At 45.8% G+C, this 282,832-nt stretch overlaps 11 protein-coding genes and 1 pseudogene across 23 annotated transcripts in view; 9 read left to right on the forward strand and 3 right to left on the reverse strand.

The window, feature by feature from the left end:
- The window catches only part of SLC11A1 (solute carrier family 11 member 1), a 9,267-nt gene extending 5,200 nt beyond the window's left edge, over positions 1-4,067 (forward strand). For 3 of the 4 annotated variants that reach the window (XM_021702881.2, XM_021702884.2, XM_021702883.2), the window contains 7 exons: positions 1-124; positions 1,207-1,296; positions 1,427-1,546; positions 2,194-2,343; positions 2,779-2,852; positions 3,255-3,408; positions 3,552-4,067. The exon at positions 1-124 is cut by the window's left edge and continues 35 nt beyond it. In XM_021702881.2, the coding sequence (XP_021558556.1) occupies positions 1-124; positions 1,207-1,296; positions 1,427-1,546; positions 2,194-2,343; positions 2,779-2,852; positions 3,255-3,408; positions 3,552-3,662 (823 nt within the window). In that variant the 3' untranslated portion in view covers positions 3,663-4,067. The remainder of the gene's footprint in view (positions 125-1,206; positions 1,297-1,426; positions 1,547-2,193; positions 2,344-2,778; positions 2,853-3,254; positions 3,409-3,551) is intronic. The other variant, XM_021702882.2, reaches the window with a different exon arrangement.
- Positions 4,068-8,538: 4,471 nt separating this feature from the next.
- On the forward strand, positions 8,539-14,381 carry CTDSP1 (CTD small phosphatase 1). Of its 4 annotated transcripts, none has more exons than XM_021702796.2 (7): positions 8,558-8,766; positions 10,203-10,351; positions 10,761-10,865; positions 10,976-11,032; positions 11,661-11,753; positions 11,877-12,062; positions 12,665-14,381. In XM_021702796.2, the coding sequence occupies exons 1-7, from the start codon at positions 8,700-8,702 to the stop codon at positions 12,791-12,793; spliced, it is 786 nt and encodes a 261-aa protein (XP_021558471.1). In that variant the 5' UTR covers positions 8,558-8,699; the 3' UTR covers positions 12,794-14,381. The 4 variants fall into 4 exon arrangements, with proteins under 4 accessions (XP_044769338.1, XP_044769337.1, XP_021558471.1 ...); XM_021702797.2 differs by having other exon boundaries at positions 10,764-10,865; XM_044913403.1 differs by lacking the exon at positions 12,665-14,381 and having other exon boundaries at positions 8,539-8,766; positions 10,764-10,865; positions 11,877-12,432.
- Positions 14,382-21,829: 7,448 nt separating this feature from the next.
- VIL1 (villin 1) lies at positions 21,830-45,517 on the forward strand. The gene is made up of 20 exons (XM_021703304.1): positions 21,830-21,856; positions 26,773-26,858; positions 27,173-27,247; positions 28,084-28,280; positions 29,630-29,738; positions 29,902-30,012; positions 31,437-31,639; positions 31,745-31,823; positions 31,993-32,091; positions 32,754-32,907; positions 33,474-33,574; positions 33,663-33,800; positions 34,403-34,561; positions 35,610-35,789; positions 36,290-36,435; positions 37,331-37,475; positions 37,954-38,142; positions 39,326-39,394; positions 40,892-41,032; positions 45,088-45,517. Exons 2-20 carry the CDS (start codon positions 26,784-26,786, stop codon positions 45,199-45,201), a joined length of 2,484 nt encoding a protein of 827 aa, XP_021558979.1. The 5' UTR covers positions 21,830-21,856; positions 26,773-26,783; the 3' UTR covers positions 45,202-45,517.
- Positions 45,518-49,572: 4,055 nt separating this feature from the next.
- USP37 (ubiquitin specific peptidase 37) lies at positions 49,573-123,069 on the reverse strand. The gene is made up of 23 exons (XM_044913404.1): positions 122,868-123,069; positions 119,307-119,478; positions 117,257-117,357; positions 114,511-114,689; positions 113,869-113,943; positions 104,859-104,956; positions 103,009-103,093; positions 95,363-95,524; positions 89,411-89,542; positions 89,137-89,260; positions 87,847-88,037; positions 82,369-82,486; positions 81,002-81,081; positions 77,981-78,145; positions 75,829-75,894; positions 72,993-73,131; positions 69,568-69,823; positions 60,354-60,520; positions 57,567-57,627; positions 54,784-54,899; positions 51,830-51,899; positions 51,261-51,399; positions 49,573-50,749 (listed from the first exon to the last, which is right to left on the reverse strand). The coding sequence occupies exons 1-23, from the start codon at positions 123,021-123,023 to the stop codon at positions 50,662-50,664; spliced, it is 2,940 nt and encodes a 979-aa protein (XP_044769339.1). The 5' UTR covers positions 123,024-123,069; the 3' UTR covers positions 49,573-50,661.
- A 10,976-nt stretch (positions 123,070-134,045) lies between these two features.
- Positions 134,046-164,860, forward strand: CNOT9 (CCR4-NOT transcription complex subunit 9). 2 transcript variants are annotated; one of them, XM_021702837.1, is made up of 8 exons: positions 134,046-134,204; positions 144,594-144,773; positions 146,263-146,378; positions 148,594-148,703; positions 154,780-154,889; positions 160,576-160,674; positions 160,864-160,955; positions 162,575-164,860. In XM_021702837.1, the coding sequence occupies exons 1-8, from the start codon at positions 134,181-134,183 to the stop codon at positions 162,741-162,743; spliced, it is 900 nt and encodes a 299-aa protein (XP_021558512.1). In that variant the 5' UTR covers positions 134,046-134,180; the 3' UTR covers positions 162,744-164,860. The 2 variants fall into 2 exon arrangements, with proteins under 2 accessions (XP_021558512.1, XP_044769340.1); XM_044913405.1 differs by lacking the exon at positions 134,046-134,204 and having other exon boundaries at positions 144,507-144,773.
- LOC123324520 lies at positions 150,158-150,281 on the forward strand (annotated as a pseudogene).
- Positions 164,861-175,254: 10,394 nt separating the features above from the next.
- On the forward strand, positions 175,255-191,125 carry PLCD4 (phospholipase C delta 4). Its single transcript, XM_021703126.1, has 15 exons — positions 175,255-175,276; positions 175,405-175,584; positions 176,665-176,893; positions 177,986-178,115; positions 178,704-178,935; positions 182,882-183,083; positions 184,172-184,316; positions 184,932-185,084; positions 187,149-187,343; positions 188,703-188,859; positions 189,214-189,330; positions 189,573-189,745; positions 190,298-190,433; positions 190,788-190,937; positions 191,019-191,125. The coding sequence occupies exons 1-15, from the start codon at positions 175,255-175,257 to the stop codon at positions 191,123-191,125; spliced, it is 2,328 nt and encodes a 775-aa protein (XP_021558801.1).
- Positions 191,126-192,614: 1,489 nt separating this feature from the next.
- On the reverse strand, positions 192,615-207,380 carry ZNF142 (zinc finger protein 142). 2 transcript variants are annotated; one of them, XM_044913406.1, is made up of 8 exons: positions 207,094-207,380; positions 203,722-204,321; positions 202,456-202,623; positions 200,739-201,563; positions 198,436-198,613; positions 194,785-197,647; positions 194,206-194,311; positions 192,615-193,277 (listed from the first exon to the last, which is right to left on the reverse strand). In XM_044913406.1, the coding sequence occupies exons 1-8, from the start codon at positions 207,371-207,373 to the stop codon at positions 192,808-192,810; spliced, it is 5,490 nt and encodes a 1,829-aa protein (XP_044769341.1). In that variant the 5' UTR covers positions 207,374-207,380; the 3' UTR covers positions 192,615-192,807. The 2 variants fall into 2 exon arrangements, with proteins under 2 accessions (XP_044769341.1, XP_021558742.1); XM_021703067.2 differs by lacking the exon at positions 203,722-204,321.
- A 2,264-nt stretch (positions 207,381-209,644) lies between these two features.
- Positions 209,645-213,498, forward strand: LOC110591931 (mitochondrial chaperone BCS1). Of its 4 annotated transcripts, none has more exons than XM_021702914.2 (8): positions 209,692-209,718; positions 210,961-211,329; positions 211,430-211,569; positions 211,758-211,952; positions 212,227-212,290; positions 212,525-212,694; positions 212,929-213,046; positions 213,184-213,498. In XM_021702914.2, exons 2-8 carry the CDS (start codon positions 211,010-211,012, stop codon positions 213,434-213,436), a joined length of 1,260 nt encoding a protein of 419 aa, XP_021558589.1. In that variant the 5' UTR covers positions 209,692-209,718; positions 210,961-211,009; the 3' UTR covers positions 213,437-213,498. The 4 variants fall into 4 exon arrangements, with proteins under 4 accessions (XP_044769345.1, XP_021558589.1, XP_044769342.1 ...); XM_044913407.1 differs by lacking the exon at positions 209,692-209,718 and adding an exon at positions 209,738-209,775; XM_044913410.1 differs by lacking the exon at positions 210,961-211,329 and having other exon boundaries at positions 209,645-209,718.
- A 283-nt stretch (positions 213,499-213,781) lies between these two features.
- Positions 213,782-220,206, reverse strand: RNF25 (ring finger protein 25). Of its 2 annotated transcripts, XM_021703021.1 has the most exons (10): positions 220,150-220,206; positions 217,750-217,824; positions 217,404-217,506; positions 217,246-217,313; positions 217,083-217,152; positions 215,856-215,927; positions 215,621-215,758; positions 215,173-215,265; positions 214,768-214,902; positions 213,782-214,565 (listed from the first exon to the last, which is right to left on the reverse strand). In XM_021703021.1, exons 1-10 carry the CDS (start codon positions 220,188-220,190, stop codon positions 213,987-213,989), a joined length of 1,374 nt encoding a protein of 457 aa, XP_021558696.1. In that variant the 5' UTR covers positions 220,191-220,206; the 3' UTR covers positions 213,782-213,986. The 2 variants fall into 2 exon arrangements, with proteins under 2 accessions (XP_021558696.1, XP_021558697.1); XM_021703022.1 differs by lacking the exon at positions 215,856-215,927.
- A 918-nt stretch (positions 220,207-221,124) lies between these two features.
- STK36 (serine/threonine kinase 36) lies at positions 221,125-243,687 on the forward strand. Its single transcript, XM_021702939.2, has 26 exons — positions 221,125-221,208; positions 221,910-222,050; positions 222,161-222,238; positions 223,518-223,648; positions 223,890-224,139; positions 225,463-225,556; positions 225,848-226,017; positions 226,169-226,356; positions 226,873-226,972; positions 228,365-228,508; positions 231,432-231,611; positions 232,621-232,718; positions 233,145-233,250; positions 235,158-235,308; positions 235,521-235,648; positions 236,178-236,282; positions 236,791-236,889; positions 236,976-237,064; positions 237,344-237,407; positions 237,599-237,709; positions 239,302-239,376; positions 239,776-239,950; positions 240,171-240,318; positions 240,521-240,668; positions 241,243-241,989; positions 243,028-243,687. Exons 1-26 carry the CDS (start codon positions 221,125-221,127, stop codon positions 243,169-243,171), a joined length of 3,948 nt encoding a protein of 1,315 aa, XP_021558614.1. The 3' UTR covers positions 243,172-243,687.
- A 27,455-nt stretch (positions 243,688-271,142) lies between these two features.
- Positions 271,143-282,832, forward strand: part of TTLL4 (tubulin tyrosine ligase like 4) — a 16,615-nt gene continuing 4,925 nt past the window's right edge. The window contains 13 exon segments of the mRNA XM_021702892.2: positions 271,143-271,913; positions 271,915-272,636; positions 273,520-273,629; positions 273,984-274,047; positions 277,864-277,985; positions 278,392-278,502; positions 278,861-278,937; positions 279,637-279,828; positions 279,935-280,017; positions 280,249-280,377; positions 281,805-281,927; positions 282,234-282,332; positions 282,636-282,770. Of these exon segments, the coding sequence (XP_021558567.1) occupies positions 271,143-271,913; positions 271,915-272,636; positions 273,520-273,629; positions 273,984-274,047; positions 277,864-277,985; positions 278,392-278,502; positions 278,861-278,937; positions 279,637-279,828; positions 279,935-280,017; positions 280,249-280,377; positions 281,805-281,927; positions 282,234-282,332; positions 282,636-282,770 (2,738 nt within the window).

Here is a 282,832-nt window from a genome sequence, read left to right on the forward strand (position 1 = left end):
CCGAGAAGCCAACATGTACTTCCTGATTGAGGCCACCATCGCCCTGTCTGTCTCCTTCTTCATCAATCTCTTTGTTGTAGCCGTGTTTGGGCAGGCCTTCTACCAGCAAACCAACGAGGCTGCGGTGCGTTGTACCTCCCCACACAGCCACAGCCGGCCTCCCCAACCCCCAAGCCCTGCAGGCTCTGCTGGGGACACCAGGCAATGCATCTGAGCCCTTTGAGTGTCCGTCCTGCACTTCCGGCACTGGTAGAGGAGGGTGTCTGTGACCGGGCCTCTGGCTGAGACCCCTTCCCCACTCTGCTGGGGAGTCACGGCTCCCCCCAGGCAACCCACCCCAGGGGCGGCAAGGCACCGACATCCAAAGGAGGTGACTGGGAGGGAGGAGCTGAGTCTCGGTCCTAGGACCCAGCATTCCAGCTGTACCTTGAAGGATGGCCAGGATTTGTCCAGCGAACTGCAGGGAGGGCATTCTGGGAGTAGGTGCCTGCCTGAGCATGAGCACAGAGTTGGGACTGTTCAAGCAGTCCTTTTCTTCTCTGAGTCCTCTCTCCTGATCATCTTCATTGTTAGCAGATAAACCATCATTCATCCAGCAAAGATTTACTGAGTATGTGTTAGGGATCAGGCAGTGCCTTGACCCTGGGGATATAGCAGCCAATGATACAAAGCTCCTCGCTGGCTCTCTGGGATTTGGGACCTGGGCCTCTCTCCTTCCTGAGTGGGTCTCTGTCACGCGGCTCTAACAACTGCTAGCCAGGTGTGGGTGCTTTCTGAATGCCAAGCACTGCAGGGGGAGGACTGGCCATGCCTCCGGGGACTTAGGCACTGCCACTGCCTTGCTCTGTGGCCTTAAATACCAGGCAGTCTCAGGGCTGTGGTAAGTGGGTCCAGTGTAAAGGAGAGGAGACTATTAGGTCACTGCCAACCAATCGCCCCTTTGTGGTAATGCTAGCCCTTACAAACCCAACAGAGCCCTGGAAACCGGGTTCCTGGGTGAATTCTCCTCAATTTTAGATGTTGGCAACAAATTCACATTACAGAGGAAAAACATTCGTTAGTCAAGCAAAATATATCTAGCCGGATTCAGCCCGCGGGTCACCAGTTTTCCACCCCTAGTCAAGGCCTGGCTGTCTGATTTTCTGAAACTGTGCATCCCCTTGTGTGCATCTTCACATCCCCTTCCTACTGTCCCGGTGTCCACAGTTCAACGTCTGTGCCAACAGCAGCCTCCACGACTACGCCAAGATCTTCCCCAAGAACAACCTTACGGTGGAGGTGGACATTTACCAAGGAGTAAGCACCAGGCAGGGGAGGGCGTGGAAGCTAATAGTCCAGCCCCAGCCGGGCTCTTGGCCACGCCCACCTCAGGGCGGAGCCTGCGCGAGGGGCGGTGCCACAGGTCTAACCGCACCTCGCCCTGCAGGGCGTGATTCTGGGCTGCGTCTTCGGCCCGGCTGCGCTCTACATCTGGGCCGTGGGGCTCCTAGCGGCCGGGCAGAGCTCCACCATGACCGGCACCTACGCGGGACAGTTTGTGATGGAGGTGGGGTCTGGGGCGGGCCGGGAAGGGCCAGGGGTCCCAGGTCAATGGGTACACCACTGGGGGCTCAGATACCAGCCTCATTGCTCCTTAAAGCAGCCCAAAGAGCGCTATTGTAAGCGCCCCCCCGCACCCCACCCCGGTTTAACGATGAGAAAACACGCAGAGAAGTGAGGTTACTGGCTCAAGCCTGCAGATCCACGACTAATAGGAGCCTTTTCCCCAAAAGCTTAGTCTTAAGCAATCAGCTGTGGGGGGAACCCCCCATTTTTCCTCATCCATCCTTTCTCTGCCAACTAGAGTCAGAGCTGCCCGCATTTTATTATTTTTTTTAAAGATTTATTTATTTGAGAGAGCGAGAATGAGAGAGAGAGAGAGTACATGACGGGGGGAGGGTTAGAGGGAGAAGCAGGCTCCTTGCTGAGCAGGGAGCCGGATGCGGGACTCGATCCAGGGACTCCAGGATCATGACCTGAGCCGAAGGCAGTCGCTTAACCAACTGAGCCACCCAGGCGCCCCTGCCCGCATTTTAGAGATGGAAAAATAGGGGGTTCCCCCTGGTGCGAGATGGGCTGAGGGACGATAGAGGATCCCTCCTCTGGAATCCCTAGTCCTGACCCCACCACCAAGGTGCCCACCCCACAACCCAGGGCTTCCTGAAGCTGCGGTGGTCACGCTTTGCCCGCGTGCTCCTCACTCGCTCCTGCGCCATCCTGCCCACCGTGCTCGTGGCCGTCTTCAGGGACCTGAAAGACCTGTCAGGTCTCAACGACCTGCTCAACGTGCTGCAGAGCCTGCTGGTGAGCCCGTGGTGCCTAGCATCTTTGCCCCGGCCGAGCTATACAGGAACCACAGCAATCCTCCATATGGAGCCTGCCCCCCACCCTTAACACTCCTCTAAACACACCTTGCCTTTAGGGCTCACGCACTCCCCAGAGGAACCACTATTGTCCCTATTTCGCAGATTGGAAAACTGATATACACAGTTAAGTGACCAGTGGAGAGCTGGCATTCAAACTCAGGCAGCCTGGGCCCAGAGCCCCCAAATGCTTTCTCCTGCTTAGAAGCCTCACAACTTTGGAAGGCACAGGGTGGAGAACCCAAGGCTCCGAGTGGTTAGGGGACTTGCCCAAGGGCACACAGGCAGAGCAAGACTGGAACCCTGCTCCACTCCTCCCTTCTTGCTGCATTGTGAGGGCAGGGTCCCTCAGCCCCATCCTCCTGCTTCTCCCCAGCTTCCCTTTGCTGTGCTGCCTATCCTTACTTTCACCAGCATGCCAGCCCTCATGCAGGAGTTTGCCAATGGCCGGTGAGTACTCCCCATCCCGAACGCTGGACCTGCAATTCTGCATTTGATCCTCACAACCACCCAGAGGTAGGAATTACCAGTATCCAGAGAAGCTCATAAAGGTTAAGGAACTTGTGCAGGGTCACCCAGCTATCAAGTGTAGGGAACTAGGACTGGAATCTGGGGACGGGAGGCTGTTTCTAGAGCCTTAGCTCCTCACCGTCTCACCTCAAACTCTGCTCTTGCCAAATCCTGCCAGTGTGGAGCCTGGAGGGCCCAGGAAACAGAAGTGGGCAAGGGGTCTGCTCCAGGTCCCACAGCCCGGAGAAGGTGGCTTTGTGTATCCCCTCACTCTCCTCCAGGCTGGCTTGGGGCAGTGGAGAGGAGATGCAGCCCGTCCTGAGCCTCCCTCCTGTCCCCTAGGCTGAGCAAGGCCATCACAACCTCCATTATGGCGCTAGTCTGTGCCATCAACCTCTACTTCGTGGTCATCTACCTGCCCAGTCTCTCCCACCCGGCCTACTTCGTCCTTGTAGCTGTCCTGGCCGTGGTCTACCTGGGTCTCACCACCTATCTGGTACTGTAGGGCCAGAGGGTGCCTTGGGGATGGGGGAGGCAAGGAAAGGAGGCAAAGGATGGAGGGCACTGGGGGAAGGGGGTGCACCGGGGCTTCCTGGGAGGTCTTGTTCTCTCCTGGACTCACGGTCGACCATCTCTCAGGTCTGGACCTGTCTCATTGCCCATGGAGCCACCCCTCTGGCCCACAGCTCCCATCAACACTTCTTGTACGGGCTTCCTGAAGAGGAGGAGAGGAGGAAGATCTCTGGATGAACTCCCACCCAGGGCCTGGCTGGGAGATGGAATGACTGGGGCAGACTGGCCTGCTGGAGTGTGTGGGGGCAGCAAGATGGAGTGGGAGTTTTGGAGGCAGGCCAACCTGGGTTCCATAGGAACCTGCTGTTTCCTAGCTTGGACAAGTGATTAACCTCCAGTCTCAGTGGTCTCATCTGTAGAATGGGGACAACACCAACCTTGAGATGGATATAAAGCACTTTAACACAGTGCCTGACACCTGGGACTTAAAAATAATAGTAACTCCAAAAATATTGAGCACCTATAGGAGTGACCAATGGAGGGACCCAGTTGGGGGCGGGACACAGGTTCCAAACTGGCGCTTAGGATAGTCTGATGAATGCTCAATAAATGCTAGTTCACTTCTCGTCCAAAAGAGCGGGAGAGCAGAAACCGGGAAAGCACGAATCCTCGAACAATTAGAAGCAGGCCTCTACTCGAACGTCGGTTCGCTCCTACTCCGTTAGAGTAGCCTCAGACTTTCTGTTCCACCCGCAACCCACTTTGCAGGCAGTAAAACGGAGGCGCAGTTGTCCCCTCTTCGGGCACCAGGTCGTGGAACCCAAGAGTCCGTGCCTCGGAGGCCCAATTAATTTGCTAGCTCCCCAGGGGACCCGGCGTCCGGGACTCCCACACCGCGCTCTTAACGCTCCCTCCGCTGTGACTCCCAGCTCCCCCTAGGGGCAGGGACGGTCCCGAGTGCCCTCGCTCCCAGCCGCGGCCTCACTCCTCCCGGCCAGGGAGGAGGAGGCGGGCGCTCGAGCCTCGCGCCCTGGGGCTTCAGAATCCGCCCTGGCGAAGGGGCGGGGGGGTGAAGGGGGAGTTGTGTGGGCGGGGGAACCCCTTCGGCCGCTGGGAGCCGCCCGGCACCCCTTCGCCCGGTGCAGGAGTTGCACTTTACAGACGCTCCCTGGGCTGTTTCTAGGCTCCCCCAAGTCCCTCCTCTTGCCTCTTCGGGTCTCCCGGACCCCAGCCTTTGGGCTGCGGAGAGCGGTAGCTAGAAAGGGCCGCCAGGCCTTTCCCGGGGTTGAGCCTGGAGCCGGCCTTGTGCCTGGAAGCACCCCCGTTTGCCCAGGATCTGGAGGGGCAAGCTCCGCGCTCTGGTTGGGGTGCTTGTTTATGAGAAGAATTTCCTCTTTCTTAAAAGGGCAACTATGCGAGTGGGGCCCTTAAGGAGGGACGGGATGGGACAGGTCTGGCCCAACCAGAGAAACGGTTGGGAGAGGGTACAGCACCTGAGCTGAAAGGCCGCTGTAGCCTCTTCTGGGCTTGGCCCTGGAGAGGGTGGGACCCACGCTAGCTGAAGAGGGGAATGGATGGGGGCCGGATACTGGAGAAAGAGGCATCTTCCATACTCCTCTCCAGCTTCCTGGAGGTGTCCCCAGCTGTACCCCGGCACACCCCTCTCCATCAATTCACTATTAATTGGGTGCCATCCCTGTGCTAGAAGTGGGGGAGGGAGGCAAAGTCCCGAATTAAAGACGTCAGCTCTCAAGTTGCTCACACTCCAGTAGGGGGAGCCAGCTACGTTAAGTGACAGCAAATCACTCAACAGTGGGGCGAGGGAACAACCCAAGTGTGTGTCAGGCACACCTGGAAAAGAGTGAAGCCAGGGCCAGAGCAGGTAACTCCTGAACAGGATTTTGAAAGCTGAATGGAGAAGTGGGGAGGGCAGCCAAGAGAGAATGAACCTGCGAGGGGGGGAGTGCCGGGTGAGAGGGGGGGGGGCGGCGGCAGGTGTGTGCAAAACAGAGACATGCGACGTTGTGGGGAGTTCTTGGATCTTGTAGAGCAGGACCGGGGAGCCCAGAGGAAGGAGCAGGCCGGGCATCTGAATAGTTAAGGCGGCCACTGAGAATGTGGGTGCAAGGAAGGCAGGGAGGAGAAGGAACCAAAGGATCCACTACGGGGCTACCCTGGGCCTGGGCAAGGGGTTAGCAATGAGGTCAGGCCAAGGTCAGTCATTTCTGGGCAGGAAGCCCTTACAAGGGGCTGCCCTCCACTCCCCTAGTAGCTCTGGTTCTTCCTAGAGGGAGGGAGCGGGGAGGGGGCCTGGCACCTGGATTCTCCCCAAGGGTCTGAGGAAGACACCCTCCCTTTCTGCCCTGAGCCCCCCCCCCCTTTCACTTGCCTGGGTTGGGCTCCTAGCAAGCCCCTTTGGCAGATGAGGAAGCTGAGGTGCTGAATGGAGGAGACTTGTCCACAGTTGCTAGTCAGAACCCAGCGGAGTCCTGGGGTTTCTGGACTCACAGCCCGCCTGATCTGATCCTCCTGGGGTGCAGGAAAAAAACCTGTGGGTAAGGTGACCTCCAGCTGCTGGGGCAGTGCAGTTATGGGGTAGCAGCTGGGTGTGGACACTGCCCACCCCCCCCCAGGGAGGAAGCCCAAAGAACCCCCGAGACCCTACAGAAACTTCCGCCGGCTTCTGCGGAGGGGGGGGGGGGGGGCGGCTGCTGACTCCCTGGTAACCACCCCTCCCTGGGGGAAGGTCCCCCTCTAAGGCCTTGGAGCCTGGGAAGGTCTCCCAGGGGAAGAGGCCTTGGAGGGGGCTGACGTTAGGGATGCGAGGCGAGGGGGATGGGGCCGGGGGTGGGCAGCGACCCTCCCCGATGCCCTATCCATTCGGTCAGCTACTCTGACTCCCAAGGGGACAGCCGGGCCAGGTTTCAGCCTTCAGAGAGGGAGAAAGGAAAGGAGAGGAAGGTGAGCCGCCCTGCTCAGGCTAGGGGTGAGTCCAGGGTTCATTCAGTCCTCCCCCACACATTTCCTTCTGGGGTCAGTGCAAGCTGGGCATCCGGAGATAAAGCTGACACCCCGCCCCGGGCCTCAACTGAAGGGGGGGGGTCTCGATTTGGTGGCCAGAACCCCACCTCTAACCTCGCCAGAAGGCTGGGTCAAGTCGCTTCACTTCTCGGAGTTCAGTTTCCTTATCTGTAAAATGGGAAAAGAAGGGGGTCGTTCTGAGGAGTGAACGAGATTAGGGGGCGCAGCCAGAGCAGGACGCAGACGAATCGCTAGCTACACATCGGCGATTATTAGGATTAAATGCAACGCTGGCGGCGATGTGAGCGCCGAAGGGCAGGAGGACGGCCGCGGGGTCCGGCCTGGGGCTGGAGTGGGGGGTTGGAGGGTGGGGGTGGAGGGAGTCCCATCCAGCCCCGGGCCGCCTCCTCTCTTCTCCGTCGCACGGCAAGCAGCTGGCGCGCCTTCGGGCCGGCGCCACTCTCCCGCCCTGCAGCCCCGGCGCTGGGCCTCTCCCCTCCCCGGGGCCTCTCTCCTCCCCGGGTCCCCCTCCAACCCACCCCGCCCCGGGCCTGGAGGACGTGCGCCGCGCTCGCACCAGGCGGCTGGACGGGACAGGACGCGCCCGCTCCGCCCCGCCACCGAGGCCCCGCGGGGGAAGGAAGTGCTGAGGCGTGTTTGTCAGGGCTTGGCGTTATTATTATTTTTTAAACTGTGAACACAAAATAGTAAGGAGAATGGAAAGAACTTCCGAAACAGGAGAAACAAAACAGAACAAAACACCCGCAGACCTCGCGGCGCATAACACGGGAGCTTCCCTCGAGAAGAATCCGCGTGGAAACGCGGGCCCCGCGCCAGCTCGTGTCTCCGTACATCCCAAGTGCAACGGGTGTTTAAAATCGTACAAACAGGGATGCCTGGGTGGCTCGGGCGGTTAAGCGTCTGCCTTCGGCTCAGGTCATGGTCCCAAGGTCCTGGGTTCCCTCCTCAGCGGGGAGCCTGCTTCTCCCTCTCCCACTCCCCCTGCTTGTGTTCCCTCTCTCTCTGTTTCTGACAGATAAATGAAGAAAATCTTTAAAAATAAAAATAAAAAAATAAAATCGTACAAACAGCTGATGTCTGTGGCCGCCCCCACCGTCAGAAATCTGGCCCGCAGGGATTAAGCGCCCACTGCGTGCGGACACCGCATGAACCCCCCGCCCCAAAAATTACAGCGTGCCCGGCGTGGGGAGTAGAGAAAGGGTCTAGGAAGGCCTCTTGGAGCAGGTGGCATGTCGTAGAGGTCCGTGGTATTTGGCTCCGTGAAGGGGCTGGAAGCGCCTTCCGGGCAGAGGGAACAGCGCACACGAAGGCCCTGAGGCACATAGGGGCTTGGTGCCCTGCCGTGGGCGCGGACGTGCGGAGCACCCGATGGGGCAATTGGGCGAGGTCCGCAGGAGGCATTTCGGGGCAGGGGGTTGTAATTTTCACGCCCTACAGATCCGGGTCACCTGGCCCCGAAACAGCGGTGGGTGTTGACGGTCCTGGTCTGGTCAAAAGCACAATTCTGCGGATCTGCACAGACTTTTGGAGCCGGCAGAGCCTTCACTCGCTCAGGACTTCCCTGCGAGGCGGGCCCTGCAACCACTGAAGACCCATTTCGCAGACCAGAGAGCGTTATTCCCGTCTCCCAGATGAGGAAACCAAGAAGCGGCTAGTCTCTGGCGCTCGCGAAGTGCAGAGGTGGAGCCGCGCCGCCTCGGGCACTCCCCGGCGTGGACGCTCGGGGTGGGTGGGGCGGGCCCTGGCCCCGGGCGCTCGGCTGTCTGGAACTGTGGGCCGGGTGCTGGTCCTGCCACGCAGCCGCAGAGGCTCGGCCCCGCGGGCGGGCGGCAGGAAGAGAGGCGACGCCCCCTGGAGCGCGGCAGGAACCCGGCGGGGCCCGCCTCCCGGCCCCAGAGCCGAACCGCGCCGGCCCCAGCGGTGATGAAAGCCGCGGCCGAGTCCAGGTCACGCCGAAGCCGTTGCCCTTTTAAGGGGGAGCCTTGAAACAGCGCCCGGGTTCCATGTTTGCATCCGCCTCGCGGGGAGGAAACTCCATGTTGTAACAAAGTTTCCTCCGCGCCCCCTCCCTCCCCCTCCCCCTTAGAACCTGGCTCCCCTCCCCTCCGAAGCTCGCGGGGATCCCTCCCTCCCACCCCTCCCCTCCCCCCCGCGCCCCGATTCCGGCCCGAGCCGGGGGGGAGGCCGGGCGCCCGGGCCAGAGTCCGGCCGGAGCGGAGCGCGCCCGGCCCCATGGACAGCTCGGCCGTCATTACTCAGATCACCAAGGAGGAGGCGCGGGGCCCGCTACGGGGCAAAGGTACTGGGGCCGCGCGGAGGGGGCTGCAGCCGGGGCGCCGCGGGTTGGGAGGAGGAGGGGGCCGAGACCCTTCCCGGGTCAGTCGCCGCCGCCGCCCCGGGCGCCCGCCACTGCTGAGCTCAAAGCTCCCAGCCGGAGAGGGATCGGGGAGAGAGTTTGAACTCGCCGAGGCTCCGAGACGCGGGGCGGGGCCTGGAGCCACTTAGGCGCTCCCGAGTGCTCGGGGGGGGGAAACTGAGGCAGGGATAGAGAGTGGGTTCCTTCCGGGTCTCCCGGGCTGGCATTGCGCGTTGCCCGACAGTCACCCCCTCCCCCCCATTGGCGCCAATGAGGCTGGGAGATGGGGGGGGTTGAAGAGGGCGCCTTCAGGCCACCCGCTGAGGCTCCGCCCCGGGTCGCGGTCTGGTTGGGTCGCCGGAGGGGGCGCCGAGGTGACAGCGGGCTGGGGAGGGTTGGAACGATCTCCCGCCAACGCACAGCTACTATCCCAACAAACTTCCGCGTCACGCGTAGAAGCATTGAGCCCCTGAGAGGCACAAGAGTGGGGCAGCCACTTCTAAGGGTCGCTAGCGCACCCGCGGGAAGTCCCGTGCATCGGGCTTAGCACCAGGCGCCCCAGCTGCAGGCCCTTGGGCGCCGGGCCCGTGCACACACGCACCGACCCGGTGAGCGGTGCCGCCCGCCTGCCTCGGCCGGGCCCCCGGGGGCTGGAGGGTCTAGGCTGGGCGTCTGCCCCTCCCTGTCCCGGTGTTGACCTCAGAGGCTAGGAAGCCCCTCCGGGTCGGCCCAGCTCTGGCCTGGGCCTAGCTCCGCCCGAAGGCGCGGGGCCCGGTAGAGGGGCGGTGGAGGGTGGGCCCGTCAATCAGGCGGCGGATGCCGGGCTCTAGGTCGGAGGTCTGGGCGGGGCGAGGGCGGAGGAGGCGGGGCCGGCAGATGGCTGCGGGACACCGACTCCAGGCCCCCACTCCCAGCCTCTGCGCCCAGCCTTAGTAAGGACTTTGGACCCACGTGGGCGGAAAGGATGGGAGGAGGGCGGGAGTGGAGAGCAGGGCCCCAGGCCCCAGCCCTCCTCCGTAGGGGCCCCAGCGAGCAGGGGCTACTCAGGTAAGGTGGGTGTCAGGAGGCGTCCGCAGTGGGGCTGATCCCTCAGGAGTGATGAAGGCTGGGAGCAAAGAGAAAGCACTTTCCGTGGGCCCCTTCCAGCCAGCCCACTGCTGGATGAGGGTGGCTTTGTGCCCACACTAGGAGGATTTGTGGGTACCAGAGGGGTGGCCTGGGGTCAAGGCTGTCAGGAGGGTCTGGAGCCACGTTGGTGTATCTCCCTGAACGAAGGGGGCATGGCCAGACCCTCTCAGCACAGGAGCTCGCACCTGGGTACATAGGCACGACTCTGCAGCCTAGTGTGCACACCCCCACTTCGGGCCTCCCTGCTTCAGGTGACCAGAAGTCAGCAGCTTCTCAGAAGCCCCGGAGCCGGGGCATCCTCCACTCGCTTTTCTGCTGCGTCTGCCGGGACGATGGGGAGGCCCTGCCTGCGCACAGTGGGGCACCCCTGTTGGTGGAGGAGAACGGAGCTGTCCCCAAGGTGCGTGCTGGCCAGGTGGGAGCTGCGGGGGCGGGCATCTGGGCATGACCAGTCTGCAGGTCCTGTAAGATAGGGAAGGCCCCCTCCCAAACCCTGCACCCTCCCTCCCAGGCCTTCCCAGCCTGGCCCTGAATGCCCCAAGACTGCCACCCATGTGAGGGCCCTTCAGCCAAGGGAAGTCTGGATTTCTCCTATAAGATGGAAGCTTTTCTCTCCCTTGGCTTCCCAGGTGGGGAAGTGCAGCCTGCCCCAGGCCCCAGTTGGCAGGGGGCAAAGCTGGGAAGGCGGTGGTCTTTCCCTGCCACCCCTGTGTCTCCCCAGGTAGAGGGCTGGGGGAGGGAAGACCCATGTAGGAGAAATGACGGGGCCTTAGGAGAGGTGCCCCCAACTACCTCACCCATCCCTGCAGCAGACCCCAGTCCAGTGCCTGCTCCCAGAAGCCAAGGCCCAGGACGTGGACAAGATCTGTGTGGTCATCGACCTGGACGAGACCCTGGTGCACAGCTCCTTCAAGGTGGGCCCTGCCCAGCAGCCCTCAGCCCCGGGTCTCTGAGGGGGCCTGCCCTGGACTGGGGGGGGTGGTCTCTGCGGGCCCCGCGCCAGCAGCTCCTTTTCCCCCCACAGCCAGTGAACAACGCCGACTTCATCATCCCTGTGGAGATTGATGGGGTGGTCCACCAGGTGAGGGGCTGGGTGTGGGGGGGAGGCGGCGGGCTTGGCATCTGCCTTCCAGACCCCAGGCTCCTCTCACCAATCCTGAGCACCCCAGGTGGGACTTTGATAGAGATGGAATGTAAGGCCCCTGAGGGTGTGAGACTTGCATCCAAGGTCACACAGACCCTCAGGGACTTGGCCCAACTCCAAGGCCTGCAGGGAGTGGGGTTCCTCCTCGGCACCCCCTTGCCCCACCTTGCCCGGGACCCAGTTCAAGTAATTCAGGATAGGTTGTGTGCTGTCCAGCCTGTTCTCCATTACTTGGCTCGGGGGCCGGTGCCCTGCAGCCTTGGGGTGAGGGGGCTGCCCCCAGGCCCCTCCATTTGCCTAAGGCCAGGGTGGGGGAGGGACAGGGGATTAGTGATTCCCCATGAGGTAGGACCTGAAGCTAGAAGTTGGAGGCTCATTTTGATCCCCTTCTGGAAGGACAGTTGGAACGGCCGGCTGGCCCAGTGGAGCCCGCAGGCCCTGGGACCAGCCTCCCTCCTGTGCCCTCTCCTCTGCTCCCCCCTCCTCCCCCTCCTCAGCCGCCCCGCCCCTCCCCTCCCTGCCCAGGCCTGTGGGCCAGCAGTCCCCTCACTGGCCCACCCCCTAGGTCTATGTGCTGAAGAGGCCCCACGTGGATGAGTTCCTGCAGCGAATGGGCGAGCTCTTTGAGTGCGTGCTGTTCACCGCCAGCCTTGCCAAGGTGAGCCCCCCCAACCCTCTGAAGGGCTCCTGGGGCCACTTGCCTCCCCTCCGTCTCCATCCTGCAGCTGGATGGACCTCTGGGTCACCTTCGGCCCCAGATGACCCGTGGTCCACTCTGTAGTATGCAGACCCAGTAGCTGATCTGCTGGACAAGTGGGGGGCCTTCCGGGCGCGCCTGTTTCGGGAGTCCTGTGTCTTCCACCGGGGGAATTACGTGAAGGACCTGAGCCGGCTGGGCCGAGACCTGCGGCGGGTGCTCATCCTAGACAACTCGCCTGCCTCCTACGTCTTCCATCCAGACAACGCCGTGAGTGCCGGGCAGGACCGGGTTGAGGGCCGAGAGCCAAGAAAAGGGTCTAGCCACTGGAGCCTCCTTGGCCTCCCCACTGCCATGCTGGGTGGTGTCCGGGGCCTGGTGCCCTCCCGGTCCTCCTCCTGGCCCTCAGTGGCCTTTGCCTGCCACTCCCTAGCCTCATCCACCCGCTGCTGCGTTTCATACCTTACTGATCAATCGAGCGGATCCCCGTGCTTGTAGGGGGAGGGCGCCCACCAGGGGCGGAGGGCCCTGTTGCATACTGGAGCAGTTTCAATTTCTCAGACTGCCAGTTGTGCCCTATTTGTGGGTCACAAAAATAATGTAGGGGGTCCTAGTTGGAGTTTTGAACAACAAAATAGAATAGAAGATATTGGAGTGCTTTGCACACAATAAGGCTAAGTATTTTATAAAACTGGCACTTTATTGTATGTGTAAATATGATTTACGGTGGGTTGCTGTCAAAAATGTCTGAAAACCGTGGGTCAGGGGCTTCCGGGGGGTGGCCCACCAAGCAGTGGGTGCTCAGGGCTGGTCTGGACATCCCACGCTCAGAGCCACCTGCCCTCCTCACTGCCCCGCATCCATCCGCCCAGGTACCAGTGGCCTCCTGGTTTGACAACATGAGCGACACGGAGCTTCACGACCTGCTGCCCTTCTTCGAGCAGCTCAGCCGCGTGGATGACGTGTACTCAGTGCTCAGGCAGCCTCGGCCTGGCAGCTAGTGAGGCGCCCTGGGGCCAGGAGCTGCCCCTGACCAAGGCCCACATCCCTCACACGTGGACTTTGCCTTAAGAAAACCCAGCGGCCACTGCTACCACCTCAGCGTCATGGGGAAGTGGGCCCTCCCCACCTGCCTGGCCAGGCTGTGAACGGGGCAGTAGGCTGCGCCAAGGGCGATGAGCCTCCGGGTCCGTGTGTCAGTGCCTTAGAATCTCCTCCTCCTTCTTGGGGGATCTGTGGGGCCCTGTGTGCCGCTCCCCCTTTCTCTCTCTCTCTGCTGCCATGTTTCTTTGCTGCCAAATTGGGCCCCTTGGCCCTTTCTGGTTCTACTTCGGGGAGGGGCAGGGTTCCTGCCGTCCCGTGCCTTGGGCCCCCAGCCTGGGAACGGTGGACACCCAAGTGCCTTGCGTAGAGCCCTTTTCCCTGCCCTGTTTTCCCAGGGCCGTGATCGGGTCAGCTCTGGCCTGGAACGGTCTCCAGATGGCTGCAGTCTAGGCTGGAGCGGGAGGAAACAATCTCCCACCTCCTCCCTTGGGACTGATAGAGCCCCCACCAGTCTCTGCCTGGGAGGGCAGGGAGAGCAGAAGATCTGTTACCACTTGTGAAGGGAGCGGCGTGTGTCCTCTGGGACCCCAGAGTCCAGCTTCTCTAGGCTCATGAGCAGCCAAAGGCTGCTCCCCACACCAAGCCCTGACCCCTCACATCTGCCTTGACCACCCCAAGGCCCTGGGGCTTGGCTCCCCCAGCTCCTAGTGTGGGGGTGGAGGCAGGACCCCTTTGTGGTGCCATATAAATATGTATATGTGTATATAGATTTTTAGGGAAAGGGGAGAGGGAAGGTTCGGGGTAGAGAGAGACCCCCTCCTTCACCCCTTTCCTGGACCCATATGTTGTGGGGAGGGAGGGAAAGGATTTTTACATTTTTTAAACTGCTATTTTCTGAATGAAACAGGCTGGGCCAAGGGGCCCCAAGCCCTGTCTTCTGTCCCTCACACCCTCTTTGCTCCAGTTACTCATTCATTCATTCAAAACACATTAGCACCTTCTCTGTGCCCAGCGCTGTGCTAGGCCCACCAGCTGAGTGTCTAGGGGTCTCTGCACCCGATCCGGGGCCTCCCCCACCCACTCCGTACTTCACCGGTGCCTTTAGGGGAGCTGTAGGAGGTGGGACCCTTCTTGCGGGGCTTGGGGGTCTCCAGGAAGCCTGACCAAGCTGTCCCCCCCCCCCCCCCCCCCCGTGCCAACCCACCCCCTGTCGCCCTCTGCCTCACCCCCTGCTGGCTAGGGGCAGCTCTCAAGACATCCTGCCTTCCAGCTCTGACTTCTTTATCTGGAACCCCTTCCCCAAAATGCTGAGAGTCTGGAGGTCAAGGCCTTGGGCTCTCCCCAGGGCTTAACGGTTAAGGGGACCCACATACCAGTGCCAAGGGGGGATGTCAAATGGAGATACCATTGCCCCTCCGCCCCCGAGAACTGGGGGTGGGAGGGAGGATAAGGTTGGCCTGAATAGGGTGACCTTCCCATTTAAGTGCCTTCTCTGACTGAGAGCCCCACAGTATGCCAAGAACTAAAGAGAACGCCAGACCCCCATGCTGCCTCTGTGGTCATTGGGGGGACGCTGAAGCGGGGAGCGGTTGTGTGTCCCATGAGGCCACACCCCCCAGTAAATCCTTTGCGGGGGAGCGTGAAAGGAGCGGCTGTCCTAGGGCCCCGGGGCTTCAAGCGTGCAAGTGCGAGGTCGACGCCCCCCGGTGAGCGACCCCGCGTGCACCGCTGTACTATTTAATTATTCTGCTTCTCATAGCCTCAGTTACCTGACCTGCAAAATGGAGAAACGCCCTCTGCAGAGTTGATTAAATGCCTGCACGCCGAGGGCTCGCTAGTAGTAGCTGTAAAGTAAAGCTGGGCTGCGTCCCTAGGGGAGGCCCCTGGAAGGTATTTGCAGGCGGGAGGGGTGTGGCCTCTGTCCCCGGGTAGAGGGGCGGGGCTCCGGCGGCCCCCGAGCTGGGCCTGGGGGGCGGGGCGGGTTCCTGGAAAGCCAAGTTCGGCTCCAAACGGAAGAACTTCGGCCGAGGCGTCGGGAAGGGCGGGCAGGCGGAGGCGTCAAGGTCTCCGGGGAGACGGTGGGCAGGCTCTTGGTCCCCTTGCCCTCCACACCGCCCTCCCCCACCCGGCCCTCGGCGGCCTCTCAGCACCTACCGGCCGCGCCCTTGCACGAGCCTCCGGCCCACTTCCTGCCTCCGCCCCTCCGGCCCGGGCAGCACTTCCTTTGCAAAACTGGGCAGCCCCAGGCCCTGGCAGGAAGTGCCCTGCCGCCCCTCCCCGGCCCGCCCTCTCCTGCTTCCCACGGTAGCCACTAGAGGCCTCTCTGTCCTCGGTGACGCCAGCCTGCCCCTCCCCCGCCCACCCCGGGGGCTGGAAAGATGGGGTCCAGCATCATTCACCCATCTCCGGGGCGGGGGGAGGGGGCAGTCTTCCCCCCAATACACATAAACACACCGGACAGAAGGGAGATTTGCCCTTTCCAAAGTTGGTCTCTGTCCCCCCAGCTCTGCCTACCTTGCCCCTTCACCCCCCCTCATCCCCATACCTTGTGAATCCAGCCTCAAGTCGGCTTCCCCGCGCCCCAGATGCTGGTCTGTCCCCCAGGTGTTGGGGGGGTACCTGCAGCGTGTGTGATCCGGGAACAGAAGCCCACAGCTCCCATCAGCTCCACTCTGAGCTGGAGCCCACCGGGGCAGGGTAAATACTCAGCCCTCCGTGCCTCCCCCTTCCTCCTCCCTCGGGTACTGCTTGACTTTCTGCTCTCCCGGTAAACACTGGTTACCCCCAAGATTTGCATCCCAGGGGCCCTGACACACCAGGGAGTCACCAGGGTTCCCAGCTTTGAATGAGACCACAGTCAGTCTCTCCCCATCACCACCACCCACGCAGCCTTCACCCACATGGAGTTCAACTCAACCACATGTATCCGCGTTTTCTGTGTGCTGGGCACGATGCCAGGACCCAGGGACACCCCATGACTGGGCCATGCCTCTGCTTTCAAGGAATCCACACCTCAGTGCTGGGAAAGACACCTGAAATGCGGGGCGCCTGGGTGGCTGAGATGGCTAAGTGGCTGCCTCCTGCTCAGGTCATGATCTCCTGGTCCTGGGATCGAGCCCAGAGCCCCCGGTCTGGCTCCCTGCTCGGAGGACAGTCTGCTTCTGCTTCTCCCTCTGCTCTTGCACTGACGCTCTCTGTCTCAAATGGATAAATAAAATATTTTTTTAAATAAATAAATAAAACCTGAAATGCAATAAACGCAGTGTGAGAGATTGAGAGAGAGAGAACACGGAAGGTGGGGAGCACCGGGAGGGGGGCGCCTCAGCCCACCTGGGATGGCCTGGGAGGTTTGGAAAATGCTTCCTGCTGCCTTATGGCTCAGAGGAATTTGGGAAGGAGAAGCAATTCAGGTAAAGGTGGCCTAAGCGAGGAGGTGCATCAGGAAGGAAGCAGAACGTTTTGGGGGGGTGGGGGGGGGACTGCCACAGTAGGGAGTATGGGAAATGAGAATTTTGGAATGGCACACGAGGGAGGAAGGGTGGGAAATGGTGCTAGGGACAGCAGGAGGGGCCAGATAGTGCAGCTCTTTAGGCAGCCCAGTGGGTGCCATAGAGGAACACGGAGTGGGTGGGGGCGGTGCTCAAAGGCGGCAGCTGGATTTTGGAACCTCGACCAGGGGTACAGAGACATGAGACCACATGCGGAGACCACAGCCATGGTCCCAAATATGGGCGGCGGAAGCCTGAGCTGAGGCCAGGGCAGAGTGAAGCAGGAAGAGGATAGAAGAGATGGATGTTGAGAGGAGAGATAAACTTGGCAGGACGCTGTGGCTTGGCTTGGGGGTGGGGGCAGGGATGGCTGGGAGGGAGGAAGGCTTTGGAGATGTCAGCTGTGAGAATGTATCTCATGGGAGCCTGGTATGGGCAGATATTCACCCTTTGCTTGTTACACACACAGGAGTAGAGGGTGCAGGGGAGCAGTCACCCAATAAAACACTGCTGGCAGGGGTGTGAGCTGGTACAACCTCTTTGGAGAGCAATTTGACACTATCAGAATTATTTTTGAGGGGTGCCTGGGTGACTCCGTCCGTTAAGCATCTGACTCGATTTTGGCTCAGGTCATGATCTTGGGGTCGTGAGATCAAGCCCCCCTTCGGGGCTCCTTGCTCAGCAGGGAGTCTGCTTGAGCTTCTCTCTCCCTCTGTCCCTCCCCCCTGCTCGTGCTTTCTCTCTCTCTGTCTCAAATAAATAAATAAATCTTTAAAAAAGTATTTTTTTAAGTGCAGATACCCTTTGATCCAGCAATTCCACTTTTAGGAATTTGTGCTGTGTATAAAATGTATGTACATTTAGACTTGTATGTATAAGGGTGTTAATTGCATCCTTGTTTGTAATAGCAAAACACTTGAAATAACCTAAGTGTCCATCAGTAAGGGACTGGTTAAATAAATATTGCTATATCTATAGCAGAGAATACCATGCAGTCTTGAAAAACAATGAGATGGAACTATTCGAGCAGATATAGGATGATCTCACAGCGAGAGAGGGAACACGAACAGGGGGGAGCGGCAGAGGGAGAGGGAGAAGCAGACTCCCCGCCGAGCAAGGAGCCCGATGAGGGGCTCGATCCGAGGACCCTGGGACCATGACCTGAGCCAAAAGCAGACGCTTAAGGACTGAGCCACCCAGGCGCCCCTAATTTGAGTTCTTTTAGCAGGCATATTTATTAATTTTTTAAAAAATAAAAATCAGTTTAAAATGTAAAACACAGCTTTCTAAATAGAATATCAGAGATAGAAATCATAAATTCCATTTCTTTCCTTCAAACATTCATGGCACGCCTACCATGTACCCGGCACTAGGGTTCAGCAGTGAGCTAAACAGACACGGTGGGGAAATCAGGTGTTGAATAAGTAATTACAGAATGAATATTATCAAAGAAGTAAGAAGTGGTAAGTAAGGAATTTAAAACTTTCGTGCTTCTCGTGCCAAACCATCACCCTGGGATGACTTCTAATTGCAAAGGGCAGAATGTGCCTTTACAGAACCTAATCAAGATGTTAGATGTACTTTCAGTTTGTGGGCAATACTAGAGGAAGAGAAACAAGCTAAATAATACACAAGGAAAGACTCAGACAAACCCACAATGTGAACACACGACAAGATGTGTGTCCTTGACCCGGGTAAGTCAACATCAGGAAAAAAGTTGGCCGACTGTTCTAGATTTACAAAATACTGAAGAGACATCACACTCAAAGGAAATGCATGATCTGAATTTGATCATGAGTCAATAAAACCAGCTGTTAGAGTCCTTGTGGGAAAATTGGCAAAATTTTAACTATGGATGGGATAGCAGATGATGTTAGAAATTATTGTTAATATTCTCAGGTGTGAAAATCATATTATAGTTATGGAGAATGCCCTCATTCTTAGGATACGTGTGATAAATATTTTGGGCTCAAGTATCATGATATCTGCAAATTACTTCCAAGTATATTTACTTCCATTAATTCTTGAATCCTTGAGGGTTCAGTATTGTACTATTGCGCTATTATTTACACTTTTCTATATATTTGACATTTACCATAATAAAGAAATTGGAAATGATTTTTTTAAAGATTTTATTTATTCATTTGAGACACAGAGATATATATATATAGAGAGAGCATGAGCAGTGGGAGAAGCAGAGGAAGAGGGAGAAGCAGACCCCCCGCTGAGCCAGGAGCCCGATGTGGGGCTCGATCCCAGGACCCTGGGATCATGACCTGAGCCGAAGGCAGACGCTTAACCATCTGAGCCACCCAGGCACCCCTGGAAATGATTTTTTAAAACATATGTTTCCCCAGTAGGAATGCTCCCACACTGTTGGTCGGAATGTAAAGTGGTACAGCCACTGTGGAAGACAGTATGGAAGTTCCTCAAAAAATTGATCCAGTAATCACACTACCGCGTATTTACCCAAAGAATATGAAAACACAAAATTAAAGGGATCCCTGTGTTTATTGCAGCATTATATACAATAGCCAAATTATGGAAGCAAGCTAAGTGCCTATTGATAGATGAATAGGTAAAGAAGATGTGGTTTATATATATATATACAATGGAATATTAATCAGCCATAAAAAGAATGAAATCTTGCCATTTGCAACAACATGGAGGAGCTAGAGAATATAAATATGAAATAAACCAGTCAGAGAAAGACAAATACCATATGATTTCAATCATATGTGAAATTTAAGAAGCAAAACAAATGAACAAAGGGGAAAAAAAAAAAAGGAGACAAGCCAAGAAACAGACTCTTAACTATAGAGAAAAAACTGCTGGTTACCAGAGGGGAGGTGGGCGGGGGGGATGGGGGAAACAGGTGATGAGGATTAAGGAGCATGAGTGTTGTGATGAGCACTGGGTCATGTATGGAAGTGTTGAATTGCTATATTGTACACCTGGAACTGATATAACACTGTATGTGAACTAGACTGGAATTAAAATTAAAAACAAACAAACAAAACATATGTTCTCCCAAAAACTCTTGAGGCTAAATTAAAAGGCAAGAAGCAAACTAGAGAAAAGTACAGCTTAAATTATAGGCAGATTACCAACCTTAATACATTAAACATAAACAACTCAACCAATTAATTAAAAATTCACAAAAGAAGATGTAGCTAATATATATATATATATATAATATGTCTTAAAATGGTCTCTTCCACTGATAATCAAAATAACATAACTCAACACACACAATGACTGTTTTCTTTTTGGCAGTCAGACCGACAGAGAGTTTCTTAAAATCTGGAGCCTGGTGCTGGGGAAGATGTAGAGAGACAGGCAGTCTTCTGGGCTGCAGGTGGTACTAGAAATTAATGTGACTTTTCCGGAGGCCGATTTGCCTGTTCACATCTTCGATCTAGCAATTCCAATTTTAGGAGTTTATCCCAAAGAAATAATAAGGGATGCAATCGAATGGCAAGGATTTAGCAATAACAGGGGCGCCTGGGTGCCTCGGTCAGTTAAACATCTGCCTTCGGCTCAGGTCATGGTCCCAGGGTCCGGGGATAGAGCCCAGCGTCGGGCTCCTTGCTCAGCGGGGAGCCTGCTTCTCCCTCTCCTGCTCTCCTCCCCTCTGCTCATGCTTGCTCTCTCTCTCAAGTAAATAAAACCTTAAAAAAAAAAATTTAGCAATAAGAAGAATCACCACGGCATTCTTTGTAGTATCAAATAAATGGATATAATTCGGAAGTCCAATAATGAATTATTGGTTATATAAACTATGATATCTATCTAATGGGTTATCATGAGACAATTAAAATGCAGTCACGAAATAACATACAACATGCACAATAAAAAGGATAGATAGAAAAATAGATATTATATACATGTAGTACACATACACAGCATATGTACTTGAAAGAAATACTCGGGTGCCTGGGTGGCTCAGTTGGTTGAGCGACTGCCTTTGGCTCAGGTCATGATCCTGGAGTCCCTGGATCGAGTCCCGCATCGGGCTCCCTGCTCAGCAGGGAGCCTGCTTCTGCCTCTGACCCTCCCCCCCTCTCATGTGCTCTCTCTCTCTCATTCTCTCTGTCTCAAATAAATAAATAAAATCTTTAAAAAAAAGAAAGAAAGAAATACTCAAAAATAAATCACTTGAAAGAGATACTCCACAGTAAATCACCGATTTATTTGTAGATTATCTCTGTAGTGAAATTATAAATGAGTTTTTCTTTTCCTTTTTGCCTGTCTGTATAACTGAATGAACATAGACTCCTTTTTTTTTTAAGATTTTATTTATTTATTTATTTATTTATTTGAGAGAGAGAGACAGAGACAGAGAGAGCATGAGCAGGGGAGGGGCAGAGGGAGAGGGCGAAGCCAACTCCCACTGAGCAGGGAGTCTGATATGGGGCTCTATCTCAGGATCCTGGGACTATGACCTGAGCCACCCAGGCGCCCCTAGACTCCTTTTTATGCAGGAAAAAAGATGTTCTTTTAAGAAACAAAGTAGCACCTGCTGTGTGTTTACTCCTCTTTGCAGACTGTTGGTGAGCATGCTCACACGTGCACACGCGTGCGCACACACACACACACACACAGCCTCCAGAACTCCGGGGAAGGTGTGGTCAGGAGGAGGGGCTGCCCTCAACCTGCCCACTTCATCCTGCCCTCCAGAGGACCAGGGCTCAGAGGGGACAGGAGAATTTCTGTAGGGGTCAAGGTTGGGGGGCAGCTGCCCAAGGTGCTGAGTTTGTCAGCAAAGCGGACTTCAGATCTGGCAAGACCCACCCCAAGAGGGCTGCCCTGGTTTCCCGTCATCAGTGAGAAGGGCTGTGCAGGATCGGGGTTGGAAATGGAAGCCTTGGCTTCTGGGAGAAAGTGGCAGAGTCCAAAGGCACTGGTTTATGGCAGCTAATAAACATGCCAGGTGGAGTCAGTACCCGGGAAGGGGGTGGGGGGGGCAAGAAGAGCACCCGTGCCCCCTCTGAGCAAGTGTCCTGCCGAGTGAGAGACCCGTTCGGGTGCCAGCCCCTTCGGTCCTGGAGGGGTCGCAAGTGTGAATCCCTGGCTCTGCATCCAGGAGTCCTGCCCTATGCCCTATGAGCCCTTCTCCCAGGGAATGAGGGAGGACGGCTGAGCCTCCTCATCTGGGTTGGGAGGAGGAAGGGTCCAGGCTCCCCTGCCTTCTGTGGCCGGGGCTGTCCACGCACAATGAGCGCCAGAGCCGTGGGCAGAAATGTACCCTATCCCCGGGAGCTCGCTCACGCCCAGCCAAGGGTGGGGCCCACTGGCTCTGGCTGTCAGGCTGTCGCTGGGCTCCACGGGCTCCCAGGGACCTGGCGGGCACCTGCCTCCCCACCCCCTCACCCATTCTCTCTCTCTCTTTCGCTGGGGCCCTATCTTCCCTTATATGGTGAAGGCAGTTCCTAGAGGAGGGGGGGGGGGGGGGACAAAGGTCGCTCTCCTGCAGCCAGCTTGCCATAACTCCCTGAGACCTCCCAGGTGGCAGCTGCCTCCCCCAGACAGGTAAGGCAACCCTGCGGGACACTGGGACAGTAGGTGGTGGGGGGCAACAGGACAGGGGGCAACAGGACAGGGGCCCCTGCTTCTTGCTGGCAGCGTAGGGCCACCTTGGAGCGGACGTGAAGGAGAGGCTTGGCACTCTGGAGCGTCTGGAAAGAGCAGGGAGCCCAGTGTGGCTTCCTGGGCTCCAAGGAAAGAATTGTACAGTCTGCACTCCAGACAACAGCTCTTTCAGAGCCGCACCTGACGCTAACTTCACTTCAGGTGTCAACCATCCCGATTGCCCTGAATGGGGAGAATCTGGAGACACGGGACTTTGAGATTTAAAACTTGGACACTCCTGGGCAAACCAGGACTAGTTGGTCACCCTGACCTCGCTCTGCCTCCCCTTCCCCTGCCCCACCCCGTCTCTCTGCCCATTTGTTCTTTATCTGAAACGGTTTCTTTCTTTGTGCTGCCATTCCCCCTGACACTGCTGGGGCCTCGGCGCTCCTGGATCCTAGGATGTGAGCAACAACCCTCAGGAATTAGATGGGCAAAGACAGAGAGAGGCAGGGGGCTGGTGACTGGCAGGGCCCTTTTGGCCCCCATCCATGCTTGGTCACCCAGGCATGCAGCTCTGTCCCATCTCCCCTCCACCAGGACCTGTCATCTGGCCTTACCAGCCATGGTGGCCCCATGTAGCTGAAATGGGTCGGGGGGAGGTAGAAGCCAAGTCCAGACCAGGGTCTTGGGACATCCGGTCCACCCCTTCCCAGGAAGCCTGCAAAGGCATCCCAGGTCTGCAAGGGGCAGAATCTGCAGCCTGGGATGCCGGGGTGTGTCCTCTCTCCTCGCTCTCACAGGCCTGGGGAAGCAGGAGGGTGTCCTGGGTTCTAGGGCCTGCCACATCCGTGTCTAGCTCAGAACGGCATGACTGGGGACTGAGAGCTGTGACAGCACTCCGCAGCTGGAACCCTGACGGCAGCAGGGTGGCAGTTAAGCAAGGAAAGATGGGACCTGGTGGTGCAGGAGCCCGAAGTCCCACCAGGGCTCCAGCATGATCCACCCCCATCCATTCCACAGTTCTGTCTTTAAGCTCTGTGAACATTTGTTGAGCACCTACTATGTGCTAAGAGTTGGGGTCTGCACAGATGAACAGTCTAGGTCCTTGACCTTGGAGACCTCAGACTTAGAAACAGATCCTTTCATCACCATGTGGTTAGGGGGTCAAGAGTGGCATGGGTCCAGGATGCCTTGGAGCCCTCGGGGAGGGGTCCTTAGTCTAGCCTGAGGATTCTGGGAAGGTCTCCTGGAAGAAATGAGAACTAAACTGAGTCTAAAGGAGCATGTAACGTTCAGCCATGTGAGGAAAGGTGGGGAGGGCATTCGGTAAAGGGAAGAGCAGGACTAAGGACATAGGGGGAGGGGGAAAAGCAGCCTGGGGGGCCAAGGCAAGCGAGCAGTCCAGCATCACTAGAAGGCAGCGAGCGAGCAGAGAGAGGTAGGGGTGTGGCAGGGGGCAGGCAGGAGAGACATTCAGGTGGACAGAGGGCAGGAGAGGGAGGGTTCCAGGGTGTTGCCCAGATAGCTGACTTTGGGGGGGTCTGGGAGGAATGGCGCCCTTCCTCAAGTAGGGGACAGAGAATACTGGGGACCAGGAGTGAGGGTGGTAGCCAGCAAACTCCAGCTGAGGGAGAAGGCAGTGCAGATGCAAACCTGGGGCCATGCTGTGGGCAGGGGAGAGTGAGGAGCCCATAATCCTCCCACCAGGTCAGGAGCAACAGCCTCTCTGGGGAGGGCCCACCTGGGGTGGGGAGCAGGGGCGTCTGCTTGGACCAACATGGATGAGAGCAGGAGCCGTCGGACAGTATCCGTGGGGGTACCCTTGGAGTAAGAGCTCACCTCTCAGGGCCGCCCTCCTCAGGATCCCCTTGCCCCCCACCCCAGCAGAGGCTCCCCCTTACCAGTTCAGGCTGCTAGGGGTCCCGGATCCTGATTTTCCCCTGCTCCCCCAAATCTCCACTCATCTGATGGGCAAGAAGCGCGTACTCCTGTCTACCCTCAATTCCTCTTTTTTTTTTTTGAAGATTTTATTTATTTGAGAGAGAGAGAGAACGAGATGAGGGAGGGTCAGCAGGAGAAGCAGACTCCCCGCCGAGCAGGGAGCCCGATGCGGGACTCGATCCCGGGACTCCAGGATCATGACCTGAGCCGAAGGCAGTTGCTTAACCAACTGTGAGCCACCCAGGCGCCCTACCCTCAGTTCCTCTTGCTGCTCGCTCCTAGGATCAGAGCATGTCTCTAGAGGTCATCTGGTTGACCCGACCCTCCCCCCGTCTCTAGATGAAGAACCGGGCTCATGTTCATAGAGCTAGTGAGTGTCAAAGAATCTGTCTCGGAGAAAGGAAGATGTAGACCAAAGTGGTAAATGAAATAACACAGAAAACATTTTTCTCCTTTGTACCCAAATTGGTCCTACTGACCCAGGGGTCCTGGGAACCTACGGTCTCTGTGGGTTGAGAAATACCTCATAGAGGGGCCATGGCCCACAGGGGCATCGGACAGGGCCCAGGCACCAGGGGTTCCTACACAGCGCTGGTGACCGGATGTGGTCCCCTGATCTGCCCGAGGGGGTGCTAATCAGAGGCTGGGCAGGGAGACCTTGACCCAGACTCCAGAATGCTGGGGAGAGAGGTCACCCCTCAGGACTCAGAAGAGGGAGTTTCCCAGCAGTAAAGGGCCAGGTCATTGTTCCAAGAGGTGACTCAGAGTCAAGGTGCCATGAGAGATTAGATAGGGAAGTTCCAGGCTGTCAGCGCATGAAGCCTGACCCTCGGGGCCACACGACCTTTCATTTCATTGTTCATCAATTCAAGGAGCATTCAAGGAGCCTTCTTGGAGGGCAGATCTGTGCCAGGCTGTGCCAGGCTGGGTGGTGGGCTTGGTGGGGAATGGGGGTGGTCTCCAGCTTGATAGGGAGATGCAGAAAACCAGGGATGAGAGTAACTGGGGACAAGCCGATCCCCACCCTGGCTCATAGCAGAGTCTCTGGGAAGTTTTTTGTTTTAAAGATTTTTATTTATTTATTTTAGAGAGAGAGCAACTGAGTGGGAAGGGGAGGGGGGAGGGGAGGAGAGAGAGAGAGAGAAAATCTCAAGCAGACTCTGCGCTGAGCATGGAGCCCGACATGGGGCTCCATCTCACAACCTTGAGAACATGACCTGAGCCCAAACCAAGGGTTGGACACTTAACCGACTGAGTCACCCAGGCGCCCCTCTCTGGGAAGTTTTAAAAGTCCACATGCTCCGCTTCCCAGAAGGCAGAAAATAAAGTACCCAGGCCTGGGCCCCACCCAGGCTAATTAAATCAGAGTCCCTGGGGATACACCTGAGCAGCATCAAAGCACTGGTATTGTTTAAAATCTCCCTAGGTGATTCTGATGAGCAACTGCAGCAGGGAATAGAGCTACAGGTGAAAACAGAATGAGCCATAAAAGATATCATAAAAGAAGCTTGGGGAGGGAGGTTTCTTTCAGCTCAATGGGTGGAGGCTGGTTCACACTGGGAGAGTTCACTCTGTCATCCACTCATCCACCCATCCACCCATTCACCATCCATCCATTCATCCATCCATCCATCTACCCATCCATTCCATCCATCCACTCACCCATCCAACCATCCATCCATCCATCCATCCATCCATCCATCCATCTATCCACCCATCCATTCTATCCATCCATTAACCCATCCAACCATCCATCCATCCATCCACCCATCTACCCATCCATTCCATCCATCCATCCATCCATCCATCCATCCATTCTATCCATCCATTAACCCATCCAACCATCCATCCATCCAACCACCCATCCATCCACCCACTCCGCAAAGCGCTCACATGGTGTTAGATGCTGGGGGTTCAGTACTTAGCAAATATGATCCCCGCCCTTGTGGGGACTAGATCTCGAGCGCCGCCAGAACAGTGACTGAGGGGTGTTTGGGGATAGCTAGGAAGGAACCCGAAACTGCCGCATACACTTTTTCTACTGTGGTAAAATACACATAAGATTTACCATTTTAACCACTTTAACGGACACAGTCCAGGGGCGTTCAGGACAGTCACGATGTTGTACACTACAACCATGGCCACTGTCTAGTTCCAGAATTTTTTCATCATCCCAGATGGAGACTCTATGCCCACTAGTAGGCCCTCCCCTCCCCCCACCCCAGCGCCTGACAGCTGCTGATCTGCTTGCTGTGTGTATGGATTTGCCTATTCTGGATGGTTCATATAAATGGACTCACACAACACATGGCCTTTTGTGTCCAGTTTCTTTCACGAAGCATAACGTATTCGAGGGTCATTCATGTTGCAACATGTATTAGCACTTGGTTCCTTTTTGCGGCTGAATGATCTTCCATTGTGGAGATATATACCACGTTTTGTTGCTGGACATTTGAGTTGTTTCTACCTTTTGGTTATTGTGAATAGAGCTGCTATGAATTTCAAGTACAAGTTTTCTTTGAACACCTGTTTTTCCTTTGGGGTAAATACCCTTTTTGGCTCTTATTTATTCTTCGCTTTCCTTTTTTTTTAAGCAGTCAACATGGCTCTGATAAAAATTTTCAAAAAGAAAAAGTGTTTGGGGCTAAAGGGCCTTGAATGGCAAGCTAAAGAATGGGGGCTTTAATCAGGTAATAGGGAATCAGGGTAGGGGTTTGAGCAAGAGAGTAACAAGATCAGAGCTGGGTGGGAAGACTGGAGGCTGGGCCCTCGGGCCAATCAGGGGCTGGGGAGGAGCGCTAAGCCCTCACCTCCCCAAGTCCCTGAGCCCTGGCCTCTGGAGCTGTTGGGAGCTCTCCAGGCCTGTGCTGGAAGGAGAGCACCTGAAACGCTCCCAGCTCCTCAGTCCTTGCTCCCACAACCCGCTCCCCTAGGCTCATCCGCCATGACCAAACTGAGCGCCCAAGTCAAAGCCTCCCTCAACATCACCACCCCCGGGGTGCAGATATGGAGGATCGAGGTGAGGCCTGCCTGGGTGTTGGGGGCTCTGCAGGCTGGGGTGGACTGAGGGAAGGAAGGAGCCTGAGATTGCTCTGCCTTCCTGGGGTTCAAGCCCTTGGTGCCTGTCCCCAAGGCCACCCTCCTCTCTTCTCAGACCTCCTCCTGCTCCTTTTCCTCCTCCCATTGTCACATCCAGTCTTCTGGTCAGCTTCCTCAGCCCTCCTCCTGCTGGTTCTCTGCCTCTCCCAGCTCTCCCTGGGGTCAAGGGAGGCAGGGCAGCTGGGGGTTCTCGGTGGTCCAAGGCAGCCCCTCTGAGCTCCTTCCTCTCCCTAGGCCATGAAGATGGTGCCTGTTCCTTCCAGCACCTTCGGAAGCTTCTATGAAGGCGACTGCTACATAGTCCTGGCTGTGAGTGGGGGGGCGAGCACGGGAGGGTCTGAGCCGACAGCAAAGGCCTCTGCAGTGTCAGAGAGGAAGTTTGAGGCTGCGGGCGGGAAGGAGGGCTGGCCAGGTTTTACCCCTAGCCAGCATGGGCTGGGCGTGCCCAGGGGCCCCGCCTTTGGTAGCTCTGCAGGGTGAGAGGTAGAAGAGGCTCTCCCTGCCCTTGGCTCACTGAGCTCCCACCCGAGGTGAACTTCTTTGAATTTATAGTCGTGGGGACCCTCTGAGCGAGTAGGATGTCACCCTACCTCAGGTCCACATTTCCGAAATCCATAGTCCCCTTCGTTTCACCTTCTTGGTTTTTGCCATATCCTGTACTATTTAATGCATTTGTATTTGTCCTTATATTGATGCGCTTTTCAAATTTAAATCCATTTATTTAAAAACACAGCTCCACATCATTATCATAATAAGTGGAAGGCGGTGTCCCAGGTCACAAACAGAAAGTAGCTATAAAATATTTACTTTAATCCTTTCCTCTGCACATTGGCTTGCACGCCACCGAATCGCCTCACAGACCTGACGGAGCACGCACCTCACCTTGGGAAATGCTGCTCTAGGCAACCAACTTATTTCCAAGACGAGAGGAGCAGGACCCTGAGGGTCTCTGAGAGTCTGTGGCGGGGTGGGGGCTGTACTCTCGGCTCCTGACCACCCGCGCCGTGCGCTTCCCGCCTCCCCTTGCCAAGCTCACCCACGGCCCAGGCCCCCTGTGTGTGTGAAACCATGCAGAGCAGGGAGACGGCGGGAGGGCGTGGGAGCCCAGGGCCTGGGGCACACTGCGCATCCCCTGTCCTCCCTAGATCCACAAGACCGGCAGCAGTTTGTCCTATGACATCCACTACTGGATCGGCCAGGCCTCGTCCCAGGACGAGCAGGGGGCGGCTGCCATCTACACCACGCAGATGGACGACTTCCTGAATGGCCGGGCCATCCAGCACCGTGAGGTCCAGGGCAACGAGAGCGAGGCCTTCCGAGGCTACTTCAAACAGGGCCTTGTGTACGGAGGGGTGCACTGCCGGCGGGGAGGGACGGAGCTCGGGCCAGCGCGGGGAGCCTCTCGGGGAGACCCACAGTGGGCTTTTGGAGACCTCTGTTCTTTCAGCTTCCCTGCCCCCTTTCCTGCTGCTGCCCCATCTTTGGTCTTTATCCCTCTGTCTTCAGCTGCCCCAGAGGCTGTTGTGAAAGTCTGCGCACCATGAATTTTTGTAAATCAACCCCTCTTTGAATGTTCTGGAGAGCTCGGTACCGAAAGAGGCCTTCCAGGGCATCACATCAAGTCTTCCCTCTGGCCTGTGGGCGGATGGCTACTCTCCATTCTCTAAAGGAACACTTTCACACTCAACAAGCCGATTTCTACCTTTTCTTGAAAAGTCTGAAGTTCTGGCCCAAGTCAAAGCCTCCCTCAACATCACCACCCCCGGGGTGCAGATATGGAGGATGAACACAGTCAAGAGCCAAGTTGCTCCTGAGCAGTAGGATAGGCCGGGAGCTCTCCAGTGAGCCACGGTCCCCACCCCTCCCTTTCGTCTTGCTCCTCTTCTTCCCATACTCAGAGCAAGGGCCCATCCCTTTGGGCATTTGAGCTGGCATCTCTCCTGTCTACTTGGGCTGCCCTAGCAAAATATTCTAGAATAAGTAGCTTAAGTCACAGAAATTAATGTTCTCACAGTTCTGGAGGTTGGGAAGTCCAAGATCAAGGTGCTAGCTGATTCGGTTGCTGGTGAGAGCCCCCTTCCTGGCTTGCAGACAGCCACCTTCTCGCTGTGTCCTCCCATGGTGAAGCGAGTGAGCAAGCGCTCTGGTGTCTCTTTCTATAAGGGCGCTAACCTCATCACGGAGGGCCCACCCTCAGGACCTCATCTAAACTTTATCAAAATCTACCCCTCCCAAAAGCCCCATCTCCAAATACCACCACAGTGGGGTTAAGGCTTCAACATAGGAGTTTGGGAGGGGACACAATTCAGTCCATAGCATCTCCCCTCTCCCCCTTCCCTGCAGCCTCCTGTCCTCCGAGTTCTGTCCTGTCCTTCCACCAATCCACATCACCATGCGCCCTTCTTTGCGGGCCCTCTCAGCGGGGCAGTGTCTGCGGGGTGGGGAGTGAGGCACCTGGGGTGCAAACTTTAAGGAGGCTGAGGAAGGTCACACACATGCAGGCAGAAGACTGACCTTGCACTTGCATGATCCTGAGAGTGAGTACCTCAGAGTGGGCAGCTGAGGCACCTCATGCACCTCAGCCTAGTCCCGGGCCCAGCCCTCAGATGGCCCCAGTGGCAGCCGGGCACCCCGGCTCTGTCACGCCTCCCAGCCCGCTCACTCCCTTGGGTCAGCTCTGTCTCTTCTCAGGATCCAGAAGGGGGGTGTGGCTTCTGGCATGAAGCAGGTGGAGACCAACTCCTACAACGTCCAGCGGCTGCTGCATGTCAAGGGCAAGAGGAACGTGGTGGCCGGAGAGGTGGGCATTGGCCCGGGCCCTGGGGCATGGCCTCCTGTGTCCCCTCCCAGCCTGGGTGGAGGGCAGAGGCCAAGGAGGGGTGAAGGCAGGGAGGAGGCAGGGAAGAGCCGTGGACTGTGGCAAGTATCTGAGTGGAGGTTGCAGCTCCCCTCTGGCGTTCCAGGTGGAGGTGTCTTGGAAGAGTTTCAACCGTGGGGATATTTTTCTCCTGGACCTGGGGAAGGTTATCATCCAGTGGAACGGGCCGGAGAGCAACCGCATGGAGAGACTCAGGGTAAGCGCTGCCCATGCACCGCCCCTCTCCCCAGTCCCACCCGCCCCTCCCCCGCCAGTCACACTCGCCAGACGTCTGCCACCCCCAACCTGCCCCCACGTCCCCAGGCCCCTCTCGGCTGACTGCCCTGGACGGTGTGTTCCAAGGTAGATCTGAGTCTCCGTGTGTATGTGGAGAGGTACGCATGCTGGGGTTTGCATGAGTTCCGGGACTCAGCCACTGAGGTGTGACAAGTCCCTGTTATGTGGTGGACCCTGTGCCAAGCATTGCAGGTGCCGTGGTGAACGGCCTCCAGCTGGCCATCGAGCGGGGGACACAGACATGAAGGGAGTAGCTGAGGAGTGAGGGGTGGGCGTGTGACATTGGGGGTTCTGGGAAGGCTTCCTGGAGGAGGTGGGGTGGGGGAGGGAAGGCCCTAAGGCAGGGGAGAAGTGGCCGGTGCCGGGCAATGGATGGCGATTACAGGGAGCTGGGAGAAGGGAGAGGGCTCGCTCTCAGGGCGGGTTCGGGGGCCAGGAGGCGGCATGAGAAGGGTGGGGTCTGTTCTCGGTGCCCAGGAGGTCTGAAGGTCGTCCTGACTTTTGAGTGGAGAAGGGGTGTGGAGGGGCTGCGGGGATGCAGGGAGCAGGCGACCCTCTGCGTGAGGATGGGAGCAGGTGCCCCAGGCCCCAGGGACAGGAAGGGGGGATCCACTGGCCTTATGCGTGTGGCGGATGGGGCCGAGGAGAGGGGGGCGTTGTGCCTGAGCCACCGTGGAGTGGATGGAGTGCCATTTCCCGAAATGGGAAAGACCAGGAGCAACAGATTGGGGAAGGTGGGGGGACCGAGTTCAGTTTGGGGCATCTTAAAACAGGTTATCATGGAAGTTGGGTAAATGAGAGGAGAGCAGAGAGCTGCTCTGGGGACAGAAATAGGAAGAAGTCCCGGGACTGGGGCTGGCAATTGAAATGTCAGTCCCCAGAGCAGTGGCCACTAGGCTGAGGAGGGGGAGCCAGGGTGTGAGTGTGTGTGCGTGTGTGTGCACATGAGGAAGTGTGCCGTGCACGCGAGTGTGTACGTACTTGCGGCCATGTACATGCACGTGTGTGTGCGCGCGCGTGCACATGCGAGCTCACTTTGGGGCAAAGAGACTGAGTGCTTTGATATCCAGGGCTCGGCTTTTGTCCAAAACTGCAAAGTAAAATCACAAATTTCAATGTCAAAACAGAAGGCCCAGCAAGTGCACCCCAAATACCCTCATGCCAACGAGAAACCTGCTTTCCCATGGGATTCACATGGTGCACTCTCGGGGGTACAGGCAGGACAGGTGCCTCGTCCCCTGGGGCTGCCGGAGGGGGGCCCAGGCTCTCCTGGCATGGCTGGGGGTGGCGGACACGTACCCATCCCCCCGCCGGCCTTCACGGGTCACCGGGGCCTCCCTGCAGGGCATGACCCTGGCCAAGGAGATCCGAGACCAGGAGCGGGGTGGGCGAACTTACGTGGCGGTGGTGGATGGGGAGAACGAGAAGGAGACCCCGAAGCTGATGGAGATCATGAACCACGTGCTGGGCCCGCGGGGGTCACTGAAGGCCGCAGTGCCCGACGACGTGGTAGAGCCGGTGGTCAAGGCCACCCTCAAGTTGTACCAGTGAGTGTCCAGCTGGGCTCCTTGTGGCCGCGGGGCGCTCCCCCGGGGGGTGGGAGGGTTGGGCTGTGGGACCCCCCCCATCCCTGCTGTGCCTTTGTCCTGCAGCGTGTCTGACTCAGAGGGAAAGCTGGTGGTTAGAGAAGTCGCCACGAGGCCCCTCACCCAGGACCTGCTCAATCACGGGGTGAGAGGGCGTGGAGACCCCCAGCCCCAGCTCCCATCCAGCTGCACCCTGCCCAGTCTCCCCCAAGCGGGAGCAGTGCCGGGGGCTGGAGCGGGTCCGTGCCTGCCGCTCTGCGGCCCAGCACCACCGGCTCAGGCCCCCATGCTGCATCCTTGTCTCCCACCTCTAGGACTGTTACATCCTGGACCAGGGGGGCCTGAAGATCTACGTGTGGAAGGGGAAGGATGCCAACGCCCAGGAGAGGACAGGAGCCATGAACCAGGCACTGGTGCGCAGGGGGGGTCCGGGAAGGGAGAGGGGAGAGAAACAGACGCAGCAGGGGGAGAGGAGTGGGGTCAGACCCGGTGTAGCGCTAGGCAGAGGCCTTGGAAAGCTCTGGGCCTGACCCAGCTAGGGGTGCTGAGGGTCAGTTCCGTAGCTGTCTTGGGGGTTTCTCTGCACGCCGGGGGCCAGTCTCCAGGCCACCTGGGGGCCTCCTCAGGGTGTGAGCTCCCACCTCAAGCTTGGTTCAGAGAAAGGGAGAAATGGAGGCTGGCCTTCCCGCAAGAGGGGATTGGGTCAGCCGGCGGGTGACCAAGTCAGAGTTTGGGGTCATTATTAGGGCTAGAGTCAGTAACCCTAGCTGGCTTGGGGTCAGCATTAGAATGGGGGTTGGGTTCAAGGTTAGAGATGGCAGCTGATGATTGGGGTTAAAATTGAGGTAGGGTCAAGTTTGGGGTCTCTTTGGGTTTTGGGGTTGGGGCCAGAGCAGGGTTTAGCTTTGGGGTCAGCACTGGGACTGGGGTTGGGTTCAAGTTTGGGATTGGGACCAGGGGTAGGTTTGTGGTTCGGTCTGGTTGGGGTTCGAGCCAGGCTCTGGCTTGCATTGGGGGCGGGGCTGTGGGGGGCTAGGAGAGGGACACAGACTCAGCCACCCCGTTCTCTTCCTAGAACTTTATCAAAGCGAAGCAGTACCCGCCGAACACACAGGTGGAGGTGCAGAATGATGGGGCTGAGTCAGCTGTCTTTCAGCAGCTCTTCCAGAAGTGGACCCTGCCCAATCGGACTTCAGGCCTGGGCAAAACGCATACCTTGGGCTCTGTGGGTGAGGGCCGGCCCGAGGCAGGGTGGGGTCAGGAGCCGGAGTGGGGCTGGGAGGGCCCCTGCACCTGTCCTCCCTCCCAGACACGCCTCTTCCATGCGCTCTTTCCCCCTGGCGCTGGGCTCCCCCGGTGGTGGGGAGGGGGGGGACACGAGGGAACATGAGTAAACTGAGCTGTCACAAAAAGGAAGCTGAGAAGCACCTGTCTTTCCTTTGGAATGGGGTTGTCTCCCTGGAAACCAGATAGCGTCAGTGTCTCACCAGACAATATTTGCTGAACGCAAGCTCAGTACCAGGCCCCTGGAGGAGGATGAAAGGGTTGTCCCTCTCCTGGCCCCTCTGGGAGGCCCTGGTGAAGCCCGAGTCTTAGGGATGGGAGATGGGGTTTCACATTATAACTGCCACTCTCCAGCTCTGTGACCTTGGGTAAGCCATCCGATCTCTCTAGCCTCAGCTTCCCCATCTGTAAAATGGATCTAAGAATTGTAGTCATCACTCAGGGCTGTTGTGAGGACCTGGGGGACCTCAGCTTATGACAGCTGGTGTCCTGATTCCCCCACCCCCCCCAGCCAAAGTAGAACAGGTGAAGTTTGATGCCACATCCATGCACGTGCAGCCTCAGGTGGCCGCCCAGCAGAAGATGGTGGATGACGGGAGCGGCGAGGTGGAGGTATGGTGAGGGTGGGAGGCGGGTGCTGGGTGGGGCGGGGTCGGCGGAACCTGTCCTGGCCCTCATACCAGCTTGGTACTGGCCCCAGGTGTGGTGCATCGAGGACCTGGAGCTGGTGCCAGTGGACTCCAAGTGGCTAGGCCACTTCTACGGGGGTGACTGTTACCTGCTGTTGTACACCTACCTCATCGGCGAGAAGAAGCACTACCTGCTCTACATTTGGCAGGTCAGGCCCCACCCTTCCCTGTCCCGAGCACAGCTACCTCGGCTCCCACTCCAAGTGGCCATCACCCTTGAGTTGAATACCTCTGGTGATGGGGAGCTCACCCCCTTTTCCATCCTGGGACTGTTTAGGCTATGAGATCCCAGTGGTACAGGGTACCCCCATTCACAATCCTTGCCCCTTCTCTGAGTTCTTGGAGTCTCCCTTCCAATTTCCATGGCTTCCAGAACATCCCCTTCATCTGCTCAAAGCACCATGGATTTGTGGGTCCAGATGCGAGTGCACAGGGAGATGCTTGGGTGCTGGGGATAGTGGTATGATAGCCATGGTGTGCCCCCGAGTAAGAAGGAGAGGAGGTCTGGGGTTAAGGGCGGAGTAGCAGGTGAGCTAGGGCTGGCGGAGGGCCAGGAAAGGATTAGGTGTGGGGCTGGGCTCAAACGGGTCTGGGTCACGTGGGGTTTGGGCTGTGGCCAGGGCGGTATTTGGTGGGGCAGACCGTTTTGGAGCCAGGTGAGAATCGGGGATGGAGTCGTTACTGCAGCCGGGGACGGGCTCAGAACTAGGGCCGGCCTCGTCCCCCCAACTTCCATCATGCTTGTCCCCAGGGTAGCCAGGCCAGCCAGGACGAAATAGCAGCCTCTGCCTATCAAGCCGTCATCCTGGACCAGAAATACAACAACGAACTGGTGCAGATCCGGGTCCCAATGGGCAAGGAGCCACCACACCTCATGGCCATCTTCAAGGGACGAATGGTGATCTACCAGGTGTGGCTGCTGGCCTGAGGCGCCTGGCAGGACCAACGATTGCGGCGGGGTGGGCATCAGGAGATGGGGAAGGGGACCCGGGGCGGGGGCGGGGGCGGGCCTGGGGGTGAAGCAAGCACTTTGTTGGAGAAGACTGTGTGAGGCCCCATCACCCATGTGGAACCAGCAATAGAAACCGCCACTCCATAGGAATGAGTACGGAGCGTGGGCAAGTCCCGTTTCTCTCTACACTCCACCGCCCCCTCCCCCCCACGCCCCGTCCTCTGCATGAGAAAGGTAGTTCTTTTGGCTAGATTTGCCCACCTGATGAGCCTATCCAAACAACATTGGTGCCTTCCAACATAATGGAATAGATATCTCTAGCACTCGTTTAAGAAATGAGCTGTTTATGGAGCACCCGCGAAGCCTGCAGCCCTCTGCAAGGTGCAGGGGCTGGAGAAGGCGGGTCTTTTTGGGAGAGCAGGGAACTAACAGCCCGAGGCACCGTGTGGTTAAATGCCAGACACGCGGGTTGGGTTCGCTGCCCAGTGTGAATACAGTAATCTGGGGCAGGCAGGGAGTTCGTGCTGGTGGGGGGTTTGGAGGGGCTCTTGACATCAGGGTCAGAGTTGAGGCGCTCAGCAGAGGTAAAATGAGGGCATGCAGGGCAGGGGGCACAGCAAGGACAACAACCCAGAGGAGGGGATCCACGTAGAGCAGGGAGAAGCCCGGCTGAGCTAAAGGGGAGGGTCTGGAGAGAGCAGAGTGAGTCTGGAAGGGCAGTTTGCGCCTGCATCATGTGGGGCCTGCAAAGGCTGGGCTGAGGAGCTGGTTCCAGCCTATGAGCAGTAGGGAGCCATTGAAGATTTCTGAGCAGGGGAGTGTCATGACAAAAGCAATGTTTTGGAAAGGTTAGTCTGGTGATGATGCGGCAGAGGACCTGGGGGCGGGCAGACCCCACCCCAGCCTCTCTTCCACTCTGTTCTCTGTGCCCTTCTTGAGAACCTTCCACTGTCTGTACTAAGTTGCTCCCACCTCACTCTCTCTGCCTTCTCCACACCTGCTGCAGGGAGGCACCTCCCGGGCCAACAAACTGGAACCAGTGCCCTCCACACGGCTGTTCCAGGTGCAGGGAACCAGCACCAACAACACCAAGGCCTTTGAGGTCCAACCCCGGGCCAGCTTCCTCAACTCCAATGACGTCTTCATCCTTAAGACCCAGTCCTGCTGCTATCTGTGGTGTGGGAAGGTGCGTGCAGTGGCCTCCCCCTCCCCAAGTGGATCTTAGGGGTCCCCGGGCCTCAGGGGAGCCCCTGGCTAGCAGGTCCTTCTGGCTCATTTCCCAGCTGCCCCTAGCCAGTCTCCCTCCACCCTCACATTCTCTGCCTCTAAGTCCGGTTCAGTATCTCTCGTTCTCTTTGTCTCCGGCCACCCCTGCCTGTCCCAGTGTTGGTCTGTCTTTGTGTCTGGGGCTCTCTCTCACTATCCTCATACCTGTCGCTGCCTCTCCGTTGATCTCAGCCTCTTGGATGCTTTCTCTTGCCCTGTAAGGAGAGTGCAGGCTCCTGTACCCTCTGCTGTTCTTTGGAGTGTCAAGGACAGAGGAAGGGTGTGCATGGGGTCCTGATCCAGGCAGGAGGGGCCCTCTTGGACCCAGGAGCTCTGGGCCAGTAAACATGGTGGAAGGGTGGGGGTAGGTGTGGCAGTAGAGATGGTCTCCCCCAACACAGCTGACCCCCCTCTCCCCAGGGCTGTAGCGGGGACGAGCGGGAGATGGCCAAGATGGTTGCGGACACCATCTCTCGGACAGAAAAACAAGTGGTGGTAGAAGGGCAGGAGCCGGCCAGCTTCTGGGTAGCCCTGGGTGGAAAGGCTCCCTATGCCAGCACCAAGAGGTAACTATGGGGTCCCTCTGCCTCCAGCTCACCTTCTACGCTGGGGAGCCTCCCAGGCCCTCCAGCCCATGGCCCAGAGTCTGCAGTGAGCATGGACTGAGGACTCTGTGTACCAGTCCCCAGGGCTACAAGATGAAGAAAGAAGGGGCGGCCCAATGGGCCCTGAGAGCCCCGTGAGCCCAGCGGCATGCCTGGGGCCCGGTGAGGGTTTTCTTGGCAAATGGAGTTCACGGGCTAGGAAGCAACTCAAAGAGAGGGGCAGGGCTTGCCCTTGGGGACGAAGCTGCCAGAACCCTGTCCTTTAGTCCCGACACAGGACCTGGATGTTGAGAAGCCCCAGCTGGAAACACTCTTTCCAGTGTTTTTTCTAAAGCATACCCAGGGTCCACTATTACCCTGTTTAAAGATTTTATTTATTTATTTGAGAGAGAGGATGAGAGGGGAGAGAGAGAGCACATGAGAGGGGGGAGGGTCAGAGGGAGAAGCAGACTCCCTGCTGAGCAGGGAGCCCGATGCGGGACTCGATCCCGGGACTCCAGGATCATGACCTGAGCTGAAGGCAGTTGCTCAACCAACTGAGCCACCCAGGCACCCTATTCCCCCGTTTAAAGGGAAAGGGCATTCCTGCAGTAGCCGGAGGAGGCCTAGAAGGAAGATATCAGAACTTCCCAACGGGCCTGCAGAAGAGCCTCTGGAATGCTCGTCCCGGAAAGGCAGCAGGGACTTCTGCCTTGGAGCGCTCTCAGACTCTTGGGAGGAGGGGTGCACTTTTCGTGTGGTCAGAAAAAAGAGCATTTTCCTAGAAGTTGGGCTTTCTGTGTCGGAGTTCTGCGTCCTCCATTTTTCCTTCCCCACACCTTCTTCTTGCCGCCACAATTTTCTCTGCATCCTGCAGACTGCAGAAGGAAACCCTGGCCATCACCCCCCGGCTCTTTGAATGTTCCAACCAGACCGGGCGCTTCCTGGCCACAGAAATCCCTGACTTCAATCAGGATGACTTGGAAGAGGACGATGTGTTCCTGCTCGATGTCTGGGACCAGGTAGGATTGAGGTCTGGGGCCCTCCCTTACCACCAGCTCAAGCCCCAGGGCCAAGAAATGGTGACTTTATGGACAGGTAAGTTGTGACATTTTCTGGGCTCCCTCATTCATTCTTCCTGGGAGTAGTATTGTGAACAACAAGAGCCTAAGGAAGAAGGAGGCGGGTAGAGAGGAACGTTCCGGAAGGGGCTGCAGTGCAGGACGTATTTTCCCAAAGCCCCGTTTCTTTCACATGGCAGAAGCATGTTTCTGAGGGTCTGTGGCTCTGGAGAGGCCGAGAGTCCCACACTGGCAGAGTCTCCAAGTAGAGGACACCTGTCTAACCTCTTCATCTCCCAGATGCAAAGTCGAGACCAGATGGGGCCTGCCCGAGGTCACTTGGCTCCACTGTCGGTCCTCAGAGCCTGGCGGACCCCAGGCGGAGCACGGTGGGCCAGGGAGGACAGGAAGGCCTACCCGAACTCTGGATTCTCCACAGGTCTTCTTCTGGATCGGGCAGCACGCCAAAGAGGAGGAGAAGAAAGCTGCAGCAATCACAGCACAGGAATACCTCAAGACACACCCCAGTGGCCGTGACCCCGAGACCCCCATCATTGTGGTGAAGCAGGGACACGAGCCCCCCACCTTCACAGGCTGGTTCCTGGCGTGGGATCCCTTTAAGTGGAGTGTGAGTGGCCAGCACCACCCTGATCCTTCCAGCCCAGCACGACCTTCTCCAGGAGGCCGCTCACGGCACGCCCCAAGGGCAGGGCGGACTTCCAGGCTTTTCTATTCATTGTGATAGACGACCAGTGACAGATTTTTAAAGGGGTTCTAGGGTTCTAGAGGACCTCGAATAAAAAGTCAGACTGCGTAAGCCCATGAAGCCCCCTGGTGAGGGAGAGGGAAGGAAGTCTATCAAAAACCCAGGCTCATGACCGTGCCTTTCTTGGGCACGAGATGTAGCTCAGAGCTGATGGACATTCTTGCTAAGAGCTGTACTGACCATTTGAACTTAAATCAACTAAAGTTAAACAAAACTGAAGATTCAATTTCTCACAAGCCCCAAGCTAACTGCTTCGTAGCCACTCATGGCTAGTGGCTCCCAGGTTGGACAGCGCAGAGAAAGAACATTTCCATCACTGTAGAAACTTCTCCGGGACAGTGTTGGTGCATCCTCAAACCAGATGAAAATGACACACGTCAGTTCTTTAAAGGACAGACGAATGTCTTCCTGGCACCCACTTCTAAGCAAAATGGCTCATTCGTGTGGTCCTTACCTGAGGGACGGTGAGCTGGACTGCCACAGGACTTTCCTGAACTGGCCCCAGGTAGAAGCAGAGGGCAGGTCCTCAAAATGGAAGCCCGTGCACGTTGTCTGCAGGAAGGAGGAAGGCTAAGGCCTGGTGACTTTAGGTGCACAATGGCCGTCATGATGCGCCATGCTGGGGGCCAGCCCCTGGGCTTATAGAGATGCGGCTCCTCATGGAGCCAGCGTCCCTTTGACTCCCTTCACCTTTCTGCGGCAGGGTCCCCCTCCAGGCTCTGGGAGGGGAGGAGGCCCCTGGCTTCCAAGCCCCCCGTGTTCCCCAGAGCCTCCACAGGGGAGGCAGCTTCTCCAGGCTGCACATGGCTGCCCACACTGCCTCTGAGGGTGGCCTCTATCCCCACGTGGGGCTGAGCAGGGCCCTTCCTGACCATCAGCCCCGTGGGTGTTCATCCTCCCGTCCAGCCTCCTTTTTCAGGGTCCCTCCTCCAGCCCCCCACCCCTGGGCCTTAGGCCAGCCTTCTTTCAACCCCCCAAAAGGAAAAAATTCTCCCATGTCCTCTGCTGAGAGCCAGGTCTAACTTGTTATTGGCTTTATGTGCAGAACACCAAATCCTATGAGGACCTGAAGGCGGAGCTTGGAAACTCTGGGGACTGGGACCAGATCATTGCGGTGAGTACGGGGCAGGTGGCTGGCTGGTGTCACAGCCCCGTGGGAGCTGAGAAAGCTCCAGAAAAGATAGCAGGGTCCTGGGCTTCCCTTTCCACCATGTCCTCCCACCGCTCATGGAAATGCTTCTCCCTGTTGAACTTCAAGGCCTCCTGCTGTTTCTTCTCCTCCATGGCCTAGTCTGAGCATGCATAAGAATCCCGGTGATGGGAGCCAGGAGCGAGGTGGGGACAGCTGGTTAAAATGCAGATCCCGGGGCGCCTGGGTGGCCCAGTCGTTAAGCGTCTGCCTTCGGCTCAGGTCATGGTCCCAGGGTCCTGGGATCGAGCCCCGCATGGGGCTCCCTGCTCGGCGGGAAGCCTGCGTCTCCCTCTCCCCCTCCCCCTGCTTGTGTTCCCTCTCTGGCTGTGTCTCTCTCTGTCAAATAAATAAAATCTTTAAAAACAAAAAAACAAGAAAACGCAGATCCCAAAGTCCCCTTCACTCCCCCAAATTCTGGTACGTGGAATCGGGATGAGCCCCGGGAATATGCCTGTTTTAAATGAAGAGCCAGGTGATTTGATGTAGTTAGTCCATGGACTATACTTAGAGACAGAATGATTTGTCTGCTGTGGTCACCGCTGGAGTCCTTTCTCCGGGTGCAAACTGCAGTCCCTCAGTTAGTGAACAGAACCCCGTGCATTGAACCTGTTGGCCCGGGGTTATGGGAATCTGAAAGCAAAACCTTTCCCTCAAGAAGTTCATAGCCTCGCAGGGGAGGCAGGGCCAAGTAGACTCTGTAGAAATGTGTCCAGAACACGAGAGCAATTCCACAAGCACGCTGGCTTAATCAGCAGATAAGGCTGGCTCCTCAGCCCCACCCGCAGCCCGAGTACCCTGTGCCCTCAATAAACCCTTCTTGGTGGACTGATGGTTCAGGCAGGAAAGCATGGATAGATAGGTCAAGGCTAAGGGAATTTACTGATGACAGTTTCATAACAGATAAGAGAAAGAGGATCATAAATGTCCAAGGTGGACCTCGAACATCTGTGGGAAGCCATGGAGAAGTTCATAAGTCATAGAACAAAATAATCATCTTGGATCCATTGGCTTTGGTTGGATACAAACCACCAAGTTTTAGCTCACAGATCCAATCAGGTGTTGTGTTCTTTTTTTTTTTTTTTAAAGATTTTATTTATTCATTTGAGACACAGAGATACAGAGAGAGAGAGAGCTTGAGCAGGGGGGGAGACAGAGGGAGAGGGAGAAGCAGGCTCCCTGCTGAGCCAGGAGCCCGACGTGGGGCTCGATCCCAGGACCCTGGAATCATGACCTGAGCCGAAGGCAGACACTTAACCATCTGAGCCACCCAGGCGCCCCAGGTGTTGTGTTCTTATGAGGGTCACGGAAGCCTTCTCGAAGGAGATAATCTAGAATCAATGTTGACTCCGGAGAGAAGGGCAGCCTGGGAGGTAGCCACAAACCAGCAGAATGAATCAGTGGTTTCCTTCTCTTCCCTAGGAGATCACCAACCCTAAACTGGACATGTTCAATGCGAATAGCAACCTTGTTTCTGGGCCTCTACCCATCTTTCCCCTGGAGCAGTTGGTGAACAAGCCCGTGGAGGAGCTCCCCGAAGGTGTGGACCCCAGCAGGAAGGAGGTAGGTCAGGCTCGAGGATGAAGAAAGCTGGCTGGCCATCTGCTGGACAACACTAACTGACCTCCAGATTGTGCCCTGCAGGTGATTAGGTGCTGGGGATGCCCTGGTGAACAAAACACACCTGGTCTCCACCTTCATGTGAGGTGACATCTCAGTGGGGACAGAGGGTTCAAAGGACCCTGATTACACTATGATTTAATTTCAGTGATGGTAAGCGCTACAAGGTGAACTACAGGTGCCATGAAGGGTCTTCCAAAAAGGAACCTGACTTAGAGAAGATTTCCTTCTGAAAGGTGAACAGGAATTATTCAGTCAAAATGGATTTTTCCTGGAGAAGCTAACAGCATGCGTGAAGCCCAGAGGCAGGGAATGAGCACAGCGGGGATTAATTTTAAAAAGTTTAAAAATCTTAAAAAAAAAAAAAAAGATTTTATTTTTAAGTAATCTCTGCGCCCAGTGTGGGACTTGAACTCACAACCCCGGGATCAAGAGTGGCACACTCCACTGACGGAGCCAGCCAGGTTTTATAAAACCTTTAAAAAAAAAAAAAAGATGACTATAGCTACCCAGTGAAGAAGGGACTGGAAGGTGGCAAAAGCAGTGGCCAGAGGCCGGCTGAGTGGTGGCTGGGGAAGTGGAGGGAAGGAGGGGGTTTAGAGACATTTTAGGAGGTAAAGTCAATGACACTAGGTAATTACTGGATGAAGGGTGTGATTGGGGGGGGCAATTGCATCATTTTCAGAGATAAAAAGACCCTGGGTCAGACTGAGCTTAGAGGGGGACAACCGTGAGTATGGGGGTAGCCATGCCGTTTGAGGCACCCGGGGACATCCCGGGTGATGCCTATTTGGTGGGCAGGCTATTCAGAGACCCACCAGTGCGCAGTGCTTCCAGTGGCTGCACCTGCAGGCCCACGCGGGTCACTCGTGGGGAGAGAGTATGGCAAGAAGAGAGCTTGTTAAAAATACATTTCCAATATTCATTCCCACTATAGGCAGATCCAAAATGGATGGCTGATCTAGTGTGATGGGGGTATCGAGAGACAACGTACTCTCGGAATGATAAACCATAAAGATGTCTTGCTAATGAATTAAGGAATCTACAGAAGAGAGATGCCTGGTTTCTCCAACAAGTCTGTTAGGGGTTTGGGCCCGATATATGTTTAAATGTATGGTTCCCAGAGCATTTGCATCCTGCCCTTCACCTTGGAGACCATGTTCATGCATTCTTTCCCAGATCTACCCATCTGTGTCCTCACTGGAATATTGGGACGATCCCAACATATTTTTTGTAACAGTAATATATGAGTATTATTTGCCCAGCCCCTGGTATGTAAATGTAAGCTGCTGTTACAACTGCCTGAGGAAACTGGAGGCAGGGCACGTGACTTGCCTGATGTGCCTGATGTAGCTACTTAGCAGCGTGTCAGAGCAAGGACCAGGTCTTCGGAGTCCTGCCGCTCCCATGGTACCATGTGGCTCCAAGTATTTCTTTTAAACTTTTTTTTTTTTTAAAGATTTTATTTATTTATTTGAGAGAGAGAATGAGATAGAGACAGAGAGAGCATGAGATGGGGGAGCGTCAGAGGGAGAAGCAGACTTCCTGCTGAGCAGGGAGTCCGATGCGGGACTCGATCCCGGGACTCCAGGATCATGACCTGAGCTGAAGGCAGTTGCTTAACCAACTGAGCCACTCAGGTGCCCCTCCAAGTATTTCTAAAAGGAGGGGCAGCTGGTGTTATTGAACCCGGTGACTGATAGGAGGCTGAATGGATGGTGAATTCGGAATGGGACAAACAGAATCAAGATCCTTTTTAAAAAGTCTACAGAATCTAAGATCCTTTTTAAAAAGTCGGTTGTCTGTTGCTGATTTTTTTTTACTGTTTTATTTATTTATTCATGAAAGTCAGAGAGAGAGAGAGAGAGGCAGAGGCAGAGGGAGAAGCAGGCTCCCCGCCTAGCAGGGAGCCCGATGCGGGACTCGATCCCAGAACCCTGGGATCATGACCTGAGCCGAAGGCAGACGCTTAACCATCTGAGCCACCCAGGTGCCCCTGTTGCTGATTTTTTAAAGGAGATTTGAGAGCGAGCGAGCGAGAGAGCACGCACGTGCAAGGGGTGGGGAGAGGCAGAGGGCGAGGGAGAGAGAGAATCCCGAGAGACTCCTCTCTGAGAGCGAAGCCCAGCAGGGCTTGATCTCCAGACCCCGAGATCATGACCTGAGCCGAAACCAAGATTCGGACGCTCAACCAACTGCACCACCCGGGAGCGCCAGTACTTTCTTGTGGGGAAGCTGTAGGTCAGTGTTAAGTGGGGAGAGTAGGAGAGGACTTCAGGCCTGACTGCTCCAGACTCGGAAGGGGAGCCAGTGACGATGAACAGTGGGGTGGTGGGTCTGGCTGCAGGCAGTAGCAAGAGGATAATCTGAGTGTTTGAGTACCAGTGAGTAAGCCAGAGAGAGGCGGATGTGGGTATGGGCGAGGCCAGTCATCAGCTGGCAGGATCACAGAGTCCAAGAGCAGGACTAGCGGAAAGCTACAAGTCCACGGGGATGGGCAGTTCCTGCTTTCTACCCTGGGGGTCAGAGTCCAGAAGCCTCAGCCAAGCCATGGAGCCAGCCTGGCTGGGGCCAGGGAGGGCACCTGCAGCCACAGCTGTAAGGGACCTGGGCCAGGGGTTTGCTACAAACCAGTTTGGGGTAGGCAGCTCTTCCCCATCCACTGATGCCCAAACCACTCACCTTTCCTCTCTTCTTCCCTGCCTGGGGGAGTGGGCAGGCTCTCGGGGGACTTGAGAATGCCCAGGGGTGGGAGGCAAACCTAAAGACAGGTTAGAGAACTGAGGCGTCAGACCCATCTGAGCTTGAAGTCCACCTACAGATGTTGTCCAAGCTGTTCAGTTAGGGCTCTCTGTAGGAGTGGGCTCAAATGCTCTCCTGGGGTTGGCAGAGGGGGTGGGGCTCACACTGAAAAGAAACCCATGGCTCTTACCACCCCATCCCCTTCTTGGTGCCTGGGGAGCAGAGATGAAGGCTGGGAGATGCTGTTTTCTAGTAGCTTCAGTTTGGGGTTCTCACATGAATGTGCCTTGAGGGTACCTGGCTTGCTTTAAGCAGTAGCCCTATTACATTGTGTTAGCTGGGAGCAAATGTCGTTTCAGGCAATCCCCTCATCTTATGGAGAAAGATACATACCCCTGGCTTAGTTAGGTGTCTCCCAGTCACGATCTCTAAGCCAAGAGTAAAAAGGTAGAATGGCACTATCCAACCTTCTAGATCATTCATAGGATGGAAGAAGCCGGTACGAGTCATCCAAATATTTTGTTTCCCAGGGGGTTTTGCAAGTGGCACAGCTGTACCTGGACGCTAGACTGCTGCTTGCTGGGCCCGTTGCGCTGGGGCAGCCAGCCTGCTCACTTGATCCCCGGCAAGGTAGCACCCAGGAGGGTGAGCGCCTCCCCAGGGTCATGGCTCTCTCGAGCAGAGCTGGGCCTCCTGTCGTAACAGCAACGGAGTCTCATATATTCAGACCTGGGCAGATTCCCTTTGGGGGCTCATCTGCTTACTCTGTGGGCCAGATTTACAGAAAGTAGGATCCTCTTGCTTAGGTTCAGTTTACTGAGTAAAGACAGAGGAACAAGATACCTTGTTTCCAGTGCCCTTTCATGTGTAATATTTTCATCTCCATAAAAGCATTATGAAGAAGCAAAAATTGGCCTTTAAGATTTTTTCCCCATTTTATAGAGAGGAAAACTAAGACACTCTCTTAGCAAATTCCCTAGCCAAGCGAAGTCAAATGTCCCGATTCTTATTTCAGAGCTAGGGTGCACTTGTCAGCAGGAGCTCAATCTACTTCATGCTGCTCATGTTCCAAATTCAGGGATCACACTTCTTAGACCTCAACATGCCGCCTGGCTCCTCCCCATCTCTTTCCGGGTTCTCCTGACGTTACCTATTTTTGTTCTTCACGTGACTGCTCTGCCACACCTACAGGACTCATCCAAGTCAACCCTGGGCGAGAATGTGACCGTTGCCCTCTGGTCTCTCTCTTCTTCTAGGAGCACCTGTCCATCGAGGATTTCACCAAGGCCTTGGGGATGACACCCACTGCCTTCTCTGCCCTCCCTCGATGGAAGCAACACCACCTCAAGAAAGAAAAAGGCCTGTTTTGAGAAGCAGGAGTGGTTGCGGTTGGAGAGCAGTTCCCTACCCTGCTTTCAGTTTCCTTGTTTTCATGACTGGTGTATTAGTCCTATACTAATTGAAGTGAAATTTTACCTGTAAGCAACCTATTCTTCCAGAATGGTACCTCCATAAGGACAGTGTGGTCCCAATTTCAGCTCCTAAGAAGGTGGTCACATGGTTTCGACCGTGGGGTGTTAATGTCACTTTTAACCATCCTGTTCTAGAGCTTTCCCTTCTTAGAAGAGCAAACACTCCACAGAACATTCTAATTCCGAGGAGTCATCCCTAGGTTTTCCTCTCCTGTAAGTCGTTTTTAACCATGGAAAGTGGGCTGAAGCCTTTTGCAGTTTCACATCTTTCCCAGAGTAATGGCTTTTCCTTCTCACATACTTTCCTCACTGACTTAGGTGAGAAGTTAAAGGGCACTCCTTCTTTGCAAGAGTTGAATGGCCTGGGAAAGGGCCCCGTTAGGAAGTTTCACAACACTAACCTGTCCCCAGAGAGAGCAGCATACCCACTGGGTCTAGAACAGAGGTCATTTCACCCCCGTCTCGTAATAATAAGGCAAAGGAAGAGCTCAGCTAAGGCCAATGCCGAGTTTACAAAGTGTTATCCAGAAACTCTGCCAAGCTTCCCGGGCTCCTGCAGTGAAAACGAGAACTCGGTGCTGCCTCCAGCCATTTGTTGGTTTGCCCTTCCATCTCCTTTAAGCTGTAATGGTGCTGCATTGAAGTCCAAGTCAGAAGGGAACCGAAAGTGATTTCACAACCTCAACAAATGGTTGTTAAGTGTCTGTAAGGATAAGTCCTTTCCAGAAATAACAGTCAAACCATCGCAAGGTTAATAAAGGCTTTAATTTCACACACACAAAAAACTCTATGCATAATTTAAAAAGGAAACAAAAACAAGGAAAAACCGTAAAGGATAGAGGAACAGTTCTGCTAAAACACAGATAAAGTGCCGCTCCATACGAAACAACATAAAGAATCAGAATCAAGTCACTCTGAACACAAAGAAAGAAAATCACCTCACAAATAATGTGGCCAAAGCTGCCAGCAAATCTGGTAGTGGCTCAATTAGGCAAAGTGTAGGACCCTTCCTTCTGTTTTCCTCTCCACAGCATAAGTAAACCACACTGACAACAGGCCAGAGGAATTGGGATGCAAAGACCAGCTCAGAGAGGGAGGGAAACCTGGGGACGAGAGGTGTGTGGTCTCACTCCCCGCATCCCCTCTGTTCTTGAAACAGGCCAGGTCAGCTGATTGCTCGTTTTGGCATTTGACCTACCAAACTTGGGTCTTGATCCAGAACCTCATCCCCTCTATGGTTTCACCAGCGAACATGCCTATACTTTGAACCTCTTAATGTACTTTAGAAAAGTCCAATGTTACTAAAATCAACTGCTTATACTTACACTGGCACACTTTTTATTAAAAACTTCAAAACCTCAGACATATAGCACACATGGAAAGAAAAATTTGCTGTGTATGATACGGAAAAGACTGCCTGAAGTCTAGTAATCAAAGCATGCCATAAAGGAGCCAGTGACTGTGGTGACGCACAGCTGAAGAACGTCACAAAACTCTCAAGGTCTACCGAACCGTAGTTTTCCAATAAAATATCTATGTTTTTCAGATGTTATTAAGACCTACCAATAGAGACAAAATTAGAATTTTGAAGTACTGCATTCAAAAGACATCAGATGGCAGAAACCCATTAGTTTTTGTACACACTTAAAGACATTACTCAGTGGTAAAGCAAGATGGGGAGAAGGAAAAGGACACGCCTGTTTTTTGGGGACACTCATGGGACTTGCATCTGGTACTGGGTTGTTGGTGTTTCTAAAAATCTCCATACATATATATACAAGATCCAAATGTACTTGGGAGATCTAGCTCTGTTTCCCTGATTTAAAACAAAAGACCGCCTATGGGGGCGCAGGGTAGGGGGTGCCAATTAAAGCAAAGAACTAAAAAAAAAAAAAAAAAAGTTTGGATGACTAAGTGCATCCACTGCACTCATTTCAGAGGACAAAGAAAGAAGAGTAATATTTTTATTTGTTTTAGTATAAACTCTTTTCAGATCACGAATGAGTTTACAAACTACTTTTTTTCTGTATGGTTCCAAACCTCACCCCCATGCTCTCTCTATACTCATAACACTCAACTATATAGACACTGTAAAAAATCTCTTCAATTTAGATGTTTCCAAATAATTTCCATTATACAACTATATTCGTAGCTGTACACATGTAGAGCTTTGTTTATATAGTAACATAATGGTAACTGCAGTATGGAAAAATAAGTAAATTCATGAATTCACTTGCTGAGGTTTTAATTCTTAAAGTTTCTTTTTTGGAAAAATTCTACACTTGAACAAGAAGAGAAGTAAAGAAATGTATAGTCTACTATTTGCCTCCCAGAGTTAATCAGCTGATTTGTAAGTATCTCTGTATACTTTTAAAAATGTAAACACATTTACATTTGTTACATCTGTTACTGAGCCATTAAGTTAGGCCCGAAATTAAGAGACCATGGCAAGTAAACAAATAGCTTTTGGAATCAAAATGTAAATAGAAGAACAATTCATGGACTTGCTGCTTTTATTCTATCCTGCTGACACAAAACGCATGAGTGTGCACACACTATAAATACATTCCCCGCAAAACAGAGTCTATCTCATAGGCCTAAATTAGAGTCATGGCTACTAAAGGGGCAGCAGCTATCTGGCTATATGCAACTTCCAATTCTCCATAATACTAGGTGGTAAGAATCAGTAAGTTTGAATTTTAGTTTTCCCTTCCAAAAAATTTCAATTAAGATCAGCTGTCTGCAGAACGAAGTGCTGTCAAGTACCAATTCAATGTCATTTAAAGTGATGTAACCACATTTGGTATTATCAGTAGAAAGGTGACTGTGTAGGCTGCCTGGGGCTGAAGCACTCTGTCCCCATCTGACTTGTCCCTTCCTGGCCCCAACACACCAAATGCCCCATCCCCCCCAATTCTGAGCAAACTGATCATACTGTGCAAAAAAAAAAAAAAAAAAAAAAAATATATATATATATATATATATTATCTACTTATAATTTTTAAATATATACACCCAGCTCAAAAAAACCCAATAAACCCCTTCAAAGCTAAAATTTCCATCTGTAGTCATGAACCCAAATGAGAAGTGTAGTGAAAGGGGGGATAAGGAGCACAGGGAGGGAGGAAGGCTGACAAGGCCACAAAAATGCACAGCTACCAAGGAAAATTCAAGTCCCAAAGTTGCAAGCATATCAGCAGTAAGATAATTCATCTACCTCAGTAACCTATTTTCAATTAGCAAGTCCAGCCCAAGAAAGGAAGATCCAATCAAAACAGGTTTCTAAGCCACGTGTACTTCTAAACCACACACCCACACACAAACACACAGGCTACAAAAAGCAAGTCAAATGAGGGCACTTCATGGGCAATCAGGCCTATGGCATCATTTCTATTTTTTTTAATGCCCTAATGTATCCCTCACTTCAATACATTTCCAGTCGTTTTAAACAGCACCTCTCGAAGCTCTCAAATGCAAACACGCGGAAGAGAAGTCCTAACTAGCTACAGAATTTGATCACCACTTCACTCATTTTGGAAAAAACCAGTTATTTTCCAGCAAAAGCTACAGTTTTAAAAGTTCTTTTCCTCTGCTCTATACTATTCACGCACAACTGACCGGCATACCATTTTGGAATGTTCACTGTGGTAGTGCATAGGTAAATGGTAGGAGGCAGAACTTTTCATCTGTAGTTAACCAACGCGCTGGGGCCATTTACAATTTAAAAACTGAGAATTTTAGAACAAGTTACTACGTCAGAACACGTCCAAGTGTGGGGCCTGGTGCTCTCTTAAGGCAATGTTCTAGAAAAGATGTTGCACCTTCTGTGATAATGGACTTTAACATGTTTCCTCCCCTTGAAAAACTGATGTGGTTTTGTCCCTACCTCAGAAGTGAAACAAGAATTCCCTCCTTCCTGATAATAAAAGGAAGTAAAACATGAAAGAAAATATTGAAAGTTTCATTTTACTACAGTTAACTGTGTGAACCTAATGATTCCTGGGCTTACAAAGTTATTCTGTGGATAGAATTCTCCTCTCAAACTCATTCTTTATATGGTTTCACAGGCTGCTTAATATCCAAGCTGGTTACGCCAGCTGAGTGACTAATGTGGCACTTAATGTTGCATTCCCATTTAGCCTCAACTCAAAGCACCTAAAAAGATAAAATATATTATGCACCTTTGTTACTTGTTAGTTCTTGGGATTACCTAAACCAATCTCATTCTAATTCTCACCCTGTTTTAAGGGCAAAGACAGACAACAAATGATTAAATGCTCAAGCTTCATCCTAAGCTCATGTACTTAATTTCCCACTTGCAATAGGGCTTCTAGTGGTCCAGAGTTTTTAGCTTTAACACGAGAATCCTCATCCTGACCTCTCCATGTATGACAGACAGATGCTAGCATTCTTCCTTATCCCCAGGTGTCCTTGCTGGGGAATCCCAATTGGGATATTATTTTCCTACCTCTTAAAATTTTGGTTGCAATCTATTAGGGTAATGCTTGCTCCATGGAAGAATGATACAGAAGAAAAAGAAAAGATTCTATCTTCACTACCATAATAATATAGATGAATATACTGTGTGAAGAATCTCTTTTAAAGAAAATACAAAGTGTACAATGAATACCAAACGGGGGACCATAACCCATTCCAAAGCACCAACAATCCATTTCTTGGGACTGCATGTAAACAGCAAAAGCATTACAAATCCATGAAGTAATTAAAAAAAAAAAAAAAAGCTCCTCACGTCAGGTGGCAGAAATGCCTCTCCCTTGCAAGGAGGACAAACTGTCATTAGTGTAACATGGAGAGCTGGCTTTCCAGTGAACTTTACTAATAAGAAACACATGTGAAAGATTATACACTTGAGTGAAACTACTCAAGGAACAGAAAAACTAAATGCCAACCAATATGTACATCTTTACACATCTCTCAGGTGAATGGACTCTTTGACACCTTCATTTCTTCTCCAAACTGCTGTGCTATTAATTTTGAACAGGAATACTATGGTGGCTCATCCTAACTCTTTAAGGCTCCATTCATTCCACATACGTGTGTGTGTGTATGTACATATATATATTATTTACAACATGTATTCCTAAGACAAAAGGAAGTGCCACTCTTGTAGGAGAAAAAGAGGATAATCAGCTACAGATGTGAGACCAAAGTTTCCATAAAACAATTAGCATGGAGCGTTCCACATAATTGCAATTTTCGTCTTTTGGTTTGGCCCTGAGCTGTTTGTTGCTCCCGCATCAAGTAGAATTCCAAATTCTCCTTGGGCAGAGGAAAGGTGAGGTGGGCAGCAGTAGGAGGGAATAAGCAGTGCACACTGCCAACCCAGGAGTTTGTTCCTCACAAGGCCTGACGAGTGGTCTTCCCCACTTCCATGCTAAGTGCCTGAGAATTCTTTTCCGTTTCCAGCAGCTCATCAAAGATCTCCCTTAAAATAAAACAAACAAGAAATAAAACAGGAAATTCAGTGAGCAAAGCCAAAGGACAGATAGAAGATACTGATAAAGCCTGCACAATCCCATTTAGTGCCTAAATTTTATTAAACAAGCAGCTCATTGATTTGACCACTATCTTAACCCCAAGTGCAGATTTCTGAGAACACTGGGGGGACAATGGCACTGGCTACCCCTGATAACAATGCCATGTGGTTCCCATCCATCCATGTAACTCAGATCTTCTAGCTGATACACCTGGAAGACCAAAAAGGTTTAAGATAGGACAGCTTTGTCATCTAACAGTCTTAAGTTCCACACCTCGATACTACCGTGAGATAAGTCATTAACATGGAGTTAAGATATCAAGATATAAGCCCTAAGCAAAGGTAACAAAAATAAAACATTGTCAACCAATAAGTGATGGGGACAATTTGTCCTTACAGGAAAAAAAAAAAGAGTTTGGGAGATGTTTAGCCCACAGCTCCAGACCTGGCAGTTTCTTACTTGTGCATATAAAAGAAGATATAACCACTCCGGTCCCGATCACTCTGCACAGAAGCCTCCTGGATTTTAGATACCTCGAGATCATTGTAAGTAAACCATGCCTGCTTCTTAATGTCGTACACATCACTAATGTAATGACCTAAAATAAATAAAATCTTAAAATTGTAGTTTTTAAAACACAGCACATTTTTCTCAGGTATAGGAAGTTTTGGAGAGAGAGAAACAGCCACCCCATCCACCCTATCCCCAACAATGTTTCTAAAAACCATTCAGAAAACATGTACAGGAATCTAAGGGAGAAATATATACACCAGGACAACTTTTTGGATAAATCTATATCTATATTTTTTTTACATACACATATATAGGGGAATTTGGGTCATCTATAAATAAATAAAAAAGTTGCACCTTTAACACAATTCACAGTTAGTGTGATCAAAGGAAAGATTTAAAACTTTTTCTTAATGCATTCAACCTATAGCTCATGAAGCTAGGCACAGAGCAAACTAATAGGCAGTAAATGTTGGCTACTTCATTTGTAAAATGCTGAAATCATAATGTCCATTTACCTGAAGAAGAGGTGCTACCAATGTGACTGACAACACTAATGAGCCGATAAGAATGAGGAAGATTTCCTGTCTGGAAAACAGAAGTGGGCATGACTTTTAACTCTTCATTTGAATAAAAGCAAAACACTAAATTTAAATTTATTATCAAAGCTAACATGGCTGAGTTTCAGTGTGTGTATAGTCAAACTCAATAAAAAAAAAATCCAGTGGTTGTATTGTTCATACCTTTTGACCCAAGAATTCTACTCCCAACTAAGAATTTATCCTAGGAAAATCATTCAAAAGGAGAAAAGAGTACATGTATAAAATTATTCACTGTAGCATTATCTATAATAATGGAAAGTTGGAACAATAGGCCTAATAATAGTTGAATGATTAGTAGTATACCAACTCAATGCAATATTATTCAGTGGGTCAGCAACATGTAAACTTGTTTTTCAAATCCACATGAATGCACACAATAATTACAGCTCTATAAAAACAGGTATGTTAATGATTAAGTACTGGAAAACAAAACGAACAAAATGAAAACAGCTGCGGTGGTACTGTAGGGATTATGGATAAACTTTTATGTTTTAAATACTTTTTAAAATGCTATTAAAATACTGTTAGTAGGGCGCCTGGGTGGCTCAGTTGGTTAAGCGAATGCCTTCGGCTCAGGTCATGATCCTGGAGTCCCGGGATCGAGTCCCAGGTCGGGCTCCCTGCTCAGTGAGGAGTCTGCTTCTCCCTCTGACCCTCCCCCCCCATGCTCTCTCTCTCTCTCATTCTCTCTCTAATAAATAAATAAAATCTTTAAAAAAAAAATACTGTTAGTAGAAAAATTGTAAAAACCTGGAAAGTGACATTCATGCACTGCAGGCAGCACTCTAAGATACACATTTTGGGAAGGAATATAGGTATATGTAAACCAGAAACCATTAAAATGTTTCTCAACTTTGAAGCAGTAATTTACTTCTGGGAATTTACTGAAAGAAAAAAAACCCTAAACACAGAAAATATTACAATCATCCACAGTTCCTCAATGTATTTTTTAAACATGTATATATATATATTTTTTTTTTAAAGATTTTATTTATTTATTTGAGAGAGAAAATGAGATAGAGAGAGAGAGCATGAGAGGGGGGAGGGTCAGAGAGAGAGGCAAACTCCCTGATGAGCAGGGAGCCCGACGTGGGACTCGATCCCGGGACTCCAGGATCATGACCTGAGCCGAAGGCAGTCGCTTAACCAACTGAGCCACCCAGGCGCCCTAAACATATATATTTTTTAAAGTAATCTCTACACCTAATGTGCGGCTCGAACCTACAACCCTGAGATCAAAAGTTGCACACTCTTGGGGCGCCTGGGTGGCTCAGTCGTTCAGTGTCTGCCTTCAGCTCAGGTCATGATCCCAGGGTCCTGAGATGGAGCCCCACACTGGGCTCCCTGCTCAGCGGGAAGCCTGCTTCTCCTCTCCCACTCCCCCTGCTTGTGTTCCCTCTCTCACTGTCTCTGTCAAATAAATAAATAAAATATTAAAAAAAAAAAAAAGTTGCACACTCTACCAACTGAGCCAGCCAAGCGCCTCCCAATGTATTCTTTATTACAGTGGAACAACAGAAACATAAATACTCATGGTTAAAAATTAAATAAACAGTATGCTGATTTGAGGCAATATAGTACATACAGCCATTAAAAATAAAATGCTTATAAATAATCTTTAACAAGTAAGCAGAATAAAAACTGTACTTATGACGTTTTAAAAGCACACTTGGAGGTAGGGCTGACAAAATAATATGTAAAAATGCTAACAGTAGGGCGCCTGGGTGGCTCAGTTGGTTGGGCGACTGCCTTCGGCTCAGGTCATGGTCCTGGAGTCCCGGGATCGAGTCCCGCATCGGGCTCCCTGCTCGGCGGGGAGTCTGCTTCTCCCTCTGACCCTCCTCCCTCTCATGCTCTCTGTATCTCATTCTCTCTGTCTCAAATAAATAAATAAAATCTTTAAAAAGAAAAAAAGAACAAAAAAAAAATAAATAAAAAAAATAAAAATGCTAACAGTAGTTGTGTTAGGACAGTGGAGTTCTAGGTAATTAAAATAACAAAAAAATTGGAAAATGGAAAAAAAAAAGCAATTAAGAAGGGCAAAAAAAGGTTACAATGTGTTCTAGTTTAATGTCATTAATCTAGTAGTTTTTACTGAGTAACAACCAACTAGTTTTGTCATTTCACTTTAAAGACAATATAGTTTTGGCAAAACTACAGGTGAATTAATATATGACATTGGGAGTCATGTTACTCAGTTACTACCTAATTACTACCTAACATGCGCAAGAGGGAGTCAGGATATCTTTCTAATTTTGTTTCATTTTATTTTGAATCTTGTAAATAAGAAATGAGGAGCAGGGTGCCTGGGTGGCTCAGTCGGTTGTGTCCAATTCTTGGTTTTGGCTCAGGTCATGATCTCAGGGTCCTGGGATCAAGCCCTGCGTCAGGCTCTGGATACAGCAAGGAATCTGCTTGGGATTCTCTCTCCCTCTCCCCCTCCCCTCACTCACAGGCTCTTTCTCTCTCTAAAATAAATAAATAAAATCCTTTCTTTTAAGGTTTTATTTATTTATTTGACACAGAGAAACACAGCTAGAGAGGGAACACAAGCAGGGGGAGTGGGAGAAGGAGAAGCAGGCTCCCTACGGAGCAGGGAGCCCGATGTGGGGCTCGAATCCAGGACCCTGGGATCATGACCTGAGCCGAAGGCAGACACTTAACGACTGAGCCACCCAGGCGCCCCATAAATAAATAAAATCTTAAGGGAAAAAAAAAAGAAGAAATGAGCAAAGGACAAGAGAAAGTGAAGAGCATTGATGGGGATGCTCTGCCACAGGGGATACTGACAGTGGGGCCTTGGAAGAGAAACAGCATGAAGACTGATGCCAGCAGCCTGAGCAGTCCTACTTAGGGAGTAAGCAGCCTACCTCTGCATTTCTTTTTAGTTCCTCCGCCTCCGCTTCTGTGTACTCCATGTCTAAAACATCCTCATTGCCAGAGTCCTCATCGGAACCCAACGAATCCAGAAAAGAGTTGTTAAACTCTGCAGAATATAAAGTGTTGTAAACGTTCTTAGAATAGACACAAAGTGATATGATTAGAAAGATAAAAAAAACAGCTTGGGGTACATATTTTATCATCCTAAGGAAACCTAAAACATTATTAGGGTTTTATTTTATCCAGCCCACTCTGGGGAATAACAATTCAGGTACCAGGTATCTATAAAAGAAATGTCCTTTTTCTCTTAAATATATTTATATGAAAGGGATATAATGCTAAGAAAGGAATAAAACTGAAAAAAAGATTATGATTTTACAGATAACCCAATTTCACATTATATAAACTGTATGTTAGATTTCAACTATTTGGTGTATATTGTAGGTGCTCCTGGCAAATACAAATGATCTCACAGAAAAGCGACCATAAAAAAATTAGCATCCTTTCATGTTCTTCAATATTACATCTCTTGAAATTTAACAAATATAATGGAAATTTAACCTTTTTAAAAAAGATTTTATTTATTTATTTGGGGGGGGGGTAGAGAGAAAGAGAGCACAAGCAGGGGGAGGGAGGAGCAGGCTCCCTGTGACGCGGGGCTCGGATCCTAAGACCCTGGGATCAAGGCCCCAGTGGAAGGCAGACACTCAACTGACTGAGCAACCCAGGCACCCCTGGAAATTTAATCTTTAACTTAAGTTTCACTAAAATACACTACACTAACAACTAAATCCAAGATTGCTTTTTTCTTTAATAAAGTGTTTCCACTGGCAGAATCCATCTTTACTAATGACTTGAAATAAAGAATCCTGGGGGCGGGATGGGGGGGATGCTGGGTGGCTCAGTCAGTTAAGAGGTTGACTTCAGCTCAGGTCATGATCTCACAGTCCTGGGAACAAGTCCCACTTTGGGCTTCTTGCTCGGTGGGGAGTCTGCTTAATCCCTCTGCCCCCCTTCCTGCTCATGTTCTAATAAATAAAATCTTAAAACAAAGAATCCCAGAATCATTTGTACTTAAGTGTCTCTTTGCTTTAAAATATAATTAATTCCACTCAAATCACAGTATAGAGTTATTTATAAGACATGAACACCGCAGAGTGGGAAGAACGGAAAAAGAGACTGTAACATCAGAACTCTGGAAGCTGGAAAGTAGATGGTGACTGACTTAGCAGACCAAGGAAAGCCAAAGCCAAAGCCTAAGCCAGTAATGGAAAAGTTGAGAACCAATTCAATTTACATCACAGAATCTTGTTCAAAAGACATACAACTTTGAAGTACCAGGTACCCTTGAAACTGGAGGCTAAGGAGGAGATAAAAATAAGGATTTGATGAAAAGTATTTGAGAAGGGGCGCCTGGGTGGCTCAGTCGTTAAGCGTCTGCCTTCGGCTCAGGTCATGATCCCAGGGTCCTGGGATCGAGACCCGTGTCTGGCTCCTTGCTCTGTGGGAGGCCTGCTTCCCCCTCTCCTACTCCCCCTGCTTGTGTTCCCGCTCTCGCTAACTCTCTCTGTCAAATAAATAAATAAAATCTTAAAAAAAAAAAAAAAGAACAGAAAAGTATTTGAGAAACAGACTCCCAGGATCCCCTTTCTCCCCACTTCATGCTGCTGAGCAATGACAGAAGTCTGGAGTTTTATCCTCTGGAGAGGGTTAAACAGTCTCCGGACTGGGGGATGCCAGGCACATACTGAAAACAGAGGAGTAGGCCACAGTTTGCATAGTGAAGCATGAATATAACTCCCAGCCCTATTCCTATACGTGGCTCCCAGAACTTTGGCAGCCACATCTTTTACCTTTAGGCAAAGGCAAGAGATTAGAAAACTCTTTTTTAGGAATCTGACCAGCCCAAGAGAAAGGCCTAAATAACATTAACATCATCCCCAAAACAGTCCCACCCTATAAAACTCACAGTTGACAAGCCCTAGCTATTCATGTGCTCAGGGCTTCCAATCAACCTTTAGTCTCCTTTTCTTAATCATGAACCACAGCCAAGGATTACTAGGTATCTGAGGAAAGTCTCTAATAACAAATATAAAGAGCATGGAGTGCCTGGGTGGCTCAGATGGCTAAGTGTCTGCCGTCGGCTCAAATAATGATACCCAGGGTCCTGGGATCAAGCCCCATGTTGAGCTCCCTGCTCAGCGGGGGGAGTCTACTTCTCCCTCTCCCTCTGCCTCTCCCCCTGCTCATGCTCTATCTCTCTGTCTCAAATGAATAAATAAAATCTTTTTTTTTAAGATTTATTTATTTATTTATTTGACAGAGAGAGAGAGAGACACAGCAAGAGAGGGAACACAAATAGGGGGAGTCGGAGAGGGAGAAGCAGGCTTCCCGCCGAGCAGGGAGCCGGATGCGGGGCTTGATCCCAGGGCCCTGGGATCATGACCTGAGCCAAAGGCAGACGCTTAACGACTGAGCCACCCAGGCGCCCCTGAATAAATAAAATCTTTAAAAATATATATAAAAAGCATAATAACAAGACAGGACAGAGCAGCTGGAGGAAACAATCTGTAGTCAGGGAGAAGAAAACTTCAAATAAGCAAACAAATGAACTATATTTAATAACCTCAGATATTTGAGATGATATTGCTTCTATGACCCCCCTCTCCAAAAAACTTTAAAAAATTAAATCATTAAAAATGATACTTCACATGCTTTTCTGTGTGTGATACATTTCTCCATTAAAACAATGTAATTAAAATAATCTCCACACCTTGAAGACTTAACTCTGTTGCTCTTTTGAGGTCATCATCTTCTTTCTGTTCCCAAGCTTCCTGAAGAGATAAGAACACAACTAAGGTATTTAAAAAGGTACTGAATAAACTTATTTAAGGAGTACAAAATCAGCTGCTCTGGAAGTATTTGCTAATAATGTTTTCCATAATCTTATGAATGTTTGGAATATGATCTTTTGAGGGATGTGGAGAAATTCTTTGCTTTTTTCAATGCTGCCCTCTAAAACACAACGTTGGGGGTTAAAAAGGCTTACAAGCTATCTCCTCTAGTCAGTGACACTTACCTTGCTAACCAAAAGCCATTCACTGTGACATTATGATTTAATTCCCTTTTCCTTCTATGTATGAAATACCTGGCACATAGCAGAATCTGCTTAGCAAACTTCTCTGTTTTCTTTCCTCTAATTTACAGCCTTTGCCAATTTTCATGGTATAAACACTCCTACCATGGCCAATTTTAAGCTACCAACGTGATGCTGAGTGCAGAGCTGGGAAGAGGTACATACACCTGAGCTGACGGTGAGCTGGCTCTAGCATATCGCCGACCCTAAGTCGGTGACAGCAAGATAAACAATTCTTTCCATAAGATCATTATTCAAACACTTCTATTTTGTTCTTGCTAAAAAACACAACAAAAAAACCCAAGACACACACTAGATACATGGTGAATACGAAATGAATTCGTTGACTGTTGACTGTTATTTCTCTAATACATCTGAGGTTCTCTTACAAAACAAGTACCTTTGAACATGTCTCAACTGGATGATTAATTGTAAAAATATAGAAATGTTGACTGTAAAAAAATTTTCCCTCTCGTCTGCAGAGAAAATACAATTTACAAACTTCATGCATAAATGAAGAAAAAATGTAATTTAAGCAGAACTGTTTATACTTTTCTCAAGTCTAGACTTGTTTTAAAGGTCACTAAAGTATATAAGAAGCTCAGAATGAGCTATTCTGCCTTTAAATCCTGGGAGCAATAATATTGTATTCAAGAAAGAAACATATTCTCTAAGAGGAAATATGATTACTTAAGCTTATCCCAGCTATAAAGTCTATGAGGAAACCCAGATGGTAAAAGAGTCTTTTAGCTATTAATAGAATGATGCAGGTATACCAAACTAATGAAACCTCATCTTATATTTCTCAGATGTGAAAATAGGTTTATAAGGTAGTTTTAACTGGGTCAACTGACAAGAAATAGCATATACACATCTTTTGTATATGAAAAAGAGGGGTACTGAATTTTTTCTTTTTCTTCACTATAAGGAACTATTGTTAAGAAATCAGACCTTGGTCTTTTAGATTAAGAATAAATTTTCTAAAACAAATGATTACTATCCATTATTTGTAAAATGGGTGACATGAATGCATCTTGATGGCCAGGAGGCTAGGGAGGTACTTCTTGTAAATAAAAGGATACAGAACAGCTGGTTCTGAAATCATTTTAAAGCAGTTCTCAACTTTGACTGAACACTAGAATAACTGTGGGAAGTTTTAAAAATAAAGGAAGCAAGCAAGGAGGGAGAGAAGAGAGGGAGAGAGGGAGGGAGGAAGGAAGAAGGAAGGGAGGGGAGGAGCGAGAAAGAGACAGAAAGAAAAAAGGAAAGAAATCTAGATGCCCAGACCATACCCTAGAATCAATTCTATCAGAATTCCTGAGGGGAAGAACAACCCAAGCATCATTATTTTTTAAAGCTCCTCAGATGATATTAATGTGTAGTTAAGGTTGAACCCCACTGTTCTAGACAAATTAGATTTTTTTTTTTTAAGATTTTATTTTTAAATAATCTTCACACCCAACATGGGGCTCGAACTCACAACTCTGAGATCAAGAGTTGCATGTTCCACCAACTGAGCCAGCCAGGATCCCCAAGACAAAAATAGATTTCTTAATTTGATTATTTGTAAACACAAAAACTGTGTGTTTATTCTAGGGAGTTTTAGTAAATTTTTATTATTAGCATGACTCGGATTGCATTGGATTAGACAACCGTGAAGACATCACCTTTTAGTCAGATACCTCAGGTAACGGCAATGGTGCAATCAACCAGCTCTGGCAAATATAAGCATGAAGAACTAAAAATTTAAGAACAGATTATTATATGGGGCGCATGGCTGGCTCAGTTGGTGGAGCATGAGACTCTTGATCTCGGGGTTGTGAGTTTGAGCCCCATGTTGGGTGTAGAGACTACTTAAAAATAAAATCTTAAAAAAATAGATTACTATATAAGAAAAGAGCAGAAGCAGATAAATGTTAGTCAATGGCTGAAATCTGAAATTTCAAATACTATTCAGGTAATATTCCTGAGGATTTTATGTTCAAATAATTCATAGGAAAGGATTCATATTGTGAGAAAGTGACCAGAACAAATACAATGCCTTAAAATATTAGTGATAAAATCATGGTGGTATGCTGACTGTTTCTATAACTTGCAAAACAAACTTGGACTGGGGATGATCTCTAATAACCCACCTTTCTTTAGCATGCAATGAATTATAGTAATGGGAGGTAATCAACAATACATTTTGTTGTATCTAGATTTGAAAAAAAAAAAACAATCCCAAACAAAAAAAAACTATCACTGTTTCAAACCCAAGGCAAAGCTCCAAACTAAGTTTGTTTTGATGTATCAATGGTTTACTGTATGTAAATTACCTGGAATGATGCTTGACACACAGTAAGTGCTTAACTGTACATGTTAGTTGTTGTTATTACAGGGAAAGATAGGTATGGAGAAAAGAGCAATATAATTATCTCTTACTTGCTCTTGAAGGCTCTGAGCCAATGCCTGCTGAAGCTCTTGCTCTTCCCTTTCACGCTCCATATCATACTGCTGGAGCCAATCAACCTCTCCTTGAGATCCTTCTGGAGTTTTGTTTTCTTTATTCTCATCACAGTCTTTCGTTATCTCAGTAAAACCGGCAGAATCTGAGGAAGCAGAACAGGACATAACTGGGAAAGCCTCTCTAATAAACCGAAATCTCTGGATTAGAGTGACATCTACTGTTCAAAGAGAGTAATTTACCTGAGCCTCATATATAATTTGCTTGGGACATACAATTTCATCTTACTACATTTAGATCATGGTTTCTCAATCTCAGCACTACTGACATTCTGGGTGGGATAATTTTTTGCTGTTTGAGGGGGCTGTCTTATACACTGCAGAATGTTCAGCAACATCCTTGGCCTCTATCTACTAGATGCCAGTAGCACCCCTCTCCCCCAGCAGCGACAACCAAAAATGACAGACATTGTCAAATGTCCCCTGGGGCACAAAACTGTCCTTGGCTGAGAATCAGTGATCTACCACAATGGTTCTGAAACTTAACCAATCATCAGAAGCATTATCGTTAAGGATGGAGAAGAATGAATAGCCATATTCACAGCCAGTCATAATGTCACATGACCAAGTACTAGGAATAGAGTAAATGAAATAAGAATTAGGCTAGAATGATTATGTTAATATTGAGATTTTTCCATTATTAAACTGTATGTCAAATGAGTGTATATTTTCACATTAATGATCAAATAAGCCTTGTACATATTCTAAAGCAAAAGAGCTACATGAAATATATAATAAACACCTCATGTACTGCACAAACATAAGACTATATATGTTTAAAACATTCATCCAAGGAGATAAGAAAAAAAATTAATCTTTCATTTCTTCCGGTTCCTTCTCAATCTCTAGATCACAGCTAGCTAGGATAAACAATATGGTCATGATTTTGTTCTGGTGAAACAGATTTTGTTCTGTTAGAACAACATTTCATTATAATTTTAATACAGATAAGAGTGGGTAGATAAGAGCTTTCTCTTTCTCTCTCACTTTACAAAAGCAAAAATTCTCATCTTAACAAGGAAATTCTCATAAAAAGAATTTAATTGGTCAACAAGAATTACCTTTACAGATTAATTTTATACGGACTGCTTTAAAATCAGTATATGCTCGGGGTGCCTGGGTGGCTCAGTCAGTTAAACATCGGACTCCTGATTTCGGCTCAGGTCATGATCTCAAAGTCTTGAGATTAAGCCCCATGTTGGGCTCAACACTGGGCGGGGAGCCTGCCTAGGATTCTCTCTCTCCCTCTCCCACTCTCCCCCCATTTGCATTCTAAAATAAATAAGTAAATAAAGGTAAGTAAGTAAAATCAGTATATGCGCTTTACTTGCCCTATTACTGCATTTTAACTACTTAAATGATACTTTTCTATACCACAGACTATAAACTCTGAAGTTTACAGCATATTTTTATTTTTGTTTAAAGATTTTATTTATTTGACAGAGAGAGACACAGCGAGAAAGGGAACACAAACGGGGAGTGGGAGAGGGAGAAGCAGGCTTCCGCGGAGCAGGCAGCCCAATGTGGGGCTCGATCCTAGGACCCTGGGATCATGACCCGAGCCGAAGGCAGATGCTCAATGACTGAGCCACCCAGGCACCTTTTTTTTTTTTTTTAAAGGTTTTATTTATTTATTTGTCAGAGAGAGAGAGAGAGAGATCACAAGCAGGGGGAGCTGCAGGCAGAGGCAGAGGGAGAAGTAGGCTCTCCGCTGAGCAAGGATCCCAACAGGGGACTCAATCCTGGGGTCCTGCGATCATGACCTGAGCCAAAGACAGACACCTAATCGACTGAGCCACCCAGGCGTCCCTGAAGTTTATAGCATCTTGATTTTAGACTCTAAGTCAGTAAGTAGTTCGTTTTTTAATTGTATTAAATTGCCAAGTGAATATTTACCGTTAAAACCAACTCTGAATATTCATTAAAAGAGAAAAACCCTCAGGTATATTAAAGGCAAGAGCAATATGATCCCAATTTTTAAAAATTATATAAAAGATGGGGCGCCTGGGTGGCTCAGTTGGTTAAGCGACTGCCTTCGGCTCAGGTCATGATCCTGGAGTCCCGGGATCGAGTCCCGCATCGGGCTCCCTGCTCGGCGGGGAGTCTGCTTCTCCCTCTCCCACTCCCCGTTTGTGTTCCCTCTCTCGCTATGTCTTTCTCTGTCAAATAAATAAATAAAATCTTAAAAAAAAAAAATTATATAAAAGATGTCAGTAATTTCTTCCTTTCCTCCATTCTTGGAGAAACAGTCATTTCCATAGTCTGTAAGGGGCAGCTCTGAAGTCTATCTGACCTTGCCTGTCCCTCTGGCCTTAGCTTATTACTGCACTAGGAATGGATATTTGAATCTACCAATCAGATTATTTCTGGAAATCTGGAACTGAGGCATTCAAAGTTAGCTGATGTGGAACATTTCAAGTGGAAGAAAGATTTGGGAGTTAAGGCTGCTATTTTAGGGCCTAAGTCAAATACTACTTTTATTACCAAAATATACTCAATTAAAAAAAAGTGACAGAGGTACAATTTTTTTTTTTAAGATTTTATTTGAGAGAGAGAGAATGAGTGAGAGAGAGCGCACACATGAGAGAGGGGAGGGTCAGAGGGAGAAGCAGACTCCCTGCTCAGCAGGGAGCCCAATGCGGGACTCAATCCCAGGACTCCAGGATCATGACCTGAGCCGAAGGCAGTCGCTTAACCAACTGAGCCACCCAGGCGTCCCTGGTACAATTTTTCTTAACCAATAATTTTCAGCGTTCCATGTATCAATGTGCTCCACACAATCCTAAAATTACACTATCAATTAATCCATGTGATAGAAAACCAATCAAGAAAGTTTACTTTTTTAAGAATTTATTTGAGAAAGAGAGAGAGAGCACACAAGTGAGAGAACACAAGCAGGGGGGAGGGGCAAAGGGAGAAGCAGACTCCCCACTGAGCAGGGAGCCCGATGTGGGGCTTGATCCGGGGACTCCAGGATCATGACCTGAGCTTGAAGGCAGACACTTAACCGACTGAGCCACTCAGCACCCCAAGGAAGTTTACTTTGAGATAATCAAGACAGATTTATCTTCAGGACAAGATTATCAGATGGATACAAACATTACTTAAGATTTATGGGAACAAATATAACCATGGAATAACAACACACTTTTAAGGAATCTGAACAATGGATAGAAGGAAAACCATGTGTTAAAACTCCACATTCTTACACTGAATACAGATTATCTGACCCTTCCCCTATCCCAAATGAAACCTCCTTTCCTACAGTCTTTATTTCAGTGAATGCACCATACACACAGTATTTTTTTAAAGACAGAAAGCTGGTGTCATTTTTTACTTGTCCCCTCATATCAGATAAGTCATTATTTCCTATCTCTAAAATCCATCAACTTTTCTTTCAAATGCCAAAACCTTGGCTTAAAGCACCATTAGCTTTTGGTCTAGACAACTGCAGTAATTTCCTAACAGGTCTCACAGGATTACTTTGGGCTCTGTAATTTATGTGCTACACTGCAGCCAGAATCATCTTTTACAAATATAAATCTTTATCAAATACTTGTTTGCTTAAAAATATGCAATAACTTCCTAATGCCTTTGAAAAAGAAGTCCAAACTTCTAAACATGGCTTCAAGCCATGTAAAAACTAGAGAATGCATGTCTCTCTTTTGCTTTTCTTCCTCAACACTATGCTCCAGCCATGCAGATCATTCTCAACTTTTTTTCGTTGCCCACTAACTTGCCAGCCTTTCTCAGCCTTTGCATACACTCTTCCCTCTGGCTAATGTCTGGAGATGTGAAACCTTACTTGGCCAGTCTTCCTGACCCTCCTGAGTTGATTCATAAGACAATCTGTTGGGACCCAAATATTTACTGAGAATCTACTATGCATTGGGCACTGTTGTAGAAGGTGAAGATATAGTGATAATTAAAGAAAGATGGCCCTTGTCCTCAAAGAACTTAAGTGCAAAGGCTCTGAGAATGAACTTGGCATATTTTGAGGGACAGAGAGAGACAAAGCCACTATGGCTAAGTAGAGTGAAAGAGGGGGAGAATGGAGATAGGTCATGGTAAGAAGCTTGGATGAAGTGTAATGGCAAGACAAATACGTTGTTTTTTTTTTTAAGATTTTATTTATTTGACAAAGCGAGAGAGCGAGCGAGAGCGGGAACACAAGCAGGGGGAGTGGGAGAGAGGGAGCCCTGCTTCTCCCTCTCCCACTCCCGCTGCTTGTGTTCCCTCTCTCGCTATGTCTCTGTCAAATAAATAAAATCTTTAAAAAAAATAAAAGAAAAAGAAAAAGAAAATGTCTTTAAAGGCACACACTGTGGATCAAATTCGGAATATGAATAGAGGGACTGGCCTTAAATAAGAGCAGGAATAGTTTCCTCCATAACAAAAGTGAAGGCAGAGTTTTCATCTGACTACATCTATCTTCTTTGAAAAGTACACAGCTTGGCTATAAACCTAGAGTGTGTGTGGAAAGAGAAATGGAGATTTGAGGAAGAGATCATGGAGAATGAGAAAAGAAATTTACTAAGGAAGTATAACAGAACTGACTAGTCATATTTAGTGCCCACTTAAGAGTGTAGTCATGAATGAGAGGGAAGTCTAGTCCGCACAAATTTGTGACTTTCTCCAGTAATCTTCAGCTGCTTGGGTGTAGGTATGGAATATGAATCTAGTTAAGCTGGGAGCCAGGGTTGTGTCAGGTGACTGCAACAAAAGAAAAGAGAGGAAGGAAAGGAGAGTACCAAGATCTGGCCTACAGGCTGGGAAAGTGATGACAAGAGGGAGGTGATGAACAGCAAATAAGAAGTCAAAGGACTGGAAATTTTTTTTTTTTTTAAGTAGGCTCCACACCCAGCATGGAGCCCAACATGGGGCTTGAACTCACAACACTAAGATCAAGACCTAGCCAAGATCAAGAGTTGTACACTCAACTGACTGAGCCACCCAGGCACCCCAGGACTGGAAATCTTAATGAGATCAAGTAATCACTGAAAACAGAACATATAACACTAAGTAAGTTGGAAGGAGTGAAGGATATATGAAATCAAGATTTCAAAGGTGGTACAGTTACTGATGAAGACAAAGTCAAGAGAAGTAGTTCTCAAACTTTAGCATGCATCAGAATCACTTGGAGTCAAAACAGAATGCTGACTCCTATATCCAGAGTTTCTTATTCAGTAAGTCTGGGGTGGGGCCACAAATGGCATTTCCAGCAAGTTCCCACATGATACTGATGATCTAGGGACCTACTTTGAGAACCACTGATCTAGGATAGGACTTCTGTCAGTGATCAAGATGGGGTAAGGGGGCGCCTGGGTGGCTCAGATGGTTAAGCATCTGCCTTCAGCTTGGGTCATGATCCCAGGGTCCTGGGATCGAGCCCCACGTCTGGCTCCTGGCTCAGCAGGGAGCCTGCTTCTCCATCTGCCTCTCCCCCTGCTCGTGCTCTCGCTCTCTATCTCTGTGTCTCGAATGAATAAATAAAATCTTTGGAAAAAAAAAAGATGAGGTAGGAAAAAAGATCTTTGGAATTAAGATCAGGAATTGAGAAACCAGGTTGTTGAAAGTATCATTTACGAAGATGCTGAAGGCCCTAAGAATGTCAATGAGAGAGAATGAAAGGTAAAAGACAGCTATAGGAAGAGATAATAGGAGGCAAAGTTTGATGTCTTATACTTCAAGAAGCTGGGATTTTTGCAGGATAAAAGGAGACAAAGGGTTGGAAATGGCACTGGGTAACAAGGAGAAAACCTATCCCGTCTCCAGGCTCTTAAGTATTAGGGTATGGGAGAAAACAACTTAAAGAACAGTAGGGCAATCCATAATGGGAGCTTTTCAAAGAAACACTGGCCTTCACTAAATACTAAAGGGACCTAACAACTCAATGCAGTGGGTAAATTTTGGGTCCTAGGTTTAAAAAAAAAAAAAAAAAAAGGACTTTACACTAGAATTATATATGGAAATACTGCTAAAATTGTTAGGGGTGATCACTGTTATGTAGGAAAATTTCCACATATTTGGAGATTCAGGCTGAAGTGTTTTAGGTGAAATATCATGATACCTGCAATTTCAAACAGTTGCTGTAAAAAAGAAAAGTGCATGCGTGCATGTGTGGAGTCTGCGAAGATGGCCTCCAATGAACTATGCAGTATTCTTACTTACTGTCGGTATTTGTACTCTTGTGTAGTCACCCCCAGAGTGAATCTAGGTAGATTCTCACCATGAGTGCTCTTTAAGCAACAAAATGTGGTGGAATTGATTCTATGCTAATTCTGAGGCTAAACATTACATTAAGGAGGCCTGGCAGCTTCTTCTGCTTTTGTGCTCTGGGAGCCCTGAGCTGTCATGTAAGAAGCTGACTACCTTGCTGGAAAGAGCACATGGAGAGGGAGAGGCCCTGAGATTGTGGAGACGGGGAGGGGAAGGAAAGAATGGAGAGGACATCCAGCCACCCCAGTGGACCTGTCTAGCCAACATCACCAAGGTGCCTAGAAGAGCCATCTTGGATGTTACAACCTAGTTACAACCAGTCAATCCACAGCGTTTTAAGATACTAAAATGTTTTAAGATACTAATTTTGGGTAACTGCTGTACAACTATATACACAGACACACACAGTGAGGGGAGAAAGCAAATGTGACAAACTGTTAAATAATGAATCTATTTAATTTCTCTCTGGATTTGAACATTTTCAAAATAGAAGATTTATGGTAGACTCTGATCATATTTGATCATTCCTTAGTTTTATTGTTAATTTTTAAAAGTATGATAGTGGGATTGAGGCTATGTTTTTTAAAAAAGAATTCTTTTTTTAAAGGTACTGAAATCTTTACTGATGAAATTATCTAATATCTGGGATTTACTTCTAAATAATCTAGGGGATGGGGTGGAGAAGGAAGATGGGATATATATGAAACAAGATAGTCTTTTTTTGATAATTATTGTTGATAATGGGTACAAGGGGGAAGATTCATTACACACATCTCTCTACTTTTGTCCTTGCTCCATATTTTCTGTAAAAAAGAAATGTTGCAGCACAAGCAATGTCTTTGGGTTTCAGTTACAGTAAGAAGGTGAATGGAACAGTGACATTAAAGAAACAAACACAAAAAAGGCTTGCATCCAATTGGGGAAGATAGTAGTTAGAGAATATTTTATTTAAAAAGGCTATAAAGTACTTACTAATAAGTTTGCTCTCCCCAAAGCTGCTATATGGTTGTAAACCATTGTGGTTATTAATGATTTTGATAACTCAGTGTTCTCCCCCACTGATGTAGAGAATCTAGAACTAATTGTACATAAGAATAACTTCCTTTGTTAATTTTAGGGAGATGTAGGATTGAGCAAAGATGTGAAAGGAAGAGCTGAAAGCAGGAATTATTGGCAAAAGGCAAAAGCACTAATATTAACCAATGATATCTAAGGGCAGTGACTGTAAGTTTAATAAGAGAAAGGGATTTCCTAAGGATACTTGCATCAAGAAGGGTGGGGGGGGAAGGAGCACCCTATCCAAAAATCATCAGCTTTTTGTATCCAATCAGACTGAGGATATACTAATTCTTACCTTCACTTGCACATAAAGTAATTCACAATTGATGAGGCTTAACCCCCAGAATACAGAAAATAATTGTGATTTACTATTATTCTCTTCATCTCCAAAATGCTAGGCTTGATGTACTGAAACACATCAGCTACACAGATAAATATACATACTAGGGATATCTGGAGAAAAAAATTAGAGTTGGTTACAGGAAGAGGTAGTAAAAGTTTTCTACCTAAAATTCTTAAAATACCCACAGTGCAAGGCAAGGAGGCTCTGTTGTTGTTCCCACTGATGGATTGAAAAATAACAAAATATGAATAATTACCACAAAGTAAATTTTTATCTGTATAGCACTTTACACTATATGACCTAACATTCTACTCACAACCTTCTGAAGTATGCCTGGTATATCCCTATACAGAGATAAGAAAATGGAGTACCAAAGAGGTTAAATCGCCTATTTAGAAAATTCATAGCTATGGAGTGCCTGAGTGGCTCAGCTGGTTAGGCGTACAACTCTTGATTTCGGCTCAGGTTGTGATCTCAGGGTCATGAGATCGAGCCCCATGTCAGGCTCTGTGCTCAACCCAGTCTGCCTGTCCCTCTTCTTCCCCCTCTGCTCTTCCCCTCACTCTTTCACTCTCTAAATGAATAAATCTTTAAAAAAAATTCATAGCTAGTCAGTGGTACAGCCAAGATGAGAGGCTTAAAACCTGACCACTTAGTTCAGGTGTCTTTCTACCAATATAAAGGGATGAATCCAAAGGAAAGAGAACTTGAATTATTCATACACTAAAACTTGGTACAAATTCAGATACAGAAAAATGAGGAAAGAATTATACAAATTTCTGAGAGAGCAGTGGTAAAAAAAAAAAAAAAAAAAAAAAGGGACCAAAAAAATGACACATTTACTTAAATGCACAAAAGAATTCTAACCTTTGGGGTGCCTGGGTGGCTCAGTTGTTAAGCATCTGCTTCGGCTCAGGTCATGATCCCACGGTCCTGGGATCAAGCCCCGCATTGGGCTCCCTGCTCAGCGGGAAGCCTGCTTCTCCCTCTCCCACTGCCCCTGCTCGTGTTCCTGCTCTATCTCTCTCTGTCAAATAAATAAATAAAACCTTAAAAAAAAAAAAAAAGAATTCTAACTTTTCTTTTGATGTACACTTAAAGGGATACGGCATACTTTACCACCAGTCTCTGGATACTACTCGCAATATGTAACTCATTTTTTTTTTTTTTTAAAGATTTTATTTATTTATTCATGAGAGACAGAGAGAGAGAGAGAGAGAGAGGCAGAGGGAGAAGCAGGCTCCCAAGGAGCAGGGAGCCTGATGTGGGACTCGATCCCAGGACCCTGGGATCATGACCTGAGCTGAAGGCAGACGCTTAACCATCTGAGCCACCCAGGCGCCCCAGTAACTCCTCATTTTTTTAATTTTTTTTTTTTTTAAAAAGCATGAAAATATGATTAGCCCTATTACACAGATCCATTTCACCTCCCATTATTTACAAGCCACTTGTCCCTATAAGGCTTTAGAACATAGTTGTGCCTTAACAGATGTTTATTTTCATTAAACCTACCAGTCTCTGTGACTGTTTTGGGTTTCTCAGTCTCCACAGTGTCTTGATTTTCAGGCATTTCTTGAATATCATCTTCTGCAAATCCGGTATCTGGGCTGCTGGTTGGTTTATCATCATCTTCATGACTCAGAGTTGGTGAAGCTTCTCTCTTACTCATCTCTAAAACAGCTGCTAGAAGCTCTTCTTCGCTCATTCCGTCAAATCCGGAGTTTTCCAATTCAGACTTATCAGGCTCTATTCTACATGATTTTGAATCCTGAAAAAGAGAGTCACTTTTAGAGGAAGCCAGATGCCTGAGAACACAGCAATCTTTTTTTTTTTTTTTTTTTTTTTAGATTATTTATTTATTTATTTGAGAGAGAGAATGAGATAGAGCATGAGACGGGGGAGGGTCAGAGGGAGAAGCAGACTCCCTGCCGAGCAGGGAGCCCGATGTGGGACTTGATCCCAGGACTCCAGGATCATGACCTGAGCCGAAGGCAGTCGCCCAACCAACTGAGACACCCAGGCGCCCGAGAATACGGCAATCTTAAGAGTTTAAAGTGAGTTTATTTCTAAAATGTTTCCTTTCTTTGATATTTTGAGTTAACAATCAATAGCCAATATATGAACTCACTGGCAAGCCTAATTTTCTTTTAATAAATATATAGGGATACATGTTTATTTTATTGATTATAGTAAGTGTTAAGTATAGGATTTGGAAAATACATAAAAATAACAAATTCACTCAAAATCCATCACTCAGAGATAATTACAGTAAGTATTTTTGGTGTATTTTCTTCCAGATATACGTTGATCATACTATAGACACTGTCACTACATCTAGTATTTCTTTCTTCTTTTGAAAATTATTTTATATTTTTAAATTTCTTACTTAAATTCAATTTAGTCAACATACAGTGTATTATTAGTTTCGGGGGTAGAATTTAGTGATTCATCAGTTGCATATAACACCCAGTGCTCATTACATCAAGTGCCCTCCTTAATGTCCAATTACCCCATCCCCTCACACTCACCTCTCCACCAGCAACCCGGTTTGTTCCCTGTAGTCAAGAGTCTCTTATAATTTGCCTCCCTCTCTGTTTTTACATTATTTTATTTTTCCTTGCCTTCCCCTATGGTTCATCTGTTTTGTTTCTTAAATTCCACCATACGAGTGAAATCATATGGTATTTGTCTTTCTCTGATTGACTTATTTCATTTATCAAGATACCCTCTAGTTCCAGCCACATCATTACAAATGGCAAGATTTCACTCTTTTTGATGGCTGAGTAATATTCCATTGTATGTATACCACATTTTCTTTATCCATTCATCTGTTGATGGGCATCTGGGCACTTTCCATAGTTTGGCTATTGTGGACACTGCTGCTGTAAATTTACATTGGGGTGCATGTGCCCCTTCGAATCACTATTTTTGAATCCTTTGGATAAATAGTAGTATAATTGCTGGGTCATAGGGTAGTTCTATTTTTACTTTTTGAGGAACCTCCACAATATTTTCCAGAGTGGCTGCACCAGTTTGCATTCCCACCAACAGTGTTCCCCTTTCTCCACATCCTCGCCAACATCTATTGTTTTCTGAGTTGTTAATTTTAGCCATTCTGACCGTACACCTAATATTTCTTTTTTTTCCTAGTATTTCTTTTTTTTTTTTTTTGAATTATCTATATATACCTTTATTAATCACTATTGTTCCAGCAGTTTTAAAGTTGAATGAATAATCTTATTAGGGAGAAAATTCAATTGTAAATTGAATCAGTATAAACCAAGTTACTGGGTAACTTCATAATGCTCTGAAAGAAATATGGAACTTACACTGTTCAGTTAGAATAGTGGTGCAAAAATATTTATAATACCTCTCAAGATACCAAGATACTTACTGCTACTGTAATTTTATATGAAAATAAGTGTATTTTTCAATAAAGCATTCATAAGTTAATCTTTAGTTATATTGAGAAAGGGTATTTAGTTTCCTGCGTAAATGACAACAATCATTTATTGGTTTATTTTGTCTCTACAAAGTCAGATATTTCCTAGTATTTCTATTTAAATGTTAAGTCACCATCTTTTTTTTCTTCTTTTCAAATAAATGAGAAAAATAAAACAACATCAAGATTATATAAGCATTCAGAACTTATTTTCTGAAGAACTTTCTCTCATTTCTGGGAGAGCTTTTGACTTTCTATCATTTCTCATTCAAGGTGAGCAGCCACAAACTATCTTTAGCTTTAAAATAAGATGGGAAACAAGTCAATAAAAATTAACTACTAAATTAATTGTTATCTTAACAAAAGGGAGATTTAAAATCAGTCAAATGAGATGATGCAAATTCCTAGGAAAGCTTGTATCTTCAAAGTATTAACTATTATGTGTCAAGATAGAAAATGATAAAGTTACACTTTCTCACATTCATTATTTAAATCTCTAGATTACCTGGTTGGCCTGTTGATATAAAACATTTACTACAGTCTCCCCCATAAATTAGCAATTAGTATTAAATAAAGCCAATAATTATTTCAGGACCCATATGTAAAAGTTGCTCTGAAGATTAACAGGAGAAAGCAATTTACCTGTAACAATTTTCACTTCTAAAGTCTCAATCATGGAAACAACCTAAGTGTCCATCAATGGATAAATAAAAATGTGGTACACATATACAATAGAATACTATTCTGCCACAAAAAAAGAAATGAAATCTTGCCATTTGCAACAACATGGATGGACCTTGAAGGTATTACGCTAAGTGAAGTAAGTCAGACAGAGAAAGACAAATACCATGTAATCTTGCTTACATGTGGAATCTAAAAAACAAAACAAAACAAAACCAAACCCCACCAAGCTCATAGATGTAGAGAACAGACTACTGGTAGGTAGGGGTGGAAGCCTGCGTGTGTGAGTGTGAGAGAGAGAAATGGGTAAATCAGGCCAACTTCCTGTTATAAAATAACTTAGTCATGAGGATGTAATGTACAGAATTAGACTACTGTTAATATTTTATTGCAGATTTGGAAGTTGTTAAGAGAACAGATCTTAGAAGTCCTTACCACAAGAAAAAAAATTTTTTTTGCTAAATATGTATGGTAATGGACGTTAACTAGACTTACTGTGGTAATCTTATTGCAAAACATACAAATACTGAATCAATATGCTGTACACCTGAAACTAATATGTCAATTATACCTCAATAAAAAAAAAAGTCCCAATCCATTTTTAAACAGACTGGTTTTGTAGTTACAGAAAGTATACTCTTTAAAACTAGTGTTTCAATGGATCCATTAAGTTTATGAATTTATGATCTACCCTGTGTATTAAGTTTGCTAAGAAAAAAAAAAAAAGTTTGCCGACGCTAGTTATAAAGGCATTTGTTTGGACAGTAAGAGCTATATAAAAATTTGTCAAGTATTCTGATGAGAAATTACTTACTTTTTCCAGGTCTTCCTGCTGCTGTTCGCAGCCTGACATTTCACAAAGTCTCTGGCTAAGGGCCACAGAGCGTTTTAGCTCATCCTCACTGTCTGAATCAAGGCATAAAGCCAAGCTCTTGGATTTGAAGGTGAAATTCCTGTAATTTAAGAAAAAAACCTATATGAGTCTGATAAATAAACTTTTGTCCTTGTTATTCCCTTGATGTGTAAATACCAAAATAAAAAACTTTTCCATTATGGAAAATGATTTACAGAGAAAAAAAGATATAGCAAAAGAGGTATATTTAAGCATTACCTTTGCCCCACTCCAAAACAGCCATGCTTTGAAAATTAGACAATTCTTATGCTATAATAAAATCCATCCGTAAACCAATCACTTTGTGCCTTTTTTCTTTTAATGATCAACCCCAAAGAAGTTTGTTTTTATAAAGCAAGTACTCTACTGCATGCATGCAGACATAGCAATGAATAAATGTTCTTGACAAAATTGTGCATGAGGGCTAATTTTTGATCTTTTAAATTATGATCCAAGTTATTTTAAACTTAACAGTAACATTCCACTTATCCAATTATATGTAGGTCAGACTTCTGGCAACCTCTGTTTTCCAGAACACAGGGATTCAAAAGTAAGAAAAAAGGCTTCTGAGGCAAGTAGTTTCAAAGCCAATGCACTTTACTCTTTAGACAGGGACCCTTTCTTTCCCAGGAAATGGTGTATAAAATAATGCAGCAAGTTCATCAAGAAATGAGAGCTAGGAAATGAGAGAGAATAACCACAAAAAGGGCAATAAAAAACTGTAAAGTCATTTAATATAAACTGTTTTGTAAGACTTAAAAGCCTCTGAGGGCATTATCATATTAAAACACAGTGCAATAAGTGATACTCATAATGCTGATTCTGAGTCATTAAAACATTTAAATTATTTTCAGTGTATTTTATTTACGAATATAGGGAATTCTGTAAGGTTATAGAGTATAAACCCATCTAAAATGGTAAAGCATTTTAAAGTTTAATGCTTAAAAAAGCAATCTTCAGCTATGTAAAAATTTATATATGGAGTATCAAATATCATTCTTCAATACCAGATAAGTAAGGTGTTACTGCATTGCCTTCTAAGTGAGCTGAAAATAAACTAAAAGAAAAAGTGGTAAAGGTCAAAGAGCACGAACTTTCTTTGATGGAGATTAACATAAATTCATATAGTATACTAAAAAAAAAAGTAAAGTGGAAATTGAAAAATGCAATTAATGTAAATGTAAAAACTGTAAATAAACATACAGAATGATGGCACCAAGAAATAAGAGGCCACAATGGAAACCAGGAGGATTGCATAGCAATGTAGATCAAAGAAAAGAGGCAAGTGGTCAGTGATAAGCCCAAACATAGTCTGTGGCTGAGAGCTCCCAGGATATCACTGCACTCCAGCCTATACACTTGAATAGCCTCCCATTACGTGTTCAAAAGGGTTTTTAGTATAACTTAGAAATAGCCAATTAGCCATCTTAATTCCTCATTTCTGATTTCATGCACACCAAGCAAAACCGAATGTATTAATTTGTTTATCCATGTAAATACTTTGCTGAAGGAAGGTGACACCTGGCTACTAATGGACCAGGGTCAAATGTGACAAAGGACACTGTAGAAGAACCAACAGTATTCTTGTTCAAAACTCAGCCTCTTTTAAGTTTGATCGGCATGACAGGTCTTCTAGGGCCTAATTATCCTTTATTGACCAACTCTCAAATTCTCATACCAGTAGACCCTGGAGAACAGATGACCATGCCAAATATAATGATGCCCAATGAAACCATCTCCTTCTTGAAACTATAGTGATTTGGTACATAAAGAGTGCATTCCATTAATAATTACTATATTCACAGAAGGCAGCTTGCCTGTAGTAAGGAAAAATATTCATCCTGTAAATGCATCACTTGCTCACTTTCTAAGCAGCCAAGTGGTATTGCTCATTTGTATCTTGAGAACGGGCAAGAGTATTCATATCGGTACCATTTCAGATTTCTAGTCATGTTAGTCATCTGGTTTTAATTGCACTGAAAAATAATTAACAGGAGGAAAAGAAAATAGCAGTTCCCAAATGTCATTTTATGGTTATATAAGCCCCCCAAAGCCCTTAAACAACAGAAGTGTCTCTTTTCTAAAAGTACTTTGGGACATCAAATTTTCAGAAAAACTGATTTTAAAGATAAATGACAACCAAGTCATTTAGAATTGTTTCATCAGGAACTGTGGTTCTAGTTAAATTATAGAGGAGATATATTAAAAAAAAGTATTTGCTTCCCTTTATGGACAAACTTTTCCAACTTAAGTAAAAAATATAAAACATTTGTAGAATAGCTACATTTCATTGTGTGTTTGTTTTCTTGTTCCCTTTCAGAATTGCTTCAGGTCAGTGTCTAAGACAGGAAGTCCCAGACTGCCTAGCAACAGGTGAAAAGATATTTTGAGATCCCCATGTGTATCTTTGAGGAACAGTGCTTTATACCAACAGTGGTTATTTTATCCCTTCAAGCCTTAAAATCCCTTGTCATCAATTTCTATAGTTGTAGGATGAAAATATTACGTATTAACAGTTGATTTAAGAAGTTTAAAAACAAAATTTTGAGAAGATCATCTGAACGTGCTTCACTCTTAAAGATTTGTTATACCCTACGTTATACTTCAAAGCAGATTCAGGAAAATTACAAAGTATAGTAATACAGAGCAGTTATCATGCAAAGAAAAACAAAGAAAAGGGGAGGGGATAATCTTGGAAATCAGGGTAAGCCAAATCTTTAAAAATACAAATTTTGGGTACACAAGAAATATAACTCACTTTGAAGGTGTAGAAGGGCTGGTGATGCAGGAATTCACCATTTGAGAGGCTTTCAATGGTCTAGAACTATCAGAAAATTAGAAAATATATAATGTATATAATTACATTATTAAAAATATATATTTAACTTATAAAATGAATTATTCTATACTATAGCTCCTTATATATCTTTTTGCAAATAATTACAATACTTCTACTAGCAATAGAGGCCAAAAGAGAAAACAAGGTACCATCTGTAGGCTCTTCCTGATCCAATGATCTACATAAACAGCATTGGAAATGAAGTCAAAGGTAATGCATATGAAAAGAACAACTTGGGAAAATTATCTTGCCTCAGTTCTTTACTTTTAAGCAATAAAATAGTAATAGCTCTCATTTATTGAGGACTTACTGGCTATCAGACACTGGAGTTAAGAGCTCATAGTGTATTACCTCATTTAATGTTCACACCATCCTATTATTTCCCCTATACACAGGTCAAAGAACTTGTCCAAAGTCTTCAAGCCATTCCACTGTGGAATCATATAGCCTGGTTTCAGGCCTGTGATCATAAATCACCTACAATGATGGCCACAAAGAGTAATAGGTCTACCAGCAGAGGGCAGTTTGCATTAAGCAAAACAACTATTCTAACGAAAGCCTGTAGGAGAAAACCCAGAATCACCTAAGACTCTGGGAAATTTTCTTTATTAATAAGTAGGCCCACTGAGTCCTTTAGTGTAAACTTACATGATGTAGTATATATTTCAATTATTAATCCAAGGGAAATACATTTTCTAAAACTGCATCAATTATTTATTTATTTTTTTAAAGATTTTTTATTTATTTGCGAGAGAGAGAATGAGAGACAAACAGCATGAGAGGGAGGAGGGTCAGAGGGAGAAGCAGACTCTCTGCTGAGCAGGGAGCCCGATGTGGGACTCGATCCTGGGACTCCAGGATCATGACCTGAGCCGAAGGCAGTCGCTTAACCAACTGAGCCACCCAGGCGCCCTAAAACTGCATCAATTATTGTTAGCAAATGTTCATTTCCTTTCTGAAAGGTCTATTTATTCTACTTAGCCAAGAGACCTGGCTCTTCCAGTTACTAACTGCATGATCTTAAGAAAATCACTTACTCTCCTTGAATCTCTGTAAAACTAAAAATTTAGACAAAATCTCTAAGATCCTTTTCACTTCTGAAGTTGGAGAACTTTATGATTCTACCAAATTAGAGTTCAAGTATAAAAAAAGAACTACAGTACATGGCTCCAAAGTAATGTAACAAGAGTAATGCAAGAAGGAGCAACATTCACAGAAGTCCTAAGGTTTTCTCAGCATACATGATGAAGCAAAATCAAAAGTAAAGGTTACTTCTTTTATCATGGGAAAATTTCTAGGAGCCACAGAAGTTCTTCACTCACATCGGTGATGATACATTTATGAAGATAAAATCAATTCTGGGGGGCACTAGATAAAATTGAGTATGCTGTTTCTCAAACTTGCATATCCCAAAGAGTCAGCAAAGGCATTTAAAAAAATACTTATTCTTGGGGCGCCTGCGTGGCTCAGTCGTTAAGCGTCTGCCTTCGGCTCATGTCATGATCCCAGGGTCCTGGAATCGAGTCCCACATCGGGCTCCCTGCTTGGCAGAGAGCCTGCTTCTCCCTCTCCCACTCCCCCTGCTTGTGTTCCTGCTCTCGCTATCTCTCTGTCAAATAAATAAATGGAATCTTTAAAAAATAAATAAATAAATAAATACTTATTCTTAAGCTCTATCTCAGATCTACTAAAACAGAACTGCTAGGGAAAGAACACAGGAATTGGTATTTTTTAGCATTCAGGTGACTCTTATGAATAAGCAAATTTGATTTATATTCCCAAAATGTATCAAACTTGTCTTCTAGTGATCTGAAAGAGTAAGACCACTCTCTAAAAAGGTAACTTATTATGAAAGGCAATTAATGTACTCAGAAAAATTTTAAGCATTTTATTTAATTATTTCCATCAGGCAGTAATTTGACACAAAATCCCAAAATAAAGCAAAATTAAAATCTTCTTGGTCTGATTTTACCTGGGAGTCATGTTATCTAGTTCAGTCATTGTTTTGGTCAGACACTAAAGCCCTTCTACTTCAAAAGGAAGGTAAAAAAATTCTCTCTCAAGGACTTACATTGCCATATGTGCACTCCAACCAAGGGTGAAGGGTGGTTTTGTATTTTCAGTGCAATGAGAAGATAGGGTCAGGTATCTTGGAATGATGACTTGCTGCCCAATCTTGTTGTTAAGTGAGAGAGTGACATTGAAGCTATACCGTTTTAAATGAAGAATGAGGATCCTGAAAAACAGGAGATGACATTACTAGTTCACACATAACAGAGCTAGCTTTCTTACTGGTGAAAAGAGATCACTGTAACTAACCACGTTAGACAGCTTTTGACTTAAAGAATACTTTTGGCTAAAGATCCTTCAAAGACCATTTACCGAATACCTGCCATGTGCTAGGCATTGTGCTAGGTACTAAGAATATAAATAAAAATAAAACATGGGCCTTGGGTGGATAAATGAGGTCTGGGTAAAATATATGTTTGCAGAAAAAAAAAACACACCAAATAAAACACACTTTATTTTAAAATGTTGGTTTTGGGGTGTGCCTGGGTGACACAGTCGGTTGAGTGTCCAACTCTTGGTTTTGGCTCAGGTCGTGATCTCAGAGTCATGAGATTGAGCTCTGAGTCAGGTTCCATACTCAGCATGGAGTCTGCTTAGAGTTTCTCTCTCCCTCTGAGCCCCTTCCCCCCATTTTCTAAAATAAATAAATAAATCTTTAAAAAAATTTAAAAATAAAATAAAATGTTGGCATTGGGTTAAATCCTTAAATTATTTACTTCGTTATCTAGTTTACAAAAAAATAGGTATTATATAACCATTAATGGTAATTTAATTAAAGTGTTAAATAGCCCTTATGTTTGATGGTGAACATTAATTTTTTCAAGACGATTTTTGACAAGAACTTTTTTTTTTTTTTAGATTTATTTACGTGACAGAGAGAGACACAGTGAGAGAGGGAACACAAGCAGGGGGAGTGGGAGAGGGAGAAGCAGGCTCTCTGCCAAGCAGGGAGCCTGATGCGGGGCTCGATCCCAGGACCCTGGGATCATGACCTGAGCTGAAGGCAGACGCTTAACGACTGAGCCCACCCAGGCGCCCCAAGAACTTTTTTTTTTTTTAAAGTAGGCTCCATGCCCAATGTGGAGCCCAACACGGGGCTTGAACTCATGACCCTGTAAATCAAGACCTGAGCTCATATCAAGAGTCAGACACTTAACTGACTGAGCCACCCAGACGCCCCTGACAAGAACTACTTTTATTTCAGTGTATAGCACTTTCTCTGGAGAAAGCTAAGAAAGAAATAGGAAAGTTTTCTCCACTTACAAAAAGTTCTACAAAATTTACATGCCAAATCTGGTTTGTGGGTCTGAAAAGGCTTTTAACTCTGTAGAAACACTTCTTTTTAGTTACTATTGTGCTAACCTTTTCACCTCTGATACACACCATAATCTCTGCCTGATGGACTAAATATATTTCACCGCCCACAAGAACACTTTAAATTTTGAATTTCAGAACTCTTATGGGAATAAACCTCAATTCTAGGCAAAATAATGTCTGCTTTATGGAAAACTGTTTCCTTCCTTACCGTACATATCTTTATTACAGAAGCCACAAACTAAAAAAATTGTAAATTAAAGTTATTGACTTTATTTTTCTTTAAAAAGTATGCTAGAACTCAATCTTCAAGTTCACAACTTGAGAGAACACAAGGATCCAAATGGTATGAAGAGATTAAAACTAATGTCAAATATTTTGACTAAATTTCTAAATAATCCTGCCAAAATAAAAGGTAATATGAAAGATAGATGATAGTCAAAATCACTTATCTACGAAGATGAGGTGAACTACAACTGAACTTATTTGATAAAGATACCAGGCCCTTCACGAATAAAAGTAAACTGGCTTTAATACTGAAATGTACAAAAACAGAGCAAGTCTGATAATCAGGATTTATGATACAAAGGCTTCTAAAGTTTGGAATAAATGAACCTATAACACAAGTGACCTACCAGAAAAAAAGAGAAAACCAATGAAAAAAATTCCCCTACTTTTTTTTTCCACTAAAAGAACAAATAGCTAGATACTGGAAAAGGGTAACAGACATTCAGCTTGCCAGGTCAAACAAGTATTTCAAACCATACATGCTTTCCTTAGTTAATGACAGCTGGTAACAATCAATCCTTTGCCCTAAGGTTTGTCTCCTCTACCTCCTGCCTCAAAATACCAATAGGAAAGAATAAGTATTATTATGTTGGCCATTTCTTGAGTAAGCAATGGCCAACATAATAATACTGCTATGATTTAGAAAATCATTTCTTTAAAAGAAACTCATTTTCTAGAAAGGAGATAATGGAACCTACAAGAACTAGTCTCTAGGGGCTAGGTTCCAGAAACTCTATACTTACAGAAAAGTGAAGCTAATAAAAGAAAGTAAAGCACTCTGCAGGCAAAGTGCCACATAAATACTTAATAATAACAACCTTGTTTGTGGTTGAGATCTATTCTTGGGAAGAACTAAAAGCTGCACCATAATCACATCATATTTTGTCCAGCTAGTTTGGTTTTATGTATGTTTACACAGAGCTAATTAAGTTAAATTCATTCCTAATTCTGAATTGTTTTGATTATAGGAAACTTACTAACTTACAAGATCCTTTGAATAAAGGAATGCAAAAAAAACCTGCAGAAAATTACTCTTTATTTTCATGCACACATGTGTATGTGTTTGTGGCAGATTTTTGCTGAAGGTATGGGAGAAGGAGACTAGCACATAATCAAACTGCAAATTATAACTGAATGTCATACATTACCAAATTAAAAATCTCCTACCTAGTCCCTACCATTGTTCCAAAGTCTCACCAGCCACATCCTCTTGTTGCCATCTTCCAGGGACTCTGAAGTGACTTCCCTTCTTCAGCCTTCCAAATCTTCTTCCTTTCTTATGCAAGAACATCCTAACCTCCCATCCTCTACTCTCTCCTATCTCAGCTTTGCTTTACCAATCCATTCTAGTGAGCCTCACTTACCCAGTAATATCTGTAAGTACTTTAAAGAAGAAAAACTGAAGAGCGATTCATTTTACCTGGGTAGCCTGTTAAATTTGTGCCTGACAAGAGCACACTTCCCACCACACTTCTCACAGGAATACTCAAGTTCTTCTGCCTGTAAAAAGACAAGAGGGAAAAATAAAGAAGCATGAAGTTGAATCAGCATTACCCCAGTAAATGCTAATACTGTTTTCTAGTCACACTAGTTCAGTGTAATGACAACTCCGAGAAGTTCAAATTTTGTGTCTAGAGTCACAAACCTTACTAAATTAAGACCTAATCCTCAAAATAGATATCTTATAATATCATGCCCTATTTCAGAATTCCTAATTTCCTTTTTTACCATGGAAACATCTCAATTTATGACAGCAACTAGACTCTACAGTAGCAGATTCTCAACCTCTTCCCCATGGATGCACAAGAACCACTGCCTAGAGTATATCCAGATTTTAACATTTGGCCATAGCAGAGATAAGATCACCTTCAGGTTAGGCGGAGTTCCTGGTCTGTTAGGTGTAACTCTACCCCTTTCTTATAATGGAACTCAATCTTCTGGTGACAGCCCACTAAGAACAACTGCTCTAAAAGGACCAAAGTTTGGGGTGGATATCATTACCTAGAGAAAACTGAAACAAGAAATCCTTAAAAAATGGGGGTAAAGATACACAGGAAAAGCTTCAAATTCTATGATAATAACAGGAATAGTAAGGAATGATAAAAAGAAAAGCAGAGTATTTATCTTTGGGTGGAGCTGAATGTTCATCATTTAAAGAACAGAATTTTGTTTTTAACCTTAAGAAGACAACCCTGCCCATTTGCTACAACAAAACAAGAACCACTGTTAAAGAGACGAAGGGTGATCCTGACAAATTTCCATCAGTTATAAGGACTGCTACACAACAGGTCCAATTATGTCCCCAAAACTTGCTGAATATCTTTAACAGTATATCACAGAAACATATTTATCTAAAGCTTTGGATAAACATGACTCTTCCCTTTTGTTTCTAACAGGTTACATACAACCTAAGGAAAAGCAGAGTATTTTTTCATTCTTCAGATCTTAGATACAAACTCATATATAGCATCTCCAATTTTTACCAACACTACCAAATTTTAGCACATGCTTCAAGTTAATATTTGTTCACAAATAACTAAGGTTGTCTAAAACACCTGCTATTGAATTAAATGTATAATCTATTTAACCAATCAATAGTCTTCTTCTATGAGTTAACAATTAGATTTATCAAGCTTTTAAAATTAAACATTATTTATAAATCTTTCTCATTTGTTTTCCCTTCATGTAATTTTGTTGAAACTCTGCCTTAAAGAAACCAATTTCAAATACAATTACCTATGATATATAAAACTTAATTATGTGAAAATACCAAAAGATATTACTTACCCTAAAGAAAAGATCAAGAGAATCTTGAATTGAACGAGGAGGGAGTGGCTTTTTCCTTCGAGGAAGGTCAATGGAGAGGTCATTAAACTGTTCTCTTTTGGGAATAATTTCTCCACATCTGTAAGAATAAAAGAAGACAAATGGAAGCATTTAGAAGTCTAACTGTGCAATACAAAATAAATACAAATATACTTCAGAAACACTGTTCCGGCACAGAACTTAGCAGGTACTGACAAAGACTAGCCTGAGTTGATAAGCAATGTACAACATGTAAGACTTTTCTCATGAGTATTTTAACCCTCATTAAATCAATACAGGTAAAACCTCAACTGCAAGTATTTAAGTATTTAACAGAATGCTAAATTTAGTTTTTTTAAAAAAGCCCCAAAAGTTTTAAAAACTAAAGTACAACATACACATAGAAAAGTGAACCAAAGTTGTACAGTTTCATGAATTATCAGTTAACACCACTCAAATCAAGAAATAAAACATTATAAACTCTGTAGGAGCCCTCTCACGTGCCCCTTTCCAATCACTACCCCTTTCTCCCAAAAGGTAACTATTATCCTGACTTCTAGCACAACAGGTCAGTATTGCTTATTTTTGAACCTTATATAAATGGAACCATACCGTATGTTTTTAGTCTCTTTTGTTCAACATGATTGTGAGATTCAAACATGCTTGCTGCATGTGGCTATAGCCCATCTTCATTGTTGGCTCACATTAACCTGTTTTGAGCATGCCACAATTTATCTATATTACTACTGATGGACATTTGGATTGTTTCATTTTTGACTACATAAACAATGCTGCTTTAAAAATTCTATGTGTTCAGCAACTCTTTCTGCCCATAGGTCCTGTCCCTGTGCTTTAATAATAAAAACACCTTTTTGCACCAAAAATAAAATAATAAAAATGCTATGTGTTCTTGGGGTGCCTGGGTGGCTCAGTTGGTTAAGCATCTGACTCTTGGTTTCAGCTCATGATCTCAGGGTCGTGAGATCCCCACATCAGGCTCCACGATCAGCATAGAGTCTGCTTGAGATTCTCTCTCTCCCTCTCCCTCTGCCCCTCCCCACGCATGCACTCTCTAAAATAAAATAATCTTTAAAAAAAAATTCTAGGTGTTTTGGTGAACTTCTGTTGGAACTGTTTTGATCACTGGATATATTTCTACAGAATTTTTAAAACTGGGCTCAGAGATCAAAACATTATTTATCTGGAATCAAATTCACTTCTTTTAAATAGTTTTAGTTGATGTTTTTCCTTCTCTCTGCACAACAGCATTTTTAGTAATATTCAATCTCCTGCCCCAGTTCTCTACTGCCACAGTTGAAGACTGGAGACCATAAAAATATATTCTTCATTCAACAAATATTTGAGTGCCTCTATCTAATAGGCAGAATTCTAAGATGACCCTTAGCCTTTGTATAATTCCATCCCCTTTAAGAGAGTTTGTGACCATGATGAGCTTTCACTCCCAGGATGATGTTACAAGACAAAGGGACTGTGCAGATATGATTAATGTTACTAATCTTAATGTTGAGTTGATAAAAAAGGAGATTATCTGAGTGGGTCACGACTTAATCACTTGAGCTCTTTAAATCTGGGTCTAGAGGTCTCAAACAGAGGAAGTCAGGGATTCTAAGTCAGACATGTACTGCTGACCTGAACAAATCGCACTGCTGTGGACTGCCTATGGAAGCCACATAGCATGAAACAACACGCAGCCCTTAGGAAATGAGTAGTTGCAGCTACCAGCCAGCAAGAAAATGGCGGGACTTCAGTACTACAATCAAAAGGAACTAATTTCTGCCCACAACTTTAACGAGTGTAGAGGGGTATCCTGATGAGAACAAGCAACACGCTGATTTCAGTCTTCTGATACCATGAGCAGAGAACTTGGCCACACCCTGTCTAGACTTCTGACCTATGGAACTGAGTTAATAACTATTGTTTTAAGCTGGCAAATATGCGCAATTTCTTAGGCATCACTAAACATGCCTCCTATATGCGAGAAACTGTTCTAGTAGCACTGGGGTTACAGTAATGAACCAACCCAAGATAAAATACCTCCCTGCACAAAGCTATATTGGAGGAAAAAGATAATAAAAAACATATAAGTAATATGTATGATATGTTAAAGTGATAGTGATAAGTGCCAACGGGGAAAAAAAAAATAGTGAAAGACCAGAGTAGATGGTTGGAATTTAAATAGGGTAAATGCCTAGAAAATGCCTTACTGAGCAAGTAGCTTTTACATAAAGATATGGAGGGGAATATGGGGAAAGAGAATTTGAGATAAAGGGTACAGTAGGTGAAAAAGGCCCTTAGGTACCAGGATCTGGCATTTAAAAAATAAATAAATAAAGCAAGGAAGCTAATTTGGTAGGAACAGAATGAGGAAGGGGAAAGAGTGGTAGGAGGTGAAGTCAGAGTTAGTTGGGGGAAGAGGGGCTGCTGAAGAACAGATCATACAGGATTTTGCATATTATAGTAAGAACTTCAGCTTTTATAGGTTTTGAGGAGGGCTAACATGAACTAACTTCCACTTTAAAGGGATCACTTCGGCTAATGTGTTTAAAAAAGCCTAGAGAGAGGATAGAAACACGACCAGTTTAGAAGGTATTCCAACAATCCAGGCAAGAGATGACAGTGGCTTTGATCAGATGGTGGCAAGTGGTCAGATTCTGGTTATACTCTGAAGGGATTTCCTGACATATGAGATGTAGGGATGCAAGATAAAGAGAAGAGTTAAGAAATACACTACGTTTTTGGGCTGATAAATCTAAGTATGGAACTGTTACTACTGAGACAGGGAAGACTGCAGAAGGGTTTTTTTTTTTTTTTGACTGCAGAAGGTTTTATGGAGAATACTAAGTACTTAGTTTTAGATAATTTAAGTTCTTTGGAGAATTCTTCATATTTGATAATATATTACTATACTGGGGCGCCTGGGTGGCTCAGTTGGTTAAGCGACTGCCTTCGGCTCAGGTCATGATCCTGGAGTCCCGGGATCGAGTCCCGCATCGGGCTCCCTGCTCAGCGGGGGTCTGCTTCTCCCTCTGACCCTCCTCCCTCTCATGCTCTCTGTCTCTCATTCTCTCTGTCTCAAATAAATAAATAAAATCTTTAAAATATATATATATATATTACTATACTGAAATACCTTATAATGTAATTGAAAACAAGTCCATTTAAACTACAACAGTTAAAAAAAATAAGTACATTTGGCAAATTGGCCAAACTAACCTACAGTGAGATGGGACAGAATCTAAACAACGAAAATACAATTTGAGGTGTACGTAATCTTCGTTGAGCCACAAACTATTTTGTGTTTAAGGAACTGTCTTAAAGAAACTGCTAATAAAGCAACTAAAGCAAAGCCTGTAAGGAGGTAGCTGGGCCGCTGCTGCTGTTGCCTCGCGGAGCCGTGCTGCCTCCCAGACTTGCCACACTGCCGGGCCGCTCTCAGACCAGCCCCTAGTGTATCTAATACCCCAGGAGACACGTCACTTCAGGCATGGTGCACAAACATCAACGTCCACCCAACATCTGGGTGCTGTGCCAGTGGGGCACCTGCCTGATGCTGCGGGCACAGGACAGCAACCACTACACTTTGACTCGGCCTTCTTGCTTCTTGTGCCACCTGTAGCCATTTCTATCAGGGGCCATTGAAATTCTCCTATCAAAATAAATTTGGTTGGCACCCCCACAATTAAATAACAACAATTAAAACTTTGCTTCTCTCTCTAACTTGAACAAATCTGTTGGGAAAGTACATTAGAAGGAAAGGAAAGGATAACTGGCTACTGTATTACTAACTGCTGGTGGGCTCTCCAGCTTTTACAAGGACATGGACTGTATTTATAAGACCTGGACGGGCGCCTGGGTGGCTCAGTTAGTTAAGCGACTGCCTTCGGCTCAGGTCATGATCCTGGAGTCCCGGGATCGAGTCCCGCACTGGGCTCCCTGCTCGGCGGGGAGTCTGCTTCTCCCTCTGACCCTCCCCCCTCTCATGCTCTATCTCATTCTCTCTCTCAAATAAAAAAAAAAAAGACCTGGACTTTTTCTTGTAAAAATAATTTATCTACTGGGGAAACAAAAGACTGAAGAAATGATGAAGACAAGAAATGTCACACACACTAGTGATACAAAACTATCTTTCTAGTGTCCATTTGAATGTTCAAAATTGTAGTCACAATTATTAGAATGTTACAGCTGGGAGAGACCTCATGAATAGTCTAAGAAAAGTAGAAATATGGAAGACAGAATGGATAGCTAATATATGGGTTTTGAGTATTTCTAAGGAAAATTTCAAACTATTCTGTAATATTTACAGAATTTGAGCGGAAGAAAATCCCAAATCTTTCAGACGAGAAAGCTCCATCATGTTAAAGGCAAAATTAAACAAAATACTTAGATGCAAACTTGTGAAAATATGAATTTCAAAAATAAAGAATACCACAGATTTTCAGGAAGAGAAAGATTACCCACAAAATCAGGTTTCTCTCAAATGGCACAGAATAAGAAGACACGATGGGACAGTATATGTAAGATACTAAGGGGGAAAGGCAATGTGTGATTCAATAACTCTGTATTAACTCCTGTGTGAAGGCAACACAATTCTTGCTTATACAGAAAATTCTACTCTCTCTGAAAAAACATATTCAGAGATGTACTATTGATAACTGAAAGATTAATCAAAATAGAACCTTTTTTTTTTTTAAGATTTTATTTATTTGTTTGACAGAGACACAGTAAGAGATGGAACACAAGCAGGGGGAGTGGGAGAGGGAGAAGCAGGCTTCCCCCGCAGCAGGGAGCCCGATGCGGGGCTTGATCCCAGGACCCTGGGATCATGACCTGAGCCGAAGGCAGACACTTAATGACTGAGCCACCCAGGCGCCCCTCAAAATAGAACCTTTTGATGTGAAATGCATGATATAGAAAGAAGTCTTGGTAACGAGCAAGGAAATTACCTAAATGTAGGAAGTCAGCCTGAATAATCAATATAAACATGGTTAAAAAGCACTGCAAAAGTTAAAAATAATTCAAATTTTGATCCTGTAAAAAAAAAAAACAACCCATTTTTAATAAAAACAATTTGGTTTAATAAAATAAGCAATAGGAGGGAGTCTTTTCAGGGAAAAAGAAAAGAACAAGTATTCCGAAAGTACTCGATATTACACAGAGATTAAAAGAAAACCCCACAAAAACAAACTTGTAGAGCGAAATTAAATGTTTAGTCAGCACTACAGCACATGACAAAATAGTCAAGTTCTCCTTAGTTCTCACCCTACAAAGCATTTTTACAGAAGATAAAGATGCTTTGAAAAGAGATGTTTGGTAGAATCTACGCATTTATGTGTCCTTATGACACAGAAAGGAAGATAAGAATTAAAACCTTCTAGAAGAATTTTAATCACCTCCCATAAAGAATTAAAAGGGCAAAGAGTTTTCTTAGAGGTTACTTACGCTTTACAGATGATGGAGTGCTGAACCTCAAACTCCAAGTTAGTAATAACAGGGCAAGTGTACACCCTTGTGGCTGAAATATCTGACGAATTTTCTTCTCCGGGAACAGGTTCGGTCTTCCAAGTTTTATTTAACTTTTCCATGTCCTCTTTCAGCTGGTCTAAGCATTGACTTAAAAATTCATGAGCATCCTAAGAAGGCACAATATCTTTAATCATAAGATCAAAACCTTTCCTACCACAATGATAGCTTGCTAACATTGTGAATTATACAACTAAAGCACTCGGAGGTCAGTACCATATGTGAAAAACATCAGATTTACTCTAACAATTTGGGGGTACATATTTTGTGAATAAGAACAAATGACACTGCAACTGATGAATCACTAAATTCTACCTCTGGAACTAATAATGCACTATATTATTGTATAGTGTTGTATGTTATATTACACATGTAACATACAGTGTGTTATTAGATACACAACACTATGTTAAAATGAATTTAAAGAAAAATTTTTAAAAAAGAACAATGACAGATTTTATATATATATTTTTTATGTTTTTTATTTTAAAGATTTTTATTTATTTATTGAGAGAGATAATGATAGAGAGAGAGCATGAGAGGAGAGAGAGTCAGAGGGAGAAGCAGACTCCCTGCTGAGCAGGGAGCCCGATGGGGACTCGATCCCGGGACTCCAGGATCATGACCTGAGCTGAAGGCAGTCGCTTAAACAACTGAGCCACCCAGGCGCCCCAGATTTTATATTTTTAACTACCAGTTGGATTAGCATGAATGAATAAATGAATCACTCCTTTAAGATAAAGTATTTTTTTCTAAAATAGCCTTTGTAGCTAAAATAGCCCAAGTTCCTATAATGGCAAATGTTATCTGTATTTTTCAAATATGATAAAATACACAGAAGAGTCATATTAAACCTTACCATAAGTCCTCAGGTTTTTCAACTTGTGATGAACATATGTACACAAATCTCATTTTATTTTATTTTTTTAAAGATTTTATTTATTTATTTGAGAGAGAGAGAATGAGAAACAGAGAGCACGAGAGGGAAGAGGGTCAGAGGGAGAAGCAGACCCCCCGCTGAGCAGGGAGCCCAATGTGGGACTCGATCCCGGGACTCCAGGATCATGACCTGAGCCGAAGGCAGTCGCTCAACCAACTGAGCCACCCAGGTGCCCCACAAATCTCATTTTAAAATAGAAATTAGATAATACACTGAAATCATTTCAATTTCCCTTATCTCTAAAATGTTTAAAAACAATTAGTACTCACATTCTGCATATAGCCAGAGAATCTCTCTGCCGTAGCTGAAATAGCATTTTTAACCTTCTTGAGTAAATCTTTTTTGGTCTCTGAATTACAGATATCTTTTTTAACAAGCAAGTGTGCAAAGCGTCTGTTAAAACAAGAGAAGTTTAGTGACATTTTACAAAAGTCTGGTTAGCATATTTTAAAGACTGTTAACAATGACACATAAAAGTTTGTCTAAAACTCTATTCTATAACCAATAAGGTAAAAGGTTACTTAGTAAGTATGTAACAATTACCTGATAAGTGCATTGAGTGGAATTTTCTTCCATGGGATACCTTGCTTAAGCAAGTCATTTGCAAATGATTGAAGTGAAAACAGAGACTGTAAAATAGCATTCATATAGCAGGTATTTCCCAAATTGGAGAAGCTGAAAATGAAAAAAATAGTACTTTTGAAGACAACAGTAGTTCCTGACATATGTTCATTTAAGTAGGGGGTTCTCCAGTATAGCATGCATCACAATCACATGGAGGGCTTGTTAAAATACATATTGCTGGGCCTCAACTAGAAACTGTAGATCTAGACAGAGAGGGGGCAAAACTGTGCATTTCTAACAGGATTCCAGTTGATGCTGATGCTGTTGGTCTGGGGACCATACTTTGAGAACCACTGCATTATAAGACTGTAACAAAGAAAATTATACAGGGCGCCTGGGTGGCTCAGATGGTTGGGCGTCTGCCTTCGGCTCAGGTCACGATCCCAGGGTCCTGGGATGGAGCCCCGCATCGGGCTCCCTGCTCAGTGGGAGGCCTGCTTCTCCCTCTCCCACTCCCCCTGCTTGTGTTCCCTCTCTCGCTGTGTCTCTCTCTGTTAAATAAATAAATAAAATCTTTAAAAAAAAAAAAAAAAAGAAAAGAAAATTATACATTTTCAAATGAATGCTAAAAATAACTGGGGACTTATCCAAAGAGCTATTTGTTCTTATTTATAATTTTAATTTTTTCATTGAGAGATATAACTTAACTCACTTCTCTTAAGTATATGCCCAGAAGTAGAACTGCTGGGTCATAGGATATATGTGTTTAGGTTTAGCGGGTACTGCCAAACGTTTTTCTAAAGCACATATTTTTAAAACACTTGTATTTGAAGATATTCCCAAACTCTCAAAAAAGCTGCACAAGAATATTCTTTATCCATATTTACCAATTGTTAATCTTTTGTACTATATGCTTTACCATTTAATGCACCTCTCCCTGTATTTCTCCTAAACCATGTGAGAATAAGTTACATAGATCATAACCCTTCAGCCCTAAATGCTTCAGGGTGTATTTCACAAAAACAAGAAGATTCCCTTATATAATCAAAGCAGTTACCAGCATTATCAAATTTAATGCTGATATGCTCTTATCTAGCATACATTGACATTTGTGAAGAATACAACCTCCCCACCCCCACCACTATTTTTTAATGTACTGTTCCTAATGTTGGGTTTGCTATTTCTTCATGATGAGATTCAGCTCAGGCTGGAAAAGCACATAGTGACACACAGTGATACTGTGTCCTTCCAAGGGTTTCACATTCAGAGGTATATGATATTCCTATGAACACCGGTGATGTCAATTCTGAATACCCTGGAGAACTTTCACTTCAGACTACGAGAAAGTATCAGGGTCTGGAATTATCCTACTACCATAGACAATGAAAAAAACAACAGACAAAATACTGAACAACAGGCAGCTCAAGATTGTGATCCTTAAGAGAAGGGAAACAAACAGTGTGAGTGCCATCCATTATGCAGGGTTTCTGGCTGCAGGCAATTTGTGAACTGCAATCCAGGGAGGGGTACCCAAACAGAGCCCAGAAATCATGCTGAATTGAGCTGAAAGAAACTGGAGTTTGATAGGCTGAGGCTGCTAAGATTTCTGGGACAGAGTACCTGAGAGGAGGGAGCTGTGCAAAGGAAGAACTCCAGAAATATGCACAGTCTCTTGGGTATTTGGCTGAATACCAACCTGTGCATGCTTAGGGTAAAACCCCAAGACACCAGGCAAGAACTTCAAGGAAATGAATGATTACTGGGGAGCTATTAACAGAATAATTCCCAGAGCTCATGCAGGACCCAAAATTGTTTGAGTTCCCACCATAGTGGAGAGACGTAGGTGAACTCATAGGATATTACTAGAAATCCCCGAAGAGCGGTGCTTTAGAAAAGGAATTAAATTAGTCTTAGAATAAAGTCCACTCTAGATTTGACACCAAAGAGCTTAATAAACACAAGTCTCAGAATAATCAAACCCAATTGCAGATATTAAAACAGCTATTATAAATATGCCTCATGTGATCACAGGTGCAAACAAAACCATAAACCTAAGAGGAAAGAAACAGAAGATATAAAAGACCCCCAAATTAATTTGAGATGGAAAACACAATAGATGAAAATACTATTGAATGAGATTACCAGATTAGACACTGAAGAAAATACCAGTGAACTTGAAGACACAGCAACTTAAAATATAAAAAGTGAAGTATCTATATATTTTATGTAATACATAAAATTTTAGATTTAAATATTGTGTATATTCTAATTTAAATAAAACATAAAATATTAAATATAACATTACATTTTACATATTCCATTTTATATATTTGAAATAGTTTATGTATACATAAAATCAAACATGTATATTTTACTTCTTTTTTCATAAAAAACAAAAGATAGGAATGCTATACAGTGTATACTCTTTAGTGACTTCTTTTAACTTAACACATACTTTGTTATTTTCAGGTTTCTTTTTTAAAATTACAGCCACCTTTGTGGGTGTAAAAAATGGTATCTCATTTTGGCTTTGAGTTCACATACCTTCTTCAACTTTTTACACTTTCTTTTCCAGAGCTGCACAACTCTTCTTTCTAGAAATCTGCCCATTTCATCTAGTTATCTAATTTGGTGGTGAAATCACAGTATTGTCTTAAAATCTTTATTTTGGTAAGGTTGGTAGTAATACACTCACTTGTGTTTCTCATTTTAGTTATGTGAGTCTTCTCTTTTTATCAGTTTAGATAAGAGGTTTGTTGATTTTGTTGATCTTTTCAAAGAATCAACTTTTGGTTTTGTTGATTTTGTATTTCTCTTGAATTTCTAGTCTCTATTTTATTTATCTCTCATCTTCCTTCTGCTAGCTTTTGGGTTTGCTCTTCTTGTTCTAGTTCCTTAAGGTGTAAAGTCAGGTTATTGATTTGAGGTCATTTTTTAAAAAATCATGATAAAATACACATTAAGTTTACCATTTAACCATTTTTATAAAGATTTTTTTTAAGCAAACTCTATGCCGAACGTAGGGCTCAAACTCACAACCCAGAGATCACGAGTCGCATGCATGCCCTACCGAATGAGCCAGCCAGGAGCTCCACTATTTAACCATTTTAAGGTGCAAGTTTCAGACGCATTAAGTACATTCAGTGTTGTACAACTATCACCACTATCAACCTCCAGAATTTTTTCATTTTCTGGAACTGAAACTCTGTACCCATTTAACAATAATTCCCTATTGCCCTCTCCTTGGCAATCACCATTTTTTCTGACTCTATGAAATCTGACTATTCTAGGTAATTCATATAAGTGAAATCATACAGTGTTTGTTTGTCCTCTGGTGACCAGCTTATTTCACTTAGCATGTCTTCAAGGTTCATCCACATTGTAGCATGTGTCAGAATTTCTTTCCTATTTAAAGCTAAACAGTATTCCATTACATGTCTAAAACACATTTGGTTTATCTATCATTGGACACATGGGTTGCTTTCACCTTTAGGTGAAACATGGGTGTATAAATATCTGTTCAAGTCACTGCTCTCAATTCTTTTGGATATATACCCAGAAACAGACTTGCTGGATCTTATGGTAATTCTACTTTTAATTCTTTGAGGAACTGCTATACTATTTTCCATAGCAGCTGCACCATTTTACATTCCCACCAGCAAAGTCCAAGGGTTCCAACTTCTTCACAGCCTCACCAACATTTCTTTTTTAATGTAGATGTTTCCTGCTATAGATTTCCCTCTGAGCACTGCTTTTGCTGCATCCCTCAATTCTGGTAGGCCGCTAAAGCTTTCATTCATCTCTAAGTATTTTTAAATTTCCCTTGTGATTTCTTCTTTGACATTACTGGTTGAGTGTGTTATTTAATTTCTACATATTTCCATTTTTCCATCTATAACTGATTTCCAGCTTCATTTTATTGTGATTCAAGAAGATACTTTAGATGATTTCAAACCTTTAAAATTAAGACTTATTTTGTGGCCTAACATATGGTCTCTCCTGGAGAATGTTTCATGTGCATTTGAGAAGAATGTGTATAATGTTGTTATTGGGTGGAGTGTTCTATATACATCCGTAAGATCTAGGCAGTTCATAGTGTTGGTCAAATCCTGTATTTTCTTACTGATTTTTCTGTCTATATATTCTATCCATTATTGAAAGTGGAGTACTGATGATCTTCAGCTATTATTTTACAACTGTTTTTCTCCCTGCAGTTTATTTAAACATTTTGTCTATTGGGGTGCCTGGATGGCTTAGTTGGTTAAGCATTTGACTCCTGATTTCTGCTCAGGTGATCTCAGGGTTGTGAGATCGAGCCTTTTATCAGGCTTCATGCTGGGCATGGAGCCTGCTTATGATTCTCTACCTCTCCCCACTGCTTGCACATGCACACACTTAGTCTCTCTTAACAAAGAAAAAAAAAAAGCTCAGCGAAAAGGAACAGGTAAACAGAGAAGAAAGTGAAATACCTTCACTGTATATTTTATATTATCTGCTAAGACATGAAACATATATATTACAATGGATAAGCCAAATTGGGAGATGCCACTCATTGAAGTAAAAAGATAACCTCAAGCTGGTACAAAAACAGTAATCTGAATGACACTGAAAACAAGCTGGTAGTTTGAGGACAGCAATTTGGTAATAGTAATAAAACATTTCAAAGTGCCTTCCTTTAATCTTAATGAAAACACACTTCCAATAATTTATCCTATAGAAAACTTCCAATAAATGTTAAAAAGATATGTATATGAGAATGTTCATTCTAGCCTGGACTGTAATGGGAAAAAAGGGAAATCTAAATGCACACTAACGTGGTTGAAGGTTATGTATTAATATATGAGGAAGCCCATGATCAATGTGGAGTGAAAAAAATCAGGGAACAGAGAACAGAGCACAATGGTTAAGAATGCAAGTGGAGGGGAGCCTGGGTGGCTCAGTCGGTTGAACATTTGGCTCTTGATTTCGGCTCAGGTCACGATCTCAGGGTCATGAGATTGAGCCCTGCATCAGGCTCTGTGCTCGGCGTGGAATCAGTTGGAGATTCACTCTCTCCCCCTCTCTCCCTTTCCCTCTGCTCCTCTCCCTGCTCATGCATGCCCACTCTCCCTCTCTAAAAATAAAATCGGACGCCTGGGTGGCTGAGTTGGTTAAGCGTCTGCCTTCGGCTCAGGTCATGATCCCAGGGTCCTGGGATCGAGTCCCACATCGGGCTCCTTGCTCAGCAAGGAGCCTGCTCCTCCCTCTGCCTGCCTCTGTCTCTCTCTCTCTCTGATAAATAAATAAAATCTTAAAAAAAATAAATAAAAATAAAATCTTTAAAAAAAAAAAGAATGCAAGTGAAGTCCAACTGACTAGATTTACTACTGCTGTACCACTGACTATATCACCTTGAGAAAGTTAATTAACTTCTTTAAGCCTTCGTTACTTCATTTGTAAAAGCAGATTTTTGATACATCTAGCTCATAGAGGGGCTCTGAGGATTTAAAGAAAAAAATCTATTTAAGCACGTAGCACACAGTATTTGGCATATAACAAAGACTTCAGGTATGACTGCTACTATTATTACAGTTATTATACTATGATCTCTTTTTTATGTGTTTAATAAAAATATAAGCAGGAAGGGGATGGGGAGGATATACATAAAACTGTTAAAGTATCTCAGCAGTAATGATGAAGTATGTGTGATTGGAGAATACGCATTTTCTACTTTATGATTATGTTATATACACATATTTTTTTCAAAGTTCAAAAACTGGAGACTGGATAATGGAGTTACCATTATTTATGGATGTGATAAATCTTTAATAAGTGAGTACATATTTGAGAACTATAATTAATATGACTTTCATCATTTTTTTGACATCAAGCAAAATATGTTTCAGTTAATGACTTTATAAAAAGAAAGTAAACTATAAAGAATTTACCTACCCCTGAAGTTGCTGCTGTTGGTGAGAGGAAAGGGGCACTCTTGGTTTGTTCCAGCCAGTGTAATCCTGGTTACACCTCAGTTTTTTAACAGAAAGAGGAGCTGGTTGAGGAAGAAATCCCAAACTTCTTTTGGCAGAGGGAGTTTGGCTTGAAACATTGGTCCTATAAAACAGAATAGATAGTGCATAAGCAAAACAATTTTGCATGCTATTTTTTCCCCTAGTAGATTCAGAGAAGTCAATGTCTGAAAAAAAAAAAATCCTAAACTTGAGGAGGAAATATCAATAATAATGATCACCTGGGGAAAAATTCCCCAAATGTAAATTAGCAAGTCTGTCAATAGACAGCTGAAGAGGCATATGATACTATACCTACTTAACCTATAATTACTAATGACTTGAGAAAAACTCTAATATAGTTTGACTTTGCTATTTACTTTTATTCACTTAATGGATATGATACATCAGTTAACATTTAGGCAGTTAACTTTTCCCACTATTACAAATAATGACACAAAAAATATTCTTTTACATAATCTCCCGGAGAACTTCCTTTAGTTTATATGCTTAGAAGTGAAAATGTTAGGAATAAGCATTTTTAATTTTTAATTTTCTGAGACCTTGTAATTTGTTTTTCAAGAAGGCTGTACCAATTCCTATTTCCACTAACAGTGAATTTCAATTTCTTCACATGGTCTCCATTACATTAATGAGGGAAATTGATCTCACTGTTGTTCTATTTTGCATCTTCCTGATTACTACTGAAGTTGAACATATTTTTACAATTGTTTGCTCTTCTCTGAACTGCTTTTGTGTACCCTTAGTTTTATACTGGGTTCTTAATGATTTGCAGTTTTTCCTGTATTTCACGTTCTAATCCTTTGTCTATTATATGCTCTAAGTTTTTTCTTTTTTAATTTAAAGATTTTATTTATTTGACAGAGAGAAAGAGAACACCAGCAGGGGGAGTGGGAGGCAGAGGGAGAGGGAGAAGCAGGCTCTCTTGCCGAGCAGGGAGCCCGACTCAGGGCTTGAGCCCAGGACCCCAGGATCATGACCTGAGCCAAAGGCAGACGCTTAATCAACTAAGCCACTCAGGAGCCCTGTATATGTTCTAAGTTTTAAGTTTTTACATAGTCTTTATCAACCTTTTTTGGTTTTAATTTTTTTCTTTCATAATTCAGTTTTTATTGGTTGTTCTGAGGATGAGTAGACATTTCAATTTGCACACAATTCTTAGTGTATGTACCAAAAATCTAAAAAATCATGTAGTTGTAATTCTTTTCTAAAACGTCTTCCAGTGGGGCACCTGGGTGGCTCAGTCGTTAAGCGTCTGCCTTCGGCTCAGGTCATGATCCTAGGGTCCTGGGATCGAGCCCCGCGTTGGGCTCCCTGCTCCGTGGGAGGCCTGCTTCTCCCTCTCCCACACCCCCTGCTTGTGTTCCCTCTCTCACTGTGTCTCTCTCTGTCAAATAAATAAAATCTTTAAAAAATTAAAAAAAAATAAAACATCTTCCAGTGACCTTCCAGCTTAAAATTTGAAGGCAAATTTTCCTTAATCAAGTACCAATTTATGATAATTGATAATGATAGTTTTTCTTATCAAGTACCAATTATCTTGAAATGTTGATATGCTGTTACACTGTTAAGTCCCATTAATTCACAATATCATATACACTACATACTTAAATTTTCAATCTTGCACAGCACATTATCAAAGTTACTAGGAAAACTGGACTGCCAAGATGTTACAGAGTGTACAAAATTCTGACGGGGGAGCCAAGATCAAGGAGTGGTTTTCTTTAGGAAACAGTTCTACCAAAAACAACATGGGGAAAGAAGTAATTTAAAATGTTCATGACCTATTAAATGCATGACTGACTCCAAACTGCCATTTAGTATGCTTGGTATTATAGGTTAGAAAAACTACCCCATCTATGGAATGTTAAGCTGACACCCAAGACAATCAAAGTCTCCCATATTCAATATCCTACTACTTTCTGGTTGTACCAAGAAAAAATCAGCAAATGATTTAACCTCTTAAAAAAAAAATTTTTACACTTAAAAAAATGGGATGAGGTGGGATTCCCTCCTTAAAAATGTTTCTAGAGCTAATAAAAAACTTGCATTTATAAAATAGTTGATAAAAATATTCCTCGGGGCGCCTGGGTGGCTCAGTCGTTAAGCGTCTGCCTTCGGCCCAGGTCATGATCCCAGGGTCCTGGGATCGAGCCCCGCATCGGGCTCCCTGCTCAGCGGGAAGCCTGCTTCTCCCTCTCCCGCTCCCCCCCCGCTTGTGTTCCCTCTCTCGCTGTGTCTCTCTCTGTCAAATAAATAAAAAATCTTTAAAAAAAAAAATAAAATATTCCTCCAGATTATACAAGAAGGGAGACAAGGACCACAGATAAGACATGGTTTATGATATTACTCAGATGTGGCTTCTTTCTCTCCTGCTTCATCTGAGGCTGGACTCTCCTCATTTTTAGTTTCTCCATTTTCTTTTTTTAAAAGCTTTTTATTTATTTGACAGAGAAAGAGATCCCAAGCAGGGGGAGCTGCAGAGGGAGAGGGAGAAGGAGGATCCCCACTGAGCAGGGAGCCCAACATGGAGCTCGATCCCAGAACACTGGGATCACAACCCGAGCCAAAGGCAGATGCTTAACCAACTGAGCCACCTAGGTGCCCCAGTTTCTCTGTTTTCTGCAAGTATGTCTTTCCTGGTTAGCCACTTTAGCCTGTTTTCCCTTTGTTCCCTCTTTCCCCCTTTGTTTGCACTTTTTTTGTCTGAAGATTTATCCTTTTCTGCTGCCTTTTTTGGCTTCGTTTCTACTTTTGCAGGAGCAGGTTTCTCCTCCTTCACTGCCTCCCCGCACCCCAGACCACAGAGTTGACCTCCCTCTTGAGCATCCTGGTGGCAGGCCACAGTGCAACAAGAGCCTTTGCGAAGCTGGGCTGCCTGGCCACTGCCCTGAATTTTTGTGTCTTAAGAATTAATTCTGGGCGCCTGGGGGGCTCAGTCGTTAAGCGTCTGCCTTCAGTTCAGGTCATGATCCCAGGGTCCTGGGATCGAGCCCCACATCGGGCTCCCTGCTTGGCGGGAAGCCTGCTCTCCCTCTCCCACTCCCCCTGCTTGTGTTCCTGCTCTCGCTCTCTCTCTGTGTCAAATAAATAAATAAAATCTTAAAAAAAAAAAAAAGAATTCTATAATTCTGTAATGTAAGGTCACAGAAATATTTTCCTATTTTCTTTAAGTTTTTTGTTTTTAAGATTTTATTTATTTATTTGATAGAGAGAGAGCACAAGCAGGGGGAGCAGCAGAGGGAGAGGGAGAGGGTGAAGCAGGCTCCCTGCTCTGCGGGACTCGATTCCAGGACCCTGAGATCATGACCTGAGCCAAACACAGAGGCTTAACCGACTGAGCCACCCAGGCGCCCCTCTCCTAAAAGTTTTAATTCTCATTTTCCTCCTATTTAGGTCTTTAATCTGCTTACACTTTCTTTTTTTAAGATTTTATTTGTAAGTAATCTCTACACTCAATGCAGGTCTGGAACTCAACTCCAAGATTAAGGGTCACATGCTCTACTGACTGAACCAGCCAGGTGCCCCTACCCTAAAATTTATCATTAGCTTTCTATTAGTTATATCTCTTACTGTGCACTACTAAACACTGTAGTTTGAACAGTGCAAGGTATATTTGCTTCCATCCTTCTGCTTTCAACCTTTCTTCATCTTTATGTTGTAGTTGTTTCTTTTAAATAGGATACAGATTATTATTTTTTTTCCTTTAAAATCCAGTCTTTCTCTCTTTAACTGGAACATACTGTATTTATATTTAACATCATGACTGATCTGGACTAGTACCTTTTTTTTTTTTGGACTAATAACTTTTAATATCCATGTACTAATTCTATCACCTGTGTCATTTCTGAGTCAGTATTTATTAATTTTTCTCCTCCATATGAGTTGTATTTTTCTGCTTGTTTGTCTGCCTAGTATATTTTCTTGGATGCCAGACACTGAGAATTTTACCTTATTGGGTGCCAGATATTTTTGATTTCTGTAAACACTCCGGAATTTTGCTCTGAGATGTGGTTAGGTTACCTGGAAACAGTATGATCTGAGTGAGTCTTGCTTTTAAGGTTTGTTACGTGGGGACAGAGCAGCAATTAGTCCAGGGATAGATTTCCTTGTTAATGAGGGAAGACCTTTCTTAGCATGCAAACTCCTGCTATCAGGAACAGGAACATGTCTGGCTTTACGTGAACTCCAAGTATTATTCCCTTAGATCCCGTGGGTGCTTCCTTCCCAGGCCTTGGCTAGTTTACTCAAATGCGTAAGTTGATCAGCAGTCAACTGAATACTCAAGGGGGACCCTCTGCAGTTTTTTTCTCTGTTTAGTTATCCCCTCCGGTCTCTGTTCTGTGAATTCCAGATGCCTTGGCTTCCCAGGACTCCCAGCTCCATTTCCTCAACTCAGGAAGAGCACAGGGCTCTGTTTGGTTCCCCCTCCTTGCGTGGCAGCCTGGGAACTTTCTCCAGGAAGCAAGGGGGGGCAGTCAACAGGCTAATTTCATTTGTTTCCCATCTCTCATGGATCACTGTCCTTCACTGCCTCATGTCCAATGTCATGAGACCCATAATATTTCATGTATTTTGTCCAGGTCCTCAGTTGTTTCATGAAGGAGGGCAAATCTGGTCCCTTTTACTCCATCTTGGTCAGAAGTGGAAGTCACCTTTAACTTTTTAATATGTGTAACTTAAGTTCTCAAAAGTAACTTAAAATGTTTTAATTTCCCTATACTCTTCCCCACTCCTGTATTTCTCCTTATTGTCTAATTTTTATTAATTGTTTTGCTTTCAAGCCTATTGTAGCCTCATTTTATAAAAACTATTAAACTATTTAGATGCATAAGATAATCCTTAATGGATATTAATAATAGTAGTTGCCTCTGGAAAAATAAACTAGGAATTAGAAAAGAAAGGGAGATTTACTTTCCACTGTATGCACCCTGTAACTTCTGAAGTTTCTATCATATGCACTTACTATACAAAAGAATTTTAAAAGCATTTACATTTTTAAATATACTTTTATAATTTTTTTTGCTCACTGATATTTTCATTCCTTCCTTTGTTCAGTTTGCTTCTTGCAGAATAAATTGTCTCTGTATCTAAAAACAGCATTATTTGTCTGCACTCTTGAATTATAATTTAGCTGGGTATAGAATTCTTTGATGCTGTTACTCCAGTGTCTTGTTTCTGCTGTTGCTAATGTCAACCTCTTTTCTTTTTATAAATATTTTCCTTCAAGTAGCTTTTAAAATTTCATCTACAATGTGGATTTTTTTTTTAAGTATCTGCTGTTTGGCATTTGTTGAAGCTTTTCAATGTGTGGACTTTATCATTTTCATCCATTATTTCTCTGACAAATTCCTTGTCTTTATTTTCCTTGGTCTTATTTTCTCCAAAATGCTATTAAGACATGGAGGATAGGGGTGCCTGGGTGGCTTAGTTGGTTAGCCTCTGACTCTTGGTTTTGGCTCAGGTCATCATCTCAGGGTTGTGAGATCAAGCCCTACATCCAGCTCTGTGCTTGGTGGTGAATCTGCTTGAGATTCTCTCTCTCCCTCTCCCTCTCCCTCTGCCCCTCCCCCCGCTCACATGCTTTCTCTAAAATAAACAAATCTTAAAAAAAAAAAAAAAACATGGAGGAGACCATGGAGCGCAACATAAGTCTCTTCATTTCATTTCACATTAACCACCTTCTCATTCCAACAATCAGGCATTCTTGACTTGTTCAGTAGTTGCCTCAGTGTGGACCTCTAATCTGCATGGGACTTCACATTAGAGGTTCAGAATTCCTGTCCCTATGCTGGTAACACAGATGCCAGTCACTGAAATTCCCATTTCTGTGTATCTGCACTCTGCTCGGGGAGCATCAGGCAAGCAGCACATTTATGGTTCCAAACCCAGGTAGTTCTACAGAAGTGTTTTGCCTTGGTTTATTAGCACAGAGAGCAGTTCTAGATATGCAGCTTCATTTAAGAAACCAAATTCTGGCCTGGGGTCATGTTCAGTTTCCAATCTCATGCTGGTTTTCTAGTTGACTCTAGTCTGTGTTTTCCATGTGCCCTATGACTTCAGCCTTTACTCAATATCAGTTTTTTACTCACTGATTTGGAAATTTTCACTTCATCTTTGAACAAAGCTTTGCATTAAAAAAATTTATTTTCCTTAGCCATTCCCATGTGCAGTGAATTCTATTATTTTGAGAAGAAATTTGTACCACGTTTAATTATTTACAAACTAAATTTAGGTTTTTGTAAGAACTTGGATTCCTTTAAAATTCTTCTAATAAACAGATATATGTTTCTTAAATTTAAATAACTTAGTTGCCACTGCAGTTATAAAGTGAAATACCACTCAAGGCTGAATATACCTAAAAATACAGTATCAAATTCTTTACTTCACCTCATTTTATGAAATAATCAAGATTTTTTCTTTACCACTTTGAATTAAATTCTACTAAAAAACAAAGTATCCATAGGTCATTATATAGCATATCTATTATACACCACCATTACTCTTACCTTTTTACATTTACCACTGCCCCTCCAGGCTACATTCCAAGATCATGCCTTCTTCACAAGTACTCAGCAGTTGTCTCATATATTATATTCAATAAATCTCAAAAAAAATTTAATATCTATAGGATCAGCAATTAAATTTCTGAGTAGCCTTTTTCAGTAAAATATACTAATTGTACAATTTGTGTACAACCTGTTTTTTTTTAAAGAAAATGTCTTAACTTTTGGTAGTAGCTTAACAAATACACAGGCAACAAAGGCAATTTAAAAATGCCTCAGGAGAGGGGCGCCTGGGTGGCTCAGTTGGTTAAGCGACTGCCTTCGGCTCAGGTCATGATCCTGGAGTCCCGGGATCGAGTCCCACATTGGGCTCCCTGCTCGGCGGGGAACCTGCTTCTCCCTCTGACCTTCCCCCATCTCGTGCTCTCTCTCTCTGTCTCATTCTCTCTCAAATAAATAAATAAAATCTTTAAAAAAAAAAAAAATGCCTCAGGAGAGGGGCGCCTGGGTGGCTCAGTTGGTTGAGTGACTGCCTTTGGCTTGGGTCGTGGTCCCAGGGTCCTGATCGAGCCCCACATCGGGCTCTCTGCTCAGCGGGAAGCCTGCTTCTCCCTCTCCCACTCCCCCTGCTTGTGTTCCCTCTCTCGCTGTCTCTCTGTCAAATAAATAAAATCTTTAAAAATAAAAATAAATAAAAATAAATAAAAATAAAAATGCCTGAGGAGAGATCTTAGTATGTTCATCGCTTGGCATGATGGAAAATAACACTGCTCTAGAATCTGATCACATTGCCAGTCACAACCTATGGCCTCAGTACAAATCTCCCTAGACCTCAGTTTATACATTTGCTGAAAAGTGTAAAAAAAAAAAAAAAAAAAGCATCTGAAAATTAAAACATTTCCAGATTACTATCTAACTAAAATGTCACGAGTCTATGATTCTGATCAATTTTGTTATTTTAAATTATTCACTTAGAGCATAACGGACAGCCTATCCCTTCAATTCAATATTCTCAAGAAGAGAGCACTTCAAGTCCTTCACAAGGTACATAACCAACACATACCTGTCTAAGTTAGTGCTACCAGAGGAGTAGTCCTTGGATCCAGTTCTGCTGCCATAAAAGGATGATGACTGTAAAGGTAAAAGCCCTAAAAAAAACAAACAGGAAAAATTTAATTCCTAAATCAACCAATTTCATTTAGTGGTAAAATTATGCATTAGGCCTGTTCATATTTAACTCTTTTTCCCCCTTTCTTTTCTTCAAAGTAATATATATGCATGTTAAAAGATCAAACACTGTGGAAAGGTTGTAAAAGCAAAGAATACTCTCCTGCCCCAAAACTCTACAAATTGTGCTTCTTATTTCTAACCATTTTTTAAAACTTAGTTTTCCTCATTTCCTTCATAATGCTAGATAATGTTTCTACTATTTCTTAATTTATTAATTATAAACAGTATCAGTTACCTCCATTATGAAAAATCAGAAATTGCTCATTTACATCACCCCATTCTTGCTCTCTTTTCTCCAACCAGTTATTGGTTGTGTTAATGTTAGTTTTACTAATTAACTTCCTAACTTTAACACACTTAAAACTTCTACATTTTGTTTTATGAACCTTATCACTTGACCACTTCCCACTCTCTCCTCTTCCGCATCAACTTTTTTTTTTTTAAGATTTTATTTATTTATTTGACACAGAGAGAGAGAGAGAGAGATCACAAGTAGGTAGACAGGCAGGCAGAGGGAGAGGGAGAAGAAGGCTCCTTGCTGAGCAGGGAGCCCGACGTGGGCTCGATCCCAGAAGACCGGGATCATGACCTGAGCCGAAGGCAGACGCTTAATCGACTGAGCCACCCAGGCACCCCCGCATCAACTTTCTAAGACATACTTTAACTTCAACATTGTTGGGCGCCTGGGTGGCTCAGTCGGTTAAGCAACTGCCTTCGGCTCAGGTCATGATCCTGGAGTCCCTGGATCGAGTCCCGCATTGGGCTCCCTGCTTGGCAGGGAGCCTGCTTCTGCCTCTGACCCTCCCCCCTCTCATGTGCTCTCTCTCTCTCATTCTCTCTGTCTCAAATAAATAAATAAAATCTTTAAAAAAATAAAAAAAAACTTCAACATTGTTACAGCTTATTACATCTTCAAGCATTCTGTTTTCTAACTATAGGTTGATTATAAAAGCTGAAAACCCTTAAGTGGAGTTTACATAATATATTATTATTTCAGAGGTAAGAATTATATTAATTCTTTCTGGAGGAGTCTAAAGTCACAATCCTGAACCACTAAAAGAAGAATGTTCCTAGAGTCCCAATCAAATGAATTCTCTCAAACTCTCAAAATCATGCCATATTTTAGCTTGCTTCAATTTAACTTCCAGCTGACATGATATCCAAATCAATACCAGATAGATGAGTCTCTAAGGAGTTCAGAGGATCAGAGAGATATGTTAAATGTGGGAAACACTGACATCAATTTGTGGACAGTCTAACTTTTAGTTTTTGTAAAAATAGGGTACAATGTGAGCTTAAACAACTGCTTTAGGCAATTAATTCCAAGATCCTCTGGAACTTCTAACATGTAACAACACTCATAAAATTCAGTTTCAACCACTTAAATTCCTTGGATTCATTCTATGATCCAGATACTTTGATAATGAAAAAGTTTAATTTTAGGCAGTTAAATAGGGAAGAAGGTAAAGGTTAGATTCTTTGTTAACAGAATAAAAATTCCCTTATATTTCTAATACTTTAGCCAAGTACTGGATACAAATTTGGTACCCAATAACGAATACTGAATCATGCAATATTCCTGAAAAATGTAGAGAGATATGTCCCAGTTTAGGTTTTTATTTCTAGTCTAATACAGTACATCATATAATAAATGAGTATCTTATATGAAGACCAAATACTTACCTGATGTCCTATTCTCTTCTGACTGTTTCAAACTCAGCTGCTTCTCTCTGCTGCTGGTTAAATACTTTCTGGAGGGATCTGTCATAGCCTTGTTGTTCCTACAGTTAATAATTTAATTCAATATATATATGTATATAGGTATATAAAGACATAGTTCTTAATTTTAAATAGTTATCATTTCAGAATATTTACATTTCACATATAGCTAAATTTTCTTTTTTTTTTTTTTAAAGATTTTATTTATTTATTTGATAGAGACACAGTGAGAGAGGGAACACAAGCAAGGGGAGTGGGAGAGGGAGAAGCAGGCTTCCCGCGGAGCAGGGAGCCCGATGCGGGGCTTAATCCCAGGACCCTGAGATCATCACATGAGCTGAAGGCAGACGCCTAATGACTGAGCCACCCAGGCGCCCCTACAGTTAAAATTTCTTAAGTCGCATTTCCCCCTCTATTATTCCCAAATACCTGAACCTATATAAGTGGAGTGGGACCAGTCAGAGATACGCTCATGCTTTGACTAAAAGTGCTAATTTTAGGAGGCCCATCATGCATAAAGCCTGTGGCACATAATGCAGATACTCTACCCAGATTTCTTCTGACCCCATTTTTGTGTCCTCTCTTCCACATGAACTTAGGTACTTTTTTTTTTTTTTTTTTAAAGATTTATTTATTTATTTGAGAGAGCGAGAAAGTACATGAGAGGGGCGAGGGTTAGAGGGAGAAGCAGGCTCCTCGCCGAGCAGGGAGCCCGATGCGGGACTCGATCCAGGGATTCCAGGATCATGACCTGAGCCGAAGGCAGTCGCTCAACCAACTGAGCCACCCAGGCGCCCTTAGGTACGTTTTTGACAGCAAGTATCTACGGTTCTTTTTCACAGATTGTCCTCAAGCTACTAGAGATCCTTTGCCTGCATTCTGAGAGAGTCACAGGTAAGGTCAAGAAGCCCAGCTCCCTTGCCTTGGATCAGAACAACTTTAAGGTGAAAAAATTTTTAAGGTGAAATTTATGTAACAGATTTTCTCTCTGGAATTAGGATGAAGCCTAACCTCTCTGCTTAATTTTTGTGTGATATCACACTTAGGTTTAATCTCCTGCACTCACTCGCTTTCCCTACTCCCTTCCTGGTATCCCCTGGGAGTACTTTCTTAATAAAATAGTTTGCACACACATCTCCATTTCAGGGACAGGATTCTGGAACTGGACCACTTATTTGGCAACAGCAACAGAAATCCCACTGCTGGTGATAACACCTTTGGGACCTTATAGTTTACAATTACTATGATTTTTCATCTGTAGTGAATTGGGATAGGATAAACTAAAAGATACTATGGCTCATGCAATATCGCTAGCATTCAAGAAATGTGGTAGATCACACAATGGATCTTACTGGGGTTATAGAAATGTTCTAACTCGATTACGGTGATGGTTGCACAACTCAATAAATTTACCCAAAATTACTGAATTGCACATTTAAAACAAGCGAATTTTATTTTTAAAGTTAATAATAAAATAAATATTAATATTAAATTTTAAAATTTAATAGTACGTCCCAAATTATTCCTTTCCTTGTTCCCAGGTCCCCTATCAAGAAATGCAGTCTAGGGGCGCCTGGGTGGCTCAGTTGGTTAAGCTACTGCCTTCAGCTCAGGTCATGATCCCAGGGTCCTGGGATCGAGTCCCGCATCGGGCTCCCTGCTCTGCGGGGAGCCTGCTTCTCCCTCTCCCACTCCCCCTACTTGTGTTCCCTCTCTCGCTGTGTCTCTCTCTGTCAAATAAATAAAATCTTGGAAAAAAAAAAAAAAAGAAATGCAGTCTAGTTCTATTTTCCTATCCCTTAACGGGGCTGGCCTTGTGATTTCCTTTCCCCCAAAGACTGCAACAGATATAACAGTGTGTAAGTCCTGATTGTAAGGCTAAAGGCACCTTGCAAATTTACATTCACTCTCTTGGAATTCTGACACTGCTATGTGAATAACTCCAGGCCAACCCAGTAGATGATAAAAGACACAGGGCCCAATCACCCCCATTACCCAACCAATAGGCAGCCAATGGCCAGTCATATGGGTAAGGCCATTCTGGACCAACCAACCACTAGCCAACCCACCAACTGACCACGGATGCATGAAAAATGAGAGTACCCAGCTACAATCAGCCAATTCTGGCCCAGATAAGCAGAACCACTCAAGTTGCCATCAACTCATAGGCGATAATAGTTACTATTTTAAGTCACTAAGTTTTGGAGTGGTCTGTTATACAGCAACAGATAACTGATACAAGTGATATGGAATAATAACCATAAAGACTATAGAACGGGTTGGCTGTTGCTATGAGTACTGATCCGTTCAATGGAGAAAATGATAGATTCAGTTGAGCCAATTACCAACCTAAAGACAAAACACCATGAAGAATCACTCATCCAAAGACAGTTGCAGCCCAGATCTTTAGGATTTGAGAACAAGACCATGCTGTTTCCAGCAAAAAAAAAAAATACATACATTCCTTAGGAAGTATCCCACACTACCTCTGGCATAGTACTAAGGCCTGGAAGACACTGAATATCTGACTGTGGGTCATCAATCAGAGCAGCTATCATGAACTGGGTGCTATCATACTCCTAAGAGTTGTAAGACCAGGAAGTTACAGCAGTAATGCATCATAAAATGGAAGTGGTATAGCTGGGATGAGTTCTAAGTAAGCAAGAATAAGTAACAAGAACAGGCTTTATGAGTACTCCCTATAACCAACTGAAAGAGGAAGAAAAACCTAGCCTGATTCATGGATACATCATCTTGGTATCTTGCTAGAGGATGAAAATGAACTGCTGTTGCACTATAGACCCATTATGGGACTGCACAAAAAGAGAGTGGTGAAAGGAAATCCTCTGCTGTGCAGTTTGAGAGGTGCACTTCATTATCCACTTTGTGCGAGGAAAAGAGTGGGCCATGGATTCCTGGATAGTGGCAAACTGTTTGCATGGATAGTCAGGGGCCTGCAAGCAGCAAGCCTGGAAGATCAGGGAGAAATGATTTATGGAAGAAGTATATGAATAGCCATATGGAAATGTGTACAAAGGGTGAGGATCTTTTTCACATATTACTGCTCACCAGAGAATTCCACTAAAGCGACATTAAACAATCAGGTCCTGGTTCTCAGAGGGGAACCTTTTTTTCACCCCTGGGGACAGTAAGAGTCCCATTTAATCTAAAGCTATGGCCGCTACTCATTTTGGGGTCCTCATGTTGGCAGAGCATCAGGCAAAGAAAGGAACTGCCATACTAGCAGGGGTAACTGACTTGATTATGATAAGGAGGTGCTGTTGATGGTAGATAATGAGGGTAGGAGGAATACGGAATAATGGGGACTTGCTAGGGAATCTCTTAGTGTTGTCATGTTCAGTTTTAACTACAAATGGGCAATTTTAGCAACCATGGCCTGCACAAGCACATAGTGACCAGGGGCTCATCCCCACAGCGATGAAGATCTTAGTCATATCACTAGGCAAATCACCAAGACCAGCAGAAGTATTAGTGGAGAATGCAGCAAATCTAAAATGGATGGTAGAAGAAGAAGATAATAATATCAGTTATAGCCTCAAGGCTATCTATACCAACAGGACAAAAAGGACTACAGCTCATCCCTCTAATCCTCCTTTTATAAGATCCTCATCCAGAAATTGGGCGGCATCAATGTGAAGAATCTGTGATAACATGGAATGAACTTAATAGTTATGCTCCACCAGAGCCCTTCAGATCCCTTTTTATACTTTTCACACCTCCAGACTGGGTGTTTTCAACAGCCAGCACCTGCGGTTCTTCTTCAGAGGACTGCCTTTGGGATACTTAAAATATTTTGCCCATTTGGGCAGAGCCACAGAACCAAAGACTGTACAGTATGAGAACATGAAAGCCCATCTTCCTTACTTCAAATTGGAACAGGCCCAGTGCCCCCTGCTGGATCAAGATGAAGCCTACTCTCCCACAGAGATCACACCCTTCTTTGGCTTCCTCTCCTTCCCTGTCCTACTTTCCTCACTTTGATCTCTCCTATGAGCACTGTCTTAACAAGTCACTTGTACACATATCTTAATCTAGAGTCTTTTAGGAAACTTGAACTTCAAAAAATCTGTGATATTGTAAAAAGTGTTATTAGCCCAGAACAAAGATCAGAAATTTAGGGCTCACCAGACAGAATTCTAAGTGGAAAAAGTGGGATGATCCCAAAGTGTGGTGAACATGGTAAACTGGCATGCAACAGTCTATTACAACCACCTTTTAGTGTATCTGTCCTACAAAACCCAGAAAGCTAAAAAACTCCATTTTCTAGTGTTCAAAATATGAATTAAGATAATTACAGACGAGATCGGGCGCGTTCAGGGTGGTATGGCCGTAAAAAATCATGTAGTTGTAATTCTTTTCTAAAACGTCTTCCAGTGGGGCACCTGGGTGGCTCAGTCGTTAAGCGTCTGCCTTCGGCTCAGGTCATGATCCCAGGGTCCTGGGATCGAGTCCCGCATCGGGCTCCCTGCTCGGCGGGGGGCCTGCTTCTACCTCTCCCACTCCCCCTGCTTGTGTTCCTGCTCTCGCTCTCTGTCAAATAAATAAATAAAATCTTAAAAAAAAAAAAAATTACACATAGTTGTGTAATATCTGCAAAATGGAATTAAGGCAGAGGTCATGTGTTCTGTTCCTTGTGATGGCAAAATCATTTTGGAGGTGTCCAGTTTTTCCGTAGAGATTTCTAATCTTGGTAGTGGCAGCATGGTTCCAGAGATGATAATTTCCAATTCAGCTATTAGCTTTGATGATAGCCAGGAGCATCTTTGGTGACCTGATCTGGGGCATAGCTCTCAAAATCATTCTGCAAGCATAACATATAGCTTATCTTTTCAGCTTTTCTCATGATTCTGTAAGTCATTTCATACTCTCTAAAGGCAAACACATTTGCGTTTTTTTTTTTTTTTAAAGATTTTATTTATTTATTTGAGAGAGAGAGAATGAGAGAGAACACATGAGAGGGGGGAGGGTCAGAGGGAGAAGCAGACTCCCTGCCGAGCAGGGAGCCCGATGCGGGACTCGATCCAGGGACTCCAGGATCATGACCTGAGCCGAAGGCAGTCGCTTAACCAACTGAGCCACCCAGGCGCCCCACATTTGTGTTTTAACTAGATAAATGACTTTTGTTTCCTACAACTAGACCCTGAATCCACAAATTTTGTTACTAGAAGTGGGATGCTACCATAACAAACCTAAAATATATAGCACTAGCTATAGTAGGAAGGCGGAGAGTAAGAACATAAATATTACAGATTGGAAAGTTGGTGAGGACTGTTATATCACAGCAAAATATTTATAAAACTGTTATCTGTAAGGGCACCTGGGTGGCTCAGTCGGTTGAGCGTCCGACTCTTGGTTTCGGCTTAGGTCATGATCTCAGGGTTGTGAGATCAAGGCCTGTGTCAGGCTCTGCACTCAGGGGAGAGTCTGCTTGAGATTCTCTCTCTCCCTCTGCCCCTCCCACAACTCACATGCATGGATGCGAGCGCGCGCTCTCTCTCAAATATTAAAAAGAAACCAAACCCTGCTATCTGTAGTCTTGGGAAGCGGACTGCATACTTATTGAACCTATAGCTCTAAAGGAAAAGATTGAGACAATAAGAACACTGGTCTGTGTTTCAGCAAGGTCCTATTCAAGACAGATAAATTTGGGCAAGGACTAGCCACCTTACAATCAAGGATGAAAAGGAATACAGCCCTCTGTGCCAATGGCCTAGAATTGAAATTGTCTGGTAATCTGAGTCTATATGGGACAAAAAAAATCCAGTTGCTTCTGATTCTCAAACTGAGGCAATGACGGGAGGTAACTGAGGAAGTAGTTTGTGAAAAAACAACTCAATGGTAATATTAAGGGAAACTGGGTGAAGGGTATACAGCAAAATTCTATACTGTCTTTGCAACTTTTCTGTAAATCTGAAATTATTTCAAAACTTAAGAGATTAAAACAAAAAATCCAAACAACAAAAATACTGGCCCCAATTCTTTCTCAAGCCTATAAAACCCTGTTTGTTATACCTTTAAAGAAACTTCTAGATTTCTAAAACTCCTGGACTTCTGGATACTTCTATACTCCCAGAACTTGATCAGCATGAAGCAGGCTACAAAAGCTGCATGGCCCCAAGGAAGAACACAGTCTTCAAAACCCACTTCAGCTATGGCCTTGAAAGATAATAGACAAAAGAAATCTACCAGAAGACAAAGTCAGGAGTCAAATGAAATACAATGAGGAAGGGAGTTTCTCCTGGAGGAAAGAACAGAGACTGCTACAAGGGCTAACCAAGAACTTCCTCTACTGCCTTCACAACCTCTGCCTACCAAGATTTCATTGCTGCTATAGAACAGCAACTCCTTAAGTTTCCTATTCTTGTCTTTTCTAAATGGAAATTTTTACTGTGGTTATCCTACGCCTAAGCCAGCAATGTATAATGACATATGTATAAAGATGGGAGTGAGGAATACAGATGAACTTGCCTTTTAGTATTTTTAGGTGTCAGACCATAAGGTACATGGTCTAAGGCACTTAGACCTTATGGAGAGAACTGCACATCACCCAGAGATCCTGGACTCTGAACTGGATACAATGACTAAACGTAAGGGAAGAATGATAAATATATTTCTATGGCCAGAGGGGTAAACTACAGCAGACTGTTAGTTGTTTCCAAATAACCTCTGTACCCTTCCACCATAATAGAATTTGGCTAGGGTAGGGATATTTCCCAGAGTTTCTCATATATTTCTGATATAACCATATGACCAAATTCTGGCCAATGTGCACTAAAGTGGTGTGTACAATTTCCAGCCTAAAGGAAAGCAGTATGCCCTGCCTTTGTTCCTTTCCCCATTCCCACCAGTAGGCATGCAGAAATGAGAGTGGAGGCTGAAGCAGCTATCTTGGTTCACAAAATGGAAGCTACTTATTAAGAATTATAGATCAATAAGATAGAAGGAATCTGAGTCCATGGTGATTGTAGTTTTACATGTCACACCAGTCCTATCACCTACTCAGTTTTACATCTGTTACAGCAACAGAAAAAAAAATCCCCATAAATACATAAAGTTTCTTTAGCTTTTTCCCAACTCCCTCCTGGTGACCCTTGACCTAGAATACCAGTTAATTGACTATCAACTGATTTCTGTTAAGGTATTAATTGACCATTTGCAATGATGTAGATAGAGCCAGAGAGTATTATGCTAAGCAAAGTCAGTCAGTCAGAGAAAGACAAATACCGTATAATTTTACTCATGTGTGGAATTTAAGAAACAAATGATCTAGAGGGAAAAGAGAGAGGAAAACCAAAAAACAGACTCTTAACTACAGAGAACAAACTGATAGTTACAAGAGGAGAGGTGGGTGGGAGAATGGGTTAAAAAGGTGATGGGGATTAAGGAGTACATTTGTTGTGATGAGTAGTGGGTGTTGTATGTAAGTGCTAAATCACTAAATTGTACACCTGAAACTAAGTATCACACTGTATGTTGACTGGAAATTAAATAAAAACTTAAAAAAAAAGTTATTAACTGAGGTATTTCATAACAGTGTAACAAGTATTCTCTCCCAAACAATTAAAAAAAAACAACAACAAAATAAAACCCTCCCATGATGAGGAAGAGATTGTGAGCTGATGACTGTCCTACTGTAGGTCTAGCCTCTTTTGCTCAACCAGAAAATACCTATAAAAGATTGATGTTCCTTGCCTAGAAACTCTGTCGGGTTCACAACCCCTCCCCCCTTTTTTTAAGAAAGAGCATGCTCACCTGTGGGGGGGGGGTTGGGGGTGGTAAGAGAAAGAATCTTATTGGGGCTCAATTTCACAACCCTGGGATCATGACCTGAGCTGAAATCAAGAGTTGGATCCTTAACCGACTGAGCCACCCAGGCACCCTGGGTTCAAATTCTTTCACTCCTAGGCTACTTTTCACATGAAGAGGGTAAAAAAAAAAAAAAAAAAATCACAGATAAGGAAAGAATTCACAACAAAAGACCCGCCAACAAGAAACATCTGCTTAGGGGTGCCTGGCTGGCTCAGTCAGTTAAGCATCCGACTCTTGGTTTAGGCTCAGGTCATGATCTCAGGGTTGTGAGATTGAGCCCCACATGGGGCTCTCTGCTCAGTGGAGAATCTGCTTCCCCTCTCTCTCTCTCTCTCTCTCCCTCTGCCCCTCCCCCCATTCATGCACATTCTCTAAAATAAATAAATCTTTAAAAAAATAAAAAAATTAAAAAAGGAAAGGAAACATCTGCTTAGAGTTATTCAATTCTATTTTTCCTCTAAGTATTGCAGATTAAAAAAAGCTAGGATGGGAGAAGGGCAATGAAATGATCAATGCAACAATAATGGCAAATACTCTCTATGGAGCCTATAATCCACCATCACCAGAATACTTCAAATTCTTTTTTTTTTTTTAATTTTATTTATTTATTTGAGAGAGAGAGAGAGAGCGTGAGCGAGCATGAGTGGGGTGGAGGGGCAGACGGAGAGGGAGAAGCAGCAGAGTCCCTGCCAGTCAGGGAGCCCAACGCAGGGCTCAATCCCAGGACCCCAAGATCATGACCCAAGCTGAAGGCAGACACTTAACCAACTGAGCCACCCAGGTGCCTCCAAAATACTTTAAATTCTATCTTTCGAATTCTCATAAATTGAATCCCTGCCCTCCACCAATTTTCCACAGTGAGTGTAATTACCAATATGAGAAACACTGACCTACTGCCATAAGAGTTCTTTTTTTTATTAAGGATTTTTTATTTTATTTGAGAAAGAGAAAGAGCATGGGCGAGGGGCGGCGGGGAAGGGAGGGCAGAGAAAGAGGGAGAAGCAAACTCCCTGCTGAGCAAGGAGCCTGACTTGGGGTTCGATCCCAGGACCCTGAGATCACAACCTTGAGCTAAAGGCAGACACTTAACCGACTGAGCCACCTAGGTGCCCCTAGTGCCATAAGGGTTCTTAAAGCAACTTACGATGATGAATCATTTTCCTTAGGGTAATCTTCACTCAACTCTGAGCCAGATAACATTCTTTTCCTCTTTTCAGTCCTGTAGAGGACAAAGAAAAAAAAAGTTATTTAAAAAAGTCATAATTCATACTATTAAGAAGCATAAACCAACATATTCAAGGACAGAACTGTGACTACTGCTGCCTAGTTCTCTACACCACGTTTTGATTAATATACTGTATATCTGGGACGCCTGGGTGGCTCAGATGGTTAAGTGTCTGCCTTCGGCTCAGGTCATGATCTCCAGGTCCTGGGATGGAGCCCCATGTCAGGCTCCCAGCTCAGCGGGGAGTCTGCTTCTCCCTCTCCCTCTGCCTCCCCACCTGCTTGTGCTCTCTCTCTCAAGTGAATAAATAAAATCCTTAAAAAAAAATTACTGTATATCTGCATGCTCCATATGTGTCACTGACATAAATCATAAAAAAACCAATACTAATTATCTACTAAAAATTTATACTTTTTATAAAATGTATACTTTCTTCTAACATATTTTACTAACTGGACAATCTCCTTTTTCTCAAAGTATTTGTCTTTCTAAAAGGCCAAAAAGACATTTATAAACAAGCACAGCTAATGACTAAGAAAAAAAAAAATAAGTCTTCCATACCTATTTTCTAATAACCCTGATCTAAGAGGGGTTGATGTAGATGTCAAAGAGGGAATTGTCCGGGTGACAGGTAGTCCACTTCCTGTTGCAGTCTTAATTGACCCTCTACCTGGATTACCAAGAACTTTTCGAAATGGAATATCATCTTTAGTTTCCAAACTTCCTCTTTTTGAAGATGCCTGTAAGAGTAAAGTTTAACATAGCTAAATATTCAAATTAATTGGCATGCTTTTAGATCATTGATTCTCATGTGGAATCAATTTTAAAAAATACAACTGGAAACCCATTTCCAGACATTCTAGCCTAACTGGCCTGGGGTGAAGCCCATTCATCAGTAGTTTTTTTTAAAGCACTCTAGCTGACTGTAATGTACAATCTGTATCAGAAATTGAACTTGACACTTATTTTCTTCTAGCACTCGTATAAATTTAAAATTTCCACAACATGACTAGAGGCAGAAAGGAATTTGCTTTGAATACCTGACTTTTTAAGAAAAGACTCAGGTACACAAGATGTGATTCTAGTGATAAGGATGAAAATAAATCTTCAGAGAAAAACAATCCAATTATGATTATGATAAAGTGACATAAATGTGAGAAAAAGGAGCAACAATGACATTTGGTTGCTACGACTTAAATGCCAAGTCACAAACAAATACCTCATATGACTTTTGATGGGGAGAATGAAAGTGAGAGAGAGTCCACTGGCAGAAGATGAATCAAAGAATCTACCTTAAAGACACAGCAAGAACATTCAGAGTGAATACAGCAAATTAAACATTACTGGGAAATAGTGCTTTTGACCAGCATTCTGCCAGTACATTTTACAACTAGATTAAAAGCTATGTGATTTGTCTATTGAAGAAATTTCCAATTTCTTTCTCTCTACAGAATTATGTACAATGTTAGCATAGGAAAGAAACAATCTGAGATCATCTGAATGAACAGTTTTAAAAAGTTAGAATTTACTTTCAAATGGGTGATACATTCTCAAGATTCAAAAATCAAAATACTATTATCAAGGTCATTTCCTGAGATGTCTCATTATCACCCACTGCCATATACCCGATTCTTTCATTCCCATTCTCTTGTCCCTTATAAGCATTCTTCTTTACGTAAATGTAAAGCAAATCCTTTTTGTTATACAAGTGGAAGAATACTATACGTACACTGTTTTGCATTTTTAACCTTTTTGACCATGACCTCTACTTAGAAGTATTTTAAATCACAACTATTACATATAAATAACCAAAAGTTTCAGAAATCAATACTTATCCTTACTATGTACAATACCTCATTTATTTTGTTCCTTTTTTATTTAATCCCAGTTATGACCCATAAAATTGATTTTACAATCCCCCTGAGAAGAATCGTTACTTGTGAGAGTATAAATATTTGCTTGTTATATATAACATCTATATATTTAAGTATTCTAATAGTTTAAATTTCTACCCATAGATGAATCTCAAAGTAATTACACTGAGTGAAAAAGCTAGACAAAAAAAATTACACACTGATTCTATTTACATAAAACTCTAGAAAATGCAAACTAATCTGTAGTAACAGAAAGCAAACCGGTTGTGGTTTAGGGATAGGGACCAGAGAGAAGGCAGGAAGGAAGGATTACAAAGAGGGATGAGGAAACTTTTAAGGGTTATGGTTATGTTCACTTGGTTGATTATGGTGATGATTTTACAGGTATACACATAAGTCAAAATGTATCAAATTGTATACTTCAAATATGTACAATTTAGAGCATGTCAATTATACCTCAATTAAAATGTAAAAAAAAAGCCTCAGAACCTATTAAAAAAACTAACAAAAATAAAGTTATTCACTGCACAGCAAATGGACTAAGTAATCACCTCTCTGCACAGCCAGTAGAACTCATCAATTTACTTAGAGAATAGTTTCCAAGTTCTTCTTACTTTATGCCTAGTTTCTCTTTACAGAATAAATCTTCAAAGACATAGGACTGCTAACTTGCAATAGTACAAAGCAAGTCTCACGGCTGTCTGAATATTTATGAGAGAGAAACTATTTAAAAAGCAAACAGAGGGCGCCTGGGTGGCTCAGTTGGTTAAGCGACTGCCTTCGGCTCAGGTCATGATCCTGGAGTCCCTGGATCAAGTCCCACATCGGGCTCCCTGCTCGGCGGGGAGTCTGCTTCTCCCTCTGACCCTCCCCCCTCTCACGTGCTCTCTCTCATTCTCTCTCTCTCAAATAAATAAATAAAATCTTTAAAAACAAAAAAAAAAAGCAAACAGAAGACCTCAACAAAACAGTCTGGTATCATATAGTATAGAAGTAAAGTTCATAATGCACAAGAGACCTAAAGGGCATCACAGAAATAATAGTAGCAAACATTTATAGCATTGTTAGTATAAGGTATTGTAGGCTAATAAGCACTTTTACATGCATTATCTCTCAGCAATCCTTAAAATATTACTGCTGCTTCAATTTTATAATCCTGAGTAAGGCTCAGGATACTTAAGGAACTTCTTCAATGACCCACAACTACTAAGTAGCAGCACCAAATCTCAAACCCACATCTAACTCCAAAACTATGCTTTTAAAAACTACACTTTACTGTGGTTCATAATGATGACCATGAGACATAGAGCAAAAGTTATGTGTTTAGTAAAACTACATGTAAGAAGGGTTAGTATGTGATAAATTTTGAAAAGATTTTCATAATAATAGTTGATAACTTTTCTTAAAAGCTAGAAAGATTCAAATGAACATACCTGATTGTCTGAGTAAGAAAGCTGCCTGTTGGTTTCCTTCTGTGAAGTCCTGCTGCCCAGAATAGCTCCAAAACTACCAGACCCCTGAGAAGGTTTCATGGCTGGTGGGGGGAAAATAAATAAACCCCAAGTCATTTACTTTAATTAAGAGACTTAATCATCGTTATAGAATACTGAAAAAAATAGAAGCATAAAAAAATGAAAGTGCTTATAAACGAATTCTTTCTGAAAAGTATACCTGATATAAATTCAGAGCTAGAGTCTCAAGCAAAAAATGAAATAACATGCACAAATTTGGGAAGATGTAACAGAAAAATAAAATTTTAAATGCAAAATGAAAATGCTAGAAATTCTCCTATATAAATATCTGGTAATTAATACTACAGAGAAGTCAGTGTGTCTATGGCATGAACACTGACAATGGATACCAAGGAAACATGTAACACATGAGTTGGTATTAAATAGCAAACAACCATAATTTTTTTTAATTTTACAAGGAAAATAGTGTATCAAATAAATAATAATACAAGCAAAGTAGCACTGCTACATCATTTTCTAATATTTTTATTATATTTAAGTTAAAAAGCTCAATTAAAAGTCTGTCAACTCTAAAATATTAGCAATAAAGTTCTGATGTTAATAGAACTGGAGACTAACAGTAATAGTGGAAAACTCATTTTAAGCACTAGATTATTTCTTTTTTTTTTTTTAAGATTTTATTTCTTTATTTGAGAGAGAGACACAGCGAGAGAGGGAACACAAGCAGGCGGAGTGGGAGAGGGAGAAGCAGGCTTCCCGCTGAGCAGGGAGCCCGATACGGGGCTCGATCCCAGGACCCTGGGATCATGACCTGAGCCGAAGGCAGATGCTTAACAACTGAGCCACCCAGGCGCCCCAGCACTAGATTATTTCTTAAGAAAGGGTCTATTAAAACATTTAAACAAATCAAAGCATTTTAAATGAAAGGGTATTAAGAAGGGGCAGGGGAATCTGATAATACTGTATATGATTTTCTATAGTACTTGCTGTCTTCACAGCAAGAGTAAAACCACGGAGTAAGTCTCATACAGAGAAAGACAAGTATCTAAGATTTACATAACAATGTAACTCTTTCCAATTATAATTTAAATCCTCCTCCTCTGCTAGCCATATTCTTTTGTGGAATCTTTAGGGTTTTCTACATATAGGATCATATCATCAGAGAACAGAGATAATTTTACTCTCCCCCTTCTACGCCCAATGTGGGGCTTGAATTCATGACCCAAAGATCAAGGGTCACATGCTTTCCAGACTGAGCCAACCAGGGGCCCCTACTTCTTCCTAATTTGGATGAACTTCATTTCTATTTCTTGCCCAAGTGCCCTGGCTAGGACTTCTAGTATTATGTTGGATAGTAGGAGAGGGCATCCTTGCCTTGTTCCTTATCTTAAAGGAAAATCTTTCCACTTTTCATTGTTGAGTATAGCTGTGGGCTTTTCATATACGGCCTTTCTTAGGTTAAGGTAGTTTCCTTCTATTCCTAGTTTGTTGAGTGTTTTTATCGTGAAAGGGTTTTGAATTTTATCAAATGCTTTTTCTGCATGAAGAGGATTACATGGCTTTTGTCCTTCATTCTCTCATTTGGTGCATCACACTGATTTTTCATATCTCGAACCATCCTTGCATTCCAGAAATAAATCCCACTTGGTCATAGTATATAATCCTTTTTTTAAGATTTTATTTATTTATTTATTTGAGAGGGAGTGCGTGCATGTGAGGGGGGAGGGCAGAGGGACAAACAGATTCATGCTGAATGCCAAGCCTGATGTGGGGGTGGGGCTCAATCCCATGACTCTGAGATCATGACTTGAGCCAAAACCAAGAGTGGAATGCTTAACTGACTGAGCCATGCAGGTGCTCCGGTATATAATCCTTTTAATGTACTGTTGAATTCACTGCCAGTATTTTGTTGGGGATTTTTCTATCAATATTCATCAGTGATACAGATCTACTATCTAGTAATATTCTTTTATAACTGTTAATGGCAAACCCTGGGAAGATTAGTGCTCACCTGCATGAAGTCTGTTTTGATGGACTGCATCTAGAAACAACCTCATTTCCTCTGCATCCTTACTTGGTACTTTGTCAATAGACAAGAAGCTGTTATCCTGTAGAGTTAACATTAGGCGGCTTTGTTTCGCTCCACTGGGTCGAAGCACCACATTTTTAATGTTATGACTTAGCTATTTAATACAAAAGGAAAATTATGTTACTGTTAAAAATGTACAATAACAAAGTATCATAAAGTAAGTTACACTTTATACTTTCTAAATCACATTTCTTAGTCTTTCCTGCATTAATTTAGGGTTTTTCCCCCCAACCAAAAAAGAGTTCCCATTTCTTGATACACTTAAATCAAAGATTTCACTTTTAGGAAAAGCAAACACCTACTATTAAAACTTATTTTACAAAGTAATCCTAGCACTACTGATTTTATGGTAGGGAATTGCATATTTTCAGGTACAGTTATAAAGCTATAAAAACTAGTGAGTTAACAATTTACAGAGCCTAGATGGTTACACTAGCACTAGTTTAGAAAGCCATATTGTGCTAGAGGCTTTCTTTTTCTCCCTCGCCCCCCTTTTTTAAGCCTGTAAAATATCTGGCAATTGGTTTAGGTAGCTGTAATTTCAAATGATTTATTAATCCAAACTATAATCTGCAAAAGAATTCCACCTCTCAATAACAAATAAAAATAAACCTTTATCAATGTAAGAAAGCATCTTTTTCTTTATACACACACACACACACACACACATATATATATACACACACACACATATATATATTTTTAAAGACTATTTTTAAGTAATCTCTACTCCCAATATGGGGTTCTTACAGCCTTGAGATCAAGAGTCTGATGCTCTACCCACTAAGCCAGTGGGCACCCCCATCTTTCTTTCTTTTTTTAACTGTCTAAAAGCAGGCTCATTTAACTATCATTCAGTCATGAAGATCATGAGCACTCTGGAAACTCTTTTAGCTTACTTCTTCCATTCCCTAGAACTGGTTCAATAATTTGTCTTATACTCTTCCAGATTCTGGGTATGTATCATGAAGTGATAACTTTTATTTTCTCTTGGCTGAAATTTTTCCAAGACCAAATTAAATCTTACAGTTTACTACCTAAATAATTCTTGCCAACTAGGCATCTTTATTCTCTAATGTGCTCCCTCAGCAGGCATATACGAAGATTTCAAAAGCTGCCTTTTGCTGAAGACATATCCTTTGAATAACATTAAGAAAGAATAGCATTTTATATTTTTTAAACTAGAATTGATCTTTGTCAATTTTTAAATAAGGATGAAAATATAATTTTATCAGACTTAACTTATATTCAAATTTTAAATGATATATGTGTATATATATATATTCAAAGTAGTTCTTAAATTCATGTCCTTAAGTAAAAATTCTGTAAAACACAGTAGTTTCAGAGGGTTTAACTCCAAAATATTTAAACAAGGAGCTTAACATGCAAAAGAAAAGAGATCACATAAAACCACTATTTCAGTCAGTACACCACTTTTTAAAAAATGAAAGTTAAATACATAAGGGGAAAGTTTGTTCATAACAAGATGAGCGAATAATCTTGAACTTGAGGTCTTCAACAACTGAAAATCCTATCAACCCCGTAATTTTATTAACTACCATATGGTGAGGCCTTCCATCTTTCCTCTAAGTCCAGACCTCTCTGTTGGGAGTTCCAGTCCTGTTTACCTACCACCTATTAGATACCAACATCTGAATGCCTGACACCTCAAACAACTAATTTCTCTTAATCCTCCCACCCCAATTCTTTCCCTCTGCTCCCTACCAAGACATGAAAGGCACTGCCATCCACTCAGAAACTTGGGTATCTCCCGAGTCTTTTCTTCCTCACCCCCCTAAATCTAATGAGTCAAGTCATCTTGAAATCTCTTCAAATCTATTCTTTCTTCCTCTTGTTTCTTCCTACTGTCTTATCCTTTGATTAGGACTTTTATTCTTCATCTAAATTCCCACAATAACCTCCTATATGCCCTTATTCTTCCACTATCTCTTGAAATAAAGTCATCTGCCTAGCCCCTAAATGAATCTGAACTTGAGATTCTTGACTCCTTAGAATCTAAGCTCCTTAGTATGACAAATAAGATACTTCAAGATCTGGTTCCTAGCTAGCTCTTCAGCCTCTACTTCTGCCACGCACTCCCTACTGTCCGTTTATTTTAAAATAATTTTCTGGTTCCCTGACGGTTGATTCACACTTGCATGTGTTTGTCCATGGATAGAAATCACCTCTGCCCTACCTCCACTGTTTGGCAAACTCCTATTTATCCTCTAAATGCTCAGGACACAAACCACTCTCTTCTTTGCATTACTTCAAGTGTCTCTGAAATATTTTTACATCTGAAAATGCTTCTGATTACGCTTAAGTTTGAGAAGAAAAGCATCTCATTCAGCTCTGTATTATTAACCCTTGGTACAGTATCCACCACAGTAATCTGTAGGTGGTTAGCAAAATAAATGCTGAATGGAAACTGCTCTAGAACTGCGATGAGGCTGGAATTAGAGGCAGAATCCTCATGCTCCTAAAGAACTATGTTTTCTTAAATATTTAAATATTAACCGACTGCTAATTTGGGCTGAGGACTGAGAAACCAAATCTCTATTTGAGAAGGAATCTTTCTTTCATTGAGATAAGCAATTAGTAGATACATGTATGTGGCAGAAACTACTATTGTTTCTATTACCCATGTCACCACCTCCAAACTATTTAAGAGTATCTTTGATACACAAAATTATAAGCATTTTCACAGTTCAAAAGCAAACAGAAATGGAAATTTTACCCCAGCTTTAGGGTTCTCAAGCATAAAATTTCATAAATTGTTATTCAAGAGAATACTTCAGTTCAGAATGAATATTATACTTTTGTATTATCTAATTAACAAATACAGAATTTTAAAGTGCAGAAAAATATATTGCTTTCTTAAATTCAAATCGTATCAAGATGAGTAGCTCTTAGCTGCACAGAATAAAGAGTATAGATGTAAAAACAAAATTAACTTTTTTGCAGTGATAAAATAATGAAATTCTTCAAAAGTTTACAATTAGAAGAAAACAGCAGTAAGAATGACCTTGAATAATCATCCTTGAATGGCCCATACCACAACCTTTGGCAGGATTATTTAGGAAGGAGGCATTAGGTTTTAGAAGACTCCACTAAGTGCTATTAAAAGCTAATACTACACAGTGATGAATCTATTATATATAATAAGGAAAAAAAAGGGAATAACTAAAGTTATCCTAATGTGGTTTTTAAAATAGTTTGATAGAGAAGTATCTAAACTCAGTTCTTCTCAGCTTCCTCCTAGTTTTCTTTTCAATAATGGTGACTACTTCCTGCTCTTTATTATACACCATCAACGATACTGTTGAATTCATAAAATATGCACACAGAACTATTAGTGTCCTGGAAATAAGAAGAAATGTTAATCTAGGAGGAGGGCTACCATTACACTTACTATGGTACAGGGAAGGTATTCACTAAAGGGTGTGATTTCAAGATCTATTCCACATCAAAATATGGTAATACCTGAAATATCCTTGGAATTCCTCCAGTGTTGTAGTGAACTACTAGGCTGACTTTATTCTCTTTTTCCACAATTTCAAAGGACCCCTCTTTCCATTTTGTAATTCCAGTCTGCATACTTCGAATTCTGATAGGACCGTGTATCTTCAGAGGAGACATACTTTCTTTAAAAATAAATTGCTTCTAGCCAAATTAAAAAGCAAAAATACACCTTCACCTGACAGATTCTACGGAAGAAAAATAAAATAGTAAGTCACAATTTCCTAAGATAAGAGTGATTAAGAGTTTGAAAGAGCATTTAATAAACCATGTTATGTCCTTTTCTCTATTTCAATATACTTTTTATTAACCATCCTCAAAGGCCTTGATTAGCTGATAGGCACAAGAAAGACAACTAAATGTCACCGAATGTCAGTGACTAAATCTACCCACCTTTATTTCTTCTCTACATGTTCCCTTCTTTGCCATACATATGTCCAGTATCTATGCCCTATTAGTGCTTAAATTTTCAATTTTGCACCATTAATAACAGACTGCTGCCACTAAAGGCCTGTCAATCAGGAATACTAAAGATTCCATTGTTAAGGTGATTGCCCACAGCAGTATAATCAACTTTTATCTTCCTTCATGAATGCTAAAGGGTCTTGAATTTCAAATGTAAGTTAAAAAATATTTTCAGTCAGCTGACTCCATTTCTTAGAATGGAGTTCTTCCCAAAATATCAAATCATATCACAAAACAACTCCTTCTACCAGTCAGTAGTGTAAGCATATCCACATGTACTGAAGACACTAAATGAATAAAAAAATTCTAAGAATAATCAAATTAATTTAACTTCCAGAATTATACTGAGAAAGTAATTTATTCTTTAGGCAAAACAAACAGAAAAAACCTCTCTTCCTAAGAACCAACCTAGCACTTATGCTTAATATTACCATAAAGAGGAAAGAATCTTTACCAATTTTATCTTTGACAAATATTCAAATTTCTGAATGAACTTCTAAATACTTAAAAATTACTTATATCAATATCTAAGACCTTCAAACTAGCTTACCAAATATCAACAAGTAAATACAATTATAACAGCAAAGAACGTTAAAGTAGTGTTATGTGTTATATACATATATACAAACATACGCACAATCCTCTAAAATTATTAAAACATTTTATTTATACTTTTTTCAAATCTCTAAAAACAGTGCTAATACAGGGGTGCCTGGGTGGCTCAGTCAGTTGCACGTCTGCCTTTGGCTCAGGTCGTGATCCCAGGGACCTGGGATTGAGCCCCCACATTGTCATTGGGCCCCCTGCTCAGTGGACAACCTGCTTTTCCCCCTCCTCAAATAAATAAGTAAAATCTTTGAAAAAAATAAAAAACATTGCTAATACAGGCTCTTGCTTATAATTTAAGAAATTAAAAATCATCATACTTTGCCTCTGCCTAAACAACTAGAAAAGCTTAAAAAAAGTAGCATACAAAAGAAAAACACAGACCTACCTATTAGGATTCAGCTGTCCTTAATTTATAATTTCCCTATTAGTTTTCTCAACCGTAAACGGGAATAGCAAATGCCATAGTGTTGCATAACTAAGTGAAAAAGCACACATTAGGCACCCAACAGACAAAAGCTTTAATATGAATGAAATTAGTGTCTACTTTCTGAATTTATTCCTTGCCTGCAACACCTTTCTCCAAAGACCTCCGATAAATAAGCTGTTAATAGGGGTCGAACTCACTGCCTAGAAGGGCCAGGCAGGTGACATGACTTAAGCAGGCAAGCTATGAAAACTACTACTGAAATCTAACTAATTTTACCATGTAGAATTAGTCAACCCAGTTATTGCCAGAGTATTGACCTTTTCAAGAAAATGAGTTCTAAATATTTATGTAAAACTGCCCATTTTAAATTTTGGGCAATGAATTCAAATTTATTTTTAAAAGCTACAAATCAAACAAAACCCACCTATAGGCAGGATACAGCCTGGGGCCCCCTAGTTTGAGGCCTCTAGGTACTGTGCATCAAATAACTGGGAATAAAATTTAAAAAGAGATGTGAAAACACTTTGAATAGTTAAAAGGTATTATGCATTTTAAGTCCTCCATTACTATTCACTCATTTCATCAAATTTCTTGAATGCCTACTTTGGCCAGATTTAGATAGGATAATTTGCTAGGTATATGAATCCATTAAAGTAACAGAGTCCACTACTGTTTATAGACCTATTAACATGGCACTGCTCAAAATAGTAACTACAGAATTTTGGACCAGCAATGTGTGTTTGTATACTTTTTTTGCAATTAATAATTTGGTGCTTCATTGTCTGGATGTGTCCTTAGACTTTTTTCCACTCTGCTCTCAACACTGCCAAGAATATGTGACCCCTCTCCTACCCCAGTTGTCCATCCAGAAACATAAGAATTATCTTTGATTTCTCTTGATGATTACTGGTATTGGATTGGAAATGGAAGATCATGGTAGAGTCCCGTCAATTCTACCTCCATACACTTTACAGACATCTTTATTATAATGAACTATAGATCAAATCACATCATTCTCCTCCTTAATATCATTCAATAGCTACCACCGCCCTCACAATAAAATCTAGACTAATTAACATGACATAAACACCTTTCATGATCCAGACCCTAATTACTTCTCCATCCCCAACAAGCCCTCCAAATCCAGCCATCTGAACTAGATAATTTCCCCCCAAAAGCCTTATGTTCTCATGCCACTATACCTTTGCATGCACTGTGGTTTATCTCTGGAGAATTTGTATGGACTCTCCCCATCCCCCAAAACCCCCCCTTGATTTCTTCTCTTGGCTATAAAATCAAGGCTCAGCTGAGATATTATCTTCTTTAAGAAGGCTTTCCTAGCTACCTTTCACTTTTTCTCTCACCCCATATCCACACTGAGACTGTTTCAAGCTTCTGTATTTTCCTGCTTACCCTGTCCTACTTCTAGTATAACAATGTATCATAAACTGTTTACTTCTCTGACTCTATCTACACTTTGCTATTTGAAGACAGGGAGTATGTTCTTCAAACTCTGAGTCCCCATTATGACAGTGTCTGACACACAAGAAACAAACTTATTATTCAAGGCTAATGAAATCAGCACTATCAATTCTATTCGATTTGCTGTTAAAATACACAACAGCAGATACTGAAACCATAAATCCCTCTTAAATATAGGATATTTTACTAAGCTCTTTATAAAAGTATCACTACATATACTACATGTAACTCATCTTTTGAACACTGCATCTAAGTCTTTTCTATGTGCATCTGAATTTCTCTACTAAATGCAAAGTTGTCCTCATATCTTATCAAAATTCAATAAGAGAGGGGTGCCTGTGTGGCTCAGTCAGTTAAGTGTCTGCCTTCAGCTCAGGTCATGATCCCAGAGTCCTGGGACAGAGCTCCACATCGGGCTCCCTGCTCAGCAGGGAGCCTGCTTCTCCCTCTCCCTCTGCTGCTCCCCCTGCTTTTGCTCACTCTGTCAAATAAATAAATAAAATCTTTTTAAAAAATTCAATGAGAAAAATCATTTGTGGAAGAACAAGAATATGTAGCTACAGAATGCATTAAAACAAAAACATTAGTAAACTTGCTTATAGTGGGATTCCTATTATTCATTGCTCAATGAAGAAACTCCACTTTAAGAGTTCTACCAAATTCCCTCACCTTTCCTTATATGTCATTATGGGTCAGGGTACCAAATAAAGAGAGAATACAAAACTCCGTTATCTTAGTGTTTTCTTTACAGACCAAAAGCAAGTAAACGTCACCTTAAATTCCTCGAACAAAACATATCTTTTAAAAAATTACATTATTTAACAAAATTGGAGGTGAGGATTTCAAAGTTCACTAAAGCACATGAGAAATAAAAAATTTTAGGGCTCCTGGGTGGCTCAGTCGGTTAAGCGTCTCCCTTCGGCTCAGGTCATGATCCAAGAGTCCCAGGATAGAGCTCCACGTCTGGCTCCCTGCTCAGCGGGGAGGCTGCTTCTCCCTCTTCCTCTGACCCTCCCCCTGCTCCTTCTCTCTCTCACTCACTCTCTCAAATAAATAAAATCTTAAAAAAAAAATTTTTATTGGTTACTTCTGGGTTTTTTTTTTTTTTTATTAGAGCGAGAGAAAGCACAAGCAGAGGGCAGTGGCAGGCAGAGCAGGCAGAGAGAGAAGCAGGCTCCTTGCTGAGCAAAGAGCCTGATGCGGGACTTGATCCCAGAACCACGGGATCATGACCTGAGCCGAAGGCAGATGCTTAACCAACTGAGCCACCCAAGCATCCCTGGTTACTTCTGTTTCTATATACAATTTCTCTGTACAATTCTCAAACATTATTTTTTTTTTTAAGATTTTATTTATTTATTTGACAAAGAGAGAGCAAAAGCAGGGGGAACAATAGAGGGAGAGGAAGAAAAGGACTCCCTGCCGAGCAGGGAGCCCAATGTGGGGCTTGATCCCAGGGCCCTGGGATCATGACCTGAGCTGAAGGCAGACGCTTAACCATCTGAGCCACCCAGGCACCCCAAATTCTCAAACGTTTTGATGCTAAGTTGTTTCTTTTTTTAAAAGATTTTATTTATTTATCTGACATAGAGACAGCGAGAGAGGGAACACAAGCTGGGGGAGTAGGAAAGGAGAACCAGGCTTCTCACCCAGCAGGGAGCCTGATGCAGGGCTCGATCCCAGGACCCTGAGATCATGACCCGAGCCGAAGGCCATTGCTTAACCACCTGAGCCACCCAGGCGCCCCTTGATGCTAAGTTTTAAGTGTATGAAATTTTACTTCAGATATTGAACACTTCCTTAACCATTTCTACTAGCAACCTTTCTTTCCTCCAAGGGAAAAAAAAAACCCTAAAAGGTACAGGACATAAAATTTGTAGAACCAACAAAACTTTTTCTTAATTCCTTAATTTAGTCCATCCCTGGCTCTTGCACTAAATAAATTAACTATATCTACTTTTGTACATTCATTATACTATCAAGGTTTGCCCTATTCTGTTAAGAGAAAAAAAACTAAGTTTCTTTTTCATTATGTAGCATGATCCAGTGGTAACAGTTAAACTTTCTTTGAACCTAGGACAGTGAGAAGGTTTATTTGAACTCTATAATGGTAATTCCCTATCAAAGCAACATTATTAAGACAAGGTATAACAAAATCAAATTATTCTTTAAGTAGGTCCAAAGAGATTCCTCTTTCCCTAACTTTTTTCACAATTATTAAAATTACTGTTCAACTTTGAGCATTCTATGAAAGCTGAATAATACTGACAAAAATGTTTCCATACCCTGTACAGTTATTTAAATACACATTATTTTAGGTATTGCTCTGAAAACATCCTTCTCTAGGGGGTGTTCTGTGGTAGAGCAAGCATGCTAAAACAAAACCACTACTACAAAATAGAAGAAAGAAAACTGTTAATTCTCGCCAATTTGCATACTCTTGGAAACATACATCCAATATAGAAACATTACTTACTTTTCAGTGACTTTTACTGAAAAACCCTATGTAATAACAATTCACCTTTATTCTGATCCTTGTGCCAAAGGCAATGCACTCTTCTTGGGGAACTACTCATATTTTGCAGCTATGCCAGTTCTCCGGAAGCCATCAACTCAGCTAAAGAAAATATAAGTGTGCCTTTTTAAAAGAATCCAATTTACAAAATTAAAAAAAAAAAGCAATCGTTTATACAACAAAGATGAACTCTTTTTGATTATTTAAAAACTACAAACTACCTTACTGAAAACATTTAAAATATAATGCTTAAGATACACACACATACACACAATCAATAAACTTTAGGGATGTATCTGCTGTGCAAAATGAGGGACTTCAGGCCTGTACCTTATCCATTTGTGTTCTTGGTGTATTTATCCCTGCTACATTTTGAAACTAAGAAGACAGTGAAAAAGAGTATATTCTTTGTTGACTTTATAAACATTGTTACATAATGTCTTAAGTCTTAAGATACCATTTCCATGATGTGTTGATACAAATTTCAAAAGGTAAATTTGGTTTTTACTTTTCTTTATGGGTTTGTTTCTCAAATTTAGGCTAAGCCTCAGCTCTCCCTGAAGTTCTAACCAAACATCATTCACCGCCCTCTTGAATGCTATAATATCAACTTTAAACTCATTTGTTCACTTAGTAAAAAAATGACTGAGCTACTTTAATTTGAGAGCACTGTGGAAAGAATACAAACATGAAGATGATATAGTCCATGCCCTCGTTATTGGAGGCTTCCAGACTTGTCTACATTTTTCTTCCACCATCATTCAGGCAAAAAAAAATTTAGCAACAGCTTTACCCTCATTCTCATTCATCTAAAACCTAGCCTCTTCATAGCTGCTACCCTGATTCAGAAACTCATTTTACCATCACTCTCACCTAATGTTTATTATGCAATTATATACTAAGCATAGTGTTAAGCACCATGCATGCATTATTTCATTTAATTTTCCCAATAATCTTATAAGACAGGGATTATTATCTTTATTTTACAGATGAGGAAACTGAGGCTTAGAGAGATTAAGTTAATTTATCCATGGTTACAGACTCATTAAGAGACAAAACTAAGTCTAACACCAGAATCCACGTTTTTAACCACTACCACATTGCATCCTCATCAATGACTTGCAGCAACAATCACTTTCCAGTCTCCATTCTCTCAGGATGTTTCTATCCAATGAATCCTGTACCCTACCATACCCTTTCTAAACAACTACTCTATCTCTTACCAAGTGAAGTGTGCACTATCTGTCTACTTACTTTCTCCTAAGTGAGGGGCGGGGCAGGAACCTTATTTCTTTTGTACTACAAAATACAAGCACTTAGTAAGTGCTAAATACTTGTTACTGAAGACAATTCATCCCAAAACATTTTTTTAAATTTTATTTTACTATGGTAAAAATACTTAGTATGAGATCTGTCCTCTTAACAAAACCTTAAGTGTACAATACGATATTGTTAACTATAGGTACCATGTTGTACAGCATATCTCTAGAATGTTTTCATCCTGCTTAACTGAAACGTTCTCCCAACATTTTTAACAGTTCATCACAACACATAAAATAAATCCAAATGCCTTTCTGTGTTTGGCACTCATATACTCCCTATATTTATTTCCTATTTTTCAACACAAATCCTGTTCTATATACACAAATTATTAAATTTTAATATTTTCCACATCCACCAACAATAACTTAAATGTGGAATTTTCATTTTTTGAAAACCTCATCCTCACTATGCTCATAGTTTAACCTGTTGTTAAAATATATAAGCCACTGCTCTGATTTCTAAGAGCTTTCTTGCCTAAAAAGATCCATAAAACAAATGCACAGAGATAAAATTAGTATATGACTAAAAATGAGAAATCGACCTAGATAAAGTTTATCTTCAATTCAGAGTCTAAAATCTGAATGATTTTTATGACCTAAGAATGAGTAAAATCATCCATAGCTGGAAAACTCTTGGGTTTTTTTTCTTTTGTGTCCTTTAATTTGTCTGAAGAGTGAAAAGGTGCTTGTCATCAGATGACAAGATTTAAACTAGTGCTTCCAAAAGACATGATGGTTCCTAAAACAAGCTCCAGTTTACTTATTCACTTAACAAATTCTTGAAAAATAAAAATGAAATAGCTACTAGCATATATTCTAGCAGGAGCCAGGCTTTGAATAATCACACAATATATAATTACAAGTTCTAAAAAATGATACAAATATAAAGTACAGGGCATGACAAGACATTTTAATAGAGTATCTGATTTAAGATTTGGGGGTAGAGAGCAGAGGCAAAGGTTAAGCTAATATTAAAGAATGAGTTAATTGGGGATGGTCATGCTGAACAGTCAGCATGTGCAAAGGCCCTGTAGCTGGAAAATAACTTGGTGTGACTAAGGAAATGAAAAGCAGTGTAGCTAGAGTTTAGTGAGCAAGAGGAGGCTGGAGCAAGATGAAGCTAGTGAAGCCAGGAAGAATCAAGTTATGTAGAATCCTGTAGACCACAGTAAGTATTTTGAATTTTACCCTAAATGTAATAAACATTAGTTTAGTGATGGGAAATCCCCTGAGTTTTTTGTTTTTTTTTTTTTAGATTATTTATTTATTTATTTGACAGAGAGAGACAGCGAGAGAGGGAACACAAGCAGGGCGAGTGGGAGAGAGAGAAGCAGACTCCCTGCTGAGCAGGGAGCCCGATCCCAAGACCCTGGGATCAGGACCTGAGCTGAAGGCAGACGCTTAACGACTGAGCCACCCAGGTGCCCCACCACTGAAGAGTTTTAAGCAGAAAAATAACATGTTACTGTTGAATGGAGAAGTGATATAGTTTGTTTGGGTTTGGGGAGGAGAGTAAAAGAAGAATGAAGAAAATAGGGCAGACAAAAGAATATTGAAGTGATTCAGCTTATAACAATTACAATAACAATTAAGCCCACTGGCTATTTACTGTGTGCCATGTGCCATTTAATCCTCATAACAATCAAGTAAGGTGATTATTATTCCCATTTTACAGATGAGAATATAGGGACCAGTGACATTAAGTCCAGGTGAAAGAAGATTGTGGCTTGAACTCGAAAAGTGATACTGAAGATGTACAGAAATACATTCAGACGTACAGATGACCCTTGAACAACATGGGTTTGAAATGCATGGAATTACATATACATGATTTTTTTCAATAAACACAGTACTGTAAATGTACTTTCTCTTTCTTAGTATTTTCTTAATAACACTTCTTTTGTCTAACTTACTTTATTCTAAGAACACAGCGTAAAATACACATAGCACAGATTATGTATTAAGTAACTATTTATGCTATTAGTATTCCAGCCAACAGTAGGCTATTAGTAGTTAGATTTGAGAAGAGTCAAAAGTTATATGTGGATTTTCAACTGGAAGGGGTCTGTGCCCCTAACCCTTGAGCTATTCAAGGATCAACTGTATTGGATATAGAATAAATAGAACTTAAAAATACATGGGATGGGCGCCTGGTGGCTCAGTCGTCAAGTGTCTGCCTTCGGCTCTGGTCATGATCCCAGAGTCCTGGGATCAAGTCCCACATCAGGCTCCCTGCTCAGCGGGAAGCCTGCTTCTCCTCTCCCACTCCCCCTGCTTGTGTTCCTGCTCTCGCTGTCTTTGTCTCTGTCAAATAAATAAATAAAATCTTAAAAAAAAAGATACATGGGATGAAGGAGAAGTCAAGAATGGATTTCAAGTTTCTAGCTTACATAAGTGGATAAATAAATGAATATGCCACTTAATGAAATAGATACTGAAGGACAAAGAATTTGGGATACAGAGAGAAAAATTAAGACTTTGGTTTTAGATGTATTATATTTGAAATTCCTAAGAAAAAAATCAAGTGGAGATGTCAAGCAGACAACTGGTAAAGGGAAAAGGATGGAAATTAAAATTCTTAAGTCTTCAATATACAGGTGGAATTTAAGGCGTAGGGCAGAAGAGTAAAAGGTGAACAAGACCCTAGCACTGAACCCAGATATTCCATTTCACTCCATCAAACATCTCTCCCTGGGGTCATCGATTACTTCGATGCCACCAGGCTTTACAGTCCTCATTCAACTTTACCTTTCAACAGAATTCAACACTACTGATTACTTCTTTCATCTCTTTTACAGAAGACTTGCCCTCCTCTATACAGTTATTAAACAACAAGAATCCCTCCGTGCTCCATCCTGGGTCGGTTTTTTCTAGCACTACACTCTCCTTAGGCAATTTCATCCACATGCATAGCTTCAGTTACTATCAGCATAGCAGATGACATATATACACTAGTTTATACAGCCTGCCCAGAACTCTCCTCTGAGCTCCAACCCAGTATATCCAACTGCTTCCTTGACAGTCTGTCTTAGGCATCTTTTCCAGTTAGAGACTTGTCAGATACTGCCTACCCCACTAAAGGCATTTAAATAGAGCCGAAATTTTGAAAACGATTACCACAAAACCACTACAGGCCAATTCTCCAGAACACAGGATTTTGTCATCAATGATCATTTCAACGATCATGACCTAAAATAGGTAAACCTGACAACCTGATCTGATAGCTAGAAGATGGGGAGCAACCAAATGCACGACAAAAATACAATTCATGCGTTTTAGTGAGAAATGGTTAGGAGAGGGAAGATGAAGAACGGTCAAGAGTGAATGTCCAAGGCCTGATGGGTGTGCGGCAACGGAAGTCACCTGAAGAGACAGCAGGCCTTGCTAAGGGGCGAGTGGCGGACGACGACAGCCCCCACCGAAAAGGGGCCAGGTTTGGGTTGCGGAGGAAGAGCGTGACAGTAAGACCAGGTCAAAGGAGAGGGAAAGCCTGGGAGAAAACCCAAGAGGAGTACCTGGGAGGCCCTGGGGGCGTCGAAGGGGTGGGGGTGAGCTGAGCAGCAGCGGGGCGAACTCCAGAAGAGTGAACACCGAGTGGGCGGACCGCAAGGGGCGGGGGGGGAGGGGGACCTGGGGAAAACGGCTCAGTTGAGAAGCTCGCCGCCGGACGCGCCTTACCTGTGCCTTCGGGTCCGGAGCCCTGCACTGGCCTGCCGGAAGCACAGAGTCCGCGCGGAGGGGGAGGAGCCGGGGGTAAGGAAGGAAAGAGACACCGGGGACGAAGGAGAGGGGCCGCTCACTCCCCCTAGTCAGGGAGAGCGGCTGATGGCGGGAACTGTGACCACACGCAAACACGCACGCACGCACGCACACTCGACGCGACCAGACGAGGCGCGTGCGCGCAGGCCTGCAAACTCCGCCCCTCCTGAGCCTTCGTCCCGCCCCAGCACAGAGCGAAGTCTGGCCGAGACAGCCCCGCCCCCGCCGTGAAGTAGTACGCATGCGCACTCTCCACTTTGCGCATTGTGGCCCTCCCATCCATTCCCTCCTACACAGCCCAGTCGGGCATGCGCACTACTTGTCCTCCGAGAGCGCTTGGCTTTTCCCGCCCTTCACTGGCCTCTGGAGGAGAGTCAGAGTTCACGCCCCTCTCTGGGGATACCTGCTCGAAGCCAGAGGATACGGGGACTAGTAGGTGGCGGACGTCCCTCTGGCCCAGAATCTTAAGGGGCAAAGGACATACTCTGGGACTATTAACTCCGCCGAGAGCTAGGAGGCGGGAAGAGGTGTGTGGGCGGGGTCAGGGGTGAAAGGTCATAGGGCTGCGAAGGGGGCGGAGCGAGCCGGAGGCGGATGGCGGCTGCCGCGGCTGTTCATCTTTGGCGGCAGAGTCACTGAAACGGGGACGCAGGTCCGACGCGTCCGGCAGTGGGAGAAGAGCGGCGGCCGCTCCCAACATGCACAGCCTGGCGACGGCTGCGGTGAGTGACTGGGCGTTCCGGCCTGGGCCCAGACCCCCTCCTTAGCCCCGCGTTTCGGCCTGCTGTCCTAGGTCCCCGTGTCGGGCCCGGAGTCCAGCTCCTCCTGCCCTCAATCTGCGAGGTCCCGGCCTCCTCCTCATCGCGCCTTGACTGTGGTGGAGCCGGCCCCCACTTTCCTCTCCGGTCGGCTCTCGCGGCCTCCTGCGCCGCGTATCGCGTTCTTTTCCGGCCCCGGGGCCTGGTCCCGCGCCGGAGCGCCTCCCTCGCGGTCGAGACAGGCCATTCATTGATTCATTGCGTTGACCAACAGTTTCAGGGTGCCGGTTACGTGCTGGGCGTCGGCGGGGATGAGGGGGAATTCCGTGGTCAATCTGACACGGTCCTTGCTCTCGAAACTCATTGCCCCGGCACTTCGCAGCGGGAAGGAAATGGCTTCTAACTCACACCACTTGCTTTACAGGTGGAAAATTTGAGACCGGGAGAAGTGAATAATTATTACGTCTGACTTACGGTTTTCTGCGCCTAAAACCTTTCCCCCACATCTCTAAAATGAGATCTTAAAAAAAAAAAAACAAAAACGGATCGTGTAATTCACGTGTCTGAAGTAATTTTTTGGCTTTCCGTTGCATTTAGATAAAATCCAGACTCCTTGCTGTGGCCTATAAGGCGCTACCTGTACCCTAGGGTCCTTACCCACGTTTGCGGTCTAGCGTGGTCGCCTGTCCATCCCTTATACCTGCGCTTTTCCACTCCACTTGGACTTTCTGATCTCTATTCCTGGGATGCTCTTCTTACCATGTACCGTACCCCCAGTTGCACGCGCACATACACACACAGCATGTGGGTGTAACTGACTCCTCTTCCCTGGGGTCTCTGCCTAGGTCTCTGCCTAAATCTTCCTAGAGTAACCTTCCCTGGTCACTCTATTTAAAGAAGTTCTGTAACCCCCAACTTTTCTCTGTTAAAAATATCTTTCTCAGCGCTGATCTCAATTTTGTCATTTTTGTATTTATTTACTCGTTTGTTGACTCTCTACCTCTTAAGGGCAAGGACGGAGATCCTGTGGGTCCTGTTTACATGGTTACCCCAAGTGCCCAGACAGTTCCTGGCACAAAGTAAGGGCTCAAATACTTTGCTGGATGAAAAAGTATAGATGAGGGAGGTGACTACTGAGAACAGATAGCCATAATGGGAAAATGAGATCATATGATTTGAGCACACTCTTCTGAATACCAATCGCACTTTTTCTGTTCCGCTAAGATGAAGTGACTGAAGACAGGGTAGTATACTGACATTGCATTCTCAGGCAAAATGACTTAAATATTAAATAGAGGACCAAAAAAAATGCTTTTACTTTAAATATAAAAAGTGAAAAAGTGTGCTGAATAAGACTGGACTGTAGAATACATTGTCATTTCCATGGCCAGTGGTATCTCTACCGCCTGTCACCATGTTTCTAAGTGTTTGTAAGTACTCAGAGTCGATACCTTTACATCTTTCAATTAGGTGATTGCAATTTCCCCAGCTTTTTTGTTTCTTCTCCCAAACTATACATATAATTTGGGAAGAAGCAAGTCAGAAGATGAGGTTGCTGAGGGACACCTGGGTGGCTCAGTCGGTTAAGCATCTGCCTTCGGCTCAGGTCATGATCCCAGGGTTCTGGGATCAAGTCCTGCATCGGGCTCCATGCTCAGCAAGGAGCCTGCTTCTCCCTCTGCCTGCCACTCCCCTTGCTTGTGTGTGCATGCGTGCTCTCTCTCTGTGACAAATAAATAAATAAATAAAAATCTTTGGGGAAAAAAAGAAAGATTAGGTTGCTGCTGATAGGGGAGGGGCAGGTTACACAAGGGATTCTTCTAAGTTTGGCTTGTCCAGTTCCCAAAATCTGATTGTGTCTTCACCAGACTTTGATACCAAACTGCTCCTTTCCTTGTGACTCTCTAAACTCTATACCTATTCAGTTCCTTTTATTTTCACTTGTTCCCGAAGGGCACATAGAGAGAGAGAGAGAATTTCAAGCAGACTCCCTGCTGAGTGCAGAGCCCGACCCATGGCTCAATCCCACAACCCTGAGATCATGACCTGGGCCGAAATCAAGAGTTAGATGCTTAACTGACTGAACCACCCAGGTGCCCCAACCTAATGCATCTTTTGAACAGCCATTAAAGCTGTGGTTCATTACTTATGATAAATATTCAATACTTGTTTCTTCAATTACATTTACAGTGCTTTACACTGATTTAAAATTTAAGCTTTTAGATACATTTCATCTGTTAATGCTACTGGGCTCCCACAGAAGCTTTGAGAAGTTCCTTTGTACCACTCATTTGCTAGACTATTTGGTCACTGAGGAAACTGAAGCATAGAAAAGCTGAGCCACCTCTTTCCCAATCCTTCATGCATTCTATTAGACTAAACTGCCTGTATTACTCTGATCTGGTAAGGGGACAGTCATGGTATATATTACTGGAAACTGAGAAGAGTCCATGATAACATGCAACAGTGCCTGCAGTAATCTAAGCCATTTGAGAAGATGATTTTTTTTGCTTAATGATGATAAGTGTTATACTTGTGTGTACTTTTATTTATCTCTTTTTTAAAATAACAGGTAAATCATCAGCTAGGGAGATAGTACTATCAAAGGAGAATATGATCACGTGAATGTAGGATTTTATTCACTAGAGGGAAGAACTGAGAATTTGGGAAGTGTCTTAAATTTTGACTCTTGAGTAGTAGTTTATTAGGCTAGAAATACACAATGTAGTAGACTCTTGTCATACTTTATAGCATACATTTTAACATTGTCATTAGTGCCACCATAAAATAGAATTTCTCACAACTGTGAAATAGGGACAAATACCATGCAGGATTATTCTAAAGATGAAATAAGAATAACAAAGTACTTAGTGGTTGGCTAGGTATATAGTCCTTGGTTATATGACTTGCTCTCATATTTCAACCTTGGGACTATAATTCCTTCCGCAACAAAGTAACAAATCACTTTGTTGTGGACCTTGGAGGTTGTTTCAGAGTAGTAGAACTACAAATCTTCATATACTGTGAGTCTTTAATGAATGTTATGCTAGTGATCTAAAATAGTCAAAGGTAAGCCTTTAAGAGATGCATTGGGTATGGATTTTTTAAAAAATTTCCCACTAATTTGCACTGGCAATTTTAACATCCTTATATACATGTTTTCCTCTCATTTTCCACCTAACCAATAGCATCATCAGTACATCTTTTTGTTGAAGCTGTGCTAGACTCCCAGATGCTCTCCTCATTGGCAAGTAAAAAGAACGTGCACTCTGAGGGATCGGATTTATTTATTTATTTTTTTTGAAAAAGATTTTATTTATGTGAGAGAGTACAAGCAGGGAGAAGGGCAGAAGGGGAGAGAGGGGGAGAAGCAAACTCCCCGCTGAGCAGGGAGCCCGACGTGGGGCTCAATCCTAGGACCCCAAGATCATGACCTGAGCCGAAGGCAGATGCTCAGTCGACTGAGCCACCTAGGCGCCCATGAGGGATCTGATTTAAACACTGTCTCCTCCCATGTCTTCTGTTGAAACTTTAAGCAAATTGCCTAATCTCTTGTTCACTTCCATTTTTTAAAAAAAAGATATTTTGAAGAATATTCTGGCCCTTACAGAGATATGAGGATGATTAAGCTAATTTAATATTTCCCTTTGGCATTATTTAGAAAGTGTGTTTTCTTGGATTATCATCATTATGTAGACACCAAAGCCACATGTTAAGTCGCCTCCAGACTTAGGAAAATAATTTCTCTTTCAATCTTATGCCATTCTTTCTTTATTTGCTGTCACATATTTATGGGTAGGAAAACCAACAGGTATTTTCGCCCTTGAATATAAAGTTGTATTGAGAGATTTGGTTATTTTCTGTTTAAAAAAAGCCATCAACATCAATTTTTTAATTTACTTGTTGGGGGGGGGTATGTCATATATTGTTCCCATTTATGGATAACGTGGGTCTTTTTTTTTTAAGTTTTAAAGATCTTTCTCCTTTTCACATGGAGTCAAGATCGTTCAGAGATAGAAGACCAACTGTCAGTACCCTGTGTTTGGGACACTTAGAGTTAACCATTAATGACTGACTTTGGCAAATGTCTTGCCTGTGTTAAGCTTTGTTGAAAGAAAAAAGTTATTTGAAATACATTTTTTATATCCAAACCATTAAACAGAAAAGAGTTGAGTCCCTCCTAAATTTTGATAATATAAACATTTTTTAAACATATCTGTTACAAGAAAAGGACCACTAACTTTAAGGAGGTTATACCTAAAAACATGTAGTTATATATGATTTCTAATCTTGGAAATAAGCGTTGAGGATGACAACTAATGGTCCAAATCATACTTCTCATAAATGACTTTCTGGTTTCTGTGTATATAATTGAACCCACTGTTTATCCAAGTCCAACTATTTTTTTTTTTTTCCCAGTTATTCTTTTTTTTAATTCTTATGTTAATCCCCATACATTACATCATTAGTTTTAGATGTAGTGTTCCATGATTCATTGTTTGTGCATAACACCCAGTGCTCCATGCAGAATGTGCCCTCCTCAATACCCACCACCAGGCTAACCCAACCTCCCACCCCCCTCCCCTCTAGAACCCTGTTTGTTTTTCAGAGTCCATCGTCTCTCATGGTTCGTCTACCCCTCCGATTTTCCCCGCTTCATTCTTCCCCTCCCACTACCTTCTTCTTTTTTTTTTTTTCTTAACATATATTGCATTATTTGTTTCAGAGGTACAGATCTGAGATTCAACAGTCTTGCACTATCCAAGTCCAACTATTAATGAGCTGTATTAGACTATTAAACTTAGAGTTCTGTATTGAGTTCTTAAAAAATAATTTCTTCAACTTGGAAGGATCATTGTGAATTCAGTCCTATAGACCATGTAGGACTCACTGATTCTAGAAAGAAGTAGACTACAGTTTGAATCTAATTCTGCCATGCACTCACGGTGTGAATTTGAGTCTGTTAAACCTCCCTGAACCTGTTTCCTCTTGGAATTTTGAGAATAAAGGGAAGTAATCCCCTGTGATTGGTACATTGATATAAGAAGGCAAACCTAATCTATAGTGGCAGAATGCCTATCCATGGTTGCCTAGGGCTGGGTATGGGGTTTACTGAAAGAAGTACTAGAGAACTTTTAGGGATGGTGGAAGGGATCTATCTCTTGGTTGTGGTGGTGGTTACTCAGGTGTATAGATTTCTCAAAATTGAAATATACATGTAAAATGGGTATACTTAAAACTTTATGCAAATTAACCTCAATAAAATTAACTTTTTAAAAGAGCTCTTAGGTTAGTCTCTCAGTTACAACTAAGAGCTAAATAAGATAATTTCCAAGATTTTAGAGCTGCCTGGGACTTTGGTAATCATAGTTCCCTCATTTTACCAATGATAAAATTGAGGCTTGGAAAAGTAAATGACTTATGCTAGGTCACACAATTATAGAAATGGCAAAACTGTGTTTTGAAGCCATTTCTGGCTCCCAATCCAGGGTTTGTTCCACTTATTGTACTTTTGTATAGTTACATGTGAATCGAGGTCTTGCCTGTTCTTTAGCATAATAAACAGGTTTTTAATTCTGGATCCATGGATGGGTTTCATAGCGTCTATGACTTCTTTGAAATTATGTGTAAATTCTGTGGAAAAGAAATTATGTGCAAAACCATTTGCACTTGTATATTTTTCTGAGGAAAGGATCCATAGATTTCATGTGATTCAAGAGGTGTTAACCCCTGTTCTTGTGGTAGTATCCTGCTATTATTTTTAATGTGTTAGTCTCCAATAGAGAAGTCATAGGTGAATTGCTTATCAGCCACTGAACAGTATGTGCTACTAGATGGAGTTCCCTATCAGCCACAGTCTCAGAAATGTATTAGTAAATTATAAATTAAAAGAATTGTAGCAATTGGATTAGGAATCTTTAGAGGTGATCTTTAAATTGAGAATGGGAGGAGGAGGAAACCTGCCATGGTTTACTCATAGTTTCATCAGTTGTAAAATGAGGATAATAACCGAGTTATTCTGACCATTAAATGAAACCATGTTTTTAAAAAGTGTACCATGGGTGCCTGGGTGGCTCAGTTAAGTGTCCGACTCTTGGTTTCAGCTGAGGTCATGATAGGGTTGTGAGATCAAGCCCCACATTTGGCTCCATGCTGTGTATAGACCCCGCTTAAGATTCTCTCCTTCAGGGCGCCTGGGTGGCTCATTCGGTTAAACATCTGTCTTTGGCTCAGGTCATGATGCCAGGGTCTTGGGATCGAGCCCCGTGTGGGGCTCCTGGCTCAATGGGGAGCCTGCTTCTCCCTCTTCCCCCTGCTCATGCTATCTCTCTCTCTTTCTCTAATAAATAAATAAATAAAATATTTAAAAATAAATAAAACTCCCTCTGCCCTGCTTGGGTGGACATGCTTTCTCTCTCTCTCAAAAATACATACCTATGTAAATAAATAAAGTGTACAGTACAGTTCTGTTTCTTATATTTTTATGAAAGGTGTACCTAAATGATCCTTGGGATTTAGAAAGAGAGTAAGATACATTTGGGGGTTTTATTACTATCAAGATCTAGTGAGATGCTGGAGTTATGCTTTGGAAATTTATTCAAGGATAATGTCCAAAGTATTTTATCAATTGTTAATATTAATACAGATGACCCTTGAACAAGGTGGGGGTTCGGGATGCTGACCCCACCCCCCCACACACAGTCAAAAATCTGCATGTAAGTTTTGACTCCCCCAAAACTTACCTCCTAAAGCCTACTCTTGACTACTAGCTTTACCGATAACAATTGATCAACACATATTTTGTAGGTTATAAATATTATATACTATATTCTTATAATAGAAGAAAATAAGTTGTAAGGAAGAGAAAATATACTTTTAGAGTACTGTACTGTATTTATCGAAAAAATCCACATATGTGTGGACATGTGCGGTTCAAACCCAGAAGTCATCTGTACATAAATCAGTATGTAACTGAAAATATAAAAATATTTTCCCTTTTATTCTCCAAAATAACTGAACTTCTGCATGTGTTATAAAATTACCTGTTTATGTATGTGAGGGTGGTGTGTGTGTGTTAGTGTGCGTTAGTGGCTATCACTAGCTAGATTATTCCCATGTGAACTATGATTTGACATAGGGAATTATGTCAAACTATCTCACTGACTTCCTCATTTAAATGATTGTCAAGTACCTTGTAATCTCAGTTAAGTCAAAAATTTCTCTTCACATTCATGGTGCTGATTGTTTTCAGATTCTGCTGAACTCACAGCAGTAACATTTAATTTTTGTCTGCGATGTTTACATATTCCCTGTCTCTTGTCTAGGTCACAGGAAATAGTTTTTTTGTTTTTGTTTTTTGAAAGTCATCTTTAGATCAGACCTAATCTTTCCGGCAGGTGAGAAGCAGCCTTAGCAAAGCAGTTAAGAGAATAGACTTTGTTGCCAGACTGCCTGGGTTCAAATTTTGGCTTTGGCACTTAAGTGTTAAATAACTTCTCTGTTCCTCTATAAAATGAGGGTGGTGACAAGTATTTATTTAGGACAGTGCCTGACAGAGTAAACACTATACGTGTTACCTCCCATTTTTATTTTCAGAAGTAATTGTATTTAGTATTTATCCTGTAACAAACAGGTATTCAGTGGGTTTAAAGTAAGTCCTGCTATTAAGTTGGGAGCAAAATTCACCAGGGATGATGTAAAGGAGGGTCCTTATCCCAAGTATTTCCTGGAACCAAATTGCCCTCACTGCCTTCCCATTGCTAGAATGGCTACAGAGCCCCTAGTTCTCTTAGAACCAAAGCCCTGTGGAGGCTGCAGCTCCATAAGTAGCCTCAAAAGTTGGAGTATTGCTGGCAGCAGGTGCCCATGACCTTAGGTACCCAAGTTGTCACCAGGCATTGGCCCTCCAGGGTGTTAGCCTCACTGCAGGGGCACCATCTCTTTGCTGGAGTCAGGCCAGCTCTGGAAATGGATTATGTGGGGGTGGGGCCTGGTGTCCAGAAGCCATGATATGCTAGACTGGTGGCTACAAGTCCATCCTGCTGTTGTTCACCTGGGGCTCCCCAGGGCAGCATGAGGATAGGGATTCCAGATACAAGTTACAGGCTGGCTCTAGTGGGGGCAATAGAGCTTACTGATGATGGTATTAGGGCGCCAGAACTTTAGGGAGAGTTGAATGAGTAATGACTAATCAGGATAGATACTATATTGCTGGAGGAGTGTCTCTGAGGCCCCTTTAGTTACTGGATTGTGGGTCGTCCAGGAGACTGGGCAGGAAACCCAAAGCTAAAATTTTAGCCCTTGTTTCCAATGAGCTTTTAAGGTGATGTAATACTCTAAATAAACATACGCTGTCTTCTGGTGGGAATTACATTTCCAAAAATAATTTTTTAAGTTGAGGGCCTATCTGTAGCAGCCTGGAAAGGGCAAGTGCTTGGTCAGTACTGCTTTTGCTGTTGGGGGATGGGAAGAACTACCCTGCTCTTCATATCGTTGCTGCGCGAGCCTGTGTTTCCTTGAGGAGCATCACTGATGGGAGTTACAAAGCGCCTTCCAACAGATTACTCTGAGGCACTTAAAGAAGACTTGAGCTGCGTGGTATTTCAGTCCATTTAGCAGAACACCTTGTGGTTCATTCTGTCAAGCAAGTGAAATGATAAACATTAAGCTAAAAGCTTATAATCAAGCTTCCATTATAATCAAGCTTCCATTTATAGAAGGCTGTTGTTCAGCTTGGGTAGAGTAATTCTGAGTACACCTCATAGTCTGTCTTAACTTTTGTTCTTCAGCAAAAACAGTTGTCCTTTCTGTTCCTCATCATTCCATCTGTACAATGGTAAGGTCATCATTCTGTCACACTAAGGTATAGTGGGAACATGTAAATACCATGGGAAGCTGTGTGATGCAGTTCAAGAAGGCACTGGAATATGCAGCTTCATACTTGGGTGAATTGAGCAGGTTAATTCCTCTGAGTGTTAGTGATCTCTTTTACAAGTGTAGTTGCCTTTTTTCTACCTACTCACCCTATCTACCCATCTATTCCCCTTGCTTGGGGGAATTAAGTGAGAAAATACTGGGCATAGAGCTAGAAATCATGAATATGTTAGGACATGAGAGCTAGAAATAGCAATGGTAATCATTTTTGTAGTCTATGATCTTATTTTCCAGAGAAGAGTAATTAAGGAACTTAACCGAGGTCTCAAGGCTGTTTGACAAGTATGGAGAATTATAGAAATGCTCGGTTTTTTGGAATGGTGTGATGCTTTAGCACAATAATGAAAGAATTCTCTGTATGGCCCCTACATGAGTAAGTAATGAATGATTCTCAAAGGGGTGGAGGTAGAGTATGTATAAGAATCATTAGAAGCTAGGGAGCTTTTCCAAATTACATAGGTTTTCTGCTCCATGGAGGGGGAGGCTGGAATTACGGGGGAAGGACCAGCAATGGGTGGGGAGGGTGTAAATATTTTTTCTTTCAGGAACTATTATAGCCATATGCTTAAAAAAAAGTTTAAACTATGCAGAAGATTTTATAGTATACAATGAAAAGTAAATTAGGGCGCCCGGGTGGCTCAGTTGGTTGACCCCCCCCAACTCTTGGTTTCAGCTCAGGTCATGATCTCAGGATCTTGAGATTGAGCCCCGCATTAGGGTCTGCATGCGGAGTCAGCTTGGATTCTTCCCCTCTCCCTCCCCCTTTGCTCCCTCCACCCCCCCAACCCCCCACCTCCAGCCTCATGCACGCAGCACATGCTGTCTCTCTCGCTCGCTCTCTCTCAAATAAATAAATAAAATCTTTAAAAAAAAAAAAGTATATCTCCCATCTAGGTTCCAACCTTAGCAGTAATTACAGTTAAGTTTTTTGTTGTAGTTGTTACTGTTAGGCTTCTTACATGTCATTCTAGAATCATTGTATATGAATATATAAGAATATACTTGTGTCTATTAATGGAAGCGTGTATATATGGTTCTGGACCTTTTATGTTTTTTTTATTTAGTATCAGCACATGTAGAGCTATTTTTTAAAAAGGGCTTCATAGTATTACAAATAAAGATGTACCCATCCTTAGTTGATAGATATTTACTGTTTCAAGTTTTCTGCTTTTAAAACAGTGCAACAGTAAGCATCCTGGTATGTCTTCAGTACAGCCCAAGTATACCTATGGGATAAATTCCTAAACATGGAATTATTAAAGGATGTATGCATTTTAGATTTTGATAGATTGACTTAAGTGTATGTATTTAGAAAAGCTCCCCTGGTATTTGGGAAAAATACATTCCTTCTAAAGCAGAGTAAGACTTGGTTTGACTCTAATGAAATTCACATGTTCACTTTCTTGTTTTCACTTAAAGCCTGTGCCTACTGCACTGGCTCAGGTAGATAGAGAAAAAATCTATCAGTGGATCAATGAGCTGTCCAGTCCTGAGACAAGGGAAAATGCTTTGCTGGAGCTGAGTAAGAAGCGAGAATCTGTCCCTGATCTTGCACCCATGCTGTGGCATTCATTTGGTACTATTGCAGCACTTTTACAGGTGGGTATATATCTGTGCGTTGCAGTTCAGTCCTGTTCATCACACTTCTGTCTCTCTGCCTTTGCTCAAGTGATTTTGAAGACTTTAGTAGAATGATTCTTTAAATGTTAGCATTTGTAAGAATCTGTTTTGGAAAAGTCTAAGGTGCTTGTTAAAATGCAGGTTCATAGATTTTACCCAAAAGATTTATTTAGTCTGAGATTAAAAATCTGTATTTTTCAAAGAATCATGGAACACTACATCAAAAACTAATAATGTACTGTATGGTGACTAACATAACATAATAAAACAAAAATTATAATTAATAAATAAATAAAAATAAAAATCTGTATTTTTAGCGAGCACCTGCCCCGTTCTTAGGTCATTCTGATGCAGGCAGTCTGAGAACCACACTTTGAGCAACACAGCTTTAGGAATACTACAAGACATTTCTAGGTGACAGAGGGGAAAAGGTGGAAGGTAAAGTATAAGAACCGCAGGGTGTATTCTGGTGAACAGAAATGTTAAGACAAAGATATAACAGCTGTAGGATTAGAGATAGGTATGCTTCTACATTAAAGAATAAATCACTGAAATGTGGTTCTGACTATAATGGTCATTTGTGGAGAATAAATTGGTACAATATAATCCTAAGATACCAAGATAATGGAATAATCATCCCTTAAAGTATTGTCTAAAATTCCTAATCATTAATTTTTCAAATCTGTTAAATAAATTTACATTCAATTCCTACTTCATGTAGCCAAGAAACCAATCTTTTTTTTAATTAAAGTATAATTAACATTATTAGTTTCTATTAGTTTCAAGTGTTCAATATAATGATTCAACAATTGAATAATTCTGTACTCACTGCTTAACACAATAAGTGTATTCTTAATCCCCAAAACTTATCTTTTTTATCTTTACATTTTCAATAAAAGTTTTACAATTAAAATAAAAAGAATTGTTTACAGCAGATGATCCCCTTTGGACAGAGAGTACACATATTCACTGCCGTTTGTACGTATCTCCATGCGTATACTCCTCTTCTTATCTCTCCCTGTCTGCAGTTGCTACCTGACCAAACTCAGACTTCTTTATGAGTCACTGTGGTTGATTTACTGACACTTGCTATCTGGCCAACTATCTATCACTGTAACTCAAAACAGGGTGTTGACAAAAAGAAGGGATTATAGCAATAACAGCCATAGCCCCTCAAATGAAGGCCTCAACAGATGCTGGATATAAGAGGAAGTGTAGGTGACCACAATTGCCTCCAGAGGAATCTTCCTAGGGACCTACGTAGAAATGTCTCATAGTCTTAGGTATATTTGTGATGAAAAGATAGGAGCATTATTTGTTTATTTTTGCTCGCACTTTGATGATTCAGTTCTTGCAGGATATATGGAATTACGGGTTGGGGGTTTGTAGGGTTTTTGCTTTAATACCATGGAAATTAATTTTGAAGTAGTTACTCTTTATTCATCTGGTGCTGGTTTCCATTTTTTAGGAAATTGTAAATATTTATCCATCTATCAACCCCCCCACCTTGACAGCACACCAGTCTAACAGAGTTTGCAATGCTCTGGCTTTGCTGCAATGTGTGGCGTCACACCCGGAAACCAGGTAAGTGCTTTGATGAGCCTGGCGATGGAGGTTTGTATCAAATACGGTCTTTTCTGAATGATGAGAGGAGGGGCATGCAATAGGAGTAGGAAGCATGTGTGTAGATGTGGATCTTCAGGATTCTCATTTGCTTTTTTTTTTTTTCTGAAGAATTTCTCTTCTCTAATTCACCAAGTTTTCATGTAGTAACAGTACAGTATTGTTTAACATGTTCTTTTATAAATTTTTTTTGCCTTTTTTTTTATTGTGGTAAAATATATATAACAAACTTACCATTTCAACCATCTTTAAACCTAGAGTTCAGTAGTATTAAATATATTTATAATGGACAACCATTCCCACCATACATCTCCATAACTCTTTTCACTGGATAAAACTGAAACGATACCCATTAAACCATAACTCCCCATTCCCGTAGCCCCTGGTAACCATCATTTTCCTTTCTGTCTCTTTGATTTTGACTACTCTAATACCTCATTTAAGTGGAGTCATTCAGTATTTGTTTTTTTGTGCTTGGCTTATTTCATTTAGTATAACATACATATTGTAGCATATGTCGGAACCTCCTTTTTAAGGATGAATGATAATCCATTGTCTCATTTACTTTTGACCCATTCATAGCAATGAACTTTAAAGGAGTGTTCACAGGGCCTATGGCCGGCTCAGTCAGTAGATCATGCGACACTTGATCTCAGGGTCATGAGTTCAAGCCCCACGTTGGGGGTAGAGTTTACTATTAAAAAAATAAAAATAAAAGAGTGGTGTTCACATCCCAAGAAAGATCAGGCATGTAGATACTTCTCCCTCCTGAATCCATGATAGGCATCACTATGTGAGGCACAGTGCATGGCATTTACTAGGAATTCAGTAAATATTTGAACCCAACATTTTTTTCCCACTGAACCTAGATTTGGCTTCAGAATCTTTCTTAACACAGGATCCTAGGCAACCTTGTAATAGATCAGAATTGGCATGCCAGTTGACCTGCTACATCTGACAAGAAAAGAGAAATCCTGTTCAATAATCTGTTTTGTGACCTTTATGGTTCCAAGGCACTTAACAGTCATCTTATTGAAGTCTTTTGTCTCTTTATCAATTACAAAATCTGAGTGCTAGGTTGGCACTGACATTGCAGAACTTTAGAGAACTATGAAAATTATTCTTAAGCACTTAAGAAAAATGGGAGAGTACTTTGAGTTTTAAAAATGTAGAGCGCTCTCCCACAACGTTAGTTAACTATAAATAATACAAAGTAATAGATTGATTCTATATTAGTTGCCTGACATATTAGCTTCAGATTACAATGTTTTTAGAGGAGCACCTATGGGGCTGAGTCGGTTAGGCCTCCAACTCTTGGTTTCAGCTCAGGTCATGATCTCAGGGTCGTGAGATTGAGCCCCAAGTTGGGCTCCACACTCAGCATGGAATCTGCTTGAGATTCTTTACCCTCCCTCTCCCTCCCCTTCTGCTCCTCCCCGCCTGCGTGTGCTCTCTCTTTCTCTAAAATAAATAAATAAAATCTTTAAAATGTTTCCAAATACTTACTGTATCTGAACTGCTCTAACAAAAAAAGAATGGTGTGCATTTAAACATAGATAAATCTGATCATGGCTGCTTTGTTTTCTCATCTTGGTCTATAAGGTTTTGTCTGACTGTACCTGTGAATATTCTTATTCAGTCATAAATTAGGTGAGGGAAGGCACCTAGGAGAATCTCCTGGGCACTTAATGGCATTTTATGACCTATTAAAATCCACAGTTGGATATCTTATCAGTTTTTGAGGTACTTGGTGCTGATAATAGGGGAAATCGTGTATTTTCTTAAGCATAGACCTACACTAGATTTTTTTTTAACCTTGATGTTGCTGCCATTTTGAGCTAGATTTTGTGGTGGGGGGAAGGGGGTAAAAGGGGGCTATCCTGTGCACCATTGGATGTTTAACAGCATCCCTGGCCTCTGTTCACTGGGTGCCAATAGCATGCCCTCAGTTGTGACAACCAAAAATATCTCCAGACGTTGTCGCACGTACCCTGGAGGGCAAAATCACTCCAGTTGAGAACCACTGGTCTAGACTAATGACCAGTAACTCTTTTCTAGAGAGTTTCTTGGTTAGGCAATGTTACAGGCCTTACAGAACGAACTACCCGGAAATTGAATGTTCAGAATCCTTAGAAATGAACTCTGGGCCCTGACTGGGATTATTTTTTTCTTCCAGGTCAGCATTTCTTGCAGCACACATCCCACTTTTTTTGTACCCCTTTTTGCACACTGTCAGCAAAACGCGGCCCTTTGAATATCTTCGGCTAACCAGTCTTGGAGTTATTGGTAAGTTATTGGGGTGGTTTTGCAGGTCTGAAATCTTCATTTTATCATAATAGTGATCTTAGGTGTTTTGTCTTTTATAGCTTTTGTTCACCAATTGTTCATTTTTGTCCTTGAGGTTGAGTCTATTTTCACTAATAAATGACATAATAATGAATAAATAGTAATAAATAATACATATTAAGTAATAAGTAAATAAGTAATACAATAGTTCTTATCAAGTGCCATTCTGAGTGTTAATAAAGGTATGAGACCCAACATTTGGGATTAAATTCAGCATATGTGCAGAACAGTTACTGGAATCATAGGGAGAATAAAGAAACTGAAGTCAACAAAGAGTATTATTACAGAGATGAGAATTTGAGTTGTTTTTTTGGGATGCCTGGGTGGCTCAGTCTGTTAAGTGTCCGACTCTTGATTTCACCTCAGGTCGTCATCCCAGGGTTGTGAGCCCCACGTAGGGCTCCGTGCTGAGTGTGGTGCCTGCTTAGGTTTCTCTCTCTCTCTCCCCCTCTCCCTCTTCCCCTCCCCCCCCCTTTAGCCCCACAACTTTCAAAAAAAAAAAAAAGAAGAATTTGCATTGGTTTTTTTGTTTTGTTTTGTTTCTCTTTCTAACTTCTAAGTTGTTCTCCCATAACTACATATGTTTGTCCTCTATTTCACCTAGTTGAATTTTTGCATGCCAAAATTAATGTTCCTACATATATTTATTATGGGAGATATGTCTAAAGTACATTTTACTCAAGAAAATAATATATTAGCTGTTTCAGATCTCAGACTCCCAGATAATAAAGATCTGTCTTTGGATTTGTGGATTCAAGAAAGTTTCTTTCTAAATTCCCTTCAATGTCTTTATCTCGTAGTTTTTGCTCACATACTGACCAAACAATAAGAACATTGATTGTACAAACTTTGTTTTCCTCGGTTATTGTTTTTATGTTCAAACTGTGTCCATATCCCTATGATTATAAACTATGGGTCAGGAAGTATACTTTAAAAGTTTAGTACTGGGGCGCCTGGGTGGCTCAGTCGTTAAGCGTCTGCCTTCGGCTCAGATCATGATCCCAGGGTCCTGGGATCGAGCCCCGCATCGGGCTCCCTGCTCAGCCAGGAGCCTGCTTCTCCCTCTCCCACTCTGCCTGCTTGTGTTCCCTCTCTAGGTGTCTCTCTCTCTCTCTGTCAAATAAATAAAATAAAATCTTAAAAAAAAAAAAAAAGTTTAGTACTTCTGGGGCGCCTGGGTGGCTCAGTCGTTAAGCATCTGCCTTCGGCTCAGGTCATGATCCCAGGGTCCTGGGATCGAGCCCCACATCGGGCTCCCTGCTCTGCGGGAAGCCTGCTTCTCCCTCTCCCACTCCCCCTGCTTGTGTTCCCTCTCTGGCTGTCTTTCTCTCTGTCAAATAAATAAAAAACCTTTATTAAAAATTAAAAAAATAAAATAAAAGTTTAGTACTTCTATCGCCTCTCTCGGCCTTTTGGCTAAGATCAAGTGTAGTATCTGTTCTTATCAGTTTAAAAGTTTAGTACTTCTGAGACATATTTCTCAGAGACATTTTATTGTACATTTAAGGAGTAGCTCCTATCTCCTATACTCCAAATGAATGTTACCGTTTTTTTTACATCCGCTCCAAATAATACTCGATTTAGAAACATTTTTCCCCAATATATTGCTGTTTTTAAGCTCTGAAAATTTCTTATATAGGATTTAAAACATGAACAACGTACCAGCCAAAAGAAAACACTTCTGTCCTTAATTCTGATTTAAATCATCCTACTTCTGCTGGTTTTTTGACCATGACAGTTAGATGATCATTAGGAGATGTTAGGATAAAGTTAACTGTAGGGGGATAAAAAAGATATTGGGACAGTGTTAAGCCATTGTCTATCCTTGCATATGTTTTCCAAAAGTTAATTTCTCCAAGTCAATTGAGAGTACAAGCAGAAGGTAAATATTTGGGCCTAGACTTTTTGCTTACAGTTCAAAGGTTATCAGACAGGTTTGAATATAAATGAAATGATACATAAGAAATTAGAAAATACTTGAAAATGAATAAAATAAAAACATTAAAACTTATAGGATGCAGGTAAAGCAGGGCTTAGAGGGAAAATTATAGCATAAAATGCTAATACTAGAAAGGAAGAGAAGTCATCAATTTCAAAGCTTTCCACTTTAAGAAAACTAGGAAAAGGAGCAAATCAAATTAAACAGAAGGAAGGAAATAATAACAGATAGACATCATTGAAAATGAGAACAGAAAAACAGGAGGTAAAATCAATGAAACCAAAAGCTGACCTTTTTTTGAGATATAATTGACATATAACATTGTATTAGTTTTAAATGTACAGCATAATGATTTGATGTATGTATATATTGGAGAATGATGACTACATTAAGTTAATATCCATCACCACACATGCGCTGGCTCAGTTGGTGGAGCATGGGACTCCTGATCTTGGGGATGTGAGTTCAAGTCCCACATTGGGTGTAGAGATTACTTAAAAATCTTAAAAATCCATCACCACACAGTTATAAAATTTTTTTTTCTTGTGATGAGAACCTTTAAGATTTATCATCTTAACAACTTTCAAATATACAATACAATATTGTTACTGTAGTTACTGTACATTACATCTGCAGGACTTATTTATAACAGAAGGTTTATACTTTCTGACCACCTTTATCAATTCACCCATCCCCAATTTTTTACTGAAAAAAATTCAATGGAATTAATAAACCTCTAACCAAATAGACTGGGAAAAAAAGAGAAAACACAAATTACAAGTTCCAGGAATGTAAGGGTGTATGTTATAACAGACTGTACAGACATTAATAGAATAATGACTACCGCTAATAACTCTATGCCCATAAATTTGATGACTTGGGTGAATGGACAGATTTTATGAAAGTTTCATTCTGCCGGACTGTACTCGAGAAAATAGATAATCTGAATAGTCTTATGTCTATTAAATTGTTTTTGTAGTTGAAAACCTTCCACCATAGAAAACTCTGGGCCCAAGTGATTTCACTGATAAAGTCTACCAAAAATTTAAAGAAGAAATAATACCAATTCTACAAAACTTTTCCAGAACATAGAGGCTTCTAAACTCTTGGTGAGGCCAGCATTAATTACTCTGATAATAAAACCAGAAAAAAAACATTGTAAGAAAACTATAGGCCAGTATCTCTCAAGAACATAGATGTAGAAATTCTCAACAAAATGTTAACAAATCAAGACCAACAATATATGAAAAGGATCATCATGACCAAGTGGGTTTATCCCAGGATTGCATGATGGTTTAACTTTCAAAAGTCAGTCAATACAGGGGTGCCTGGGGCACCTGGGTGGCTCAGTCATTAAGCCTCTGCCTTTGGCTCAGGTCATGATCCCAGGGTCCTAGGATCTTGAGCCCGCACATCAGGCTCTCTGCTCAGTGGGAAGCTTGCTTCTCCCTCTCCCACTCCCCCTACTTGTGTTCCCTCTCTTGCTGTCTCTCTCTGTCAAATAAATAAAATCTTTAAAAAAAAAAATACAGGGGTGCCTGATTGACTCATTTGGTAAAGTATGCAACTCTTGTTCTCAGGGTTGTGAGTTCAAGCCCCACATTGGGTGTAGAGATTACTTAAAAATAAAATCTTAAAAAAAATAATCAGTCAATATGTATCAGCGGACTAAAGAAGAAACATCATATGCCCATTTCTTTAGCTTAAAAAAAAAAACTTTTGATAGTATTCATCCATTTATGATAAAAACTCCAGCAAAGTAGAAATGGAACTTTCTCAACCCGATAAAGTTTTAAAAAATAAGTCCTACAGTTAAGATCATAGTTAATGTGAAAAACCACACTTTATTCCCCTAAGATTGAGAATAAGGCAAAGATAATATATATTATATATATGATATATATATAATAAAGAATAAATATTCTCACCACTCCTATTCAGTATCATCCTGGAAATCCTACCTGTTGCAGTAAGGCAAGAGAAAAAAAATAAAGGGCATACAAATTAGAAAAAAATTAGATTGTCTATTTTATGCGCTAGCTAAAACAGAAATTGAAAATTTAAAAACCTACATTTATAATAGCACCAAAACATGATGTAAGTCTTAAAAAAGATGTGCAAGATCTGTAGCTAAAAAACTACAAAGCAATGATGAAAGAAATCAAAGAAGACCTAAATAAGTGGAGATATACCATGTTCATTAATTGGTATATCAATGATTCGATATTGTTGAGATGTCAGTTCTCCCCCAAACATATATATATATATACACATATAGGTAGATAGATAGATAGATAGATTTAGAACAATGCCAACAAAATCCCAGCAGGATTTTTTTTTTTATATAGAAACTGACAAGCTGTTTCTAAAATTTATATGGAAAGGCAAATGAACTAGAATATTCAGGGTTTTTTGTTTTAAAGTTTTATTTATTTATTTTAGAGAGGGTGTGTGAGCCTGGGGATGGGGCAGAGGAAGAGGGGAAGCAGAGCCCAACATGGGGCTTGATCCCAGGACCCTGAGATCATGACCTGAGCTGAAACCAAGAGTCGGTCATTCAACCAACTGAGCCACCCTGGCACCCCTAGAATATCCAGTTTTTAAAAAGAAGGACAAAGGTGGAAGATGTACACTTCCTGATTTCAAGACGTCTTGGAAAACCAGTTGTCAAGACAGCATGGTATTGGAGAAAAGCTAGACTTGTAGATCAACGGAGCAGAATTGGGGAGTCCAGAAATTGACCCATACAGGTATGGTTAATTCATTTTTGACAAAGGTGCAAAGACAATTTAGTGGAGAAAAGATAGTCTTTTCAATAAATGGTGCTGGAACGATTAGATATCCATATGTAAAACGATGAAACACGATCTATACTTGTACTCTATAAAAATTAACTCCAAATGGATTTTAGACCTACATGTAAAGTCGAAATGAAATAGTAATTGGACATCTGCTTTAGGCCATATTAGTGAATTATGGTGTATGCTGTTTGCTATGACGTTTAAAGATGTAGCATTTGTAGATTGCCAGTTCTTGTTAAATGATATTCCTTTCTCTTCTGAAGTGATTGCTTTTAGTTGTTACAGATTTGATTAACCTAGGCCTTTCATATAAAAGCTAGTTGAGGGGCGCCTGGGTGGCTCAGATGGTTAAGCGTCTGCCTTCGGCTCAGGTCATGATCTCAGGGTCCTGGGATCGAGTCCCGCATCGGGCTCCCTGCTCCTTGGGAGCCTGCTTCTCCCTCTGCCTCTCTCTCTCTCTGTCTCTCTGTCTCTCATGAATGAATAAATAAAATCTTTAAAAAAAAAAAAAAGCTAGTTGATACATTGGGTAGCTTGGGGACCAGTCATTTGTTTAATGGAGTTCTGCTTCCCTATATACACAATGGAGACGATTAACACTGAACTGTGTCTGTTATCTGGTCAGTGGTGTCAGGTTAGAACTCAATAGAATTGGGATGAATTTTAGAAATCATTTGTTCCAACTCATTTTATAAACAAGCCTATAAAGAGAAGGTAACTCTATCAAATTTAGGTAAACTAGTTGTGCAACTAGGATTAGAGTTGAGGTGTGTGTGTGTGTTTCTTGTTTGGGTACATCTTACCATGTTTGCACACTTTGGAGAGAGTGACAATTAACCAAGAAGCAATGTTTGTTTATGTCCATTGTGAAGTAGGATTCAAACTGACACCCATTTCTTTGCTACCTGGGAATATCCCTTTATACTGATACAGAATTCTTCTCTCTAACCTAAAGTAAATGGAGAATAGATGGAGATATTATTGTGTGGTTGTCTACCAAGAGTAATAGAAAAATGGTTTAGAGGGCTGACCTGCTGCTGACTATGTGATGGACCAGACTTGGTACCTGATCTTTGAAATGCTGGTACAGTCAACCTGTGCTTTCTCTTCCTCTTTTTTTTTTTTAATATCAGTATGAATCTAATTCTCTGTCATGAACCCTAGTTTGTGTTCTCTGTTATTTAAGTTCCACAACTAGCTGGATGAACCCTACAAAGTTCATTTTAATTAAAAACCCTGACTCTGAAATAATTTTGTTTGTCCATATTTTCTTTAGGGGCCCTAGTGAAAACAGATGAGCAGGAAGTAATCAACTTTTTATTGACAACAGAAATTATCCCTTTGTGTTTGCGCATTATGGAATCTGGAAGTGAACTTTCTAAAACGGTATGTGCTTTTCAACGTAGATTCTATATTGTGTTGGCTCTTGGACTATTTATGGTCCTAGGATCATTTTCTGTGTCCCTTCAGGCTTCTTGAAACTTCTATGTATTTATTTTCTCTTTTAGATAAAAATTGTTAAAAAATCATCATTTAAAAACCCCAACCCTTAAGAAGAATATAAAGTTAAACACTGAATTTCTCCCTTTTCTCTGAAACTACTCTCCAAAGGTGTATTATTCCAGACATTTTTTTTTTTTTTAATTTATGTATTTGAGAGAGAGCGAGCATGAGCAGTGGGGGAGAGGAAGAAGCAGACTCCCTGCTCAGTAAGAGGGCACTTTTTTTTAAGATTTTATTAATTTATTTGTCAGAGAGAGAGAGCACAAGCAGGGGGAGTGGGAGGCAGAGGGAGAGGGAGAAGCAGGCTCCCCGCTGAGGAGGGAGCCTGACACAGGGTTCAATTCCAGGACCCTAGGATCATGACCTGAGCCAAAAGCAGACACTTAACAGGCTGAACAACCCAGGCACCCCTTAATCCAGACTTTTTTTTATGCGTACTGAAGTGTATACTATACGTACTTGAGCTTCTACTTATTTTGCTCTTTAACTATGAATGACAACATGGCTGGGTATAAGACTCTTACCTAATTTTCCCTGTCAGAACTCTGTTGCCATGGCTTTGTTGTCGTCTGATATTGAATATACAGTGAAATCTTGGGCCAGCCTAAGTTTTTCCTTTTCTTGGTGAATTTGCCTTTTCTGTAAGCTTCTTTTATTATTTTTGAGTTCATTTGATATATCAAATTTTTTTTGGAAGAGCCTACTTTGTGTCTCTTGTTAATTTTTATAGTTTTTAATTTGTTTTGGCCTCTCACTTCAGCAACATCAGTTATGCTATATATATATCTTTTTTCCCTCTCTAGTAGCTTTCTGCTTTTTTATTTTATGTCAGGTGATTTTCCTCAAGGCTACTTTTCAATGTTGCTATTTTTAGCAACATCCTACCTTTGCTTCTAAAGTATGCTCACTCATAGTGAATTAATTTTTTTTTTAAAGATTTATTTATTTATATGACAGAGAGATACACAGCAAGAGAGGGAACACAAGCAGGGTGAGTGGGAGAGGGAGAAGCAGGCTTCCCGCCGAGCAGGGAGCCCGATGCAGGGCTCGATCCCAGGACTCTGGGATCATGACCTGAGCCGAAGGCAGCCGCTTACCCGACTGAGCCACCCAGGCGCCCTGTGAATTAATTTTTTAATTCAATGAATATTTAATGCTGAGTTGGATATAAGCAGATGTAATGATTTTTAAATTTATTTGTTTATTTATTAAGATTTTATGTATTTATTTGACAGAGAGAGACACAGTGAGAGAGGGAACACAAGTAGGGGTAGTGGGAGAGGGAGAAGCAGGCTTCCCATGGAGCAGGGAGCCCGATGCGGGCATTGATCCCAGGACTCTGGGATCATGACCTGAGCCGAAGGCAGACACTTAACGACTGAGCCACCCAGGCGCCCCTAAAATTTTTTATTTTTAACATGCAATACAGGGGCATCTGGAAATCAGAAGAGCACATGGCTCTTGATCTCAGGTTCCTGAATTCAAGTCCCATGTTGGGTATAGAGAGTACTTAAAAAGATAAATGAACTTTAAACATGATATATATATAAAGTAGCAAATTCAAGTAGTACAAATAAAAATAAGTCTCCTACCTCAGCCTCTCAGTTCTCCCTGCAGGTAACCAGTATTACCACTTTCTTGTATCCTTCCAGAAGTAGTTTATATGTGTGCATGTTACAGTTTAATTTTGTATTGATTTTTTTTCCTTCATGGTTGCCCTCTCGCTTCTCATGTGTTTTCAGCTCTTCTTTGAAATTTTTATCCTCTTTGAATTTTTTTTGATGTTTTTTAAAATCCATGTTTCCTTCAATTTCTTTGAAAATGTAGGTAATTATTATTTGTTACCTCTTCTCCAGGTATATCTTTGCAAAAGTTTTCAATTGGGAGCAATTTTATCCAAAATCACTATTTGTTTAAAAATAATGGAAAGAGAGGTGGTAGGAGCTCATGTTGGCAGCTTTTAAATCAAATATTTTATCTCCAAATATTTTCCATCCCATTTACCAATGTGGTAGATGTTTGTTAGGGAGGTATTTATACCTCTGTATGTATTTTTCTGCTTAAACACATAAAAGGTAAGTGACGTGTGGATCTATGTGCATGTTTTTCTTCTCTCATTTCTTCCCTAATTTTAGGGAGTTTTGTTAATTTCAGTGGATTTCTGGGACAAGATCAGAATGGATACAACTGTACTCTGTCATCTTATATTAGTGGTTGCCTATGAATAGGTTTTCAAGTTGGCTTCTTATGGACGGGGTAGAAAAAGACCCCTTTCTTTTGTTACATCTCTCCCTTTTTCAGGAACTCCATTCTAATGATCCCTCCCCTATTTACATTCTTTGCGCATTACTTGAGTTAATCCATTCTGAATGCATATAGGTTCCCATTAGCTTATATGGCATATTCTGTTTGGTATGATGAATAGCTCCTGGCTTACCTTCCTTTGCTCCATGTAAGCAGAAACCTTACCACATTTGCTTTTTATGTACAATACTTAGTCTAACACCTTGCTGTAATAGGTACTCAGTAAAGCAGAGGGTCTCAACCTGTGAAGTGGTTTTTGTTTTTGTTTTTATTTTTTAAGGGAAGGGTGGGTGTCCGGCCGGGGCCGGGGGGGAGCAGAGGGAAAGAATCTTAAGCAGTCTCCATGCCCAGTGCAGAGCTCAACTTGGGGCTTGATCTCACAAACCTGAGATCCTGACCTGAGCTGAAATCAAGAGTCGGACACTCAACTGTCTGAGCCACCCAGGCACCCCAGTGAAGTGTTTTAAAAATGGAGATGCCCAGGCCCCATCTCTGACCTACTGAATCATTCTCTGTGATGGTAAAGTCTGGACATTGGTGTTTTTTAAAAAGTCCCCCTAGGTGAGTGTGCGGTATAACTATTTTGGGAGACTATTTGGCAGTAACCACTATCAACATAATCCTACACTGTGACCCAGCAGTCCCACTCTTGGATATATCCAAGAGAAATGAGTTCTTGTGTACATCACAGTATGTATAAGAATGTTTACAGTAGCCTTATTCATAAAAGATAAATTATAGTATAGCCACAAAATAAACTCCACAGTAATTAGGAAGAATATGGGTAAAGGCGGCATAGACGACACTCATAGGGATTATATTGAGCAAAAGAAGCCAGCACATACATGAATTCATACTGTATGACTCCATTGATGTGAAAGTCAAGAACAGGCAAAACCAATTAGTGGGGATAAATCTGAGTAATGTTTACTTCTCAGGGAAGGGTTTTTTTTTTTTTTTTTTAAGATTTATTTATTTGAGAGAGAGCGTGCACAAGCGGGGAGGGACAGAATGAGAGAGAAACAGACTCCCCGCTCAGCACGGACCCTGATGTGGGGCTCGATCCCAGAACCCTGAGATCATGACCTGAGCCAAAGTTGGACACTTAAGCTGCTGAGTGACCTAGGCGCCCTGCTCAGGGAAGGGTATTGACTGAGAAAAGGCACAAGGGAATCTCCTGGAGTGCTGGAAATCTTTTATATTTTAATCTGGTTGTGGTTCATAAATGTGTACATAGGTAAAAATATATATGCACTATACACATTTTACTGTGTATATTTCCTCTTGCTCCCATAACAAATACCACAAACCTGGTGGCTTAAAACAACACAAATTTATTTTCTTAGAGTTCTGCAACTTAGAAATTGTAAATCAGTTTCTCCAAGCTAAAGTCAGAATGTTGGTAGGGCAACATTCCTTCTGGAGCTTCTAGGAGCATCCCTTTTTAGCTTTTTCCAGTTTCAAGAATTACATTCTTTGGCTCATGCTCCCCTCCTCCATCTTCAAAGCCAGCAGTGTAACATGTTCAAATCTCTGTGCTCTGTCATGTCGCCTTCTCCTATGTGGTCAAATCTCCCTCCACCTCCCTCTTATCAGGACACTTGTAATTACATTTAAGTCCCTCCTGGATAATCCAGAATGATTCATCTCCCCAAGATCTTTTTTTTTTTTTTTTTGAATTTGAAGTAATCTCTACACCGAACATGGGGCTAGAACTCACAACCCTGGGATCAAGAGTCATGTGCTCTTCCAACTGAGCCAGCCAGGCACCCTTGTCCCCAAGATCCTTAACCACATTTGCAGACTCCCTTTTGCCATAGGAGTAGCATTCACATAATTTGGTTATTGGGGCCTGGATATCTTTGGGGGCCATTATTTAGCCCAACCACAATTTTATACTCTAGTAAAATAAAATAAATAATTGCCACAGTTGGTTCTAATGCGCAACCAAGGAAGGGAATCATTAAAATTTGACTTGAATTAGACTAGTATTTTTTAGTCCCTTCTGTGCAAGAGTTAATGAGTTTAAATTGAGGTATTCTTTACTATTGCTGGAATAGTGTTAGAAGGGAGGCTTCAAAATCTTAATTATTAAAAATCTTTTAAGAGTGGGAAAAGCTTGGGGCACCTAGGTGGCTCAGTCAGTTAAGTGACTGTCTCTTGATCTCAGTTCAGGTCTTGATCTCAGAGTCATGAGTTCGGATCCTGCATTGGGCTCCATACTGGGCATGGAGCCCACTTTAAAAAAAAAAGAGTAGGTATGAATAAATTGTACACACATATACAACACGAGTAGGAAAAGCTTTACTTACCTCATTGGGAAGAGAGGAGGCACAGCTGAATTTCTAAACTCATCTTGGCCCATGGAAAAGAGAAAAAGCTCTGTATTCAAAGTAGGTTTGGATCTCAACTCCACGACTTAGAGGCTTTGTCACTTGGGACCTTAACCTTACAAGTTACTGATTAGCAGTTATGCCTGCCACATAGCCGGGGTTTGATAACTGAAAAAGTACCTACATTTTTAAGAATCTGATAATTACCCAGAACCTACCCTTTTATGTAAAAGAGAGTAACAGTGGTACCTATCTCATAGGTGTATTGTGAATATAAAGTGGGGCACCTGGGTAGCTTAGTCAGTTAAGCGTCTGCCTTCGGCTCAGGTCATGATCTCAGGGTCCTGGGATTGAGCCCCGCATCCGGCTCCCTGCTCCGCGGGAAGCCTGCTTCTCCCTCTCCCACTCCCCGTGCTTGTGTTTTCTCTCTCGCTGTGTCTCTCTCTCTGTCAAAGAAATAAAATCTTTAAAAAAAAAAAGAAGAGAAGAAAAAGCATGTTATGCCTTTAGGAAATATCTTGGCACATAGTAAGTATTCACTATGGTAATGCTAATTATTTTGATTAAACTGTGCATATCTTGTTGACTATGTTGTGCATATTGTCAGGGTCTCTGCCTCATTTTCTTTTTTTTTTTTTTTTTTTTTTAAAATTTTTTTTTTTTTCGAGAGAGAAAATGAGAGACAGAGAGCATGAGAGGGAGGAGGGTCAGAGGGAGAAGCAGACTCCCTGCTGAGCAGGGAGCCCGATGTGGGACTCGATCCTGGGACTCCAGGATCATGACCTGAGCCGAAGGCAGTCGCTTAACCAACTGAGCCACCCAGGCGCCCCTCTGCCTCATTTTCTGATTCACAATTCTTCCTGGAAGATGAATCGATCATTGGAAGACAAGTCTGAGCAACGTTTTGGACTCCATTTTTGTTTTTACTCCAGGTTGCCACATTCATCCTCCAGAAGATCCTCTTAGATGACACAGGTTTGGCATATATATGTCAGACATACGAGCGTTTCTCCCACGTTGCCATGATCTTGGTGAGTTCTTTCGTCCACTCCCATTATAGTTACTTCTGATCACACAGCTTAGTCCCTTTGCAGCTGACACTGAACAGCTTCCTGGAACCTTGTATAATGATTCTTAAAATCTCTGATCTCTGATGTCAACTAGGATTATTTTGTGTTTGTGTGTTTTTTCCTACCCCGACCCATTTTGGGGGAAAACAGGGTAAGATGGTCCTGCAGCTATCCAAAGAGCCTTCCGCCCGTCTGCTGAAGCACGTAGTGAGGTGTTACCTTCGACTCTCAGATAATCCCAGGTAAACATTTACCAGGATTTATAGGACTTTGGGGAAATACTCGGGTGAATAGTTGCCCCATTTCATGGCATAGCTCCTGTATCTTTAGGGTAGAGAAGGGATATAACGATAATTAGTCTGACAGAACTTGATTAAATCCTTTTAAAATCTGGAGTGCTAAATTTTAAAATCCATCAGAGTTTTGGGGGCGCCTGGCTGTGTCAGTCAGTAGAGCGTGTGACTCTTGATCTCGGAATCATGAGTTCAAGCCCCACATTGGGCATAGAGCTTACTTTAAAAAAATCCATCAGAGTTTTATCTCTGTAACTCTGTGCCCTCCTCTGGCATTCCAGGGAGTCCAGACAGTTCCCAGGGAACCTTATGATACATTACTCCTGTGGTTTGAGCTTTCTGTTGCTACCCCAGGTGGTCAGAAAGAGAAGTATATTTTCAAAGATCTCTTAAGAAAGGAATGGATCCCAGAGGGCGCTTGAATTATATATTTTCTGTTCTCTGATTCCTCTAAAGTTCTTGAGCTAATTTTCTTACCTCCCTATGTACATAATCTTTCTGTCAGAAATCATATATTGTAGATATAATGCATTTTAGAAATGTTTGACCTTTTGCTTTGTAAATCCATAATTCATGCTGAAAGCCACTTGCTCAGGTTCTGCTAAACCACATAATGGGGCAATTTCTATGTTCCTAGGAATGGGGATAACTCAATTTAATGTGAACGCAGCGTTCTACCACTGAGGTTATTCAAGCCCTAGCTATTTCTTCAACCATTTCGTCCTGTTCTTCAGTGGTTCCTGTTTTCATCAGTTTGAAAATATGTTTCTTTAAACTACACTGAGTACAAAAGCTGTAACTTTATTTAAAACAGCTTTATAAACCATTAACATTTACCGTTTTGAGGTTTTCAGATTTGACTTTCAACTGCACATCTTTTAAAGAAAATGAAACATTTGAAAGTTCATCTGATAATGTTGCTACCATACTTGTGTTTTTACTTCTCATCTCTTATTAAGCATTTTAACTATAAAACTGATGCAGGGGCATCTGGTGGGCTCAGTCAGTAGAGCATGTGACTTGATTTCAGAGTCATGCGTTCGAGCCCCACATCGGGCATAGAGCTTACTTAAAAAAAAAAAGGAAGAAAAGAAACTGAGGTAGTTTTTGGAAAGATACAAATTTATATTAATTTAGAATTAAAGTTCACTAATTTATCATACTGTGAGTCAGGTCATCTTTCCCTGTTCATGTACTGATTTTGGAAATGTTCCGTTTACTATAACCCATCTATTTTTACCATGAACATATTGACAGTATTTACTGTAATAAATCAGAAAGCAGTTTGAATTCAACTGTTGCACCATTCCATTCCATTTTGCGGTGTCTTGGAATTCCACATTGAGACATCGTCCTGAAAATGTTCACAGATGACAGATCATGGAGATCTCTGAGCCCATGCCTAAGACAAGTTTTAAAGAATTGTTATGGATTCTTAAGATAACTTGACTGAACCTCATATTCCTGGGATTCTGTATATTTATGTCTAAGAAAGGGCCTCTTCCCTGTCTCCCAAATGTGGGTTTATTTGCTGGTCTCCCCGGTTGGCTTGTTTGTCTCTGACATAGGGCACGTGAAGCACTCAGGCAGTGCCTCCCTGACCAGCTGAAGGACACGACCTTCGCCCAGGTGCTAAAAGATGACACCACCACGAAACGCTGGCTTGCACAACTGGTGAAGAACCTGCAAGAGGGCCAGGTCACCGATCCTCGGGGGATCCCCCTGCCCCCTCAGTGATCCTCCCCTGCCCCCTTCTACTACTCCCCCGAGTTGGGGGTGGGGGAATCCTCGAGGAAAACAGCTCAGGTTTTACCGCCGACCAGGAATAGACAACCTCAATGCTGAAGTGCACTGGAGAACAGGGGCAAGGTCGCCCCGCTGGGGTGAATGGGCTGCCTCTGGGACCTGGGCTCCCTCCGCTCCTCCCAGGAGATGGGCTCCTGACACAGCAGCCTGCCACCACAGCTCCAGGAGGGTGTCCACACCAGCAAATGCTGTGTCTGCAGCGTGCCCGCGATGGCCATTCTCCCCAACCCGGACCGGCTGCGGGCAGGGCGGGGCCGTGGCCGTGACCGGGACCGGGACCGGGACCGTGTTAGCACGCGAGGCATGCGCAACGCCTGGGACCAAGCCGGGTGGCGGTCTTTTATTTTGCCTTCCTGGAAGACTCAAGACGTGTCTCTTCATCCTCTCTCTCAGTATTTGTTTACTTGGGTCTTTTGTTTTTGATGTCAGAGAGAGGTGTGTTTAGTGGACACCAGCTGTAATACTCAGCAAAACTTTGTCAATTGGCACTGTTTACAAGTCTGTTAGCTGCATAAGCTTAATAAAAAGTTGGTCTGGGCATTGCATCCCCTCTAGCAGGCCAGTAGCTGCATGAACTGTGGGGAGGAATGGGAGGCAGGGGAAGGGTAAAGCCAAAGGACGACAGGACCCTGCTGCCTCTCTCGCTTCCCTTTCCGTCCTTCTGCCCCCAGTTCCGGATGCCACAAGGACCCTCACCTTGTTTCTGGCTCTAGCTGCTAGCTCTGCCAAATCTCAGTGCTTTTCCCTTTTTCACGTCCCTCTTATTAAACTTCAACAGACGTCTTAATTCATCAGGCTGTCCTGGAAGGGTATTGTATTGGGGGAGGTAAAGCGGCATGGACTTCACCTTCAATTCCAGTCCTCAGAGAGATTTTCTGGATGACTTTTAAAGGTGCCTGGGATCAAGATGACAGGCTACTTGATCCCATTCTTTAGTATGAATTTCTGCAGCGCCATCTGTGTTCACGATTGTACTTGAAGTGGTATTAGCTGAATGAGTTGGTTTTATTCAGATTTAAGATAGAGGGTTTGACGCTGCTGCTTTGCTCTTTTTTTTTTTTTTTTTGACACATTCCCTGTTGGTCTGTGGGAATTACAGGGTAGCCACTAAAATACTTCCACTTGTTCATATTGAGTCAGAGAATCCCCCTGCCTTCTTTGGAGCTCTAGATGATTCTTCACAATCCAGAGATTCGAATCTGTAACACAATGTAAACTGCCTTGCTTTCCCCCAATCCTTCCCCCTGCCAACACCTGCTCGCTCTCTCTCTTATCCCCATCTCCAAAGATGGGATTATTAGTCCAATGCTAGAGAGAGACAAAGTTTCCTGTCCACATCTCACACAAATGAAGGTATCTCCGAGCAAGTCTGGGGAGGCTCTGTCTGTAAGGAGCAAGCTCAGAGAAACCTTTGCAGAGGCAAATTTGCCAACCAAGGGCTCTTTCAAGCCGACTTTCACAAAGGGGGCCGGCATTGTTAGTTGGCTTCTGTCTCAGGAGCCGAGAAAATAGTAATTAAGTAGCCTAGATGTAGGAAGGGTAGAATAAGCACTTACTCCCCTGCCTTACAAGATGAAGAGGAGAACCAGGTGAGCTCTCAGTCTCAAGCCTGAAGAGAAGAGGTCTTGGAGAAAGCAGAGAACACCATGGACTGGATAGACATCTGGACTTCCCTCAGCCCGTAGTTTTGTGATCTGGAGAGTCCAGCTAAGGGATCTCTGATTTTTGCCAACTGCCTTCCTGCTGAGCCAAAGTTTTCTCATTCCCCCTCCACTGGGGAAGCAGCTGAGACCCAGGGCCTTGCTCCCTCTCCATCTTTCGGTGCGTTGGCCATTTTACTGTGCCATACTGTGTCTTAATTCCTGTTCCATCTATTCTCAGCTGGCCTTGGACCCCACCTAGGAGTTGGGGGAGGGATGAAAATGGGTATTATTCCTTGTAGTTGATCCTGATGTCATGTGTGTATAAAGAGACCCCTCCCTTCATTTTTTTGTTTTCCATCCCTCTTACTCCCTAACAGGATTGAAATAAAACCTGTTTCTGTTTTTATAAAAGTAATTTTTCCTTTAAACTGGAGATTTGATTTTGTCAATATAGAGATCTCTAGACACTCTGGTCACATGATCCTTGTCACTCCTGCCTCTGCCATCTGTTGGACACAAACACACTGTTCTGCCAAGAGGGCAGTGACGGTTCCCCTGTGGCTAGGTCCTTTGGGAAGAGTCTTGCTGCTGGATAAGAGCTGTTTGGGAGGCTGGGGTGGTACCCTTTATCTGATAAAATGTCTTTTGCTGAAACAGAACCTCACTCCTGGCTGTCATGGCCAGAATTTAGTATGGTGTGGGAGAGACTTGAAGTGAAGAGGTAGTGCTGGAAACATTTTATCACAGACTTTAATATTCATTTCCTCCTGAGGTTCAAGACTTAGCACACATCCCAAGAGTTTCCGTGCCTGTTTCTGGCACTCAGCGGGACAGAGCCAACCTCTGCTTCCAGCTTTTTTTCCAAGGCATCAGAGGGCCTATGACTGAGTGGTGGAACAGGGCAAGGAGAGGCACTGGTAGACTTCAGAGCATGCCTTCCTTACTGTCTATATATAGCATTCCTTTGCTCACTACTCCTGTTGCTCAAAGGCTGAGGGGGGGTGGGGGGTGGGGCGATATACACAGGTATTGCTGTCAGAAGCCCAAAGAAAACATTTGGAATAGGAAAGCGTAGAATGAAATGAAATTCCTGAATGCTGTGGAATTTAATTTTTTTAAAAATATTTTAATACATTTATTTCAAAAACTAATATGACATGAGTTGAACAACACAAGTAACAAACCTAACTTAATTGACAAAAAGAGTAATGTACTCTAAATCAACAGTGTGCATATCCTCTTTAATTACGCCAGAAGCATTTACTGAAATTGGTCATAGTGGACCATCAGGCCTCAAAAATTTTTTTTTTAATTAAAATATTGTTGGGCGCCTGGGTGGCTCAGTTGGCTAAGTGACTGCCTTTGGCTCCGGTCGTGATCCTGGAGTCACGGGATCGAGTCCCACATCGGGCTCCCTGCTCAGCACGGAGTCTGCTTCTCCCTCTGACCCTCCTCCCTCTCATGCTCTCTGTCTCTCATTCTCTCTCTCGCAAATAAATAAAATCTTAAAAAAAAAAAAAAATTTTTTTTTTTTTAAATACTGTTCTGTGAACACGGGGATTAAGTTAGGAAAAAGAGAACTGGAAATCCCTAACTTTAAAAATAAACAGGCAGTACAGTTCTTAATAACCCATGGGTCACAGAAGAAATCACAAAGTTAAAAAAATTGATAAGATACACCATATCAAAACCTTTGGTATACAGGTAAAGTGATAATTCACTTTAATTCACATGTTAAAAAGAAAGGCTGAAGTCAGTGATCTAAGTTTTTATGTCCAGAAACAGGATAGCAGATTCAAAAAGGAAAATTAAAAAAAAAAAACAAAAGTCAATGAAATAGAAAACAAATGTCCAAGAAAGAAAATCAATGAAGTAGAAAGTCATTCCCTTGAAAGCATCAATAAAATTGATAAAACCTTAGTAGACCTTAGACCAAAAAAATGTTAGAAAAGGGACATCACTCATGTCTTACACACTAATCTTCCATGAAGTTCCAGAGACTATGGAATAAGGGAACAGGTCCCCATTCACTTTTGAAGACCAAAACCCATCAAGGATATCACAGAGGAAAACCAGGGGCTGAACTGTCCTTTGAAAGTAGATGTAAAATTCCTGGAAAAAATAGGCAAATCAGATCTAGCAAAAAAAAAATTGATAATGCACCATACCTAATCTGGGTTTACTGTAAAAAACCAAGATTGATTCAATACATGAAAAGTAATCAAATCTAGGTAGATACACAAAAGAACACTACAAAATTCAATACCTATTCATGATTAAGAGAAAAAAAAAACTTTGAAAACCAGAAATAGGACACATCCTTAATCTAACAAAAGGTATCAACAAAAACACTATAGTAAACCTCTCAATGAAAAAATACTGAAATCCTCCTCCATGAAATGAAGATTGAGCCAAAGATGTCCACTGCCACACCTCCATGTATCATTATACTGGTCCAAGCCTGTGTGATAAACCAAGAAAATTGAAATTGACAAGCAGAGGATTCCAAAATCTGTATGGAAATGTAAAGTGCCAAAACAGCCAAGGCAATTTTGAATAAGGACAAAAGTGGAGTCTCTGTTCCCAGATATGTTCCTTTAACTTTCAACCTCTTTGTTGTTAAGATTTATGCAGCAGTTTATTTTTTTTAATGCCTTTCTGTAGACATGCTTCTTAAAATAGCACATACTTGTATTTTGTTTTATGACCTTTTCTGAAGGTTTTCTCTCAGTATGGAATATTACACCATTTGTATTTTTTATTCTAATTCCATCATCTTGTTCTTTGATTTTATACCTCCTTTTCCCCTTCCCCTTAGTTTTCTGTTTTTAATGTCAGAATTGAGGAATGGCTATATATTCTCTGGTCTTCTGAAGTTAGGTATCCTGGCTTTTAATTCCACAAGTGATCTCATATTGATGATTTTTTAAGTGGAATTTAATACTTTGAGCTGCATTTTTGACCACAAAGAAGATGGGCTGTATTTCAGAAGTTTGAGTAGTTTGTCTGGATGGACTGGAAACTGATCTCTGACTCTCTAGTCCTGAGAAGCAAGATATTTAGGGCATCTCCACTGTGTATAAGGAGGAAGGTCTAGGTTTGCGTGGCCATGGAAGAGGACAGTGTTTAGGTCTCCCTCCTTGCCGGCTGCCCCTTCATTTCAATGTAGGGCTTCTGGGCCTTTCCTGGGCATGGTTCCCAGAAAATCCCTCTGCTGCTGCTGCCCTGATCAAGTTTCTGGATCTGTTAATAATAGACAACAGTGGGGGAGGGCCAGGATCATTATGGAAATAGGAACAACCAAACCACATGGACAGTTCCTGTACCACCCCCCCCCCCCCCCCCCGGCTGTCTGCTCCCTCCCTGGATCTAAGGATCGCCCTGCAGCAGGGATGTCTTCTAAGCCACTCTTTGGAGCCATTCTAACCTTGTGAAGGTCTCCCTAGTGCCTGCCCCCCAAAATCAGAACGCATGCATGATCTGGGGAGGATTGGTATGTTTATGAAAACACTGAAAAAGAATATTTAAGATCTGAACTCTCCCAGAAAATCCAGGAGGAATGATAATACCCCCACTGAACCCCCCGCAGAAGGGAAGGAAGTTTGGCAGCAATTAGGTGAGGCAGTAGAGGCAAAGCGTCCATAATCCTGGAGTGTAGAAGGAGTGAGGAATGTAAGGGGGAAGCGTGGAAAACTAAGGACATGATGATGTTAGGGGAGTAGAAATGGGAGAGGAAGACAGGGGCTCTATTAAATAAAACGTGAAGTCAGCACCATTTAAATTTTGATGCCCCCTTAATCTTTCTATTCCCCATGAATGGCCTCCCTCTTCAGCCTCCCCTCCCTGCATATTCCTCTTTCTTTATCCAAACCTGCTCTCAGGGGCGCCTGGCTGTCTCAGTCAAAAGAGCATGGGACTCTTGATCTCAGGGTTGCAGGTTCAAGCTCCACATTGGGTATAGCAATTACTTAAATAAGTAAATTAAAAAAACAAACACACAAACAAAAAACTCTGCTCTCAGGAGAATATGGAAACTCAACCAATGAATTGTGGAAAACCAATAAAACTTCAGAAATTACCAGTTGCAAAAATCAGAAACCCTCTTGTTGTAAAATATAATACAGATAGAGAAAATTACATAAAATGTATAGTTAGGGGTACCTGGCTGGCTCAGTCGGTGGAGCATGCGATTCTTGATCTCCAGGTTGCAAGTTCAAGTCCCACGTTTGGTGTAGAGATTACCTAAAGTACTGGAGCAATTGGGTGGCTCAGTTGGTTGGGCTGTCGACTCTTGATTTCAGCCTGGGTCATGATCTCAGGGTCTCGAGGTCGAGCCCTGCATCAGGCTCCACGCTCAGCCTGGGGTCTGCTTGAGTTTCTCTCTCCCTCTCCTTCTGCCCCTCCCCCTGCTCCTGTGTGCTCTCTCTCTAAATAAATGAATAAATAAAATCTTTTTAAAAATTACTTAGGGGCACCTGGGCGGCTCAGTCGTTAAGCGTCTGCCTTCGGCTCAGGTCATGACCCCAGGGTCCTGGAATTGAGTCCCACATAGGGCTCCCTGCTCAGCGGGAAGCCTGCTTCTCCCTCTGCGACTCCCCCTACTTGTGTTTCCTCTCTCTGTGTGTCTCTCTCTGTCAAATAAATAAATAACATCTTTTTAAAAAAATTAAATTACTTTAAAAAAAAAGAAAGGAAAATGTATAGTTGAATAAGTTATAAAGGGAAGACCCTTGTTAGCACCCAGGACTAGAAATTAGAACTTGGCCAGCTATTTCAGAAGCCAGCTACGTGCCCGATCCTATCACAACTCTCCCTCCTCCCCAAAGTAACCACAGTCCTGACATTTATGGTAATCACTTAGGAGGATTTTATTTTAATGGGACTAAAGGTTTAGCTATAAATAATCACTAATGGTAGAATATTAGGCACTCAAAGGGTGTTTGGGGAGCCATGAGAGGTAGCCAGACCTCAGCACACTTAAAATCGCATCATTTCATATAGTTAGTTCCCCCTATGCCTAGATTAAAACACACTGGAGAGGATCCACAGAAGTCCAAGTCCAGGGCTGTGCCCTGTGCCCTTAGCTGCCTGACTCCCACCCACTGGGCCAGAAATCTCCATACCTCACAGTCTTTCCAAGGCAGAGCAAAAGTAGGTCCCAGCTCACAGTGTTTGGGAGAGCGCCAGGGACTATTCGTCTCTGCTGCTGACATGTGAGCCCAGGACATTGCCAAGACTTCCCTGGGTCTTGGTCTCAGTGTGTAGTATGGGGCCATAATGAAGCCTTTTACAATCCCCTATATTCCTCTCCTAACTTGGTCCCCTTTTCCTCAGTCTCGGTTTCTATTACAGCCACCTGTTCATTCACCTTGCAAGAAGCTCATCACCTTTCTTTCCCTCTGGGTGTCTTTCCAATCTTGTGCTCCACTCTTTGCCCTTGATTCTTACAATACCATGAGTCCGCATCATCTCTACACACATCTTTATAAACACGTGTGTCCTTGCATATTGGAGGTGCTGACCAAACGTTCCTAGAATGCATACATGTAAAGAAAGAAGAAATGAATTATTTCATGCATTTATGTATGCATTCCTTCAATGTTTAGCGAGTGCCCAAAATATACAGAGATACTAACTAACCCGTCCCTCTACCCTCTAGGATCATTCCTCTCCTCCCTTTCTCCTCATCTTCCTCCTTCCCCGTCCTGGTTCTTTTTTCCTTACCCTGTGCCACAGAGCTAGACTGAGTGCCCTGCAAGGCAGGACACAGAGACACAGAAGCCAGCCAGTGGAACAGACACCCTGGAAAGGAGCCAGATGAAATCAGGGCGAAGACAGCTGTGTGACATGCAGGGAGAAACCGTGCGGAATGAAAAGCAGTGATTCACGGAGCACCGCAACTCAGACACTCCTTGGGTTTCACCGGGAGAGCTACTGCAGGATTGGGGTCAATGAGGGCTGGCATCAAGATGAAGGGCAGCCGGGCTCCTCCTCCTTTAATCCTTGTCTCACCACCCCTCCCCCAAAACTCCTTCCCTTTGACCAGTGTCCTGGGCCTTTAAGAGTTGGAAGAGCTCACACCTCTCCCCTCCCTACTCCTTCCCTTTGGCTGCAAGTCTGCCAGTCACAGCAGCAAACTGCGGTAGAAAAGGGGAGGAAGCCAGTGAGTGAGCAAGCGAGAGAGGAGAGCAAGAGCCCAGCTGGGTTTCCTCGTCCCACAGGAGAGAGCATCGCACAAGCTTACAGACACAGGACCGCTATCCTGCCCACGGTAAGGGCCCAGAGGCTCTGACCAGCCTCTGCCCCAAGCTCTGCCCTGCCTGAGTCCCTAACTCTGTCCGCCAAATGCCTATCCCCCCTGATTAAATTGTACCCCGGACTCCTTAGCCCTAACACGTCTGCAAGGCTCCCACCTCCTGGTTTTGTCTAGCACTTTGATTTGCAGCTTTCCTCCTGGCTGTGGCAGTCACCCCTTACATGGGGACCTCTTAGCTACCACTCAGAAGTGAGCCCCATCCTAGTAAGGGAAGAGAGAGAATTGGAGTAGGATAGATTCATTAGCAGAATGTTGAGGATTACCGAAGACCCAGGGAAGATCGTAGAAACAATAGAGTTATGAGATTTCCTTAGAAAGAGCCCGGGTTTGAGCTCTATACTTGTTCTCAGCCTGCTCCATGGGCTAGGGCAGTTTGTTGGCGTGCCCAAGGGCTGTGCTGGGAAGAGCACCTGCTTCTAGTCCTGATTTTGCCACCAACCAGCTATGTGACTTTGGACAGCAGCTTCCTGATCTGTGGTAGGAATTTAGGGTTTCCCAGACTTGCTTGTGTAGTAGGGGTTCTTTTTTAAAATAAATATTCCTGAGCTCCATCCTTTTGGGTGGGGCTAAGGAATCGCTATTTGACCTAGGGATATCAGTATAGCCAGGAACCTCTGGATTGGATGAGTTATGAAAGAAAGAGTCGGGGCGCCTGGGTGGCTCAGTCGTTAAGCGTCTGCCTTCGGCTCAGGTCATGATCCCAGGGTCCTGGGATCGAGCCCCGCATCGGGCTCCCTGCTCGGTGGGAAGCCTGCTCCTCCCTCTCCCACTCCCCCTGCTTGTGTTCCCTCTCTCGCTGTGTCTCTCTCTGTCAAATAAATAAAATCTTTAAAAAAAAAAAAGAAAGAAAAAGAGTCTTCAAGCTTTAACATTCTGAAGGCTCCCTATGACCAGAGCCATTCTGTCCTCTTTCTATGAATGAAGTCACCCAATAATCCTGCTCAGAAGCAAGAGAGTAGACATAATGATTCTCTTTCTTCCTGCCCCTCAGAGAGCTCTGAGACACCCCGAATTTCACTGTAATGCTTTTGGCACCTTTGGCAACTCTGCCAAAGTCCATCTCTTATAGCCACCTGTAAGTTGAGGACCAAATCTTACCGGGCAGCCCTGGCCACTTCCCACCTTATTTTGTGTCTTTATCCTCTCATTGATATTATAGAGGTAATTATCTGTGTCCTCGAGGATCTCCACATTCGCATCTAGGTGTGAACAGTGAGGACTCAATCTCTTACTCTCAGTCTTCATCCTCTGCTCCTCACCTCTTGGTCTTGCTCCCACTCCCAATCCTTTGTTCCTTCTCTCCTCACTGCACCTGCGTCAGCTGTGATAGCCTTCCCATCCTACCTTCAGAAACCAGAGGCAACACCAAGACCTAGAACACCTGGGTTCCAAGTTGCATTCTCTGAGCAGTGTGTTCAGTCAGTCTCCTAGGATACGGGGGAAGCGAGGCTGAGTGGAAGGGTGTGCTCCTGAGTGTCCTCTTCCCTCCTGGACCCCAGGGTCAAAATCCCCACAGGGGACGAGAACCCGACCTATTGGGAATTAGAGGAGAAAGAAAAAGAGGAAGAGGTGAGGGGAGAAGGGGTGGGGAGAAGGATAAGGAGAGGAGAGCACAGAGAGGTTGGCAAGTGAGCAAGTAGGGAGGCAGAGGGGATCAGGAGAGAAGAGTGAGCTGGGCGAAAGGAGAAGGAAGGCACCAGGATGGGGAGAGGAGAGAAATGGGAAGAAAGAAAAGAAAGGCTATTAAGTGGGACATGGTGGGGGCAGAGAATGACAAAAGTGGGGAGACAAAGCATCCATGTCCCTTGTTGCTTCTTAGCCCTGCTCTAACCTGCTTCCAGAGTTTCCTTTTGGAAAGAAAGGGTTTTCCCTTTCTTTTCTTTTTTTTTTAAGATTTATTATTTATTTTAGAGAGAGAGAGAGCAGGGGGTGGGGCAGAGGGAGAGGGAGAGAGAGGATCTCAAGCAGACTCTGTGCTGAGTGTGGAGCCTGATGCGGGGCTCGATCCCACAACTCTGAGATCATGATCTGAGACGAAACCAAGAGTTGGACATGCAACTCTTTCTCTGGCACCCCCAGAGAAAACCCTTTCTAAGGGCAGAGCCTTGGTGAGATCTCTGAGCTGGTCACAAGGAACCATGGTTCTGGTCCCACTTCTGCCACATAATTCATTCAATGACTCTGGCAGTTCAGCTAATCTTTCTAGCCCTTCTCTATAAAATGAAGTCCAGCTCTGACATTCTGTGGCTCCCTGAGTTGAAATCGGCCCTCATATGGCCACATGTCACCTGGATCTACGTTTAAAATAGTGAGTCAGGAATGGGAGCAGGATTGGAAGAGCATGCCAAACCCTGGGGTTGGAAGAGTTTGACCAAAATGCATAAAATAATTTTCTAAGGCTTTCTTGAGAGGAGATAGGCTCCAAAACAGGGGTGTCCCAGCACATGTTTCAGGACATGATTGTGAGGCTCCTAGACACAGGTGTAAGGAAAGGGCATTCTCTCGTCTCCCAGGGCCGAGATCCACCCCATCCCAAGGTCCCTATGCCCCAAACATGGGAGCTGAAATTCAAAGAGGAGGTAAGGAAGAATATTGGCAAGGGGGATCAGAACCCCAGGCTTCTCCCTTCCGCTGGAGTCTGGGGACCTGAGACATTTAGGAGGGACCTGTTACTTCACTCTTCATTCAGTTTTTGCGAGCCTTAGATTCCAAGCGGGGCTGCTTTTCTGCCGCTCGTGAAGCACGCTGGGTCCCTTCTTCCATCCAGAGGCTTCTTCTGATCTCACCCAGGCTCACTGTATTCAGCCTCAGCCAGCAAAACCTTTGCTTTTTGGAACTGTTGCAGAGTTCCGTCTCTCCTGAGGGCTGCCTTGAGTTATCTTTCCCACTTAGGTACAGTCTGGCTCCCCAAACTTCCCCTCTCCCTCTGGGGCCCTGCATATTGCTACTCCTTTAGAAAACCTTCTCTAGGTCCTCCAGTCAGGGGAGCTGTATTTTCGGTGACCTCTACATTTTTCCTAAAGATTTAGTCACACTTGGGTGACTTGATAGGCCCTTCCAGCTAAAGAGAGAGAAGGCACTGAGCTGCTATGTGACCTCAGACAAGTCACAAATCATTTCTGGACTTCTGCTTTTCGTTGATGAGGTCTAGCGAGTTGAACTGCACCATGTTCTAATGGAGCACCAACTGAATGATTGCTTTAGAGATGCTTTTCGTGTTTTAGATGCTCACCATTGTCAAAAACTTAAACTTATCAATTAAAAAACACAGCATTTCTATTCAAGTGCAGTTGCTTTGCTTTTGCAAAGCATTGAGCTCTATGTTTCTTGGGCTTTGCCAGTTCCAGAATGATTTGGTCAAGAGTTGAGAATTTCTTAGAGGGGCTGAGCTAGAATCAATGTGGCTACATATCAAGTCTTCTGGCTTTTTTTTTTTTAAGTTATTTATTTATTTATTTATTTATTTATTTATTTATTTATTTATTTATTTATGAGAGAGCGTGAGAGAGAGAGCGCGCGGGCGTGCGCGCACAAGCAGGGGGAGGGGCAGGCAGAGGGAGAGGGAGAAGCAGACTCCCCACTGAGCAAGGAGCCCAACCCGGGTCTCAGTCCCAGGACTCCAGGGACTGAGGCGAAGGCAGATGCTTAACCGACTAAGCCACCCAGGCTGCCCCTCTTCTGGTTCTTTTCAAGAGAAGTTTGTTCTTACCTACTAGGACAACTTAACCAGATCCTAAATTAGCACGCATCTTAAAGAGGGCTCTCTTTTTCAGGAGGCAAAGAAAACTTGAAAATGCATTTCTAAGACTACGTAACTCACCTGGTCCGTTAAGCTGTTGGGAATAACTGTTATGACAAGTAAAGTGTGCTTTACCACGGGAAGGCAGAAGAATGTGGTTTATGTAGCAAGTATGGTACTAAGTGTCCTCGAAGAGGCAAAAGTAGCACTCTGCCTTGGCCCCTTGGGAGCTGGGGGGCCTGCCCGGGACCATGGGGAGGGCTCCCAAGATAGAGCAGCTGGGGTGATTCCCCTGGAGAAGAGAAGGCTAGGATATAGAGAGATTCCAGGTTCTGAAAGGGGGCAGCCAGCAAGATGGTGGTCCTTAATAATGAGGAGCTGAAGGGTGTGACTCTGGGGTGTTGGGCAGAAAGCCCCGGTCTAGTCCTCTCTGGCGACAGCTATGGGAAACAGCAGATGCTGTGGAATCAGACATATTTGGCTCTAAATTCTGAATCCTTATGTGATTTGATGCAAGTTTCTTAGCCTCTCTAAGCCTCAAAGTCATCAAACTCAAACGAAAAGTAAAAAAGAGCTAAAGACTATGTAGATGAAGTGCCCGGAACATCGTGGGCCGTCAGGACGCACGCGTTTCCTTCTCTTCCTCCTCTGATCTGTTCTTCTAAGATCACCAGTGTTAACCCAGAGCCTTTGTTCCTCTGTGCTCCTCCAGGTGACTGGCACCAGCTGGCGGACCGGTGGGTGATGGTGTCTCTGATGCAAGGCCGTGAGTACCCCAGCAGGAGAGGAGGCTTTCGGGACACAGCCCAGGGATGGGGAGGCGGGGAGGAGTCTGGACCCCTGTTCAAGAGCTCCTCCCGGGCCCTCCACCCTTCCCGCCGGCTACCCAGCCAGCCCCTTCTTCTCCTGGCCCAGGGCTGCCCATCAATCAAGACTTGCTGCTGATGCAGAAGGGCATGCTGATGCGCAAGGTGAGGTCCAAAAGCTGGAAGAAACTGAGATACTTCAGACTTCAGGATGATGGCATGACAGTCTGGCATGCCCGGCAGGCGGGAGGCACTGCCAAGCCCACCTGTGAGTCACGTGGATGGCTAGGCGTGGGTGTGGTGGGGGGATCGGACTCTGAAGAGCCCAGGTGCTTGAGAGCAGGGGAGGGAACAGGGTCCTACAGTGTATCAGTTACTGCACGTAAAAGGCTTAGGAGTGCCCTGGCACATAATAAGGCTCAATAAATCCTAGGTTATATTTATTATTATTATAGTGAGAGCATGATCTCACGCATCAGACTGCCCGGATCAAAGCCCTGGCTCTGCCACTTTCTAGCTGAGTGGCTTTGGACAAGTTACATTAAGCTTCAGTTTCCTCATCTGCAAAATGGGGATTGAATAGTACCTGCTAGCAGGTTGTTACAGAGACTCAGTAAGTTAATGTACAAAGCCCCTAGCGTGGCACCTGAAGCCAGGATGCATTTCACAAATTAGCCACTATGATGCATATTTTTAAATATCACAAATGCAGCACAACAGTGTGCATCCTGTTGACCAGACGCTTTATGACCCCTCCAAAAATGTGATCACAGGACACATCTGAGAGAGTCCGCTTTAGAGACATAATCAAAGCTCACGATCCACAGCACCCCCAGCTGAGGGAAGGGGGTGGAAGAATTTCTCTGGTGCTTTCTTAGACACCTGGAAAGAGGAGGCCCTCAAACCTGGAACGGGGAAATTGAACTTGGACATATCATGCTTTGGTGGAACCGCTTCTACCTTTAAGTGTGTTTCCATCCCGTCAGCCCCGCCAGTGGTCACCATGTGGACTGGCCATAGAAGGGACTATCCCCTATTTCAGACGACGGTACTGAGGGGTTAAGTCATTTTGGTCTGTGTCCCACTGCCAGCCAGTGGCCCGAAGCCAGGTCTTGCTGCTCCCAGCATGGGCCCCTTGGCATGCTGCCTCTGAACATGGCAGCGACTCATGGGGAATCCTGAATCCCAGGGGTCTGCATCTCCCCATACCCAGTCTTTGGGGGTTTCATCCTGCGGAGGGAGGTTGGGGTTCCTCCTCCCTATGGCTCCTTAAAGGGTCCCTGACCCTTCGCCCCTGCAACTCGGCGGACTCTCTTCCCCCTGCGCCCCCCTGTTTCCTCTCTGGTAGTCTCTATGTCTGATGTGGAGACGGTGCGGGAGGGTCACGAGTCCGAGCTGCTGCGGAGCCTGGCAGAGGAGCTCCCCCTGGAGCAGGGCTTCACCATCGTCTTCCACGGCCGCCGCTCCAACCTGGACCTGGTGGCCAACAGCGTCGAGGAGGCCAAGATATGGATGCAGGGGCTCCAGGTTTTGGTGGACTTTGTTACCAGCATGGACCAACAGGAGCGGCTAGACCAGTATCAGCAGGATGGAGTCAGAGGTGGGGCCAGGGGTCACTGAAGGAGCCAGATGCTGCAGGGCTAGAGACGGGGTTGTGGGGGGTGGTTGGCATGCTGCGCTAGGGAGGCCTAAGAGTCCAGATGGGGTGGGCAAGGACAGCTCAGGCCACTGTGAGGCAGAGGATATTGAAGGTGTAATGGAGGCTTGGGATGACAAAGACATAACCAGGCAGAGAGTAGGCAGAAATCAGGCCCTTCAGGACTGGTGGGAGGGATGGTGCGAGGCAAAGGACCAAACAAGGTGCTGATCTTGAGAGCTGAACAGAAGATCCCAGTGGCATTAGCTACCGTAGGACTGGGAAGCAGAACTTCGTGGTGTTGACTCATTCAGGTTTCCTAGATTGTATTCACCTTCCATGGTGAATTCATTTGTTCGTTCGTTCATTCACCATCTATTGAGCAGAAGGTATCAGGCACTGTGCCAGGCTTTAGAGGTACAAAGATTAATGAGACTCAGGCATTGTTTTAGTCGGTGGAGAAAATGGAATTGTGTAAATCATCTAAGTACCCTAGAAGTGTTATGGGACTGAAATTATTTGTGGGTGTTCAAAGGAAGGAGAAATATTTAATTCTAGCTGAGAGAGTTCTGAGAAAAACATCAGGGAGGAAGTTGAATTTGAGCTGAGCCTTGAAAAGGAGTAGAACTTGAACATAAAGAAAGGAGGCGGAAGGCTCTCCTGCCTGAGGGAACAGCATGAGAAAAGTCTCAGAGATAGGACATTGAAGAGCAGGAGGGAGAGTCTGGCTAAAGTACAAGGAGGACAGAGGTATGTTGAGAAGGCTGCGTGGGGGCCAGATCGTGGGGGTGAAGACCTTCAATCTACGTTAAAAAATTTGGGCTTCTTTCTGCAAGCAACAGGGAGGACCCTGCAGGCACCTGAGCCATGCAGGGACAAGACAGATTGGTGCTCGGGGGGAGATTATTCTGGAAGCTAATATGGAAAATGCATTGGCATGGAGGAGATAGGGGAGACAATGTCAGTGGATGAACATGCACACACATCTGCACACACAAACACACACAGTGCTTTTGCCTTGACTCACACCTGGATGGCTGAGTGACTGGTTCCAGCGTGGAGACAGGAACCAGGATGGTCGGATGAGTTTCCACGAAGTCCAGCGGTTACTGCACCTGATGAATGTGGAAATGGACCAAGAATATGCCTTCCAGCTTTTCCAAGTGAGTGTTTTGGGGAAGGATTTTCAGAAGCCAGCCAAGGCCATGTTCTCACATGGCCAGATGTACCTGACCCTATCCAGCATCACTCTTTGTTGAATCTCTCCTATATGCCCTACCACTATGCCAGGCTCGATGGAAAGTGTAAGGCATGGTTCTCACCCTTCAGTCTTCTTAGAAAGACGATTCATAGTCTTATGAAGGGTAAACAACCATTCGTTACTGTGTCAGACCTCAAGGACCTCTCTGTTCATGGCCAGAACTTCCCACATGCCTAGTAACAATGGAAAAGTCCAACTGGAATGTGAATAAAATAGGAGGAGGGATCTTTTAAACTTTTAGGCACTTGTTGGGGCATTTAACCCTTTCTGATCGAAATTTTTCTCTAGTAGCAAATGGTACGGCTGCCATTTTGCTTTTTACTTACCGAAGCGGCTTCTATGAACACAAAGTGTCAGGAGTTCTGGGAGAATTTTGCAGAAAGATGTTTGTATCCACCTGTCGGCAAGATTGCCCTTACAGGACGGGTCAAAGCCATACAATGTGCTCTTAAAAGGATTTTTCCACCATCCTCTAAACCCTTGCTTGCAGGCAGCAGACACATCCGAGTCTGGGACTCTGGAGGGAAAAGAGTTTGTAGAGTTCTATAAGGCGCTGACTAAACGTACTGAGGTGCAAGAGCTGTTTGAAAACTTTTCGGCCGATGGGCAGAAGTTGACCCTGCTGGAATTTGTGGATTTCCTCCAAGAGGAGCAGAAAGAAGGAGAGCGAGCTTCTGACCTTGCTCTGGAACTCATCGACCGCTATGAGCCCTCAGAGAGCGGTAAGAGGGCTAGGGTGGAGAGGCACTGGGCATGGGCGAGGAGGGGGACCTTAGAAAGGTCCAGAGACAAGCCACCTTCTGCCTAACTCAGGGAAGGCTGAGCCCATGCCTACCCCAGCCCCTATGGAAGCATCTTCATCTCATTCAACCCCTGGGAAGGGGAGCAGCAGTTTCCTGCCCAGATAAGACAGGAGTCTCCTCCGTAATGCTGTATCTCTCAGGAGGAAGAACAGTCCACAAGTCTCCTTTCCTCCACTATGCTCATGCTTCACTTTCAGAATAAGTTCGTCCTGAAGTCAACGGTTGTCCCCAGTGGAAAGGGAGATCCGTGGTCCTCTCCCTTCGGCTTCTTCTCTTCTAGTGCCTAATTCCTTTGCTTCCAGCTCTCTTCATGGTTCCTGTTTGCTGTCTCTTTAAATGCTGGCTCTCTGCCGCTTCCTGGGCTTTCTCCAAATTCTCCAAGTGGTTCTTGAGTGGCTAAGCCTCTGGGCCAGGAAGCTAGTCAGTCCCTGGCTGAGGGGGATGAAGAGGAGGCTTTCTTTCAGCAAGCACAGCTCAAATATGCCCTCTGTCTTCAGGCCTTTCTCCTTGCCCCTTCAATAGACATTGCCCTGCCCTCCATTCCCTTCAGAATACGAGGAATTTACATTAATAATAAATGATTTACAAGGTACTTTCACATCACTTACTTCCTCTAGCCCTCACTACGATCTTGTAAATCAGGAGCATAATCCTTATTCAGCCCCTGCTAAGTATCCCATTAATGTGCTAACATTTCTACATGTCTTTTCTCATCATTCCGATGACCATTTGAAGTGGCTTCTGTTATTAAGTCAGTTGTGCAAGAGAGGAAAACTCGGGTTTAGAAAGATCAAATGACTTGCTCAAAGCCAAAGCCTAATGAGAGGAGGAATTGGGATTCAAACCCGGGTCACCTGACCCTTACCTAATACCTCTGTTGAGCATGAGGATTAGAGATGAGGTGGATGAGAGGTGCCTGCGTGGTTCAGTCGGTTAAGCGTCTGCCTTCAGCTCAGGTCATGATCCCAGGGTCCTGGGATCTGAGTGCTGGATCAGGCTCCTTGCTTAGCGGGGAGTCTGTATCTCCCTCTCCCTCCGCTCTTCTCCCTCTGCTCCTCCCCCCTGCTCTTGCGTTTATGCACTTGCTCGCAAACTCTCTCTCTCTCAAATAAATAAAATCTTAAAAAAAAAAGAGAGAGAGAGATGAGATGAATGAGAGCTGGACAAGTGACCCACGTTTCCTAGGTCTCAACTCCTACTCCTTTTATTCGTTCATTCACTCACTACTTCAGCTAATGCTTATTGAACCCCTGTAATGGGCCAGGACTTTTGCTCAGCCCCAGAGATACAGCAGAAGGTCCGACAAGAACGCTGCCCTCATGGAACTGAGACTCAGACAGAAAGGGTTGGAATCTCTGATTCCAGATTCATGTCTGTGCTCAGAGAAGAAAGGGGGCTGTAAAGCAATCATTTCAGAAAAATAAATAGAAGAAGAATGCCTAAGGGTTAAGAAATAGGATCTTTTTTTTTTTTAAAGATTTTATTTATTTATTTGACCCAGAGAGAGAGAGAGGAATCACAAGTAGGCAGAGCGGCAGGCAGAGGGAGAGGGAGAAGCAGGCTCCCTGATGAGCAGGGAGCCCAATGCAGGGCTCGATCCCAGGACCCTGGGATCATGACCTGAACCGAAGGCAGACACTTAACTGAGTGAGCCACCCAGGTGCCCTCTTCTATCTCCAGTGCAGGATCCAGTAGACATCAGTTACATTTATTCTACCACCTGAACCTCTGGGTGGTGTTCCCTCCCCTGCTCTCAACTGGCTGCAGAGGATAGTCTCTGCCAGGAAACCCGGGCTCAAGGCCCCACTCTGCCGCTTACTAACTGAGTCACCCTGGGCAAGCTGCTTAATCTAGTGGGGGCTCAATTTTCTCATTTGTAAAATAATCGGTGATCAGATGAAATGACATACATGAAAAGTCTCTGGCAACTGTGGATTTTCTCTCGCAATTTAAGTTCTTACTGTTAAGAATAGAACTTCCTGCCTGACTTCCTGCCGCTCTCCACCATCTGTAGCCTTGTCAAAGCGGGAGCAACGAAGCTGGGCATTAGAGTCGAGTTGCTCCACCTCCCACGGGAGGCCCCCTGCAGCAATGTTGCCCTCAGTGAGACTGCACGGCCCGGTGGGACTGGCGTGGCTCAGACACCTGACGGCCGGGGTTCAAATCCCAGCTCCTTCACTTACTAGTTATGTTACCCAACTTCTCAGGGCAGATTATATTCTATCTACCTCATCACATTGGCGAGAACATTAAGAGAGGTGCTGCACGGGACGTCCTGGGCACAGAGCAAGTCCTCAGCACTAGTCGCTCAGTACTAGTACTAGATATTGTATGAAGCCCATGCTGACATGGGTGAGGGCTGTGGCAGGAGTGAGGGGGCCCTGCCCTCAAACAGAGGGTGTATTGTAGTACACCCTGTAGTACTCTGCAGAACACCATATGGGAATTGATGATAGGAAGAAACCCTCAGGTCATGGTTGGCATCAGCCTCACAGCCCAGGGAATAAAACACAGGTACCTTGGTCGTGTTGCTAAAGAGTCTTCGACTTTGTTCCTCTCTGGGCTCAGTTTCCCTATATATAAAATTAACCCTTTACACTGAATACTATGCTGTCCTTTATGGTAACCATGAGCTCTTTGTGACTATTTTTTAAAAGTTTTTTTTTTTTTTTTTTTTTTACGATTTTTATTTATTTGAGAGAGAGAGAGAACTTGAGTGCGGGGGCTCACATGAGCAGGGGGAAGAGCAGAGGGGGAGAGAGAGGGACAAGTGGACTCCAGGCTGAGTGCAGAGCACCGAGCCCGATATGGGGCTCAGTCCCACAACTCCAAGATCATGACCTGAGCTGGAACCAAGAGTGGATGCTCAGTTGACTGAGTGAGCCACCCAAGCGCCCCACTGTGTGATTATTTAAATTTAAATTAACAGGGTCCTTGTGTGACTGTCAGTTAAGCTTCTGACTCTTGATTTTGGCTCAGGTCATGATCTCAGGGTTGTGAGACTGAGCCCCATGTTGGGCTCTGTGCTCAGCAGAGTCTGCTTGGGATTCTCTCTCTCCCTCGCCCTCTGCTCCTGGCCCCCCATGCTCTTGCGCACGTGCATACGCATACGTGCTCTATCTAAAAAAAATAAATAGGGCGCCTGGGTGGCTCAGTTGGTTAAGCAACTGCCTTCGGCTCAGGTCATGATCCTGGAGTCCCGGGATCGAGTCCCGCATCGGGCTCCCTGCTCAGCGAGGAGCCTGCCTCTCCCTCTGACCCTCCCCCCTCTCATGTACTCTCTCTCATTCTCGCTCTCTCAAATAAATAAATAAATCTTTAAAAAAATAAATAAAATATTAAAAATAATAAAATAAATTTAAATTAACTAAAATTGGGGTGCCTGGCTGGCTCAGTTGGAAAAGCATGAGACTCTTGATCTCACTTTGGGTGTAGAGATTACTTAAATGAATAAATAAATAAAAACTTTCAATTAATTAATTAATTAATTAAAATCAAAATTTTAAATTCAGTTCTTCAGTCACACAGCCACATCTCAAGTGCTCAGTAGCCATATGTGTCTAGAGGCTGCCATACTGGACCGCACAAAACAGAACATTTCCACCATTGCAGAAAGTTCTATTGGATACTAGTGAACTAGCATGATCTTAATGATTCTCCTCGTAGCTTTAACTCTCTCTGAGGGTGGGGATGATTGAAATGACAGACAGTGGGTGGGGCACTTTTGGGATCTGGAGGCTGAGAATGGACACCATCTGAAAGGCAGGACCCTGGAGAGGGGCGAGGTGCAGGATGGGCTAGAGGTGTGCTGGGATGCCCTCGCTCAGAGCTTCTCACTCTAGCCTTCCCCTCTTCCATACCTTAGGCAAATTGCGACACGTGCTGAGCATGGATGGCTTCCTCAGCTATCTCTGCTCGAAGGATGGAGATATCTTCAACCCGACCTGCCTTCCCATCTACCAGGATATGACTCAACCCCTGAACCACTACTACATCAATTCCTCTCACAACACCTACCTCGTGGGGGACCAGCTTTGTGGCCAGAGCAGCGTGGAGGGCTATATACGGTGCAGTGGGAAAGAAGGGGAAAGGGCTCCAGCTCATGAGAAGGGACCATCTGTTCTATCAGTGGATAACAGGGATTGAAAAGATGTTGTGGGGGGCTTGGGGCTGAGGACCCCTGGATACCTGAGAGACTTGGAAGAGATGTTGAAGACTGACAGGAGAGTAGTATTGAAATTCTATGGGTATATGGAGCTTCTCTCTCTTTCATAGGCTGTGAAACTCTCTTGGAACTCAGAGGTCCTGGAAGATTTATTTTGAACAAATAAACTAAACGTTACATGGAAGGCAGGAGAGCATAGAAGTTAGAATCACAGGTTCTGGAGTCAGACCATATGAGGTCAAATCCTAGTTCTCTCACTGGTACTCTGGTTCTAAGCATTTAACTTCTCTGTGTCTCAGTATCCCCATCTATGAAATAGGGATGATAACATTGCCTATTCTGTCTGAGCTGTTGTGAGGATTAAATGAGATAATCCATGTGTTAATAGCTAATAAGTGATATCTGCTTTTATTGTGATTAATCATGGATTGGATCGAGGAGTCAAGATACCTTTGTAGTGGCAGCAACTGAACTAGTAGTTTCAGGGTGTAAGAGATGAGTGGAACATATTGCTTCTGCCCTAGGAAGTCTAGTCGAGAAAATAAAGTATAAATTTACGGAGAGTTTGAGGGGCGCCTGGCTGGCTCAGTCGGTAGAGCATGCAACTCTTGATCTCGGGGTCATGAGTTCAAGCCCCATGTTGGGCATAGAGCTTACTTTAAAAACAAACAAACAAACAAACCGAATTACTGAGAGTTTGACTAAGCCAGGTGTTGCAGAATGCTCTACAACCAGAACCCTAGAAGCATCATGAGGCAGTATGTGATGACTTGCTGAAGGAAGATGGTGAGTTGGGGGGGGGGGGGGGGTGGAGGTAGTGAGCCGTAGCAGTATCTCGGTGGACAGAGAAGGGTCTGCGGAGATGTAGCTTGAGGGGGTCTTGACGACTAAGTGCCAGTGAGCACTGTTCTCTCCAGAGTGGGGAGAGAGTCCCTAGACGGATGATCAGACCTTGACCTCTCTGTCCCTGGGGGCTTGGGGTTCTTGCAGGGCCCTGAAGAGGGGGTGCCGCTGCGTGGAGGTGGATATATGGGATGGACCTAGCGGGGAACCTATCGTTTACCATGGACACACCCTGACCTCCCGCATCCCATTCAAAGATGTCGTGGCCACTGTAGCCCAGTACGCCTTCCAGGTAGGAGTCCCGGGATGGGCGTACTGGTGAGGGAAGATGATCTGAGGGAAGAGTGGCTGGCTCTGCATCTGGTGAAGGTAGATGGATGCAGGGGAGGTTATGTCAAATGGCAGAGATGTACAAGAGATTTTAACTGTGAAGCATCAGGCAAATATTAAGGGATTATGAATAAGGGTTGGATGTGTCACTAGTAATTAGTAGTCCTAGAGGCAATTGCTAGAGCTCAGTGACTATTACTTCTAACAACTGTCACCCATCTCGGGGAGGGTGGCTAAGGAAACCGAGAAAGTGGTGGGTAGGGCTGGGGGAAAATAGGAGTCTGGAGAGGAGAGTGTAACATGAACACATAATCAGGGGAATGGCCTAGCCGTCCCACGCTGAGCCTGAAAACTCAAAGGTCCCAGAAGGACCTGGGTCACACCTAGTATAGGTCTGAGATTTGGGATCCCAACAGTGACTTTGAGCTGTGAGGTGGGCCCCAGACCCAGCAAGACCTCCTTGATGTCCAGAATCAGGGTACTCTGAGTGAGTCACCAGGGGCGGGGGGGTCCGGAGAAGCAGGGAGTTTGCATGCTTTAGACCTCTGGCTCTAGCGTTCCTTCCCTTCCCCATCAGACCTCAGACTATCCAGTTATCTTGTCCCTGGAGACCCACTGCAGCTGGGAACAGCAGCAGGTCATGGCATGCCATCTGACTGAGATCTTGGGGGAGCAACTGCTGAGCACTACCTTGGATGGGCTTCTGCCCACTCAGCTGCCCTCACCTGAGGTAGGCGCCCTGTTCCCCTAGCCCGGGCTCTGCTGTGGCTTGCATTCCCTCCCTACCGTGCCCCTCCGTGCCCCTCCTGTTCCCTTCTTCTCACCCTTACATGGACCGTCTTGCTCTTTAATATCCTTGGAGACAATTTTAATTTTCAAAAAGTCCAATTCAATGCAGAATTGTTTATCGTTTTCTAAATTTGAAATCAATTGTTTACTTCTTATTTCTTTTTTCAATGGAAATATCTTGATTTTTTTTCCCGGATAGTTCATAGTTGTTGTAGACCGTACAGACAATAGAAAGAAAAGGAAATCCCCCCACCATAATCTCAACCTCTCCCATAACAGGTGTCAAGAGATTTTTGTAAATGCTTATGTAAACATATATGTGTGTATATATTTGCACTTTAAAAAATGCTTGGGGTCATTTTCTATATCCCTTTTATATCTCACATACAATATACATCATGGATGTCTTTGCAGGTATAATTTTTTTCCTTTTAATAGCTCTGTGGTAGTCCATTTTCTTTTGTGAACCATTATTTATTCAACCAGTAAATGGTAAACATTCAGGTTGTTGGTAATTGTTCACTTGTACATACAGCTTTGTCCATCTACTCTTTCTTCTTCTTTTTTTTTAAAGATTTATTTATTTGAGAGAAAGAGGGATAGAGAGCGCAAGCGTGCGGGGGTGGGTGGGGAGGGGCAGAGGGAGAGAATCTCAAGCAGACTCCCCGCTGAGCACAGAGCCTGACACGGGGCTCAATCCCACGACGCTGAGATCATGACCTGAGCCAAAATCAAGAGTCGGATGCTTAACCAACTGAGCCACCCTGGCGCCCCGTTTACTCTTTCTTTGAGATGGATTCCTAGAAGTAAATTGCTGGGTTGAAGAGTTTGCATGTTGATATTTTGGTTATTACTGCCAAGTTGCCCTCTGGAAAAAAATACCAAATTGCACTCTGACCAACAATGTAAGAGACGGACCACAAGTATCTCCAGGAGTAAGATGATTCATAGTGGCAAATGTGGGGGGAAAAAAGCCAAGTTTTTAAAAAAGAAAGGTCTATATTTTCTTCTTTTGAATTAATTGATATTATTTACCCACTTTTATTGGGGTTTATAATCTTTATTGGTATATAACAAGATTTAAATGTTAAAGACATTGATGCATTGGGAAATTTGTTTTTGCAGTCTTTGCTTTTGTCTTATAGCATCTTCTGCCCTATAAAGGATTTTAAGCTTTATGTAGTCAAATTGGCCAGTGCTTTTTATGTCTTCTGAGTTATCATCTCCTGTTTCTTTTCTTTTCTTTTCTTTTTTTGAGAGAGAGAGAGCGGCAGGGGTGGGGGCAGACAGAGGGAGAGGGAGAGGATCTCAAGCAGACTCCTTGCTGAACGCAGAACCCAACACAGGGCTTGATCTCAGGACCCTGAGATCATGATCTGAGCTAAAACCAAGAGTAGGACGCTTAACTGACTGAGCCACCCACACACCCCTCATCTCCTGTTTCTAAAGGCTTTCCCACTTTAAGATTATTTAAAAAGATTCTCTATTTTTTAAAAGATTTTATTTATTTATTTTATTTTATTTTAAAGATTTTATTTATTTATTTGACAGAAAAGATGACACAGCAAGAGAGGGAACACAAGCAGGGGGAGTGGGAGAGGGAGAAGCAAATTCCCCACGGAGCAGGGAGCAGGGAGCAGGGAGCAGGGAGCCAGATGCGGGGCTCGATCCCAGGAACCTGAGATCATGACCTGAGCCAAAGGCAGACGCTTAACGACTGAGCCACCCAGGCGCCCCAAAAAGATTCTTTATTTTCTTCTAATACTCTTATGTCCTTTATATTTACATGTAAATCTTTAATCTGGGAGAAATCTCTCTGTGTCAAGAGTGAGGTATTTTTTGTTTTGTATTGTTTTCCAATTGGATAGAGATGTGACAAGTTCGCTTAACAATAGGGAATCCCTACTACATGTATCAAGCAGCCTCCCTGTGGGGACTTCTGACCACTCAGCTGCATGGCCCCCAGAGCAGACAGGTAAACAAGCCCCTTCATTTCTGTCTCCAGGAGCTTCGGGGGAAGATCTTGGTGAAGGGGAAGAAGTTAAGGACACTTGAGGAGGATCTTGAGGAAGAGGAAGAGGAGGAAGAGCTAGAGTCTGAACTGGAGAGAGAACAGGAAGCTGACCCGGAGCTGGAGGCCCAGCTGGAGTCTGAGCCCCAGGCGTTGAGCCCACGCAGTAAGGACAAAAAGAAGGAGAAGGTGGGCCAGCAGAGTGGTCTTTCTGCTCTAGCATTTGGTCAGTCTGTACCATAAGCTGACTTCATGTGTGGAGAGGCTAGAGCCAGGCAGGGTGGAGGGCCGAGGAGCAAAATGCCCCTTGCCCCCAGTAAAAGAGGTGTAAGGATGCGTGCATGACATCACGACATATTGTCATATGTAGATAGATTACAGTGGCTTTCCAACTTCTTTGGGCCATGGAATCATTTTTGAATGAAATCGTATTTGGGAGCCCTGTATACAAAAGGATCAATGCAGAGCCATCCTGGTTGAAGCACCCATTTGGCTCTCTCGGGTCCCCTGTTGGCTCCCGAGACATCTTTGTACTTCTTCTCAGTCTCTTTAAATTAAGGCCAGTTTGAAAAACACTGCTGTGTGTGTGTGTGTGTGTGTGTGTGCGCGCGCGCGTGCGACAGAGAGAGAGAGAGAGAGAGAGAGTACACCCTGCACTGTTGTATTGGCGACTTATGGCCTACTGAAGTGACTGCTCTGACCTCATTTGAAATGGGCTTAGAGAAAGCTTCTTGGAAAAGGTGAGTCTGAGAAGGGGCCAGCAGTAGCCAAAAAGGAGGAGCAGAGAGTTGGGGAAGGTGAAAGCTCTAAGAAGACTGTGCCAAAGTGGTCGGGTCCACCTCCCTGTGGGGAAGGGGTGCCATTGGTGGGGCTGCCAAGGTCCTGGTCAGAAGTCTGCCTTTCTCCTTCTTGTGCGCTTCCCTGACTTAGCTGACTAACTTCTAGCTTGTCCTCCCCTCTCCGGGGCTGTGGTGTCTAACCTGCTACCATGTCCGGGGAAGGAAATGGGAATTCAGAAGAATATAACGATATTACTCTGGGACCCTCACATCCTTCAGGTGCGACTTTCCTAGCCATTTGCGTACCTCGACATATCTGTCTGGGTTCATGTACATTTTGACCAAACCATACTATTAAATTGTTTTAAAAGACGAGAGGTAGGGAGGAGGACACCTCTCTGCTTAAAAGTAATCATTAAGAACCTGTTACCCAGAAATTAACAGTAGGGCAGACCCTTTAAGCCCAGAGGCTGAAACCGATCCCATGAGGGTATGTAGACTGCCTTTATTCCCATTCCCATCCCCAGGTTGTGATGTGTCCGCTGTTTTGTCCACCTGTCTGTTGTGAGGTTGTGGTTCAGGCTCCTATTTCCAAGCCTGGGCCCCTTCTCTTTCCCAAGCAGGTGAGGCAGGAGGGAGAACGCAAAGGGGAGGCAGCGGGCAGAGGCTTAGGTTGGACGGGGAAATTCAGATCCTGGCCATCGGTTCTTTCCCTCCCAGACCCCTGAGGGTTCAATTCCGTCTTCCTCTCTATTTTCTCCTTTTCCAGAGATCCAAACCCATCTTGTGTCCATCCCTCTCTGCCCTGGTTGTCTACTTGAAGTCTGTCTCATTCCACAGCTTCACTCATTCAAGGGAACACTACCGCTTCTATGAGACCTCATCTTTCTCTGAAACCAAGGCCAGAAGCCTCATCAAGGAGGCTGGTCAGGACCGAAAGGGAGGGCCAGGGAGGGCAGTGGGATGGGTAGGGTCAGGTTGCTGGGCAGGCACATGAGTCCCGAGAAAGAGGACCAAGGGGCTGAGGGGGGCTGAGGGAGCTAAGCGGCTCCTCAGAGCAGGTACAGGGTCAGGAGCTCTGAGCAGTGCGCTCAAAGCTCTAGGGGGAGGAGAGCTGGGGGAGACGGTCAGCATGGAACAGACAGGCACAGTGAAGCTTTCTGCGCCTGGCCTCAGGAGATGCTGGGGACAAGAGTCAAGTGGGTAGGTGGTGTACCTGAGGCCAGGGAAGTGGGGGGTGTCCACCTCCTTGTCATCTCCTCACTATGCCCTTTATACAGGCAATGAGTTTGTGCAGCACAACGCCTGGCAGCTCAGCCGCGTGTATCCCAGTGGCCTGAGGACAGATTCGTCCAACTACAACCCCCAGGAGCTCTGGAACGCAGGCTGCCAGATGGGTGAGGGGGTGGCAGGGACAGGGAAGAGGGAGTGGAAGGGCAACATGGGGGTGGTTACCTGCCCCGGTGGCAGGAGGGCCAGGGAATGCTTTGAAGGGTGCTAGGCGAAGAAAGATGCAATCTGGGTGGGGGGTGTTCCCAGCAGGCCCTTTTATACCCAATCCATCTCCTTCGTTCCCTGAAAGAGGGGCTAGAGGGCTCCTGAGATGTATGCTTCCCTTCCTTTCTCCTGGGGCCCGCAGTGGCCATGAATGTGCAGACCGCGGGGCTTGAGATGGACATCTACGATGGGCTCTTCCGCCAGAATGGTGCCTGTGGCTACGTGCTGAAGCCTGACTTCCTGCGTGATGTCCAGAGCTCCTTCCACCCCGAGCGGCCCATCAGCTCTTTCAAAGCCCAGACCCTCCTAATCCAGGTACCACAGAGAGAGAAACTGCAGGAAGAACCTAGGGTAGCCAGGATGGAAACCGGGGGAGCAGGGCAGAGGTGGTGGGGCCTGGCAGGAACATAATGGGTGAAGAATTCCTCAAGAGAGGCAGGATAGCCTGACTGTGAACCGCGGGGATTTGGGAGCCAGCCGCCTAGGTTCGAACCCATTCACTAGTCGTGTAACTCTGGGCAAGTTCCGGAACCTCGGGCTCCTCACCAGCAAAATGGGAGGAATGCCACTCCCCAGCCCACAGGGTTGCTGTGATCATGAGTCTAACAAGTGCCCACAACAATGGGTTGGAGCTGTAAAGGGTTTGCTGAACACACCTACTTTCAAACCTCGTGCAATTTCTACTTGGATGCATCTTAAATTGCAGCTAGGTTACTAGAAGAGAATATATTACTCAAAGCCAGAAGCTATAGCGCCAGGTCCTGAGACACCAGCCGCCCCCCCCCGCCCCCCCCCCCCCCCCCCCTGTTCATCCCAGCCCCGCTGGGATGAACAGGAACTAGTGAGGTCCCAGAGTCCTGCTTGCAGGTGATCAGTGGGCAGCAACTCCCCAAGGAGGACATGAGTAAAGAGAGGTCCATTGTGGATCCACTGGTGAGAGTGGAGATCTTTGGCATCCGCCCTGACACAACCCGGCAAGAGACCAGCTACGTGGAGAACAACGGTGAGGCTGGGCGGTGCTGGGGGGGTGGAGGGGCGGGGGGAGGAGCGTGGCTGCTTCCCTACCCAACTGCTCTCCAGGAAGCACAGTCCCTGTCTCCACCCCCTCTCCCACCTCCATGGGAGGCAGTGTGGAACGGGACAAAGAATAAGGGCTTGGACATCTTGGATCTGAATCCTGGCCCCTTACTTCTGTGCTCCGGTGACCTGGGCAACCTGCTTATCCACTCTGCACCGCAATCCCCTCACCTGTAAGATGCTGATCGCTGTGAAAATTGTGGAACACAAGGGCGCGCCTAAAGCAAACAGCCAACAAGGTCTATTCCTTCACTCCCTCTCTCCTTCACCCCCACCTCAGGTTTTAATCCATACTGGGGGCAGACGCTAAGCTTCCGGGTCCTGGTGCCCGAACTGGCCCTGCTGCGTTTCGTGGTCAAGGATTACAACTGGAAATCCCGACATGACTTTATCGGGCAGTACACAGTGCCTTGGACCTGCATGCAGCAAGGTGGGCCAGTCCTTCAACCCCTGGCCACCACCACCCGGGCTCTGGCTGTCCTTCTAATGCCCTCCTCCTGCCCCCCTCCAGGCTACCGCCACATACACCTGCTCTCCAAGGATGGCATCAGCCTCCATCCAGCTTCCATCTTCGTGCATATCAGCATCCGGGAAGGGCTGGAGGGGGATGAATCCTAAGGTGGGCACTTCTTGGGAAGGGTGGGTGCACTAGTTTGAGATGGTAAGAAAAACCTGGAAGGATGCTCCAGAAAGCAAACCGAGGTGGTAAAAACCAAGTTTTGGATTGTGCATTCCTAAGCACAAAATTACTTCACCCTTCCTAACAAGCCAATCTAGGACCTGATTTTTCATTCTCTCTCTCTCTTCCCTTTCTTCATTTTTACAAGTCCGTGGTGTCATTTCTACCCCCTTCCTTCACATATTCTATACTGGACTTCCTTCCTTTCTCTTGCCATAGGCTCAATCCCCTACCCAGATCTAGGACTACTCTCTCTCATCAACCCTGGCTCAAAGGCTGGCTGCAACCCAGAGAGGGGCTTGGAGCAGAAGGACACAAAGAGGCATTATCCCCTCCACCCTAACTTCCTCTAAGCCCAGAGCCAAGGGAAAGATAAATCAAGCCTCAAGGTTCCCCAGACAAAGGCTGGGGAAGGACACCAGACCCTAAGACTATACTTTGACATTCAAGAGAACAGTGCACAGCCCTGAGTCCCCACTGGACTGCTCTCTCCTGGCCCCACCTGTATAAATAGAGCTTTTCTACCCAGTTTGGCTTGAGTATGGTCTGTTGCTGGGCAAGAAGAGGACATATGAAGGTTGGGGGACATTTGGGGAAGACAGGTGGGGCAGGGAAAGGGTGGAAGAATAAGTTTCCAGGCCCCCCCCCCACATGTGCTACATAGAAGGGTACAGAAATATGGCTCCTAAGGGCAAAAGGAGGAGACAAAGGGTTATGTGATCCAAGCCCTCCCGAGAGTTTGCCCGGAATAGTCCCGGTTTATGTCTACTGTCCCGTTATAATGATTAGAAGTACTCTTCTTCATTTTCCCAGCGTGTCCCAGTTTCAATGATTAAGCATATGGTCACCGTGAGGTACTCAGAATTCTGGATTAGAGGTTCTCCCTGGGCTCCCCGCCTCCCCCAAGTCCCGTGCCTTTCACACTGTCTCGTGCTTTAACTCCCGTGCAGCTGCCAAGCCAGGCTGAGGATAGAGGCTGAATTAAAGCTGCTTCCGGGGCGGGAGGCTTCCTGGGTCTACAGGTAGACCAAGGGGCTCAGAAATAAGGAGCAGGGCAAGGGCCAAGATAGGCTCAAGGACAGAGAGAGAAGGCAGACCCGGGAACGTTTCGGAATCCCTCGGCGAAGATGGAAGGAGACAGAGGAGAGGCAGAGGTCTGAGAGGGAACCGGGCAGATGGACAGGACAGCCTGGCCGTGTTGAGTCAGGGACGTGGACGCGTAGGTAAGCTAGGAACCGTTCTGTTTAACATGCTTTAGAGAGCAGCCGGCGCGACAGCACATGCAGTTAGATACACTGTGCGGACTTGGCAGAGCAAGGAGGCAGGGGAAGAGAGAATGCGTCAAACCAAGGTCGCAGAGCCAGGGACTCTGGGGGGGCGATGAAGGAGTCGGGCACTCACGGGTTAGAAACACAGTGTGCCCCAACCGGAAATCAATTTGTGGTCCATGTCACTCGGGTATGTGGCCATCAGCGTCACAGTGCTACAGCCTGAGTCCCCAGAGGCCTCCGGCTGCCCGGACTCCTCGAAGCCAGCCCTTCCTCAGGCCCCGAGCCGCAGGCGAGCTCTGCTTCCAGCCGGCACGGCTCGGCCCACGCCCCCCAGGAGGCCGCGTGGGCTCTCAGCCCTCGGGCGCGGGTGGGGGGGCGGCAGGAGCAGGGGGGCTGGGCTCCTCCAGCTGCACGTCGTGCAGGTGCACCGTGGGGGTGGCGGGGTCTTTGCCCACGCCTTGGTTTGGGTCGGCCTGGTCGGGGTGGTGCCGGCGCACGTGCTTCACCACCTGGAACTTCTGCTTGGCCTTGTAGCTGCAGAGGCGGCAGAAGAAGGGGTGGCGGTCGGTGTGCGTGAGGGCGTGGTGGCGCAGGCCGGCGGCCCAGCGGAAGGCACGGCGGCACACGTTGCACACGTAGGGTTTGGCCTCGCTGTGCTTGCGGAGGTGGGTGCGCAGCAGGAAGCGTGTCTTGAAGGCCTTGCCGCACTGCTCACACATGAAGGCCCGCGCCTCCCGGTGCCGTGTCTCCTGGTGCACGCGCAGCGCATCAGCCCGGTTGGTGCAGTACTCACACTCGGGACACTGGTATGGCTTCAGCCCTACAGGGCGGGCAGGGCCAACGAACAAAATTACTACCGAAGGGGGCGGAGCAACGTCTCGCGGGCCCAGGAGTCCCTGAGATCCTGGGACATGACCCAAGCAGCAAGCTGACTCAGGACCGCACCTCTGGAACGCTCCAGCCCCGTCTGACGTTTCCATGCCCTCCTCCCGACACAGCCCCTTGTGTACAATGAGTGCCCAATGAATGCTGCTAACTAACTGGACCCCTGAGTAGCCACCTGAGAGCAATGAATACTCACTCAGATATCCCCAAATGGGAAACTCCAACCCCCTTTTGATCATGGGGTACTCATGGAACTTGGGAATCCATTTAAATAGAACTCCTTGTTCAACTCAAGAAGTAAACGAAAATGCTTAAGAAGGAAGGGGTAGAGGCAAGAGAGTGGCCCTCATAGATGCAGAGTGCCCTGAAATGTATCTGGTTATTTCCTTGACATGAGGGCATCCTATGCGTAATACAGACATGCCATCATTAGCCGTTTCCTGAGCACCTAAAATTCATGGACTCCATACCCAAGAGAAAAAAAGAAGTTAAAACAGGTGAACCTTCCATGTTCTCCTCGTTACTCCTAATAGTTCCATCGTGTCTGCCGGAACTAAGCAGACGTCCGTCAGTCACGGGTTTACGCTGCGGGCTTCTCAATGGGGGGTGGGTGGCCTAGTGCCACGGTCAGCAGGGAAGCTTTTACAAAGTACTCATGTCCAGGCCCTCAGGCTCACCTCTCTCCTGATGCTCATAGGTCTTCAGTGGGTTGGGAAGCTATTCTGGCCAGTCAGCCTCCCCTCTACCCCCAATGTGCGCCCTGAATCTGAGTAAGGACATCTGCCACCTCAGGGAGGTTGGGCGTGCCAGGGAGTGGGGGCTGGGGGGACCCCCTTAGGCCTGTCGAAACGGCGCAGACTCACCTGTGTGCTTGGTCATGTGGTACTTGAGCTGGTTGACCCACTTGCACTTGTAGCCACAGTCGGGGCACAGATACTTCCGTTCTTCCTTGTGGATCCGCATGTGGTACTGGAGGAGGGAAGAGCAGAGTATGCCCGGAAAATGCGCACCCTTGGTCCTCAACGGAGGAGCTCCCACCCTCGCCGTACTCCCAAGCGGGCTCCCCGGTCTGGCCACTCTGACGCCACCCTAACCCACTGGGCCTGCCTTTGGGTGCTTAACCCCTAACTCTCAGTCTATTAATCTATAAAACGAGAAAGAGCAAAGGTAACTAGATCTCCTGTTTCGCGAGGATTAAAATTACGGCGTCCAGCATGCAGTAAGTGCTCGATAAATGCTAGCCGTTATCGTCTAGATGACCACCCAACTATTACATGCCTTGGTCGCGGGCCAAGTGCGCACGCTGGAATTTCACCTTCGCAACCACCCCGTGAAGCATCACCCCCCGCGCCCCGGGGCCCGGCGGAGGTCCCGGAACTAATGAATAACCAGGAGCCGGGATCCGAGAACCCGGGCAGTTCCCTGGCTGCCCGCGGCCTTACCTTGAGGCGGGAGGGGTCGGCACAGGCGTAGGGACAGAGGTGACAGCGGTAGGGCTTCTCCCCCGTGTGGACGCGGCTGTGCCAGGTGATCTTCTGCCGGTTCTTGGTGCTGTAGGCGCAGTCGGCGCACTTGTAGAGCCGGGTGCCGCCGTGCCCTTTCACGTGGTGGTCCAGCACCAGCTGGTGGCGGCACGCGAAGTCACAAAAGGGGCAACGCAGGGGGGGCTGGCCGGCCGCCTCGCCCTCGTGCCGCTCCACGTAGTGCTTGACCAAGCCGGCGCGCTCCCGCGCTGCGAAGTCGCACAGCTGGCAGCGGTGGCTGAAGTGCCGCCGCCGCCGGTGCTCGTCCAGGGCTGGCCGGCTGGGGAAGGCCTCCCGGCAGGCCCCGCACTCCAGGCGCGGGTGCTGCTTCCGCGTGTGTCCCCGCAGGCTGGCCGGGCTGGGGCACAGCAGCCCGCAGCGGGCGCAGCGCAGGGGGCCGGCGGCGGCGGCCTCGGCGGGGGGCCCCGGCGCGGCGGGCGGTGGCTCGGGGTGGCGGCGCAGGGCGTGCTGCTTGAGCGCCGTCTCCGAGCTGAACTGGGCCTCGCACTGGGGGCAGGCGAAGGCGGGGGCGCCCCGGTGGCAGCTGTTGATGTGGCGGGTGATGTCGTGGCGCAGGTAGCCGCTGTAGTCGCAGAGCGGGCAGAAGTGGGTGGGCGTCTTGTCGTGGACCCTCAGCCGGTGCAGGCGCAGTTTCGAGTTGGTCCCGAACGTCTGCGGGCAGGCGCTGCAGGGGATGCGGCCCACACCCGTGTGCCGGGACTGATGGGCCTCCAGCCGGTACCGTCGTGTGGTGGAGAAGTCGCAGAAGGGGCACTGATGGGGCTTCACGCCCTCGTGCTTGAGGCGCCGGTGCTGCTGCAGGCAGCGGCTCTGTTTGCAGGTGAAGCCGCAGTCCGCGCACTGAAGCGGGGGCCGGGGCCCGCGGGCCGGCGCAGCGGCGGGGTGCCTCCGCTGCTGGTGGAGCCTCAGGGCGGCGGCGGCGGGGCTGCTGAAAGCGCAGAGGCCACACTGCAGCTCTCCAGGCTCTTGCAGGGGGCAGCCCCGGCTCTGGTGAGTCCTCAGGGCCCGCTCCTGCTGGCAGCTGAAGGGACACGTGGGGCAGGAGAAGCGGGCCCCCTTCTGCTTGGGAGCCAGAGCTGGGTCCCCACTGCCGGGGCTGCACTCCGCGCCCCCCCTAGTCGCGCAGGCCGAGTCCCCGCTGCTCAGAAGGGAGGCCCCTCGCTTTGCTGCCCCGCCGCGTCCCCCCCGGCAGCCTTCGGCCACGTGAGAGGTGATGGAGGAGAGCCGAGAGCACAGGAACGAGCACGAGTTGCAGTGAAACTTGCCCTGCTCGAAGTGGAACTTCTGGGGGGTCTCTGCGGGTGAGGTGCTCCCTGCAGGAGGGGCTGCGGAGACGCAGAGCGTGCCAGGAGGCTCCTCTACTTCTTCGGGCTCCCTAGGAAGCGCAGAAGCAGCATCTTTGGGGAGCACCAGCTCTACTTCTAACGGTGCAGGCGGGCGCTTCCCACCTTCTGCATCCTCGGAGTCCTGGGTCCCCGGGGGCAGGGGATGCGGACGGAGGGGTGAACCCGGTGTGGGCAAAGCCTTGTTCTTTCTGAGCAGAACGGGGCACTTCTTCAGCAGGTGGGTGCTAAGGCCGCGCTGTTGCTTGAAGCTGGCCCCACACTCGGGGCACAGCAGGGGCTCTCGGCGGCCCTGGCACCCCGTCCTGGAGTGCACACTCAGGGCCTTCTCCCGGCGGGTAATGAACGGGCAGTGCGGGCAGCGGAAAGCCCGCCCCTCTCCCTGGATCACCACCATCTGAACCCGCCCCTCCAGGACCAGAGCCTCAGCTTGCTCTTTGTCCTGCCTCCGGAGGGCCCTGAGTAAGGACTCTGACTCGGGGAACTGGGGGAGGGGGGCGCTCTCGGCAGCCAGAGCAGCCTTGAAGGTTCCCGCCCAGCTGTCAGGGGGCTCCTCTGAGGAAGGGGCATTTTGGGGGGCCTCAGGAACTGGCTTTTCCAGAACGGGCTTTTCTTTGGCACCCAAGCCAGAAGTTCCGGCACCTTCAAAGGTAGACAGCTGTGTCAAAGTTTCCTCTGGCCCTGAGGCATCCAGGGGCCTGAACGCCACAGGGGCGGTTTCAGCCATCCCCTCAAGGGGTGGCTCGGCCACAGGTTCCAGCTCTACCCCCAGGGCCTCCAGGTGTAGCGTGCAGCCGGCCTCATCGACCTCCGCCGGACTGGGGCTGCCAACCAGCTCGGCCCCCGGCGGAACCTCACTGCCATCCGGTCTGCCGGCGCTCTCCTCCTCACTGGTCTCCGGTGGCGCCGGGTCCAGGGGGGGCTCCACCACGGGCCCAGGGTCACAGTCTGGCCCCGCAGGCTGGGCGGGCGGCTGGCCCGGGGGCTCGGAGTCGGGTGGGGGGGTCGGGCACGGCCCGGGCCCCTCTGGCTCCTGGCCGCCGTAGCGGAGCTGCCACACCTGGTCGCCGGGCACGTAGCCGTGGGCCTTACGCTTGTGGAAGAAGAGGGTGGTGTTGCTGAAGGTGCGGTAGTCACAGACGGCGCAGCGGAATTCCCGCAGGCGCGTGTGCTTGCAGTTCTCATGGCTCAGCAGCGCCTGCTTGTGGCGGCTCTGGTAGCTGCAGTAGCGGCAGGGGTAGAGCGGCGCCGGCGCGCCCGGGTGGTGCTGGGAGGCCATGTGCTTCTGCAGCTCGTACTTCCGCTTGCAGGCGAACGCACACACCTCGCACATCAGGGACTTGCCCTGGTGGCGCAGCTTGTGGCTGCTCAGCTGATCGGCCCGGTGGCAACGATAGGAGCATTGGTTGCACTGGTACCTGGTGAGGAGGAAGGGGGGGTGCGGCAAAGGCGCCGTGATCAATCTCCCGTAACCAGCCCGTAAGTACTTCCTGCGGACGAGGCTCTCTGCTCAGCGTCTACTCGTGTCATCTAACTTATTCTTTGCCCCTACCCTACGACATCGGCACCTACTTCCAAGTGAGGAGACTCACGCACAGAGGTCAATGACCTGCCTCAGGTTACAGAAGAAGCGAAGGGCTGACAGCCCATCTTCAGGGCTTATGTTCCGACCCCTACATTGCTCCCCACAGGGAAGACTCTACATTGCTCCCCACAGGGAAGACAGCATGAATCCGCCACCCGCCCTGGACTCGGAAGGAGCTGCCGGGCTGTGGCCCCACGGGGCAGGTGTCTGTGCCTAGAGCCCGTTCTCCCATGGAGGCGTGAAAGCTCTGGAGAAACCCCCTGGCCAGCCGTGCCCCAGCGCAGAGGGGAGCCTGCCTGCATGCGGAACGTGGCTAGGATTGGGGTTGCAGGTGCCGTCTCCCGACTTTCCCAGGCCCGGACTCTGTGAGAGCTCAAGGGCCACCTTCCCGTCTAGGCCTCGACTCTGGGTCTGTGCTCCCTTCCCTGAGCCCAGGGAGCTCTCCCCAGGCAGACTGGGCCGCAGGCACAGAGGCCAGCTGCAGGCAATGGAGCGGACAGGAGAGGGGCAGAGAGGGGCACTGGGAGGAGTCGCTCTGTGGCCAGGAGAGCACGCTGAGCTCAAGAGGACGCTGGCTTAGCGTCAGCTTCCTGGGCTAGGGAGGGAGGCTCGCGCTCCTACCTGAGGTCCCCTGCGTGTTTCCGCATGTGCACACTGAGGTAGTGCTTCCACTTGGTGACGTAGCCACACTCGGTGCACATGTAATCCTTGGCGTTGGAGTGGGTCAGCATGTGCTTGGACAGGTAGCTCACGTCTCGGCACGTGAAGTCGCAGAGCTCACACTTGTGAGGTTTCTCACCTTGGGTGCGAGTGGGGGTAGGAATGGGAGGGGCAGAAACACGGGTCAGACGCAGGTGGAGTGAGCACACAGACCACCCCCCCACCCCACCGCCCCCACGCCTGCAAGTTTGCCCTGATGCCCAGCACGAGCGAAAGCTCTTCCCGGCCCCCTCCTCTGCTCCAACACGGAGGAAGCCGGGGGGCAAGTGAAGACCATGCTTTCCACAACCAGCTGGCGAGTCTACCGGGATTTGCTGGGGAGCTTGTTGGCACTAACGGCCGAGTGCTCCACTTAGCCCAATTCCCTTCAGTTTTGCAGAAGAGGAGAAAAAATTAGGCCATACAACATAGTGGTTAAGAATTTGGACTCTGGAGTCCAACCCATTAATAAAGATATTAATAGCTAACAGGTACAGAATGTGCATTACAAAGTGCTCCCTTTTGAGCACTTTATAAAAATGCCCCCTCTTGGGGCACGTGGGTGGCTCAGTCGGTTGGTTAAGCGTCTGCCTCTGGCTCAGGTCATGATCCCAGAGTCCTGGGATCAAGTCCTGCATCCTGCATCGGGCTCCTTGCTCGGCGGGGAGTCTGCTTCTCTCTCTCCCTCTGCCTGCCACTCCCTCTCCTTGTGCTTTCTACCTGACAAATAAATAAATAAAATCTTAAAAAAAAAAAATGCCTCCTCTTGCTGACTCTTCCCAACAGCCCTATGAGGCAGGTGCTAGGACTGCCCCATTTTACAGAGAAAGAAGCTGAGGCACAGGGAAACCACAGAGCTAGGAAGTGGTGGTTCAGATCCCAGCTTACTACTACTATGTGGCCTTGGACAGGTCATGTAACCCCTCCCAGTCTGTTTCCTTGCCTCCAAAGAGGGGGCAACAGAAATACTGACTGCTGATGGTTGGTGAGATGATTAAGCGAGACGTCCCAAAGTCCTCCGCGGTGCCCAGCAAGAACACAAGAAAGAGCTGTCCGTGGAGTTGGGCAAGAGCTCGCACTAAGGGGGCACGTTCCTTCAGGACCCTTCCCTGTGATCCCTGCTGACCCACTCAGCCCGTTTCCCTGTGGTGAAAGGCAAGGGAAATGGTATTCTGGCTCCGGTTCTAACACTAGCTGTGTGATCCCGAAACGGGCCATTTACATGTTCAGTTTCTCTCCTTTACCTGCCTTCCTTGCAAGACTGTTATTACGCATTAAATGAGATAATATAAAAGAAGTCGGCAAACTCTTAGAGATGGGAGATTTTATGAAGGGCCTCCGAAAAATGAGAGCTGGTGACTAAAGCATGCACAGAAATGAACTGTTCACTGGGAGCAATGGCTTTGTCCCAAGCTGCCTAAAAGCTGTCCTCCCAAACTAGAGTCTTTGATGAGATTTTTTTTTTTTTTTTTTTAAGATTTTATTGACAGAGAGAGACAGCGAGAGAGGGAACACAAGCAGGGGGATTGGGACAGGGAGAAGCAGACTCCCAGCCGAGCAGGGAGCCCGATGCGGGGCTCGATCCCAGGACCTTGGGATCATGACCTGAGCCGAAGGCAGACGCGTGACGACTGAGCCACCCAGGCGCCCCTTTGATGAGATTTTTAAAAACTGTCTTGTCAACCCACTGATGCTTGCCTAGAGATCACAAATGGGATGATGCCGTAGCAGGAAGCCCAATTTGGTTGTCAGTCAAATCATCGGTATAATGCTGGCAACCAATTAAGGGTCCGCGTCGGCTGCCAAGGCTCTCGCGGGTGTGGACGGCTCAGTCTCCCCACCCCCCCCCATCTCTCATAGCACGTTCTGAAAACCTAAATCACAAAGGAAGGTATCTCTCCTACTCTGGGTTTCTCCGCTTTAATAGGCTGGGTACTGACCCCGTCCACGCCTGCCCGAGGGTGAGACACAGCGGCACCACGGTTAGAGCATGGGAGGAGACTGCCTGGATTCCGATCCCAGCTTAACCGTCTTACTAGCCAAGGGACCCTCCACTTACGGCTCCTTTGTAAACTACAAATGGTAGATTTAGCTCTAGGAACACGGGGTCAAAGAAAACAACGGACGCGGAGCCCTTCGTGTGTCTTCGCCATCACGGGCGGGTTACTGTAGGGGTTACGGTAGGGGCGACTGTAGGGGTAACTGCAGAGGGGCGGGCGGCTCACCCGTGTGCAGCAGCATGTGGCGGATGAGCACCCTCTTGTGGGCAGTGGCGAAGCTGCACTCGGGGCACTGATGGATCTTCTCGTGGGCGTGCATCTTGCCCACGTGGTCCTGGTAGGCCACCGGGTTGAAGGTGGCGAAGGGGCAGAAGGTGCAGCGCAGCTCTTCGCTGCCCGGGTGGCCCTGCTTCTTGTGTTTGCGGAACAGGTGCTTATTGGAGCAGGCAAAGTCACAGTGCGGACAGTGGAAGGCGTAGTGGCTCTTGTGGTGCGCCTCCATGGCCTCGGCCGTGGCGAAGAGCAGGGGGCAGGAGTGATGGCGGCACTCCACCGCCCGCGCGCCGTGGCTCTCCTTCAGGTGCCTGACAAAGGCCTTGCGGTCGGGGGCCGCGTAGCTGCAGCCCTCCTGAAAGCAGCGAAGGGGCAAGGGCCCCGCGGCGGCCGCCGCCGTGTGGCTCTTGAGGTGCTCCTTCAGGGCCTGGCTGAGGCGGAACTCCTCGCGGCACACGGGACAGGCGTAGGTGTCCGAGTACAGGTTGGAAATGTCCTCGTGCATGCTAGCCATGTGGCGGTTGAGCGCATTCCTCTCCACCGCGCTGTAATGGCACAGTGGGCAGCGGTGGGCCTTCTGGCCCAGCTCCCGCAGCAGATGGGTCTTGAGCTTGCTCTTACTGGTGAAGAACTTCTGGCAGTTGGGGCACTGGAGGCTGGGGTCTGGGAAGTGGAGATGCAGGTGCTCCACCAAGTGCGTCCGCTTCTTGAAGCAGCGCTTGCATTCTGGGCACATGTGGGTCTTGAAGAGGGACTCGGGGCCAGAAGCCACATCCCCTGGGAGAGGGAAAGGTAGAGAGGGTTGACAGCGAGGTTGTGTGGGGTCGGGGGTTGCCCAGATAACGGAAGAACCACCATTTGCCCTGATACAACATCACGTGGCCTTTCCCTTTTCTGGGCAGGAAACCTAACAACAGCATCTCAAACAGCGTCGTCTCAAAAAAGAGACGAGAAATTCAAGTACTGGAAGAAGCAAAATCACAAGGGTTTCTCTGACCTTGTTGTGGGCCCATCTGAAGTGCTTTACCCAGCCACCTACTATTCCTAAGCCTATGTCCAGAGCTGCTCAAGAGAATAATCTGGATGAAGCATTCTCGTTCTTCCTGCCCTCGTTCACGGGAGTAGGCAGCGGGACCAGCAGGGTTGGTTGGAAGGAAAAGAAACCCACAGAGTGTGTAGAAGGGAAGAGAAGAAGGTCAAGTACTCCTGCTTCTAAACACTGGTTCATTGAGTTCTAGATTGTAGAGAACTGTACAAATCAGATCTTTTCTATTCACTTGACAGTAAACGTGCTTCCTTGTGGGATGGATGGGTTTCGAATGTTGTTCTAGTGAGCTGGAAAACCGGGAAGCGAGGATTCAGAAATAAAATATTCATGGGCCCAATGCCAGACAAGACAGGCTGCTGACCAATAACCTCTGGTACTTTTATATGATGAATATCACCCTCTCCTTTCCTGCAAAAGAGCTTTCTGCCTGAGGAAAACCAGCCCAGGAGAGCAAACTCCATTGACCCCTACTCTGTGTTTCTACAGTCTTTACCCATTTGTCATTTCCCCACTAGACAAATCAAAGTGGAAGGTTAAGAACAAAAGGCTATAAACCAAAGCCCAGAGCCACGATCCATTCCTCCCCACCACCAAGAGGGTCAAGCCTAATCACGTCATTACCTTCTAACTGCTGAGGCCCCTGGCCTTTCTCCAGGGCTTTCTGGGTGTCCTTCAGGGCACCACTCTCCTCTTCTTCCTCCACGTCCTCCTCGTCCGCTGACTCCTGCCTGGGCAAGGGCGTATCTGCTCGTTCTGACGGCTCTTCCTCTCTAGGGGGCAGTTTGGGGGCTGGAGACACATAAAACTTGATAATGTCTACAGGAGCCAACAACAGCAGCGGCTGCTTGTACTGCTGCTCTTCCTGGCTGGCAGGACCACCCCCTCCCCATTTAGTGGAAGAGAACCTTGCACTTGGATTCGAGGTCTATACATTTATTACCACTCAAGGCAGACAGAGGAAGACCAGGAGCTAAGCTATCATTAATGCTCCAACCTAAAGCAAATCAAACCTCAGATAACACCATCCTCAGACCCCTTGAAGGCAAGGGCTTTGAGATCAGTGTGCGGGAAGACGGCTGGAAGGTACAGAATGGGTCGACTGCACTCGGGTTCCCAGGGCTAATGGCCGGTGGCCCAGTGCAGGTGAACATAGCCTGACCTCTAAACTGGTCTACTGAGAAGCCTAACTCAGCAATTCAGGGTCACTCCCTGTCCCCTCCAATTCATCGCTTCTACCTCTCCACAGAGGCAGTTGCTTCAATAAGGCAAAGACGTAGGACTATTTCCCAGGAAAGAGGGGTCTTCTCTTTGGGAACACAGCACCAAGCAGTCTTAGCAAGCCTAGGTCTCTCAGCAGAATCCTGGCCTCTCCTGGCCTATTTCTTCCTCCTCCTCCTCTATTCACCTCATGCCTTCTTTTTGAGACCAAGAGGAGTAAGAATCAGTGAAGTACCACCCCTCATTGAAGGCTTCTTTTTAAAATAACCCCAGCTTCTCTGGCCCAATCCCACTTGCTCTAACAGGAAGTCTACAGGCATTCTACCAGTGGCTACAGCCACTGACAGTATTTTAGCTTTTGCCCTCAGAAAGTTCTGAAATGAATCAAAAAAAAATAATCATCAAGTAACTTCAAAGCCACAGTGTTGCCAAAGCCAAATTTCACTCATTGTCATGGACAAAGACTTCCTCTTTGTCTCATATATTCTGACTGGCACAAGGTTTCGAGAGGCCTTCCCATGTCCATCAGTAATTCTGCCCTCCTGAACCATTGCTCCAGAGTCCCTTGCATTCACGCACATGTTCATGGCACTGGAACCAACTGCCTCTCCTACAGGACTGACCGTGGCCGCATTCCAGGCAAGGGACTGCTGGGCCTTGGCCTCATACCTGGCAGCAGCTCCTGGGATGGAGGACTCTGCTGGGCAGACAGTTCTCCCTGCGTCCTGGCCCCGTGGTTCCGCTGATGCTGCCGGAAGAGCTTGACGTTGGAGCCCATGAAGCTGCAGTGGTTGCAGTGGAAAGGGTAATGGGCCTGCCGGTGCAGCTCCATGCCCTGCTGGCTCCCAAAGAGCAGGGGGCAGCCCCGGAAAGAACACGGCACAGGAACTGTGGTGTGGGCCAGCCTCAGGTGGTGCTGCAGACCCTTGCGATCTTCTGCCGAGAACGCACAGCCAGACTCCGGGCAGGGGAAGGTGTCGGGAGTGCTCCGGTGACTCTTGAAGTGGCTCTTCAGGGCCTGGGGTTGGGCAAACTCCTGTCTACACACAGGGCACGGCAGGGGGCTATCTGGTGGGCCCTGGCCCTGCGGAGGGCCAGAGAGAGGGAGGTTGCTGGGGGTCAGCTCTACAGGGCATGGGGGGCCAGAGAGGTCCGCTAGAGGCTGTATAAGGGTCTCAGTGCACTGGTGCAGGGCCAGCAGAGTGGGCTCTGCGAAGCTCTGCTCACAGCGCTCACAGAAGTACACCTCCACCACCTTTACCAGGACACCTGCAGGCAGAGGACCGACAGAGAAAGGCACGGAATCAGATGGAACGAGACTCTCAGGCGTTAGCTACCGGTAGAAAATGTGGGTGAATCTTTTAATATTGGTGGAGTGGAGATGGACCTTAAGTCTTCTCCCCGGAGTGTAAGCCCCATGAGGTCAGGGACAGTCAGTATGCACATGTACCTGGGTTCCCAGTAGGAAGCACCATATTTGGCATAAAATGGGTATTTAATAAACATTTGCTGAATGAATACAATAAGCAGTAACCAAATCCAGAAAGCATTACGAAAAGGCAATACGTTTTGCCCTCAGGAAAAATTAGGAGCTTTCAAAAGAAGAAAATGACAATCTGGGGATAATATCTGCAGTTTAAATGACAAAGTGTTACTTTTTACATTCTGTAAAGAGATTTTTTTCAAAGGCACAGTAATTCATAAAATGGAGAACATCTGTTTTCAAAAGACCCAAATCGTGTTCATAGTAATCACTGTCATTTCTTAAGCAATGGGCAGGACCTTGATAAAGAAAGGCTGAGGAAACACGCACTTGGTCTTCTAGCTGCCCTACGAGAAGAGGGACCCAGAGTTCTGGGAGGTGAAGGCCGTTGCACTTGTTAAGACCCCAGCCCAGGTTTGTGCCATGTCTACTCTGGTGGTTCTTTTTTTCTTTATCATTTCTTTGTTTAAAGAAAATTCAGTGCAACAATTCAAATGACATGGATGTACCTACAGAAAGAATAACCAACCTCACCCTTACACACACAATTTGGTCTATATTGTTTTAGGCCTTTCTGAGTCATTTCTCTGCAATTTGCTTCCCCCCCCCCCACTTGCTATAGATCAGATACTTTCTTCTATGAGTACCTTCAGATCTAGTATTTTTTTTGTCCAGTTCATAGTACTTCCAAGCATGAACAGGTCAAAATGAAGTCTTGCCTTTACTGATGGACATTTGGGTTATTTGCAACCCTTGTAAATAAAGCAGCTCTGGACATCCTTACCCCTGTATTCTTGTGCATGCGTGTGAGCACTTTCTAGAGGACAGAGCCCTAGGAAATGGAATTACTGGGTCAGAGTATGCATATTTTCAAATCTGTTATGTAGATAAATTGACCTTCAAAAGATTATGCTAAATTTATACTCTCTGTAAGCTATAAGACAGTATCTGTTTTCCCACCAACGCTAGGTATTATAAAAAATGTTTAATTTTTGCCAAAGTTGAGAAACAACAATGGCGTATCATAATTATTATTTTTTTAAGTTTTTTTTTTTTAGTAATCTCTACATCCAACATGGGGCTTCAACTCACAACCCTGACATCAAGAGTCACATGCTCGGGTGGCTGGATGGCTTAGTCAGTTAAGCGTCTGCCTTCAGCTCGGGTCATGATCCCAGGGTCCTGGGATCAAGTCCCATATCAGGCTCCCCACTCAGCAGGGAGTCTACTTCTCCCTCTCCCTCTGCCCCTCCTCCCTGCTTGTGTGCGGTCTCTCTCTTGCAAAAATAAATAAATAAAATCTAAAAAAAAAAAAAAAAAAGTCACATGCTCTTCCAACTAAGCCAGCCAAGCACCCCTCGTAATTATTTTTAACTGGAATTTGTGTGTTAGTGAGATTAAGCATTCTTATGGTTATTAACTATTTTTATTCTTCTTTAGTGAATCGCATGTAGGTTTCTTTTTCCCTTTCAAAAAAACCCCCCCAAAAAAAACACCCTTTCTTTTTCTTATTATGGAGCTCTTTGAATTTCAAAGAGATTAACTCAGGGTACCTGGGTGGCTCAGTCGGTTGAGCGTCTGCCTTCAGCTCAGGTCATGATCCTGAGGTCTTCGGATGGAGCCCCGCATCAGGCTCCCTGCTCAGTGGAGAGCCTGCTTCTCTCTCTCTACCCCACCCACCTGCTCTGCTCTTGCTAGCTCTCTCTCTCTCTCTCTCAAATAAATAAATAAATAATCTTTACAAAAAATTAAAGAGAATAACTCTTCCTTATGCATTGCAAATGTTGTCTACGGCCATACCACCCTGAATGCGCCCGATCTCGTCTGTATTGCAAATGTTTTTCCCATGTTTGTTCTGTCTTTATTATTTGCTTTATGACACAGAAGCTTAGAAACACTCTATGATCAAATTAGCTAATCTTTCCCAGGATTCGTTGTCACTATACTACACTGCCAAGGCAAGTTGTGACAACTGTAACCGGAGAATGACAGTTAACAAACGGGGAAGTTATCTAAAAATAAGAAGTTGTAGATATGGGAAGAATAAAGGGGAGAATCTTTTTTCTAGCATAAATATAAATGCTCAACTCCCACTCTTGACAACATGCCTTGGATGAGTTACGGATGTTACACATAAGAAACTAGGGCAAGGAAATACCGGATTACATCCGGGAAGCCCTGCCAAGCCCAGGGTAGTGGAGATGCTGGGCCTTTTGCCTAATCCCTGGCTGCAGTTCCTGAGTGGGAGGGTCAATACGCTATAGGAGTAAGGATTGGGTGGAGGTGTCAAAAAGGTCTTCCCTTCTGGATTCCTGCCTAGCAGACATGAAGTCCTTGCACGGAGAGGCTCTGCCAAGAGCTTGGTACCAGGTTGTGAACCACCTTGCCAGCCTTCAATCAACATTCACCAACTGCAAACCAAATGACAACATCTCTAAGAATAAAAATAAGATGCTACCTTGTGTTCTCATCATTATTTATACAAAAGGGTCAAAAATAGCACAGAGAAAACCTCAGGGCTGATTGTCCCAGGGGCCTGCTAGCGACTGGGTTGGTACCTGGGGTCTCTCCAGGAGCACCTGGGGACAGGTTTCCAGTTACTGCTTCCACAATGATCTCCATGTTCCCTGTGTCCTCTTCAGTTGCTGTGGCCTCTACCAGTAGACAGCCTGGGTCAGCAGGCAAAGGTGTGGGGTTCTCAGCAGGACAGGCGCTCTGGACGGGCTCCAGGATTCCACGGTTAGAGAGAGATGGGGGGATCAGCAATAGCTCAGGGCACAGTCCATCCATCTCCCCAGTGTTGCTGGTTGGCTGTGAGTCCAACACGGGGTCTGTCATCACCACTGACTGGTGTTCTGTGGTCTCCTTATGTGCTGAAAAGCCAATGGAAGAGAACCCAAACAAAATAGAGTTAGAAATCTCACTTTCTTCCCCGTTGGTGTGGGGGCACGGCCCAATGTCTGCCCACTTAGGCATTTCCTTGCATGGCAACATGCCATACCTAGCTAACCTAGAAGTCTTTTTACAACAATGTTCAGAACAAAAAGTATACAGATGCTAATAGGGATCAGCATTAGGAGAGAGTCAACAAGTTTTAGCCAATATATTAAAGACTGAAGGTTATGTTTCTTGGAGCTAAGTGACCTTGGTGAAATCATTAAGCAATCTGGGCCTCAGTTTTCTTATCTGCACCAAAACTGGGGCCAAGGGATCTCAGAGGTCCCTTCCCCTCTTAACATACTATGATCTCACTATTCCTTAGTATAGGTCTAAGGCCCTTCCTTCAGGATCTGGCCTTGCTGACCTCTCCAGAATCATCTTCCACCTCTCCCCTTAACAGACCTCTGACCCAGCCATATCAATGAGCTGCCACACCCCAGGCTCACCACATCCTCTTTTGCTCCCATACCCTCACACATGCCCCCCCCCCCCCCCGCCTGATGGGCCTTTTCCCCTTCTCCATCTCTCTTATCTGGCTAATCAACTCCCATCCTTTAAGAATCTGCACAAATGTCACTTTGGCTATGGCTTCTTGACACTGTTCATAGAAGGTACTCCCTCTGGGGTCCCACTGGCATCTTGTACCTAGCTCTGCCAGAAACTCTGTCACACTGCACCTTTGTTACCTATCAGTCTCCCTCCCTAGACTTGGAGCTTTCTGAGCGCAACTGACTGACAATATCACTTCATTGAACACAAACCACAACAGTCTACACAAGTCAGACAGATGAGATTCTAGTGAAGAACTGCAGACAGGGAGATGCATCAGAGGAAAGCTAGATTTCTACAAAGATAACAAACCAGTGGTTCCTTAGGTATAAAGTAACCCACCCAGAGAAATATCAAACTCATTGACTCTGGCCTCATACTGAAAACACCAGAACACAATCGAGAAATGAATGGCAACTAAACTGCATATCCTGTTATACAGGGCTAAAATTAGCTGAAGCTGAATAATTAGTAATGTATAAGAATGGCGGTAATAGCTTCATGAAATTGAGTCATGCCCGTCGAGTGAGGGCTTAGGGCTAGGAAATCAGGTTGCAGGTGAAAACCCTGCAACTCAAAACCTCGGCTCAGGGGAAGGTAGCTGGGAAGTGCACTTCCACGGTCAGAGGGTTCTCTGGAAACCACAGCCTTCGCTTACTGAATATTATCACCGCTCTGTGGGGAGCCAAGGAGGACTAGGTCCTTCTAGATGGAGAACCTGAACCTTCGCCCGCTGGAAGGCGGGTGAGGTGGGAGACAGGTAGTCACGAGAGGAGAAATGAGCGTATCTTTGGGGCAGAGGCATTGAGGAAGAGAAAGGACAAATTAAGGTGGAGAGAGGGCCTGCGGAAAGAATGAGACCTGAGGCACCCGGGATTCCACCTGCCTTTGGGCTCTGACTCACCGCGTAGCCTCAGACAGATACAGTCACCTCGCTTCCCAGGGCCTCAGCTTTCCTATCTGTAAAGTGGAGGTGATGACAGCGTCCACATCGTTGGGCGGGAGCGAGAATCACAAGAGCCAGCAAATGGGAAAGGCGTTTTGTAACCTGCAAAGCTTGGGATGGAGCATCGTCATGATTACGGTCCTGAGGAGAGGCAGCGGGTAACCGGGCGGGGTCCAGGACAGTGACGCGGCTGGGGCACCGGGACTGCTGCTGTGGTGCGCCGGGGCCCCGATCGTCGGCGTGCTCCCTTCAGCACCTCCTCCCGAGGGGTCCCGCCGCCCAGGCCCACCCTCATCCTGGGGCTCGAGAAACTTTTGCCTGCGGCCCGCTCCACACGCACCCCCTACTACTTCCCGCCCGGGAGCCGCTCACTCACCTCCCGGCCCAGGGCGGGCGGGAGCCGAGTCTCTATGGTCCGCCAGCGGCTGGAGCGGCCTCCCGGGACTCCCTTTGTGCGACCGCCTCCGGCCCAGCCACCTCTAGGACTTCGGGGCCGATGGAGGCCGCTCTCTCTTCCGCTCGTCGGCTGACGGGGTACTCTATGGTTTTCTCTGGCGTTTCCCCTTGCCCCTTCCCCCAACCGGGAAGCCCGAGAACTACCATCGAGAGTTGTGGGGCAGAGCGGCAGGGCCCGCTGGGTGGGTGTGGCGGGAAGTAGGTGAAGGAACGCGGGGGCGGGGCCGAGCGGCGCTTCCCTCAAGTGCGCAGGGCTGAAACCATCGAGAGGGAGGGCCAGAGAGTCATGGCGGTAAGGGGGCGGGGTGACGGGTTATTCCAAATCACGCTGCCGCAGGCGCGAGCTGGGGTGTGGAGGGGGTTCGGGAGGGGGCTTCTGGGCGTCCGTCAAGGGCCAGGAGGGGGAAGGGCTTTGTCTGTGGCCTTCCATGCATAGGTATTTTGGCATTCTGGATTCTACTCTGAGCCTCGGCGGTGGTCTCGGCCGTCGGTTCACCGCCCCGCGTGCCCCCTGCGCCCCGCGCAAAGTGGCAGGGGCCGGGAAGGTGTACTAGAAACGACGTAGCCTCCTATCCCTCGGGATCTCTAGAATTAGACTCGGTCACGTTTTATTGGGGCGGGGGTTCGGGAAAAATCTCCATGGAGAAAGCAGCAAATGGACAGGTCTTCAGTTGGAGAGAGGGAAAGAATCAATTAGAATGGGTATTCCGCGTAAAGAGACCTGCTTGAGCAAGGAGAAGGTTCTTTGCGTATTTGTACAACAGGGAGTATTAGGCGCTAAGAATGAAAGATAGGTGGGCGCCGTGCTGTGGACGGTTTTGAGTACCAGGCAAAGAAATTTTTACCTAATTCAGGGATCTGTTGAGAGCCAGCCATTGGAGGTGTTGCGGTACCCAAAGTAATAGGATTGAAGCGGACTTTATGAAGAAAGTTCTAAATCCCTGTGAGGTGATTTGGTGAAACAGTAGGTAGAGAGACCCATTAAGATGACATTTCAAGAACTAAAATTAATTTTCAAGAGGCAGTTGGGAGGTAATAAAGGGCTGAACAGGACGTTAGCAATTGAGCATATAAAGGACAGGGTATTTGAAGGACATTAATCATGGTGACAAGGCATAAGGTTACTGACAGGTCAGTGGAAGAAAATAACTTCTTCATCCCCTGTTCACTCTGGCCAGTGTTCTATCTCAGCGAATCCCAGGGACCACAAACATTCTGTCCATTATCCTGATGAGAAGCTGGTTACATTGCTCTCTCATGTTTAAAGAATCTTCAGACCTAGTCCTCTGGCAGAAAATGAGATATGAACAGGATAATGAAGGGTAAAATGGAAAAAGGGGCCTGGAGTCTCAGCTCTTGCATTCCAGCACCTCCTCCAGCCCACAGAGGATATTGAAACACCCAGTAGCACTGACCTGTGCTTCCTGCACCTGGCTTCTGCGGGAGGGAGTGGGCAAGGGTGAGGAGGGATTGTGGAGTCCAGTTTCTGAACTAATCTTGTGCTTTGTCCCATCTCTGCTGCTCCCAACCCCAGGTTTTGAAAATGCCTCAGAGCCTGTAAAGTTGAGTGTTTCCCTCTCAAGATGCCCCTCTCAGACTTTATTCTGGCCCTGAAGGACAATCCCTACTTTGGGGCTGGATTTGGGCTTGTGGGTGTGGGCACAGCCCTGGCCCTGGCCCGCAAGGGTGCCCAACTGGGCCTGGTGGCATTCCGGCGCCATTACATGATCACACTGGAAGTCCCTGCTCGAGACCGAAGCTATGCCTGGTTGCTTAGCTGGCTCACCCGCCACAGTACCCGTACTCAGCACCTCAGTGTTGAGACTTCGTACCTTCAGCATGAGAGTGGGCGCATCTCCACTAAGTTTGAATTTGTCCCCAGCCCTGGGAACCACTTTATCTGGTAAGGTTGGGAACCAGGGAGGGCTCAAAGAGTAGAAAAGGAGAATGAGGGAGCTGGATTTGACCCATTCATTCACCCTGCCTTGACCATTTTTATTCAGGTATCAGGGGAAATGGATCCGAGTGGAACGAAGCCGAGAGATGCAGATGATAGACCTGCAGACAGGGACCCCTTGGGAATCTGTCACCTTCACAGCTCTGGGCACTGACCGAAAGGTTTTCTTCAACATCCTGGAGGAAGGTGAGGGATGGCACAGGCTGGCCTTACGTGGGGGTTGCAAGAATGGGGGCATTTGACATCGGAGCAAGGGAAGCTTGGAGAGGAGGATCTCAGCCCAGGGGACCAAGAGGGAAGCTGTTCTGGCACAGCTCTGCTTAATTGCGTGGCGAAGATCTGAGTTGTAACTTGTCTCATCTTCCCCCTCCTAGCTCGAGAGCTGGCCTTGCAGCAGGAGGAAGGGAAGACGGTCATGTACACAGCCATGGGCTCTGAGTGGCGTCCTTTCGGCTATCCACGCCGGCGGCGGCCGCTGAATTCTGTGGTTCTAGGACAGGGTCTGGCTGACCGAATTGTCAGAGACGTCCGGGAATTCATCGATAACCCCAAGTGGTACACTGACAGAGGTGAGCAGCAGCCAGGCTCCTGGCCAGGACGTTTTTGATGTGGTGTCAAGAGTAGGGGGAAACGGGCTGGTCTCTGTGGCCAGACGGGCAAATATAAAGCTCTAGCCTAATTCCCAGACATTAAGGGGAAAGAGAAGTTGCCGTGGGGGTGATTTCCTCCCATACCAAGGTCATCAGGCCACCAGGGGGCAGCGTTGGGAATGAATGTGGACATCTGGGGTAGAGTACAGGAATTCATTTTAGGTCTTGATGATCCTCTTGGCTGTATTCCTAGGCATTCCCTACAGACGTGGCTACCTGCTTTATGGGCCCCCTGGTTGTGGAAAAAGCAGTTTTATGTGAGTAGGGTCACATTCTCTCTTAATCCATGAACTGGAGAAAAAAATCGGCCGTGGGGTTGGAAAGGGAGTTGAATGTGGGCACCAGGGAACAGGATAAACGTGGGACATGAGGAACGTTCGGGTCATAGAAGGGTTAGGTCTCTGAGACCCACCCAGGACGGTGAGGACAAGCATTTGGGCCCAGGAACGGCTTCCCAGGTTGCCCAGCTCCTGTCCTCCCATCCTCCATAGCACAGCCCTGGCAGGGGAACTGGAACACAGCATCTGCCTGCTGAGCCTTACGGACTCCAGCCTCTCCGACGACCGGCTCAACCACCTGCTGAGCGTGGCCCCACAGCAGAGCCTGGTGCTCCTGGAGGACGTGGATGCAGCCTTTCTTAGCCGAGACCTAGCTGCAGAGAGTGAGTGAGGGGTTTTGAGGAAAGGGGAAGCATTTCTAAATGAAGGTAAATGAGATACAGGAGTAAGTGAGGAGCAGTGGACGAAAGTGGAAATCCAGAGGGCTGACCGAAGATGCCTGGGGTTGGCAATAGGAGTCCACAAGAGGCACAGATAAGTCAGGGAATGTGGTGGGGAGTAGAGGGTTTAAGCAGGGTCATGGCCAGCCACACTTCTTTATCTCTGCCTTCCTCTAGACCCAGTCAAGTACCAAGGTCTGGGTCGCCTCACCTTCAGCGGACTGCTCAATGCCTTGGATGGTGTGGCATCCACCGAGGCACGCATCGTGTTCATGACCACCAACCATGTTGACAGGTAAGAAGGGGTGAGGCCCTCTGAGGCTGCGAGGCAAGACTTCACCCCGTCAGCGCCTTGGGAGGATCAGGAGGTTCTGGGGGGGTCCTGGTGGTACTTGTGCCTGTGACTCTGCCTTTTCTGCCTTGTCCCCTTAGGCTGGACCCTGCCCTGATACGCCCTGGACGAGTAGACATGAAGGAGTACGTGGGCTACTGCTCACACTGGCAGCTGACCCACATGTTCCAGAGGTTCTATCCAGGGCAGGCACCTTCCTTGGCTGAGGCCTTTGCAGGACGTGTCCTTCAAGGTACAACTCAGATCAGTCCTGCCCAGGTACAGGGCTACTTCATGCTGTATAAAAATGACCCTGCAGGGGCAATTCACAATGCTGAGTCTCTGAGGACATGACGAGCAGGCTGTCCTCAGCTCTCCTCCTGTAGATCAATAAATAGCTGCCACACCATTCTGGTCTGACCTCCCTGTATTGGTACTTAAGTAAAAAGCAGGGGCCCTCAGGCAGCCACAGAGGCAAGTGCTGGGGGCATAAGCTAAGGCCAAGCTGGAAGAAACGCTATGGTAAACAGGGAAGTACAGTCTACCACCTAAAGGCATTCAATTTTTTAAAAAATGTGTATGTGTAAAAACATGGATGTATATGAAGTGGGCGTGTGCATGTTATATTCCCGCATATTCTGCTTAAATGTTGGCATCTATCAGTTTTCCTGAAACCCACCACGCTAGCTGGTATGTCAGACCTGTCTTTATTCGGACCCTGGTCTCTTGGGAAAATGGGACTTTAGAGCAAAGCTGGGGCTGTTCTGCCATATAATCAGTCTTGCTAGAAACTCAGAAAGAGCCATACTGTAAGGCTAGGCACTACTAAGCAAAGAAAGCCAAACAAGGCCAAATCTCTTTATTGCCCCCCTGCCCCCCCAAGTCCCTGCCCCCCACAGTACTGCTAGGAACCATCCTCAGACTCCAGGCTCAGGGGCTCCCTTCGAGTACCAGGACGATAGGCTCCCCGACCCCGAGGCAGGCGGGGGTAGGAGGAACCTGGTGTCCGACCCTTGGAGCGCTCCCAGCGAGCACAGTCCCGAGTCCTGCGGGGTGGGGGACCCTGCCAGTTGCCAGGGCCCTTCTCTTGGGGAGGACCTTCAACCCCTTGGCTACAGGGTTCTGGCTTTAGGTCCATGGGCTCCTTGAGGGGCCCCTCAGGAGGTGGCAGTTCCTGGGTGTCACTGGAACCTCTGTGGGCATGGCACTCCCCTCCCTTTAGGTGCCTCCGTTCAGGCTGTTTCCAGGGGCCTTGACTGGCCCGGGGGGGGTCTAGCATAGCTTTCTGGGTCTCGCCCAACCTTTGCTGATTTGGCCCAGCCCCTGCAATCTTCTCACACACGTACTGGGAGGCCACGGGCAGAGGAGCTGACAGGTTGGGTTGGGCAGCTGATGAGGTGGACAGTTCTGTGGCAAGGGCACTGGGTGGCTGGGATCCTCTGGAGGCCTCTATCGCCGACTCAGGCTCCACAGGGGCAGGAGGCTGGAAAGAAGTGCGCAGACGCAGTGAGGGAGATGTAGTTCCCCAAAGCGGGGAACTGCAGGCCTCTCGCTCACTACAGGGGCTGACCACCATCAGCCTATAACCTCAAGGGTAGAACAAAGCTCACCCTAGGGCCATGGCAGGGGGGCACTGGTGGGAAGGTAGGTGGTAGTCTGGGAGGAGTGAGAAAGCCTTCCCTCACCTGCTGGAGGCTGATGAAGTACCGGTTCCGCTCAGCCTCGAGGTCAATGATGCCCCCCCGCTCCTGCTGCCTCTGGTAGAGCCGCTTGCGCTCTTCTTGTTGGCGCAAGCTCTCTGCGTTGGGCTGGTAGAGCTCCTGGAGGGAGGGGAGCAGAGTAGACCGAAGAAATAGACTCGAACCCCTGCTTTCAGGACTGCCCCAGGAGATCTGCATGAGGTGCTTGGGTGTGTCCCTCAGATTTGGGCTCCCAGAGCCTTCGCCTAGTGGGGGCTGCAGTTCTGCAGAGAAGTCCCAGGGAGGTCCAGCCCAATTCCAGAGATCCCATTCGAGGCAGACAAGATGCCATCCCTCCCTCCTCAGAGAAAGCCATTATTCCTGGCTCAGATGAGAAAGGAGTCCCCTTACCATGGGCTGTTGGGGCTCGGGCGCTGCTTTCAGTGAGGCAAGATCATACACGAGGGGCTCTCTGCACACCGGACACTGCACACCGACTGCCTTCTAAAAATAGAGGAGAACTCACAGCCCTGCTTCCCAGCGCAGGGTGCTCGCCAGCGGCCCAACCCCGTCAGCCAGCCTAATCCGCACAGCGCCGGGACCCAGGGCAGGGGCACACCGTTCAGCAGGGAAGCAGGACAGCGCAGGGCCTGCCTCTCCAGACAGAGGTCTGGGGACTCTGAAACTGCATGCAGTGTGTACATATGGATCTAAGAAGGCCCTTTTTTCTGGACGGAGGTGAGCTTTCGTTAAACCAAAGGGTATCTGTGACCCTAAAAAGGTGAGCAGCCACTGGAGTGGGGGGACAGAAAAGGGTGTGAGGCAGGGGGCCGGGTGGGCGCAGGGCTGGCGCGCTGACCTGCTTGGTTGCGGCGTGCGGCCGCTCCTGCTCCTGGCCTCGAGCCTGCAGCTCACGCTCCATGTGCTCTATGTACCGAGCGAGGCAGTGGCAGTGGAAGTAGTGGTAACACGGTGTTTTGGTAAAGGCCTCCTTCTCCTGAAGGGACGACAGACACAGGGCATGGCGCCAAAGCTCTCGTGAGCCCTCTGCTGCCCGTCGTGGGCTGACCCCAGGTCCCAAGAGAGAACCCCACCTGGAAACCATAGAGGCAGATGACGCACTGGCCATGGGGGATGTTGTTGTCTGTGAGGATTTCCTTCCCTTTCTGAGAGGAGAGAAGACACTGTTCAAACAGGGAGGCAGGGGCAAGAACTGTGCACAAAGCCCGTCACTTATTCCCAGGACTGACCGCGGGACCGTCTCCTACCAAGCTGGTGTGGTACTTTGTGTTCCCGCCTCTCTGTCTTGATGAGACCTCCTCTGCCTGGAATCAATCCTCCATGTCCCTGCCCCTCCTGCCCCATCCACCCAGCTGCAAAATCCGATTTCACTGTTTCTCCACGCATTCTGTCACCTTTAATACATCTCAGGCATGAAAATGATATACCCGGGGAGAACAAAATGTCCTGTTGACGCTCCTATCTTCTGGGATGCCTTCCTTGGTTCACCCCCTCTGATTATCACTCCCCCCAAAAGGCTGTTCTTGGAGGCAGCTTTCAGAAAAAGTCAAGGCATGGACAGCCCCAACGACGGAGAACTCAAAGGCATCGAGTTGGGCTATGAACTAACTCGTGTGCACTGCTGTTTGAATAGCTAATACTCTGGAATTCCACAAAGCTCAATGCTGCATCGTGGAGGCCGGCCTCAGGAGCGCTACAGCGCTCTAAGCCCACCCTCTGACTCCAGGCCGCCCACCTTCATTCTTCTCTGGACATTTTTCTTCAAAACATTTTTCTTCAAAGTTGAGGAAAACAAGACTGTACTTAATTGTGTGTTTTTAATCTCAAGCAACAGAAGTTTTCTGTGTACGTGAACTTGTAGCTCAGGGTGGTCCCTGTGGGTTGTTAACTTCATTAGGGTAGAGGCTCTGAGTGAAAGAACCAGGACGTTTTCAGTCCGCTCCAAAGGCAGGCTAGCCTTCAAATGTAGTCCGTGGCGAGACCCTCTAGGCAAGGTCCCTATCTCTGGCTACTTTTGGTTGCCAGTGCCAAGAGAATGCACTGAAACGGAATCAAGAAAAATCCAAGTTAAACACGAAAAGTCGTTTTCAAGATACTGGCGGCCGCTTGGGGAAGCTACAGAACTGTCTTTTGCGGGGGGGAGCTCTTGGAAGCAGAAGAAAATCTTCCTTCTGGATTTAGGCCTCACCTAAACAAGGACTAACTGAATGTATGACTCCAGAGGTATTTAAGATTCTGGGCCCACTACCTCCCTTGAGAGAAACGGCTCTCGCAGTTTCCCGAGCTCGCACACCTCTTACCTCGATGAGTTCATAGAGCATGGCAGTACCCAGCCCAGCGTTGGCCACGTGGCTCAGTGCCTGTGAAATCCTGGAAAAGGGCAAAGCAAACGTTAGGCGTGCCCCTTCCTCTCACCAGACTGAGCTGTATCCCGTTTTCCCTGCTCTGACCGGCCTGACTTACTTGTGGATCTGTTCATCTGAGAGTCCTCGCGGGTTACGGATAGAGATCTGTGGCACCTCATTGGGGTACTAGTGGGAGGAAATAACGTTACTGCTAAAGCACTCCACCCCAGGGCCTCTCCCCTTCCTCCCTTTGCTGCCGTGAAGCAGGGGCCTCACCTGTGCTGGGACCCGAAGCACCAGAGTGAAGCACACATACTGTGAATCCTGGTCTTCTGCAGTGGCAGGGTGCAGGGTGATGGAGATCTCCCACGGTGAAGATCTGCAGGTGGATGAAGTGGGGACCGGGCATGTGATTGAGCAGGAGTTTGAGGACCGGGGAAGATGGGGGTGAAACAGTAAAGCAGGTAGAGGAAGTGAGCACCGGGCTCCTTCTTTTGAGGGCGATTAAAGAAGTCGTCTTTGTCTCCATGAGAACATTTTCTCTGAATCAAGGTTTGTGGATTCTGCATGGAATTCTCTCATTACTAAGGGGACTCCTGCCCACCTCTAGTCGAATACGTACCTGCCGTTTCCTTTAACCACCTGTAGTTCATCCAGATAGATAGACTCTAGCACCTCGACTTCAGAGGGAAGTACCCTAGGGAGACAGGAGGAGACTGACTCACCATTATAGCTCTCCCCGTTAAAGCCTGCTAGAGCCCATGAAGGCTGGCTTTATAGAAAACTGGCAATCTGCCTGAGTGCATGCTCTTGCTAACCTCCACAGAAATGGGGGAAATATGTTTTGTTAAGTTGTCAAGCGGCCAGGTAGGAAGCATGGGAATCAGAGTTTAAGGGACCATTTCTGTCAACAGATGAGGAAATGGATTCCCGGGAAGGTGAAATGACTAGCTCAAATATCAAAGTTTAACAAAGGCAGAACTAGAACCAGAGCCAGGTTTCCTGACTCCCTGTTTTAAGTTGCATCGCGCTGCTGGTTGGCCATTTCTCTGACCCAGAAATAAGATGTCCACTGGTTCACATCAAGGTTACCAATACCACTCCTGGCTTTCCCTACACCACTGTTCACATGGATCCCAGCGTCTACACATACTGCCAATATCAGTTGCCCTAAGCCTACTCAGAGGAGATACCAACTGAACAGAAAAAGAGATCGAGGTGGTATTAAAGGCCGTGATGTAGCAGAAGAGCCATCAGCTTGGGAGTAATAGGTACCAATCACTGACCAGCTACATGATCTGAGTAAGTATCTCTGTAAGCTTGAGTCACACTGTCTACCATATATAGATAATACCACCTACTCTCCAGGGTTGTTGCGAGGATAAAAAGTTGTTTATGAAAGTACCTAATAATATCTTGGCCATAGTAGCTAGTCTATGTTCTCTTTTCTCCTATTTGTATATAACCTTCTCCCGTAAAAGGAAAGAAGGAAGGATATAGTTAGTATTCAATGTATTTTTGACCCTTGTTATCTGGTTGATTTAGATCAACCTGTTTTGGTCAGGATCTGGTGGTCTTGATGTAAATGAGAGGACATACATGTTTAATTATAGAAATAGCCATTGTAATGACACTGAAAGTTAGTGATAGGCTCGAGTCCATAGCTCTACCCAGGTAATGCATGTAAAGATGCACGCTTGCTTTCCTTTCTTGTATTGTTCTTTCTTCATCAAGAGCAGGGTTGCCCTAGCATGACCCATATATTACTGGTTCTCAAATTTTCTTTTTAAGTCTTAGACACCTCAAAATATAGCACAGATAACTGTGGAGTAGTTTTGGTTGACTTAAGTGTGGGAGTCTCAGAGCACAAGCTAGCTGTGCGATCACTACTGCCCTCTCCATGGCTCAAAGTGTCTCCTCAGAATCTTAAAAGTTCCGCTGAACAAGGTGAAAACGATGAGCCCAGGTGGTCTCAAAAAGGCCAACACTGGCTGGCCTCCCTGAACCAACAAAACACTGAAGTGTAACCTCCATCAAGAGGCCCTTCAATACTTCACCCACCCTAGCTGGGACTTAGGCCCTGGATGTGAGGTATGGAATGGGATGATGGTAAGGTGGTGACAAAAAAAAAAAGAAGGGGGGGCAGGGGGATTGTATAATGTCCTAGAACTAAAAACTAACATTCATGGAGTCAGACAACCTGGATTCCTAGTCATAACTATGTACCTTTTTAGCAAATCGATTTACCTCTTCAGGCCTCATCTAGGCCCCTCAGGGGCCCACACCTCAGTTACAAAAAGGAGGCTTTTATGTTACAAATCCACCCTGATCCTATCAACTATTCTATGAGGTAGATGCCACACCCACTTTTTTACATCTGAGGACACTGACTCACAGAACCTGGGTGGCTTGGTCAGCATCACACGCTAATAAAATGTGGAGTGAACCCACATTTATCCTATTTCCAATCCCAGAGTCCTTCCAGGCTTTGGTCTCTTGTTAAGAATGCTTCAGAGAGGGACTAGGAGAGCTTTTTGTGAGGTGTAAAGCTTTATTCAGACAACAGTCCTCATTAGTGCTGTCGGGGACAGACGGCTGAGGAAAGCCTCGGCGGAAATAGGCTGATCCAAGGGGAAAGGGGGTCGGGGGGCTGGAGGATCGGTTCCAGGAGGTAAAAGGGAGGTGGGGAGAGCTAATAAGCAGGCATCCTCCGGGACCCTGAACAAATCCACTTCAGGACAATGGGACGAGCGAGGCCGAAGAAGAGGGGATCAAGCCAGATAAGGCGCAGCCCGAACTGGCCTGGCCGGCGCAGATCCGGTCTCCTCTCCCACCAGATCGGTGCCCCTCCACCCTCCTGCTCCCCAGTACAGAAGGTCTCTTAGGAAGACATGTCAGCGTCTCTGTTATTCCTTATCCCTCGCTCCGCCCCACAAGCCCGCCGTACGGACCGTCCGCGGCTACTGCTAGTCCCCCGGATCGGATCCAGGCGGCCAGCCAAAGCCCATGCCCCCAAAGTTACCAGTCCTCCTCCCCTGCAGCCGCCGACGCAGTCGCCGCCATGTCTTCTCCGGCCCACAGCCGGAACCGGAAATACTCTCGGGGAAGTCAGGGGCGGCAAGTTAAAGGAGGGAGGGAGGCAGGGAGGCTAGCGGCCGTTTCTAGGCAACCGTAGACTCCAGGTCCTTAGTGGGTCCTGATGCCCAAGAGACGGCTCGGAAGTGCCCTAGGAAGTGCCTATGGGCAGTCCGCCGTCTCTCCCAACACCTCTGAACGCCTTCGTCCTCTGAACCTCTCTGACCAGTTCCAACGAGTACAGCTGGTAACAATGGGAGTCTAAAGAGACAGGCAGTGGGGGTGGAGAAGAATTATAAGTCAGGCAAAGTCTGCAGGCAGCCGGAAGGGACGGGGCTGAAGGCCAGGGCGGACGTCCCTCAGCCTAAGGAGCTTGAAGCTCCTAGGCTGGGGGTGAGAGAGGGGCTCCCGTCTGCGAAACGCGCGGGCAGGGGGCGTGGGAGGCGGTGCTGAGGAGGTTGGCGGTGGCAGGAACTTGGGAGAGGCTGGAAGGGGCGGGGTCGGGTGGGCGAGGCTGGGTGAAGGGGGCGGGGCCGAGGGGCGAGTCTGGGTAGAAGGAGAGGGAGAAAAAGAGGGAGAGGGGGGGGGGGGGGGGGGGGGGGGGGGGCTGCGGGGGGGGGGAAGGGCGACACGGGGTCCGGTTGGGAACGAGGTTGGTTTGGGGGACAGGAGGTGGCTGAAAAGGAGGGAGAACGACAGGAGGCGCTCTCTTTGCTCCAAGATCTCATTTTTCCATCCACTTCGCCCTACGATGTTTTTGACGCCTGGATTATTATGAAAAAGGAAAAGGCAAGGTGGCTAACATTAACCTTTCTTCCATGCCCGAACCAGGCCTCCTAGATGTATGGAACTGTCCCTGGAGCTGTAGCCCTTCACCACCATCTCTACCTCCTTCCTTCTGAGGGATCCTGAAACCTCTGTCATGGAAAAGTACCACGTGTTGGAGATGATTGGAGAAGGCTCTTTTGGGAGGGTGTACAAAGGTCGAAGAAAATACAGTGCTCAGGTGGTGAACAAAGAGGGGTATCTCTTGGGTGGGATTCTGTACCTCCAACTACGGTGGAAAATGGGACCAGAATACCGACCTGTATTCCTGAGGCACTGACTCCCTCATTCCTCTTACAGAGCATGAGCCCTAATACTGGATTACTTGGGTTCAGATCCTAGGTCCACCATTTTGTAGCCTTCGAACTATGGACAAGTTACTTAACCTCTCAATCTCTGTTTCCTCATTTCTAGAATGAGGATAATTATGAACAGTATCTGATTGATGGGGTTTGAGGATTAAATGTGATTCACACTGAATTACTATACTAGTACAGTGTCTGGCACCTAGTAAACAATAAATAAAATTTATATTTATTGTTATTCTCCTCTATCATACCATGCCGGAAGAGATAAACCACCTGAACTCAATTCTTCATTTTTTTTCTTCCTTCTCTTTCCCCTGAATCTCTTAAATCTTTACCCAGAGTTTGTTACCCAGATCAGAACACCTCTCACAGAATCCACGAAAGGGATCTGTCTGGCGGAGGCTCTTTTCTCCTAGGGCAAGGGTGGGGGAGGCCTGGATAAGGCCAGGGTACTGTGGGAAAGGGGAGTAGGAGAATTTGCTCCAACAATCTAAAGCCTGAGTTTTGGAGCTCTGAGGTGAATGTTTCAATAGTGTAGTTAGGCCTTGACTCTTCTTCATCTTACCACTGACAGGTGGTGGCCCTGAAGTTCATTCCAAAATTGGGACGCTCAGAGAAGGAGCTGAGGAATCTGCAACGAGAGATTGAAATCATGCGGGGTCTGTGGCATCCCAACATTGTGCATATGCTTGACAGCTTTGAAACTGACAAAGAGGTGCACTTGGGTTTTGGGTCACGCTTCCCCAAGAAGAAGGGTCCCAGAAATTTCCCGATCTCAGAATGCATAAATCTGGAGCCATCAGGACCATTGACTTCTCCCTGCAGGTGGTGGTGGTGACAGACTATGCTGAGGGAGAGCTCTTTCAGATCTTGGAAGATGACGGAAAACTTCCCGAAGACCAGGTATGTTTCCTGGCTCAAACTTCTCCCCTCCCCCGACCTCTTTTCAGTTTAAGGACTGGTAGGGAAAGCTGAGGGCACTGAGAGTCACCATTTTGAAAACTCCCAAGGAAAATACAAAAGTCTGGGTGTATGTGGAGACAATGCGGTGTGACAGGAAAGTATGTGAACACTGGAGCCAAAATCTTGGAGTACAAAGGTTGACGCTGTCACTTTCTAGCTGGATCTTCGGAGGCAAGTTACTTTAACCTCTTGGTGCTCAGTTTCCTGATTTAGAAATGGATGTAATTATAATGTCTGTCACATGAGGCTTTTGTGAAGATTAGTGAATTAATTCATGTAAAGTGTTTAAAAGAGTGCCTGACATGCAGTATTCAACATAGTTAGCTATTATTATTTTTAAAGATTTTATTTATTCATTTGACAGAGAGAGCATGATCAGGGGGAGCGGCAGGCAGAGAGAGAGGGAGAAGCAGGCTCCCCACTGAGCAGGGAGCCCAATGCAGGCCTCGATCCCAGGACCCCAGGATCATGACCTGAGCCGAAGGCAGATGCTTAACTGGCTGAGCCACCCAGGCGCCCTTAGTTAGCAATTACTAATGCTGCTGCTGTCACTAGGCACCTTTAGTGTGTGGTACCAGAGGGGGCAGGAAGGGATAGGGGTTGTGGTTAAGGCAGGATTCACCACCAAGATCTAGTGGTTAGCAGTGGGATTTGGTCGAACACATTCTCCAGCCACACTTGTTCTAGAGATTTCTCTGTACCCTAGCAAGTAGACACCCCCCTCAGGATTTCCTGTTGCAGCATGCCATCTCCCTCTGAGCATTATTATTTGCAAGTTATCATCTTGCTCATTTTGTGTATCTTATTCGTTTGGCCACTTCTCTTGAGAAAGAGGACTTTGTCTTACTTAATAACAGCTAATGTATATTGAAGGTTTACTAAGTGCCAGGCACCGTTCTGAGCATGGCATGCTGTAACTTACTTCATTCTTGCAGTAACCCTATAAGGGAGGTGGTATTATTATCGTCAGCTTATAAATGACACATCTGAGAGGCATGGGATAATTTGCTCATCCATGGTCATTTTTCTTCAATGAATGAATGACCAAATGAAAGAATGAATGAATGGGGGGGCAGGAACTAAGGAAGATGTCATGGGAAGCTCTGGAAAAAAGAAAAAGACGAGATCACATCGGTAATTTCGGGAAGTGTCTTTGGGCTTGTCAGTGGGCTCCTTCCTCTGACCTCTCCTTTCTTTCTCCCACCCGTTTGACCCCTAGGTTCAAGCCATTGCTGCCCAGTTGGTGTCCGCTCTGTACTATCTGCATTCCCACCGCATCCTCCACCGAGACATGAAACCTCAGAACATCCTTCTTGCTAAGGGTGGTGGCATCAAGCTCTGTGACTTTGGGTGAGGAGACTGACCTTCCGTCTCTGCTTGTCGTTCTGCAAGGAGTCTCAGACCATATACTTGACTTACCTAGGCCTCATTTTAGAAGCCGAGCTGGAGACTAGGATTCCTGTTGGGTCTTTAGGAAGGTGCTCTCTGTGTGGGTTTGGGATAGCTCACACAATGATAGGTAGTAGTCACCAGGCCTAGTTTGTATTGATTACGATCTCTCTTCCCATTTCCGTTCCATCATCTCCTGCAGATTTGCCCGGGCGATGAGCACCAACACGATGGTGCTGACATCCATCAAAGGCACACCACTCTATATGTCTCCAGAGCTGGTGGAAGAGCGTCCATACGACCACACCGCAGACCTCTGGTCTGTGGGCTGCATACTGTATGAGCTGGCTGTAGGCACCCCTCCCTTCTACACTACGAGCATCTTTCAGCTGGTCAGCCTCATTCTCAAGGACCCTGTGCGCTGGCCGACCACCATTAGTCCTTGCTTCAAGGTAATGAACATAGAAAGGGAGATTACTTTGCATCCGAAACCTGTCTTTCTCTGCCCCTGTTCCCTTTTCCAAAATCTGGGGCAAGATTTTGCTGTTACTGAATGAATGCAGGAGTTGGGCCCAGCTGCCTTGCTTTTCTACTGCAGGGGCTGGTTCTGGGAGGCTGTTCTAAGGTCCGCCAAACCTGGGATTAGCAGCCCTTCCTTGGGGCAGGTTATTCTTTATCACAATGAAAAGGTAATTTCAAGCCACCAGGGACAGATGCTGTCCTTTTACACACTCTCTATTCCACTTATTTCCTATCAGATGCAAGGTCCAGATGATATCTAGATTTGCCCACAGAACTTTCAGTCTTCCTGAAAGAAAGAATCTTAAGACATTCCGATGGCCAGAGCAAGTGGGGCCAGCTCAGCGATTAGGGACAGGTGACAGAGGTGGTGCCTATTGATTGCACCTAAGTCTCAGTGGGGGAGGGAGGGTTAGAGGGAGGGAGGAAAAAGAGTTGACCCTTTTTATTTCTTATCTAGGGCAAAATTTGGACCCTCAATGGAATTTAAATGCAACCTTTTCCCAGAGTGCAGTCTCATTATAACTTTCCCTTGCTCTAAGATGAAAAGGGACAAGTTTCTCTCCAACCTATTTAGTTGGGAAAGCTCAGTAATTATCAAAAAGAATCTAAACAAAAGAAACTTGAGTGGGTGATAGGCATAGGGTATTCCATTCTCCCTTAGAGCAGACATGCAGGCATCTTCATTCAGCAAGAGCCACAGATGGCACCTTGTTTTAGAACAGTGGTCATCATCTACCAGTACCTTCTATTCCTATTTTAGGCCCAACTGAGGATTTTCCCAAGGATACCTCATAACAGATGTACCCTTTGCAGAGGCATTCTCCCTTCCCCACCACCATCTGAAGACTTGCTGAAAGATTTCTGTTTTTGCGTGCTCCCAAACCTGTCTTTATGCAATGATTTGTGTGTGAGTGTGCATCTGTTCCTACCAAGCTGCAAACAAACCCGCAATCAGAGGGAAGGCACAGTGAGCCATTTGGACCCCTTTGAATGTTTGCTTTCTGAAGATGATTGTGAAGGTGACAGAATGTCTCTGGACAGGATGTGGAGCTCTCCAGGAGGGGAGGCAGTGAAGTCTGTTCCTGGGGCCAGGGAAATGAGGCCTGAGGATAGGATTAGAGAGGATGTGGTTAAGACCATCTAGTTTGCTGAAGGAATGGGCTCAGGAGTCTTGGTTTCCTGCTTCTGCTGGTGAGTTAAAGAGAGCCTGTAGGAAAGCGAAGACCCATGGGGTATTTTTTTTCTCTCCACAGAGCTTCCTGCAGGGACTGCTCACCAAGGACCCCAGGCAGCGTCTGTCCTGGCCAGACCTCTTACATCACCCCTTTATAGCTGGCCGTGTCACCAGTGAGTGCTTATGGTCCCCAGGGCTTTCGCACTTCCCTGGGCTCTTCCCAATCTACCCCCTTCCCCGTGTCTGGATGCAGCGCATCTGCTTTACCTTACCAGCTCGAACTTTCTTCCTCGCCCTTTGCCTAACCTTTGCCACTTCCCTTGCCACCCCACTCCCTCTTTGTCACGTTGTCAAGATGGTCTCCTTCCACAGAAGCCTCAGGACACTGTCGTTGTCTCTGGCCAAGTGGAGATGGTGGCGCAGCTCTAGCATGATCACGCATTCTCCCTCTTCCTTCCCTACAGTAATAACTGAACCAGGAGGCCCAGATTTGGGCACTCCATTCACCAGTCGCCTACCCCCAGAACTTCAGGTCCTAAAGGACCAACAGGTGCATCAGCTGGCCCCCAAGGGCAATCGATCTCGCATCTTGAGACAGGCCTGTAAGCGCATGGCTGAGGAGGCCAAGCAGAAGGTATGTAGGACAGAGGGGATAGGGGACATGACCAGGTTAGCGACTGGGGAGGTTGGAGAAGGAAGGTTGATGAAGGGCCATGAATAGGATTCATACTGCCCTAAGGCAACCAAATAGTTTTGATTCAGTGTCTCCTGCCCACTGCCCACAGAAACACCAGAACACAGGACCTGCCCTTGAGCAAGAGGATAGGACCAGCAAGATGGCTTCTGGCACAGCCCTTCTGCCTAGACTAAGAGCCACTCCTCAGGAACCAGGCCTCTTGGCTGGGATCTTGGCCTCAGAAATGAAGAGCAGCTGGGCTGAGTGGGGGGCTGGAGAGGCCCCCCCTGCACCTCGGTGAGGAGGGGGTAGCCAGGAATTTATAGGGTGAGGTATCTTGCAGATCTTTGGCTTTTGCCAAAGCAAATACAACATGGTGCCTGTCACTAGCCACCGCCTCATGGGGACAGGGCCCTGGGAGTCTGAGTCCTGGGTTCTTGAATTCTGATTCTGGCTATTTTCCTAATTCATCAGGAATCGTGGGAATTTTCCTTTCTCTATGCCTCAGTTGCACACTGACTGAAAAGGAAAGAATTGTTTCCATGCAAAAGGGAAGATTATTTGAGTTGAGAGCTACAGGTGAAAACTGCCAAGGTAGACTTGACAGTAAGATTCAAAGTGGAAGGGCAGTCAAGGATACGTGTGGAGTGGTCAACATCCTGTCCTGGCCATATCCTAGAAGAAAGCTCTCCCCTATCCAATCCTGCATGGCTTGTTCTTCATTCTTATCTTGGACCTAGAGTGAGGGACATGTTAATGAACCTTGAACCTCACAGGTCAGTAGGAGCCTCCTACTCCCTGTTCCTCTGGCAGGGAAAACCAGATCACTCAGGATTGTGAACGAGTTCTCCCAGAGCTGAGGCCAGAGGTGGTGGGCCAGCGGAGCATTGATGCGGTGGACCTAGAAAATGAGGTAAGCCCTAGAGGCTCCACTTGGCCTTGACCCTGCCATGGGATGTTGGGTCTGGGTAGATGTTTTTCTAGAACATTGATTCCCAGCTATCCCAAGTATGAGCTCCCCTTATGTTAAAAATTGATTTCTTATTATCAGTTTGTAGATTTTAATTGCATAGCATCTGAACAGGTAATTATAAAAAAATTGGAACATATGGGTAAGAATGAAAGTCCCTCTTGAGCCTTACCCCAATCCCAGTGGTGTCTGCTGTTATTAGTTTGTCTTTCTTCTTCCAAACTTGCTGAATTTTTAGATATGTATATGCACACGCAGAAATCTATAGTTTGGCTGTTTTGGTTACTGAGTTCACACCGCATGTACTGTTTTACATCGTGCCTCACTTACCATATGATCTGTTTTGGAGATCCTTCTACATCTGAACATGTCATTTTTGGGGGGTTTATTTTGAAATAGTTTCAAACTTAAAGAGTAGTTGTGAGGATGCCACAAAGAATTCCTGTATACCCTTCACACAGATTCACCAACTGTTAAAATTCTGCCACATTTGCTTTCTGATTCTCTCTCCCTAGATATCTGCATATGGGTAAATCCTCTTTCTTGAGTTGTTGTAGCGTAAGATGCAATCTGTCCCTTTACCCCTAAATAGTGCATATTGCTGAAGAACAAGACCATTAACCTACACCACTCTAGTACAGTTACAGAAGTCAGAAATTTGATACTGATACGATTCCGTTACTTCATCTATGATCCATATTCAAAGTTTGCCAGTTGGTCCAATAATGTTCTTTATAGGGGGAAAAAAAATTTTCCCAGCCCATGCTCCAATCTGGTGTTAGGCACTGTGTTTAGTTGTTATACTTCATTAGTCTCCTCTAATCTGGAATCGTTCCTAGTCTTTTTTGTTTTTCATGACTGACAGTTTTGAGGTACAAAAGCCAGTTATTTTGTAGAATGTTCCTCAAATTCATACTTTCTCATGATGAGATTCACGTATGCAGTTTTAGTGGGAATACCGCATAGGTGGTGCATCCCCAGTTCTATAGTCTTTTTAATAACTTCATAATATTTCCTAAGATGGATGTACCATGATTTATTATTCCCTTACTGATTGGCTTTATGACACTTCCAATTTTTTTTTTATTATAAACCATGCTGCAGTAGACCTAATTGTAGGTATCTCTTTATGAACACGTGCCAGTATTCTCCGAGAGACTTTTCAAGACCCCTCCCGCACGGCCAACTCTGCCTTTGTAAACTGGTTGTTGAAACATATATATCTGTGCTGAAGAATTCACTGGTTCTTGCGTTTGCTCCATGATTCCCCAGGTTGAGCGCTACCACCCTTAAACCTGACACGCTCCTGACCTCTTTCACTCCCCTATACCTCAGGAGCCAGACAGCGACGATGAGTGGCAGCACCTGCTAGAGACTGCTGAGCCTGTGCCCATCCAACTGAAGGCCCCTCTCACTCTGCTGTGCAATCCTGACTTCTGCCAGCGCATCCAGGGCCAGCTGCATGAGGCCGGGGGGCAGGTAACGGGCACACGCAATGGGATTTTGGACTATGGTAATCACAGATGAGGCGTTAAAAAACTTGAGGAGAAAAAGAAAGTTTGTCCCTTTTCAGTTCTTTTTCACTTCATCTATTTAATTCAAGATTTGCTAGCCTCCTTTAGTAACACAGAAAGAACAGGCCTCGGCTCTCTAAATTAAATAAATCAATCTTTAAATAAAGGGGGCGCCTGGATGGCTCAGTCAGTTAAGTGTCTGGCTCTTGATTTCGGCTCAGGTAATGATCTCAGGGTTGAGAGACCCAGTCCCGCCTCTGGTTCCACACTCAGTGGGGAGTCTGCTTGAGTTTCTTCTCTCCCTCCCCCTCTGCTCCTCCACCTCCTGAGCATGCACGCTCTATCTTTCTCTCTAATAAATAAATACATATTTTTTATAAAGATTTTATTTATTTATTTGAAAGAGAGAGAGAACATGAGTGGGGGGGGCAGGCAGAGGGAGAAGCAGGCTTCCTGCTGAGCAGGGAGCCTGTTACAGGGCTCGATCCCAGGACCCTGGGATCATGACCTGAGCCGAAGGCAGATGCCCAACCGACTGAGCCACCCAGGCGCCCCCATAAGTAAATAAATCTTAAAAAAAAAAAAAACCCAAAACAGGCCTGGATTTTCTCTTTTTGAAGGGAAAAGCATTCATTTAGAGCAGGGGTTGGCAAACTTGGATGGTAAACGTTTTGGGCATGGAAGAGCAAGAGGCAAAAATGGAGGATGTTATTAAGTACTTCTGGAATGAGAGAAAGCACTTTTCCACGTAATTTTTATTGATGATGATGTGATCAGCACTGGGTGTTATACACAATTGATAAATTACTGAACACCACATCTGAAATTAATGATGAACATATGTTGGCTAATTGAATTTAAATAAAAAAAACTTTGTTGATGAAATTAAAAATATAGATATAGTAAGTGTATAAGAGCTTCTGATACAGGTATACTAATGAGAAGAACGAGATTCTTTTTTTTTTTTTTTTTAAAGATTTTATTTATTTATTTGATAGAGACAGCCAGAGAGGGAACACAAGCAGGGGGAGTGGGAGAGGGAGAAGCAGGCTTCCTGCCGAGCAGGGAGCCCGACGTGGGGCTCGATCCCAGGTCCCTGGGATCATGACCCGAGCCAAAGGCAGACGCCCAACGACTGAGCCACCCAGGCGCCCCCAAGATTCGCTTAATTGGCATTCATAATTAGTGTTGTTTATTCACCAGCTGATGGACATTTGAATTGTTTCAACTTTTTGGCTTTTATGAATAATGTCTCCATGAACATTCACATGGAAGTCTTTGTGTGGACATACGTTTTCTTTTTTCTCCCTTGGATATCTAGGAATTGCTGGGTTGCATGGTAATTTATATTTACCATTTTAAGAAGCTGATAAACTATTTTCCAAACTGGCTGCCTCATTTTGCATTCCCATCAGCACTGTGTGAGGGTCTCCATTTCTCCACATTCTTGCCAGCATGTATTGTCTGTTTTTATCACAGCCCATTCTAGTGAATGTGAAATCATGTCTTATTGTCATTTTAATTTGCATTTTGCTAATAACTAATGTGGAGCATCTTTTCATGTGCTTATTAGCCCTTTGTATATCTTCTTTGGTGAAATATCTATTCGGTTCTTTTGCTTATTTTTAAGTTGGGTTGTTTGTCCCCTTGAGTTGTAAGAGTCCTTTGTATATTCTGGATAGGAGACCTTTATCAGATATGTGGTTTGCAAATATTTTCTCTCAGTCTATGGTTTGTTCTTTTATTTTCAGAAGAGTGTTTTTTGAAGCACAAAGGTTTCGAATTTTGATGATGTCCAATTACCATTTTTTTTCTTTTGTGGTTTCTGCTTTTGGGTTATATGGAAGAAATCTTTTCCAGACCCAAAGTCTGGAAGATTTTCTCCTATGTGTTTTCTAAAAGTTTTTTAGTTGGAACTGTAGCATTTAGGTCTCTGGCCCATTTTTTGAGTTACTTTTTATATATAATGTGAGGTAGGGATCTAAGTTCATCTTTTTGCATGTGGCTATAGAGTCGTCCCAGCACCCTTGGTCCAAGACTCTCCTTTCCCCATTGAATTGTCTTGGCACCTTGCACCTCCCTTCTGGGCCTTCCATGCTGTCCTTGTAGTGGGTGGTAACTTCAGTAGGGAGGCAGGCGAAAGGCTCTGCCTCCAGGGTAAGTCTTGTGGAGTTGGAATTCCAGCTGAACTACCCTTCAGCTGTGTGGTAATTGACTCCTTACCTAACCTGTGTAGAGGCTTTAGTCTTCTCATCTGTAAAATGGATAATTGTTTACTGTGCACTGTGATTGTAAAGAGTAAATGAACAAATAAGTGAAAAGATTTAGAAACAGAGGATGACATACTATAAAGCACTTGACGTAAATGTTATTCTTTTTTGAAGAGTAACTTTTTAAAGAATAACACTTTAAAAGTATCATAGTGCCCTTATCTTGCAGGTTATATATAAATAAGTGACGGACTGGATTTGGCCTGTGGGTCATAGTTAGTCAAGTCTTGATCTAGAGTTAGATAGTTCGTTTTATCTGTTTGGAGTTGAATGACATTGTTTTGTGTCTGTTGTTTTAATCTTTAGAAGTATGTACATGTGTGTGTGTGCATGCGTGCGTGCCTGTGTGTGTGTTTAAGGCGAAGGGCTGGAGAAGGGAGCGAGCAGATAGGAATGGCACTGGGTCCCACAGAGACTGAGGGGAGGTCCCCTTTCCCTTGGTCACTTCCCTGGCTCTCTTTCCCTTTTTCTCTGTTCTCCTTCCCTGGGTTTTAGAGTCCCAAAGAAAGGAGTGAGAACATTTGGTCTGCTTTGCCAGCTCCTTGGGGACTGGTATTTGTCACCCTCCTTTTCCTTCTGATAATATCGATTACTATTTGTTTCCCTCACATCACCCAGATCCTGAAAGGCATGCTGGAGGGTGCATCCCGTATCCTTCCGGCACTCCGAGTCCTGAGCAGTCTTCTGTCTAGCTGCAGTGACTCCATTCCCTTGTACTCCTTCTGCCGCGAGGCGGGGCTCCCTGGGCTCCTGCTCAGCCTGCTCAGACACAGCCAGGAATGCAACAGTATCCAGCAGGTAAGCCCTATGCAGGGAGCCTGGGAGCCTCGGAAGACATATAGGAGTTTCTTCACCTTGGATCTCTCTTCTTCAAATTTCCTCTTCTCCAGTTTCTTCACCTTGGATTTCTATTCGGCCCCCCGCATTTTCTTTTCTTTTCTCCTGTCTAGTTAGTAGATCATGAGTTGCAAACTCTGCTGCCCTCTGAGGCCAGACAGATCCTGTCAGGCGGGGAAGTAGAGTCTGTGTGACCATATGAGTAGTGGAGAGTACGATAAACTGGAGAGCTTGTGCCCAAGCTGAATGGGACATCCCCTCAGTTCCAGCTCACTGCTGCCCATGAGAACAGGGGCCCAGTGTTACCAGATCTTCCAGTTTTCTAAGAGAAGCTAGAAATCCAAATTTGTATGCACAGTTTCCCAGTCTTTAGAGCGCTGTGTTTTGGAATGTTAAATCCTAGGCTTTCGTTGCCCTGATTTTATAGAACAGAGTACTGAAATTCAGAGATTCACCAACTTATACACAGGCACTAACTTGTAAATGGTCTCAGGGACGATGAGTGGAGGAGCTAGGATTGAGGCTCAGTGTGTCTGAGGCTGAGTCCCCCCCTTCCCCCTACTGTGTTCTGCTGTGGCCGAGCTGAGAGGACAGAATACTGAAACGTTTAACGGGGCCTCAGCTCAGGCAGCTGAAAGCTGCATTCTGCTCATGAGTACTAACCTTGAGTGTTTTTAAGGAGTTTCGAGAAGAATTTGAGCTATTTTGAAAAACAGAGCCTCCTAAACTCCTAAATCCTATTCCGGCCACACAGGACACATTTTCAGGCTGCTTATTGCCCACTGGCCGCCACTTTGTGACCTCTAGATTTCCCCTTTCTGTCCGGATGCTCTCTTCCCTCTGCCCCTTCCTGTTTGGTCAACCTGCCTGGATATTGGACACCTTTTTTTTTTTTTTTTTTTTACTGCTTTTTCTCTTCTTTGTCTCCATCCTCTCCATTGCCCTTACTCTCTGTCCTCTTGCCTGGCAGCAATGTTGGTATGGGACCTTCTCACGGGACCTGATGGCTGTGATCCAGGCCTACTTTGCCTGTACCTTCAATCTGGAGAGGAGCCAGACAGGTGACAGGTGAGATGAGAGCCAGCTTTGCTCCGTTGGCCACTTTGGCTTCAATTTCTACCCCCATTTCTTCCCCTCTCTGTTAGGAAGAGGCTAAGTAAGGAGAAGCCGACAGGTTAGGGATCAGCTGACTGACCGACCGCTGAGGGTCTAGCTAATCCTCCTAAGGACCCTGAGACCCCTCTAAGTTCACCCCAAGACTTGCAGGTTCTAAGGGTCACCATACACTAAATGGAAGGGTCACAATATGAATAACCTAGAGAAAATGGCAAAGAAGGGGCTAGGAGGTTGTGTATAGAAGACTGTGTGTGTGTTTAGCAGGGGAGAGGGGAGGGAGCATTCTGAGATGTTGCTTTGCAGAGATTCTCCTACCTGCCCAGAACTAACCCATTTACCACATGTGGGCTTTTAGAGAGATGGGCTATTTTTTCCCAGCCTACAGGTGTTTCAGGAGGCTGCCAACCTCTTTCTGGACCTGTTGGGGAAACTGCTGGCCCAACCAAATGACTCTGAGCAGACCTTGCGGAGGGATAGCCTTATGGTAATCTGCTCCCTTGTCCAGATTTCTGTCTTTGACGTATTTCCCCGTGTTTCTCCCTTCCCTTTCTTAAAACTATACAGGGTTAGGTCAAGGTAATACAACAGACATTTACCGACTGTGTGCCATATGAGTAAGAGAAAGTCCCCGTCTTCAAGAGACTAGAAATAGTCTAGTAGGAGAGATGAAAAATGATCAAGGACAATAGCGTGAGAAGTACATTAGAACTTACATAAAACTTGTATGAAATACAGAAGCACCACTGAAGAAGATATGATTAATGCTACTTGGAGAGTCATAGAAGAAGTCTTGAAGGAAATCATCTTTGCTAGGATTTGAAGAACTCATAGAAGTTTGCCAGATGGGTGAGGCAGGAAGTAGGGAGGACAGTCCAGGCAGAAGGAGTAGCATATATAAAGATCTAGAGGCATTAAGCACTGTGGCCTATTTCAGGGAACCACAAGTTGAAGTATTCCTTTTTTTTTTTTTTAAAGATTTTATTTATTTATTTGAGAGAGAGAGAATGAGAGACAGAGAGCACGAGAGGGAAGAGGGCAGAGGGAGAAGCAGACCCCCTGCTGAGCAGGGAGCCCGATATGGGACTCGATCCCAGGACTCCAGGATCATGACCTGAGCTGAAGGCAGTCGCTTAACCAACTGAACCACCCAGGCGCCCTGAAGTATTCCTTTTTAAAGAGACTTGCAGATGGGCTAGTATTTCCCAAACTTACTTGTCCTGTGGACCAGTAAACTAGTGGGTTCTCATCCCTGGACTGTGGAGGTGAGGGACCGGAGAATGGAGGATTGAGCAAGAGGATAGCTGAGTTCTGACTGATCTCAGAGGAGACAGTTAGCAACATCAGCAAGGAAGTAAGCAATTGCCTAGTCATTGTTCAAACTGGCATTGGGGGACACAGATCTGGACTGCATTTCTGCTTCCAACTAGCAGTCCATTCAAACTCTTCTAGTCTGAGAGCCTATTTTAACATCCCTCACCCTTTCGAATCAGGAAGCTTTTCCAATGCCTAACCTAAATTTTGGCCATCAGCAACTTATATTATTGGCCAGCATTTATCCTATATGTCACTGTGCAGCGACTGCATAGGGAGTTTGGAATAAACACACCACCTCCCGAAATTCTGAACCAGTAGGACTGGGTTGGGAGGGACCCAGGAATCCCCAGGAATTCTCATACTCATGGTCCATAGATAACACTTTGAGGAATATTATCTAGGAGGCAGCTGATCAGAGTATAGAAGGATTGACACCTAAAATTGCCATTCTTTTTTTTTTTTAAAGATTTTATTTATTTATTTGAGACAGAGAGAATGAGAGAGAGAGAAAGCACATGAGAGGGGGGAAGGTCAGAGGGAGAAGCAGGCTCCCCGCCGAGCAGGGAGCCCGATGCGGGACTCGATCCAGGGACTCCAGGATCATGACCTGAGCCAAAGGCAGTCGCTTAACCAACTGAGCCACCCAGGCGCCCCCTAAAATTGCCATTCTTTAAAACGTGAGGGTGGGGCCCCTGGGTGGCTCAGTCGTTAAGCGTCTGCCTTCGGCTCAGGTCATGATCCCAGGGTCCTGGGATGGAGTCCCACATCGGGCTCCCTGCTCAGCGGGAAGCCTGCTTCCCCCTCTCCCACTCCCCCTGCTTGTGTTCCTGTTCTCGCTGTCTCTCTCTGTCATATAAATAAAATCTTTAAAAAAAAAAAAAAGATTAAAAAAAATAAAAATAAAACGTGAGGGTGATTATAATGCATTTTCTGTGCGAGGAACAATTTGAATGGCACCGCTGGTCCCTCTGGGTTTTCTCCTTTTTGCTTAGGTTCTCTGGGGGATTCTTGCTCCTTACCCTAAGCCCCGTCACTTTTCTGCTGCCCTCATGTCAACCCCGTCCTTGTCTCCCTTAGTGCTTTACTGTTCTGTGTGAAGCCATGGATGGGAACAGCTGGTCCGTCTCCAAAGCCTTTTACTCCAGCCTGCTGACGACTCAGCGGGCGGTGCTGGACGGGCTGCTCCACAGCTTGACAGTTCCCCAGCTCCCTTTCCACACACCCCCAGGTAACCAGAGTAGGGCGCGGAGGTTCTCTTGACTCCAGAGCAACTCTGGCTCTGCGCCCCCCCACCCCTGCCTCAACTGCCATTGCCTTGAATGATGCCTGGCATTTAGTGAGCGCTCAGTAACTAACTGTGTGCTGTGTGCTAAAAGAATGAACCGGGAGCTGAGAGAAACGACCAGACCACACCCTGCGTTCTTTGCCCTTTCTCTATAGGAGCCCCCCAAGTGAGCCAGCCTCTGCGGGAGCAGAGCGAGGATCTGCCTGGAGCCATGTCCTCTGCGTTGGCAGCCGTCTGCACTGCTCCGGTGGGGCTGCCCAGCTGCTGGGAAGCCAAGGAGCAGGTCTGAGCTGCAGTGTCTGCTTCCTCTCGTCTGGGTTGCTGGAGATGAGGAAGCTGGCCTCAGTTTCTCAGGAAGGCAGAAAAACAAGCCTTTATACTTCTTACTCTGTACTTCCAGCAACAGATGCTCCTACCCTGGGTCGGGGCCACTTGTAGAACATGATGTCACCAAGATCCCAGAGCCCTTGGCCAGCTGGTTAGAGAGCTCAGTGACAAACTGCCCGTGTGGCAGGGTGGCTGATCCGAAGCCACCCGTGATGCTTCCTCAATGGCTCAGGATTTAGATTGCCTGCCCCCTTTTGGCCAGCAACACTTTCCTCTGTACCTGCCTACACTAGCGCTAAACTAGGCCATGACCTTTGGTTCTCCACTGGCCATGAGGACTGGGGATGGGATGGGGTCTGAGGTTCCTGGTGAATCTGAGGGAGAGTGGCTAGCAAGGCGTTGAGAAACCTGATTTGTTGGAGATAGGAGAGGAATAGGATGGGAATCATGGGAATGGGATGGAGGCTTCACGTATGTTCCTACAGATCTCTCAGCATTTGGCCCATCAGCTCACTGAAGACAGTAACCAACTGAGGCCGTCCCTTATCTCTGGCTTGCAGCATCCCATCCTGTGCCTCCACCTTCTCAAGGTACTGCCTGTCCAAAACCCTTGGGACTTCAGATTTCTTTTCTTTTCTTTTTTTTTTTTTAGGGGGGAAGGGACAGAGGGAGAGGGAGAATCTTCAGCAGGCTCCGCGCTGGGTGTGGGACTCAGGTCTGGATCTCATGACCCTGAGATCATGACCTGAGCTGAAATCAAGAGTCGGACTCTTCACCGACTGAGCCACCCAGGCACCCCAGATTTCTTTTCAATCCCCAGGACTGAGAGAGAGAGAAAGAAAGACACTGAGAAAGACAAGAGACCCCAGAGGGTCCCTTTCTGCTTTTAAATCTATTCCACTGAGATGACCCCACTGTCAGCCAGTCCCCTCCAGAGCCTAGAAGTAGCCCGATCTCACTGTCCTATAGCAAGAGGTGGAAGTGGCCTGGACTTCTCTACTACCTCCACGGTGGATGCTAGATCTGTTGAGAGGCCAGCCTGCTTCTCAGCTCAGGGGCTGCTGAGCCTCACTGACAGACTGCTTCCCCCTTCCTCAGGTTCTTTACTCCTGCTGCCACGTCAGTGAGCGCCTGTGTCATCTTCTAGGGCACGAGCCCCTGGCCTTGGAGTCACTGTTGATGTTGGTCCAGGGCAAGGTAGGCCAGCAACACAGGCAGGTATATCATGGTGGCCCTGCTGTCTCAGTCAGAAGTTGCTCTGCTATCTAGGGTTTCCTTTGTAGGTAAAGGTAATGGATTGGGAAGAGTCTACCGAAGTAGCACTCTACCTCCTCTCCCTTCTTGTCCTCCGGCTGCAAGATCTGCCTTCTGGGTAAGTCACGAAGGGGGGTCTCTCCACTGGAATCTTCCATCCCCAAGCTCACCCTGTTATAAAATATGGGGGAATGGCACCTTGCAGCCTATCTTTAGGAGGGATTGGGATAGAGAGAGTGAAGTCTTCTCTGCAAAGAGCAGACCTAGCTTCCCACCAACTCTGTGTCTTGGCGGGGGTCGTACAGCCTCTGGGGAGAGTGCCGTCCAGCGGGAAGGGAGGCCACTCGCCAGCCTCCTTTTCCCTGGCTGCACCCTTTGATGTATCTCCTTTTTCCAGAATGGAGAAGCTGGGCAACGAGATTGCTACTCTGTTTACCCATTCACACATCGTCTCTCTCGTGGTGAGTTTTCAGCTTTCTTCTTCCTCCCCTTTTCACCCTGCCATCCGGCCCTTCGGGGAGCACGGGCATCACTATCCCAGTAGCAGCCGGTTCTGAGGCCGTCCATGGGGCCGGACGGAGACGTAAATCCTCTCTGCCTGTCTTGCCTGCTGTGCAGGTTCAGACATTCTTTCTCCTCTGACTCCTCTCAGAGCGCAGCAGCCTGTCTGTTGGGACAACTCGGTCAGCAAGGGGTGACCTTCGACCTCCAGCCTGTGGAGTGGATTGCAGCAGCCTCACACGCTCTGTCTGCCCCTGCGGAGGTGAGGCGGGCTGGGGAGGACACAGACCTCTCTGACCGGACCCAGGACTCCATTCAGGGGAAAAGACTGAAGCGCCAGCCCGCCTGGGGCAAACCAAGGGGTGGGAAGGGAGCCAAGGGGTCTTTCCTTTCCTCTGTGTCTGCCCCCAGATAACAGCCCCCTCTGAGCCCAGACTCGCAGGCAAGGAAGGAGAGAGGGAGGGGGACCCGAGTTACCTGAGGATGAGATTTCCCTGCCTGCTCTAGTCCCCTCCTCCAGCAGCTCCTGCTCCTGTTGTTTAGGTCTTTTCAGAAGCTTCATCTCTTCCCCTCTGCCTGCAGTTTGCACTCCCTGGCCCCCTCATTCTCCTTAACTGAGGTGGAAAAGGTGGCTGGCATCCTGAGAACTCTTCAGGAATCCCGTCTGCCGTGTAGCCTCCTTTCCACTTTCTCCTTTTCCAGGCCTTCCCCCCTCTCCTTTTTAGATACTTTGGAACCTGTATTTCTCTCATTCTGTAAAAAGAAGGATAGACTTCATATTCAGATGATTGTCATCCTTACAGGCACAGAATTCCTTATAACTTAAAAGCACTTCACATGTTATCCCACAACATGCTTGAAAGAGAGACACATGAAATGTAATGATACTCACCTGCTTTTTCCAGATGAAGTTGAACTTCAGAGAGGTGGTAGGGATGGCATTCCCATTCATCTAGGAGCCCCAGTCAGAAACCTGGGAGTCCTCATAGACTGTGCCCTCTGCTCCATTATTCCGCCATCTAGATGGTTCCCCCAGGCCCCATGTGCTCTGCCTTCCTGTCATCTCTCAGATCTTTTGCTGCCTGCCACCGTCATGGTCCTGCCTTAGTTTGTGGGCATATCATCAATCTTGCACTGTGGCGCTTGCCTGCTGAAGGATCTCTTTTCTAGACTCTCTCCTCTCCAGTCCATTCTCTTCACTGCCACCAGGGTGAGCTTTCTTAAAAGTCCAGTCATTTGTTCAACCAGTAAGTATTTAGCACAGAAATGTGTATTGAGGACCAGACACTATTCTGGGCTCTGAGGATACTGCCGTGAATAAAAGAGATAAAAATCTTGCCCGTGTGGACGTTGCATAAGTCCTCAGTGGCTTTGCACTGTTTCCGGGATAAAGTCCAGACTCCTTTACCTTCTCCTCAGAGCTCATCTATTTCCTCTGGGCTCTATAATCTTGTTACACCAGGACTTACCACTTCCAAAGGTCACAGTCATCGTTGATGAGCTGCTTTATTTATGCTATCCGTTCTACTTGGAATGCTCTCCCTTCCTACCACCTCCTTCTCTTGACTGCCTTTTAAACTTCTAATTCATCAGTGTTCTACCTCCAGAAAGTAGAGTTAGGCCCTCTCCACTGTGTCTCCACCCCCACCCCAGCCTCTTGTCTAGCAAGTATCTTCTTACCCTACCGGTCTATGTGTCTTTGGGACAGAGGTAGTCATTGAATGAATAGTCAGGAACCAAGACTCCTAAGTCCAGAAGAGCTCTCCCCACTGCCCTGGGCTGAGGAAGAGCTCTTTCTGCCTGACCAGGAGTTGCATGCACAGGACCTGCATTCTCCCTGCCTCTCTCCAACAGGTCCGGCTGACCCCACCAGGTAGCTGTGGATTCTACGACGGCCTCCTTATCCTCCTGCTGCACCTCCTCACCCAGGTATGGGTGCCTCCTAGGCTAATGAGCTGCTAGACAATAGGAATGAAGAAGCAACCCATACTCGCCTCTTCGGTCAAATTAGGGTGCTCATGATAGCCTTCGAATGGGCCCACCTGCCCTCAGCACGGACCCTTTCTGGGGAATCACAGCTGCCTCCGTCAGGATTCAGTGGGGGAGGAGAGCCATAATTCCCTGGTTTCCAGCAGACACACACATGGGTTAAGATGTGAGAAGAAAGGAACTCAGACAATAGGGAAATCCCAGGTTTTTGGGAAAACGAGGAATTATTTCTAAGACTCTCTTTCTTTGGAGGTCAGGGATAAGAGTGGGGGGAATAAAAAGGCATTTTGAGGCCTGACCTCAACCTCCCTACCCACCCTCCTTCAATTTCCTCTCCAGCCAGGGAAGGGTAGCCTGATAAGGGACGTGGTTAGCTCAGAAATGTGGACCATTCTGTGGCACCGCTTCTCCATGGCCCTAAGGCTCCCCGAGGTGGTGTCTCCACAGGAAGAGGAGCCGTCGCTGTCTAGGCCACAAAACCCAGAGCCAGACTGGACGCTGATCTCACCCCAAGGTATCTTTCCATCGGCATGGCCTCCGTTGTAGGGCCAAAGTGTTGATCCCTCTTCAAGAGGAGGAGATTGCCGCGACCGTTGCCGCCTGGGAAGAGGATGGCGCGGGCCACGCTGGGTGGGAAAGGGACTAAGCAAGTGGAAGCCCTGGGAGCCCTGGAGAAGCAGGAGCACCTAGGCCTCTTGCCTGCCCCACTGGGTCTCCATTCTGGGTATTTCCAGGCGTGGCAGCCCTGCTGAGCCTGGCCGTGGCCACCTTCACCCAGGAGCCCCAGTTATGCCTGAGCCACCTGTCGCAGCGTGGAAGTATCCTCATGTCCACCCTGAAGCATCTGCTTTCCCCCAGCTTCCTGCATCAGCTGGGCCGGGCGTGAGTCAGAGCTGGAGGAGAGAGTCTGCAGGGCGGGGTGGGGAGGGGGAGTCAGGAGAGCTGTCGCTGAGAACACGAGCTATGAGGGGAGCAGTGGGATGGGTGAGGTTGGGCAAGTGGAGCTGGGATTTGAGAAGGGGGCGGAGAATGGTAAAGGGCGGGTGAGCAAACCGAGTTGGGCCTTCCACGCTGCCCTCCTTAGGCCTCACGGGTCTGAGTTTCTGCCGCTCGTGGTGCTATCTGTCTGCCGGCTCCTCTGCTTCCCCTTCGCCCTGGATGTGGACGACGACCTCCTCGGAGGTGTCTTGGCTGACTTTGGGGCCTCAGAAGTCGCAGCCCACCTGCTTCAGGTACTTGGGAAGCTCCTCAGGCACGACAGTCGGGGAGGAGGATGGCCAACCCTGTGTACTCGAATTCACTTGCCAACAGCTCCAAGGCTCTCCTGGGCCCCGGGGAGAGTGGAGGGTCTGACTCCATCTAAGGGATGGGAGTGGAGAAAGCATCCAGGCCTGAGCAGAGGCATTGTTGGGGGCTGGGGTTGGCACCCCCCCCCCCTCCATCAGTCCCTCATCTGGATCCGTTGGAGCTCCGTGGGGAGGACATCCCAGGCTAGGCACTGGATACTCAGCTCCTCAGCCAGGAATCACCTCTCTGGCAATTCTTGGCACTAAGCAGTGGGCCTCTGAAAGCAGAGCAAGCGCGTCCTTGCAGAGCAAGGAATGATCTTGTACCTGTTCTCCTGGGCTCCACACTGGGTCTCACGTGGCAGGCTTGGGTCAGGTCTTCCGGTTCTCTGTAGTATTTCGCAGCATAGCTTGGCTTTTCTCTCTGCCAGAGCTTGGGCTCCTTTGAGCTACCTCACTGCAGTGAGTGCTCCCTCTCCCTGAACCCGTTTTGCCTACTGCCCTGCCCCTCTGTCCCCAGGTCTGCTGCCACCATCTTCCGCTGCCTCAAGTTGAGTTGCCTGTCAGTCTCCTCACACGCCTGGCCCTTACGGATCCCACCTCTCTCAACCAGTTTGTGACCGCGGTGGCTGCCTCCCCTAGACCTGTCATCTCCTTCCTCTCAGTTGCCCTCCTGGGTGACCAGCCACTGCTAACCTCCGACCTTCTCTCCCTGCTGGCCCACACAGCCCGAGTGCTGTCTCCCAGCCACTTGTCCTTTATCCAAGAACTCCTGGCTGGCTCTGATGAATCCTACCGGCCCCTGCGGAGTCTCCTGGGCCACCCAGAGAATTCTGTGCGGGCCCGCACATATGGGCTCCTGGGACACTTGTTGCAACACAGCATGGCCCTGCGTGGGGCGCTGCAGAGCCAGGCGGGGCTGCTCAGCCTCCTGCTGGTGGGGCTTGGAGACAAGGACCCGGCTGTGCGGCGCAGTGCCACCTTTGCTGTGGGCAACGCAGCCTACCAGGCTGGTCCCCTGGGGCCTGCCTTGGCTGCTGCTGTACCCGGTATGACCCAGCTGCTTGGAGACCCTCAGGCTGGCATCCGGCGCAATGCCGCGTCGGCTCTGGGCAACTTGGGGCCTGAGGGGCTGGGGGCAGAGCTGTTACAGTGCCAAGTACCCCAGCGGCTCCTAGAGATGGCGTGTGGAGACCCCCAGCTAAATGTGAAGGAGGCCGCCCTCATTGCCCTCCGGAGCCTCCGACAGGAGCCCTGCATCCATCAGGTATGCCCCTGGGGACTCGTGGACCACGACAATGGGGTTGTATTTCACAACATCTTTCTGAGGTAGTCTTTTAAGGAATCGAGACACCCATAAATCCCCTTGTCCGGAAGTGGGAGATGACACACTCATCTCCCATCTCCCACCCTGGAGAAGGGAAGGAGTGCAGGAGAGGGTTCTGATGAGTGGGAAGTTCCTGGGATCTCAAGGACCAGGCTTTCTGTCTTGCTGTGTGGGATGGAGGTGAGGACACACTAGGCCATGTTGAGGCATAGAGGGATTTCATCCTGGGGGCCGTGAAGCAGCTAACCGTCTTTTTTCAGCCCTCCACCGTGTGACAAGCAGCATGCTAAGCATTTTACCTTTGTTACTTAGTTGAAGCTATTATAGTCCTCATTTTGCAGGTGAGGACACTGAGGCACTAAGAATTTTAAGAACTTGTCCAAGTTACAAAGCTAGTTTGGGGGATTGGACTTCTGAGCTCAAGGGTCTGAGTCCTGAGCCCCATACCTTAACTACTGCTTTATCCTGCTTTTTCTGCCCGGTATATGAAGTAGCCGAATGGAAATCACACACCTACCTATGATAAGGCTAAACGTCCAAATTATTATAGTGCGATGTGGTAGCATTGGATGGTGCATGCGGAACAGACGTTTTGACAGGGTGGCGTTGATAGAAATTATAGGATTTTCTGGCAATCCCTGGGGGGGAATAACGAAAAGGATTCTCAGTGGTAACGAGGTTAAGGCCCACTGGTCAGGACCCATGGCTGGGAATCGTGCTTTTGACTGAGTATCAGCACAGCATGTATTAACCCTTCTTGGGGCCAAGCCCGTGGATCCCTCGGTGCCTTGATTTCGTGGTGCATAACCAAAGTGAATGGGAGTAGACCTCCAGTCTTGATGAGCCCCGTCTCCACCATTTCTCTTTCCCCACCCAATCTAGACTGAGTCCCCAAGAGCCCGTTTTCTTTTTCTTTCTTTTGTAGAGTGGGAATTGCTGGGCCATGTCGTGTTCTGTCATCTGCTCTCTGTCCCACAGGTGCTGGTGTCCCTGGGGGCCAGTGAGCGATTAGCCATGCTCTCTTTGGGGAATCAGTTACTGGCGCCCAGCAGCCCCCGGCCTGCCTCTGCCAGACACTGCAGGAAGCTCATTCACCTCCTGAGGCCAACCCACAGCACGTGATCTCAGATTCCTGCGGTCCGTCCTCCAGCCTTTGTGGCCCCCTTATTGCCAACCTCTCCTTTTTCTACTATACAAGCCACCAACTCAACCAAGAGCTAAGGAGACTAAAAAAAAAGAGATAAGCTGCAAATCAACTGATTTGAGAACTAGAAACTAGAAGAGATTTATGTATAAAGCTCCCTCCTTTCCCCAGATACTGATTTCAACCAGTAAACGTCATTGATGTTGGTGCCAGAGAAGATTCCTTCCTTTTCTTCATCGAAGGCTCTTTCTCGGATCATGTGCCTTTAATCCCAAGAACATGTTTCCTGGATGTCAGGGAAGCATCTTCTATCTGAGAGCTCTCTTCCTTTCTGGAGCTCCTATAATCCTTCCAGCAGGTTCCTGCCTTAGTGCACTGGCCCCAGGACAGTGATGAGGACAGAGCCTGTCTCCTCTCTAGGTGATAATGCCATCAGTCCCTGCTGTGGATGGTTCTCTGACCCGTAGCCCACATTCCCATCCATGGGTTAGGGTGGAGAGTCTTTCCTTCCTTTCTTTCTTTCTTTCTTTCTTTTCTTTTCTTTTCTTTCTTTCTTTCCTTTCTTTTCCTTCCTTCCTTCCTTCCTTCCTTTTTTCCTTTCCCTCCCTCCCGCCCTCCTGCCTGTCTTCCTTCCTCTTTCTTTCTCTTTCTCTCTTTCTTTCTTGCCTTTTTGCCTTCCTACTTTCCTTCTGCTCATCCTTCCTCTGTTTGTAAACCCTTGTCATAAAAGGTATACCTCACCTTACTTGGAGCTGCCAGGGTAAGAGGTTGGGGGGCTCAGCTCCTCCCTCAGCTGCTGTGTGGTGTTGCAAGCACTCGTGTCCTGTTCACAAAAGATCCTGTTTGGGAGCTTATTTATTCTATCTCTTTTTGCCTTCCAGCTTCTTCCATCCCAGATGAGCTACATGTGGTCACCTATTTCCAAGCCAGGGCCAGTGGAGCTGAAATAGGGAGGGATAGGATTAAACAGAGAGGTACATTGGATTGCTTTGTGATCTCAGCCTGACTGACGAGTTTTGATGTTTGATGTAGTTTCAATGTTTGGGAAGCCCAGCTGCTTGAGAAGGGCAACTGTTTATGGCCATTGTGCATTTTACCAGAAAGAGATGTTTGGCAGACCCATTAGTTAGAGTCGTGATCCAGCTGGAAACATACTAGAAAGCTTAAACCTTGCAACAAGCTTCCCAGAGCTCTGATTTCTCCATCCGTAAAATGGGGAGACTACTTTTTGTCCTTCCTAAATTCCAATTGTTTTTGAAATAAAAATAAGTAAAGTGTCCTTAATTTTTTTTAAAGATTTATTTATTTATTAGAGAGAGAGAGAGCATGTGTGTGTGCGCGCGCACGCGAGTCAGGGGAAGAGCAGAGGGAAAGGGATAAGCAGACTCTGTGCTGAGCGCAGAGCCTGAGCCTGAAACGGGGCTCGATCTCATGCCCCTGAGATCAGATCATGACTTGAGCCAAAATCAAGAGCTGGACACTCAACTGACTGAGCCACCCAGGCGCCGCATGTGCCCTTATTTTTATAAGTAATTTTATTTAGCCCTCATCTTCATTGTGCATTGTCTGTGTTTATATTTTAGCAAAAATAACATTTTTTTTCTAGAGACCACCATAATTTCCTCCTATCCAGATTATTTCAGTTCGGTTCACCAATGAGTCCTTTCTCAGGCACTAGAGATAAAGCAATGTGTATTCGCCATAGAGTTTCCATTCTGGGCGGGAAGACGACGAACTTAATAAAATAAGTGAATTCTGCATAGCATGTAGAGAGGTGAGAAAAGCTCTGGAGAAAAATTAAGCACAGAAAGAGAATGAGGAATGCTGAGTTGGATGGTCAGGTTAGGCCTCACTGAGATGACCTTTGAGCAAAGACTTGAAGGAGATGAGGCAACGAGCAGGGCAGCTATCTGAGGGAAAATTTGAGGCAGAGACAATAATCACTTCAAAGGCCCTGAGACAGAAGCATACCTGGTGAGCTTGAGGAGCTGTGGGGAAGGCCAGTTTGGATGCAAGATGTGAAGAAGGGGGAGAATAGTAGAGATGAGGACAGGAAGGTAGTGGGGACCAGATGTTATAAGCCTGCAGACCTAGTACTTTGAGTAAAGTAGGCATCTACTGGAGAGCTTTGACAGAGAAGAGATGTGATCTACCTTACGTTCTGGAAGATTACTCTTCATTCTCGTGTTGTGCATGGACTGTGAGGAGTTGGAGGGCGGGACTGGGAGGCAGGGTGAGTGCTTAGGAGGCTACCGTGGTACCAGTGGGATGGTGAAAAATAGATTTTGAATATATTTTGGACATGGAGCAAAAAGATTTTTTAACTGATTGGATGTGAACACAGGAAAGTAGACAAGGATAACTCCCAGATTTTTGGCCTGAGCAATGGGGAGAACGGAATTGCCGTTAACTAAAATGAGGAAGGCTATTAGTGGAGGGGTAATGGGTGGGAAAATTCAAGTTCAGTTTTGAACATGTTATGTCTATTGGAAATTTTTTTTTTTTAAGATTTTATTTATTTGACAGAGACACAGCGAGAGAGGGAACACAAGCAGGGGGAGTGGGAGAGGGAGAAGCAGGCTTCCGACGAGCAGGGAGCCCGATGCGGGGGCTCAATCCCAGGACCTGGGGATCATGACCTGAGCTGAAGGCAGACGCTTAACAACTGAGCCACCCAGGCGCCCCAGCTGGAAATTTTTAAACACACAAAAGTAGAGACATAAATTCAGTGAACTCTATTACGGTTCCAACAGCTGCCATATCTATTCTTTTTCTATTCAAGTATTCTATTTTATTTTTTTTTTTTCTTCAAGTATTTGAAAATAAATCTTGGGAAACATATAATGTTACCCATAGTACTTTGGTGTATATCTTTAACAGATCAGAACTTCTGTTTTTGTTTTTAACAAAACCACAGTACTTCACTAAGACTTGTCTGGATTCAGGCAAATACAGTATTGTATTTTAAAATCTAGATTTCTTCCCCCTAAAAGATGAACTAGGAAGAATTACCTTAGGAAAGAATTATTTTTTCCCCCAGATAATTCATTAAATACTAGCTAGAAATACCATGCTTGCCTGGTACATAAAAAATTTGATGTAGAGAAATTAAATATACAAACTTTTTAGGTTTTCACATAAAACAATAGTTAATCATTTCATGAGTAAGCATAATAAGAAAACACGTTTCCATCCTTGGGAGCATATAATCTAAGGGCTTAGAAATATGTAAACAATTTCACTTCATTTTATATCATTGCACAAAGTGCTGAGAGGATTTGACATGAATGGTCTGAGTAGTGCCTGGAATTCAGAGAATGTCTGGAAGGTTTGAGGATTTGTGCCTGTGTTTGGTTTTGCATGTGTATGAGAGTATATGTGTTTTAACTCTTCTGGGGTGAGAAGCAGGTTAACGTTTTCAAACATTAAAAGTAGAGGGGTGCCTGGGTGGTTCAGTCATTAAGCCTCTTCCTTCCACTCGGGTCATGATCCTGGAGTCCTGGGATGGAGTCCTACATCGGGCTGCCTGCTCGGGGCAGGAAGCCTGCTTCTCCCTCTCCCACTCCCCCTGCTTGTGTTCCCTCTCTCACTGTGTCTCTCTCTGTCAAATAAATAAAATCTTAAAAAAAAAAAAAAAAAAAAGGAGAGAGAATGGCATAGTAAGCTCCCAAACCCTGATCCCACAGATTCAGCTGTTACAAACATTTTGTCAAACTGGTTCTACCTATTCCTTCTTAAATTTTGTCATTGTTATAGTTTAAAAAGCACTCTATTTTGAAGTAATTTAAAATTTAAAGAAAAGTTGAAAGAACAGTTACAAAGAACTTGCATACACCCTTCACCCAGAGTCACTGATTAACATTTTGCCACAACTGGTTTTACCATCTTTTTCTGAACTATTTGTTAGTAAGTTGTAAATATCATGTCCTTTTACCTTTACATACTTACGTGGCAATTTCTTAAGATCAAGGATATTCACTTATATAATCACAACATGATTAGCAGAATCAGGAAATTTAACACTGATATAATACTATTAACTATGCTGCCCATATCCAAATATTGTCAATTGTTCCTATATATTTTTTTTCAAAATGGTTCTTTTTTTTTTTTTTTCAAATTTTTATTTAAATTCTAATTAACCTATAGTGTAATATTTGTTTCAGGAGTAGAATTTAGTGATTCATCACTTACATATAACACCCAGTGCTCATCACAACAAGTGCCCTCCTTAATACATATCACCCATTTAGCCTAACCCCTGCCCACCTCCCTCCAGTAATGTTCTTTATACCAATTTTTTTTTCCTGGTCCAGGATCCAACCAAAGATCATGCTTTGTGTTAGTTGTGTTGTCTCTAATCTAGAAACACCCGTCATCTTTTCCTTTGCCTTTTTTTACATTGGTTGACATTTTGAAGAATACAGGGCAATTTGGGTATATCTGATGATTTTTTTGTGATTTGATTCAGGTTATACATTTTTATTTTTATTTTTTTAAAGATTTTATTTCTTTATTTGAGAGAGAGTGAGAAAGAGAGAGATCATGAGCAGTGGGAAGGGGCAGAGGGAGAAGCAGACTCCTCACTGAGCAGGGAGCCCGACTCTGGACTCCATCCCACGACCCTGGGATCATGACCTGAGCCAAAGGCAGATGCTTAACCAATGAGCCACCCAGGCACCCCACAGGTTATACATTTTTAGTAGAAACACTATGTAAGTGGTGATGTGTCTTCTATATCATATATCATATCCGAAGCTAATGATGTTGCTTTTTCCCATTATTGGTGAAGTACCTTTGATCACTTGGTTAAGGTGGTCTGGGCAGATTTCTTTTGATGTAGCTTTTTTTTTTTAATAGACTTTATATCTTAGAACAGTTTTAGATTTACAGAGAAGTTGAGCAGATAGTAGAGAGAGTTCATATGTTATACTCCTCCCCTACAGTTTCCCTTATTATTAACATCTTACGTTATTATGATACATTTGTTATAATTAATGAACTGATATTGATATATTATTAACCAAGGCCTGTATTTTATTCAGATTTCCTTAGTTTTCTTACCTGATTTCCTTTTCTGTGCCATGATCTCATTACACGTTACATTTAGTTGTCTCCTTAGGCTCCCCTGACTATAACCGTTTCTCAGAAGTTTCTTGTTTTTGATGAATTTGTCAATTTTGAGAAGTACTGGTCAGGTATTTTGTAGGATTCCCCTCTATTGGAATTTGATGTTTCTCATGACTAGACTGGGTTATGGGTTTTGGGGAGGAAGATCACAAAAGTAAAGTGCCATTTTCATGACCTATCAAGGGCGCATACTATGTATGTGATTTCTGACTGTTGATGTTGACCTTGATCACCTGGCTGAAGTGGTGTTTGTCAGATTTTTCTACTGTTTCTACTTTTGCCCTACTCCACCCTTTCCACCTTTCCTTACTGTGCTCTTGGAAAGAAGTCACTTTGCACAGCCCATACTTAAGGAATGAGGGAGTTATGCTTCCCCTCCTTTAGGGCTGAGTATCTACATAGTATCTACATTTATTTGGAATTCTGCACAGGAAATTTGTGTATTTACTGCGTTTATGAACATATTGAACCATTTATTTATGCCAGGGACTCATAGATACTTGTTTTATACTTTGGGTTATAAACCACTACTACTTTATTCAGTTTTGTTGCTCAAATTGTTCCAGCTTTGGTCACTGGGAGTTCTTTCAGTTAGCTCCCGTGACACACGCCCACCAATGTGGTTTTTCTTTCTGGCACTACAAAATATTTCAGGCTCATCTTGTAAATTTCTTACCTCAGTCCTGGAATCAGACATTTCTTCAAGGAGCCCCTGTTTTTTTTTTTAATGGAGAATGATATTAGAAAGTAGGACCTGAGGGGCGCCTGGGTGGCTCAGTCGTTAAGCGGCTGCCTTCGGCTCAGGTCATCATCCCAGGGTCCTGGGATCGAGCCCCGCATCGGGCTCCCTGCTCCGCGGGAAGCCTGCTTCTCCCTCTCCCACTCCCCCTGCTTGTGTTCCCTCTGTCGCTGTGTCTCTCTTTGTCAAATAAATAAATGAAATCTTAAAAAAAAAAAAAGTAGGACCTGAGTGCTAGCTGTGCTCATTGCCTCTAGAGTGTTTGCTATCAGTATTTTAAAGCAAAAGCAAATCCCTGGCATCATGTCTAATTGCTAAAAAAAATATCTGTATGTGAAAAATAAGAGTATTTTCTTTTTTTAAATATTTTATTTATTTGACAGAAAGCTTGCACAAGCACGGGGAGCAGCAGAGGGAGAGGGAGAAGCAGGCTCCCCACTGAGTAGGAAGCCCAATGTGGTGTTTGATCCCAGGACGCTGGGATCAGGGCCTGAGCCAAAGGCAGACACTTAACCCACTGAGCCACCCAGGTGCCACAATAAGGGTATTTTCTTAAATAACTAAAATGTCAAAGTAAACTGTAGCTGCCACAATAAATTACCTCAAATTTAATGGCTTAAAATAAGAGACATTTTTTTCTTTCACAGTTCTGGAGGCCAGAAGTCTGAAATCAGGCTGTCTTAAGGACCTCCATTCCCTCGGAAGGCTCTATGGAAGAATCCACTTCTCGCCTCTTCTATCTTCTGGTGGTTTTAGGCATTCCTTGGCTTGTATTCACATCAGTCCAATCTCTGCCTCCTTGGTCACATTGCCTCCTCCTCTTTTCTTTTCTTTCTTTTTTTTTTAAGATTTTTTTTTTAAAGATTTTATTTATTTATTTGAGAGAGAGAGAGAGAGAGCACAAGCTGGGGGAACAGGCAGAGGGAGAGGGAGAAGCAGGCTCCCTGCTGAGCAGGGAGCCCGATGTGGGGCTCGATCCCAGGACCCCTGGATCATGACCTGAGCCGAAGGCAGACACTTAACCGACTGAGCCACCCTGGTGCCCCTTCCTCCTCTTTTCTGTGTCTTCTCTCTTGTCACATCTCCCTCGGCCTATGAAGGACACCTGTTATGGGATTTAGGATTCAGAAAATCCAGGAAAATTCCTTAATCCTCTCAAAATCCTTTTGCCATATATATAATACTTACAGGTTCCTGGAATTAGGATGTGGATATATTTTTTTGGAGGGGGCACCATTCAGTCAACTGCATAACAGAATTAATAATGGTTTCCTAACACCTGTTTTTGTTCTTAATGTCCCCAGTCCATATTCAGATTTCTCCATTGTCTCAAAAATACCTTTTACAGTTGGTTTGTTTGAATCAAGATCCAGACAAGGTCCACTCACTGCATTTGAGAGTCTCTTAAGTCTCTTACAATCTAGAACACCTCACTTTTTTTTAAAACTCTGAAATTGTTGAAGAAATGAGGTCATTCATCTGTACATTGACCCACATTCTGGATTCGCCGGATTGCTTTCTTGCAGTGTCATTATTTCTCTTTATTTCCTATAAACTGGAAGTCGGAGCCAAAAGCTTGATTAGATTCAGATTCAACTACTGACAAAAATACACTACTTCCTAAATATTGTATAGTTCAAATTGTATCACATTAGGAAACATAATTTATAGCTGTCCTGCATTTCATGATCTAAGATTGGTTAAAATCTAGAGGTGATCCTTCCAGTGTAAAATTCCCCCAATCAATCCTCTAATGGTTTTAGCATCTGTCAATACTGTTGCTGACGTCAATTATTCATTAAGCTTCCCTGCGCTGGTCCAGATTGTTTTCATTAGGTTAGCTTCACTTTTATTGTGCCCTTTATTTCTGTAGCCTACTGTTTAAAAAAGACCTTTTCACCCTCCAGCTCTCTTCCGATTTTCTTTTTCTTTTTTAAAGATTTTATTTTTATTTGAGAGAGACAGAGAGAGCACTCGCCGCAGGATCAGGGGAGGGGCAGAGGGAGAAGGGGAAGCCGACTCCCTCCTGAGTAGAGAGCCTGATGTGGGTGGGGCTCTCTCTCAGGACCCCAAGATCATGACCCCAGCTGAAGGCAGACGCTTAACTGACTAAGCCACCCAGACACCCCTCTCCTTTGATTTTCAAATCCATGAGGTCTAGGGACATCTGGGACTAAGAGCATCCAGGGCACAGTCTGCCTTGCCTAGGGAGATGATGAATTGAGTCAGTGTTTCCTAAAGTTCATACCTGAAGCCCATAAAGCAGGTGGTTGTAATAGGACTCTACTGAGTAGATTGGAGTTAGGAGAAAGTGGGTTGGAGGGAAACAGCGGATCTGGCGGTGTCTCCTTTCCTGGGGTCAAATTCGAAAGACTTCGGTTGAAAAGGACTACTTAGAAACTTCTTTAATAAAGATTTGATTTTAGAGGAGCGAATTAAGGCAGGGACAAAGAAAGAGTCCATTCCGTGAGGTGGTATCAAGGCCCAGAGAAGGAGAGAATCCTGGAATCCCAGAACGTAGTCTTTCACGGTGGTGGTGGTAGTGATGCTGGTGGTGGTGGGATGTGTGTGTGTTAATCTCAGGACTACATCTCCCAGAATTCCGCTCTCTGGGTCTCACGCGCTCTGAAGCGCCTGCGCATGCGCGAGACAGGTGACGGCTTGCCTTCCCAGGCCCCACAAACCCCGAGATTCCGCGCGCCTGCCTCCCGCTCGCCTGCTGAGATCGCCCCTTCCAGGCCCTTGGTCTGTCCGCTGGGGGCGCGCGCAGTGCCTGGCAGGCGGCCTCAGCGCCGGCGGCTGGGAGCGCGGGTCGCGTGGCGGTGCGTGGTTGCTAGGGGCGTCTCAGGCCGCCTGCTTGCCCAGCAGGCCGAGGGAGAAAGCAGCGCGGAGCCGGCGCCGAGCCGGGGCGAAGCTGGGTCCGCTAGGTGAGTGTGACGGTGAAGCCGGGGGAACGACCCTCCGCCCGCCGACTCTCCCGCCCCTCCCTCTGCCCGGGTCCTTTCGCGCGGCTCCCCAGCGCTCCGGCTGCTCCCACCCCTGCCCCGCTTCCTGCCCGCCACCTCGCCATCTCCAGGGAGGCGAGGGGGCTGCGGCCTTCCACCGGGTCAGGTCTTCGCGCGTCCTCGGGACCCTTCTCCCCCTCCGCCACGCCCCGTGAACTTAGCCCTGCCTCTGGGTGCCTGAACCCTGCAGCATCCCCTCACCCTGGGCCTCCGTGCCTCCTCTTTCCCGCCGCGCTGCGGTTTAAATTCTCCTCGCCTGGGTGTGAGCCCGAGCTCCTCTCAATTCGTAGCTGAATTGGACATGAATACCCACTTTTTTCTTTCTCCATCTTCAGTAGCTGTAGGGAAATACTTTCCTAAACTGTAGAGTTTCAAACAGAATTTGAGATCTTGTAAATTTAACTCTTCATTTATGCACCCTTTATGTAATCATTCATTCAACAACTTTTTACAAACTTATCGGCATATATTTAGTGAAGCCAGGGCACTATGGAAGGCGCTGGGGTGATAACAGTGGTGAACAAGGCAGGCATGTCTTCCCGGAGCTTATAGTCTAGGGGGAATTTTAATCAAGTAAACAAGTGTTTGCCATACTGTGTGGTGTGTGCTCTGATAAAACATTAGAAAGATAGTTAACCCAGACTTGCTTGTAAAAGTGTATTATCCCCATTCCCTGGTCTTCACATTCTCATTCTGGATCTAGGAAATGTTTTAATCATTCTTTATGGAGTCATCCTTGCTCTCTCAGATAGTTCAGCTCACATCTTCCTCAACTTCATCACCTGTTGATTTAGCCAATCAGCAAGTAGCTGGGGGACTTTTTGGGACAGTGTTCTGTCCATCCTTCATTTCTTGCAGTAAATACTGGGACACGGAATGAGACCTACCCCCTTGACGCTGAGAAAGTTACCAGCTGCTTATTGGTTGGGCTGAATGGAACCTTGAAAAATTATCAAGTGCCTTCTGGGAATAAAGAAGTTGAGAGCACACTCCAGATACAAAGTAGCTTTAGAAAATATACAGCAAGGCCTAAAAAGAGAATTGGAAACAGTTTGACAGACCTGAGCTGGGTTTGGAGGTAGCCATCCAATGACAAATAGGAAGAGGAAAATTAATAGAGGTTAGATCACAAAGGGCCATAGCTGTTTTGTTAAAGAGAACAGTATCCTCAAGGTTTTCAAGCAGGGTGGTTGGGGCCCAGGACTTCCAAGGAATACACCTGCACATATAGCTTTAGAAGAATCAGTTTCCAGATCCTCAGCTTCCAAATGAACTCTTCTGAAACTGACCTTACAAGAAAAGGTGGGGGCGGCAGGATGTTATATCCCTCACACTTCCCAAATTATAATGTTGTCCCAAGTGTAAAAATGTCAGGTTGTGGGGTGTCTGGGTGGTTCAGTCGGTTAAGCATCTGCCTTCAGCTCAGGTCATGATCCCAGGTCTGGCTCCCTGCTCAGTGGAGAGCCCACTTCTCCCTCTCCCTGTGTGCAGCTCCCCTGCTTGTGCTCGCTCTCTCTGTCAAATAGATAAATAAAATCTTTAAAAAAAAAAAAAAAAGTCATGTTGCCAAGTGTAGTATTAGGAAATACTGATTTCAGGAAGGCCTCCTTTGATGATTAAATTACTTTGAAAACTCAGAAGTCGTCCTGTCTTCCCCTAATACACATTGCTGTTAGGGTGAGGCTTGATTCTTATTGTGATATTCTGAATACAGATGAACTCAACAGTTAAATGTGGCTAGAATGTTTTTTGGGACCATGGGTTTTTCAAGCTATAGGATAAAACTTGCATAAAAACTTTTAAAGAGATTTCTTTTAATTTAGGTGTGCATTTTTCAATAAGATAGTTAAAAATTATTCTATCAAATCATGAAATGCTTATTTGAATTACAGTTAATCCTTAACTTAGTTCTTTTTATAAAATGTTTAGTAGATTCTACCACCTTTTTAACAAAAGAATAAGCATGTTTAAACTTGTGATGAAAATCTTAGAATTAAACTTTAATGTGCAAGGAATACATGATTTAAATTCTTTTGGGGATACATGAGTAAAACCATTTGAAGAGTGTGTTGCAGGAAAACCATGGAAAGATAATTAGCAGGAAGATAACATTAGATTTGTGTTTGAGGTTACTGTAGCATTAGAGTGTGGGTTGAATAGGGAGGATTTTAGACTGGAGGCAGGGAGCCAGTGAGAAAATTTGAGACCAGGCTAGAGATGCTGAGGGCTCTATGTTGGCTGCCGTGGGAATGGAGAGGGTTTAGAGAGACGTTAAAGATGATAGAGTGGACAAGGCCTGGTGGCAAAATAGATATACAGAGAGTGGGACAAAGAACAATCTGGAATGATCCTAAGTTCCGACTTTAGTGACCAGGTGGGTGGTGATGCAGGAGAAACTATTAGGAGGAAGAGCAGCTTTGAGGAGAAAGATAAAGGGGTTCACTTTGGACATGACGAGTTGAGTTCCCTACAGCACATCCAGGTAGAGAGGCCCAGGAGGTCGTTCTGTAGGTCTGGAGTTCATGACAGAGGTCTGGGTGATGATAAAGAGTTGAGAATGGAGGAGGTGGTCGCAGTCATGGGATGGAAGAGATTGCCCTAGGAGAGTTTATTGAATATTGACTGTGTGCCAGGCAGAGTGAGAAGACTGAACTCATAGGAACACCAACATTGAGAGAGTGGGCAGAGGTAAAGGGATGAAAGAGAATTTATAACCAAATACACAAATGAGTGTGTAAATGAGAAGTCAATTGCTAAACGGCTGTATCTGAATGAAGCCTTAACTTCAGGATCTGATACTCATGATCTGGAGTTGAGTTTAGCTTCCCCACAAGATTCCTTTGTGACCTTGAATTGTCTGATTATAGGCTCCCTGGATTCCAGCATGGCATCAGATGCTTTGATCTGTCAGTGAAATGCAGAGAAAAATTTTCTTAAGTGCCTGAACTTCTTACCCTTTCCTCTGGCAGAACTGGAAAACCAGACTGGGTATTTGGGAATAAATATGGAGAGTGCTAATTTCTCTTAGGCCCTGAAATACAGAGAAATTTGTCTTTAGGAGCCCTCATGGATATTCTGGACAGGCAATGGTATTTTAGACCAGAGGTGCTCAGACTTACTGCTTTTAGGACTCTTTTTTTTTTGTTTTTTTTAAATATTTTATTTATTTGACAGAGAGAGACACAGTGAGAGAGGGAACACAAGCTGGGAGAGTGGGAGAGGGAGAAGCAGGCACCCGGCCGAGCAGGGAGCCCGATGCGGGGCTCGATCCCAGGACCTTGAGATCATGACCTGAGCCGAAGGCAGACGCTTAACAACTGAGCCACCCAGGCGCCCCTTAGGACTCTTTTAAGCACTTCAAAACCTCTTTCGGATCGTCAGTATATTTTTTAATGTGGGATATATAATCTGGATATTTGCCATATTAGAAATTGAAATATTAATTCATTTATTTCTTCATTTTTTTTTTTACTATGTTCAGTTAGCCGCTGTATGGTACATCATTAGTTTTTGATGTAGTGTTCAATGATTCATTAGTTGCGTATAACACCCAGTGCTCATCATAACATGTGCCCTCCTTAGTACCCATCACCTGGCTACCCCATTCCCCCACCCTATTAATTCATTTAGAAGTAATAAATACATTACAAGTTAACATAGGTAGAATTTTTATTTTATTTTAATTTTTTAAAAGATTTTATTTATTTGAACGAGAGCTTGAGAGCAGGGAGGAGGAGCAGAGGGAGAGGGACAAGCAGACTCTATGTTGAGTGTGGAGCCTAACACAGGGCTCAATCTCATGACCCGGAGATCATGACCTGAACCGAAATCATGAGTCAGACACCCGACTGACTGAGCCACCCAGGTGCCCCATAAGCAGAAGTTTTTAAATGAAAAATGATACTGTTTCAAAAAGATTAGTGAGAACAGTAGATTTGTTTTTGCAAATCTCTTTAATGTCTGGCTTAATAGAAGATAGCTGGATTTTCATATCTTTTTCTGTGTTCAGTCAGTTGTGATATGTTGTTTTGGTTGAATTATTAAGAAAATCCAGCTTGTGGCGCCTGGGTGGCTCAGTTGGTTAAGTGTCTGCCTTCAGCTCAGGTCATGATCCCAGGGTCCTGGGGTTGAGCCCTACCTGGGGCTCCCTGAACCTGCTTCTCCCTTTCCTTCTGCCCCTCCCTGCCACTTGTGCTCTCACTGTCTGTCTCTCTCTTTCAAGTGAATAAATGAAATCTCTAATAATAAAAAAAAAGAAAAGAAAAGAAAATCCAGCCTCACAGACATTTAGTTGGTAGTTGTGGGTATTCTTTGGTATTACACAAAAATTAACAAGGGATGGTTTTATGAAGATTATTGCAATGTGGAATCTGAAATTAACTTTTTATACTTTGTTACATTAAAATCCATTGGTCTGTGTCTCATTTTGACTGGGTCTTTTTTTTTCTTTTTCTTCCTGTTTGTTTTTGACGGGGCCTTTTACCCAGACATGATTCTTTAACATTGTGATAGGTATCTGGAAAACAGCTCTTCCAAATGTTGCCACATTTTATTAACAATATCCAAAAAAAAAAAAAAATCATTCATATTATCACCACACTTTAATCAGGAAAATCCTTAACTTTTGGGAAGCTGTCAAGTTTATGGTGGCAGGTACAGTTTTGTCAGAATTCTAATTTTTCTCTTGGAAGCTGAAATTTTATCATTGGCAACAAATACTGTCAGTTGTTTTTCTTGAATTGACAGACTCACTTTGTTTTGTTTTCTAGAAAATGTTTGCCAGATGCCAAAGTCTGAATAACCCATCACTTTCGTGTCATTTATTCTTTCAAGTGAACATGGTGTTCCACAGAAAAATTTTGGAGATTCAAACACACAGTGCTTTCCTTAGAGATGGCCATCACCTTGTGTTCGCCACAGAAGTGTTTTACACGCGCTCCTTGTTTGGTCACACAGAGCATTAAAAAGATGCACTCCAGAATTGAGATGTAAGATAATTTTTATTGTGTCATCAAGGATGTTCTTGGGTAAACCTGGCATTCTTTGACTGTGTGGTGAGGAAGTGCGTGGTGGTCAAGGATGCAACTCAGTGTGCCATTGTCTCAGTTCTTGCTCAGGCATCAACAGTCTGACCTGCCATTGCTTTTGTACCATCGTGGAGAGACCAGCACAATTACAAAAGCAGATCACATCTTAGTTTTGTTAGGAAGCTTGTTTCCCCAGCAGAACTTGTGTACTGTACCCTGAGGACCACTGTCCCCTCTCAGGAGGAGGAAGGAGGTCCCTTTCTTTTTTTTTTTTTTAAGATTTTATTTATTTATTTGACAGAGAAAGACACAGCGAGAGAGGGAACACAAACGGGGAGTGGGAGAGGGAGAAGCAGACTCCCTGCCGAGCAGGGAGCCCGATGCGGGACTCGATCCAGGGACTCCAGGATCATGACCTGAGCCGAAGGCAGTTGCTTAACCAACTGAGCCACCCAGGCGCCCAGGAGGTGCCTTTCTGAAGGTGATAAAAGCCAAGGCTCTAGGAGAGCTAGTCACCTAATTACGTTAAGCCTTCAACAGTTGTCACTTTTCAGTAATTTGTAGATTGGCCCCCCTCAGTTCTAGGTGCCGTAAGCTATATTTTTCTCTCAGCTTGGCCACCTCCTTTTGCATTGCTGAACTGTGTTCTACAAAAGCCATCTATCTTAACTTGTGGTACTGACCCTCCCGTCTCATAGGGCTGGGGTATTGACCTTCCTTTCTCAATAGGCCTTCAAGAAGTTCATTGCCCCTCCAACTTTTTTTAGGGAGACATAGCTAGGGATTTATCTCATAAGAGAAAATGAAGATGATTCCTACGATCCTCCCCATTCTCTTTGGTTCCAGGTAAGTCAGTTACGTCTTCTAAAATAACTACTGAGCAATTAATCTCATTAGAGATCCTTCGAATTGTAGACTCTCAACGATTTCTGATGTCCTGAGTTCCCCTGGTGACCGAGGGAAGCACCTAGGTGGAGGAGGGAAAGGAAACTGCTGGTCCCAAGAGCCACACACACACTCCTGTAATACAGAAGAGTGATTTAATCAGTGGGCAATGAATAACTGCTTTCTGTAGAAATAGATACCTTGTCCAGGTTGGTCTGGACCTGGCCTCTAGAGACTTGGTGGTTTGAAACAACAACCATAGATTTTTCTAGCATAGGCTGCTCTTCATTCACTCTCGACTAAGGAGGAAACTTGAGGCAAAATTACGTCTCAAAGAGTGGAAGGCGGAATGAGATAGGCAGATTCCGAGTGCTGGATAAAGATGACAAAGCAGGTTGGTGTGATTCCTGAGGCTGGTTGCAGAGGCTGCAGGCAGGGACGGCCGTCAGGCTTCTACTGCAAGAGTCCTGCACTTGGTCAGGTGGGTACTCGGAGGGCTAGGGATTGGGCTGAGCCAGGCATGTAAATAGAAAGGAAGGGATGTTTGAGGCCATTTTATCTTAAGACTGCTCTGCGGTTCTTTATCCTCCTTTCTTACCCTTTAGTCAATTTTTTTTTTTTTTTTGGTTTTATTTTTAACAGCTTTGTGGAGGTATAACTGATATGGGACATATCCATCACCCCAAGTCAGTTGTTTTTGAAACTTTGTTCTAGGGACCGAGTGCCCCACGAAGTTGTTTGGGGAGGAGACATGGCCACCACGGCTGAGGAGGAGGACAAACTAGGGCAGTGATCTTCCACCAGATTAGCTTTGCACCTGTCTGTTATAGGGGCACAGGGATTCCCTAGGAAAACCATCTGTGCAGCTTAGGAGGCATATCCATGTGAAAAGAGAACAGTGGTGAGAGTAGCCTTTGTAAAGTATCGAGTTAGAGGGATAGATATGCAAGAGATATTCATGGAGAGAGTGGGGCTTGAGCTGTGCCTGGAAAAGGTAAATAAAATATAAGGATTCAGAAGGAAGAGGCTTAGTGGAGTAAAGGCCTGCAGACAGGTTTGAAAGGTTTATTCTGGGAGTTTAGTGTTAAGACGAGCACAGTTCATAGGGCAGAGTTCAAGGTGGAAGGAGATGGAAATAAGCCTTTCAACCCAAACTAAGAAACCTGGATTTTATTTGCTGACTCATGTGAGAATCATCTGGAATGTCTGTTAAAAATGCAGATTCCCGACCCTACCCCCCTGACCCACTGAATCCACTTTGAAGATGGGGCTTGGGAATCTGCATCCCATGTGTGTTCTGTTTTGTTTTTTATTATTATTATTTTTTATTTCGAGTAGGCTCCACAACCAACATGGGGCTTGAACTCACAACCCTGAGATCAAGAGTTGCACATTCTACTGACTGAGCCAGCCAGGCGCCCTGCACCCCATGTTATTCTGATGTAGGTGATTGGTGGGCTACTGTGATATTTAGTGAGGACTCCTAGGAAATTTTTGAAAGGGGAGTAACCCGATAAAGTAAAATCAAGCAAAGTTAATCTGGAGGCTGCCTGCAGGGTGGACTTTGGAAGGGGGGGGACCCTGGAAACACAGACCTCAGTCTGGATGTTATTGCAATGGTCCGGCTCTGCGGAGGGAGTGGGGGAATAAATTGAGGAGGCATGCTAGCAAGGAAGAATCTCTCTTAAGTTTTACAACTGGCATGGCTTTGGAGAATAAGGGAAAGGAAGAAGTCACAAGTGGCTTATGCGTTCCTCTCAGGTGACTGAGAGAAAGAAGGTTTCACTGAAAGAAACTGAAGGTCAAGAGTGCAGAGCTGGTGTGACAAGCTTGAAGTGGTTGGATATGCACGTGGAAAAGGTGACACAGAGGGTTGGTGACGAGGACATGAAGCTGGAGAGAGGTCAGATCTGAAGAGTGGAGCTTCTGCAGATAATGGTTGAAATAGAGAGAGCAGATTGGTTGGACATGGGAGGGAAGATAAAACAGGAGCCATGGAGAACTTTGGAGGGGGACTCTTGGGGAGGAGAAGGCACCCCCGAAGGAGCTGGGGTTGGGTGTGGCCAAGTTCCTGCACTGAGTGAAGAAGTGACAAGGAGATGGTGGTGGGAGAGGAGCACCTGTTTAATCTGAAGAGGGCCTGCTGTGGCTATGCTGGGTTTCACTGTTGTAGATGCATGTATGTATTCAGCAAATATTTAATGGGCCCTGATTACATTTCCAGGGCTGGGCACAGACTGTATAAACAAGGCCCCAGTTCTCAAAGAGTTTTCATTCTGGAAGAGAAGATAGACACATAACAAAGGAACGCATAAATAATTGAAGTTTCTATTTTAAAAATAATGAACAGGGTTTTTGACTAGGTCATTCATTTATATAGCCAGAAGTTAAAATGATAGAAAAGGTATACACAGGTCTCATACCCCATGGTCACCTTTATAAAAAATCAGTTCCTATTTATTCTTCCACTGTTTCTTTAGGCAGTTATAAGGAAATATTAACATACAGTAATTTCAGCTAGTGGAAGAATGAAACAGATTAGAATAAGGTAATGTGATAGGGAATGATCAGGGGTGGTGCAGTATTAGTGTGGACAGGCTCTTTGAGGTGGTGATGTTTGCTGAGTGCCGAGTGAGGGAACTGAGCTGGCCATTCAGAGATCTGAGTGTTTCAGAGGGCACAACAAAGCCCCTGGGAACACAGGTGGGAACACGCCTGCTGAGGAGGAAGGGTGACTTGCAGAAGGTCAGAGAGATAGGAGTCAGATCATGTGGCCTTGGAGCCACCAGATAGCTTTAAGGTACATTTTAAAAAGAGCACCTCGACCACAGTCTGGAGAATTGATTATAAAGAAGGAGGGGGAAACCAGCAGGTGAGAGGTGATAGTGGTGTGGACTAAGGGAATAATGGTGGAAACAGAGAATAGATGGCTCCAGACATATATTTGAAGCTGGAAAGACTTGTTGATGGATTGAGTGAGTAGGAGTGAAGATCTGAGGTCGGGGTGAAATCATTACCCAGGGCATGTTGGGAGTTTTGGTGTTGCATGGACACCTGTCCCAGGGACTTAGCCCCTTCTGCCTCTGTGTGTGTGTGTGTGTGTGTGTGTGTGTACACAATTTTTTTTTTCTAAAGTCTTTTTATGCAGTTGCAGCTTATTTACTGCTCCTGACTCTAATTGGCTCTGAAAGTGAATCAATTAAGTGAGGGATATGATTGATGCATTCTTATCTCAGCCTTGCTCCCATTCTCCTTAGCATGACTTTATGAAAATCTGACATTCTCATCTAATTTCAAGGAGATTAAGAGAAAGCATGTTCCCTTCTTCAATAGCAGGGCTCATAGAAAACCTTGAGTTTCCCATTTTGTCTCTGTGATCCCTTGAGTCTAGCTAGTCCTTATCTCAGCCTCTAGGTTTCTGTTTCCCAGATGGTGCTGGCAGTAACTGCTTTCTAGGTTGAAGTCAAGACAAAGACTTGTGTTTTGTTAGGCAGTGAGATTTTCACGTAGAATCAGGTTTAAATGGCATTTCTCCCCTAAAAATTGGAGACATCCCCCGACATTGCGTGTTGATGGGCCCCAGAGAAAGTGCTCTTGGACATCATCTGCCAGGCTCTGGTGTTTGCCTTCCTCCTCGAACTCCCCTTAAACCAGAGTTTGCAAATTCACTGGCAGATTAGAGCAGAGTAAGCTGGGCGGCTAGTTCATATTAAGGTGGCTACACTGAGAAGAATTATGTACTGGGGAAAGGTGTGTGACTTCAGTTCTTGTACCTTAGTGATGACAGGCGGGTCCCCAGTCAAGCCTGCTTTTAGGTATGGAGCAAGGAGTGAGTCTTACTTCATTGGCTGGAATCATTCCCTGGTAAAATCCATTCCTGCCAGTCTTTTTTCAAAGAATTGAAGGTGATTGTGCGCTGCCTGCCTCCTGGTCTGAGAAAAACCAAGCTTCCCTTTAAAAATAGTAATAACCTTTTTTTAAAAAAAACTTTTTCATTTTGAAATGATTTCAGACTTGCAAAAAAGCTGCAAAAATAGTACAAAGAATTCCTATTTCCATTTTACCCACATTTATCAAATGTTAATATTTTACCACACTTGCTTTAGTGTTCATATGTGAACAGTGAATTGTTTTTTGAAATGTTTGCCAAGGTGCACCTGGGTGGCTCAGCCGGTTAAGCGTCTGCCTTTGGCTCAGGTCATGATCCCAGGGTCCTGGGATTGAGCCCCGCATCAGGCTCCCTGCTCAGCGGGGAGCCTGCTTCTCCCTCTCCCTCTGCCGTTCCCCCTGCTTGTGTGCTCTCTCTCTGTCAAATAAATAAATAAAATTAAAAAAAAAAAAGAAATGTTTGCCAATAAATTGCATGAAACCCCTTTACATCTGAATATTTCCTAAAAACTTCTTAATGTTTCCTAAAACAAAGATATTGTCTTAAACTGACACAGTATGTTGATCAAAATCAGGAAATTAACATTGATATAATACCATATACTATAATGTTATTATCATATCTACCTTATTCAGATGTTGTCAATTGTCTTGTCACTGTCCTTTGTTTTAGGAGCACACATTGCATTTGGTTGTCTTGTCTTTTGTCTCCTGTAAGTGGAATAGTTCCTCAGCCTTTGTCTTTCATGAGCTTGACACAGTTGAAGAGTACAGACCAGTTATTCTGTAGAATGACCTTCAATTTGGTCTTGTCTGATATTTCCCTTTGAATTCAGGTGGTGCATTTAGGTCAGGAAATCACAGATGCGGTGATGTGTGCGTAATGCCAATTTGTGCTCTTACTGATGATAGGAACTTTGATCACTTGATTATGGTCGTGTCTGCCTGGTTTCTCCACTGTTTGTTTTTTTTCTTTCAAGATGTATTTATTTATTTGAGAGAGAGAGTGCACATGGCAGGGAGTGGGGAGAGGGAGAGAGAAACTCTAAGCAGACTCTACACTGAGCTTGGAGCTGATGTGGGGCTTGATCTCACGACCCTGAGATCACGACCTGAAGCAAAACCAAGAGTCGGAGGCTCAACCGACTGCGCCACCCAGGTACCCCAAGTTATTTTTTTTTTTCTTTCATAATTAATAAATATCTTGTGGAGAGATGTTTTGAGACAATATAATTATTCCATTTCCCAGTAATCTCTCACTCACCAATTTTAGGATCCACTGATGAGTTTTGCCTGAAGCAGTTATTACCATGGTGGTTGCCAGTGGTAAGTTTCTATTCTTATCAGTTGGAATTCTGTTGTAAGGGGCGTTGTTCCTTCTCCCCAATTTATTCATTCATTCTTTTATTTATTTATATCACTATGCATTCATGGATTCTTGTTTATGTAGTCTGATACTCATTTATTTTGCTGCTCAGGTTGTCCCAGATTTGGTTAGAGGGAACCTCTTTAAGCTGGCTCCTCTGTCCTTTTTTTTCCCTTCCACCTCTAACGGCTTTATTGAGGTATAATTTACATACCATACAATTGATTCATTCACTATAAAGTAGAGGTTGATCACTTGTAGTAAGTTTGTACATTTGTGCAACCATCGCCACCATCTGGTTTTATTTTTTATTTTATTTTTTTTTAAAGATTTTACTTATTTATTTGAGAGAGAGAGAGCGAGAGCACACAGAGGGAGAGTGACAGGGAGAGGCAGACTCCCTGCTGAGCAGAGAGCCCGATGCAGGGGCTCCAACCCAAGACCCTGAGACCTGAGCCGAAGGCAGACGCTTAACCGACTGAGCCACCCAGGTGCCCCCACCATCTGGTTTTAGGACACTTTCATCACCCCATAAAGTTCCCTCATTCCCAGTTATAGTCATTCCTTGCTCCTACCCTCAGCCTCAGGCAACCACTGATCTACTTTCTATCTCTATAATTTTGTCTTTTTTAGAAATTTTAGAAAAATGGAATCCTACAATATATAGTCTTTTGTGTCTGGCTTCTTTTTCTTAGCAGAATGTTTCTGAGGTTAATCCAGGTTGTTGCCTTTTATTGCTGAGTAGCATTCCATTTTGTTTATTACTATACCAGTTGATGGACATTTGGATTATTTCTAGTTTTTGCCTATCAAGGAAAGTGCTGCTATGAATGTTTGTGTGTAAGTGTTTGGACATAATGCTTTAATTTCTCTTTGGTAGATACTTAGGAGTGGAATTGGTGGGTCATTATATATTACAGTTTTTTGAAACTGACAATCTGTTTTTCAGAGTGGCTGTATCATTGTATATTCCCATCAGCAATGTAGGAAAGTTCTAATTTCTCCATATTCTGGTCAACATTATTATCAATCCATTTGATTATAGCCATTCTAGTGGGTGTGTAGTAGTATCTTACTGTGGTTTTAATTGTCATTTTCCTAATGACTAAAGATATTGATCATCTTTTCATGTGCTTATTAGTCACTTATACATCATCTTTAGTGAAATGCTTATTCAGATATTTTGCCTATCTTTAAAATTGCCTATTTAAAAAAAGAATTAATTGGGTTGGTTTTCATCTTCTTGAGTTCTGAGAGTTCTTAGCATATTCTGGATACAAGTCCTTTATAATTGCAAATATTTTCTCCCAGTTTGTAAATTTTTCTTTTCATTCTCTCAATAGTGTTTTTCTAAATTCTTCATTGATATAATCTAGTTAACAGCTGGACTGTTATATTTTTTCTTAAAATTTTTCAATTGTCCAAAGTCATAAACATTTTCTCCTATGTTTTCTGCCAGAAGTTTTATAGTTTTAGTTCTTACATTTAGGTCTCTGATCCAGTTTGAGTTAATTTATGGTGTAAGGTAAGAGTCTGAGTTCATTTTTTTGTACATGGATATCTACTTCTTCCAACATCATTTGTTAAAGGTTATCCTTTTCTTCATTAAGTTGCATAGGCAACTTTATTGAGAACTGACCATAAATATAAGGATTTATTTCTAGACTCTATTTGGTTCCATTGATCTATATGTCTGTTCTTATGCCAATACCACATTATCTTGATTACTGTAACTTTATACTAAATTTTGAAATCAGGTAGTATAAGTTCAATTTTGTTCTTTTTTTTTTTTTTTTCCAAAATTGTTTTGGCTGTTCTAGGTCTTTTTCATTAACATATAAATTTTATGATCAGCTTGTCAATTTCTCCAGAAAAGCCTGCTGAGATTTTGATAGGAATTGCATTTACTCCATAGATCAGTTTGGGAAGAATTGCCATCTTAACAATATTGAGTCTTCCAATTCATGAACATGTTATATCCCTCCATTTATTTAACTTTTTAATTTCTCTTGGGAGTGTTTTGTAGTTTTCAGTGTACTTCTTTTATTTGATTTTTTGCTTGTTAGTATATAGAAATAAATTAGTTTTTGTATATTGATCTTGTATCCTATAATCTTACTAAACTTGCTTACTTTAGTAGGTTTTTTGTAGATTTCTTAGGATTTTTCTATGTACCAGATGATGTCTCCGGCAAGTAAGTATAGTTTCACTTCTTCCTTTATAATCTACATGCATTTAATTTCTTTTTCTTGCCTTATTGCACTGGCGGCTAGAATTTCCGGTGCAATGTTCAACAGAAATGAGGAGAGTAGACATCCTTGCCTTGTTCTCAGTCTTAGAGGGAAAACGTCTAGGGTTTAACTGTTAGCTGTGATGTGAGCTATTTCTGTGATCTTGTGATACGTCTCTATCACAATTTGAGAATTTCCTTAGTTTTTGCAGCATAAGAGACACTTGGGCTCATCTGATGCTTTCCCTGCCCCAACTGTTCTCCAAGGAGCTCTAGTTCCTTGGTTTCTTTTATTGACAAATGGTACGTAGTGATCAGGGTCTAGGCACTAGGTGAGTAACAATCACTTTTTAACTCTTCTCCCAATGTTTTCAGAAATCCCAACCATCTAGTTATATAAAAAATGTAAGAGCCAGAAGCAAGGGTTTTCTCTGGGTATATCCCAAAGCACTCTTTGATTGTTTTTTAGTGCCAACTCAGACCTGCCACTGAAGAACCCAGTTACTGGTAATATAATAAATTTCACAGATGTTTCCAGATGACAAGACTACTATGTCTTTTTATAAAAGAACATTATTCGTACTAGCTGAAATTTTGCAGTGGAATACTCTGCCTTCGCCAAGTGTGTCCCCCTCCCCACCCCTCTTCATGGAAGCTTGAGAAGAGGGCTGAGTGGAGAGAGATCATTTGGTGCCAGTCATAATGAGCCTGATACCTGCCATCCCTTGAATGTTTAGTGTGGACCATGCACTGTGGTTTATGTGAATTTTCCCAAGAACCCGTTCCTCAGCTGCTCTGCCCTAAACTAACCTTTCTTTTCAGCTGGGCATTTTCCTGTTTGGACCTTGATTGAGGAACTTAACCAGAAACAGGCTTGTTTGCTTCTAAACTTGAACTCTGCAGGCAATAGAATAGTGTTTGTATCCCCTGTTCACCCCTTAAGTCCTCCTATTCCCCAGGGATAATGTGTAGGAGCAATAAAGATATAAGATTAATAGCTCTGTGAAATGTGTTAGATTGTTCAAAATACTTTTTTCCAGATGAGGTCAGTGTGTTGGCTCCTTAAAGTAAGTTCCTCACAAGCTGTCGATTGGAGGGTCAACTGATGGTGGATCCTTTAGGCTTAGTCAGAGAGAGTAAGTATGAATGCCTTTGCTTATTTTTAAGTAGTGGATATATGTGGCTAAAAAAGTGTATGTAAATTGAATGAAAGTAATGGGATTTGTGAATCCTTTAATTTATATAATCACCAATTACTCTAAGTTTAGGTTTGATTCAGTTGGGTGTTTTTATTCTTTTATTTTTATTTTTTATTTTTTTTAAAGATTTTATTTATTTATTTGACAGAGAGCATGCAAGCACAAGTAGGCAGAGAGGCAGGCAGAGGGAGAGAGAGAAGTAGACTCCTTGCTGAGCAGGGAGCCCGATGCGGGACTCGATCCCAGGACCCCGGGATCATGACCTGAGCTGAAGGCAGACGCTTAACGACTGAGCCACCCAGAGGCCGCTTAGTTGGCACTTTCTAAGACAAGGCTTCCATTAGTAGCCTCTGTGAGGCCTCCTACATATATAAATGCCTTTCCTTCTTGTTCTCTTGCCTTTGATGTCTCATCCTAAAATATTTCCTGGGAGATGGGCAGCCCGTCTCTGAGATTCTGTAGGCACACACACAGACACACCAAGTTTGTGTCACCTCAGTGCACTTAGACATTTGAGGGAGATGGGGAGAAGGGTCTCCCAGACATTGTGTCAGGAGCCCAGGGTATACCACAGGGGACAGGTTTTATGACCTCAGGGAAAAACGACCTTCTGGGTGTAAGCTATCTGTGGGGTCTGGCTGCCAGACCTTATTTGGCAATCTAGACTTTGACTTTATGGCCAGAAACCACTACTCTCAGTGTACTGTATTTTGCAACTATTTTCTCATTTCCTCTACTTAACATTTTAGACCACCTAGGCCTTTTTAAAGTTTGTCACTCCTCATTCCTGTAGGGAGATGGGGTCATTCCGTGGCACTTGGGTGGTAGTGCTATTAAGGGCCACATCTGGGAAAAGGTGGCCTGTGGCAGCAGTCAGAGGTTCCTGGGACCCAGGTTGCCTGAATTTTCTAGCTAGGTCCCTGCTTCCCCTTCACATGGAGTTGTGATTTCATCAAGAATCTCTGTAAGGCGAAGGAAGAAGGTTGCTTTTAGTGACCATTTCCTCCTCTAAACCAGACACTACTTCTGAGGCAGAAACTGTGGTACCAGGGCAGAACGTTTGTATGTGGTACTGCTATGAGTGCTACTGTTTACTTCATATTCTCGAATCTGCTCTGTGTAAATTATCTGACATGACTGACTTGTTTTGCTCGGTAGTTCCTGACAGTCATATTAGCCAACCCTGGCTGTCTTTTACTAGCAATTGAGCTCTTTCCCAGAAAGAGACTTTTACAGAACCATCTCATCATCTGCTTGGCCCCTGTGTCCAGATAATGCTTCCTTAGGGAGATAGGTGGCTCTATTCTAAGCTGCCGTCCTACACATCATGGGGACTATGGAGGGAACAAGGAGTGGGGAACAGCCATTGCAAAGACATACGAGATCTGGAATCCTATTAGTCAGAGAGAGGAGAATCCACTTGACTCTGGTGCTTGCCCAGCTGGCCCGCTTCACACTCTGCCTGGGAGCCGGCCACCCGCAGCCTCTGAAGAGGGTGGGAGTGTATTCTTTGTTTTCCTCTTCCTCATTTGGATTAGAAGTCAAGCTAGCCAGATGCCAGGCCACTCGCATTCAGTATTCCTGGCCTGGATTCATGTGATGTAATGCAGAGAGGCAGACACTGCATGGGGGGAGGGTTCTTTTCACCCAGTCCCGGGGTAGTGTGCAGTGGGCATCCATGGCTACGGGGGAAAGTGAGATTGGCCGTGGTGCTGATGAGAACGCATGCTCTTACAAGCTGCAACCCCGACGGGGCTCAGTATAAACTGGGAGAGTGTTTCCAACCTGGGTTTTGTCTTGTCCCTGAAGCTTAAGGATAACTGAGGGGACAGGGACTAAGCGTGTGTTTCATTCCTATTTAAGAGGCATTTGGAGTCAGACAAACTCGAGTTTTAATCTTGGCACCACTCATTATTAATTATACAAGAGTTACTTAGCTTTTCTGATTCTCGGATTCATCGTCAGTAAATTGAGCATAAGGTTTTTGTGAGGATTCAATAAGACCGCAGAGGCGAAGTGCCTAGCACGGTACCTGGCATTTGTTAGGTGCCCAAATTAGTATTCACCACTGCTAGTGTGTTTCCCCTTCACCTACTGAACTTTTGCAGTTTATTCATCCCACGGAATATTGAGCACTTACTGTGTTCCAGATGCTGCCGGGGACATGAGCTAGCAGAAAACCAGCGTGTGGCTCCTGGTCAGATGAGTGGTGCATTATTACAGTTCAGTGTGGTAGAAGCGGTGATGGTGGCCTGCACGCGGATGAGGCATCCTGTTAAAAGAGGAGAGTCCGGGAAGGCTACCTGGAGAAGGGGGTGTTCAAGCTGATGACTTTTAAGTCTGGTGAAAGAGAAGGAAAGGACTCCAGGGAGGAGCACTTGTAAAGGCATGAAGGTCGGAGATAGTGGGATGCATGTGAGGAAGCACGAGTGGGGTATTTTTCAGGCCGCCCAGGGCAGTTTCATTTCTTTGGCTCTTTTCTCCCATCACTTTGGTGTGTCTGTTGGGTTGCATGGGGAGGGCAAGACATGGATTCCTGAAACAGAACGACGTGAGTTGGGATTGTGAATCTGTTGGGTGTACACAACACACACATGTGGTCTGGTAAAGTCCCTGGTGGGCTTTGACTCTTCCCTTGTGTCTGCTTCTCTACCATAAATGCACGGAGTGTAATCAGCCCCTGCACAGGATTTCCATGGTTTGGACTTGGTGGAGGTCCATTTTCTGTCTCTTTAATTTAAGGTTCCTGGCATCAAAATCTAGTTTTAGAACTTAGGCTGTTTTTAGCCCACTGTCATGTTGAATACTGGCAGCCATGAGTTGTGGTTTTTGTACTCTGTCCTTGAGAAAGAATCCACATAGGTCAGCCTTTGCAGGAAAAGAAGGTGACGTCATGTGGCTTCTGCAGGCTTTCTGTTGGTAGACAACACCAATAGTTCCTATAGATGTAGACAGGAATCATGGATCTTCCTTGGCCATTAGTCTCTTATCAGAATATGAGGTCCTCTCCCCATTGAAGTTTGTGGGGTTTTTTTGTTTGTTTGTTTTGGTTTTTTTTTAAGATTTTATTTATTTGAGAGAGTGAGTGCGCGCGTGCTCGCGCACAAGTGGGGGAGGGGCAGAGGGCGAGGGAGAAGCAGGCTCCCTGCCGAGCAGGGAGCCCCAATGCGGGCTCCATCCCAGGACCCTGGGATCATGAGCTGAGCCAAAGGCAGCCACTTAACCAACTGAGCCACCCAGGTGCCCCAAAGTTTGTGTTTTAAAAGTAATTTGAACAAAAAAATTCTCTGCTAATTCTTTCCCTGTAGCCACTACAAAAACACTTCCTTGGTATGGATGCCAGGATTCCATTCAGAATTATCCCAGATGAGTGACTTCTTATAGAAGGGTCTTGTTTTTCCAACCCTCTGGATGCTGTCATTTGTGAAAACTGGAGATTATTTTGTGACTTTGATTTAGAAAGTAAGTGACCATGCTTAACAGACTGTTTGGAACTCAGAATTACTGGCTGGTTTTGCCTTAGAGGAAACATCGAATGAGGGAACGTCTGAGACAGGCCCTCCCCCCTGAGGTCAGCCCAAACTGATGCCTGGGGCTTAGGGTGAAGCAAGCTCTCCTCCTTCTTCCCCTGTATTCTACTCCCTGAACTCTTCCTGTCCCACCATGGCTGCTGGAAATAAGGTCACTTTAAGTAAAAATAATGTTGGTATCCAGTTCTGTTTTGTTTCTTCTTTTTCCCATCAACACGTGTGATGGGATTTAAGTCTATTATAGCTGGCGACACGCTTGGAGAGGTGAAGTCAGTGTCTCAGCTTCTGAGTGAACTCCAGAGGTCAGCAGGGGAAGTCTCTGCTTCTATCTCAGCTTGTCACACCTAGCCATGAAAAGCAGACCACACCAGGGGCCTCTGAGAGTTGGTCAGGGATGAGTAGATGTAAAATAGGTTTCTCAAGTAACCCCTGACCTTTCAGAATTGGTTGGTGAGGAGGAAGATATTGGCTGGTTTCTGTGTCACCCCCGGACTTGCCTTATTAGGAGAGAGAAGGAAGTCGCTCAGTGAAGTCACGGATGGTGAGACAGAGATGCATTTTTCTTTGGAGAGAGAGCAAAGAGCTCTGAGGGAGTGGGAACCTGTGAGTGGACTCCTTGGTGGCCCAGTCCCTGATGAAGCTGGCTCTGATTGCGTGAGGGCAGCTGGAAGACTGCTGAAAACACTGGAGGAGTCTAATGTTCTTCTCTGGGGCTCCTAAGTGACAGCCAAGGCTGGTTGCCCTGAGGGGGGACAGAGGTGGGGCTCTGTTGCTTCACCGAGGACCGCCGTAGCATGCGGTCTGTCCTCCCGGGACAGTAACATTCCCAACGGCTTCTCTTCCCTCCAGGCTGACGGACTTCGAGAATGCAGCCGCCGCGGCTACTGGAGGTGCGTGGCACCTGTTCCGAGTTGGGCCACGAGGCCACGCGGCCATGATGGGGGCCCCTCATGGCCTCCGCAGGAACAGAGCACTACAGTATTGGCCTCCGCCAGGGAACCAGCTTCAAGCAGAGCGGCCCCTCCGGCTCGGTGCCCGCGCGGCCGCCGGAAAAGCCCTCTGAGGGCAGAGGCTGCGCGCAGGCCCATCAGCAGGTGAAGCCAATCTGGAAGCTGGAGCGGAAGCACGTGGGGACACTGTCAGCGGGGTTGGGCCCCGGCCTCTTGGGTGTCCCAACCCAGCCAGCGTATTTCTTTTGCCCCGGCGCTTTGTGTAGCTCAGGGCGCTCGGCTGTCATTGCGGGCCGCAGCGGCTCCCGTTCCCTGCACTCCCTCCCAGACCTGTTCAGCGGCACCCTGCTGCACCGCCGCGCCGGCTACGGGCACAGACCCTACCAGCAGCTGGAGTCCTTCTGCTTGCGCTCCAGCCTGCCGGAAAAGAGACCTCTCTCTCTCCCTCCAAAGAGCCTCCCTGTCAGACTCACTGCCAGTAAGGCCCCTTCTTTCACGGTCTCCCCCATGGCCCAGCCCATGGCGTCCTCCACAGATCCGTACCTCTCACTGGGCGCGGCTGGGGAAAACTCTTCGGGGAAGAGCCTGGCCTCTGCCATCTCAGGGAAGATCCCGTCTGCGCTCGCCTCCCCCCACTCCTCCTACAAGCCCATGCTGAATAACAACTCCTTCCTGCGGCCAAATAGCACTAAAGTGCCTTTATCGCAGGCCCCAGAGGGCCTGAATACAGTACCCTCACCCAAGGTCCATCTCGTCCCCTGGCATCATTCGGGGGGGCACCGGAGACTGTGCACTCCAGCCCGTGGAGCACAAGGTGCCCCAGAGCAACGGCACTGTCCCAGGTGACGCCCCGGCCCCTAGCACCCTGTCTGCACCTCGCTCCTTCGACACTCTGACCACCAGTGTTGCCTCTTCCCAGTACAACCGCAGTAACTTAGCCGCAAGAGCAGAGCCGCATCCTTGTGGCCTGGATGGCGACTTGGTTCCTCAGGCTCTGACTAAGGAGGTTCGGTTCACCGAGGCCGTGAGGAAGCTGACTGCAAGAGGCTTTGAGAAGAAGCCAAGGCAAGGCTGCCAGTTTGAACAGTCTTGTTTCCTGAGCCCCGGCTTGCAGTGTGATCTCAACAGGACCCGGCAGTGGAGACCTCCCATGGTAGGCCAGCAGTTCCCGCAGGAGGATGCCGGAGCAAACAGTAGGATCCCCCCTAGCGCCTCGGACACCTTGGAGTTGGACAGTACAGTCTTCTGTACCAAACGCATCAGCATTCACCTCCTTGCCTCCCATGCCAGTGCTCTCAGCCATAGCCCTGCCTGTGGATCTGCGATGGACTCCCTACCACTTGGAGAAGACAAAACTCCCGTTCTGCCTTCTCCCCCTCAGCTGCTTGGTGTAGCTGACGTAGCCACCCGCCTTTCTTCCATCCATCTGGGCCAGCTTGGGAAGGAGGGGCCTAAGGAAGCCAGGGGACTGGACTGCCCTGCTAGGGATATCGGGTAAGTTAGAGAAAGTTTTTGGTTCCTTTAGACGCAATAGAATGTATACACCATAATTTGGTGACACTGACCCTATGTCTCTGAAGGTGGTTTTATTTTTTTGGCTGCCCTGGAATTTTGGTTTTCACTTTAGGGCAGAGGTTGGCAAACATAGACCAGCATGTGGGCCAAATCTCACCCACTGCCTGCTTTTATGAATAAAGTTTTATTGAAACGCAACCTCACCCATTCGTTTATTGCTGTCTGTGGCTACTTTCCTGTTACAGTGGTAGGGGTGAGTAGTTGCACCAAACTGAATGGTCCGCAAAACTGAAAAGATTTACTATCTAGTCCTTTAGAGAAGGAGTTTGCCGACCCTGCTTTAGGTTATAACCAGGAAGAAATAATACCAAACGTTGGGGCCTGTGACTTTTCTACTTAATTCCAAACCACATCAGGCTCTCTGTCATTCCTTGTTTCAGAGCCATTTCAGAGTTAGGGCATACACAAACCTGGCTCCTTCTCTTGTGCCTTGTTACTTCTCTGGAACCTTGGTCCACCAAGGCCTTGTTCTGAATTCCCAGAGGTCCAGGGACCTGTGAAGTCAATTACCAGACATTCATTGATGGTATTTTGTATTCAGAATTTTGCACTGAAGTGCTGTGGAGGGACTTCAGAGAAGATGGGAGACAGAGTGCCTCTCTGCACAACAGGGGCTGTGGGGTTGAGGAACTACGGCTAGACCTAAGCTCTGAGGGCAAGAAAAATGAGTTGTGAGATCCGGGCAAGAGACGGCAGGTTGGTGAGTGGGGAGGAGACAAACACTGGGAGGTGATGAAGGAATGAGAATCTAGCTGTGACCTCTCTCTTACGGACTGGGCTGGGGCATGATTCTTTCTTATAGTTCACCTGCAGACCCCCAGCTAGACCTGGGTGAGGCTGAAGATCTAGAAGAAGAGCTAGTAGATGGTTTGGAGGACTGCTGCAGCCATGATGAGAACGAAGAGGAAGAGGGTGAGTAAGGGACCCTCTCCCCTCCAACTGGGAAGTGGTCACCACTCACGTGGGAAGGGGGCTGACAGTTGTATACTGGGTCCTTGACTCACTTTACCCCCTACCATAATCATTTGCCTTGTGGGGGTAAGGGCGGTAGTGGCTTCTGGGAAATTGGTTCACTAGCCCTGCGGTCCACCAGTCTTCTTTTCTCTGCGCTACTGCCAAGCTCACGGAAGGCAGTGCAAGGCGGCAGGGGGGCGCTCGTGGCTCCGCAGGAAGGCTGAGCCAAGATGCCCAAGGGAGAGATGCCTAGGCTTGGTGGGTTTTGTAGCAGCCTCTCTTAGTGGAACGTCTCTGCTCTTTCCCCTCCAGGAGACTCAGAGTGTTCCTCATTCAGTGCTGTCTCCACCAGCGAGTCAGTAGCAGTGATCTCTCGGTGAGTGTTGTGTTGATCGTTGGTACAGGCTCATTTGCTCTCTCTTTAAGACTATAAAGAGAGGGGCGCTTGGGTGGCTCAGTCGGTCCAGCTGCTGACTCTTGGTTTCAGCTCAGATCATGATCTCCGCACTCAGTGGGGAGTCTGCTTGAAGATTCTCTCCCTTACCGTCGCCCCACCCCCCGCTTGCTCACTTGCACTCTCTCTCAAATAAATAAATCTTAAAAAAAAAAAAAAAAGATTATAAAGTCATTAATGGCCCTGTTAACCATAACTCATTTTTACCAGATTTTTACATTTGGGACTTTAGTTTTCAAACAAGGACCAATGGAAGTCTCTTCATGTAGGCCCTTCCTTTACAAAACAGGTTGTTGGAGGATGCTGCATAACTGAGATGGGGAGTCAGGGGAGAGGAAGGAATGCAGGACTGTGAGGAAGTTACATAAATGAGGGCGTGTCATTGTGCTAAAGATCCTTAGGACTGGCTAAAGGATCATATATGCCATCTTTCGGGTAGAAAGTTAACACGCTTCAACATAATCTTGTTCCCCTCACCGCTTCCCACCTTGCCTCATTATATTGGTCTATTAAATATTACAAAGAACTCCCCTCCCCAAAGTACTAAACATTAAAGTTTTTTTCTTTTTAAAAATAACTTCTACTGAAAATGTAAAAAAAAAAACAAAAACCCCCAAAGTACAAGTATTGACAATTGGTGAGTTTTGTTCTGTTTTTCATGCAAAATGTCTCTTCATTTTAATGAAAAGCCACCTGTGTCAAGGCTAACCCATACCTGTCATACGTAGCACCCGCACTCAGCTTGCTTTTCTCTGCATCCGCTGTGCCTCAGATGAAGCCAAGGCGACCAGGAGCCTTCCATGCTTTGGTTAATGTGGCCTTGTCCACGCAGCTCTGTGCGTGTGATGGTGGAGGTGACTGCATCAGTGTCAAAGCTCCAAGCCAGCAAGGGGGGGGGAGCTGTTTGCAAAGTGGAGAGACAGAACTAGGACTTTCTGTGAAGGGCGATAGAAATCCTGTCTTAGGTACCTTGAGTCTGGTGCCTCAGTTCTGTTACTTTGAGCCTAACCTGTCCTTCTTCCAGAAAAACAAAGGTACATCTGGATGTTGCCTGAGGACCTCTACTCTCCATAAGAGAAGGATACTTATTACGTGATTGACTTGGAGTCTCATGTTTTCCATGCTTAAGGGTGCTCTAGGTTTGTCTTTCAGGCCTCTTTGGAGACAGCTGCATGGCCCTTTACTTAACTTTTCTGATTTATAAGATAAAATTCACCAACGGTGTTTACTTATAATTTGTTTTTTGGTTAATTTAACTCCTACAAGATGTACTGTCCTTGTCTATACAGGCTTAAATGGATTTTCAAACAAATGGAGGTTGATGAGTTCCAAACCACTTTGCATTTTAAGGATGACTAAAATCAGAAATACTTTTGGATTGTTAAAATCATTTTCTCTGAATTGTGAGAGATGCATATATTTTATTATAGAAAAGTTGACAATTTTAGAAAGGTCATTGAAAACACTGTCTCTGTTTCTCTACCTAGCAAGTTTATTGTCTTTCCTGTTGCATATTCTTTTTCTCAAAGAATCACTTAATTTTAGAGCTGGAGGTCATTAAGTCCAGACTCTTTTTTCAGATATGAGTATTGAGGACCAGAGAAGTTAACTATTGTGGGGCCATAGTTTCCAGCTTCTAGACCAGAAGCCAGGCCTCTTGAGGATGATCAGTCCAGTACTCTTGAGAGGCAGCTAACAAAGATTTTCTGCCCTTTTTTTTTTTTAAATTAAACTTTTGATTTTGAGACAATTACAGATTCACATGCAGTTGTAAGAAATAATACAGAGATCCCCTCAACTCTTTACTCAGTTTCCCCCAGTGGTGACATCTGACAAAACTAGGGTGATGTAGTATAACCAAGAGAGTAATATTAGTCAAGATACAAATATGTACATCACTGCAGGAATCCTCCTGTTGTCCTAATAGCCACACCTACTTCCCTCCTATGACTAGCCCCTCCTTAATGCTTGGCAACCACTAATCTGGTCTATAATTTAGTCATTTCAGGAATATTATACAAATAGAATGATTGCCGTATGTAACTTTTTGGAATGAGCTTTTTTTTACTTGGCGTATTTGCTGCAGATTTATGTAGGTTGTTGCGTGCATTGAGGTTTTTCATTCCTTTTTATTGCTGAGCAATGTTGTGTGGTGTGGATGTATGTACCACAGTACATTTGCTTGTTGAAGGATATTTGGGTTACTTCCAGTTTGGGCTATTACAAATAAAGCTGCTGTAAACCATCATATACATATTTTTTTTTAATTTTTTATTTTTTTTAAGTAATCTCTACACCCAGTGTGGGGCTTGAACTCACAACCCCGAGATTAAGAGTCACAGGCTCTACCAATGGAGCCAACCAGGCGACCCTCATGTACATATTTTTGTGTGAACATAAGTCTTCATCCCTCTGAAATCCATGTCCAGGAGTGCAGTTGCTGGGTCGTGTGGTAGTTGCATATTTAGTCTTTTTGTTCTTTTTTTTTTTAATTTTATTTATTTATTTATTTGAGAGAGTGAGCACTAGCAGGAGGAGGAGCAAAGAGGGGCGGAAAAGGAGGGGAAAAGAATCTCAAGCTGACTCCGAGCTGAGTGTGGAGCCCGATGCGGGGCTGGATCTCACAACCCTGAGATCATGACCTAGTTGACCGACTGAGCCACCCAGACACCCCACATGTTTAATTTTTAATGGCCATACCATGTTACATTCCTATCTTGTCTTTGTTTCTAAATCTTAACTCCTTGATTTTCAGCAATCTTAAATTCTAATACTCTGTAAATTAAAAGCCTTCGAAATAAAATATTTTGGATGAGGAATTAAGAGTTGGAATTATTTAACTGAGAATTAGTATTTAACTTGAACCAGTAACACTCTTTAAAAATCTTTAAGAGTTTAAACACTGAAATGTTTTCCATACTGGTGCCTTTTTATGTTGTCCTGGAAAATAACAGGTCGAACGGCTCTTTATAAGCTAAAGATTAATCTTAAATAGTAATCTTTGTGGGTCATGTCAGCTCAGTAGAGAGAGTAATAACTGTTTTCTTCTTTCCCAGTGCTATTTAAAGACATGGTCTGGGTCTGTCCGCTTGTACCTGGTACATAGTTGAAGTGTTCAGTTTTTAGAGAGCCTTTGAGATCGCCTTGGCTGAGCCATCTGCCCCAGATTCCCAGTCCTGTGTTACCACACTGTTACATAAAAACCTGATGTCCCGGGTCATTTCCAAAATGGAGAAGAGCCTTCATCATCTGCATATCTTCAGATTAGCCTAAATATAAAATGAGTTAGAAGTATCCTTATTTCTTTCCTTTCTGTTGCTTTTTTTTTCCTTTTGCTTTTTAAAACTCTGTATACGTCTTCTTAGGTCTTTTCTGCTCTTCCTTATTTTTCATTGTCCATATCAATTGTTTTTGCTCCTCATTTACTCCACTTTGTTCAAGTGTCGCATACCTGCTCTCAGAACCACTCTCTCCAGGGGCTTCCCCTGCCTGTGGCTTGTCACCGGAAATTTTGGAGCTGTATCACAGAAGGAAGTATTGGAAAGTCTGGTCTTTAGGTGACATGTAACGGTGATGGTCCTGGCACAGGATGGATTCCTGTTTGCAAAATAATGACTGAGTACTTGTCTTTGTAGAATCACAATGTAGAAGACCGCACCCTGAAAGAAATGACGGAGTAACAGCACTTCAGGGCTATGGCCTCCCCTTTCTCTACCACACGTCTGTTTTGCATCCTAGGAGCTGTGCGGAGATTCTGACCAAACCCCTCTCCACTGAGAAAATTGTCCGGCCAGCCCTCATCTACAGCCTCTTTCCCAACGTGCCCCCTACCATCTATTTTGGCACCCGGGATGAGAGAGGTAAACCCGGCCAAGTGTCTAAGCCCAGAAATGCCCCCAGGAGAAGGTTGCTAGCGAAGTTGGGAGGAGGTGGCAGTAGGGTGCAAGGGGCTTTCCAGAATGGCCTTTCTGGTGCTTCGTTCCCCGCCCAGTTCCCCAGTCTGATATGGGGAACTTTTCCGTGTTTGTCCCTGAGCTGACCCTTGTCAGCCCCATAACCTAACCTCGTTTCTTCTCCCTTCCAACCTCCCTCCTGTCCGTGTTCCTCAACCCGCCATTTTTCCCACCAAGGGTGCTCCTTTGAAACTCTGGCCTAGAACACTCCTTAGTGACTTGTCTCCCTCGTGGAGGTTGAGCACCTGTGCCGCCTTTCCCCTTCTAACGCTGACTCTCCTGCTCTTCTCCACCCCCCATCCCCTTTCCCCAGTGGAGAAACTTCCCTGGGAGCAGAGGAAGCTGCTCCGGTGGAAGATGAGCACAGTGACCCCCAACATTGTCAAGCAGACCATTGGACGGTCCCACTTCAAAATCAGCAAGAGTGAGTCACCTGCCTTACTGCGAGCCTGTCCTCTGCCCCGACAGATGGGCTCTGGGCAGGAGGAGGGCCCTAGGTCCCTCCTGCTCTGCGGGGACCCTAACCTGGAGTTTCCACCTCCTAGGAAGACATGGCTCTGAAGTCCATCTGGGCTGGAGCCTGGTCCTCAGAGTTAGAAGACAGAGAGCCGTTGTTCTCTTCCTGACCCCAGGGTCTCATGTAGGACAGCTCCATGGCGACTCTTAGAAAACTGGGTCTGGGAGCTGTGCCCAGGCCCGGTGGTATTTCTGGGGCCTCTGAGCCTCTCTGTCCCAAGGACTGAGCTGCTAGCAGGACTGACTCCCTGATGTGCCTTCTGTAGGAAATGATGACTGGCTGGGCTGCTGGGGTCACCACATGAAGTCTCCTAGTTTCCGATCCATTCGGGAGCATCAGAAGGTAGGGGTCCTTTCTGGCGAGCCCTTCCCCTGGACTTCGGACCAGGCAGGAGGAGGTTGGTGTGGGCAGGGGGGCAAGAGGAGGATGACCGCGGAGAAGCCAGGAATGTGCACAGAGGAGCAGAGGCGGTCCCGGAGGAGGGGGCAGCGGGGCCCTGGCGGGTCACGTACGTCTAGTGGCGCAGCTGCCGCCTCCCAAAGACACTTTCTCCTCTGGTGTGTCATGAGATGTGGCACGTGTTCCCATGACTCATATCTCTCCTGTGACCACTGTGCATTGCCTCTGGTCCTCCAAGCTGGATATGCACAAAGAGGACCCTGGTCTCATGTTGCGACAAAGGAGTCCCTTGCCCCCAGACCTCACGAAGGCCAGGTGCTTTCCTGTCTTTGCCCTACAGACTGTCACGGCAAAAGACACTTAAGGGGAATATCATGTCTGACTTAATCATGGTTCTCTGGCTATTCATGAGCTATCAACGCCTCGGGGGCACTACATTTTGGTGTTTTTTTGTTTGTGTTTTAATCATCTTTTGGTGAGTGCTCAGCAAGGGAGTACTTACCATCAGATGGTGATTGTAAAGATGGATCAAGAGCTCAGAGCGTCGCTAAGGAAGTTGGAGGGGCACCAGTGAGCCTTGCTGTCTTCCTCCTGGCCTCACCTGGGCCCTCTCCATGCTCTCACCCTTTGTCCCTTCTGTAGCTAAACCACTTCCCAGGTTCCTTCCAGATTGGGCGAAAGGACCGACTATGGCGGAACCTGTCTCGCATGCAGAGCCGCTTTGGCAAGAAGGAGTTCAGCTTCTTCCCCCAGTCCTTCATCCTGCCGCAGGACGCCAAGCTCCTGCGCAAAGCCTGGGACAGCAGCAGCCGGCAGAAGTGGATTGTTAAACCAGTGGGTGGATCGCAGTGGGCGGCGGGCGGCGGGCTGTGGTCTGAGAGTGCGGATGACGGCGTACTGGGCCGGCAGCAAAGCTCATCTCCTTCCACTTGACTTCTAGCCAGCGTCAGCCCGAGGCATTGGCATCCAGGTCATTCACAAGTGGAGTCAGCTCCCCAAGCGAAGGCCCCTCCTGGTACAGAGGTGAGCCCGTCTCCAGCTCACATCCCACTCCTCATTCTCCCATCTCCTCAGCCTGGAGGTTCCCTTGTTATAGTGAGTGTTCTTCTGCCCTTTGTCCTCCCAGCCATCGACCTCCGTCAGCCAACGGTTTTAAGGTCTTTGCCTTGGGGACTGTTGACTGGCTTTTGCTGTTTTACCCACCGAGCCCTGTCTCGTCGGTCCTGTCCCTAAAGCTGGCCCTTCCCTATTTAGGTATCTACACAAACCCTACCTCATCAGCGGCAGCAAGTTCGATCTGCGAATCTATGTTTACGTCACCTCCTACGATCCTCTGCGGATTTACCTCTTTTCAGATGGACTCGTCCGCTTTGCCAGTTGCAAGTACGTGGTTGCTGAGGCCTCACCCTGACAGCTCTGGGGATTTGTTTTCCTGAGAACGAGGGAAACTGGAGGATGCCAAGCAGAAAAACAACACGTTGTGGTAGTTTTTGTTGGCAAAGGAGAAGGAGGGGTATATCTGGAAAACCCAATCTTCCTTTCCTCTTGTGTGTCTCCTATTACAAAGAACACTTCACTTCCGCCACTTCTGGTCACCAAATGCGTGGGGCTTTTCTCCACAGGAAGCAGTTCTCTGCAACACCAGCTGGGTATCCTGCATTTTAACTCCCCTTCTGACACTGGCAACGCGCCCCCCCCCGCCCTCACCCGCCAGGGTCCGAGCTCCCAGCTTGGGGCTCCATCTCACGAGGTTGCCCCTTCCTCCTGCTTCAGACGCCTGTCACCAACCCAGGTGCCCCCTGTGCTTCTCATTGGTCAGCTAGAAGTCAGAGGTTCCTGGGACCCCCTTCTCAGCTTCCATTAATTTGCCAGAGCAGCTCATCATAAAAGGAGATGGTAAAGTTCAGTTACAGGCTATCATCCAGATAGAAGAGACAAGGTGGGGTGTCAGAGGAGCTAAGGCACAGGACAGCGTGTATGACAAGGGGCACAGAGCTCCCCTGCCCTCTCTGGGCACCACTCTCCAAGCACCTGCCACAGGCTCACCCACCCAGAACACGCACCCTGTACTTTTGGGGTTTTATGGAGGCTTCATCACATAGGCATGATTGATCATTAATTCTGTTTTTAGCCCTTCTCCCTCTTAAGAGGGGGGCGGGGCCAAAAGTTCCAAGCTTCTAACCATGGCTTGGTCTGTCTAGTGATCAGACCCTATCCAGGAGCCCACCCAAAGTCACCTCATTAGAACACAAGACACTCCTATCACCAGGAAATTACAAGGGTTTCAGGAGCTGGGGTCAAAGACCAAATATTAGTCAAAAGATGCTCTTATAGTGCTCTTATCACTGAGGAATTTATATGGGATTTAGGAGCTCTGTGCCAGGAACCAGGGGCAGAGACACACACGTAAGTTTCTTACTATAAATCGCATTGTCACATGGGGAAGAGGAAATGAGAAGGTTCTCGACCTCACTGAATGTGGGGTGGGTCTTTCTGCAGGACTGAGGTGGGATGAAGGAGATGAGTCCCACATACCTTGCCCTACGCTTCTCTTCCACCTGGCTGTTCATCTGTATCCTTTGTTGTCTCCTTTTATAAGGAACGAGTAAACAGAAGTAAACTGGTTTCCTGAGTTTTGTGAGCGGCTCATGATAATGGAGCTGTGGTATTCCAGAAACCTTACCAATAGACATACTTATCAGACTCTTGTGCACCTGAAAAGATCTGTCTGTCCTTTACTGCCTCGGGATTTGGGGAAATGTCCACCTGCCGTCTCCCTGTCTTACCTCTGCCTTTCTCCTCACTTCCAGGTATTCCCCTTCCATGAAGAGCCTTGGCAACAAGTTCATGCACCTGACCAACTACAGTGTCAATAAAAAGAATGCCGAGTACCAGGCCAATGCCGATGAAACGGCCTGCCAGGGCCACAAATGGTACCCAGGCGGCGTCCCCGTCAGGCGGAGGCCTAGGGGAACATAGGGTTCTGGGCTTTGGGGAGGTTCAGGGGCATGGGTCAGTGGAGGATTGATGTAAAACCCAAAGGTTATGTAAACACTGGGCAATTCAGAATTGGTCTGTTTCCATCCAAGCTCCTCTCTTTCTTAGTTGAAAACCTCAAAAGAAGAGACATGGAGAGAACGCCTTTGGACCTCTTACTCCCTTTTCTTTTCTCTTTTCTTCATCACCCATTCATAGAATATAACCCCAGACACTCCCTCCCCCTCCCCCCTGCTTTGCAGGGCACTGAAGGCTTTATGGAACTACCTGAGCCAGAAGGGAGTCAATAGTGATGCCATCTGGGAGAAGATAAAGGATGTTGTTGTCAAAACCATCATCTCGTGAGTCACACTACCACCCTGGGTGTGGGGCCTGCCACTGCACCCCTTGGCTCATGGGCCTCCACACGGCTGCGCCCCAGACGCCGACCACGCTGTGTGTCAGTTTCTGAGGACAGGGAATAGGAAGGAGTGGATGGAATTCTGCTCTTTTACTGAACTTCCTCTCCAGAAGCTGGCTCCAGATCGGAGGCATCTCTTGGGAGCTGCTTTTCCTGGGGTGCTCCTGTGCTCCCATCTCTGGGCAGTGTAGGTAGGGCTCTCCGGGAGGAGCCGGGCTGAAGACTTGGCCTTCCCCGTGACCAGGTCCGAACCCTATGTGACCAGCCTGCTGAAGATGTACGTGCGGCGGCCGTACAGCTGCCACGAGCTCTTCGGTTTTGACATCATGCTGGATGAGAACCTCAAGCCCTGGGTCCTGGAGGTCAACATCTCCCCGAGGTAGGTGCAGTTCTCAGGGCGCTCAGAGTACAACCCTGCCTGTATCCTCACGGTCCTCTTTC

This window comes from Neomonachus schauinslandi, chromosome 3, assembly GCF_002201575.2.
Source record: "Neomonachus schauinslandi chromosome 3, ASM220157v2, whole genome shotgun sequence".
NCBI classification, from domain to species: Eukaryota; Metazoa; Chordata; class Mammalia; order Carnivora; family Phocidae; genus Neomonachus; species Neomonachus schauinslandi.

Coding starts and splice junctions, on each gene's coding strand:
- LOC110591931 (XM_021702914.2), top strand. CDS start 211,010: ATGCCCCTCTCAGACTTTATTCTGGCCCTGAAGGACAATCCCTACTTT. Junction 211,570..211,757: donor CTTCAACATCCTGGAGGAAG/GTGAGGGATGGC, acceptor TCCCCCTCCTAG/CTCGAGAGCTGGCCTTGCAG. Junction 212,291..212,524: donor TGTGGAAAAAGCAGTTTTAT/GTGAGTAGGGTC, acceptor CATCCTCCATAG/CACAGCCCTGGCAGGGGAAC.
- STK36 (XM_021702939.2), top strand. CDS start 221,125: ATGGAAAAGTACCACGTGTTGGAGATGATTGGAGAAGGCTCTTTTGGG. Junction 226,973..228,364: donor CGGTGGACCTAGAAAATGAG/GTAAGCCCTAGA, acceptor CCTATACCTCAG/GAGCCAGACAGCGACGATGA. Junction 237,408..237,598: donor CACACATCGTCTCTCTCGTG/GTGAGTTTTCAG, acceptor GACTCCTCTCAG/AGCGCAGCAGCCTGTCTGTT.
- CNOT9 (XM_044913405.1), top strand. CDS start 144,555: ATGAAATTCACATGTTCACTTTCTTGTTTTCACTTAAAGCCTGTGCCT. Junction 144,774..146,262: donor CTATTGCAGCACTTTTACAG/GTGGGTATATAT, acceptor TCCATTTTTTAG/GAAATTGTAAATATTTATCC. Junction 154,890..160,575: donor GAAGTGAACTTTCTAAAACG/GTATGTGCTTTT, acceptor TTTTTACTCCAG/GTTGCCACATTCATCCTCCA.
- ZNF142 (XM_044913406.1), bottom strand. CDS start 207,373: ATGACAGACCCCGTGTTGGACTCACAGCCAACCAGCAACACTGGGGAG. Junction 204,322..207,093: donor TGCTCCTGGAGAGACCCCAG/GTACCAACCCAG, acceptor CTCTGCCTGCAG/GTGTCCTGGTAAAGGTGGTG. Junction 194,312..194,784: donor CCGACCCCTCCCGCCTCAAG/GTAAGGCCGCGG, acceptor TCCCTCCTCCAG/TACCACATGCGGATCCACAA.
- RNF25 (XM_021703021.1), bottom strand. CDS start 220,190: ATGGCGGCGACTGCGTCGGCGGCTGCAGGGGAGGAGGACTG. Junction 217,314..217,403: donor TGCTTCGGGTCCCAGCACAG/GTGAGGCCCCTG, acceptor TCCTCCCACTAG/TACCCCAATGAGGTGCCACA. Junction 215,928..217,082: donor TGCTCTATGAACTCATCGAG/GTAAGAGGTGTG, acceptor CTCTCCTCTCAG/AAAGGGAAGGAAATCCTCAC.
- CTDSP1 (XM_044913402.1), top strand. CDS start 8,700: ATGGACAGCTCGGCCGTCATTACTCAGATCACCAAGGAGGAGGCGCGG. Junction 10,352..10,760: donor AGAACGGAGCTGTCCCCAAG/GTGCGTGCTGGC, acceptor CCATCCCTGCAG/CAGACCCCAGTCCAGTGCCT. Junction 11,754..11,876: donor TCACCGCCAGCCTTGCCAAG/GTGAGCCCCCCC, acceptor TCCACTCTGTAG/TATGCAGACCCAGTAGCTGA.
- USP37 (XM_044913404.1), bottom strand. CDS start 123,023: ATGTCTCCTCTGAAGATACACGGTCCTATCAGAATTCGAAGTATGCAG. Junction 81,082..82,368: donor CTCTTGATCTTTTCTTTAGG/GTAAGTAATATC, acceptor GTCTTTTTACAG/GCAGAAGAACTTGAGTATTC. Junction 50,750..51,260: donor ATCTTCTTTTATATGCACAA/GTAAGAAACTGC, acceptor TTTTATTTTAAG/GGAGATCTTTGATGAGCTGC.
- PLCD4 (XM_021703126.1), top strand. CDS start 175,255: ATGGTGTCTCTGATGCAAGGCC. Junction 178,936..182,881: donor CTATGAGCCCTCAGAGAGCG/GTAAGAGGGCTA, acceptor TCCATACCTTAG/GCAAATTGCGACACGTGCTG. Junction 189,746..190,297: donor CCCAGACCCTCCTAATCCAG/GTACCACAGAGA, acceptor TCCTGCTTGCAG/GTGATCAGTGGGCAGCAACT.
- VIL1 (XM_021703304.1), top strand. CDS start 26,784: ATGACCAAACTGAGCGCCCAAGTCAAAGCCTCCCTCAACATCACCACC. Junction 26,859..27,172: donor TGCAGATATGGAGGATCGAG/GTGAGGCCTGCC, acceptor TCCTCTCCCTAG/GCCATGAAGATGGTGCCTGT. Junction 32,908..33,473: donor GCATACCTTGGGCTCTGTGG/GTGAGGGCCGGC, acceptor CACCCCCCCCAG/CCAAAGTAGAACAGGTGAAG.